The sequence below is a fragment of the Lagenorhynchus albirostris genome, chromosome 5 (assembly GCF_949774975.1).
Source record: "Lagenorhynchus albirostris chromosome 5, mLagAlb1.1, whole genome shotgun sequence".
Lineage (NCBI taxonomy): Eukaryota > Metazoa > Chordata > Mammalia > Artiodactyla > Delphinidae > Lagenorhynchus > Lagenorhynchus albirostris.
This window is the reverse complement of record NC_083099.1, coordinates 88,312,839-88,601,196: the sequence shown is the minus strand read 5'-3', so window position 1 is coordinate 88,601,196 and position 288,358 is coordinate 88,312,839. Positions and strand designations below refer to the sequence as shown.

Sequence of the window (288,358 nt, the reverse complement as noted above, 5' to 3'; positions counted from 1 at the left end):
AAAATGAAAGAAAGAAAAATAAAATAAAATGAAGTTATTAAAATGGAAAGAATTATTAAAAATAAAAAAAATAAAAAGTAATAAAAAATAGAAAGAGAGAAAGAAAGAAGAGAGCAACTAAACCCAAAAATAAATACACCAGTGATAAGAAGTGCTAAAAACTATACTAAAAAAAAAAAAAAACACCGACAGTCAGAACCCTGGGACAAATGGTAAAAGCACAGCTATACAGACAAAATCACACAATGAAGCATACACATACACACTCCCAAAAAGAGGAAAAGGGAAAAAAAAATGTGTATATATACATAAAAGGAAGAGAGCAACCAAATCAGTAAACAATTCTACCAATGATAATAAGCTCTAAATACTAAACTAAGATAAACATAAAACCAAAAGCAAATTAGATGCAGAAAGGGAACCCCAAGTCTACAGTTGCTCCCAAAATCCACTGCCTCAATTTTGGGATGATTTGCTGTCTATTCAGGTATTCCACGGATGCAGGGTACATCAAGTTGACTGTGGAGATTTAATCTGCTGCTCCTGAGGCTGCTGGGAGAGATTTCCCTTTCTCTTCTTTGTTCCCACAGCTCCCGGGGTTCAGCTTTGGATTTGGCCCCACCTCTGCATGTAGGTCGCCTGTCGGTGTCTGTTTCCCACCCAGACAGGATGGGATTAAAGGAGCAGATGATTAGGGGGCTCTGGCTCACTCAGGCCGGGGGAGGGAGGGGTGTGGACTGTGGGGAGAGCCTCCGATGGCAGAGGCCGGCATGCTGTTGCAACAGCCTGACACATGCCATGTGTTCTCCTAGGGATGTTGTCCCTGGATCACAGGACCCTGGCAGTGGCGGGCTGCACAGGTTCTGGGGAGGGGAGGTGTGGATAGTGACCTGTGCTTGCACACAGGCTTCTTGGTGGCGGCAGCAGCAGCCTTAGCATCTCGTGCCCATCTCTGGTGTCCGCACTGATAGCTGCGGCTCGTGCCCGTCTCTGGAGCTCATTTAGGTGGTGCTCAGAATCCCCTCTCCTCGTGCACCTGAAACAGTGGTCTCTTGCCTCTTCAGCAGCTCCAGACTTTTTCCCGGACTCCCTCCCAGCTAGCCGTGGCGCACTAGCCCCCTTCAGGCTGTGTTCACGCAGCCAACCCCAGTCCTGTCCCTGTGATCTGACCTCCGAAGCCCGAGCCTCAGCTCCCAGCCCCCGCCCGCCCCGGCGGGTGAGCAGACAAGCCTCTCGGGCTGGTGAGTGCCAGTCGGCACCAATCCTCTGTGCGGGAATCTCTCCACTTTGCCCTCCGCACCCCTGTTGCTGTGTTCTCCTCCGTGGCTCCGAAGCTTCCCCCCTCCGCCACCCGCAGCCTCCGCCAGTGAAGGGGCTTCGAGTGTGTGGAAACTTTTCCTCCCTCACAGCTCCCTTGCTGAGGTGCAGGTCCCATCCCTAGTCTTTTGTCTCTGTTTTTCCTTTTTTCTTTTACCCTACCCTGGTACGTGGGGAGTTTATTGCCTTTTGGGCAGTCTGAGGTATTCTGCCAGCGTTCAGTAGGTGCTCTGTAGGAGTTGTTCCACACGTAGATGTATTTCTGATATATTTGTGGAGAGGAAGGTGATCTCCATGTCTTACTCCTCCGTCATCTTGAAGGCATCCCCTGACAGTTAATTATTATAGATGTGAAACTGCTAAGTGTCCATGAAGCAATCTCTTTTTATTATCTACATTATAGTGTAAGGAAAAATGTTCATATATAACCTGAGTTTAAGCCAATGACATGCAAGCTTATTACAGTAGAGTCAACAAACTAAAAATTTGCTTCCATATATTATACTTTAATTTTGTTTTGGTTCCATCTGTTTTGTCTCATGATGTATAAATGACTTAATTTTATCTGAAATCTAAGAAAAACTTTTTCAGATTTTTTTTTTATGATCTGAAGAGAGCAGTGGTTTGAATATCTTATTTTGCTTATTAAATTACAAAACTTGCAAAATTAAATCAAATGTCTCACATCTAAATAAATATTTGTGATTTTACTTTATAAACACAATAAATTTTTTAAAATTGTGACTCTTTGTAGGTCACAATAAGATGCAAAAATCTTTGAAATTATTTTGGAAAGTTAAATATAACTTTATTGAAATAAAATGACAGAAATAAAATAAAATAAATTATTTTTCCCAGATCAGGAAATTTTCTAATATAATTTTAATTGGCTTGACATTGAATTCTGCCAATGAAAGTCTTATATTAAATTAAAGAATTTTATTTCTTTCAAATTTTTTCTAAACTTTTGTATATGTGTGTACCAAACATACACAAACATATGCATTTATATATATTTTTTTCCCCTTGGAGAAAATATATTTATTTCCATGATATAGATATTATATATATATATGGAATAGTTGCCCAGTTCTGATCTGAAAATAAATTGAAAAGAGAATGGTGAAAACTTTCAAAAATCTGTAACTAGGCTTTGAACAGCTCTTCCATAGCTGCTCAAGGCAAATAATGCTTGTGTTAATATCTAAGTCAGATGTAACAAAGGAGAAATGCTCAAAATACTATGATGTTGTTACAATTTGTTACAACAAAAGGGAAATTTCACATCTTCTTAGCTTTACGAAAAAAGCCAAATAAAACAAAAATGCTGAAGTTGGACTTAAAAACAAGAACACAGCCCTTCCCTACAATCATATAAGAGAGGCATTATGAGAGCAGGTGTTCAGTGGCTTGCATTTAGCTAAATTTGGTTCAGTCAATGACTCACTGTTGAGAAAAGTTGACTTAGTCAGTTTTAAAAATAGTGGTTTTTGAATACTAGCACCCAGGGTGAAGTTGACCATATAGCACACATTAATGGCATAGTTTTTTATTTAAGTATTTTTTCTATGACTTGCTCAATTATTGCAAAAAGCAGCAAATACATCTCAATTTTACTTATCCACCCTCCTTTATCCACAACTTCTCTAACGTTTTCTGTGCTTATTCAGTTGGCTACAAGACCGTGTGTGTCCGTCTGGCTGCATGATGATAGCAGATTGGTTGTTGTATTCATCACCTTTGTTTTCTCAGTGATTTCAGTGTTTAAGCCACCAGTGATTTCCACTGTCTCCCCATGGTCATGTGTTGGAGTGGTAACCAGAATAGCTGATTTGTATTAACTGCAACAAAGGATGTTTTCTAGAACATGCCTGGTGGCCTTTCAGTTGTTTTATTGGCTGGACTTCGTAATTTTTTTTCTAGCAGAGTGCACAATTTCTCACCATCCCAGACCACTGTACATATAAACAACAGACTGATCTACGGTCATCCGTAGAGCAGCCAAAGTACATCCATGCATTACACCAACTGTTTCACCACCCTTAATTCTAACCCATCTGCCTTTCATTACTTTTGCTCTGAGTCCACACCTACTTGGTTTCTTACTTCTCCTCCCTTTCAGGATGGTTTGATATTCCTCCTCTTCTAAGGTGTTTCTCATTTCTAACCCAGTGATTAGCATTTTAATACCTGTCCCCTTGATGCGTTCATTTCTTGTACAACTCTGCCTCTCAATTTATTAATCTGTTCTCTGAAACATTTCTTTTCTCTTTATTGGGTGTGTGCTCTTCAAGTTCATTAAGTTACTTCCAGAGCCATGAAAATAGACTCTCACTCTTCTTCCAGAGAACATTCTGGAAAAGGGTGTGTCCTTTTTTTTAATAGGAACCACAGCCCACTAGACTGCAATACCAGGGGCTATTTCTCACTGATCTCTTCAGCTTTCCTATGTTAGGCTAATAAGGGAATTCTGCCTGTAAGATCATCTAAATCTACGAATTGTGCTCCTCTTTCCTCTGTAAATATCTACAATTATTTAACAAAAACCAAACTGCCAATTCATAAAATATTCATTAGCAACTTCCACACAGTCCAACATCCTTCAATTCTCTTTCGTAGACCCATATACAGTTATACTAATCATGTTCTTTTTATTAGTTGTTTCCATCAATTCATTCAGGAAAAACCTATATTAAGCATACCCTTTTAGTTGCTATTGCTTTCTGAGCAATTGCATCATGCCAGACATTTTGATAAGTGCTTTATAAAAATAATCATATTTAATTTTCTCAATAGTCCTACAAGATAGGTTGTAGTAGTAGTAGCAGTAGTACTTCCTTTTTCATGATATGAAGACTGAAACTAACGTGATTAAATATTTTGTCCAAAGTTACACTACCAGTAAGGAGACATGCCAAGCCTCCAATTCAAGAGTGTATAATTCTGCAACATTAACCAATAATGTATGTGACCTAAATAATGTATGTGACCTAAATAATATATGTGACCTAAGCCGTATTTTGAAAGTGTAAAAACCTACCTGGAATTGTAAGAATGAATATCAGTACGACTGAAAAAAGGAAAAGGCAGTTCTGCCATTAATCAGGATGGGTAGGAGGCTGGACACAGAAAAGCTAATCCCCAAATTAACAGAAAAATTATTTCCCCGACGTCATGCAGTAAAATGCCGTAACAAGCCTCTCTTTGTATAACTTTTGTTTGCGTACCAGTGATGCTCCCAGGGTTCTCTGTTTTCCTCATCTATTACTGAGGACATCTAATTGCTAAAATGCTGTCATCTCATGACAGCACCCAATCCCTAGTGAATCCTCGTTCTCTTAATCTCACCTAAAACCAGCAGCTAATCCGGAATTAATGCCCTCTTCCCTTAGACACTTTTCAAAATAATTCAGCAGTAACCAAAACCTTTCAAAAGATGCTTCCTTGCTCCCTCTTGTCGTGTGGCATTTCAGAGCTCCTCTGGAGTGCCCTCCTTTGCTGCATCAAGTTAATACATCTGATTTTATCAGACTTCAAATTTGTGCCTGGTGGTCTTTGGCTGATTAAGCTTTTAACAATGCATAGTGAATTAATACGCATAAGTAATTCCCAGAGGAAGAAAAACAAATAGCCATTAAATATTAGAAAGAATGTGCCTCTTTTAATAAAAATACAAATGAAAATGGTATGCCACTCTATCAGTTTGGTAAAGATACTTTAAACTCTTAAAGATTCTGTATTATCAAGAGAAGACAGGTATGTAGTACAAGTACAGGGTAGTAAAGGAGAGGAGGCCTGGCTACTGTCACACAGGCAGGTGGAGTTATACGTTACTTCAGATTCCTTCAGATTTTCTGGAATGAACTTTGGACTTAAAATATTCATTTGTAATCTAACTTTTAATAAGTTATTGGAAAAATAATAAAGGTACAGAAAAAATTTACTAGGATATTCATGGCAGCACTTGCAGAAAACAATGATATAAATGCCCCCAAAGAGACATTTAGTTAAACAAGTGATGGTACATGTATAAAACAGAATTCTGTGCCAACAAAAAGCCTTTTGTAAATTAATATTTAGTGACATAATATACTGCTACATTAAAAAGGTAATTTATTAAGCAATACATACAGGAGATCAAAATTTCATTAAAAATTTTAGATGTATGCATGCATATATGGGTATTTATAGAAAAGATATTAATCAAAATGCTCTTAAAGGCTTGGGTGACAGAATAATAGGTGTCATTCTCTTTCTTGTACTTTGTGCACACATATTCCTTTATAAAACAAAATATGAATATGGTGTGTAATGAATCTGAAATCCATAAACATTGTCATTGTTTCAGGCAAAAGAATGTTAGTAGCCAATATTTTCACTATTTCTTATTGGCTTGCAATTGGCTATAGTTAATAATACTTGTATCATAAGCCTGATACTTCATTCCACAAATCCGATACCCTCGATACATCAGACTACATTTTTTATGTGAAAAGAAGGAAAAAGAATGGAGTAAGTTAACAGACAAAGGTCAGTGAAGTTCAAGCCCTTTAACCCAAAGCTAATCCATAGATTAGAGCAAATACATTCCTTTCCATAGACTTGATTTAAGACCTCAGATGACCAGAGAAATGGGTTAAACATGGTACAAAACATACATTGCTGGAAAACTTCCTCCTGTTTACCCTCTCCACCTACACCCCCACTTCCCCAGGGGAGACCAGACCACCTAGACACAAGTTATCAGTAGAGGCTGACATGAAAGCTAAAGCCCTTTGTGTCTGCCTGTCCTATAACAACAAAGAATAACTGAAGTACCTTTGGTTAAATACAGGTGACTCGCCTCAATTTCTCATGAAAACATCCTTCTTGAGTTACCCCTTCACAAAGAAAGATGGCAGGTGTGGATGGCCTGAAGGTGACCCTGACAACTGAAGATATAGAATTTCTGACTGTCATTTAGCTACAACCCTTTAATGACTGCTAACTCAACCATGGCATTCAACAGTACTGAAGACATTTTAATATATTTCATCTCACTTTTGAGTATTTAATAGTATTAATATTGATTGAAGAATATAGTTATAAAATACTAGATAATAGATAAATAATATTTTTATGTTATTCCCTACCAACCTGTGTCCATGAGCCCATATTACTCACTGGATATGAATAAATATAGCCACGTGCCTATAATTACTACTTCTCCTATGTTAGCACACGAAAGCCACTCAATAAAGTTAATTTTAATGAATTTAGTTAAGTTCATATCTCATGCATGATTTGTCATGGTAAATAATTTGTAATATATTTAATTTGTAGGCATGTCATTCTCAGTTTACAATAAATGCTTTTATTCTCATTATAATATATACATAATTTTATTGTTTAATACATGGAAAATATAGAAAATTATGAGACCAAAACTCTTCCACAATCCCATCAGCCCCTACTTTCCCCAAAATCTGCAATTAACTTTTGAAATATTTTCTCTTTGTATGCAGATTTTACCTAGTTGAGATCAGTGTGAGTGTGTGTATCGGGTTGGCCAAAAAGGTCGTTCAGGTTTTTCGTAAGATGTTATAGAAAAACCCGAACCAGTTTTTGGCCAACCCAATATGTATCCTTAATATATTTGTTGTCCCAGTTTTTCATTATAACATTATAACATAATTCTATGTAGGACACGAAAGTGTCTTAAGAAGTCATTATGATTCATATGTACCCACTTAATTGATACATCTAGAGATAGTAACAAATTCTATTGAATTGTTAGAGCTACCCATTCCTCTTCCAGCAGAAGAGCCTCTAACAGCTCTTGGACCTCGAATATTTTATAAATTGTGTATAAAATGTGTATTTGGATCTCTCTCATGATATAGCCATGATTAAAAGGTATCTACATCAATGATTCCCTTTTTCTCACTGTACCTTCACAGCTGGAGGGAGCTTATAACTGTAGCCTCCTCTCTTTTTCCCCCATAAATCTGACTTTAAAGTGCTCCATTTTCATTTGACAATAGTAGGTGTATATTTCACAGATGTCATAGTGGAATTACAAAGCTAAACTCAGAAGTATTCTGTTTTTAACATGCAGCTTCCTTTTGTAATTCATTTTTTTAATTTTGAAAATGTCACAACTTATATACATATGGGAAAATATTTGTTATGATTTCTCCCTCTGTTGAAATTCAACAACTTATATTGTTACAGATTGGAATAATATGGCAGGAACGGATGGCATAAATCTGAGTCTATTAGTTTTGCTAACAACTCAACCTGATTGCCAAGTCTTCAGAGCTGGTAATACTGATGATGAGGAAACCAAACACTCCACAATGCAGATCTCTCATCTGAGGGTGAACAGGTAAGAAGCAAAAATACTACATTATACTTTAACTTAAAATTCATTCATCATCTATATGATAGACTCTAGGTTACAGTTCCCTTGACCTTGAGGACCTCACTGTTGAATGGGCATGTCAGATATGTCAAGAAATGACTGTAATGCAATAGTAAGTCATATAAGGGTTTTTCAAAGAGTATAATGGAAGCAGGTGTAAACTCCTTCCCTTAAGATTAGTAATCTCAGATGACACATAACAGAAGGAAGACGTTTAGTGATTTGAGGGCCTATCTGTTCATCTCTGAGATCCTTGACCAATCTTCAGGCAAAGTTGTTTTCTTTTCTTCTCTCTGTTTTGACCCACCAGCTGTCCCTTCAGCTAATCTTATAAGAACATTAGGGGGAGAGTGGAGTTTGAAGAGGGGGAGAGTGGAGATCAGAAAAAAATGCACACATTCTCTAAACCATCCTCTCTTTCAAAAAAGACAGGTACTTGGACATTTCAACAGGATATAACAAAATCTATACACTAACAATTTGTCATCTGAGAAAGGCATTTCAGTTCAAGTGCATTTGCTGCTAAGAATTCATTCAGAAAGCAAAAATGTAAACCAGTATTTCTTGGGTAATGTTGTATTTTCAGTGAAAATGTGATATGCATACGTTTTTTATCCCCCCCCAAAAAAGTCATTATGACTTTTCAACCTAAAATGAACGGAGACTTTACTCTTTAGAGACAAAAATAAACAACAGATTAAACGAGGGAAAAAGAAAGAAAGGAAAGGAAATCATACTCCTTTGGGAGAAAAGATATTAAGAATCGTAGTTGTTTTTCTTTCCATTCTATGTCAGTTCAAGCATATCCAACCAGAGATTAAAGATCTATCCTGACAATATATTCAGAAGGAGATAATGAAGCAAAGAACTGAGAGGTACAACTTTGAATTACATTATCGAGTCTATTTATGAATTTTACTTACTACTTCTGCAGTTCCAATATTTCTACTGAGTTCTTTATTTACATGGAAACTTTTTCATATAATAGAGCTTCATATAGAATAAATACAGAAGAATAATATAGAAGAAATAAACATATAAAATCATAAATAATCTCAGTAGTTGGAAGTGTCATGGAGAAAATAAATCGGGATAATATGATAGGAAGTGATTTAGGCTTTATTGAAAGTTTCTCTGTGGCAGTGACATAAAATTTGAGCCTTAAATGAGAGAGAAATATTCATGTGACTAGAAAGAGTTTTTCATGCAGAGACAGCTAATTCAGAGGACCTGAGGAAAGTCCTTGCAAGTCATTCATAGCCTGATTTGGAATAGCATAACCTGATTTACATTTTTTAAAAAGATCACTGTCTACTCTCTAGGAAACTGATTATCAAAGGACAACAGCTGAAGATGTGAGATCAGGAAAAGCCCTGTTGCATTGGTCAACATGAAAAGTGAGGGTGGTGTAAACCAAAGTGTTGATAGTAGAGGTGGAGAGAAGCAATAGTTGTCAGGGCATATTTGGAGAATTACTAGAAAGTAGAGTTGTTCAGAAACACAAATGCATTGTTTATGGGGTCAAAGGAGTAGAGGAATCAAGCATAATCTGTTATTTGGAGACTTGAACACTAGACAGAATCTGGTGTAATTTGCTGAGATGGGAAATTCTGGGGAAGAAACAGGTAAGAAGAGATGGGGGAGAGGATTAGTTAAGGGTAATCAAGAATTCTGTTGCAAACGTGTTAAATTTGAAATGCCTATACAATACTCAAGTAGAGATGCTATGTAGGGGGTTATATATACATTTTGTGACCTAAGGGAAAAGCTACACTGAGCATAAAATTTTGAGTATCATAAGCATAAAGATGAATTTTAAAGCCAGAGCTTGAAGAATATCACTTTGTATCGCTTTGAGAGAGAATGTGTGGATAGAAGAGAAAAGGCCCTGGGATTCTCCAAAAGGTAAAAGCTGAGAAGAATGAAAAGATTCAGGAAATGAGCCTGAGGAAGACTAGCACACAGGGTAGGAGGAAGACAGACACTCATGCCATGGGAGCCTAGCAAAGTGTTTCAAAGTGAAGGAGAGCAGTTTATACACACCGGCAATGTTGCCCAGAGAATGAGTAAGATGAAGACAGAGAAGTGACCAATAAAATTGGTAACGTGGAGATCATTGGTTACCTGGAGAAGGGCAGCTTCAGAGGTACAGTAGAGAAGGAAGCTGGGTGAGAGGGAACAGAGGTATGACTGGAAGGTGAAGAAGTAGTGAAAGAAATGAGAGACGAAGATAGTAAAGGAAGAATAGGGACGACTATTTTTAAGTTTGTAATGAGTTTGTGATGATTAACGGAAAAATTGTTTGCAACAGTGAGGTGAATGTGAGATAAAAGGGAGGTTTGTGTTTTATTATGTTGGACCACTTTTTGCACATCGATAGGAATGATTCACAGAAAGGAGTTAAGGAGAAATAAGATGCAGGTGGTGGTGGCAGGAACTACAAGAGCCAAGCCCTTAAAAAAGTTACAGGGAATGAGATGCAAGAGAAAACAGAGAGAATAGGTCTTCAATACAACCTATGATTTTTAATTGATAAGAATAAAGAAATAGAATACAGATATAGATACAAGTACGTTAGGGGATTTGGAGGCAAGATGAGGGAATTCCAGTCTAAATGGTCAATGACAGTGAAGGAATAGGTGTGACTATTTGCTCTGTGTGTGTGTGTCTGTGTATGTGTGTGTGTTTAGGTATAAAGAGCGGAAGTTTGATGAGAAAGAAAGTAAGAGAATAGTAAATTAGTTATCTTGAGATTAGAGCAAATATAGGGTGGAAGAATCTCATTAAACCTCAGATTTAATTTTACAAATTGATTTAAATATAGGACTTATGAAGATAAAACAGGATCAAGTATGTAAAGTCCTTGGATACAGTGTCTGAGATAAAATAGAAGCTCTAAAATGATAACTTTATTACCCATACATTTTGTAGCCCTGGCCTTTTGATTAATTATTAGAAAAAAATAATTAGAGAAAATTAACAAAAATGGGAAGAAAGGGTAAATGAATATTTCTCTAAGTTCTTTTTTTTAATTATTGAGGTATAATTAACATACAAAAAGCTTTACGTTTAAAGCATACACTTTGATAAATTATATATATGTATGTATGTATATACACACACACACATACACATATATATATATAAAATCTGTAAAACCATTACCACAATCAGTCAAGGTAGTGAACATAAGTATCATCATCAAAATATTCTCTGTGCCCCTTTGTAAACTATCCCACCTGCTCCTCTCTGCCCCCATCTCAAGGGAACCATGGATTCTATCAATAAAATTACTAGAATTTAATATAATTGGAATCATATACTAGGCATTCTCTTTTAATCTGGCTTCTTTCACTCAGTGTAATTACTTGAGATTTTTTTATGTTGTATGGATTGATAGTTTCTTCTTTTATTGCTGAGGAGTATATCACGGTTTTTCCATTCACCTGAAATGATCTCACCTGAGATTGAGTTGTTTCCAGTTTGGGGCTGTTATAAAGAAAGTTTTTATGAACATCTGCCTACAAGACTTCATATGAGCATATGCTTTCATTTCTTTTGGGTCAATACTTAAGACTAAAATAGCTGGGTCCTATGGTAGGTGTATGTTTAACTTTTTAAGAAACTGTTGAACTGTTTTCCAAAGGGTTTGTACCATTTTACATTTTCGCCAGCAGTGTTTGAGAGTTCCTGTCGTTCTACATCCTCACCAGTATTTGGAATACTCAGTAGTTTTCATATTAGACATTCCAATAGGTGTGAAATGGTTTCCACTTGTGATTTTAATATTACGTCCCCAGTAACTAATAATGTCGAGCATTTTTTCATGTTTATTTGTCATCAATGTATCTTCTTTGGTAAAGTTCAAATATTTTCCTCATTAAAAAAAATTGGGTTGTTTGTTTTCTTATTGTTGATTTCTGAGAGTTCTTTACATGTTCTAGATACAACTCCTTCATCATATGTGATCTGCATGTATTTATCCCCGTCTGTGGCTTGTCTTTTCATTGTCTTCAGTGTCTTTTGAAGAGCAGAAATTCTTAAATTTGATGAAGTTCAATTTATCTTTCTTTTCTTTTTTTTTTATTTTTTTTTTTGCGGTATGCGGGCCTCTCACTGTTGTGGCCTCTCCTGTTGTGGAGCACGGGCTCCAGATGCGCAGGCTCAGCGGCCATGGCTCACGGGCCTAGCCGCTCCGTGGCATGTGGGATCTTCCCGGACCGGGGCACGAACCCGCGTCCCCTGCATCGGCAGGCGGACTCTCAACCACTGTGCCACCAGGGAAGCCCTATCTTTCTTTTCTTTTATGGATCATACTTTGGCATGGAATCTAAAAAATAATTTCCCTAATTCCAGTTCATAAAACTTCTATCCTGGGCCTCCCTGGTGGTGCAGTGGTTGGGAGTCTGCCTGCCAGTGCAGGGGACACGGCTTTGAGCCCTGGTCTGGGAGGATCCCACATGCTGCGGAGCGACTAAGCCCTTGCACCACAGCTGCTGAGCCTGTGAGCCACAACTGCTGAGGCCCGCGTGCCTGGAGCCCGTGCTCTGCGGCGGGGGAGGCCACCACAATGAGGGGCCCACACCCCGCGGCAGGGAGTGCCCCCCACTTGCTGCAGCTGGAGGGGGCCCACGAGCAGCAGCGGCGACCCAACGCAGCCAAAAATAAATAAATAAAATAAATAAGTTTATTAAAAAAGTATAAAAATTATTTTTAAAAAGTTCTATCCTATATTTTTTCTAGAAGTTTTATAATTTGGGAATCCCCTCTCATATTTATTGAATCAAGAAATGCAAGTCACATCGATATAATTTAAATATTTAGCAGTGGAAATCACAACAATAGTACATTGAATCAGCCCAATGGGCCATATTGAAAGGTTACTTCAGCTTCTGTTCCCCACTTGGAAGCTTGTCCAAACCCGATCAGTTAAATCCAACATCTTCTTCTGCTATGGGACAGGGTAGAATGATGACTTCGGCTTGTATCCAAGAAAGGAGCTGCTCTTTTCCCAAAAGTTCTGCAGCACAACTGGACAGTTGCCTATGGTCTTCACTTCTCTTGGGGACAGGCAGATGTCGGTCCCACCCCTCATCATCATCTTCTTTAAAACGATTGTGTTTGGGACAGCAGGGGAGGGAGGAATGACGTGGTGCAGAGTGAGCAGCTCCATAGCAGTCAGCAAGGCACATGTACTTTTGGATTCCTGTGGTGCAGCTCAACCAACTAACAGCATAATATTTTCACTCCACCCAGAGGTCTATATGGAAGAACAAAGGTCTTATGGCAGATGCCACTTACTTCAGCTTTGGGAACCTCTCGATTCTGCAGCCGCAGCCAGATGGCATTCAGTCTGGGGCTGAAGGTTTTGCTCCTTTGCCTGAGTCGATTTGATTTGCAGTGAGACAGCATTATAAAGGAGTTCAGTTTAATACCTGACTTCTACTACTCGATTCTCATGATAACATCTTAAGTTTTCACATGATTTTATCATAAGACCTAAAAGAGTTTTCCAGGTGGTAGAGAGAACAAGAATTTATCTAGATTCCTTTGAGTCAGTTTCTCCTTCTCCAGGGGATCACTCTCGTGAGCAAACCTGATCTATAATGACGACTCAAAACATTACTCAATGCCGCATCCATGGCTCCCTGTGGAACTTCTTGTGTATTAGGGATATCTCCCCAAGAGGGCCAAAGTGCCCATAGAGCAGCCAGAATCCACTGGGAAAAACAACTCGAAGGCTTTCACTGTCATCCTTGAATGAATCTAAAGTTAGCACACAGACTGCAGAACAGGCTGAACCATAAAATGATGTATTTGTTGTCATTCTTTAACAAACATTTATGAACATCACCCCCTCATCTCCCAATGGAACCAGCCAAGCTGTTAACCTTTTGCCTGTTTGAACCATACTGATGACTAATTTCCCTCCTTTTATCCTAAGTATAGCTGCCCATCTCTGTATCTCTTATCTGAAAAGGGCTAAACCTTCTGTCTACTCAGAATGAATCTGAATACCAGTTACAATGTGTACACCTGAGGTTGACTGTCAAGTTAACAAAGAAGTCACTTGGAGGAGAATTAGGGCACCATTTGGTCAGTGGTTTTTTAATCTAATTCCTGGTACTCAGTTTTCAACCACATCCTCAATCGCCCCCTCATTTAGCAGACATTAACATGGAGGAGCATTTATTGCCTAATACGCATGTGGTTTGCTCAATACATTTGTTATTGATTCTATGGTCTTTCCTTAAATCTTGATAACTGGCATATGAAGCTGTCAAATTTCCTTTTTTGGAAAACCATGTCTTTGTCAACATCCCAGCCTTATCACAAAGTTGTCAAGAACTGTGAGGGGTCTGAGATTTTTATCCAACTTACAAGCTCACATGTTAGCCTGCTATTTTTCATAGATATTGTTAGAAAGCATGAGATTCATGGGTCAGAGACAAAGGACAATTTATTGCTTATACCAATAGCAGCATCCAGACTAACAGCATTTTTGTGCCAGTCCCTGAGCCTCGATCGTCACAAGGTGATGTGAAGAGTGAGAGGTAACAGCTTCACGTGCTGTGCATTGCGTTATAGCAGAGGAACCCTGAGCTTAGGGAGTCCAAATCTTTGATAATGAGCATTAAACATGACTGCTCTTTGCTCCGGAGGGAGACAAAGCTGTTCACTATATGAACATTTTTGAAAAAATAGTCCATAATAAAAGGGAATTAATACCTTGCTTATGAAATGTGAGAGACCCATTAAGAATTGTTTCCAAACAGTAAAGTGTTTTTTTACCTTGATTTCTTTTTATCACTGGTTTTAAACAATTTGATCGTGATGTGCCTTGTAGTAATTTTCTTCATATCTCTTGTACTTGGATTTTGTTCAGTTTCTTGATCTATGAGTTTATAGTTTTTATTGAATTCGAAAACTATTTAGTTGTTATTTATTCAACTCTTTTTTGCTGTCTCCCCTACGTTCTCTTATCATTTGGAGACTCCAGTTCCATATATATTTGGCCCTTTGAAATTGTCTCAACGCTCACAGATGTTTTGCTTGTGTATTTGTTCTTTTTAGTCTTTTTTATCTCTGTGTCTCTTTTTGGATAGCTTTTATTACATCTTCAGATTCATGAGTTGTTTTTTCTGTAATGTCTAATTAAATGTTAATCCCAAATAGCGTATTTTTTATCTCCAACATTGAACTTTTCATCTCTAGAAGTTTTACTGAAGTTTTTGAAATACATATCTTCTATGTCTCTGTAACATTATCAATCTTTCCTCTGTTTGCTTTCACACATAGTATATACCTTTAATGACTTTTCAATGTCCTTGCTGCTAATTCTCATATCTATGTCAGTTCTAGATTGATTTTAATTAATTAATTTGCAATTGAATTTTTTTAAAAAAATTAAGGCTATGTTTTAGAGCAGTTTAAGGTTCACAGCATAATTGAGGGGAAGGTACAGAGATTTCCCATGTATCTCCAGCTCTCACACATGCATAGCCTCCCCCATTATCAATACCCTCTACCAAAGTGCCATATTTGTTATAACTGATGAACCTAATATTGATACATCGTAATCACTCAAAGTCCATGGTTTTCCTTATGGTTCATTCCTAGAGTTGTACATTCTGTGGGTTTGTACAAATGTATAATGGCATGTATCCACCATTATGATATCATACAGAGTATGTCACTATCCTAAAAATCCTTTGTGCTCTGCCTGTTCATCCCACCTCTGGCCCCTGCCCCTGTAAATCACTGATCTATTTGTTGTCTCCATAGTTTTAACTTATCCAGAGTGTCATATAGTTAGAATTATACAATATGTTGATTGGCTTATTTCATTTAGTAATAGGCGTTTAAGATTTCTCCATGTGTTTCTATGGCTCATTTAATTTTAGCACTGAGTAATATTCCATTGTCTGGATATTCCATAGCTTATGTACCCATTCATCTGCTGAAGGATATCTCGGTTGCTTTCAAGTTTTGGCAATTACAAATAAAGTTGCCGTAAATATCCATATTTAGGTTTCTGTGTTAACAAAATTTTTGAGTTCATATGGGTAAATACTAAGTAGCATGACTGCTGGATCCTATGGTAAGTGTATGTTTAGTTTTGTAAGTAACCATCAAGTTACCTTCCAAAGTGATTGTACCATTTTGCATTCCCACCAGGAATGAATAAGCATTCCTATTGCTCCACATTCTTATCAGCATTTAGTATCCTCAGTGTTCTGGATTTTGGCCATTCTTTGTAGTGCTTTCTTGTTTTAATTTGCATTTCCCTGATGACATATGATGTGGAGAGTCTCCATTCGTATACTTATCTGCCATCTACAGATCTTCTTCTATGAGATATCTGTTAATGTCTGTTCCATTTTTTAATCATGTTATTTATTTTCTTACTGTTTTTAAGAGTTCTTTGTACCTTTTGGATTGACAATCCTTTATCAGATGTGCTTTTTGCAAATATTTTTTCTCAGTCTGTGGCTGCTTCTTCTCATTCTCTTGACTTTGTCTTTCACATGGCAGAAATTTTTAATTTTAATAAAGTCCAGCTTATCAGTTATTTCTTTCATGGGTCGTGTCTCTGGTGCCTAAGAATTATAACTGCCTTCGCCTTCAGACTTATAGCTTCATCGCCTCAAATCAGGGAGACCGTGGACTTTGCCTGGATGCTTTCTTACTCTGGTATAGCCTGGAAACTGTCTCCAGAGAGTTAGCTAAGGAAATTGTGGGGTTCACCTTATTTGTTTCTCATCTCTCAGGGATCAGTGGATTTCAGTGCTTTATGTCCAATATCTTCAAAATTATTGCTTCATAGATTTGGGGGGGCGGTTTTTCAGTGGAAGGGTAAATCTGGCTTCTATTAATCCATTTTGATCATAACTGATGTCAGTTTTGATCTTTAATATGAATAAGATGTTTCTCTTCATATTAACTCATATTTGGGTTCTATTAGCATTAAAATGCAATTTCTTGTGGCTAGGAGCCAAACATTTCTTTGAATCTACTTTCTCATATATATGTATATATGACATATAGAGAATACATATAGAATACATGTAAGAGATTGGAACTCTGGCATCTTGGAGAAAGAAGTTATTGAGAGCACCTATTCCACTCCCCACGTTTGGAAAACTGAGACTGGAATAATTAAGGAAGTTAGCCTAGGAAGTTAGCCTATGGCTACCTAATTGATGGTAGTATGAAACTAGAACCTGTATCCTGCAACTACAGGTATACTGTATTTCATTACTTAAATCCTATAAGAAATGTTTTAGAAGTGAATTTCCTGGAATTCCAGCCCCATTCATGGCCAGGCATGTCTCCATCCTGTGGTTTCTTGATTTCATCCCTCTAGCTGTATGTGCACTTGCCATCTGTCAACTACTTGAGACTTCAGTGAATTGACTAACATGTGTTTACAGAACACAGAAGCACAAATCACTATTAATAAGTCAAAGTTTGAATGTTAATACCTGCCAGTCAGTGCTATTGTGAGATTTAATTACGGTTTGTAAAACAATTTGTCATCGGCAGCTGAAAATCAATTGAGAAAGTTAGTGTTACAGTGATTACAGGGGAACCTCATAAATACAGCCATATCCTTAAAACATAAATCGCAATTGTATCCATTTAAAAACATACAATTAATGTCTCACTGGTATATTATGGCAGCATTTGAGCTCTCATTTAAGTATTTTAAATAATTGAGCATTAGATAACGATAAAAGCAAAATAGCAGTTTCATGGTGATGCTGATACCAACAAGGTCTTAACTCAGGGCACGCTCCTTATGAAAGCGTGCCTTTCTTCGTCTTCTCAGCGTTTACCAGTAAAATGTTCTTAATAACTAATGTAAATCCCACCGTCCATAATACTAAATTGCTATCACACAGATTCTACCATTCTTAGGGGAAGCTAACGTTATCCACTTCTACTGGTGTCTGTTAAAGTGTCCTGGCTTTCCAGACCCTGTGAGATTTGCCAGTCATTTGTAGATCATAACTTTTTACAATGCCAAACTTGGCTGTCTCTGCATTGACATTGGGGATATTTGTTGAGATGGTGTGGAAAATATGTTAGAGAAAGAGAGATAATGAAGCCATCTATTAAGCCAGATGATGAATTTTAAGTCATTGAACCATTCTTTTGTTTCAAGAACAACAGTTTCAGGATCACTCTAAATGTATGGCAACTCAGCAAGATGTTATATGGAGTTGTCTTGAAACCTCTGGGCTTCAAGCAGATATAAAATGAGGTCCTTTACAAATGTAAAGGCTGGGAAAATAAGAAATTATTATTGGCTCTTTAAAAAAAAGAAATATATTATGTTCATGATATGATGCTTAAAATTAACCTTGTAATGCAGAGGTTTAAAAAAATTATAAAATTTCTAATCATAATTGCATAACTTTGTTAGCTGCAAAACTATTCATATAACTAAAGTTTATGATGCTGATTTTCTTTTTTCATTTCCTCTTCTCTGATCTTTGATAATATTTCTTCCTTAGAGAATGAATATCAAAAATAAAATACAAGGTTTTTACCCAGTGTAGGAACTGGGTTCTTCACAGATTATTTTTCTCATCACTTGGGGGTATGTTCTCACCTCTTCATCTTTACTTCTATTTAAGTTTGCTTTTTCATTTCTTTTTCTTTTTTTTCTTTTTTTTTTTTTTTTTTTTTTGCTGCATTGGGTCTTTGTTGCTGTGCACAGGCTTTGTCTAGTTGCGGCGAGTGGGGGCTACTCTTCGTTGTGGTGCATGGGCTTCTCATTGCGGTGGCTTCTCTTGTTGCAGAGCCCGGGCTCTAGGTGTGTGGGCTTCAGTAGTTGTGGCATGCAGGCTCAGTAGTTGTGGCTCACGCGCTCTAGGCTCGCTGGCTTCTGTAGTTGTGGCACATGGGCTTAGTTGCTCTGTGACATGTGGAGTCTTCCTGGACCAGGGATCGAACCCATGTCTCCTGCATTGGCAGGCAGATTCTTAACCACTGTGTCATCAGGGAAGTTCTCTTTTTCATTTCTATTTGCACTACTTCTCTCTCAAAAATGGCATGGAATGAGATCTCACTGTCATAATTTTCTGGAAGGTAAAAAAATAATAGGAAATTCCGTATCAATTAATTAAATAGAACATTGCTTTTTGTATTTTAATTATAACAATGATATAGTAGTTTTCAAGCATTGTGTAAAATGTACCTTGTAGCTGCCAAAAAAGCTAAAAAAATATGAAGCTGTCTTAACAGAATAGAAATACAATGTCTTAAAAAATAGGAGTTCCTTTTCCCTATGCGAGTCATACCTCGGAGCACTGTATTCGGTTCTGAAAGTTACACTTAGATAAAATTGACAAGTTGGAATGAAGTCAGAAGATAGTAACCAGTCTGTGATGGCATTAAAACTAGACCACATAAACAGTAGTTGGAGTCAGGGGATGGGGGTGTGTGTGCACAATTTAAGAGTCACCTTTGTACGTCTGAAGCACTTTCATTAGAATTTGATCTATGTATATGATTCTTCATGTCAGCAGTAGGGGAAAATGTAAAAGCGACAGGAAGGCAGAGTCTGCTCAACAAGAAGGGAAATATTTTCAAAATGATCAGACTACTGAAACTGGAAATCAGTATTCCAACAGTGCACGTGTCCTGAGATGTGAGGAACATGCTATCAATAAGGTTCAAGGTTCTACTCAAGAATTTTACTAGATGATTTCTCAATCATTTCCAACTATAAGTAAGTCTATGACTTTTATTTGTCTTAAACATCGTTGGTATTTTCCCAAATAGAGACTCATCTGACCTAGTAAAATTTCCAGATTAGCCAAAAATTAGGTTTGGTAGAGGAGAAATATCTACAATATTGATTCCAAACTTGGGAGGTTGTCATGGATCTGCCATGCACTGTTCCCAGCTATCAACCTCTTTGAAAATTGCCTTTAATAAAAGAGATATACATTGTCCAGGATCATGCTGCCCCATCACCCAAAAAACCTGTGACTAAATTGGGGTTGCAAATACCCAGCCCTCTTGCCTCACCTCAGGACAACCCTAAAATGTCATTCCAGCTTCAGATTTCCTTGCAAAGTGAACTAAAGTTGTATTTTGGCTGTGCTGTAACCCACATCCACAAGTTGCCAGAACTTCTTTCTTGCCTTTACCCTAAAAGTATTGATCCTTAGTGCACTTCCTAATGAAAATTCCTGCAAGCTATTCTCCATCTCAGAGTCTGCTTTCTGGAGAGATTTGAGAAGAAAGAAGCTACAATTAAATTTTAGAGCTATCTACTCTCCTGGTAATAAGGACCCCTATTGATGGTGGTGGGTGAATTTATAGTACAAGGTAGCTATGCAACTATAAAACATACAATGAGGACATCTAGGATTGATGCACTTGAAAATCTTGGCTCCCTAAATCCAGTGAATCCTGTGAGCCTGACAAGGTGTATTACTCTTTCTGTTTAAGGTCAGTGTTTCACCCTTTACAGAAAACATTTGGCTGTCCCCAGAAGATAACTCTTGCCCTCTCAAGAACTTCCTTAATTTTCCTTCCCGACCTTTAGACCAACAAGTAGATCAAATCACCATGTAACAAGTCCAGAGATGTCCTGGGCTTCCTGAGAGAGGAAAGAGATAATACCATGAAAGAACCATAGGACTTAGAATATATTTAATGGCAGAATTCAGGAGGAAATAGATAGAGGTAGATTTTGCAGTGTTGGATATTGGATGTTGGTTCTGCATCCAAAAGAACATCTCATTGGTCCACTATATTGATGGCATTATACTAATCAGACAAGATAAACAACAAATAGCAAGTACGTTGGAGTCCTTGGAAAGACCCATGAACTTCAGGGGGTGAGATATAAACTATAAAAAGTTAAGATAATTTTATTACGATTAATAAAATTTTTAGGGATCCAGTAGTTTGTGGCATTCCAAGAAATACCTTCCAAAATAAAGACCAATTAATGCATCTCATACCTCCTACCACAAAGGAGGAAGTTCCATGTCTGGTGGGTCATATCTGGAGAGTCTTAGCCATTATGCAGAGTGATATGAAAAGCTGCAAAATTTGAGAAACACAGAGCAGGAAAAGGCTTTGTAGCAGGTCTAGATTTCCAGATTTTGGTATAAGGGGCCCTAATGTTTGGATCATTTAATCTGACCCTATGGTGTTAAGTATATCTGTGATAAGAAAAGATGCTATGTAAGGTTCATGTAAAGCTTAGTGAGAAAATTATAATGAAGTCCCCTGGGGTTCTGGAGTGAGGCTATACCAACTGCAAAGACTTAAACATCTTTTAAATAATAGTTCCTGGTGTGATACTAGCCATGCTAGAGATTCATTATAAGATACCAAATGACATATAGCCAGAAATGCCCTACCAAATCTGGATTCTGTCAAACACACTATTTGAGGGCTTATGGCAAAGGCAAGGATAGAAACAGGGAGTCCAGTTAGGAAGCAATTATAACTCATGGAGGTGGAACTGGTGGTGGTGAGCAGTGCTCAGATTCTGGATCTATCTTGAAGATAGAGTTGACACCATTTGTTGTTGGATTGGACATGGAGTGTGATGGAAAACAGAGGGACCAGGAATGACTAGAGACTTGGAGCCTGAGAAAAAGGGGGAAAATGGTTGGCCACTGAGATGTCAAAGATTATGAAAGCAGGTTTTCAAAAGACCAGGGCCAGGGCAGGGTGAAGTTATTCAAAGCTCAGTTTTGGACATGTTAAGTTTGAGATACATCTTAGACATTCAAGTAGAGATGTCAAATAGGCAGTTAACATACAAGTCTAGATTCCAGGGGAGAGGTCCAAGCTGGAGAAATACATTTGGGAATTATTAGCATATAGATGATATTTAAAGCCATGAGTCTATATGAGATCATTAAAGGAGGATATGTAGATGGAAAAGAGGGTCAGTGACTGAATGCTGGAACACTCTTACATTTGGAAGTCAGGGAGATGAGGGAGAGCCAGCAATAGAACTAAGATAACATAGGCAGAGATAAAAGGAATACAACCAGGCAAATGTTTTCTCTTGAAATCAAAGGAAGGAAAGTGTTTTGAAGAGAGTGATGAACACCGTGCCGTACATAGCTACTAACTAAGAGGACCCTATCTCATTGTTCTGTTTCTTCAAATCTGCTTTACTTCGGTATTTTCTGCTTCCACTCTTTCTAATTAGGTCCCAGTATTTCCCTCTTTCCATCAGTCCCTGTGTCTTTGTTCACTCTTTCCTCATAACAATAACTCTTCAAATAACAGTAACGAGTTCTTGGCAACTCACACCCTATGAGGTAGAAAAGACATTTTTCTAGTTTATAAACATAAGCATAATTGCTGACACAACTTGGACTCTGACCTTGTATGTCCTCCAAAGAATTCACAGTTCTTTTTAGACATTACCTCATTAGTCCCAAGATAAACTATAAGTACGTAAACTATAAGACATTAAAATTTATTTGGAAGCACATGTGAAGAATTGCCTAAAATAGTCCATGCAGAACATTTAAATTAAATAAAATAAATTTATCTGTAGATAAGGTCTTATTTTTCTCATAAGTTCTTATAAGTAAATATTCATGGAATCACATAGAATGGAGCATTGAAATACAAGTTCAGATAACACAACAAGAAAAAGATCCAAAATGTGCCTGATTTAAATAGGTGGTGGTCCAGTGGTTGGGACTTCGTCCCTGGTGGTCCAGTGGTTGGGACTTCGCCTTCCAATGCAGGAGGTGCGGGTTTGATCCCTGGTCAGGGAACTAAGATTCCACATGCTTCGAGGCCAAAGAACCAAAACGTAAAAGAGAAGTAATATTGTAACAAATTCAATAAAGACTTTAAAAATGTTCCACATCAAAAAAAAATTTAAATAGACACAATATCATATCGTTTACATAATTATCAACTTCATCATCATCATCACCATTATATGAGAAACTTTTATCAGTGTCAGCACTGTGCTAGCACTTTAAATTATTATTTTAATTGTCATAGCCACTCTATAAGTACTAGAGTTATCTATCTTAAGATGAAGAGCTGTAGGCTTAGAGACTTTAAGAAAGTTGCCCGAGGTCACACAGATGAAAGTGATGGGCATAAAATGTGTGACTATAAAATATAATAATAATAATAATGGTGATACTTAAATCTTGGTTTTAAAGCAATAACTAAGATTATTGCCAACAGTATCATGGAAGCTGAATGAGAAACCTAGAGGATAGCTTAAGCATAGGGAATAGGAAACAGAACCCAACAAATTAACAAAATTAAAAGTTGGTTCTTTTTAAGAAAACTATAAAATTGATAAATGTCTAGCAAGACTAAGCAAGGTAATAAATTAGATAAAATATCTATATTTCTATTTTATCTATCTATCTAAACTAATATAAATTTAAAAAGGAAAATTGGCCCAGGGTAGGAAAATTAAAGACCAATTTCAGTTGTTAAAATAGATGCAAAAATTCTACCAAAATAAAGATAAAATTAGTAAAATAAGTGATTAATTATTCATATTTGAATTAATGCCTTGAATTCATGGTGCTTGAGTCATTTTCACCCTGTTTTCATATTACTCAAAACAGTCTTCTTGCCTGTTTCTTATTTCTAAGTAATATTTTGCTTTTGTTTTGTTTGGTTGGTTATTCCTTTGTTGAAAGCAGTTCACAGACAGTATTTTTTACATCAATGGCAAACCACAGAATGATGTTGAGCAAGAGAGTGACTTGACCACATTTGAGCTTTACCAGGGTTATGCTGTCCTTGGTATGTACTGGGTATGTAGGATGTATTACACTAGAAGAAAACATAGAGGGAACCAGCTGGAATGCTCTTACTATATACATGGATGGCTATAGTGTATGTGATTAAGCTGAAATAAGGTGAACTTTAGACTTAACTCTTTAGTTAAGATTAAATCTCTCCTCTATAGTACAGATGTTTAAGGACCTATAAAAATAAATGTAATGCCCTAAATTAGAGAAATTGATTAAGCCAATAGTATTAATATTTTGTGTTATAGAGCAATATTAATTGTGCTTAAAATTATTAGATATAATTACTAGGTGAGCACAGATACACAAGTACAAAATAAAGACTGAAGATTTTTTCTATATGATAATAACTAGTTGTAAGATATTGTTAAAAGATACACTAAAAAAAATTTTTTACATCTATATGAATATTAGAAAGATATAAGAAAATATTAAATTTAAAATAATAAAACTAGGGTTTTTAATAAAATAAAATTTAAAAGAAAGTACAAACCTTATGTAAATTAAAGGACACAATTTTATTCAAGGACATAAAAATATTTTAATAAGCAGAGACAAGCAAAGATTTTTGATACAAAATTTTCCTTAAGAATGGGATGTTTGATACTTTATGCATATTTGTTCTATCATATCTCAGTATTGTTTCAAATTGTTCCTGCAGGGAAATCTTTGCTCTTTATTTGAAGGAAACATTAACAATAAAATTGTGATGGAAAATCCTGAAAAAAAAAAAAAAAGAACGGGATGTTTGTGTTGGTAGCAGCAGAAACAACTGAACTTTTTATGTAAAAAAGTCATTTAGTTTTTTTAAAAATAAATATATTTATAATTCAAAAGTTAAATTCAAGTATTCACTTTTTGAAACAGTTATCTGTGTGTTTTTCCAGTAGTATCTAAATTATGTATTTATTATTAAAAATAGATTCTTTTGTTTTGATCATTGCCATGGTCATTAATAATTTAGTTAACTAGGGCTTCCCTGGTGGCGCAGTGGTTGAGAGTCCGCCTGCCGATGCAGGGGATACGGGTTCGTGCCCCGGTCCGGGAAGATCCCACACCGCGGCTAGGCCCGTGAGCCATGGCCGCTGAGCCTGCGCGTCCGGAGCCTGTGCTCCGCAACGGGAGAGGCCACAACAGTGAGAGGCCCGCATACCAGAAAAAAAAAAATAATAATTTAGTTAACTAGTAGAACTGAAGGTGACTCAAGTCTTGTATGATGCGTGGAACAGAATGGTTAAAAACGTGGGCTTTGGAGTCAGATAAGTCTGTGTTCAAATACTTGCAGTTCCATTAACGAGCTGAATGTCCTTGGTAATGTTGTAGGTCGAAATGTGTCCCCCCCTCCCAAAATATTATGTTGAAGCCCTAACTTCTGGTACATCTGAATGTGACCTTTTTTGAAAACAGGCTCTCTGAAGAAGTTATTAAGATGAAGTTACTAGGGTGGTCCCTAATGCAATATGACTGATGTCCTTATAAAAAGAGACACAGAGACAGACACACAGAGAGAGTAAAGCCAGGTGATGATTGAGGCAGAGATTGGAGTGATGCATCTACAAGCCAGGGAATACCAAGGATTGCCAGCAACACCAGCCACTTAAGAGAAAGGCATTAAATAGATTCTCCTCTAGAATATTCAGCATGGGTCTGCAGACACCTTGATTTCAGACTTCCAGCCTTCAGAACTGTGAGAGAATAAATTTTCTGTTTTAAGCCACCCAGTTTTTGGTCATTTGTCACAGCAACCCTAGGAAACTAATACAGGTAAATAACAACTTATTCAAGTTTCAGATTTTCCCCTCCTTCAAATAGACATGATAATTCCCATTAAGGACTTAATTTCTCTGTAGTCTGAGCTTCCTCATCTGTAAAACAGGAATGATAACAGTATCCCCATCATAATGTTAAAAGGATTAAATTAGTGTTACATGTAAAGCACTTACTCCTGAACCCTGAAATAGAAGGAAAGTTTCATAAGTGTTTTCCATTTTATTATTAGATTTGATAATTCTTGTAATGTGTTTAATATAGTGCTTAAAAATGGTACTGGTTATATATTACTATTCTGATTAAATAATAAAGATATGTAAAATACGTGCAAGGTGCCACAAACGTAGCAAGCCTTCAAAAAATTTATGCCATTATAATTAATTAGTTTTGTAAATAAAGTAATTAATTTATCCTTTAAGTTATTATTTAATTTTCTGATGAAGCTGTAATTTAATCTAAAATGCTAAAATAAATTGCTTCAAATAGAGTAGTTTATGCTTTGATGAACTCTGAGGTCTGTATGAATTCTGAATTTAAAATGAGAAAGAGACAAGTACTCCTAGAAGAAGAGATATACTATTTGAAAAAAGTGAATTTGGAATAAAGCAAAAGAGAGCGATTTCCTAATCTATGTAACTATTGCGATTATGAAAAGAATTGTCCTGTTTTTAGAAAATGAACATTGAAGTATTTATGAGGAAAGGGCATACTATACCTGCAACTTACTTTGAACTAGCTCAGTAAAATATTCTATTTATCTATCATCTATCTATCTATGTCTATCATATATAAATAGAGGTGGATAAAAATGTAGGTAAAATATTAATAATACAGGAAATCTAGGGAAGGTCACACAAGAAATATTAGTACTATTTTTGCAATTATTATGTAAATCTAAAATTAAGTAAAAATAAAAGTTAGAAAAAAGAATGTCAAAAAAGAACAAATAGAAAATTAATATAAAATAGAGATGATCTGATTAGCCACTTAGATCACAAAGTTATTTTGTTTAATGATTTTCCAGCCTTAAAGACTTTTTCATTGTATATAGCAAGTTTCAAATTGGAAAGCAGCCAAATTGACTCTAATTTAAGCTTTGATATTGCAAATGAATCTCTTCATAAGACATAAATCATCCTGTAAAAATATCAATGCATCTAAAAGCGATACCAAAACAACTTCAGGTCCAAAGGATCACTGTGCTACATTGAACAAAAAGTTTAATCAGTCAGTAGATCAAAGCAAGCTTCAGTTATCTTCAGATAAACTCAACTACATTTTTAAAAATATGTGCACCAGACTTCATTCATCCACAGAGTAGGTTTTCCATCATTGGTATATATTTGCACCCATTTATTAAAGGTATTTTGTGACCAATAACTCTGCCTTGTATACAGTGCCACTCACGCAAAGACCTATCATAAGCCGAAGTCAAACCTTCCCAATTAATGCAGCAAGGAACTAGCCTACCTCTGCAGTAACAGTGTATTTAATTGGTGGTGACAATATACAGCAAGTGAGGACTTTTTTCTAAGCAACAGTGAAACACTTCCATTCAAGTAAATTAATACCCTTGACTGAGTCGTTTGGTAAGAGGTATAAGAAGAAGAATTACAAATTAATTTTAAAATTTATCAACTGTATTAATTATTTATTTCTAAGTATTTTACCACCCCAAAACTTAGTGGCTTAAAACAGCCACCATTTATTTGCTCACGATACTGGGGATTAGCAACATGGGCAGGGCTCAGCTGGCATAGTTCATCTCTGCTCCTCATGGTGTCAGCTGGACTCAACCATGCTGTTGCGGTCAGTTGGCAGGTCAACTGGTTGGTCCTGGATGGCTTTACTTACATTGTTGGCAACTGGCTGGGACTGTTGGCCAGAGCATGTGGCAGCTCCAGCAGGCTGCCTCAGGCTTTCTTGTACAGTATCTGATTTCTAAGAGGACAAGAACAGAAGCTGGACATCCTCTTATGTTACTCTACCAAATGTTAGCCAAAACAAGTTAACAAGGCCAGCCTGTATTAAAGGGAAGGGAAATAGTCTCCTCCTTTTCATGGGAGGAATTGCAAAGTCACATTGAAAAAAAGCACAGAATAAAGATGAGAGAAATTGTTGTGGCTATCTTTGCAAACAGTCTGCACATTGATATATAAATATTGCAATTTCTTCTTTCTTTAAAAACTGGGTCTAAGAATAATTTTGCAAAATTTTCAACAAACTATTCCCTCTTCTTCACATTGTTATTGCTTCTAATAGATTCGTTTTAAATGCTTCCAAATATTTGTCCTGAATTCAGGCCACTTGTTTTCCTTAAGATTATAGTGACTTTTCCTTAAAACATAATGACCCCTACCTAGCTCCAAGTAATCAGATATTTATCTTCCCGCAGAGAGTAAATGCTGTTGTATGTGAATCTGTTCATGGACCATATCTGTACCCGAACATTATTTGTAAAAATCCCAGTGTTGGGCCTTTCTTTCACTAAGTTTTTTAATTGCTATTTCTCTCTAGTCAGCTTCTTTTAAAATTGATCTGTTATTACACATTACCTGGATATTTTAAGTGTAGCCCATTATCTATTATCACTTATTCCTTTCAGTGCTCTTTTTGACAGGCATGCTGAAACCAGAGTGGTGGGCTCCTTGAGAACAATTGGAGATAGATGAGTGACTTTTCTTATTTCATGTATTTTATGGATGGTCTCATTGGTATGTTCCAGGAGCCGGAATATGGAACAGTCTAAATAACATGTAGCCAGAATAATTCAACTTTAGATCCCAAAACTTTATCAAACAAAAACCTTCATAACCGAGATATTAGGAGAGAAACTCAAGGTAGAGCAGCAATGCCTGCCAGCCTCAGGCACAGGGCAGAGTTTCTTCATATCCTCATTTTGACATGTTGGACTTCAGCAACCACTGTATCACTTATAGCCACAGGTATAAAGTATGTCCTGCTGGAGGACAACTGTAAAGCTGATGGCACAGATACGTGGTTTCAGGAAAATAAGTAGCTTTCAGAGATGGATCATTACTTTCGCCCTTCTTATTACCATTCTGCTTCAAAAATTTACAAAAATTTTAGGTTTGTCCACTGGAGTAATTATATTATTTAGGGTACTAGTTGGGCTAATTTAACATTGATATACACCAAGAGAGAATGTTTATTTCACTCTCATATAAATGTCTGAGATGTAGGGTAGTCCTGTTCCACGAGCTGGCTCTGAGACGTGGGATACTTCTCTCTTGTGGTTCCATCATTCCCAGTTCTGCTTGGCCCACAATGGCTCCCCGTAACGAAGCTGAGCCCTGGGAGGAGGAAAAGAGGGTGTGGAGGGCAAGTGGCTTCCTTTTAGGGACATGGCCCAGCAGTTGCCTATATCACTTGGTGTACACCATGTCACTTGCCAGAATTAAATCATATGATCGATCTGATTCTAAGGAAGGATGAGAATATAGTTCCTACCTGGGTAGCCAAGACCAAGCTATAACTCAACGGGGAAGGTTCTATTACTAAAGAAAACATTGAGACAAATGGATTCTATAGGACAACTCACCATCTCAGCCACATAATTCAAATTAAGTTGTGAGCACAGGAATTAGTCACCTCCAGGAAACAGTTTGCCATTGCATATCAAAAGCCTTAAATATGTACTCATCAGCACAACAATTATATTGCTAGGAATAGCCCAAGAAAATAACTATGGATATGCGTGGAGATTTTGCTGCAATTATAATCATTGCAATATTAATAACGTGAGAGGAAAAAACCCTACAGATTTAACAATAAGTGATGGGTTAATATAGATTATTGAAGAGCAGTATTAAACTGTAGGTTTGCCCACTGGAGTGGTTATATTATTTAGAATATTGAACCAGTTGTTTTCATGGAAACCGAAACAACAATGGATGACATAGAATTTTCCCATGCATTATTGAGTAAAAAAAGTTGAACATAACATAAATGTGGTTTCATTTTATATAATCTTATATATAAATGTATATAATCTTACTATCAAAATTAAATCTTAATATTGATTATCTCTCTAAATGGTCACATTCTTTGCTCTTAGGAATATGGGATACTTTTATAAGAAATAAAATATTTTTTAACCCTCATTCTTTTAATGATAGAAAGTAAATATATTGAAAGATTACTGCAAAACATGGAATTCTAATAGACTATCAATCTCACATTTTATAAAGCAATCCTTTATCTTGGCTATACTTTGAATTCAGCACAGGATTAATGACTAGGGAGTATTAGACTCTTCATTTTCCTCAGAAGCCTTTTTGGTTGGGTTGTGCTGCAATGAAAGAAGGAATATGTTTTGGCTGCTGCAATCTCCTTAACTGCAGCAGATTTTAGAATGTAATCCATCAATTTGGAAATTCAGAATCCAAACAAATTGGCTCAGAGCTGCTCACTCCTTTCTTGGGGTATCTTATCTCCTTTATCATAGGTTCCCACTAAGGATTTGCTGTATTTCTGAAAAGGCAACAGAGAGTTAAAATACAATTGGCTTGCAATAGGGAAACAACATATCAGCTTGCCCCCTAGATCTAATTTAAATGGGAAAATATTTCTGAGCAAGGACTGCATAAAGCAGGAAGTTGAGAGAGTTGCCAGGAGTGGATTAAAAAAAAAAAAATCTGCTTGTTAAAAAGATCTGGCCAGAATCAAAAAAGTGACTTTTCTGGCTGGGTTCTTTTAATGTACACAATGACAGAACCTCATGATACCCATTTATTCGACCATCAGATTTCATTAAAGCAGGAAATGTGATCTCCTGGTAGATTTCTTTCTTTACCAACTGCTTAATTATGATAACTTCATCATGTTAATAAAATGGATTACATTTGTTTTCCTTGCTCTCACCAGGGCCTAACTGGTAAATAGTCTATCAACATTTCCATTTCAACCCTCGTGTTTCAAAGGGACATGATTTGACTAAAACTAAGCTGCAGGCATCCACTTGCTCAGCCCCAAATTATTGTTATGTTGTTTAAGCCAAATAGTTCTGTAGCAGTTTAACCTTTCTTAAGGAAAGGAGGAAGATTTGGCCCTTGTCTGCACTCACCAGCAGGTTTCTTTCTCTTCCTTGAATATTCTTGGAAGCTCCAATTAGTATTTTAAAGTTTCTCTGAATTCGTAATGATTGAGAGTCTGTTTTTCATGGCACCCAGTGGCCAGCTAAGACCCTAGGACTAGATTTTGTCTGTTCCTGCTGAGAGTGTAATAGAGTCAGGCTCATACTTGAATGGCTATCTCCCTTGGAATAAATTATGGTTGTTCATTTTTAGGCAAAATGTAACTGAAAGACATCTTTCTCTGCTTTTGTGTGCTGTAAGATAACTGATCTCATTTCCCCTGCTAAGATAACTCAGCATCATCTTGTACATACTTGCAGATTAGCAGTATGAGAAAGACCTCAAACGTCAACCAAGATGGAAGAAACACCAGCTGGAAACTATCTCAGCTTCTATACAAATACCATGGGTTCGTGGGTGGAGCAGGCATATTGAGGGATAATAATGATAACAGTAAGCAAAAGGATGTTTTTATTAAGTCTGGGAATGTATCTTGATGGTAAAATATTTGTAGAATGAATCCAGGTGATTATAGAGGTTTTATTTTGAGAACTGCAAAACTTGTAAGAAATGATATACACTCACACTTTTTTCACTGAAATTTAACACAACAGTATGCTTACATAAGAAATTTCCAAATGACTTAGAGATGTAGTTTATGTTTTTCTTTCTTCCTATCATATGTGTTGTTAAAATTTGCTACTCTTTTTTTTTGCGGTACGTGGGCCTCTCAACTGCTGTGGCCTCTCCCATTGCAGAGCACAGGCTCCGGACGCGCAGTCTCAGCAGCCATGGCTCACGGGCCCACCTGCTCCGCGGCATGTGGTATTCTCTCAGACCGGGGCATGAACCCGCGTCCAAAAAATGAAAATAAATAAAATAAATTTTTTAACAAAACCTATGGGATTGCATAACTGTATGCTTAAAAATGGTTGAATTGGTAAATTTTACATTATGTCTATTTTAGTGCAATAAAAATATACATACATTTTAAAATATTAAGTGTGGGAAGATACAAATAATTATGTCATATCAGTAGCATATACTCAAATTACTTACAAAGCTATTTTGAATAATTCAACACAAATTCAATTACTAATACTACCATGTTTAAGCACTACAATACTGCTATACATGTGTTTTACTGACCATATTTGTTTTCTAGACATGGTACCAAGAACTTCCTATTATTTCATTTAATTTTTTCAATAATCCTATGAGATAGAAATTATCATGTGCATTTTATCGATGAATCTGATATTCAGAGAGTTGAAATCAGTTGCCTAATGCCATACAGCTAGAAGGTGTTGAAGCTGCAATTCAGACCCAGGCCCATCTGACTCTGACAGATGTTTATAGCACTTTTGCTCTAGTGCCTCCTATGTTTACATTCATTAAATCTCACTGGACTGAACACAAAAGGAAAGATTTTAAAATAACCTAAACAAAATTGGCCACCCAAAAATGTGTCCACATCTTAATTCCTGGAACAGTGACTGTTAGCTTGCTTTTTTTAAAAAAAGGCCTTTTCAGATATAATTAAATTAAGGATTTTGAAATGAAAAGATTATCCTGGATTATCCAGTGGATGCTAAATCCAATGCCAAGTGTCCTTATGAGAGATACACAGGGGATATTTGATAGAGAGAAGAGGAAGAGGCAGTGTTACCTGGGAGGCAGAGATTGGAGTGATGCTGTCACAAGCTAAGGAATGCCTAGAGTCACGAGGAGCTAGAAGAAGCAAAGAAAAGAATCTTCTCTCAAGGCTTTGGAGGAAGTGTGGCCCTGCCACACCTTGATTTTGGACTTCTGGCTTCCAGACTGAGAAAATAATTCCTGTCTTAAGAAAAAAATAAAACAAAACTGTGGGAAGCATCAAATTTAATAGTGAACATTTAGAAGCATGATCATTAGGTGAGAAAAAGACAGAAATGCCTACTGTCATTATTTCTATTCAACTTTGTTACCGGAAGTCCTAACTAATCCAAGAAAGCAACAGAAGTCAGGAAAGAAAAGCCCAAAATGTCCTTGTTTGGAATCAACAGGGAAAATATGTCACAGTAATCACAATTCATCATTCTTTTTAGTGAGTTGGGAATCTATGCTGCCTTTGCTCAAATTTGTCTGTAGGACTAGAATACCTAAGAATCCTGGGGAACACAGACCTTTCGCTTTTCCACTTTTTTTTGGCTTCTCTTTTATTTTATTTTATTTTATTTATTTATTTATTTTGCGGTATGCGGGCCTCTCACTGTTGTGGCCTCTCCCGTTGCGGAGCACAGGATCTGGACGCGCAGGCTCAGCGGCCATGGCTCACGGGCCCAGCCGCTCCACGGCATGTGGGATCTTCCCAGACCGGGGCACGAACCCGTGTCCCCTGCGTCGGCAGGCGGACTCTCAACCACTGCGCCACCAGGGAAGCCCTTGGCTTCTCTTTTATATTCCCATGGCATGTTTTCCCCATCATTCATGTCACTCTGACTTCAGTTCCCCTGACTAGAAAAAATTATAAAGTTCTATGACCATTGGAATTGGCATTCTTCTGTTAAATTATTGTATTTGATGGACATAGGAATCGTTGCTTTAATTTACTATGTCATTAGAGTAAATATAAGTACATTAAATCAACACTTCACATTTCTGAAAGTAATTTATTTTTAAAATGTAGTATGTTTATGACTTCAGATATTAAAGACATATTTATATTTCCATTTTAATCAAATTATAGCACAGAAAATCTCTTCAGTAGTTAAGATGACCACAGAATAAATCTAAATTCATAACTTGGCAATAATTAACTTAAGGAGTAGGAATTAAGTTTGGAATAATACTCAGAAACTGGATGTTGAGCTATTGAAGGCCATGTGTACTCAAACTTTGACTATGCTTACTCTTTTCCTTAAGTATAGAGAAGGAACTAGAATATGTATATGATACTTTGGATGCTTCAGATATATCCAAGTATGTCCAGGTATGGCCATATTGTTCTGGAGTTTGGTAATTGGTAGAAACTAGATCTACCTCTGTGATTAACTTTGTGGTCTTGGTCAACTCATTTCACTTATCTGGCCCTCAGTTTCCTCCCCATACAAAATGATTAGATTGAATTAGGTCTTCTCTCAAATGGTTTCCATTTCTGGCATTCCTTGAGTGGTTAGACACAAAATGATGATGTCTGCTATTCATCAAATAGGTTTTATGTATCTATCATGATGCTAAATATTTTACCTACATTATTTTATTAAATCATCATAGCACTTCTCTGAGGAAGAAGTAATAAGTCCAACTTCATAAATGAGAGAACAAAGGCATAGAGAGAGAAAATAATTGGACAAAGTCAGTTACAAAATTACGAAGGCAGAATTTGAACCATGGTCATCTTGAGTCTAAAATCTTTGGTCTTTATCACTATGTTGTTCTATAAATATTCAGCTATAACTGTGCTGATTTAGTAAATGTAATTATCCCATTTATCCACTTATTAAGTGTCCCATCCAGGTCTGTACCATCTCCCCAAAAGGCAATAACTAATAGTGTTGCCACAGCCAATGGTCAGTATTAATCTTCCCAGCCCAGACCAAAACAGAAGTGATGGCAACACACACATCCAAGCCTGAAAATGCCTATTTCCCTTTATAGTAGACCTAAATGTCACTATCATGCTATGCATATACCATCTAGCATACTATGCAATGCATTTATTTACCGTGCTTATTGTTTATTATCTGTATGTCCTATAAAATATAAATTTGACAGGGCAAAGTTATTTCCCTGTCTTGTTTACTGAATCCCTAGTACTCAGAAAAATACCTCGTACATAATAGATGCTCAGTAGGTATTTAATGAATAAAAGAACAAATAATCAGGGGTAGATGTTTATATCAAAATTTATATGCATACATGACTGAATTAGAGTTACACATGTTTGCTGTTTTACAACAATGTAAGTAGTTTTCTTTCCAACAATTTTCAATAAATCCTGTCTTATTTGCAAGTCTTGAGTTGAATTGTAAAGACATAGAAATAAGTTCTGATGTCTAGGCTGTTGAACTTTTTTGATGATAGTCATCAAGACTCTCTGGGTAGATCATGCAAGCAGACCTCTTACATCAGAGTGTTTACTTAGGTATAAGGATTGTCTTTTCTGTCTGCTTGTTGTGTTGCATGTGGACCTCACACAGTTTAAAAGTTATGATTAGTGGCCAAGCAGACTTAGAAATATCCCATTCAGATAATTTACGCTAATCACGTAATAACCATTTAATGTGTTTTTGTTGATTTCTTCTAAATTGGAGTCAACTTATTTCAAATTATCTCTCTGCCAGTGAAGCTTCATGTGCGATTCAGTACTACAGGTTTTCAGTTTCCCTATTTAGCCACAACATTGCCTATGATTCCTGTTATCTAATTAAATACACTTGAGCCAAAACAAATACAGTCTTTGTTTTGCAGGCATAACCATGCTGCTTGTTGAGGCACAAAGAAAAAACTTCTTTAAATTGCAGCTGTTTTAGTTTGGAAACTAATGACAACCAATGAAAAATAACCAGTATGAGTCACTGTCTTTACCATCAGCCTATACCTTCCTAGAGATTAAAATCTGTAATTTTCTTGTAAACTTTATTTTCCCACTTTAATTTGGATTATTTCTGAGCATTTGATTTTTCCTTTACCAGAGGCTTGATATATAACCATGAAAACCCAATTAATATTAGTTTAATTTTATGGATTGGGTTAAATTTTCTGTAGCAAGTGTGTTTCACTAACATAGATGAACACAGAGAAAGGAGACAGGAAATGGCTACATGCTTAGGGACTTAAGAGGCACATGTAGAGTTGTGGTGTTGTGTAATACCTACGGTTGGAGAAGCCCTTGCCACAAGGAGCCTGAGTTACTCTATGATCTCTTTATTTTTCATAAACCTTCACCAAGTACATTTGAAAAATAGACCATACTAGATAGTCTAAAATCTGTAGCCATTCTCATCACCAAGGCATGAAAGACATTTAGTTATGAGAAAAGGATACAAAAAATTTCAACTCCATTTCTCGTGACTATTTTCAATAGGAATACCACCCCCAATTCTCTCATAAGTGATATAAAAAAGAAGGTAGAAAAGTACCTGCACCTGGTCTAATAAGACTTCTGGTGCCATCTTAGAAGCTGGATTCTATGTCTTTATTTGCTCCCGGTTTAGGCTCAAAGGCTTGACTTATTGCAAGTTTACCATTTTAGGGTTTTCTCATTGCCAGTAACTTCATTAGTAAGTCCCTTAAAAATTCTCTCTCTCTCTTCTCTCTCTCTCTCTCTCTCTCTCTCTCTCTCTCTCTCTCTCTCTCTCTCTCACACACACACACACACACACACACACACACACACACAGACACACACACACACGTCTATTGTGTTTATTCTTAAAGCACGGCTAACCCACCGAATACAGGGTAAAAAAACATGGTGTAAATACATCAAACATTGGACATAGGGCTTCCCTGGTGGCGCAGTGGTTGAGAGCCCGCCTGCCGATGCAGGGGACACGGGTTTGTGCCCCGGCCCGGGAAGATCCCACATGCCGCGGAGCGGCTAGGCCCGTGAGAAATGGCCGCTGAGCCTGCGCATCTGGAGCCTGTGCTCCGCAACAGGAGAGGCTACAACAGTGAGAGGCCCGTGTACCGCAAAATAAAAAAAAAAATTAAAAAAAGAAACATTGGACATAAAGAATCTCCAACCATTCATTTGGGGCTTCTATGGTGGCACAGTGGTTAAGAATCTGCCTGCCAATGCAGGGGACACGGGTTCAAGCCCTGGTCCAAGAAGATCCCACATGCTGCGGAGCAGCTAAGCCTGTGCACCACAACTACTAAGCCTGCGCTCTAGAGCCCGTGAGCCATAACTGCTGAGCCTGTGTGCCACAACTACTGAAGCCCGTGCTCCACAACGAGAAGCCATCGCAATAAGAAGCCCGCGCATCAGAAGGAAGAGTAGCCCCTTCTCACGAACACTAGAGAAAGCCCGTGCACAGCAACAAAGACCCAACACGGCCAAAAAAATTTTTTTAATAAATAGATAAATTTATAAAGAAAAGAATCTCCAGCCATTCATCACCATGAATTAGCAGCAAGCAACAATAACAATCAAAGCCACTTATTAAGCCCTTTATTCTGAATTAAACCTTGCTGGCAAAGAGTTGAAACTTTATATGGAACTTTAATGAAATATGGAACAATAAAAATGTTATGGCCCAAATTGTGCTAATGTGTACTAAAAATAATGCTACAAGTCAAATTAAGTTTTGACCCCAACCAATTAATGCAGTATAATAGCAAGAGGGTCTGAGCCAGCTGGACTAAATAAGGGCTGTGCCATCTTATGCAAAAATCTTTCTGAGTCTTGGTTTCCTCAAATGGAAAATGGAAATACTAAACCTACCTGTCAAGGTTATCGTAAAAAAAAAAAAAACTTAAAGACCATAGATGAGATGCAATAAATCTACCTAATGTTACTAATCAAATGAAATTTGAAGTAAAAAAATTCACATATTGTGAAATTGAGTAAATATAGGTAAATCATTCATAGAACTTAACACGCTTCCCAGTGGAATTTCATATAAAGGACTCCAATAAGCTCATCCTTCTGAGAACACTTTCTCATACTGTTTTTTCTCACATACCTTTCCTCTCACACCACTATTTTCACATTGTGTCGGCACAAGACCACCATTATCTGTGTTTTCTATAACTAGTCCTTCTAGTTACTATCACAAATAGTTTATGACTGCGTGACTGGGAGACTCTCAAGACAAAATAGAGAACGTTAATTGCAGGCTTATCATGTGTGAGAAACCATCATAACAGCTTATTGTTTATATAGCACCTTTCATTATGTACCTCACATTTATAGACAAAGGTGGTTAAGAATGACACAAAAAATTCCTTAGTCACTATGGGCTAGGTGAAACATAAGATCTCAATGTTATAATTGAAGACACGAGAGATGAAAAATGTGGAAAGATAGGATAGTTCCTCTGGTTAAAGAGACACGATCTGGGGCTTCCCTGGTGGCGCAGTGGTTGAGAGTCCGCCTGCCGATGCAGGGGACACGGGTTCGTGCCCCGGTCCGGGAAGATCCCACGTGCCACGGAGCGGCTATGCCCGTGAGCCATGGCAGCTAAGCCTGTGCGTCCAGAGCCTGTGCTCCGCAACGGGAGAGGCCACAGCAGTGAGAGGCCCACGTACCGCAAAGAGACACGATCTGGCCACTTACAGAGATGTTTTCTCTGGATCGTGTGCCTGAGTACAGAGACGACTCTCAGCCATCATTAGTGCCTTGCTAGCATGTGCCATGGAGTATTCAGTGAATATTAGCAAATGAAAAAATAAGTGAAGACTGATCATTAGATTCTGAAGGAAGGGTTACAGACTTACACTTGTACCAAAACAGAAGTCATACGTAGTCAGCAGGCATCAAAAATTTTTCCTGGGAATTCAAATGTTAAATACCCCAGGACTCATTCACCCTCTCTGCCTCTCTGCTTTTACATAGTCTGAAACAGGAATTGCACACAGTGGGTGTTGCATGAAAGTTCTCAGCTTCTCTGTATTTTTAGAAGGAAACAGAGAACAGCAAGGTGCAAAGACAAAATGTTTTTATTCAGCTTTTCTTAAGGGCTTATAGAAAGGCCACATTCATTCGGAAGCAGTACAAGCTTCTAGCGATAATAGCTCATGTTACCATTAGGAAAAGCCACGTAAGAAAAATATATTAAGGAAAAGAAAAAAGTCTTGCCCATGGCAATCCTTTCAAAATCTGATGACAGATGTCATAGTACTATTGGACTAGTGGAATATGCCCTATTTTGAAGTGCTGAAAAAGAGGACTAGAACTAGAAGTGAGTCACAGAGGTAGACTCGTTATTGACATACTTAGTCTGAGGATTTTCACTTGTAAAATAACATGTCAGCCTCTCCAATCACTAGGAAGCCCAGAGATTTTCTACTGAATAACTAAAACACATTTTTAGGTGCCCCAAATCACAGAAACCCTTCACAAAGAAAGGCATGAATACAACAGTAGAATTGTAAGCCCATGTTCACAGACTGAGCCCAAGTGATTTTGATTGGTCAGAATTAAAAAGCACAATCATTTCAGTCCTGCAAACCATGATGTCTCAGTGCTTGATGATTTATCTAAATCAAGGAGGGTAATAGAAAAGAGAACTCTTTTTCAAGGAAGCATTTCCGGCATATCAGGAGCAGCCCCACAGGTCAAGTGTAAATTCCCGTAGTAGTTCTTGCTAAGGGATTATGCATGCTGCCTCATGAACTTAATTACATTTTAAAATACTACATAAAGGAAACATGATGGTGGGGAATTTTTGTACCTCTTACACAGAGTGTAGCATCCAGAGCAGCTTACTTCTTTGGTTTTCATCACAAGTTGCCATGGAAGGGGCCCCTCAGTTGGTATAGACAGGGAACCCCTGCCCTGCAGGATCGAAAAGGCAGCAACATTCACCCATGCCCTGGTGCCAACTCCCAACTCCCTAGTACCCTGGCTGTGATTCAGCCCCCAGAGACTCAGCTTAAAATGGGCAGTCTCTGGTGTGATGTTAAAATCACTTCTGTCAAGTTTAGAGAAGTTTAAAATCACCCCCTAAATTGTGAAAATCTAAGCTTCTCAGCAAAGACATGTAAGTCTTTTGCCTATTCCTCAACCATGATTTTAAAAATCTAGAAGTAATTGTCTCCAAGAGTCTCAATTTTCAGCAAGGTCCTTCATAGTCCATGAGCTGATAGATGTAACACACATACACATAGGAAGCAGTAGTTGGAGTGAAAAAAATTAGATTTTTTTTCTAAATACTATATGGTATTTTTTTTTTAAGTTTACTCCCTCCCTCAAACAAACCAAGTTTTAAAAAGTTAGCTGGTCATTTACTTTAAAAACCGTGTATGAAAGAAATTCTATGCCATGGAAAGTAGAGTCACTTAGTTGGAAGAAGTAGGAAGAACATGTAGATTGAATAAGTAGTTTGACTACTGTGTATACTGTATATGCACACACACACAAGCATGTTCATAACAAAATAAATAGTATTCATAATATCATTTCTCATTTCTATGACTGATTGCATAGTCATAGGTTATATTTATAACTACATTCTTCCACTATCCATTCCATATTCCCTTTGCCCTCAGCAAGCGTCAGAGTTGGTTATGGTTTTTTGCCTGTTGGGGTGACCAAAACCTTCCTTCCTGAAGGGTCTGGGTCACTAGCAGTCCTGCCTGAATTGGGTTGCTGTTGTTTCCAACTAATTTAATCACAGGTCGTGGTAGTAATAAAAGACCCCTGAAGGGTTCTGTTGTATATCAGACATACTCCTCCTTACCACAATTTTATAGTAGCAGCCCAGTTTTCCCTTGGTACTCAGGATCAATTATCCCAGCAAGTATAGTAATTCCCTTCTTTGCCTATTGATTCAGAGGCATGAAGAGCTCAAAGTGACCAGGTGGCAGTCTTAATTTCCAGTACAATGGAATCATTGTGTCTCCTGGTAGGAGCATTCCTCTCTTTGAAATTAAGACTGTTAGACCAGCAGAGAATAAGGCCATGGGAAAAAGAAACAAAAATTTTGCTTGGGGATCAGTTAGGGGAATAGTGAGTGGAGCTCCTTCCATTACACATCTTGATTCCTAATCCTGTGAATCCTGTCTATATGGGGGAAAGAGTATCATACATTAGCCATCGATTTAGAGTAAACTTGCAAGGTATACCTAATAGCACTGAAACTGAGTCTTCAAAAGGTCATACCATCACTTTACCATCTTCATACCATCATTAAGCCAGCTGCTTCAGGATGCTGGGGAACATGGTAAGATCAGGGAATTCCGTGAACATGGGCCCATTGCCACACTTTATTTGCTATGAAGTGAGTTCCTTGATCAGAAGCAGTGCTGTGTGGGTTACCATGATGGTGGATAAGGCATTCTGTAAGTGCACAGATGGTAATTTGGCAGAAGCATTGCATTCAAGGAAAGGACATTTGTATGCAGAGTACATGTCTCTTCCAGTAAGAACAAGGTGTTGTCCCTTCCATGATGGAAGAGGCTCAGTGTAATTCACATGCCCCCAACTGGCTGGCTGCTCACTCCAGGACATGGTGCCATCAGGGACTCAGTTTTAATCTCCGCTGTTGGCAGCCATAGCCAGGTCAGTCTCGGTGAATGGAAGCCCACGTTGCTGAGCCAATGCATAGCCTCCATCCCTGCCACCATGGCCACTTTATTCATGAGCCCACTGGGTGACGACAGGAGGATCTAGGGAGCGAGCCTCACTCGATGAGTCACGCTATCCACTTGATGATTAAAGTCCATCTCTGCTAAGGTCACTCTTTAGTGAACATTCACATGGGACAAAATATCTTCACTTTTTTTGCTCATTCAGGGAGGTCTACTCGCATAATTCGCCATAGACCTCCTTGTCACCAATTTCCCAATTATACTCCTTCTGAGTCCCTGACTATCCAGCCGAACCATTGACAACAGCTTACTAAGCAGTATAGACGTGTACTTCTGGCCGTTTTTTCCTTCCAAACAAAATGAACGACAAGGCACACTGCTCAAAGCTCTGCCCACTGGGAGAATTTCACCTAACCACTGTCCTTCAGGGATGTCCCAGAAAGGAACTGTAGTGCCACAGCCGTTCACTTCCAGGTGGTGCCTGCGTGTTGTATACAACCACCTGTGAACCAGGCCCAAGTGTTCTCTTCCTCCATTGACTTGCAGTAGGTAACTCCCCATGGGGCCATAGAACTGGGCTGGGACAGAAAGAGTAATGTAGCAGGAGTAGGTGCCATGGCACTTGGGCCGCTTTCTCACGTTACTTCTTGTGCCTTCAGTGCCTGCTCCAGCCTAATCTTGTATATACTTCTTCCATTTGATAATCCAGTGATGTGATGAACACCCAACTTTATGTTTAGTGGATCAGACAATACCCAGCTTATGAAGGGAAGTTCAAGTCACATGTTAATTTGGTGGTCCATGGCTAAGTGATCAGTCTCTGATAAGGCCCAGGAGCAAACCAAAAGCTGTTTCTCAAAAGGAGAGTAGTGATCCACCAAGGATAGCAAGGCTTTCCTCCAAAGTCTAAGGGTCTGAGCTGCGCCGCATCTACAGAGACCTGCCAAAGGCTCCAAACAGCATCTCAGTATGCCAGTGACACTGGCATACATACCTTTGGCCAAGTGATAGAGTGGCTTGCATGACAACCAGGACCTGTTACTGATCCTTCTCTTCTTCAGAGCCCACTCAACACTGGCAGCTTTTAGGGTCACTGGGTAAGTAGGCCAGAGTAGCACACCCAAATGAGGGATACGTTGCCTCCAAAATCCAAAGATGTCCACTTGGCATTGTGCCTTGATTATTAGTTTTACACGGGGCTAAATGTAACAGCTTATCCTTCATGTTAAAAGAAATATTTCCACAGACCCCACCCAACTGTATCCCCTAGACATTTCACTGAGGTGGAACACCCTAGAATTCCGTTGGATTAATCTCCAACCCTCTGACACACAGATGACTTGCCAATATGCTAGAGTAGTTGCTACTTCTGCTCACTAGGTCCAGTTAGCATAACAATGTAGTGGATGCTTATGTTGTCTTCTGAAAGGGAAAGACAATCAAAGTCTCTGGAAATTAAACTATGACATAGGATGGAGGGTTGATTCACTCTTAAGATAGGACAGTAAAGGTATATTGCTGGCCTTGCCAGCTGATAGCAAACTGCTCTGGTTGTCAGAAGGTATTGGAAAAAAGCACTTTCCAGATCAGTAGCTGCATGTCAGGTACTAGGGGATGTTTTAATTTGCTCCAGCAAAGAAGTCATGTCAGCAGCTACAATTAGCTACAATTAAGAGTCATCATCCAGTTAAGTTTACAATAATCCACTGCCATTCTCCAAGATCCATTTGTTTTTCTATACAGATCAAATAGATATGGTGGGAATCGCCACCCCTGGATATTTCAGGTCCTTGATGGTGGCACTAATCTTTTTGATGCCCTCGGGAATGCAGTATTGCTTTTGGTTTAATGTTTTTTCCAAGTCCAGGCAGTTCTATTGACTTCCACCTGACCTTTTCTATCATAAAGGCCCTTATTTCAAAGGTCAGGGAGCCAACGTGGAGGACTCTGTCAGATGCTAAGTGTGTCTATTCCAATGATCTATTCTGGAACTTGGGAAATAAACATATAGTAGGTTCAGAGACCTATTGGACCCACTGTGAAACTGATCTGAGCTGGAATACTATTGATCACCCAATCTGTATTTGTTTTGTAATTTAGCCACTCATTTGATGAGGCTCTGCACTTGGTTTTCAGCAATTTCAGTGCTGTGGCTATAGGTTTCTTGCAGGACACACATAGCAACTTTCAGATCATTTATGTGGACCCTGAAATGGGAATCTGAAACTCTGAGCTCATCCTTTTCTTTTTCCAGTGCAGTTAGGAGCAACTAACCAATTTCATGATACTTCTCAATTTGACTAAAATACTCTAAACTATCTAATAGATCACCACCCACAACTTTACCTTTTATAGGTGATATTTTCATCTCTATTGACACATCATGGCATGGACTGCCAGTTCCCACTTTACCACTGGGAAAGTGCCTTTAAATATAAATCTAATTGAATTAGGGAACCACTTCCAGAAAAGTCATCCTTAAAATTCTGTTCCTCATAAACCACTCTCAATACCAAAATCATTATTAATCAGGGTTCTACAGAGAAGAAACATCCAGTAGGAGATATATCTATATCTATAAAGTTATTGCTGTATCAACTATATAAAGAAATATCATAATTCCTCCCTTTTTATTACATATAAGAGGGAAAAGCAAAGTAGTATACAGACAAGAGCTCCAACAAGAGTTTGAAAGTTTCCCACAGGTAAACACGTAAATTCTTCTTTCAGAGAAAATCTGGCTAGTTATTGGTAATTGAGTGAGACTCTACAATATCATGAATTATCAATTAACAACAGCAAACACAAATAATGTAATGAAAATTTTTGTTTGTTTTGTCAATGTCTGTTTTTCTTTTACGTACCAGGCAGGGTTAGATGAGTGGCTATAAATAGTCAAGATAATTAACATATCTCCATAGAAAAACTGGTAGAAGAAAGTGAAATATTTTTCTGCAAATAAAAAAAATCTATAGGAAATTAAGCAGCAATGATAACACTTGCTTTTACTGATAATTAACATTTTAAAGTTTTTATTATATTCTTGGAACCATGCTAAGGACCAAATATTAAGATAATCATACTTAATCCCAAAAGCAACTTCAATGCTAGGTTTTTGAAGGGCACTCAGACCTTGCTCAACTCAAAGGCTGAATTTATTCCTTCATAAAAGTACTACATTTTATTAGTTTAATGAGAGCATGCATTTAAACTCTGTCTTGCTAGCTACATTTTTAAAATACCATAACTTATGTTGTAAAGCACACAGCATACAGTTATTTGGATAGAGTTGTATTTTTAAGTATTTCAACTGTTAAAGCTTTAACAGACTTTTAACCAACTTATCTAATTCTACTCAACCCATCTAACCTGTACTCTTTTCTTTATAACATTTATATCCAGGCCTGGCTTCATGGGCTTGCAATCTGTGCAGTCACATACGGCCCTAAGATTAAAATGGTGTCTCACTTGGTTTATGCTCAGCTGTCGCTATCTTGAAATTCTTATTAATATTTGAACAAGAGCCCTGCATTTTCATTTTTCACTGGGTACCACAAATTATATATCTGGTCCTACTTGTCTCCATATGAAATTACCTTATTTACTCTACTACATGTTTATATTTTTTCTTCCCTTCTAGAATGTAATCTTTATAAGAAAAGAGACTTTGTCTATCTTGTATATCAATAAGTGATCAAAAAGTGTTTCTTGAATTTTGTACCTGGCTCACTTATTCTTATCTGAAGAAAACCATATCTTTGAAAATAAACCACCCAACCCCAGGAATCAATTTTCATCTAACATTCCTCATATTTAAGGGAGTACCAAGGATGACATAAACATTCTCTCTAAGGCTGACCTTGCATTTCAAAACTTATTAAGTAATGGTAAATGTCACAGTGTGTCTTGAGAGAAGAATGCCAAATTTTCTCATTTAACATCAGTATTTAAATTTCCTGGTAATGAAATTCCATGTGGAATTTCATGAGCAAATGGTTGCTATCCTGAAGACCTTTTCCCATCCTCTTTTAGATCCATCTTGTCACTTTGATCCCTACTTTAACAGATAAAAACAGGAAGGAGAAAACAAAAAATGGAGAAATTAAATAACATAAAATAAAATCATATCTGTTATTACCCTTAAAATTAAATTCTGGCTCTGATGCTCTACCACAACCACTAGCACTGTTTTACATTATATATTAAATGTGTTTAGACCCTTCATCAGAAAATAAATAATTCTCTGTAATATAAATTCTTCCTGAAAGCTGTTCTTTATGATGTGTCTAGATGTGGCTCTGCGAGTTTATCCTACTGTGAGCTTATAAACTTCTTAGATGTGTAGATTGTTTTTATTATTTTTTAAAATATTTTTTCTACTCTTTTGTCTCATCTTCTTCTGAGATCCCATGAGCATGATGGTATGTTTCATGATGTCACACAGGGCTCTGAGGCTCTCATTTTTCCTTCACTCTCTTTTCTTTCCATTCCTCTATATGGATAGTCTCAGTTGACTATTTTCAAGTTTGCTGATTGCTTTGCTTGCTGAAATCTGCTGTTGAGTTCCTCTACTGAATTCTGTATTTTAGTCACTATATTTTCAACTTCAGAATTTCTAGTTGGTTCTTTTCCATAATTTGTACATTTTTATTGATAATCTATACTTAAGGATAAATTATTCTCCTACTTCCATTTAGTTCTTTAGACATGGATTCCATTAATTCTTTGAACATATTTTAAGTAGATGATTTAAAGTCTAGATCTAATAAGTCCAACTTCCAGGCTTCACCAGGTACAGTTTCTAGTGTTTGCTTTATTCCTTGTGAATGGACCTTACTTTCTTGTTTCTTTGTATGTCTCATAATTTTTTTTGTTCAAAACTGGACATTTGAAATCATATAATGTGATAACTATGGAAATAAAATTCTCCCCCTCCCCATAGTTTATTATCCTTTATTTAGTGACTTTTCTCAACAATTCTGTAGTCTGTATTCTTTTTCATGTATAGCCACTGAAAACATTATTTCTCTGTCTCCATTCAGTCTTTAAAATTGCAGTCCTTTTCAAACTCATGCTAACCAGTTTCATGATATTCCACAAGATGTCATACATGGACTCCTACAGTCAGACAGTCATTCGTGAGTCATTCTGTCCTGGGAAGCTGCTATCTCCATTGTTTCTCAGTTAAGACAGAGGCTGAGTCTTATTTCTGATGAATCCATCATATCCTCAAAGAGCAGGCACAAGGGAAATGTGCCCTTGACTCCCCAATCAAAATTGGAACTACATTCTGTAATATAATTTATCAGTCTTCAACATGGGCAATGCATAATTTCTGTGAGGGAAATAGTCTAGGATATACTCCCTGTACTCATACATGCACACCCCCCCGCCCAGAGGTGCCAGAAATGCTACATTTATTACAACTGATAAAATTACTCCAGTATGTCACTATCAGCTCAAGACCATTGTTTACATTAGGGTTCACTCTTGGTGTTGTACATTCTATGGGTATAACATGTGTATAATGATGAGTATTCACAATTATAGTACCATACAAAATAGTTTCACTGCCTTAAAACTCCTCTATTCTGGGAGGACCTTCAAGATGGCAGAGGAGTAAGAGATGGAGACCACCTTCCTCCCCATAAATACATCAGAAATACATCTACATGTGGAGCAGCTCCTACAGAACACCCAGTGAACACTGGCAGAAGACCTCAGACTTCCCAAAAGGCAAGAAAATCCCCACGTACCTGGCTGTGTGGCTGACAGGGTCTTGGTGCTCCAGCCAGGTGTCAGGCCTGAACCTCTGAGGTAGGAGAGCTGACTCCAGGACATTGGACCACCAGAGACCTCCTGGCCCCATGTAATATCAATACATGAGAGCTCTCCCAGAGATCTCCATCACAGCACTAAGACCCAGCTGCACCCAAGAGCCAGCAAACTCCAGTGCTGGGCGCCCCATGCCAAACAACTAGCAAAACAGGAACACAACCCCACCCATTAGCAGAGAGGCTTCCTAAAATCATACTAAGTTCAGAGACACCCTAAAACACACCACTGGATGTGGCCCAGCCCACCAGAAACACAAGATCCAGTCCCAACCACCAGAACACAGGCACCACTCCCATCCACCAGGAAGCCTACACAACCCACTGAACCAACCTCAGCCACTGGGGGCAGACACCAAAAACAACTGGAACTATGAACCTGCAGCCTGAGAAAAGTAGACCCCAATCACAGTAAGTTAAACAAAATGGTAAGACACAGAAATATGCAGCAGATGAAGGAGCAAGGTAAAAACCCACCAGACCAAACAAATGAAGAGGAAATAGGCAGTCTACCTGAAAAAGAATTCAGAATTGGACTTCTGTGGTGGCGCAGTGGTTAAGAATTCTCCTGCCAATGCAGGGGACACGGGTTCAAGCCCTGGTGCAGGAAGATCCCACATGCTCCAGAGCAACTAAGCCCGTGTGCCACAACTACTGAAGCCCGTGTGCCTAGAGCCTGTGCTCTTCAACAAGAGAAGCCACCACAATGAGAAGCCCTTGCACCACAACAAAGAGTAGCCCCCGCTCTCAGCAACTAGAGAAAATATACATGCAGCAGCAAAGACCGAATGCAGCCAAAAATTAAATAAATTAATAAATAAATTTTTAAAAATTTCAGAATAATGATAGTAAAGATGATACAAAATATTGGAAATAGAATGGAGAAAATATAAGAAAAGTTTCACAAGGACCTAGAAGAACTAAAGAGCAAACAAATGATGAACAACAAAATAAATGAAATTAAAAATTCACTAGAAGGAATCAATACCAGAATAACTGAGGCAGAAGAACGGATAAGTGACCTGGAAGATAAAATAGTGAAAATAACTGCTGCAGAGCAGAATAAAGAAAAAAGAATGAAAAGAATTGAGGACAGTCTCAGAGAACTCTGGGACAACATTAAATGCACCAACATTTGAAATATAGGGGTCCCAGAATAAGAGGAGAAAAATAAAGGGTCTGAGAATATATTTGATGAGATTACAGCTGAGAACTTCCCTAACATGGGAAAAGAAATAGTCAATCAAATCCAGGAAGCGCAGAGAATCCCATACAGGATAAATGCAAGGAGAAACATCCGAAGACACATACTAATCAAACTTTCAAAAATTAAATACAAAGAAAAAAATTAAAAGCAGCAAGGGAAAAGCAACAAATAACATACAAGGGAATCCCCATAAGGTTAACAGAGTTTCTTTCAGCAGAAACTCTGCAAACCAGAAGGGAATGGCAAGACATATTTAAAATGATGAAAGGGAAAACCCTACAACCAAATTACTGTACCCAACAAGGATCACATTCATACTTGATGGAGAAATTAAAACCTATACAGACAAGCAAAAGTTAAGAGAATTCAGCACCACCAAACCAGTGGTGCTGGATTGGAAGAACAACATCGTGAAAATGTTCTTGGATTGGAAGAACAACATCGTGAAAATGACTGTACTACCCAAAGCAATCTACAGATTCAATGCAATCCCTATCAAACAACCAATGGCATTTTTCACAGAACTAGAGCCAAAAATTTCACAATTTGTATGGAAACACAAAAGACCCTGAATAGCCAAAGCAATCTTGAGAAAGAAAAACGGAGCTGGAGGAATCAGGCTCCCTGACTTCAGACTATACTACAAAGCTACAGTAATTAAGACAGTATGGTGCTGGCACAAACAGAGAAATATAGATCAATGGAAAAGGAATGAAAGCCCAGAGAAAAACCCATGCACATATGGTCACCTTATCTTTGATAAAGGAGGCAAGAATGCACAATGGAGAAAAAACGGCCTCTTCAATAAGTGATGCTGGGAAAACTGGACAGCTACATGTAAAAGTATGAAATTAGAATGCACCCTAACACCATACACAAAAATAAACTCCAAATGGATTAAAGACCTAAATATAAGGCCAGATACTATAAACTCTTAGAGGAAAACATAGGCAAACACTCTATGACATAAATCACAGCAAGATCCTTTTTGACCCACCTCCTAGAGAAATGGAAATAAAAACAAACAGATGGGAGCTGATGAAGCTTAAAAGCTTTTGTACAGCAAAGGAAAACATAAACAAGATGAAAAGACAACCCTCAGAATGGGAGAAAATATTTGCAAGTGAAGCAAGTGACAAAGGATTAATCTCAAATATACAAGCAGCTCATGCAGCTCAATATCAAAAAAGCAAACAACCGAATCCAAAAATGGGCAGAAGACCTAAATAGACATTTCTCCCAAGAAGATATACAGATTGCCAACAAACATATGAAAGGATGCTCAACATCACTAATCATTAGAGAAATGCAAATCAAAACCACAATGAGGTATCACCTCACACCAGTCAGAATGGCCATCATCAAAAAATCTACAAACATTAAATGCTGGAGTGAGTGAGGAGAAAAGGGAACCCTCTTGCACTGTTGGTGGGAATGTAAATTGATACAGCCACTGTAGAGAACAGTATGGAGGTTCCTTAAAATCTAAAAGTAGAACTACCATATGACCCAGCAATCCCACTACTGGGCATATACCCTGACAAAACCAGAGTTCAAAAAGAGAAATGTACTGCAATGTTCATTGCAGCACTATTCACAATAGCCAGGACATGGAAGCAACCTAAGTGTCCATCGACAGATGAATGGATAAAGCAGATGTGGCACATATATACAGTGGAATATTATTCAGCCATAAAAAGAAATGAAATTGAGTTATTTGTAGTGAGGTGGTTGGACCTAGAGGTTGTCATACTGAGTGAAGTAAGTCAGAAAGAGAAAAACAAATACCGTATGCTAACATACATATGGAATCTAAAAAACAAAATGGTTCTGAATAACCTAGGGATGGGACAGGAGTAAGGGCGCAGACATAGAGATTGAACTTGAGGACATGGGGAGGGGGAAGGGTAAGCTGGAATGAAGTGAGAGAGTAGCATTTACTTATATACACTACCAAATGTAAAATAGTTAGCTAGTGGGAAGCAGCTGCAATAGCACAGGGAGAACAGCTCAGTGCTTTGTGACCACCTAGAGGGGTGGGATAGGGAGGATGGGAGGGAGGTGCAAGAGGGAGGCCATATGGGGGTAAATGTATACATATAGCTGATTCACTTTGTTGTACAGAAGAAACTAACACAACATTGTAAAGCAATTATACTCCAATAAAGATGTTAAAAAAATGTTTTTTAAATCCTCTGTTCTCTACGAATTCATCCCTCTCTCCTGTATAATCACTGGATATTACTAACCTTTTGTCTCCATAGTTTTGCCTTATCCAGAATGTTAAATAGTTGGAGTCATACAGTAACCTTTCCGTTTGGCATCTTTCACTCAGTAATATGCATTCAAGATTCCTTCCATGTCTTTTCATGATTTGATAGCTCATTTCTTTTTAGTGCTGAATAATATCCTATTCCCTAAATGTACCACAGCTTATTTATCTGCTCATTCACTAAAGGACATCTTGCTTGCTTCCAAGTTTTGGCAGTTACGAATAAAGCTGCTATAAATAGCCATATTAGGTTTTTTTTTTTCAATTTATATGGGTAAACACCAAAGAATATGATTTCTGGGTCATATGGTAAGATCATGTTTAGTTTTGTAAGAAACCGTCAAACTGCCTTCCAAAGAGATGGTAACATTGAATTCCTACCAGCAGGGAATGAGAGTTCCTGTTGCTCTACACACTCACCAGCATTTAGTGTTGTCAGTGTTCTAAATTTGGCCATTTTAATAAATGCATAGTGGTATCTCATTATTTTAATTTTCAATTCCCTGATGATATCTTTTTTGCCATCTGTATATCTTCTTTGATGATGGGCCCTTTGCCCATTTTTTAATTAGGTTTTTTATTTTTTTGTTGTTGAGCTTTAAAAGTTTTTTTTATATATTGGATAAGTTCTTTTTCAGGTGTTTCTTTTGCAAATATTTTCTCCCAGTTCTTGGCTTGTCATTTAATTCTCGTGACATTGTCTTTCCTAGAGCAGAGGTCTTTAATTGTAATGAAGTCTAGCTTATCAAATATTTCTGTCATGTATTGTGCCTTTGGTATTTTATCTAAAAATTCACAGCCATACCCATAGTCATCTAGGTTACCTAATATGTTACCTTGCAGAAATTTTATAGTTTTGTGCTTTACATTTAGGTCTATGAACCATTTTGAGTTATTTTTGTGAAAAGTATAATACTATTGCTAGATTTTTTTTTTCTTTTTTTTGCCTTGTGGATGTTCAGTTTTCCAGCACTGTTTACTGGAGAGGCTATCTTTGCTCCATCATATTGATTTTGCTCCTTCATTAAAAATCAGTTGACTTTAGTTATGTGGTTAAATGTCTGGGCTCTTTATTCTGTTTCATTGATCTATTTGTCTATTCTTTCTTTCATGGTTTCATGTCTTATATTCAAGTCTTTAATCCATTTTGAATTTATTTTTGTAGATGGTGTAAGATAGACTGCATGTAGCAGTCCAGTTTCCCCAGCACCATTTATTAAAGAGACTGCCTTTTCTCCATTGCATATTCTTGCCTCCTTTGTTGTATATTAATTGATTGGTTTATTTCTGGGCTCTCTATTTTGTTCCATTGATCTATGTGTCTGTGTTTGTGCCAATACTACATTGTCTTGAATACTATAGCCTTGTAGTGTAGTTTGAAATCAGAGAGCATGATACCACTAGCTTTATTCTTCTTTCTCAACATTGTTTTGGCAATTCAGGGTCTTTTGTAGTTCCATTAAATTTTAGGATTCCTTTTCTAGTTCTGTGAAAAATGCCATTGGTATTTGAATAGGGATTGCATTGAATCTGTAGATTGCTTTTTGTAGTACTTGAGAATATTTTAACAATATTAATTCTTCCAATCCATGAGCATGGTGTATCTTACCATTTATTTGTGTCATATCAATTTCTTTCATCAATGTTTTATAGATTTCAGGGTATAGATCTTTCATCTCCTTGGTTAAATTTACTCCTAGGTATTGTATTCTTTTAGATGAAATTGTAAATGTGATTATTTTCTTAATTTCTCTGATAGTTTCTTATTAGTGTATAAAAAAGCAACAGATTTCTGTATATTAATTTTGTATCCTGCAATTTTCCTGGATTCATTTATTAATTATAATTTTTTGGTGGTCTTCAGGGTTTTCCATATGTGGTATCATGTCATCTGCAAATAGTGATAGTTTTACTTCTTTCTTTCCAGTTTGAATGACTTTTATTTCTTTTTCTTCTCTGATTGCTGTGGCTAGGACTTCCAGTACCATGTTGAATAAAAGTGATAAGAGTGGGCATTCTGTCTTGTTCTTGATCTTAGAAAATAGTTCATCTTTTCACTGTTATGTTAGCTGTGGTTTTGTCATATATGGTCTTTATGATATTGAGGTATGTTTTCTCTATACCCACATTGTTGAGATTTTTATCATAAATGGATGTTGAATTCTGTGAAACGCTTTTTCTATATCTATTTAGATAATCTTATAAATGTATTCTTTGTGATGTATCACTTTGACTGATTTGTTGAATGTTTAATCATTCTTGCATCCCTGGAATAAATCTCACTTGATAATGGTGCATGATTATTTTTATGTCTTGTTGAATTCAGTTTGCTAATATTCTGTTGAGGGTTTTTGCACCTAAGTTCATTAGGGAGATTTCCTGTAACTTCTTTTTTTGTTATGTCTTTTTCTGGTTTTAGTGTCAGGGTAGTTCTGGCCTCATAAATGATCATCTTTATGGGGGTTACTTTGTATGTAACTAGTTGTTTTCCTCTTGCTGCTTTTAAAATTCTCTCATTATATTTAGATTTTGACATTTTAATTATAAAGTGTCTTGGTGTGGATCTTTTGGGGTTCATCTTGTTTGGGACGTTCTGTGCTTTCTGCACCTGGTTCTCTGTTTCCTTCTCCAGGCTAGGAATGTTTTCAACCATTATGTCTTCAAAATGTTTTCTGTTCCTTTTCTCTTTCTTCTCCTTCTGTGACCCTATAATGTGAATGTTAGTACACTTAATGTTGTCCCAAATGCCCCTTAAAACTATTCTCATTTTTTAAAATTCTTCCTTTTTGCTGTTCTAATTGGGTGATTTCTACTACTCTGTCTTCCAGATTGCTGATCAGTTATTCTCTACTAATCTGCTGTTTGTACCCTTTAAATACCTTAGTGTATTTCTCATTTCAGTTATTGTATTCTTCAGCTCTGATTGATTCTTTCTTATATTTTCTAATTCTTTGTTGACATTCTCACTGTGTTCTTCCATTCTTCTTCAAAATTCGGTGAGCATATTTATGACCATCACTTGGGATTTTTTATCAGGTAGATTATTGGTATCCATATCATTAAGTTCTTTTTCTGAGGTTTCATCTTATTCTTTCATTTGGAACATATTTCTCTTTTCCTCATTTTGCTTGTCTCTCTGTATTTCTATGTACCAGGCAAAACTGCTACCTCTCTCAGTCTTAAATGAGTGGCTTTGTGTAGGTGATGGTTATTCTTGTCCAACCCCACATTAGCTTCAGCAATGCTGTGGGATAGAGCTGTGATTGGTTACCCCCTCATCCAGGCTCACCCACCTGTGCTAGCAGGTTAGGTGGGGAGCACAGCAGTGTCATCTGCCAGTGCCTCCATCTCCGGAGAGAAGTTCCACCATTTCCTCCCCTTTTCAGCTGATGCTTGCAGGTTCACAAATGGGTCTCTTTCACATATAATCTTGGCACTTTACAAACTATTATTTTGCTGGGTCTTGGGGCAAATGCGACCATATGTGAGCACTTTAAGAGAGGAGTCTCAGTTTCCTACAGGCCTTTGTGACCCTTAGACATCAGCCTTGTTCGTTTTCTAAGCCATAATTTGAGAGCTCATTTCTCTGGTGTAGATCCCAGGGCAGGAGTGCCTGCTGTGGGGTGCCACCCCTTGCTCCTCTGGGAGGAAAACCTGTCTGGTAAGACCCATCACAATTGTGTGCTGCCTCACCAGGGGTAGGGTTTTGGTGAAAGTATTTCTTTGCCTCTCTTACCTGTTTCAGTGTCATCCTTTTTATCCTTTGTTGTGGAGCAGATGTTCAGCTAGTTCTCAGGTTCTTTTTTGAAGGAACTGATCCATATGTAGCTGTATCTTTGTGTGTCTGTGGGAATAGATTAGTCCAGGCTCTTCCCAAGTTGCCATCTTGAACTGCCCCAATGACCCATGTGTTATTTAGAAATTGTTTGACTTTTATCCTTCTAAATTTGTTAAGAGGTTTTTTAAGGCCCAGAATGTTATCATTGTCTGTCTTGGTAAATGTTCCATGTGAGCTTGAGAAGAATGTGTATTCTGCTGTTGTTGGATAAATAGTTTATAGATGTTAATTATATCTAGTTGATTGATGGTACCACTGAGTTCAAATCTGTCCATACTGATTTTTTCCCTGCAGGATCTGTCCGTTTCTGATAGACTCAATGGATATCTTGTAAACAGCATATAGTTAGTTAGATCTTGTTTTTTTGATCCACTCTAAAAATCATTCTTTTAATTGGTGTATTTAGACAATTGACATGTAAGGTATTCACTGATATATTTAGATGAATATCTACCATATTTTTTACTGTTTTATATTTGTTCCTCTTGTTCTGTATCCCTATTTTTGTCTTCCATACTTTTACTGTCCTTTGTGGTTTTAATTGTGCTTTTTATATGACTTCATTTTCTTTCCTTTTTTAGCATATCAATTATACTTTTAAACCTTTTTTATTGGTTGTTCTAGAGTTTCCAATATACATTTACAACTAATCCAAGTTCACTTTCAGATAACACTATACCGCTCATGGGTACCTATTCCTTACAACAATAAAATATTCCCAATTCCTCTACCATCCTTTGCATCATATTGTAATTCAACTTGCTTTTACATAAATAAATATATGTATATAATATAGTATAAAAGTATACACACATACACACAGAGGGAAGAAGGGAATAGAATATATCATTGCTGCTATTATTTGAGGCAAATTGTTATCAATTAAAATGAGAAAAATAAAAGTTTAATTTACCTTCATGTATTTATCCTCTAATGCTCTTACTTTATATAGATTCAAGTTTCTAACCCAATAAATATTTCCTTCCTCTGAAGAACATCTTTGAACATTTCTTGCAAGGCAGGTTTACTGGCAACAAATTCTTTCAGTTTTTGTTCAAGAAACTCTTTACTTCTCCATCACTTTGGAAGGATAATTTCACAGGGTACAGAATTGTAGGTTGGTGGGTTTTTTTCTCTGAACACTTTAAAGATTTTACTCCACTCTGCTCTTGCTTGCATGGTTTTGAGGAGAAGTCGAATGTAATCCTTTGTTCCTCTATAGGTGTGGTGTTTTTTCCTTTTGCTTCTCTCAAAATTTTATCTTTATCTTTTATTTTTTGAGATTTCAGTATGAGATGTCTAGATATAGTTTTTATTGAAATTTATCCTGCTTCATGTTCCCTCAGCTTCCTGATATGCACTCTAGTGTCTGACGTTAACTTGGGGAAATTCAAAATCATTATTGCTTCAAATATTACTTCTGGTTTTTTATCCCTCTCTTCTCCTCTGGTATTTTCTATATGCGTATTTTATACTTCGTAGTTGTTCCACAGTTGTTTTTTTTTAACATATTTATTGGAGTATAATTGCTTTACAGTGGTGTGTTAGTTTCTGCTTTATAACAAAGTGAATCAGTTATACATATACATATATCCCCATATCTCTTCCCTCTTGCATCTCCCTCCCTCCCACCCTCCCTATCACACCCCTCTAGGTGGCCACAAAGCACCGAGCTGATCTCCCTGTGCTGTGCGGCTGCTTCCCACTAGCTATTTTACATTTGGTAGTGTATATATGTCCACGCCACTCTCTCACTTTGTCACAGCTTACCCTTCCCCCTCCCCATATCCTCAAGTCCATTCTCTAGTAGGTCTGTGTCTTTATTCCCGTCTTACCCCTAGGTTCTTCATGACCTTTTTTCTTTTTTTTCTTAGATTCCATATATATGTGTTAGCATACAGTATATGTTTTTCTCTTTCTGACTTACTTCACTCTGTATGACAGACTCTAGGTCCATCCACCTCACTACAAATAACTCAATTTCGTTTCTTTTTATGGCTGAGTAATATTCCATTGTATATATGTGCCACATCTTCTTTATCCATTCATCTGTTGATGGACACTTAGGTTGCTTCCATGTCCTGGCTATTGTGAATAGAGCTGCAATGAACATTTTGGTACATGACTCTTTTTGAATTATGGTTTTCTCAGGGTATATGCCCAGTAGTGGGATTGCTGGGTCATATGTTAATTCTATTTTTAGTTTTTTAAGGAACCTCCATACTGTTCTCCATAGTGGCTGTATCAATTTACATTCCCACCAACAGTGCAAGAGTGTTCCCTTTTCTCCACACCCTCTCCAGCATTTATTGTTTCTAGATTTTTTGATGATGGCCATTCTGACCGGTGTGAGATGATATCTTATTGTAGTTTTGCAATCTTGAGAACGAAAAATGGAGCTGGAGGAATCAGGCTCCCTGACTTCAGACTATGCTACAAAGGTACAGTAATCAAGACAGTATGGTACTGGCACAAAAGCAGAAATATAGATCAATGGAACAGGCTAGAAAGCCCAGAGATAAACCCACGCACATATGGTCACCTTATCTTTGATAAAGGAGGCAAGAATGTACAGTGGAGAAAAGACAGCCTCTTCAGTAAGTGGTGCTGGGAAAACTGGACAGGTACATGTAAAAGTATGAAATTAGAACAATCCCTAACACCATACACAAAAATAAGCTCAAAATGGATTAAAGACCTAAATGTAAGGCCAGACACTATCAAACTCTTAGAGGAAAACATAGGCAGAACACTGTATGACATAAATCACAGCAAGATCCTTTTTGATTCACCTCCTACAGAAATGGAAATAAAAACAAAAATAAACAAATGGAACCTAATGAAACTTAAAAGCTTTTTTGCACAGCAAAGGAAACCATAAACAAGACCAAAAAACAACCCTCAGAATGGGAGAAAATATTTGCAAATGAAGCAACTGACAAAGGATTAATCTCCAAAATTTACAAGCAGCTCATGCAGCTCAATATCAAAAAAACAAACAACCCAATCCAAAAATGGGCAGAAGACCTAAATAGACATTTCTCCAAAGAAGATATACAGATTGCCAACAAACACATGAAAGAATGCTCAACATCATTAATCATTAGAGAAATGCAAATCAAAACTACAGTGTTCCACAGTTCTTGTGTATTCTTTTTTTCTCTTTGCTTTTCAATTTTGGAAGTTTCTATTGTCATATTCAAGCTCAGAGATTCCTTCCTCAGCTGTTTCCAGTCTACTAATGAGCACATCAAAGGCATTCTTTATTTCTATTACAGTGTTTTTGAACTCTAGCATTTTGTTTTTATTCTTTCTTAGAATTTCTCTCTGCTTACATTATCCATCTAGTTCTTTCATGTTTTCTACTTTATATATTAAAGTCCTTTGCACATTAATAATACAGTAGTTTTAAAAATCCCTGTTCTGATAATTCCAGTATTCCTGCCTTATATGACTCTGGTTACGGTGCTTATTTATGTCTTCAGATTGTATTTTTTGCCTTTTAGTATGCCTTGCAATTTTTTGTTGAAATGTAGACATGATACACTATATAAAAGAAATTGTGGTAAATGGACTTTTAGTAATGGAGTGGTAAGGTGTGGGGGAAGAGAAAGTGTTCTATGGTCCTATTGGATCTCAGTCTTTTGGTGAACCTCTGCCCCTGGATTGTGAACTTTACTGGTGCTTCTCAGTTCCCACCCCTTAGGTTGACATGAGGACTAGAGGGAGTTAAGAGTTGTTTATTTCCCTTCCCCCTGTTAGAAGCCACCTGGAGCTAGGTATTTCCCTTCCCCCAGGTAGGTTAGGCTCTAATAAAACCCATACTCATTAGCCTCTGGGAAAATAGTTTCTCCTAAGGCCAGGTCTTTTAAGACAAACAATACGCTCTGGCATATGTCAAAATGGTTTAGTTTTTTCTCCCGCTGATAGAAGCACCAAAAAATTTACTTGGTTGTTCACTGTGAGGACTTAGTAGAACTCCTAGAAGTAAAATTCACAAAAGTACTCTCCCCTCATATTTCGATCTTCTTAGAGATTTTCATTCTCAGAGTTGTCCATACGGAGTCTCTAGCAATTCATTATTTACAGTTCAAGTTTTCCTATCCTAGTACTGGTTCCTGTGGGTGTTTCTGCTCCTGGGTTTCTGCTCTGGTAAGCTGCAATTCTCTGTGTCTGTCTGTCCCTCCAATATGGGAGGCAGCAGTTTGCCCTATGGCCTCATTTCTCTGATGAATCTAAGGATAGTTGTTGATTTTTCAGTTTATTCAGATTTTTCTTGTTGTTAGGATGGAGTGGCACCTTCTAATCTCTGTCATGCTGGACTAAAAAGTAGAAGTCCCCCTGGTTAGTTTTAATAGAACAAATTATTAGTTTCTAAATTTTCTATTCTGTATTTACTTCGCATCTGTAGACAATGAAGTATTTCCTTTTCTACCCCATGTTCCCCTTCATACTCACTCTCTTTCCACTGTATAGAAGAAAAGTATGCTTCTCCATCATTCTATATTTTACAGTGACTACTTGAGGGTATAGAAGTCTCTGTATACCACATTAATAAATAGTTCAAATTATTAGTGGCAGTCCAATATCTTTTGATTAAAGCACCATAGTGCTTCATGTCTTTTGCAATCTTATACATAGTTATGTTTGGGTGGTAATGGGATATTAGAAACTGTATTATGGCTCATGTTGGGGTATTATAAATTAAGACATACTGTAGAGTGGGCAGCATGACTAATTTTTATTTCACAACCTTGGATTATTGGTAAAGAACTAAGGGAGCAAGAATATGCAAAGCAAAGAGAATATACATAGAAAATATCAGACGTAGTGCAATAGCAATTTGCTCCCCACTCTGCATTTGCACCACTCTGGGATATGAGGAAAAGCTTGGTGAATACTCCCATACATGCTTGTCTCCGCTGTGTCTGCAGCTCCAAAGTATACTTAAAGTGCCTGTTAAGATAGAACCATGATATTAAAAAAATTACTGTCAAAGATATATTTAAATTTACGATTGTAATTTTTCACAACTTTTGCATATATCATATTAAATAACATATATCCAAGTGAAAAACTATAATGCACCTAGTCATTTAACAACTTTTGATAACATTTTTAGTTTACTTTCCAGAAATCTAATGACTATGTAATAAATTATTTTGTAAAACTAGATTATATATAATTCTTTGCTGCCTAAAAATGTGCAGGAAGACTTAATGTATAGTTCTTGATGTTGATAAATCACTAAAAATTATTCTGATGCTAGATCATAATGTGAATTTTAAAATATAAAGCAGTTTTAAGAATTAAGGACACTGTTTTTGTAAAACCACCTTCAAATTCCCATTTATTTTTTTATAGGAATAAGTTTTCATATATGTATATAGAAAAACTAGAATAAATTTGACATCGCCTCAATATAGCAATAATTAGTTATTAATTCATATATAAGTGAACTAATTATTAAGAAATATATTTCTAATAATATTTTACTGTATATATTTGTTACTAGTAAAAATCTGGGTTATATTATGCTATTTTGAATAATTCTGCACTAACAAATAGTAATTGTAACATAGCTCAATCAAAAAGAAAAAATAACAGAAATTTATAATTATCAGAACTTTAAAAATTAGGATTAATTAATATACAAATTTTCCTGCAGAGTAATACTGTTAGGTGATCAAAACCAGTACTTAGGTATAATATTCTGTTTGTACACGGAATAGAAATATCAGTTCAAGAAGAGAAAGAACATTTCTGTCTGATTAAGGAAAAACAGTTTGTGTATTTTTAAACAAATCAAGGGCAATTTGAACTTGCTAAGTGTTTAGAGGACTGAAATAATTTAGAAAAGCAACATAACTGTTTTACTTTAAAAACTAATAAGTACAATGTGTGGAATAGTACAGCATTTGGAATTATATAAACTTAAGATGAAAATCTTTAGAAGTCAGTTTATAAATATACAAGAAGTTTCATAATTTAAAAAAATCCTTTGACAGTACAGGAGCAAAGTTTTTGGAAGTCATCAGCATAAATTGCAAAGGATTATCCTCTAAGAATTCTTTATCTAATGTAAATATACTGAAGCCGTACTAAACTTTTTCTTACCCCTATTATTTGTCAATTTTTTCCAGTTTCATTCAGAGTCAATAGTGGTTACTTAGTAATAATCATCAGCTTTCTTCATTCTTGTCATTGGCTTATTGACTGTGCAAGAATATCTGATCAGCCTAATTTGTAACTTAGACTGACCTCTAGAAAATTTTGAATAGCCAGGTGCCAGATTTCATGATCTTGCCTAAGGAAAGCTGAGGCAACTGCATCTCATTAGTTAGCCCCCCTAGGGGCCTAATTAAAGAACACTTTTTGGTTGTTTTATATATTGGGCACATCTGTTGATGACAATTTTCAGAAGCAAAGTACATTTTTATTGATAAATTTCCATAATTTTGTATTAGTAATAATACTGTTCTTATTAACAACCAGTATTAATTCTGAGCTAAATAATATATTATCTCATTTAACAATCTAGGAACTTACAAATTAGCTAATATATTTTAACATCAGTCCAATTTATAACAGGGGAAAAGTCTCAGAGATATTGAGTAATGTGTGCAATCTTATACCTCTAGGAAATGGTAGAGCTGGGATTTGAATGCTGGAATTTGCCTGATGGCTGTCCTACTATATTGTCTACTGGGGAAGTCATACATAATGTTAGACCTTGGACAACACATCCTAGATCATTTCTGGCGTTGACTTGGAGCAAAAGTTCTGTCTAGACAATTAAAATGTATATTTTCTTGCTGTACTAAAATAGTACCTTGGAAATGGCTAAACAGAAATTGCATCTATCAGCACATTTATGATAGTAAATAAACAAAATCTAAGCAACGTTTTCTAACCCCTCCCATGATAAAAGAAAATTCTGAGTACCGTGCAAAGAAATAACGCTAACGAGACATGCTCTGGATGGAAACTATCTGGTTAGAAAACTTGATTTACGGCACTTCTTATAAAATAAGTACCGAAGCAGATCTTGCTATCTGGCATTGGAAACTAATGCTGAAAAGATCTACCGAATTTCACAGATTTCTGTATTGAAAGCTATAGGTTCAGATTCCTAGATAAAGAGCTCGCTTCGGTAATGTTGTTAGTCTTTTAACAGAAAAACACATCAGGAAGCCACTGTATTGGTTTGATGTAGCATCATCTCCATATATCCTCCTTTAAGAGCTAGGAGGCTAGACCCTGTTGAGAATATGATAGCTCCTAGACCCTGTTGAGAATATGATAGCTCCTAATTAAGTATAGCAAGATTTTGCATGGAACAATAGAATGGGAGTGGTTAAAAGGACTGGAGAGTCTCATTTTCAAATTCCTTTATTTACATATTGAAAACTAAGGCCTAGAGAATTCAAACGTTTTATATATATTCATACATGTTATATAAAAGTCACTCTCACACGTATATCTAAGTTACTTTCTCTGTTAAATATTGTTTCCATTAAACTATTCCTGATTGAGGGGGAACAGAGTGCTTTTATTTTTTCTGGAAATTGTAACTTTCAGTGAGTTCCTAGTGTCAAGTTGACTGCTTGCCTAACACTTCTTGGTTCCTTTTATGTACATGGGAGAGCAGTACGCCAGTACACATCTCTACTTAACCCTCTGGTTTTGAAATTTTGTGATTAGACCAAAGGGTACCCTGTTATCAGCTTGACATACACATCGGTCTTAACAGCCTTTGACTTCCCCTCGGAAGCAGACAGCACTGCAAACCAGGAGAAATTGTAAACAAGTCACTATAGGGGCCTAGCAGGTAATGACTATGAGTGAAGCGGGCTGGGTAGGGAAAGTGAGGAATATGGACAATCAGAGACCACATGCCTCACCTGGCGGGTAGCATCTACTTGGCTCTAGCCAGTTTTTGCAAGATAGAAATAGAGCCCCAGCGTTGCCAGTTATTCCCATGTCTCATAAAAAATCCAAAATCCAAATTTCCCCATGAAGTCTCCCAATATTTAAATACTGGAAACTAAGTTTTAATTTTGCTTAAACTCTGTAGTGTTAGGTGGAATGTAGACCCCAAGTCACCAATATGTGAGTTGAGAGATTTAGCTATGCTAGAATCCCGAGCCAAGGATCCTTTTTCCATCAGTGAACTCTAAGGCTAGCACCCAATGTACATGGCTAACTGGAAACTACCTGGAACCCTGCCATGTTTGGTCAGCTTAAAACTGCCTTCGATTTCTGATTAGTTCTCTACTGTACTCTCTAGGGGCTGGGTCAGTGTCTTGAACGGCAGATGTTCACCTTTTGCAAGAATCTTTTACTGAGAAGAATGATCATATTTACACATAACCTATGGCACTCATTGAAAACATGCTCCAGATTAAACTCATCACCTAGATCAAAGGCAGTCACCTATTTTTCTCCAAATACTCCGGCTCACTGAAGATTCATGCTGCCTTTCCGCACCAGCCAGATCAGACTCCTTTGAAACTGGCATTCACCTGAATCAAGCCCCCATGTGTATAATGTATGTTAGGCAGCATACTTGGAATTACTGATTGCCTGTATTGGGAACAAATTGCCTTTATTGGCCCAAATCTCCAGCAGCCATGGTATTTTGTACCCTCAACATCATGACAGTTCCTGGCTTATAATCTAACTCAACTGACTGTGGAAATTTTAGAAATTGGTTGAACAAATTTAAGTACTATGCCAAGACCTCTCAAGCACCAAGTAAGTGGGAGTTTTCATGTTTCGATCATATTTTATACACTTGGCACTTTATTCATACTTCACTTAATCCTTACAGTAGTCCTGCGAGGTATGCTTACTTGCCCAGTTATACAGAAGAGTGAGAATACATAAAAGCTATCAAACTTCAAAACCAGGAGTCAGGGGGCTTCCCTGGTGGCGCAGTGGTTGAGAGTCCGCCTGCCGATGCAGGGGACGCGGGTTCGTGCCCCGGTCCGGGAGGATCCCACATGCCACGGAGCGGCTGGGCCCGTGAGCCATGGCCTCTTGGCCTGCGCGTCCGAAGAGTCAAATCTTAAAGTCCAGGGTTTTATCATATTAATTTTCACGACTAAGGAAAATATTTTCAACATAGAACTCTTAGAAAATTCAGAAGGAAACAAAATAAGAAAAAGATATCTACAAGTTTACTAGCCAAATATGATTTTATTTAATTATTGCATAGCCCTCAATTTTAAAATATTTTTCATTTTATAATATTGGACTCTTACTGTGTGATTTTTTTATTTAACAATTTCTTGGGAACATTTCATTATTAAATAGTCTTCTAATTATAATTTTTAATGTCTGCATAGAAACACGTTTTACACATTTAGCATAATTTATTTACTCCCCTATTGTTAGTCATTTAAGTAACTAAGGTTTTATTCTCTCTTTTATTCATTACAATGTTGTAATGAATATAATTGATGTTGAAACTTTGAACCAGTCAACCACAATGCAGTGAGTGGGTTGAAGCAAAGGCACTATTTTAAGATTTGTTTTCCAGAAAGTTTGGACCTATTTCTTACCAGCAATTTATGAAAGTCCCTTTTACTCAATTCTTCATATTGTTAATGGTGTATAAAGCTCCCAATTTAATCAACCAAGTCTTGTACATTATTATGTTGATTTGTTGTTAACAAGGTGAAGTATTTTCCCCAACATCATTACAGCATCAAGGGACTGCCGAGCTTTTAAGTGTGTGAGCTGTTAGATTCGATTGTCTGGGTTTAAATCCAGGCTCCACTACTACCGTGAGATTTGGGAAAAGTTACTTAACCTCTCTGTGACTCAGTTTCCTCTTCTGTAAGATAAATAAGAGAATAATAATAGCATCTAACTCATTAGCACATTTTGAGAATTAATGGGTTAACACTGTAAATTGCTTAGCACATGCCCGACACAATTTTAAACACAATAAACATTCATTGGTTGGTATTCACTACACATATTTATCTGTCATTTTGTGTTTCTTCCTCTGCAATATACATTTCATATTGTGGTGTACTTTTCTAGTGAAGGATTTGTTTCTCTCATATCAATATTTAAGAGCTTTAAAAAAATTTATGGATATTTACCACTTATTTGATATAGCTTGCAAATATTTTCCCCCAACTTGTCATTTGGCTTCCAATATAGTTGATGGTGTTTTTTGTTACTGCCATATAGTTCTTCCTTTTATGCTGACCTATAATCAATTGCTTTATTGGTAATGTACACATCTGCTTGTAGGCTTTGACAGGCTTTCCCATGCCAAAAACAGATGGATATTTATCCTTTGTTAGTTGTTTAGAAAATTTGTTCTGTATATTTAAATATTCAGTCCATTTGGAAGTTGTTATTTGTGTATTGAATGATTATTTTTCATTCACTTATTCAGGCATAAGTCCTGGATTCTTGAGCAGTAAACCTGATGGGGCTTACAGTCTAATGGGGAACACAAACAAATGAACAGGTAATTAAATAGAGTGTGATAAGTGCTAAGACAAAGAAATTCATGGTGACATGGAAAGGCACTGGAAGGACATTGAAAGCTAAAGAGTCTTTCCATAGGCATTAATGTCTAAGGTGAAAGCTAAAGGGTAAAGAGAAGACCCTTAGGAGGAAAAAGAGTACATAGACAGGCTCATAGTAAAGAACATGTTGCATTAAAAGTTGTTCAATATGACCAGAGCTTAGAGGAACGGAGATGGGGGTGAGAAATAGAAGTGAGGTTGGCAATACTGGCAGGCACCAGCTAGTAGAGGACCTCATAAACCGAAGGATTTTGAGCCCTATTCCGAAAGAATGATTGACTCTGATGTTTTAAGCAGCATTAACATTATGTGATTTATAGTTTTAAAGATCTCATTTCAGCTTCAGTGCGGAGAAAGGTTTGTAAAGGGCAAAATGGAGGTGCGAGGATCAATTGGGCACGATTGCTATTTTCTGGGCAAAATGGAGGTCAGTGGTAACTTTACCAAGGGGATAAATTTCACAGCGTGTTACTAGGCTAGCATAAGTTTATAGGAGGTTGAGGAAATGGAGATAATGAGTGTGGAAATAACAAATTCAGTGTGTGTGTGTGTGAGAGAGAGAGAGAGAGACACAGACAGAGACAGAGACAGAAAGGGACAGGCAAAAAGAGAGATGCAATATGGTAGAAGATGAGATAACTATGGTTTAATTTTTGTTGGTATTTTACCAAGGAGCCAATATGATAGAGCTTAAATACTGACAGGACAGAGCCAATGAATAAGACATTGGACATACAAGACATGGTTAATAGTGCAAGGATCACAATGAAGCAAAAAAAATGATGGACCAGAGCACTAGTGGAGGGATTGGACTCAGAATGGGGAGGGACATGTTGTCTATTGTAACAAAGAGGAGGGCGGTAGGATGGACTGATGTAAATGAATACATATTTATAAATTTGAAGGCAGGAAATTTATACTTGATGGTATCTAATTCTTCTGTGAAGTAAAACTTGACATTATCTCAGTTTATTTGGGTTACTAGCTGCTAAGGAGGATGGAAAGAGAAAGAAAGCTAAATGTGAAAAGAGTTGTGAAAAAGAGTTAAGGGTTTGTTTCATTTTGAAGACAATAAATTTATAGTGTAATATAGGAATTATGTTTGCTTTTCCCCAAAACAACCAGTTGCCTACTAGCCTTTAATTGCGTAATTCATCCTTCATTCTAATTTGAAATGCATGCTTTAGAGCATCCAAAAGTGTTTAAGCCATTCTTCTTACTAAACAGCATGGGGAGTGTTAAGAAGCAGGCGTTTGGTCTTATACAGGTGCTCAGTCAGCATTTGTTGAATGATTGAATAAATAAGAACATAAGTGAATGAGTGATGGATCAATTTGCAAACCAGGAAGAAGTATCATGTCATATTTTTTCAGAAATGTGTCAAAGTATTATAAGAAAATATGGGATACATGTGAAATTATATTTTCCTAAGCTATCAGTCATACTTGACTACTGTTGTAGACCAGCTGCCCACAGACCTTCCCTGGGTCTGGGCTTGGTGGATAACTACCTGTCATTCACCTGAGTGGTGAGGTATAATGCACATGTGTGATGTTTCCTCATTTTTATATAACCTGTGGATTATGCAGCAACTTGACTCTGGTGGCACAGTGAAATATTGTGCCTGAAACCTCAGTGTTGGATTCAAATGCTATAGCTTGGTAAACGTGGTTTCTGCAACTACACAAATATGATTTTAGGGAATATGGTGAGGTATGTAAAGTCTTAGGAAGTTCTCTATTGGGCTGGTCCAAGGATCAGCAGGACCTTACTTTGGACACATAGAAAACCACCGCCACCAACCCAAGCTCTTCTCCTTGAAACACTGGGGTTTTTCAACCAGCCAAGCTCATCAATCACCCGCAGCCCAATATCTATTAGGCCCTATATCTCCATGGAAGGACTGTGACATGTTTTAAAGTCACTGTTGTAGTCTGTTCAGACTGCCATATTAAAATACCACAAACAAAAATTTATTTCTCACAGATATGGAGGCTGGAAGTCCAAGGTTAGGGTGCCAGCATGGTCTAGTGAGGGCGTTTTTGGGGGTTGCAGACTTCAGACTTCTTGCTGTGGCCTCACATGGTAGAAGGGGTAGGGGAGCTGTCACAGGCCCCTTTTGCAGAGCACTAATCTTATATCACCTCCAAAGGCTCCACCTCCTAATACCATCACACTGGGCATTAGGACTTCAACATGAAAATTTGGGGGGGACACAAACATTCAGACCATTAGCAGTCACCACAGCAATAAAATGTAGTAACTACCAATTTGAAAATCATTCTTAATAGGATAGAGCAGAATTACAGGCTCATGCTTAATAAATCGCTTTGGAAGTTTTAGTGGTGTGAAGCCACTTTTGAAGAAAATCAACTAGAAATATAGAATACAGGATAACTGCAGATACTTTGGCCATGCAGAGAAATTGAGATTTCTTTATAGGATTCTACACTATCCTTTGTGTCACTGTAAAATGATGTATAACTTTCTTAGACATTTTGCCAAATCAATCCCTAACATTGAAAAGATTTGTCTGCGTGCTATTAATGAGATCATCCCTACTTCCGCAGTCTCACTAGTTCAATATTCCAACTAGGAATAATAGTAATTACCAACCCTATAATATTTATAAAAGTTATATCTGACAAATATCTGACTACCAAGCTTAAAATTCCAAATTAAAGATGTGATAAAACGTTGAAAGGGAATGTAATTTTGTGATTATATACGTGAACTCTGAAGTCATGCGTTTGGGGGTTCAAATCTTAACTCCTTTAATGTACGAGCTGTTTGACTTTAGTTACTTATCTTGTGTAAGCTTCAGGTTCATCACTGGAAAAGGAGAATGATAATAAGTCCTCATAGCTCTGTTGTAAAAATCAAATAAGATAATACATGTAAAACAACTAGCATTTTATATAAATATTAGCTAAAAATATCTTTAGGAATTACATCTATATCATTAGAATTGCTAGGTTTGCTCTTAGAGTAGATTATTTACCTTGTCAAAAAATTGATAAAAAATAGTTGAGTTCTTTAATTGATTAACTGATCTAAGACCCAATTCACTAAAAGATTTCTTATGTCTAAATAAGGGTAGATTCTAACTATGCATATCTGTTTTTAAAATTCTCCATTAGCCTAACAACTAAACGTACCATATAAGTACCAAATCTCTTCATATTAATTCCTTAACTTATAATAGACTGTAGGTGGGGAGAAAGAAAGGGCCCTTGGGTGAAAAGCAGAAGTAAGACTACTTATTTGGACAATGTCTGTTTTATAAACTAACTTCAAAAACTATACTTGATGCTACTGACTCAAATTCGTAGCTAAGAGAATTCATTATATTGCATGTAGAAACACGGGGATATTTAATGGAAACATTTTTCATGACAAATCAAAGAGAAATGTTTTCATTATAGCACTGAAGGTATTTCTCTGTAAACACAGATTTTAAAAAATGACATATAGAACATTTGTACAATATCAAAGTTTAATTGGCAAAAGTGTTTTTTTTTTTTTGGTCTGAATTGCTCACAAATGACAAAGCTTTGGCAAAGATAGCAGATCATGGCAAGAAAATGCCAATTGAATATTTGCATTTCTCTCTCATAATCTTAGAGTTTAGAGAAATGACCTCTAACATCTTTTTACTTCAAAATACAAATGATAAATTTGCACTTACTTATACATTTTACTGAGAAAGTGCATTTTTTCCTAATCTCTTTTCATTTATCCATCATGTATTCTTATAAGTCAAAAGAATAGGAAAAAAGTGAATGTAGATTCATATAAGTGCTTATACCCAAGAATCATAATAAATTATTCAAGGAGTAAAATAAAACACATTTAAAGGAATAAGAAAATATAAACAGAAATTATGACCAGTGGCATTAATCCAATTGAGCCATGAGACCTCAGGGAAGTAGCTTAAACCAGCCTTAATTTTGTCAGTTAAAAATTGAGAGGATTGGACCACATAATAGCAGTTCCTTTGAGCTCATTTCTGCTTAAATTAGTTCGGGTCTATTTCTCTTGGTTGCAACCAAGAATTCTGAGTGATTCAACCTCCCATCTACTTGCTTCCTCCTTCTGTTCAAACTCTGATTTTATTAACTTTCTTGTATATATGTCCTTTGTTACGGGCTGTTTCAAAATCATTGAGTAAGAGGTGGGATGTGACTAAAATACAGTATACCACAATGGCTCTACCAAACCTTCCTTATTTTGCTGAAGACATTTTGTCTCCTAGAAACTTCTCTTGCTTCAAATACTTATATATGTTCAATTCAGTTTCCACATGGCATTATGTCTTCTGTTCCATAGTCATCATAATCTGAATAATCTGAATCTCCCCCCACACAATCACTGCACATCATTACTCCTCACAGTTATTTGTTTCAGACTTACGAAGAATAAGTTAGATTTTCACTTACAGAGCTCATACCCACATGGCACTAAAGCGCCTAAGTGTATTCTACTCTGTCTCATTTCATTCAGTTCCACAATTCTGAATTACATTCCCTTATTGAACGCAGGTTAATACATCGTTGGAACCAATCATGCATATGCAACTTATTTCACATCATCTCCCAGACTCTGCTTTAGGAACACATTCATACACACAAAACTGATGGGGGCCAGGTCTTGTGAAACATAAAGTACGCAGTCTTATGCAGTCCTGAAAGCCACGTAGTAAAGTTTTAAAGCATTTTAGTTTAGTTGTTTTTTTTTTTTAACTACACAAGGACATGACGAAGATTCAATTTTAAGTGAATTTATCTGGGCTTCATTTATTCAACAAATTTATTGAGAGACTTCTATGTACTATACATGCTTATAGCTATTACTAATATGTCATTGAATAAATTATTTCTTCCTCATGGAGATAATTTACATATATATGTATATATCTTTAGATATTTATAGATAGATAGATATCATAAATACAAATGAATATGTAATTGTTGATTGGAAAAGTGCTAAAGAGATACAGAATAGTAGTAGATCAAGTGTGTATGTGGTGTGGGGAAGGTGGATGTGATGTGGGGAAGGCTCTCTTGATGAAGTGACATTTAAGCTAAGAATTCAGGGATGAAGGGAAGTACATAAAACAAGGAGGGTGTAGAAGTGTGTCCCAGGAAAATGAGGTGCATAGGCAAGAGTTCTGACATAGGAAGATCATGGAACTTCTGAGAGCTAAATGAAGTCCAAGGCCAATGAAGTGCAGAGAAAGAGCAGGGGTGTGGTATGAGCAGAAAATAGTCAAGGGCTATATTACGTGATGCAAAGCCTTGTAAAGCCATGTTAAGAATATTGCTCGTTATTGCAGAACAATGAAGAACTAATGAAAGAATTCATGTGAGAAACGACCTGAAACACTTGTTCTAAAAAATGCTCTGTGGAAAGAGGTAAAAAGAGTGGACATGAGGAAACCAGTTTGAAGGCCATTTCAGTAATCCCAGCAAGAGATGATGTTGGCTTAGACTACAGTGGTTGTGGAACTCTTTAAGAGATATTTAAGAGATAAAGAAGACTGGGTATAGAAGGAAAGAGTGCTTGAAAGCAAGTGTGAGAAAGCCAGTGTGAGATTCAGGATTTCAACTTGAGCAATTGGATGGTGGTGATATTGCTTACTATAAGAAACTGTAGAGGAGGCGTAAGTGAGGGGTGGGAGCTAATTCACATTAAGACATGCTAATTTTGAGGTGTATTTGAATTAAATAGCAGTGTTGAGTAGCAACTGTATGCATGGTTACGGGATAAGAGGAGAGAACTGAACTAGAGAAATAAATTTGAGAAAGTCAATGTAGCAATCCTGATTAGAGTCAGGGGCATGGACTTTAGTAGGTAGTGTCCATGGGGTCTGAAGAGAGGAATTGAGGGGCAGTCTTTTAAGGGGCAGCATTTAAAGCCCAATAGAGAAGGAAGAATCAGTAAAAAAGAAACTGATAAGCAAGAGAGAGAAAAGCAGAGGGAAAACTATGTGGTTATTGAATCCAAAGGGAGAGAGTTTCCCACAAAAGGGAATGACTAATAATGCACAGAATTTTTGAGATTCTTTTTTTTTGTTTTAAGAAATTTATTTATTTTTGGCTGCCTTGGGTCTTCGTTGCTGCACACGGGCTTTCTCTTGTTGCAGCGAGCGGGGGCGGGGGCTACTGTTCATTGTGGTGCGTGGACTTCTCATTGCGGTGGCTTCTCTTGTTTCAGAGCACAGGTTCTAGGCACAGGGGCTTCAGTAGTTGTGGCTCACGGGCTCTACAGCACAGGCTCAGTAGTTGTGGTGCACGAGCTCAGTGGTTTTTGAGATTCTGAGTAAGAAAAAGTGTAGACAGGGTAGGTTGGAGGTGGAGGAGGTTGGGGAAGGGCAAGTGAGTGGCTGTAACTGCCATTCAAAAGACTAGTTAGGAGGCCAAAATCAGGCCCTTTTGTGTTACCTTCAGTTAGGTCTGAAAATCAATGAATGGAAATTGAGGGTCTCAGACAAGAAAAAACTGGGGGGAGATGGCTAGGTAAGAGATATTATATATATGAGGTAAAGGAGGAAAAAGATTAGAGAATATTCTGGCACCCTGGAAAATTTAAGGAGTGAAAGAAGTAAGGGTGTTTGGCAGAGAACTGCATTTGAAGGAATATGATGAGTTCCACTTTACTGGCAACACCCATGTCACTCTCCGCAGTCACGCAAATTTTCTATTTTCCTTTAAGTTTAATCCATTTTTTAAAATGGTATTGGAAAAATTAGAGTTATCACAAATTTGATGACATGAGTGAAAGATGGAAAGTCTCAGGACAAAAACTTGGCCTCAAATTTGGCATTAGGCATTGATTAATTTATTCACTACATAGATAATAAAGACAGATATAATTATGATCTCTCCACATATGTTTTCATATAAATGAAACCTTTAGTTTCTTTGATGATGTGAAATGTCTGGAGAGCTATAGATGAATCTTAGCCCATAAGTAACTTTAAGCTACCAAATGATTTCTATATAAAGGAATTGACAAATGACTATAAAGCAGCGGGCCCCAACCTTTCTGGCACCAGGGACCAGTTTCATGGAAGACAATTTTTCCACGGATGGGGAGGGGATGGTTTTGGGATGATTCAAGCACATTACATTTATTGTGCACTTTATTTCTATTATTATTACATTGTAGTATATAATGAAGTAATTATACAACTCACCATAACGCTGAAAGGAGACAGAGCTCTGGTGGTAACGTGAGCGATGGGGAGCAGCTGTAAATACAGATGAAGCTTCGTTTATTTGCCCGCTGCTCACCTCCTGCTGTGCCCAGTTCCTAACGGGACACAGACGGGTACTGGTCCATGGCTCGGGGGTTGGGGACCCCCGATATAGAGGACTTCTGATGCTCTTGCAAAATTTTTCCTGTAAACTATGTTTTAGTTGAATTTGTTTCATCGTTTCATGCTTGTTAATAAGACATCTCTGGCTGAGAATGGCTTTTGGCTCATCGAAGTAAAACTCACCTGCTGTGCTGTTGCAGACATGGATCAAGCCTTGTCATCCTGTTCTCTTCAACAGAATATGACATGCAAGTAGTGAGCTCAGCATGCAGAATGGTGAAGCCAGCAGAGGGAGACTTAAAGAAAGGGTTTATCACTGTGCTTGGACTGCACAAGGGGTTTTACTTCCTGAGGATCCACATGACGTGCCAAATTAAATATTTTCATCTCCTTGGTTAGTAACAGTTTAGTGACTCTGACATCCCAAGTATCTTACGACATGGTAGATGTCAAAAGAACTACGTATTTTTCATATTTTGGAAACACAGTATGTGTAGCACAGATTGTTTGGTCTAAAAGATGTGACCAATCGCTGTGCTAGGTTAGCCGGTCATCAAATTGGGCAAACATCAATATTTGTTACTAGTATGTTTCACAAATTGGCATTGTTATGCCACCTCTAAAACTGTTCCCTTTCACGCAGGGTTTTGTTTCATATAAATTTAACGCTGGCCTCAAAGCCATGCTGGCAAACCCATGAGATTCTCCTATGCTGCAGAATTGCCTCAGAGGAAATGAATCACTTTGGAGGAATGAAGAACATTTTCACTTCTTATCCAAGGAAGGAAACAAAGCTAGGAAGCTTAGGAAATAGTCAAGAGGAAAAGAGTTATACCCTTTTTAATAAAGCCAGATTCTATTACTTTTGGACAGCAAATCCATTCCTTTTAGATTCTAACAGTTTCATGGAACCAATATGAGAGTACGTCAGAGAAGCATTTGTTGTTATAGAAGTTATCTGACTAATCCTGATCTCAGGCTATATGGGCCCAGCTGAGGCATCTGCCAGGTAAACTTGTGTCCCAAGGCCTGAGCTACAGTGGATTTTCCTTCTGGATACAGCCACGGTTGAAATAACTAGAGGGATGAGTTGGAACCTGATTCCTTATGAGTGACAAGTATTGACCTGTTATGTCAAAAAATACAAGAGCCAAAATCACTGAACAAGCTAAAGTTTAGGAATCAATTAAAATTGGAACAATTAATCAATTAAAATTGGAACAGTTAATTAAAATTGGGGTGCAGCCAATTAGGGTACACTTAGCTGGAGTACCTGAGGTTTATCTTTAGTCATTCAATTAATTTACAATCTTTATTAAGCACCTACTATATGCCAAGCACTATTACCAGCACTTGGGATAATTCAGTGAAAAAAACAATCTCAGGTTTCTTAGAACCTAACTTCTAGGTTGAGGGCCAGGAGAAGATAATGCCCTGTGGGCATAATAAATAAGTAAATTATATAATTATAAGAAAGTGATTAGTGCTATGGAAAAATTTTAACTAGAACAGGGTAATGTGGATTAGACATTCGAGAAGGACAGTTTGCAATTTTAAAATGATCAGTGCAAACTTCATTGAGAAAATGACATTTAAACAATTTTTTTTTTTTTTTTTCCGGTATGCGGGCCTCTCACTGCTGTGGCCTCTCCCGTTGCGGAGCACAGGCTCCGGATGCGCAGGCTCAGCGGCCATGGCTCACGGGCCCAGCCACTCCATGGCATGTGGGATCTTCCCGGACCGGGGCACGAACCCGCGTCCCCTGCATCGGCAGGCGGACTCTCAACCACTGCGCCACCAGGGAAGCCCTAAACAAATATTTGAAGAAAGTAAGGGGGTTAGCATGTGAATATCTGAGTAAATACTGTCCCAGGCAGAAGAGGCCTCCAGTGTATGCCCTGTGGCAGAAGCACGGCCTTAACCTTAAGAGGCTCAATGTGCTTTTGTGTTGAATTGGCCTCAGAGTTAAAGAATATGTGTGCATTATCAAGGCCTCCTGAGTCCTATGATTTCTCAGCGGCTGCCCCTAGTGCTTACTTTAGTCATCTGTGTTATGTCCATTATCCCCCTAGAGCTTTTGCAGTATCTGTCCCTTTGTATGGCTCAGATGCTATAATTCCCAGTAGACAACTGGGAATCTGCTTTCATCCAACTGAAGGTCCTCTAACAACTTACCAAATACCATTTCTGGAAGTAGGGTGGATCCAGATGCACCAGTATATGTGGTAGACAGAATAATGGCCCCCAAACATGCCTACATCCTAATCCCCAGAACCTCTGAATATGTTACCTTACATGGGAAAAGGGACTTTGCAGATGTGATTAAGGATGTAGAGTTGGAAGATTATCCTGGATATTCTGGGTGGGCCCAATGTAATCACAAGGGTCCTGTTAGGAGGGTTGTAGGAGGGTCAGAACCAGAAAGAGAGAAATTTGAAGTGCATGTTGCTGGCTTTGAAGACGAAAGAAGGAGCCAAGAACCGAGGGAGGCAGGCAGCTTCTAGAAGTTGACAAAGGCAAGGAAATGGATTCTCTCTTAAAGCCTCCAGAAGGAACCTTGATTTTGGAACTTCTGACCCCTATAGCTATAAGAGAATAAATCTGTGTTGTTTTAAGCTGCAGATTTTGGGGTAATTGTTACAATAGCAAGTTGGAGGAGGTCATCAAGAAGAGGTGACCACCAGTTGACCCTTGAGCTGGACCCAGCCAGTTAGTTAGAGGCTGCTTACCCGTTCCTCGTCCTTGGAATGTGTGTTGTTTGCCTTCCCCATTCCCAGAAGCTTTTTTAAGGATACAGCCTTGAAATGGAAATGTAGAGTTGAGGCTCTCTGGACTGTGTATGTGACTGAACCGAGTTAAGACCTCTATATAAACTTTTAAGATTCCGGCAGGCAGGCAGGCACAGAATCTACTAGTTTTGTGGCTGCCCATGAAAAGTCTCATAACCAAGCTCCCTTTCTTATAAACCTGCCACCTACCAATCTGAAGTGGTCTGCCCTTTTCTTCTGTCTCTCCCCATCCTCTGTGTATGGGGGGCCAGTTTCAGATTACACCTGGGAAGCTCCAGAGGAGGTTGCAAAGCAACACAACAATAGAAAACTTATGCAGTATGTCATTAGTCTGGATTTATTTGCCTCGGGGAGACCCAATCCTAGGATTTCTGCTGGTCCCAAAGATCAGGGAAGATTCTGACCTCTGCATATTTGGATGAAAGTTAGTTAGAGACCAAAGTTTTCTCAGTGTCTCCTTGACTTTTCTGAAGAGCAACCGAACAGCTCATAGAAACTGTTTCCCAAATTGATCAAAAAACCTCAGTACCTCCTTCCAAGTGCAACAAGTTTCCCAGGAAGCCCAAACCCAGCCCAGACCCCTAATGTAACTCGAAAAGTTTGATTGCATATAGATTGACCTTGGTTTATAGGATGTCAAAGAGTTATTCACATCATTGCCTTGTCTTCTATATACCACACTGTTCTCCTATTGCCTTGACAAGGCTGGTACTTTTAATATGCATTGGCAGATTTGAAAAGACTTTTCTATTTCTAAGCTTATAGTTTTAGAACGTGGGTAATATTTTGAGAACATCTGTATTCTAGTTTATACATTTAATGTAGGATGCATCATTATCTGTTGATAAAATAGCAAAGTGAATACAACAATAGATTCCAGTCTTAGCCTTTTTGAAGATCATGTAGCCTTGAACACTTGGCCTTGCTGTACCACTCTCTAGCCTCTTAAAAATGTAATAATCCTCAAGGTTATTGAGAGAATAAATGTTCTGAGATACCTGGAAGAAAATCTCAGTGGTAGAATTTCATAAATATTTAAAATATAAAATGTTGGAACTGGAAAGCACTTTAGAAATGAAATGGTCCAAGACTCATTCCATAAGCAAGGAGAAACATTCGGACAGAGAAATACAAGTGATTTACACAACATCATATAGCTGGTGAGGGACAGGCACAGTGTCACATAGCCAGCGAAGCACAGCTCTCTTAGTGCCATCCCAGGCTACATTCATTTTAACATATACATTTTTCAAAAAAATCCAAGTTTTCAAAAGAATAAGCAGAATTCTTTGTCTTCGTTACAACTTTCTAATACCTCACCAACTCTCAGTAACCAAATAAATTGCCACTTCACTAAGACTAAAAGTGGGGATAGTACCCTTGGGGTTAGCAGTTTCTTGTAATGAGGAGCCTGGATGAATAAGGAAGTAGAAACAGGAAGACTTTGAATAAGCAACTTGTTAAGTATATGAAAACTATGGTTTCCCTCAATTTTTGTTTCCTTGTTTCTGACTTGGAAAAGTTTATATGTTATTCAGCTGTTGTAAATACCATGTAACAAATGGTCACTCATCTATCTATGCATACACTTTTTTCCTCTAATTTCTCCTAACCTACCTTCTTCAGAAACTTCAAAATAATTTTGGCTTTGTTACCTGATGGTTATTCTTCTTTCGAAAAAAAGGGAGAGGGGCGTCCCTGGTGGTGCGGTGGTTGAGAGTCCGCCTGCCGATGCAGGGGACACGGGTTCGTGCCCCGGTCTGGGAAGATCCCACATGCCGTGGAGCAGCTGGGCCCGTGAGCCATGGTTGCTGAGCCTGCGCGTCCGGAGCCTGTGCTCTGCAACGGGAGAGGCTACACAGTGAGAGGCAAAAAAAAACAACAACAAAAAAAAACAGGGAGAACGCCAAGAAGCTTAAGGATGTTGACAGAGAAGGAAATTGTTCCATAAATAACAAATAAGCAATAAAGAGGTTTTCCTGAATGCCTTAACTCATGCCATTTTCTTTCTTCAGGGTGGCTTAGTGCAGGACAAAAGGACTTCTGAGAACCCTAGAAGACATGTATTGGGTACAGCTGAGTAGATGTGAGCCTTGGGTCCAGAGTCAAGTAAAGGAAGGAAGCCACCATCAAAGCTACAAAACAATAGATGTGAAATAGGAGAATCACCAGGTCATGTAACTAAACCTGCCACAAGGATGCAAAATCACACAATATACAAGTAGGAATTAAGGTCTAATTATTGAGATACTCCAGTAAAGAGAAAATCGTTGTTGGAATATCATTTGAGTTGGACACATGAGATTTTTCTACCTTCTATACTAAGCTTAGTTTGATTCCACAGCTTATCTGCCTTAAAGCAACATTGAGGGTGTACTTGACACCATTCAGTCCTCCATTTCTAATATGACAGAAGCAAGACATATTTCTTTTTTTGTAATAAGTAGTCATATCAATAAAAGTTTCTCAGCCTCTTTTGGTACATAGTACAGACTCTTGCTTCAGTATTAAGAAATGTAAAGAAAGTATCCTGCCCTTTGAGAAATTCACAATTGGTCACTCAGTAAATGTGTGCTTTATTGCTTTCCCTGAGAGAGGATTTCTATGGTTTACAAGACCTTGAAACCTCTGAGATAGGGGATTTTTATTTTTATTAATATTGAGAAATGTCACCACTATTATGTTTTTATGGTTGGATCCCTGGTGATTATCTATTATCACTAAGGACAACAATTCCACACTGTGCCACTAACATTTTCAAATACCTGAATTAAAAAAGGAGTTGAATGAGGTCCTGAGGACCACAGGAAAATGTGTTTCTTTTTTTGTTTGCCTTGTAACTGTAATTTTATATTTTAAAAAAGTAATGTGAAAGCTAGGTGTTTAAAAACAAGGCACAGTGTATAGAATTAATAAAATCTTGGCAAACGGGGCATTATGACCCCATTCACAAGGGTAGTGAAGACAGTAGGCTAACGTTTCAAAGCAGCATTTTAGAAACTTTATTCTAACTCGGTGTTTTTAAGGTTTAACCACCCATGGTAAGTGCCATAAGTTGTGAATTTCAAGCATCCCTTATACCTTTACTTCTTGGAATTCTTCAATTCTGAATTGCAACAATCCAACTGAACCATCATTGCACTGTTCTTTTCTTTAGAAATGGAGGGAGGGAGGGAGGGAGGGAGGGAGGAAGGAAGGAAATTACAAATGCCTTACCCTTTTTCCATAGCAAAACCAGGTTTTCCTTTGAATTAGAAAAATTGACAGAAGAATTTACACATTTCTCACAATTGCAAAACACTTTTAATTAAAAAAAATGTTCTCTTACAAAGAACTTCTGCTGATAGAACCACTCATGGTAACAAAATATGTGTTAGTCAGGATTCTCCAAAGAAACAGAACCAACAGAGAGAGAGAGAGAGAGAGAGAGAGAGAGAGCGCGAGAGCGCGAGAGCGAGCGAGAGCGAGCGAGCGAGCGAGCGAGCGAGAGAGAGAGAGAGAGAGAGAGAGAGAGAGAGAGAGAGAGAGAGATTGATTTTAACGTGCAATTGTGGAGGCTTGTTAAATCCAAACTCTCAAAATCTGATGGAGTAGGCCAGCAGGCTGGATTCTCAGGAAAGTCTTATGGCTCAAGTCCAAAGGCAATATTCTGGCAGACTTCCTTCTTGCTCAAGAGGAGATCAGTCTTTGTTCTATTAAGACTTTCAAGGAAATGAGTGAGGCCCACTCACATTATGAAGTGTAATCTGCTTTACACAAAGTCCACTGATTTAAGTGTTAATCTCACCCAAAAAACACCTTTGCAGAAAATATTTAGGATAATATTTTTCCAAATATCTGGTAACCATGGCCCAGCCAAGTTGACACATAAAGTTAACAGTTACAAACATATAGGATTAAAATCAGAGTTATTGATAGAAAAAAAGATCTGAGAGGGAAAAAAGCACTTTTATTTCACATTTAGGGCAAGGTACACATTGCCCTCCTCACCTTGGCTCAGATATGCCCGCAATCTATTTGGGAAAGCCCATATCTCACCCTAACCAAAACAACTCTGAGAACTGTGTGTGTGCTATGTTCACATGTGTACACACATCTTAACAGAGAAGTATCATTCCCATGATAGAAACTTTAAGCATCATGGAATAGTACTTTAAATATGCCAACCCTGAAATTTCACCATCTGGCCAATGATCTTCTCTGTAGATAATACAGTAGTCTCCATTCACCATCCCCTAGGAGAGAAATATTTTCTGCTTCATCGTTCAGTTTTCTCTCTTGGATGTGGCTGGCTTATTAGATTATTTTGGATGTGTATTATTGGATATCTAATTTGGATATGGATTGTTTTCTAGACAATAATATTAAATGCCTTTCTTCTTTGTAAATCTCTTCATTAAGGCCCTGTATTTGTTAGATTTATGAGAATTCAAAAGCAGAACATGTCAAACCTTTTAATAAAATTCATATGTATATCATTTGAGTCAACCATCTCAAAGGACAATAGGAAATAGAAAAACAGTTCATTCACACATTCTACACTTGGATTTTCTGAGCTTTAGCAGTGCACTGAGAATAGTCAGTTAGAGACAGTAATGATAATGGTGGTAGGTGGTGAGAGTGATGATAATGGGCTGATGAGGTGGGGTCAGAAGGGCAATCATGTTAATCATCTCTAAGCCAACAAGAACGAACATAAAGTAGCATGAGTCAACTCCAATTCCACCATTTAAGATAACATTATTTACTATTTTTATTTTAATCATCTAAATTCACTTTTCCTCTGTCCACAGCTTGCTCTGAAAACATGGAAAACAATGTTTTTAAAAACTGATTTTAAGATGACATTTAAAACATTTCTTGCAACAAAAACTCCTATAGGTTTTAGAAATATCTTGTTGCAAGTGAAATGCTTATTCTTTGAAAAGCTTAACAGAGGGTCAAAGACTTTGTTTTTCAATTCTTTGGTTCCTAAATTTCCCATCTTACATGTTGCAATGAAATGAATGTTTACATCCCCCCCCCCCACCAAATTCACATGTTGAAATCCCAACTCTCAATTTGATGGTATTACGAGGTTGGGTGTTTGAGAGGTAATTGGGTCATGAGGGTGAAGCCCTCCCAAATGGGATTAGTGCCCTTATAAGCGAGAACCCAGAGTCCTCTCTCCCTTGTTCTGCCTTGTTAGAATACAAGAAGGTGGCCATCAGCAACCAGGAGAAGGACTCTCATCAGACACCAAATCTGCCTACACCTTGATCTTAGACTTCTAGCTCCCAGACCTGTGAGAAATAAATGTTTGTTGTTTAAACCACCCTATCTATGGTATTCTGTTATAGCAGCCTAAACTGACTAAGACAAATGTCTGTATCAGTGAAGATTACCTTAAGAAATCCCTGCTAATTGAGCAAACTTAGTTTATTCCTGAAGATATTTATCTAAGTAAGGATAAATTGCTTTTGTACCTCACCTTATAACAAAGTACACAAGGCTTTACATAAAGGCAACATCAAATGTTTCTCCCCAGGTTAAACCTTTAATTAAATAATTTAAAAATAAGTGTGTTATACAAAGTTGCTAATATCTGATTGTTTTTGTCCTATACAAAAACAAACTTTTATGCTTCAAACTAATCACTGTATTCTCAATTTTAAAATCCCTTTAGTAGTTTCTTTATAGACATGGCTCCTAACTTTAAGATTTCAATTTAGATTTTTTTTAAAAGGAGTCAAATGCATACCCTTACCTCTTCATGTACCACCTTTAGCACTTTCTTGATTTTAGAAGAGATATGTGACATAAAACTAATTCAACCTATGCTTTACTTCAAATCAATAGCATCAATAAGCTAAAATCCACAAAGATATTAGGTAGAGAGCTTGCTATTAAAAACACATATACTATGTAAAAGAATGAAATTAGAACACTCTCTAACACCATACACAAAAGTAAACTCAAAATGGATTAAAGACCTAAATGTAAGGCCAGATACTATCAAACTCTTAGAGGAAAACACAGGCAGAATACTGTATGACATAAATCACAGCAAGATCCTTTTTGACCCACCTCCTAGAGAAATGGAAATAAAAACAAAAATAAACAAATGGGACCTAATGAAACTTCAAAGCTTTTGCACAGCAAAGGAAACCATAAACAAGATGAAAAGACAACCCTCAGAATGGGAGAAAATATTTGCAAATGAAGCCACTGACAAAGGATTAATCTCCAAAATCTACAAGCAGCTCATGCAGCTCAATATCAAAAAAACAAACAACCCAATGCAAAAATGGGAAGAAGACCTAAATAGACATTTCTTCAAAGAAGATATACAGACTGCCAACAAACACATGAAAGGATGCTCAACATCAGTAATCACTAGAGAAATGCAAATCAAAACTACAATGAGGTATCACCTCACACCAGTCAGAATGGCCATCATCAAAAAATCTAGAAACAATAAATGCTGGAGAGGGTGTGGAGAAAAGGGAACCCTCTTGCACTGTTGGTGGGAATGTGAATCGGTACAGCCAGTATGGAGAACAGTATGGAGGTTCCTTAAAAAACTAAAAACGGAACTACCATATGACCCAGCAATCCCACTACTGGACATATACCCTGAGAAAACCATAATTCAAAAAGAGTCATGTACCACAATGTTCATTGCAGCTCTATTTACAGTAGCCAGGACATGGAAGCAACCTAAGTGTCCATCAACAGATGAATGGATAAAGAAGATGTGGCACGTATATACAATGGAATATTACTCAGCCATAAAAAGAAACAAAATTGAGTCATTTGTAGTGAGGTGGATGGACCTAGAGTCTGTCATACAGAGTGAAGTAAGTCAGAAAGAGAAAAACAAATACCGTACGCTAACACATATATATGAAATCTAAAAAACAAAAATAAAATGATCATGAAGAACCTAGGGGCAAGATGGGAAAAAGACGCAGACCTTCTAGAGGATGGACTTGAGGATATGGGGAGGGGGAAGGGTAAGCTGGGACAAAGTGAGAGAGTGGCATGGACATATATACACTACCAAACGTAAGGTAGATAGCTAGTGGGAAGTAGCCGCATAGCACAGGGAGATCAGCTTGGTGCGTTGTGACCACCTAGAGGGGTGGGATAGGGAGGGTGGGAGGGAGGGAGATGCAAGAGGGAAGAGATATGGGACATATGTATATGTATAACTGATTCACTTTGTTATAAAGCAGAAACTAACACAGCATTGTAAAGCAATTATACTCCAATAAAGATGTTAAAAAAAAAAAAGATATGCCCCAAATTTGCTAGGTTGTTTTCTGTGATAAAATGTGGTTGTCTGTCAAAAACAAAAAAAACACACATATACTGACTCCTATTCTGTGACTCTGTACAAAACACATTGAGCAATGTAGCCATAATGGATTTCATTAGCTAGTTCTCCAGTAATGGACACTAACTTGGTAATTCATAAAGTGACAAAGCAGTAGACAGTGCCTCTTTGACTAAATCAGTCACTAAATGCTTTAGTAAAGGATTACCTTTCTGTTCTAGTTTTCAATGATAGTTTCTAAATGTTGACCCAAAACAAATAGACTGCCAGATACTTCTCCAGCACAGATGGGTTTATTTGCGATCAGCAGAGAATTGCAATTCAGGGTCTGCAACCAGGGCGAGCCACGTGCAAGTCCCCCTCACGGCAACGGAAAGCTAACACTTTTATGGGGAGGAAAAGGAAGCTGAGAGGGCTGTAGTAAACAGAGTCCATGGCTTTTCATTGGCTGAGTCTTTGCCAGGAAAGAAGAGGAGTGTTTCTTCTTCCTGTTGGGCTCTGCTATAGTCACAAGGCATGAGAGCTCCCCCTTCTGTCTCCCAACTCTATTTAATTGGAGTTTCTGTTTATTAACTTTTTACATAAATAAAAAAAGAAATAAAGAAGTTACCAAGTGAAGCAAAACGTAGTGAACCCTGCTTCTTTCAGGGAGGGTAGTAATCTGAGATTCACAGTGCAGTGTGGGTCGAATTCAGTTAGGGTGGGGAGCCTTTGTTACCAGGCATGGAAAGAAGTGTAACTACATTTGGCATAGCTAAGCCAGGGTTAGTATCTCTCAAGGAATAGAATCAAAGTCATGCTGATTGGAGGAATATGCATTCTCCATATAGACTTGACTAGATATTTTTAGGAAATAATGATGCTCAAAATAATAAGGTACATTTACGTTTAAATATGTTAAGACTCCAGTAATCATACTGTAGGTTAAAATATATTCATGAGACCCAAAGTGAAGTGGGTGAATTCATGAAGTGAATTACAACCAAAAAGTTTTAAATGAGATAAAATAGAGAAACAGAAACTATGAAAGTACCCCACATGTAAAAAAAAAATTGCTTCATTAAATTTTGTTACAGTTTTATATAGAGAAAGGTAACTGTTTTGTAGTTTTTCTTCTAGAATGTGGGTTTTTTTTTTTTCTAGACTCAGAAACTCTTGAGGGTTTGAGGATTCTTCAATTTACCTTATAACATTAACTCATGGAATTTACAGGAGAATACAATACTATATCTAAGATAACTAGAAAGTGGTCAAGAGAAATGTACCAGACCAAGCACCTGTAGCTTGCTGTCAAGACTGACTAATGAGAACTGGCCTTGTTGAGATACAAGTGCTCCAGAGAATGGTCACTAGTCATGCACCCCTCAGGGGTCCACATAATTAGCTAGTCACCTGCACCTGAGGGGCTACGCGACTAAGCTAGTAAAAAAAACATTAAGAAACTTCAGGGCTGATGCCTTCCCTAAGTTTTTCTGTACACATTCAGCCTTATCTCTTAGCTTTGCCATGCACTGAATAATTATGATAATAGAAATTGGGCCTAGGGATCATAAGACTGCCAATTTGCCATTCCTGTGCATATTGTGTTTGGTCCCGTTCAGTATTCTTTCTTACATATAAGTAGACAATGCTGGGTGAAACCTCATTGGTACCTTCTGAGTTGACTATCAATCTGAATTCAAGACAACCACTGCCAGTAAAGTGAGCACTCCATATATATAGGTATCTGGGTGCTGAATCTGAATGTGGGTCATGATCAAAAAAGGCTGAAAGCTACTTATTGCTATAGCATTGCTGGTGATGAAATAAGTATATTTTAAGAACCAACTGTTTCTATTAACACATCCTCATGCAGAGAAAAGAAATAGAGCTCACTGTCACCCATATCAGTATCCTAAGAAGACTAAGCAATAGACAAAGTGAAACTGCATTAACATGAGCTGACCTCCATGGTTGTAGAAGTTGCAAGAACATGATGGAACAGGGACTCTGTTATCCTTGCAGAGGTTGTGTGTCCTGTAGAAAAAGAGTACAACATAGAGCTTTAAAAAGGACTTTAGGAGAAAACCAATGAGAAAATGTGGCGAGAGATTGAGTTTGAGCAAAGAAGTATTCGTGTGCTTGTCAATCGCCCATCACTACACACACATGCATGTACCTATGCACACACACACACACACACACACACACAGATTGTACCCTGTTCCAGCTCTGAACTAACAAGTTGTCTCTGGAGAAGTAAGACAATGTGGAAATTCTTATCCATAGGTGTTTGACAGGGTATGGTGTGATGCAGAACCAGAAAGAAAGGAACATGGGCATGGAGATAAATGTCCATCCTCAGACAATGAGCAAATGGATACATTTCCACAGCATAGATAGAAACTTTCCTTGGGCATAGACAGAAGTTTACTCACTTAGTTGCACAAACAAGTCTTTGTGATGTTAGTCTAAAATGTTTAAATCCTATAGCAGTTGTAGAACTCAGAATACTAAATTAGCAACTTTGTAAGTTTGAGAATTGAGAAGTGTTATGGGCTGAATTGTGACACCCTCCCGCCCCTGCAAATTCATATGTTGAAGTCCTAGGACCTCAGAAGGTTACTGTTTTTGGCGATAGTGTCTTTAAAGTGATAGGTGAGGCTCAATGAGGTTATATGTATAGGCCCTAATCCATGGGACTGCATCGGAGATAGAGCCTTCAAAGAAATGATTAAATTAAAATGAAGCCAATAGGGTGGGGTCCTAATCTAATATGACTGCAGTTTTTATAAGAAGAGAAAAAGACACCAGGAATACACATGCACAGAGAAAAGGCCATGTGAGGATACAGTAAAAAGTCAGCTATCAGCAATCCAGGGAGAGATACCTCAGGAGAACCAACAAATCTGCCTTGATCTTGGACTTCCAGTCGCCAGAACTATGAGAAAATTAACTTCTGTTGTTTAAACCATCCAGTCTGTAGTATTTTTTTATGACAACCTCAGCAAACTAATGCAAGACAATAAGGAAAAGAAAAAGGTGGAGACAGTATGAAAAGTGAGCGTTGTAATATTAAAAATATAGAACATAGTTATTTGACCATTGAAATACTATGTTTCACATTCTTGAAAGAAAATGTTTGCTTCTAATTTTTTTACCTTCTACACAAAATAAAAAATTTGAAATAACAATTTTTTTCATAGTTGGAGGTATTTTCACACTATGCCAGTAAGCCATTAAGTGTTTTCAAGGTTAAGAGGTAATGTACTGTGTGTTAATTTTATTTAGTCTATATATTTCTTATTAAGAGTTGGAAAGCACTTAGGAGTAACAAAGTTAAATCAATTTCTTGTATTGGCTCATGTTGACATTTTTGACATAGATAAATTGGCTCCTTTTTATTAATGAAAACATTTTCAAAGTAAATAAAATAATCATGATGTTTGTGCAGCATCAATAGGATATGCAAGGAGAAGTTAATGACTTTCAAAAGCCTTTCCAAAAGTGTCAGGGTGGATCAGGCACTTTAGAGTTTTGTTTCATTTTTTCTTATTTCTTTCATTGGCAAATAAGAGAAAGACTTTCAATATATACTTTTAAAATGAAATTAATATCCATTAAAATGTTCATTCAAGAGTATGTATAGACATGTTTCACAGTTTTCTTCAAGGCCACAGCTCCATTCTTTCTGTAGTTCCCATTGTAAGACTATATATGAAATAGGAAAATCAGTATTTTGCCATCCAGACAAATGGTTATCAGCCACCAACTTTTTATTAATAGAGCATCTGTTATAATGTGTTTGATGTCATGCCACTGTCTTTCTAATAAATAAATAAACTGACAAACAGGAAAATGAGGATCTGGGTGGTCCAAGGCCTTTCATCTACATTGATCAACTTCTAGATTTTCCTACGCTCCAATCCAGGTCTACTATGACATTCTGTGAGGCAAAATTAAAACTAATTGGGAGAAGGAAGTTAACAGTTTTCAAGTTTTTAATATGACCCTGCAACAACAGGTGGTATTATATATCTTCTAATTTAATTCTCAGGACAAGCATTAGGAGGTAGGATCTATACTGTTATTTTACAAATGAAAAGACTGAAGAGGAGCTAACACACTTGGACCTTGATCTGTTGGCCTCTAAAGTTTATGCTCTTTATGCCATTTTCGAAGGTGGGATATGCCATTATAAACTCAGGAGCACTAAATTAAACAACAGTTACATTAATCTATTTAACAATATTGTTTAGCACTCAACACTGTGGTATACACAAGACAGCTCTGAATTTCCTCACCCTTAGAGCGAGGAGGAAATGCTCTATCAGTGCCCCATCTCCGCCACACCCCGAAGTCTGTGACTTTCATGGAGTTGCTTTAGGGTAGACAGTGTGCAGTCGTGGTACCCCCAGCTTTTAAACAAAATAGCTCCTCTTTGGTTTGCTTTATGTTTGATCTTCCTGGTGAAAAAAAATATAGTTCACCGATTTTAAGAAAAACAAGTTTGAAATGAGATGATTTCTAGAAGGTCCTCCATTTGTAATATGAATAAATCTGTGTGAATAACATATGGCGGCTGACTTTAAGTACAAAATTTCCTCAAGGGCAGGACATGACCAAGTATCATATAAATGCTCATAGTGGCTGGGAAAGCAGCTTCCCCACCCTGCCTGAGTCCTACCTGGCACAGTACATGTGACTCTGTCTGGTCTGGGGAATGTGGGAGGCTTCTCTTTAGTTTTACTGCCAACTAAATGCATACCCTGGACTTTCCTTGCTTTAAACAGATTGTTAGAGCCCAATGTCCTGACATTTAAAATTTAATAAATGTAGACATAGACTATGATGTTTGCATAATTTAAATCCCCATCTTATTAAAAATAAAATTTTAAATAGGGAAGGGAAAGGAAAGATACACCCAACCACCACAAGATAATAATGAAAGAAACAAAATGAACTATCGGCTGCTTTTTCTCATAAATTACTCTTCTGATACAAAATCATCTTTTTGAAGAAAATATAAAACATTCTTAAATAATCTTTACTTTCCATTTTGTGAGTTATTTGGATTCGAGGGGCTAATGATAAGACCCCACGTTAGGAACCAAAGGCGAGATGGGCATAAGAGTCAGGCAGATGGAAATAAACTATTGTTTCTTTACTGATAGAGTTGCTGAAGTGTGTGTCTTTAGGCTTATTAGCCAAATGGGCCTGCTAAGAGCTTCCTCCTAAATTAGCCATTCATTTTCAGTCACAGTCATTGGCATCTCAGAGCACCCCACTTCCCCATTGCCTCACCCCACAAAATCATTTGATACTGGAAAACTTCCTGCCTGGTCCAGAGCAGGAGAGTTATACATGTTTTCTTCAGGCAGACTGATCTTTCTCCCAAACTCCCCCATCGGAATCACTAAGGAAGGAAGGAATCACTAAGAAGGAAGGCGGGAGAAGGCCACTGACAAGGACTGATTGATGTCAACTGGTCAAGTCATTTGTCTACTCGGTTTTTCAGTGCCTCTTCCATGGTGGATGCTTTTGGTGGGTGTTATATGTGTACCAGAATGTTCACACTTTGTGTGCACTCCTGTGTATCCATCCACATTCCTGTCCCACACCTCCCTAACATCAATCGTCCAATTTTTGCCTTCCAGGCCCCTGAAGAGTTAACTAGGCCTTTGACCCCTGTTCGGGAATCCATATATATTCTCACCTCCAGCCATTTTTTTTCCAAAGTGGGGTGAACCTGTGAGCCATTTGCAGCTTTGCTCATTGGGGAAATGCTCCCTGCTCTTTTTCAACACCATCCCTCAATATTACTGCAATCAGGGGGACTTCCCTGGTGGTTCAGTGGGACTTCCCTGGTGGTCCAGTGGTTAAGACTTTGCCTTCCAATGCAGGGGGTGTGGGTTCAATCCCTGGTCAGGGAGCTAAGATCCCACATGCCTCGTGGCCAAGAAACCAAAACATAAAACAGAAGCAATATTGTAACAAATTCAATGAAGACGTTAAAAATGGTCCACATCAAAAAAATCTTAAAAAAAAAATTACTGCAATGAAGACACCACTCATTTTTGGCTTGTGCGTGCATAATGCGTTCTTAACAATGCATTCTTAAACAAAGCAGGGATTTTTTCCTTTCCTTTAACCTCCTTCAGCTGGTTTTCTGAGACTCTTTTTCCATATAGCTATAGGGAAGAGGTAGGTGTGTTCTGATGATGGGTAGTGTGAGGGTCTATACCACCTGTTGTGCAGCTCACTTGTACCCTCTAGTCCTGAGTGCAATGGCGGATGTACCATTTCCATCTTAAGATGGACTGCTGGTATGTCTGTCTGTCTTTATGATATAGCAAGGCCAGCTCAAGATGATAGGCTTTCTGATGGACATTCTAGAAGCACAATCACTTCACATGATTATGTGTCCCATCTCTACGAGGACCCAGTTAAAGGCCGGAAGCTGGTTCTCAAAAGTCATATAATTCTGTTATGAATGGTTTGTGTTCCTTCTGAACTCAGGGGCCTGGGTGGCGATTCTTTCATTGGGGGCTGTCTCCCAGGCCATAGTACTCAGTAAGTAAGCCCCAAATAAAACAGAAATCACAGCTCTCATGTTGTATGTGTGTGTTTTTCTTAGTTGACGTGGGTTTTCTGGTCTCACGGAATATATTCACATCAGCATGACCACTTTCCTCAAGCTTTTTATTCTTTCTTCTTCTGTATGCCAGGGAAACCCAGGCTTCTCCACTTCTCTCAGCATGAGCCATGCTTTCTTCAGGCTCTTAAGAGCTACCACAGTACCCTGTCACCCAATCCCCTATGATTCCTGCAAGGTTATTAAATCCTGTGTCCCCAAAACCAGTCCCCTAAATCAATGAATCTTTATTTGTTCAATCTTATGTTCAAGGCACCTGATCAAGTGCTGTCAAAATCAAATCCGAGGGATATCACTATGGCTTCTGTAGGAAGGCAACACACTGCACACCTAAAAATTCTGATCAGACCCATATACTAGGTGACACAAAAGACATCTTAACAAGAGAAAAACAAACAGAAGTTTATTAACATGTGCCTAGGTATACACATGGAAGCACCCAGTGATGAGTAACTCAAAGGGTGGTTACAACTTGGGCTTACGTACTATCTTAGGCTAAAGAGAAAGAAAGGAATTTTGGGGTTCTGGGCAAGTGAAGCCAGCTATGGTAAGGTGACTGGGAAAAGTATGGTAAACAAGAGTTGTTCTGTTTAGTGACATTTGTTACTTTAAGCTGGTACCTTCTCCATTGATAAGAGTTGTTAACAATCCTCCTCTTCCTGGTACTAAAGACATGGCATTGGGCGTTATGGCTGCCAGACAGTAAACACAGAAACTTCCAGTGACGGCCTGTGAATATAGATGCTTCTCAAACTTTACCCTTCACTCAGCATGGTGCTGGATCCAGGCTAAGGAAGCTTAGAGAATAGGACATTCCTGAGCTACAATTAAAACCACATTCAAATTTACTTTTGAACAGTAGACATATTTCTTATATAATTTAAGTGGGGACTTACTGAATATGCCTTCCATTTGACTGGGGAATTGGTTTCTTGTTGGGTCCCTGAGTGTCTGAACCAAGAGTGAGGGAAGAAGATTTCTGCTGGATTTATGGCAGCAGTCTAAAGCTTTTTGCAGTCTTCCGTGTGAAATTATCTGTGTATAATTTAATGATATGTGTGTATGTGTGCATGTATAAATATAAATGGTTTCTGAACAGGTTCTCTACAATGTGCTGTACTGGACTACGGCTCCTTATTGTATTTCAACTTAATGCCTCACATTGCAGGCATCATTGTCAAAACTTGGTCAAAAGCTGAATATCTAGCATGTTCTTCAGTCACTTCGAAAAATACCCAACATTCACGAGAAGACATGTTTATTTTAGTGACTCCCTAGCATATTGCATATCTTGCATGGGACAATTCATAAAACTTTTCCCCCTTATATCTTAATTATTCTGCCACAGTAGCAAGAGCCCATTTGTTGGGTATTTCTTTGTTTTTCTAACCATCTATAGCCATTTACATAATGACTTCTGAAAGCTGAAAATTTTTAGAGATTTAGTGTTTTCAAAATAATGCATGCTCAAGGATTAAGAAAGCTTTTGAGACTTTTACAAGGTGGGTCAGAACAGAGTTTTTATCTACTTTTGAGAAATTGGGCAACTGAGGCAAGGTGAAGAAATAAATGATTCATTTGAGTGAATCAAGAAAAGATGTTAGCTATAAACCTTACTGTTAGGTCATTACCTACGTTTTCTCACAAATTTATGCTAGACAGAGAACAGCTAATCCCAGAAGGCTCTTGCAAAATCTTCTATGAATTTTCGAGTTCAATATCACTGAAGTAAGGAAATCCCATGTCAAAATTGAAAGAAAGTCTGTCTTTGTATAAAGAACACACTTTTCAAGTCTAATTTCTAGAGCACATTTGCCTTTCATTATGGAAAAACACACCATTCATATTCTTAATATAAGGACTGGAAATTGTCTCCTTTCAGCAATTTAACATTCACTTCTTCTCAAACATTGGAAAAGACCCCTGGATGCCTGTCTCTCTCACTTCCATACATGCAGGTCACACTAGCACAATTCAACTTCTATTCTCAACATGCAGTTTGACCTGTGAACATCTAAGTCAGCTCTTATCACTTTGCCAGAACCTTCAGGGGCTTCTTATCTCACCCAGAAAAGAATCTAAAACCTAAAAATAAAATAAAATAAAATAATTCAAATTCCTTACATTGGTCTATAAGAATGTAGATTATCTGTTGCTTCCCTAACTTCATCTCCTACCCTTCTCTTCCACGCTCCTTTTTCTTTTTCCTAGCCACGTTGGCTTCCTTACTGTTCCTCACACACACAAAGCACACACCTGGCTCAGGGCCTTGGCCCTCACTGAACCTTCAACCTGAATTGCTCTTTCCAGAGCTATTCCCACGGCTTGTTCTCTCACTTCTTTCGATTACCTACTCAAATGTCATATGATCAGGTAGGGCTCTTCCTGACTCTGCTATACAAAAGGGAAACTTCTTTCCACCTTGGCACTCCCTAGCCTCTAGACATACTATATATTAATTTTTTAAAATTTTATTGCCTATTTCTCCCAACTACAAGCTGAGCTCCATAAGGTCATACCTGCCCTGTTCCCTACAGTTTTCCCAAGAATGGAGAACAGCACGTAGTTGATGCTCAAAACATATTTTTAATACATGAAAAAACAGGGATAAATAATGATATAGTAAAACTTAAATTGTGAAACAGCTGAGTTGGGGATCACTTTTGTTCATCTTTTATTAGCAAAGACATTATTGTAAAGACATTGCAGCTGGCCTAACAGGTGCCAACACAAATGTCTGAAGCTCACACACAAAAGATTTTGGGGTGGCATGTGTGTGTCAAAGAGGGGGAGTATATTTATGTCTCATTTCTATAGAACTTATGTCTCTGCAATGTGCCCTCAGAGGTCACACAGACATAAATCATGAACCACACTCCATGCAACAGGTGTGACCTGGGACTCTTAGCCTCCATCTGGAGCTTCAGTTGGCAGCAAAATTACCATACACCAATAAAGAGCAAGGATTCACAACTGGTTTTGAGATTCTGTTACCTTTCAGTTATATATTTTAATCCCTATCCCCTCTTCCTCCTTGACTTCCCAATTCTTTTTCACTTCACCTACATCATCTTTTCTACCACTCTGAAAAGTGCCGATTTTCCCAGTTCTAGAATACCTCCACTATGGTTTCTGTCCTCTCGCTGTATGCCATTTGGTGAGGAAAGAGGCTTTACCTTGCCTCGCAGTTTCTGAAACGAGCTCTGCTCAACACCAACTTGGATGCTCTGTTCTCAAGAGGAAGCAAATGATCTGTTGGAGGCTTCAATTCAGAGCCAGTGGGAGCAAGCTTTTCTGTTGGTACCAGCTCCGCTCTGCATCTCACACAGAAATTCGTTCTGGAAGCGTGTGCTCCTAACCCAGCAGGAAGAGCAATGGAAGAGGCCTGGAGGAGGGGAGTTGGAAACACCTTACTGACTGACAGTAGCAACAGGAATAACACTCAGCTCATCTATAGATCTTCTAACTGCATATACCATGAAAATGGTCCCATGATGCGATGAAAAGCGGGGAGAAAATGACGTTCGATTTTTTAAAAATTACAATTACCATTTTGTAAGAGAATGTGGAGCCCAATGGAACAGAGAACATAGAAAGAGTAAACGTATTAGGATAGAGAAATGATAGGTAACTTTTTCCTTGAATTTTATGATTGTTTTATTATTAGGAAGATGCATTAATGATCATTGAAAAGTTGGGAACTAAGTAGGTATAGTATTGAGGATTTGTCGGTACTAAATCTAGGGACTGTATCTCAATTCTTAAAATAAGATTCATAATGATACCCATAAATAGCTTTCCATTCACACCCAGAAAATAGCAATACATCAAAGTATGGAAGAATTAGAATTACAGGTGGCTATAGCCCCCATCTTACAAATCGCTTACTAAAGATAATTTCACCATGACATGGAAGGCCAAACAGGAGCAACTAATACATGGCAGGCATTCTCAGGTTATCTCATTCACCGCCACAGCAATCCTGGGGGGCAGCTGTATTACCCCACTTTAGAGAGGAGCAAATGGAGTTTTGGAATGATTGTGTAACATCTAAAACCACAGAGCCAGAGAACCTGATTCAAACCTGTGTCTACCTGTGCTTGAAATAAGACCCTGTGAAAATTAATATTTACTTGACCCTTGTGGAATTAATGACTTTTGTATTAACAGAGTATTTTTGTGTTCACGTTTGAATAATCTGGAGCCTCTGGGCAGCTGGCATTCTTGAGGGCTAATATTATTTTACTCTAATTTTGATGAATCTTCATACAGCAATAAAAATGGTATTGATAACTACATATGTCTCTATTTATTAGAAAGCCTTCTAACCTACCTCCACTTCATTTACTTGCCAAATATAAGTAAAAGTTTACATACTAAGTGTCATTCTTCATTCCCTCTATAATATCCTCTTTCTGAGATCCACAGCATACTGAACACCAACAGGGTGCTGTGATACGTACTTCTACTAAGTGAAATGCAAACCAGTATCTGTGTCTGTTTCAAAACCCGTTTATACTAGCTTCATATGGTACTAAAAATAAATTTAATCAGCTATGATATAAAATGCTGAAATAACAGTAGAGAAAAAGGTTGGACTGATGAAAATTAAGTCGATTGCTTTCAAAAGACTTAATAAAGATAAATCTTTAAATGATCGCTGTGGAACTAGGTGTGATCCAGATAACTTGAAAGATTGGGGGGGCAGGAGTGAGAGCAGAATCACAACATTTAGAGTGATTCTGTAAGACCATAACACAACCGCCTTTAAGATCTCTCTCCACTTTAAAGAACACACAACTAGAAAATACAGAGGAAGCATTGTGTGATTTATATAAAAAGATGACTGAAATTTTAATTGCAGAATTCATTTGTCCTACAACAAAAATCAGAAAGTTAATTAACAAATGCATTTAGTTTTAAAAAATTTAAATATGTCTAAATCACTTGTCATGACTATTTGCTTTAAATAAAGATTTTGATTAATAAAAATGAATCTTCTTAATAAAAATTAACCAACTCATCTTGATTGCTTCACTGTATTAGTTTTCTATTAGCAAGTTAAAATAATACAAATTTATTATTGCAGTTTCTGCAGGTCAGAAGTCTGAGTGTGGTGTGGCTGGATTCTCTGCTCAGGGTCCCGTGGGGCTGAAATCAAGGTTCCAGTCATGTGGAGCTGCCATCTGGGGCTTGGAGTCCCTTCCAATCCCACTGGTTGTTGGCAGAATCCACTTCCTTGGAATTCTAAGATGGAGGTCTCCAGTTTTCTGCTGGTTGTTAGCCAGGGACCACTCTTAGCTCCTAGAGACTGCCCCGGTTCCTTGCCATGTGGCCTGCACTGGCAGTTCACAACAGGGATGTTTGCTTTTTTCCTGGTCAGTCAGAGCTGTCTCTGACTTTCTCTTCTGTGACCAGCTGGAGAAAGTGTTCTACTTTTAAAGGCCCCGTGTGACTAAGTTAGACCCACCTGAATAATCCCGCTTTCTTAAAGTAAACTCTACCATATTGCATAACTTAATCACCAGAGTGAAATGAATTATAGTCACAGTGCCTGGAATTATACAGGACACGTGCACCAGGGTGTTCAGAATCTTAGGGGGCATTTAGGTTTCTGCACCACAGTCACATAAGAGGCTGATGCATGACCACTGTGGACTCCAGTATACCCCAGTCAACCTTATATAAGCAAACCTCAACTGGAACCAAATGGCTACTTGTAACCTCTAATTTTTGCTTTCATTCCTACTTCACCATTTTGTCCTTTCCAAGACAACCTAATGTTTCCAGGATAATAAAAGGCTCATGATAATATTAGCAAGGAGTGGTTGCTGTATCTAGAGAAAGTGAAATTCTGATTTTATTAACAAAAACACTTCGGGAAAAATTCTCAGACAGCCTCCTACTCTCTGATACCCACATCATTTTCCCTTAAAAAAAAACTTACTTTATAAAGAAAATGCATTTATTTGTAATATTATTAGTTTGGGTTGGTGAGAGTAGATTAAAATCATGATTCCTAAACTAACCATTTGTTGTCTCCAAGGAGAAAATACTTCACAATAAAGAATTAAGATAATAACAAAGTAAAACAATAGCAACAATGCAGCATCTGAGAACTGGAGAGTGGGCTGTAGCCAGTCAGCAATAAGTGTAGGATGCAGTCAGTGAGACTGTGTTGCTGACCACTACACACTCAGAAATCTCAGAAAGGAGGCATTTTGGTGGCTGTGGCATTGTGGGCTGTAGCTGCAGACACCATGGTGCTTTCCAGCTGTGTTAATCTGTGCTTCCTACTTTGAAAGGCATCAAACAGCCCCTTTTTTATGAGCATTATTACCAGGTAGGAAGTGTGCCTTTTGTCATCACACACTCTCCATGTTCTCTTTTGTCTTGGAATAAAAAAAAAAAAAGAAGCATAACTGACGCGAGTGAGAAACTGATGACAAAACCCACTTCCAGTCCTTAAATAGATATTCCCTAGAACTTCTTCATGCCCAAGGAAGCAAATCTTTCTGCTGTTGAAGGTAAACAACAACTGGAGAAATGATTTAGCGGAAATTTAAGCATCAAATAGAAAGCTTTGACTAGATGTTTTTAAAACTCTCCCCTACAGTTACCATCACATGCACCTATGAATAGAAAATATATCATAAAATGTTGAGAAGATTTTAGAAGTCAAGCAAAGGGGATATGAGTGACTCAGTAATTGCAAGTCATCATATTCTCATTCTGTCTACTAAGCCCCCCACTGAAAAAAATCAGTGGACCCTTCTTCAACCTACCCATATCTTATTCCGTGAGTAACCATTCTCTCATATAAAACATAAACATGTGACTAAACAGTCATGAATAAATGACCTTCCAAAACACACATGTTTTTAAAACGCTTCAAGAGAACTGCCTGAAATGTTATCAGCCAAGGTACAATGCAAATAGTCCAGATTTAAATAATATTTAGAAGCATTGTAAGAATACCACGGAGTTTCAATTTATAAATTAAAAATAAAAATGTTCTGCTTTCAGTATCCAATTTCTTATTGTCATTCAATACCTGCCACTTTAATATAGAAGAGAAATATGAATTTCCAGAATAACTACCAATTCAATACAGGAATGAACCAGACTACAAATTTTGGGTTTTTGTGTGTTTTTAAAAAAATTTTTTTAACATCTTTATTGGAGTATAATTGCTTTACAATGGTGTGTTAGTTTCTGCTGTATAACAAAGTGAATCAGCTAAACATATTCATATATCCCCATATCTCCTCCCTCTTGCGTCTCCCTCCCACCCTCCCTATCCCACCCCTCTAGGTGGTCACAAATCACCAAGCTGATCTCCCTGTGCTATGCGGCTGCTTCCCACTAGCTATCTATTTTACATTTGGTGTGTATATATGCCCATGCCACTCTCTCACTTTGTCCCAGCTTACCCTTCCCCCTCCCCATGTCCTCAAGTCCATTCTCTATGTCTGCTTCTTTATTCCTGTCCTGCCCCTAGGTTCTTCATAACCTTTTTTTTTTTTTTTTTTAGATTCCACATATATGTGTTAGCATATGGTATTTGTTTTTCTCTTTCTGACTTACTTCAGTCTGTACGACAGACTCTAGGTCCATCCACCTCACTACAAATAACTCAATTTCGTTTCTTTTTATGGCTAATATTCCATTGTATATATGAGAACCATAATTCAAAATAAGTCATGTACCACAAGGTTCATTGCAGCTCTATTTACAATAGCCAGAACATGGAAGCAACATTAAGTGCCCATCGACAGACGAATGGATAAAGAAGATGTGGCACATATATACAACAGACTAGAAATTTTGCACCAGCTTTTGTAACTTAACTGAAGAACGTTTTGTGATGAAACTCTATAGAGATATGAAGAAATACCTAAAATTTCTCAGCCACCAGAGATCAATTATACCTTAAAAAACTTTGAGTCATGAATGGAACAAACTCAAGAAATATAGCTGAATTTCTCTGAATCAGACCTTGCAAAAGTATGTTCCTATTTTCTAATCTTTTTTTTTTTTTTTTTTTTTTTTGCGTTATGCAGGCCTCTCACTGTTGTGGCCTCTCCCGTTGCGGAGCACAGGCTCCGGATGCGCAGGCTCAGTGGCCATGGCTCACGGGCCCAGCCGCTCCGTGGCATGTGGGATCTTCCCGGACCAGGGCACGAACCCATGTCCCCTGCATTGGCAGGCGGACTCTCAACCACTGCACCACCAGGGAAGCCCTTCTCACCTCTTTTGACCATACCCATTTCTGTAATAACTACATCAGCATTTCACACTGTATACTTCAGTCTGTTACCAAGTGTCTGACAAAGAAAATACAAAATTTTTTATTGTCAGAAATCCTCATACACTGCAGGAGTGTAAAATTGTGCTACCAATTTCGATAACAAATTTGCAGTTTTGTACAACGTTAAACATACATTTACCCTATGGCCCATAAAATCGTCTCCTAGGGATTCATTCAAAAGAAAGGAAAGTGTATGTCTACAGAAAGCTTGTGCAAAAATGCTCATAACAGGTTTATTCATAATAGCCAAAAAGTGGAAACAATCTTTGTGTCCATCAAGAGGAGAATTAATAAAAAAACTATGATATACAATAAAATACTATTGAGAAATAGAAAGGATTGAGTTACTAAAATACACAACTTGACTGAATCTCAAAAACAAATGCTGACCAAAAGAGGCTGGTACAAAAGAATGTATATGTCTGATTTCATTTATATGAAAAAGTCCAAAATAATATTCAATGGAAGAACACAGATTTATGGATTCAGCAGGACTCTCAAAGATTGACTGGGGAGCAGAGGGCACTACGTGCAGTGATGAAATATTTTATATCTTGATGGGGAGATATGGGTTACATACATGTTTGCGTTTGTCAAAGCTACACAAACTATAAACTTGAGATTGGTACACACACTGTATAAAAATACTACTTTCATAAGAAATAATTTTTTTTAATATTTTAAAATTTTGGGCTTCCCTGTGGCACAGTGGTTAAGAATCCACCTGCCAAGGCAGGGGACACGGGTTCGAGCCCTGGTCCAGGAAGATCCCACATGCTGTGGAGCAACTAAGCCCATGTGCCACAGCTGCTGAGCCCTTGTACCACAACTACAGAAGCCCGCACGCCTAGAGCCCGTGGTCCGCAACAAGAGAAGCCACCGCGATGAGAAGCCCGCGCACCGCAATGAAGAGTAGCCCCTGCTCACCGCAGCTAGAGAAAGCCCGCATGCAGCAATGAAGAACCAATGCAGCCAAAAATAAAATAAATTTATATTATAAAAAATATATATATTTAAAATTTTTGTCTTGGTTAATGTTTGAAAAACATAGAATTAAATAAAGTAAGACTTCTTTAATAGTGCGAAGAGTAATATTTCTTTGATAGTACTAATATGTACTATTAATCTCCAAGAGCTGTATTAAGTAAACTTTTTGCCATAGACCACCTTTAGAGACTAAGCATCTTCAGGACACAAAACAAGGGTAATATTTTATCATAATGCATGCCAAAAAATACTGAGAAAAAGTGTGTATGTGTGTGTGTGTGTTAGCAGTATATTAATAATAGGAGTGAGACCAAATTAAGAAGACATCAATTTCCATGGCACAATGACACATATCATCTCTTTGGTACCACCTGTTAATAAGGTCAAGAAAAAATGGAAATTGTTACTGAGCCTGCCGAGTAGATTAAAGGAGACAGCTGAAGAGTACAGCAAGGGGAGATACCAGGACAATAAAAGAACAGTGTATTGGGACTTTGATTCAGAGAAGCAAGGCAGTTGTATGGGAAGAGTCAGGAGTTTTATTTTCAGCTCAGTTGCAGACTTTGCCAGGGGCCCCTGGCAATTCACACATGCAATTTATGACACTCTGGTTGGCTTACTACATCTGACCTGAGAGTTTGTAATTGTCTGTGACTGGTGGCAGCTGTCACTGGAGTACAGTAAGGAAGGTGATTTCTCTGTGCTCCATGTTTTGGGAGACACCAAACCTACAATAGAAAATCTGCTAGTAAAGAAAATGAAATATTCAAGATCAACTGTAAACAGATCATTTTGTGAATACTATTTATGAATTGCAGTCCTCACTGTAAGAGTGCCCAGGTGTTTCAGAGAACTGCAAAGTATACTCCCAGGGCTGGAGGCGGAGACTGGGGTGAGGGTGACTCGGATGGTAGTCTGATGCCAAGAGAGAACTTAAGGGCATCTACATAATCACCATCACCAGAGCCAGTGAGTGGAAGGCCTTTGAAGCTTTCACATCGATCTTCTGTGCACATGTTTACATTTCACAAATAACCTTCTTTTTTAAAAAAGTGTTTGTGGCTTATTTATAAACAGATATTATGCATATCAATAAACCCAATAATGATTTGTCTTTTTTTCTCTTATGTGGAACGTAGTTCGTTTTTTTCAATGATGTCTCCTACAATAAAGTGTGGACTTGTCCAGGGGCTGATTAGCCTGGGTAGTCATGTTTCCCATCCCATGCCCCAGATGCCTCCAGAATAGTACCTCACACCTACTCCACACACACCAAATGTATTGTGGATAAAAGGATGGTATGAAGGAAGAATAAACAGACGGATGGGTGTATGGATGGATGGATGACACAATTCAACATTACGTGTCAACTGAATGGAATAATGTTATAAAATAAACTTAAAGATGAATGCCAGGACTTCTGGTTCTGGCCAGGATGGGATAGCTCATTCTTAGCTAGTCTTCTTTCAGTCACCCAGAAAATCCTGGACATCGTACAGGAAGCAAACATAGAAAGAGTCTGAAAGTTAAAAGAACATAGACTGGATAAGAATTATAGGACTTGAAAAACAATATGTTGACGAGGGTGAGAGTTCCGTAGGTTTTCTTTTTGCCTTTCATGTATCCTGGGTGGGGCACTGGAGAAACCTACGACCTACAGCAGCCAAGAGGCACAGACAAGCAACAAAGCCCAAAGAAAAGCCTATACACTCTAACCAAAGGACCAGTGAAGGATGACCTAGAAGTACAGAACAGCTTTTTAATAATACATACCTTAGTCCAGCCAAACACCAAGGGAAAACTGCCCCCACCCCTGCAGAATCAGTGGGGCTCTTGGGGGCTGAAGTTCTGGCCCCACCTAAAAACAGCAAGGCTGGGCAAGTTGGCTTCCCCCTTCCCCTCACCTGATTGGTGTCAGTGGGACCAAATGCAAAACATTAACTTCTACCCACACATAGCAGCAAAGAGGTGGAATGAGATGGTGCAGGGAGATGCCAGTTGGCATTCTGCTTCCCTCACTGTGGTAATATATGGTAAAATAAAATTTCACTTCCGCTAGATCTTAACTTCACACAAAACAGTGACTTTCTTACAAAAAAGAAGAAGAAGAAAATTAAATAAGATTCAGGTTCTCATAAAACAAAACCCCAAATTCCAAATTCTTAGGGTCAGAATAAGAAATCTCCCATCATACTAAGAACAAGGAAAATCTCAACTTGTATGAGGAAAGTCGATCAACAGATACCAATACCAACACATTACTGATGTTGAAAATATCTGACAAGGATTTTAAAGTAGTCATCATAGAAATTATTCAGCAAACAGTTTCAAAAACACAAATGAAAAAAGTGGAAAGTCTCAGCAAAGTAATAGAAGATATGAAGAAGGATCAAATGAAAATTTTACAAATCAAAAACAAAATAATCAAAATAAAGAGCTCAATGATGGGATCAGCAGAAGAATGGAAGGGACAGAGGAAAGAATTCATAAGCTCAAAGACAATACAATAGATATTACCTAATCTGAACAACTGAGGAAAAGTAGATTGGAAAAAAACAAAGAATAGGGCCCCAGGGACATATGGGACTATAACTATATAAAAGGCGTTATGTTTTGTGTTATGAGTCCTGGAAGGAAAGGAGAAAGAATGCAAGGCTTAAAAAGTATTCAAATTCTCTCAATTTTGCTGTGAATTAAAAACTTCTCTAAAAAAATTGTCTTAATTAAAAAAAAAAGTATTCAGAGAAATAATGGCTGATGAACTAAAACTTTGGCAAAAAGGAAAAAACTTACATATTCAAGAAACTGAGAAAACCCTAAACAGGATAAACTCAAATACATTCAGAAGAAAACAGAAGCCAAACTTCTGAAATTTAAAGACAAATGAAATATCTTGAAAGCACCCAGAAAAAATAATAATAATGATGCCCTATCTATGGAAGAACAACACTTCGAATGTCAGCAAATTTCTCACCAGAAACCATGGAGGCCAGAAGGAAATAGCACATCTTCATTGCTCAAAGAAGTCAATGCAAAATTCTATACCTAGCAAAAATATCCTTTAGAAATGAAAGTGAAATCAAGACATTCTCAGGTGAAGGAATTTAAGAGAATTTGATTATCAGCAAGCTTATCCTAAAATAATGTCTAAAGGGAATTCTTCAAACAGAAATAAAATAATAAAGAAAGGAAACTTGTAGCATCAGATATGAAAAAAGAACAATTTGAAAATGGGAAGAGTAGAAATATGGATAAAGTTAATATACTATCCTCAGGTTGAGTTTTCTAAATTGTTAGGGGGTAAAGCAGAACTTTTAACACTGTCTGATGTAGTTTCTAATGTATACAGAGGAAATATTTAAGGCAATTGTAATATAAAGGGGAAAAGGTAACTGAATGAAAAGTGTGGTAAGTTCTCTATGTTTTACTTGAACTGGTAAAATGTTAAAAGCAATATATACCATTGGATATTATGGAAAGAAATTATTTAAAGAAAATATTTAAAGATATTATTTAAAGGAAATTAAAACTATGATGAGATGTCACTCCATCCATATTAAAACAGCTAAAATTTTTAAAGAGTGACAATAGCAAAAGTTGGTGAAGATGTAGAGACACTGCGTCTCACATACATCCCTGTTGAGAAGGTAAAATGGTACAGCCACCCTGGAAAACAGTTGGCAGTTTTTTAAAGACTAAACAATCACTCAACGTATGCCCAGAAATTGCACTTCTGGGAATATTTCTGAGAGAAATGAAAGATTATGCCCACACAAAGCATTTTACACAGAATGATGGGCTCCAGAAGTCCTATCCTCTAAATCTGAATAATTAGAATAAAAACCCACCCTTTTCCAGGATGATAATCATGAATCTATTTTCTACAAAATTTCATTCTGAACAGCTGTGGACTGGTGAATACTAGGTGTAGTGATGAGCTGGGATGAAGAATTGGAAAAAAAATTAAGTGGAAGAGAAATTAAGTGGAAGTTGGTATACTGAACTGTGTGACTCTTAAACCTCTTTCTCTACTAGAAGAGGAAGCTTTTAACATACATCTTCCTACCACCCTACTGCCTGATCACTCCCCATCACAGGTGAGGAGTAGATGATTCTTCTCTGGATAACATAATTAAACCTAGAGGAAAAGTTATTAAGCCCTTAACATAAGAAAAAATGTGTCTTTCTCTTCCTCTGATTTCTGGTGATGCCTAGTGCTGTTAAGCCTGCCATGACCATGATGGAAGATACAAAAATTGCAAGTGGACAGACAGGGCCCAAAATTTGGGTCCAGGATGATGTTGTTGATCCACTGCATTAACCAGACATGGAGTCAAACTACTACAGGACTTCTCATTACATGAGATTTTATATAATCTTTTAAATTCTGTATGACCTAGGGTAGCTTGGGTTATAAGTAACAGAAAACTGAACTCAAAAGTAAATAGTAAATAATAAAAAGTAATTACACAAAGAAATGCAAGATCAGCCATGAATGAAGAATAAGAGAAAACTGATTTGGATAGTTCAGTAGGAAATATGAAATCCCAATAAGAGAAGAAAGCCAGGTAACAAGAGATTCAACACAGATGGTTAGCAAAATGGCACAAAAAGCTGCCTGCTGAAGGACAGTAGGCCTGAAAAGCAGGAGTCTCACTGAAAAAGAAAGACAGAAAAGACTAGGGGCAGTAAATGATAAATGATACAGATGGGCATTAAACAGGGATGCAGAAGTGTTTGGGAAAATATTAACCACAGTTGTATCCATCACAAGCCAGGCATATGAAGAATAAGACAGTTATTAATTTTAGAAAATTAAATCATGCAAAAAGTTTAGTTATTATGAATATTATTTGCATAGTCAAAATAATATAAAAAGTGACAATCAACTTAACCAAATATTCTAACATTACTGTACTAGGGGACAAGGGAAGATAAATGGGATGGGGCCGTCATGAGGCAGAGAGCCAATGACTCATATATTGGTGGGATTCAACAGAACATATCTAATATTAATAAACCCTACTGATTGATTAGCTATGTAGAAATGTTTTAGGGGGGACATGAATAATTGAGTTTGTTTGAGTCACCAGGTACACTGCTGCCTCAGGGTCTTTGCATGTGTTGCTCAGAAACTCTGCCTCTAGATATCCTCTTGACTAACTCCCTGACTTCCCTAAGGTGACAAAAATCACTGCTCAATAAAGCCTTCTCTGGACAATCTATCTAGAGTTTCACTCCCTCTGAATATTTCATATATTCTTCCTTGCTCCATTATATTTTCTGAGCACATATCACATCCAATGGATAATCTATTATTTATTTATTATTCATCTATTAGTTGTCTTCCTATTGTACATATTGTACACTCCATATTGGAAAGGACTTTTATGTGCTTTCTCACTGCTAATTCACAGCACTTAGAATACTGGTACATTGTAGGCCTTCATTAGCTATCTGGTGAGTACATAAGTAAACCTCTGTTGAATGTTATTATCTCTGAAGAGCAAGAGGCTGGTTGGGTTTTATTATTATTATTATTATAAGCCTTGTACTGTGACTTTAATGAGCACACTCTCATTGAAAAGTATATTTTTTATAAAAATATGAACTAGGTCAAATATAAAGAAAAAAACTTTCTAAAATGATATTGAATTTGAAAAATATTTGGATAGTCCCTTGGAGGTTTCAAAATAGGTTTTAACCTATTTTGACAGCTGACTGGGAGACATAAGTACTAAATAACGAAGAAGCTGGGAAGACTATCTATTGGACCAGTTACTTAAGACAAGATTGATTGCTTCTCAGAAGAGTTACTGGCCAAAGCATTTTAAAGACTGGATCTAAAGAGATAGACATGTGGAGAAAAATGATACGATTATCTTTTAGTTCTATAAAAATCAAGCCTGAGGAAAATGTTTTAATTTTTTTCTCCTAACAAAAAAGAATGTATTTCATTGTGTAACATTTAGAAAATAGGAATTGGCAAAAAGATGAAATTTAATTCATAATCCTACTGTTCAAAAACATTCTTAATATATGTGTGAACATCTATTCCCCTATGTGTATGTACGTGGGTGGGTTTGTGTGTTTATGCGTGCTTGTATATGTGTATAAATCCCCTCTTATTTTCAAACTGGGATTTGTGATACAAGTACATTTGAAGAGCAAGGTTGGGACGCCTTCTTTCTTTGTCCTAGCATACTGGCCATTTGTATAATGACTTCCCAGCTACTATTGACTAGGGGTAGACTGGAGCTTTTGACCTTGAGGTTAAAGTTTCCATGTCATCTGTTACTAATCTCTTGAGACAGCTTGTCCCCAGACATTGTTTCTTTTGGGCATGTTTTTATCTAAATTCCTTCTAACAATAAACCACGAAGAACCTCTCAGTCTGAGAATAGTGAAAGCGGATCCTGGGAAAAACCATACCGTGCTTCTCAAAGTACATGCTGAACTTTGATCTTCTTGTAGAAATTTCATGGTTGGTATGAACTGCCCTATCAGGAAAATTTCCCTCTGTTGTTGATAAAGAAGAACAGTTCAGAGAAGAATAGTTTTTTTCAGGTAACAGTGTGGGTCGCAAACAGATAAGGAGCACACCAAGCAAAAGCTCTCCAGACAGAAATCCATTTTTTCCCCAGGTATCATTCTCTATTTTTATAAATAATCAGGTAGCTATTTTCTCCCATTTTTCTTTTGATTCCTTCATTCTCTCTTATAGATTCTGCACAGAGGACCTCATCCCATCATGACATAGTCAAAGAGTCACTCACTTCCAAACCCATGCGTAAAGAGACAAAACAAAAACTCATAGAATTTGCCTTAAATGTATCATTTTTTTGACATTCATTCATCATAGATACATGAAGTAGTTACCAAACTGAAGCCAAGAAAAAGAAAAATTCCTTGTGACACAACTGAGATTGAAATACCAAAGTGAATTCCCATTGGCCTCAGAATAGCATTAAACTATTGCTGTACAGAAGAGCTTTACATTACAAGTGCATATATTGGTCTAACAAAAAGTAAATTCCCTTACCACTATAGGAAATTATGCACTTGTTTTGCTGCCTTTTCAGCACAACGCTTAGTACATGGTAATATATATACCTTTGAGTACCAACTGAGTTCTTTACTTGCAATTGAATTTGTTTAAACAGCTACTTTTAACAAAACTGATCCTCTAATTCCTTAAAGTATCTACAGTCTGAAATCCAGTTAAGTGTTAAATTCATTGTATGCTTAAAAATGCTCAATGCCAGCATTTTTATTGTCCAAATTATTGGCATTTATCGGCTGCAATGACATTTTTTTCTTTGTGCATTTCTAATTGGAGAAAAATGCATACATTTGAATTGGACTGGAAACCTAATCTTAATAAAGGGGGGTGAAACTATTCTTTTGTCCTTCTGAAATAATATTTTTTTAGCATAGCTTAGATCTAAATGTATATGTTAACTTCCAAAATTTAAATGGTGGAAAAAATGGTCCTGTCCCATTCTCTTCTTGAAAAGCATGTCAGGAAAAAGAAGAATAAGAAACGGAAGTAAAAGTCTCACCTTAAGGGAAGTGGAAGACATAATCCAAACTACAATGTGTGGAAAACTATGTAGTGGAGGTAAAAGAGGTATGAAAAGATGACAAGAGCGAATGATTTCAAGATCTCAAGCTATCAACTTATGCACAGCTGTCCTCAGAAGATGGCACACCTTAAGGGAAACACCCAGAATCCATAACAGGAACAATGAAAATATTGCATGGAACTGGTGTTACATTCTTCCCCAGGCTCTGAAGTGGCACCCTGAGCAACAAGGGCGATGAGGCTGAAGCCTGCTGTTTCCACAGGGAACAGTTTTGCATATGTCTTATGGGAAGAGATTCTGAATCATGACGATCCCTGTAACTGCAAATCCTGCTGGCTGAAGAGAAGAGAAACAGTTTACAAAATGTATACAGCTCTGGCATAAGGAACTTTTGTGTGAATTGGGGAGAATCCCCGTCATCTGGGAACGTGTGCTTGTGCTGCTCACTTTTCTAATGACTATTCTGTAATTAAATCATCTTGTTAAAACTCATCACATTCAGAGATGAGAAATCATAAAAAATAAACTGGAAACCATTAGAAAATACAATAACGGAAAGAACAAGAAAGATAAACCATAGATGAAGAAAAATATTACTACAGAGTAGTATGATTCCATGAGTTTGAATAATTTAACAAATCAAGAAAAGTCACAGCAGAGACAATAACTCAGGGTAACAACAATGAGACAGGAAAACATAAAATATAAGCTAACAGGACTCTGTAGAAAAAGTATAAAAGAAAGACAAATCATAACACAAATAAAAGCAATATATATGTAGAAATGGGAAAAACACCACATTAAGAAGAGTAAGCAAAATAAAAATGTAAAGGATTATAAAGCAAATATGAGATCTGGAAGACAGTCAAAGGAGGTACTGCATGAATATAAATACGTCTGAAGAAGAAAACCAAACTTCCAAGAGAAAAAATATATTTAAACATGTAAATTCAGAAGTTTTCTAGAAATAAAAAAGTTGAATTTACAAATTGAAAGAACATACTGCACCTTAGAAAAGGTCATTTTATGTAGAATAATGGGCACCAACATGTATCCTAGTAAAATTACAGAACTTCAAAACTAAAGATGAATAGGGACTTCCCTGGTGGCACAGTGGTTAAGAATCTGCCTGCCAATGCAGGGGATACGGGTTTGAGCCCTGGTCTGGGAAGATCCCACATGCGCGGAGCAACTAAGCCCATGTGCCACAACTACTGAGTCCATGTGCCACAACTACTGAAGCCCGCACTCCTAGAGCCCATGCTCCGCAACAGGAGAAGCCACCACAATAAGCCTGCACACTGCAATGAAGAGTAGCCCCCACTCGCCCCAACTAAAGAAAGCCCACACAAAGCAACGAAGACCCAATGCAGCCCAAAATAAATAATAGATAAATAAATAATAGATAAAATAATAGATAAATAAATAAATAATAGATAAAATAATAGATAATAGATAAATGAATAAAAAATAAGGAACCTGTTGAGTATCCATGAAAAAAAAAAAAGACCTGAGTTACCCAGAGGAAAACATTCAGATTGTCCTAAGACACACTGTCAGCAAAATGATTCAACACTAGAATTCAGTGGAGAAATATATCCAAAAGTCTTAAGGGGCAAAAGCATCGAGATACAAGAACATTATACCCAACAAAGTGTTGGGCTCTTGGGCTGAACAGTGCTCTTGAGCCAAGCACAGTGTCTGGAAAACAGCAAATAGATTAAAAAAAATGAATGACCTTAGTAATGGCATATGAGTTTTAGTCCCTGTTGGACATCCACCAGAGTGTTCTGGCAAACTGAAAGACATGAGAGTAGAGCCCAGGAGGAAAGAGGTCACATTTGTGAACCATGATAAGTTAGCTAAAAGTGTAAACCAGGAAGGAGATACAAAACTCAAGGAAAATAACTTTTCAGAACAATAGCTTTTCAGAACTAAACTTCATTAAATACAGTAAAAACACAATCTAGAGTAAGATAATACTAGGCACTGTCATCAGCCCTTGACATGAATCAACTCATTTAATTCTCAAGAGCACCATGTAGCCACAATTATTAATATTATCGCATCCATTTTACAGACAGAGAATCTAAGGCACAGATTTTTAAAGTAACTTGCCCAAAGTCACATAGCTTTTGAACACAGTCTGGCTCCACATGCATAGTTGCTTCAGTTAGAGAAGAGGGAGGACCATCACAAGAAAGTAAAGGAGGGAAAGAGCATTTCAAGGCAACCACACTGACAACAAAGTCAGACACTACAGAGAGGTCGAGTGGTATCTGGCAATTACGTGGGCTTTTCTGACAGTTGAGAAAACAATCACAGCAAGTATTGAAGGCAGAAGCCAGACTAGGGTGAAAAGAGTAAGTGTGGGCCAGAAAAATGAAACAGTGAATATAGATCAATATGTAGACACATTTGATAGGGAAGAAAAGATATGGGTATCTCCTAAAACATTCTGGACATTTTTTTGGTCTTCTCTCTGTAAGGAAGTCTGAACTTGAGACCATTACTTTTGCCTAATTTGAGAACATCTCAGTAATGTACATATATGAAGCATTTAGATTTTACTTCTCCGTCTTAAATATTGTTATGTCAACTTGTAAACCACACAGCTTACAGAGGAGAGCTGCAAAATGGATAATCGGACAATAAGTCACAAAGAGTTGTAGAAAATATCAAGAGCTATCTGGTTTGACCTAAATTTGTCTTGCTTTTAGGTGAATTCATTAAAGGACTGTTTGACATCCTAGTTTAAAATTTGGGGGATTTTGTTCTTGTCAGTGTTATAGTTCATGGTATTCTTTACTTAGAATAGTGATCTCAGTAACTAAATAGCTAAAAAAAAAAACGCTTTTGATAAAGAGCATACAATGCAAGTAACAGGTTGCAGAACAATTGTGTTTTTACCTAAATAAGAAAAGGAGTTTTGAACACTGTCACCTCCCCTTTGGTTACCTAGTGATATTGCCCAGTAACAGCCTATCTTCCCAAGCTGAGGCAAATAAAGCAGGTCTGCATATGCTGCAGATCTTAAAATCGCAAATTTACACTGTAGAGTAGGCCCCTCGAGGCTCGAGGCCACATATAAATAGTGATGACACACTCAGGATGTTTGGGTACATCTCTCCAATAGTACAAAGGGAGCTTTTTTTTTTTTTTTACAAAAATAGTTGGCCAGCTGTGGCAGCATTTCCCTGATTAGTTTCAAGACAATTTCTCTCTTTCGTTTGATGGAAACAGCCAGCTACCTTTCCCTTTTCTTCCTCCTCTGTTATGCGTTGTACAGTATCTGGGATTTGACGAAGGAGAGGTTTTGTGTTTGTGCTGTCACAAAACAGTCTGTCACTACTCAGAAGCAGAAGATGTGTATATAAAGCATTATATATAAAAGGAGGCTGTCCTACACTTGGCAGGAGAGAGATGTGTGAACAGACAGAAACGAGACTGTGTTATTCATGCTAGTGCTGGAAGACATGTGGATCCTGACAGACACGAGCTACAAGCAAAGATTTCACACCACACAAACTGGTAAACGAGGTTCTAAATCGGAACAAGACCCATAATGACTTTGGGCTCTTGATAGTTTGGCATTCACCCATGTAGTCCATTCTAAATAAATAGATATTCTTTGCTATGAGTTTTCTACAAGAGCTAAAATAGCTAACTAGACGCTCTGGAAGGTAAGAATACCATCCTTAGCACCTAAGCATCTTTTTTTTTTTTAATATCCAGCATATCACACAGTCTGGCACATATGTATTTCATAAACAAATGAAAGCTAAATATTTCTCAACTCCCCCTGCTACTATATGTGCACTTGGTGCTAATTCTCTTTTAACTGCACCAAAAGTAATGTCTCTTTTGTGGTCATGAGTGACCTAATCTACAGAGAAACCCCCAAACATGTTAGAAGATGTACATTTATAAATTACTTCTCATTAAGACCTTCATGCTTTATAACTACAGAATCTATCCCTTTTTCCACCTCTAGTCATTCTCTTCACTTGCCTCCACATTTCCTCCCCCATGTGTACAGAAACTCAAGCATCTGTCTGACCCTCTCATTTTTAAGGCACTACTGTTAGTTTCTGCAACGCTCTCTCCTCTGTCTCCTAGACAGTCAGACCAGGGGCTAGGACAGCTGAGGAGGGCACCGTTGAGGCTCATCCCTGAGAGCAGTACATAATTAGCATGTGCTGATTTGAGATCATGGTCATTCTGTCACCCTTACAGGGATTCATTAAAGGTCACTGCATGTACTACTTGGGTAGATGGATGTACGCCTAAAGAAATAGAGTTCAACGTGGGCCTAATAGTACCAGCCTCTGCCCATCAACTATAATCATTATAAAATCACCACAGTCTTTGCGGGTTAACAGCAATATTAGCCTAGAAGAAAATCAAGGATCCTCTTTTTCTGTAGTCGTTGATTTATCAGTTGGTTTCCCATATAGCTCCTTTCCTATCAGTCCTAAACTCAGAGATCGGAACTACATCATAAGATGGTAATGTCATTACACATTTGTATATCATATTACAAGTTTCTACTTATGCATTACCTTATTTGAACTTGGTATCACACCAAGTGATATTATTGAATTGTTTTCTCTTTTATAAAAATTCAGAATTTTACTCGGCAGAACTTGTACATATAAAAAATTATGGGGCATTTTAAAACTTGGTATTCTAGGAAAGTTATTTGAGCTCTCTAAGGCTCAGTTTCCTGTTCTATAAAAGAGATGTAACAATAGTACCAAATGCATAAGGTTGTTTGAAGATTAAACAAGTTAATATGTGATGGTTAATTAGAATAGTATCTGGCACACAGAGATGTCAGCTATTATTGTTTCGTAGCATTAGTGTCATTATTAATATTATTATTTTCAAATGAATCATCCTAGAGAATTACCATTGCTTCAACTTTAAAATACAGACTTTAATGGTGATGTCTAGATCAGAAGTTTTTATTTTAAACCCAAGTTGAAACAAGAATAAATAGGGTATTTCATTGTGCTTTTGCTGCTATCTGTAAAGGGCTATTTTTATAAAAGACCTTTCCTGTAGGCAGGTGAACAAAATCTAAAAATCTCAGCTGTCTCCGTCCCCCAGCTAGGCTAGTTATTGTTGAGTCGTGGACTTTGAACATTTTCTTCAGAGCATTCTCAAGTAAGACTCACTATATTTTAAGACTTCTCATTTAATTTTTGTGATTACCCAAAACCAAGTGTGTCCTAGTGGTAGGAAGTATACCCAATTTTATATCCCCTCTTTTTATAATTTAACACGTAATTACTAGTGAAAGAATGCAGTATGACTTGTATGTCAAAAGGTGGTACTATACCCTGAGAGAATTTAATTATTTTTTTGAATTTTATTTTATTTTTTATAAAGCAGGTTCTTATTAGTTATCTATTTTATACGTATTAGTGTATATATGTCAATCCCAATCTCCCAATTCATCCCCCCCTTTCCCCCCTTGGTGTCCATACATTTGTTCTCTACATCCGTGTCTCTATTTCTGCCTTGCAAACTGGTTCATCTGTACCATTTTTCTAGATTCCACATATATGTGTTAATATACGATATTTGTTTTTCTCTTTCTGACTTACTTCACTCTGTATGATAGTCTCTAGATCCATACACATCTCTACAAATGACCCAATTTCATTCCTTTTTATGGCTGAGTAATAGTCCATTGTATATATGTACCACATCCTCTTTATCCATTCGTCTGTCGATGGGCATTTAGGTTGCTTCCATGACCCGGCTATTGTAAATAGTACTGCAATGAGAACATTTAAATTTAAGTTTTATATTTTTAATTCCAAATAATTGCATCTCCCCTAAGAGATTAAATTTGGGGCAAAAGATAGCATTTTCAGACTCTTTTATGACTCTATATTCTTCAAAATTTGACGTCCTGTCCTTAGCAGGGAAAAGGCAGCCACAAGCTCTTCATCTTAGTCTATCCTTAACTCTGCCCACTAAACTCTTCATAAGAGGAGGATCGTGCTGATTTTAAAAGTCAGCCTATGAAAGTATGTCTTCAGGGCCCTATATGTTCTGTTTCATCTGTTTGGGCAAACTCTCCATCTATGTTTATACATTTGCAACTTTGGCTGCTCTGGTCCTCGGCCGTAAGCCAAGAATTCCGGACATGCACAGTGCTGTAAAATCCTCCCAGGGATTTTAAAATCCTTTCTGAGAGCCCCCAGGCAGGTCTCACGTGTGCACTGCACAGGTGCTCTCCCTGGGAATCTGCCTTGACTTCCTGGGCTGGTCACTGGTTCCATGGGCTCCAGACCCTCCTGCTCTTTGGACAACGCCCATTCATTCCCCTCCACTGCTGCCGCCTGTGAGGGACACTGTCTCTCACAGTGCTAAGCTGTTGTGGTTTTCCAGCCCTTCCAGTCTTCTTCAAACACGTTTACGGTCAGCTTCCCTTCATCTGGCACTAACAGTGCCAGATGCCCAGGCAGCCTTTGTCCTGACAATTCTGGCAGTGCAGACTGCCCGTGTTTTAAGCCCTTTTCAGACTGCCATCAGAGTAGTTACATGGCCTCTTATCCTTTAGATTTATCAGATGCGAGTCAGACCCTAGCCCACCAAGCTAAAGGGAACACGTATAATTCTTGATGTGGGGGGCAATGGCCTCCCATCCCTCCTCCATGGGTAGGGCACTAGGGGAGAGAGACAGTTGAAACCATACTGACAGTCCTCTGCAAAAATCCTCTTCCAACATCCAACGTGACATTTAGGAATTTAGACCTAAATGTGGATGAGGAATTGATTCACAAACTGGAATTGGCCACCTCCCAGGCAACACTTGCACGATGGCCTCTCACCTAGTCTTGGAATGTTTAGGGGGGTTCAACACAATTGAGTCTAAAATAGTTGCATTTCAAAATAATATTACTGATGTGTGAAATAATGCAGAAGTAAGAGGAGATTTCATTTTTGCTAGATGAAACTTGACAACTGCGCTGACCAAACTGCCACTATTGTGTAGAAGATCTCGCAAAATATGAAAGTTGTTACCCATCAGGAATCAATGCATTTTAAATGAGGAAGCTATGGAGAGGCTAGTGATTAATACAAGAAGAAATAATTCTAAATTTTTAAAATATCAGTTGGGAGCATTATTTTAAAAGCAGACCTTCTAAGCGTTGCTCAGATTTCTACACATTCCTACCCCCATAATAAGGAAAGTCCAAGTTCAGCAAGATAGGGCTCAAAACTGTGAACTTCTTTAGGTTTTGATTGCTAGTTCCATACACTGAAAATTTCCATAGGATATAAATTCAAAATAGACTCAGCAGGGACTTCCCCGGTGGTCCAGTGGTTAAGATTCTGCCTTCCAATACAGGAGGCGCGGGTTCGATCCCTCGTTGGGGAACTAAGATCCCACATGCTGCAGGGTGCGACCAAAAACTTAAAAAGAAAAAAAAAAAAGGCTCAGCATATGGACAGAGGATCAAAGGAGAGAGAAAGCAACAAGAGGAAAGAGATACAAAATACTTGTGGCTCAAACAAAACTGCACCTGCATTCAAGCAGCAGTCTGCTCTTCAAAGCAGTGGTTCTCTTAGCAACGTTATTGTTCTATGCTGTGGAAGCAATGTTGGTTGCTCTTCATTCATGTGTTTCCCGCTACAGATTAGGAGCTGTATTTACACCCTTTGAATCTTTCTCATGAAGGATTTTTCTTTTTCTCCACAAACGATCTTCTCGCTTTTTCTTTCTCTTTCCTCTCTTCTTTCTCTCCCCCTCCCTCTCTTCTCCCTCTCTCTTTCCTTCTTTCTTTCTTCCTCATTTTTTAAATAAAAATCTCTCTCTTCCCATTACTGCATGGACTTTCATGCTTTCAGTTTCCCTCCTTGCAATTTTCAGGTAGCTTCCCAAATTGAGCCCTACACATATCCTAGTAATCCATCCTTCCCCCTGTCTTTACCTTTCTCCTGTGATGTAGCCAAATGCCCTTTGAGGTTTCAAACTGTCAGGCTAGGCAAAACTGGAACATTGGCACTTAGTAAATACTCAGCAAGAAATTTTTACAGGTATGACAAACTAAATCCTGCTATTCACTTAAAAAAGAAAACGAAGAAAAATACACTTCCCTTTATTTCTGGCAGCATCCGACAAATTTATTATTTTATATTGTCTGACAAACTTTATGCCACATCACTTTATGCATTGCATTAGAAAAATAATTTTATACTGGGCACCATCTGCAGAAAACATAAAAGTGTTCAAGCTATCCTTGAGCTGGTGAATAACCTGTGGCAAAAATGTCCAATAAAATCAATCTTCAATAGTTGAGCCTGTCACTAATTCTAGAATGACTGTCTTGGCCTGTCTAAAACTGCGTTTTTTTTCATCTCTCATGTTTAGGTCAGTGTTACTTATAGTCACAAAATCGTTATGTAATTTCACAAATAAGAAAGGTAATAACTTTAATTTTAATAACAGTACTGAGAAAAATACAAGCTTAAGAATAGGCTATTTTATGTACTAAAATTAAATAATCATGTTGAATGCAAAATAAGAATTTAAAAATGCAAATAAAATTACTACTGAAAGGAGAGACTTAAATCACGAGCTTGATCCACAGCAATAACAAATAAGTAGGGAAAAACTAATAAATACATAGCCTACTTTTACAAATTGGAAATATAATCATCAGAAAACACTTGTTAACCTTTCTAGGGTATAAGTTAGTGTAAACTTTGGCAAGGCTATTTGAAAATGAATCAAGTGATGCAGATGATGGAGAAAACAATCAATTGGATAATAAACGGAAGGAATGGAGAGGGAAAGGGAAATGAAAGGAGAGAGAAAGAGGAGAAGGGGATAGGGAAGGAGGAAGAGGACATCGGATATGCTCAGCAGAAGCTCCAGAATGTCCATCTAGGAAAGGCTTAGAATAGCAATCTGCCTGGAAACCGGTAAACTTAATTCTCTAGTTGTTAGAGAAAATTATGACAATAGTGTATTTGAACTTCCCTTCCCTCCTAGAATTATTAACAGACTTTTGAATACTATGTAAAACACAGGGAAGAGAATTACCATTTTCATACCCTATTACCTTTTCTTTTTTTTTTTTTTTTTTGCGGTATGCGGGCCTCTCACTGTTGTGGCCTCTCCCGTTGCGGAGCACAGGCTCCGGACGCGCAGGCTCAGCGGCCATGGCTCACGGGCCCAGCCACTCCGCGGCACGTGGGATCTTCCCGGACCGGGGCATGAACCCGCGTCCCCTGCGTCGGCAGGCGGACTCTCAACCACTGCGCCACCAGGGAAGCCCCCTATTACCCTATTACCTTTTCTTAAACTGGTTATTTTTAATGATTTAAGTATTAACCGAGATACTTCTTCCCAAATCAACAAGGATTAATGGTGAGAAGAAATTAGAACCCTTTTCTAAGAAAAGGGCATATGTTGAACTCATACTTTATTATTATTTTTTAATTAATTAATTTATTTATTTATGGCTGTGTTGGGTCTTCGTTTCTGTGCGAGGGCTTTCTCCAGTTGTGGCAAGCGGGGGCCACTCTTCATCGCAGTGCACGGGCCTCTCACTATCGCGGTGTTGCGGAGCACAGGCTCCAGATGCGCAGGCTCAGTAGTTGTGGCTCACAGGCCTAGTTGCTCCGCAGTATGTGGGATCTTCCCGGACCAGTGCACGAACCCATGTCCCCTGCATCGGCAGGCAGATTCTCAACCACTGCACCACCAGGGAAGCCCTGAACTCATACTTTAATTTTGACAGTCATAGCTAGGTGCTTTGCAGCAACCATATAATGAAGGGATTATCATCCCCATTTTATAGTTTATTAAACTGAAATTCGGGGAATTTAATTCATTTGCTAGGGTCGCACAATTTGGCATTCATGAGTCATGATATATCCCTAGTTTCTCTGACTAGTCCTCCTCACCACAGTGCCTTTACTTAATGAGCCCGCTTGCTGATGACTCTTTCTGGTCTTCAGCCATCCTCCACATGTGCTCTTATTGAGCCATCACAAAAATTTAAATGTTGGCTTAATATATTTTCTATGTTATTATCTGCACCCCATAACCAAGATGACTATCTCTATTAGCTGTGAAGAGTTATCTAAGAATCATTCAGTTGCAGCCAGAACAATTGCAGTGGATCCCATTATGCACCACCAGGATCTCCTGTGCAGACTGAAACATTCTCCCAGCTGCTCGGAGTGCTGGTGGCTAAGAGTGCTTAAGTGAGTATATCTTCAGGACTTACCCCAAATCATGCTCCATTTCCAGAAGCAGTGTGCATCTAAGGACTGATTGATATAAGAATATAAAGACCTTTGCATCGATCTCAGATAACTTTCAAGGGTCATCTCAATAAGAGGGCTCTCCGCCCAAAAAAAAAAAAAAAAAAAAAAAGAGGGCTCTCCGTAGGATTGGCTGAGGCCTCTTACATAACTTCATTGCAGTTAAATCTCTTCCTCCACTTTCTTGATCCTACTTTCTTCACTCCCTTCCTAGGTGCTGATTCTGGGAGAACTTCTCAGTAAATGTCCTCAATGCAAAGGTTTGTCTCGAAGGCTGCCTCCTGGGGAACTCAATGTGAAATAGTTGGTGCTGCAGTGGTCTGAAAACACAGCCCTAAAATGAGATTTTGAAGCTGGATCTCTAGCTGGCAAGAAGAGCCCTATTATGTCAGTGTATAGACATAACCTTTTGCATGGGATAGTGGTACAATTGTCAAAACTTTTACAGGTTGTGAATTTGGATGGTGTACTGGAAGAAGGAAATGCACTAATAGATACAATGTACAAAGTAGTTAAGAAATACAGAGAAATCATGATTACAAGGACTATGAAAGGTGATGACTGCTGTTGGGGGCAACTGATGATTTGAAAAAGACAATGAAATGCTGAGGGGGATTAATCACCAATTAAGGACTAAATATGAAAGATAGTTGGCCTCAAAGACAGCAGGTAGGGCTTCCCTGGTGGCGCAGTGGTTGAGAGTCTGCCTGCCGATGCAGGGGACGTGGGTTCGTGCCCCGGTCCGGGAAGATCCCACATGCTGCGGAGCGGCTGGGCCCGTAAGCCACGGCCATTGAGCCTGCGCGTCTGGAGCCTGTGGTCCGCAACAGGAGAGTCCACAACAGTGAGAGGCTCACATACCGCAAAAAAAAGACAGCAGGTAAAGAGGCTCTCATCTTTTCAGCTAGAGAGCTTTCTGTGCCTTCAACATACTTGCCACTTCTAGCTCACCCACTTCAGTTAACATGGTATCACTCACTGATGTAGTGGATAAGTGTGGTGCTCGTGGGATGTCCTCATAGTTCTATTAAGCCTCAGGCCACAGCTGCCTGCCAGTTATTTCAGACTCTGTGTACTACGAGGCCAACAGGCAAGAATGAGGAATCATTGTTTTCACAGATTTAATTTACCTTAGTCTTTATTTATTTATTTATTTATTTTGCATTACGCGGGCCTCTCACTGTTGTGGCCTCTCCCGTTGCGGAGCCCAGGCTCCGGATGCACAGGCTCAGCGGCCATGGCTCACGGGCCCAGCCGCTCCGCGGCATGTGGGATCTTCCCGGACCAGGGCACGAACCTGTGTCCCCTGTATCGGCAGGCAGACTCTCAACCACTGCGCCACCAGGGAAGCCCTACCTTAGTCTTAAGGAGGAGAAGCTGTTATACAGGTGGGGCAGTGAATAATATATTTAGTACCAAGTAATCTTCACAAATTTCTTAACCTCTATGACTCAATCTCCTCATCTATAAAAATGGAGATAGTAATATGGTAATAAGAAAGGTTACTAGGAGAATTAAATTAAGATATATAAAGAAATTAGAGCTATTTCTGGTATATAATATATACAAGTACTATATAACATCAGCTCTCATTGTTGTTTCTATGACTTATACCCAAATTTCGTTGCTCACATTTTTAAAAAGGATATTGTACTTTCATTCCACTAGTGACTTGTCACATTTTCAATATCTTTTTTTTTTCTTTTACGTTTTGTCACTATGGGACTTATTTTCACCTTATGGATTTGTGCAATTAAAATACGACTTTCAGGGGCTTCCCTGGTGGCGCAGTGGTTGGGAGTCCGCCTGCCAATGCAGGGGACGCGGGTTCGTGCCCTGGTCCGGGAGGATCCCACGTGCCATGGAACAGCTGGGCCTGTGGGCCATGGCCGCTGAGCCTGCGCGTCCGGAGCCTGTGCTCCGCAATGGGAGAGGCCACAGCAGTGAGAGGCCCACGTACCGCAAGGAAAGAAAAAAGAAAAAAAAAAAAAAGACTTTCAGAGACAAGTAATATATTTCTAGGCACTGCTCCTCAATTCAGCTGAATACCACATTAATGGTGGATGCTAGCTGTGGTCGTCATCTGGTTAGCTAAACCTTTCTAAGTATTACTGATGGAGAACACAAAGGCCAGGAAGATTATTTTCTAAATTTTCCCATTAAGAACCAAAAAGTACAAAGTATACCTTGATTTTGCTAATCATGGTGAGAATTTTCTACCGTATGATTATGCAATTCTTCATATACTGTATATACCTGAAAACTGCATGTGATAGTTTACAGTTTTGATGGCCTAAATGTTAGACAAACACTATTTCCTAGATCAGTAGATCTCAAATGGGAGATCAGCATGTATAAGAATCCTAAGGAAATATTATTAAGCTCCAACCTCACTCCATTTTATATAATAACCATTCCCACCTTGGGATGGGCGAGAATGTTGGACATGGGCAATTGGACAAATCCCCCAGGGAATTCTAACAACTCCCCATGGCCAGCATCCACTCCTCACTTTTCTGATTAAGAACTCTGGCTCAGGGCCTTTTCTTTCATTCTGTTCCTAATTCTCTTCCCACGAAAGTTATTCAAACTGTCTAAAGCTACTACATCTGTATAGTTTGTCATCCATATTTCTTGAGATTTTTCTTTCTGCATTAGAGGCAATATGATCTTCTCATTATCTGTAATGTTTCAAATCTGGCTGTTTCTCAAGAACTTGACTCAGAACTTCCCATTTTATTATCCCTAGAGAGTCCTTTTCTGACAAACAAAAAATTACTTTCTCTTTTCTCTATCCCTTGATAGAACTTTATTCAAAAAGTCATTGAAATATATAGATAGTTGACCATTGGTCTGTCATTTTTAGGTATTCCTTGAAGACAGATCTCTGCCTTATTCAATCATATGTCCCCTACATCTACTCTAATGCCTGTGACATAAAAAAAGCATACTTATATTTTTTCCATTTTTCTTTGTGGAGTCAACATAATAGGGTGTGGTAATTCTTACCCTTTTGTATACATAAGAATCACTAGGGGAATCTGTTTAAAAGTAAATTCCTAGCCTGTTCCAGAAGAGAATTTTATTCAACAGATCAGGAAAGGACCTAAGCAATCTGCTTTTTCTGTAGCAACCCCAGGTGATTCTAATAATCATGGCCATTAGAACAGTGGAAGAAACAGCAGTCTAGCATCAACCCATAGCTTTACAAATCTAGAAACTAGATTTTGCCAGTAAACTTAAAGATGATCTGGATCAGAGCAACTAATTCACAATAAACCTGACCATAACGTTAATATATAAACTTAAAATGAGAAATAAAACTATAGAAAGACTTATCAACTAGTCAGTTAATTTTCTCCTGTAGGGAAATTAACATGACACATTATAAAATTATAAGTCAGAAAATTGGGCTGTGAGCCAGGCCAGTTATGTGGGTGATGTTCCAATAAATGGCCTATTTGAACTTGCTTTATAAGTAAGAAAGTGGTATCATACAATATATGTCATAATGATTTTTATAAAGTTCCTTTAAGCAAAGAAGTATATGGAGTTATAATTTTGCTGAAGAGTTCGGTCTTTTATTTCTATCAGGTTGCAATATCTGGAAGGGTTCTGTGCATTTTCACTTGGAAGATGAAGGAATTTTATGTGCATATACACACATGCTAAAAACCCATGCCAAAGTTAGAAAAGATGAAACAGGATGCCTTTACAAATTTCAGGGGCAACTACAGAAGTACAAAAAAGAGGCTGTCTGTCCTAGCACCATCATCATCAGGGGCTACACGGTCAACTCAAATATCCATTGGCAAATGACCAAAAAAAAGGCATCAAGCTTCTGCCTAAGAACAAAATAAGAAACCTCCAGGAGAACTATCCCAAAAAGCAGCAGAATATACTCGCAAAAAATCAAGGAGAAAACAACAGATTTGAGCAAGAAGAAAATAGAGTAAAACTCTAGGCGAAGGCCCAAAGAAGGCAGCTTTATTCCCCAGGAACGTCACATAAATAAGCTTCTAGAAAACACCTTTTTCTTCTCTTTCCTCCCCCCAAACAAACCAGTTTAAAATAAATGTATGGAGCTTAAAGTGCTAACATTTCAACTTCTGCTTATTAAGATTTAAGTGGATTTTCATGAGTAAAGTATATCAACTAGCCAAACCTTTGCAATGTCTACTTGACATTACAGTTTAATTTTCAGAAGATAAGGGCAAATGGCAATTCCAGCCTGCAGAATCAGTAGCATAAAATCACCACTGAGAAAATTATATGTGCAGTAGCTTTTTGTAACATGTCTCTAAAACATTAGAGACTAGAAATTAGGGGATCTGGAGATGGAAAAAGAAAACATTAAATTTGAGAAAATATTTCATTTGCACAAAAGCTACTAATGCACATCAACAAGAATCTTTAAAATGTCATTCTGGTAGATTTTAACACTGAGGATATATTATTCACTTTAAAAACACTCTGCAACTGGAGGATATGCTATTTAAAGAATTAAGGGATTTATGTATAATTTTTTTCACTTCTCTGTCACTAATTTGCTGAAGGACCTTGAGAGCAAGTCTCTTAAATGCTCCAAATCTCAGTTTCTTTCTCATTTTCGAAAGATAAAAGAATTCTACAAATCTGGGGCCTTAGATAAACAATTAGTATACGGCAGATGAAAGATAGTCACAGAATCTTTGTTTTTCCTCCCACTGAGAGGTGGAGCCAAATTCCCTTCCAGTTGAATGTTAGCTGGCCTTAGGAATTACTTAGTGAGGAGGCCTAAGATAGCCACATGGTCACAGGGAGAGCAAAGACAGCCAGCCAACTCCCATGTGTTCCAGCCATCCCAGGCCACCTGCCAGATATGTGATTGAAGAAAACTTCAGATGCCTCCAGCCCAGCTACCATTCGACTGTAATCACAGTAGATCCCAAGCAAGAACTGCCCAGATGATCCAGTCATCCAAGAAATGTGAGGAAGAATAATAAGTTGTTTGAAGCTACTAAGTTTTGACGTATTCTATTACATAGCAATAGATAACTGGAAAAGCATAAAAGCTATGCAGAACTCTGGTTTCCTAGAGAAGGGTTTCACAACTAGGTTCTGTAAAACTCTACAGTACTATGAGATGTTGCTAAAGGGTTCTACAATAGACAGCAATTTTTTTTTGAACAAGCATAATTTTTGAGCTTTGAACTGCAATGCTTGTGCTCACAATGATGGACAGTGACCATGCAGTTCTGTTATGAGTTTCATTATTGACCCCATATGGAAGCAAACGGTAGAGCTGTGTATTTGGTTGATTCCATTCTCCATTTTGGCATGAAAGGCTGTTGACAATTAGTGTTTTCTGTACTGCAAGAAGGGGATGATGTTAGGTTGATGATAATAACCTCTCCTTCCCAAATTATTTTCCTCAATTTCCTATTATACATAACTGCCAGATTTATGGGCATGAACAAGCTCTATTAGTATAATGGAATTAGCAGGGAAATTTTCATTATAAAGAAAAAAATATGATACACTCAACTTTATTTGCCTCTTTTTTGTTGTTGCAAGACATTGCAATACATGACTTGTATAGATTAGAAATTAACTGTAATGGGACAATTTTTAACATTTTTGCAACTTTTTTTCATTTAGTTATTTTTATGTCTTTCTATTTTATATTTCATTAATATTTTCTAATTTATCAACATTTCTGAAGATCCAGTGTGGTTATTTTTGATGATAAGGTATATAGGGGTAGAGGAGAATTTTAGATCTGTCCTAAAAGAAAATTCTGATAAAGTTCATGATGAAGAAATTGAAGATTCCAATCACAAACTGTATAAGCCAGCTTATTGATGACAAGTCACATGATGTTGAAAAGATTTTGTGTAATCAACTAAAGACCAATGGCTTCTCCATATATGTTGAGTTGTCCACAGGTTTCATCAGTAAATGTCATATTTTAGCCTTTGCAAGATTTGAAAATTATTGTGAAATTCATAATTTTTTTTCTGTTGCAAAAAGCTGTCCCCCAAAAGAAAACATCAAATATTTTTCCCTTAATTTTTGGAAATGTGTCTTGGAGAAACTGACTTGTATCTGTACTGATGGTACTCTGTCAGAGATTTTTGTCTCTCTTAGGAAAAATGAAAATACTGAATGTGATCATAACATACTATTTTTGTCACATCAGAAAGGTGCTAGTGTCAAATAGTCTTGGAGATGGAAGGATAGAAGTTCTGGATAATGGTCCAAAAAATGGTTAGTTTTAGTAAAAACAAAAAATATTTCACTTAAGAATATTCTTGGAAACTGTGTGAAGGCTTTTCAACAGGATGTCTTAACTGAAAGGATAACTGCAGAAGTGCTATCAAGAAATTTTGCTGAAATGCTTTGAAGCATGGCTACACAACCCTGGTCTGCAGAACTTGGTGGGCACTTTGCATCACAGGAACCAGTTGTACATATCTCAGCAAGGTCCTGGAGAAAATGTTTTGACTTCAAGTGATGCAATTCTTGGATATCAAAGGAAATGGAATATTTGTAAAGATTATTTTGCAAAAAAAATCATAAAATGTTTCCATTTGCTACTTGGGCCTGAGAGTAAGGAAAAAGATCAGCAAGTTTCAAATCCTACTGAAAACTCTTTTTCTTTTTGGCCACATCCCTTGGCTTGCGGGATCTTAGTTCCCCGACCAGGGATTGAACCTGGGCCACAACAGTGAAAGCGCCAAGTCCTAACCACTGGACCACCAGGGAACTCCCCAAGAACTCTTGAGAATACAGTAAACTCTACTGAACAGTCTTTATGTATGACTGTGTGAAGGAATCTATCTTTGAACAGTCTTCTCAGTCACAGAATGTGAATTTGAGAGACAAGGAAGAACTTAATGAGCTACATCTGATCATATACTGAAGAGAAATTGACTGATCTCTAGAAAAGTTCTGTATTTCTGAAAACAAAACAAAAGTATCCTGCCATTATAAGAAAGCAATGAACATTTTGCTGTACTTTTCAATTTCTTACATATGTGTGTAAGCTTTTTCTTGTTGATCTAACATCAAGAGCAAGGGTAGAAATTGTCTCATTTTGTTGAAAATGTTGGCTCTGGGTATTTATATAATTTTTAACCATAAAGTGAGAATTTTGGCAGCAAAACACAAAACAAAGCAAAAAAGAAAGCAAAGCACATAAGTTTTAGATTAAAGAGGTGAAATTTTACTTTTTCACGGTTAGTTTCAAATATTATATTTATATCATATGTAGACGCATGAATAAGATCAAATAATCAACTCATGCTTACATTTTGATAATTCTAAGCCTATATCTGAGTCTTATATCACTGATTAGAAAATGTACTTTTAAAATTTATATAAAATTTGTGTCATATGTTGTATTTTCACTCAGTGCTTTGGATTATGACTTTACAGTTTTATTATTCATATTGTTAACAGATTTTCATATTGCAAAGAGCCTTAATTCAATCAGTTTGCAGTTTGTATTGCAAATTGAAGTCTACCAAGCCTTATTTTGGAAGAAATAAATATGATTTTGTCTTGAGACAGTTGTTTAACAGAAATTTTTTATGTATACCTTATGTGTATGTAAAACTTAAGAAATGGGAAGAAAAAAATTAACTTTATGAATAGTAAAATTGACCTATTATTTTTTCCAAAAAACTTGGCTAAAATATCCTCTCACTTTTAACAAAAAGTACTATTCTTGCATCTACCATACACCCTATCTCATTAGCAAACCACATTAAAGGAACATGCAATGAGACGTTTAGGCTAATATGGATAAGGTTAAAAAAATTAAGTGGGACTTTTAAGAAAAATTGAAGTTTCTTTCACCTACAATATCCACTTGTTTTAGCAATTATAATCTTGGTGGAGGGGCAAACTGTACATAAAGAACAGGTTAATAAGTTAGCTATAATAAATAGAACCGTATTTGCAAATGCCACCTTGATTCAAAGGAACACTGGCATTTATTATTGGATTTTTATATCTATAACTGACTGATCAATCAAACATACTGTGAGATATAGATATCACAGTTTTGTGCAGGACTTCCCTTAGACCTGAACATCAGTTTGCATGTTCTTCCAGGTTAAAAAGATTAAGAGAGCCTGATTTACAGTGATGAGTTAAAAAAATAGCATGATGGCAAAGCTTTATAATGAGAATTAAGGTCTAGTAGCATGTTGTTCCCTGGTGCCAAACAAATGTAACACTGTAACTTGATGAACTCCTCTAAAATAGTTGCTCCTGCTGATTACTCAGCTAAACAAAAGTGAGAAATATGAGATGCTGTGGTGACTTTATGACAACAAAAACAACAAAACCCTGAGCTGAACAGTCAATTACTATGCCACAGTTTGTGTTTTATCAAAGGACATATACACATTCATACTTATATAGCCGTGAAATATTCCTAGAAAGATACTCAGTTCAGTGTTTACCTAAAGGGAGAGAGTCTGGTGGTTTGGGGTCCAAGAAAGATCTAATTTTCATTTCTATATCTCCACTGTTTGGAGTATTTTTCAGGAGTGTGTATTTTTCCCACAAAAATCTAGTTAATAATAGTAAGTGCCCTTGAGTAATGGCTAAGCCTCTAAGCCCCTACTCCTAGGCTTAAGATGAAGAAAGACATCACTCTGAACAGTTGGGATCAGGGGCAAACAAGGAATCCATAGACGAAGGATTAAGGAGGAGAGAAATTGAGTGAGAAAGGGGTAAAAATTTAGGAGATGAAAGAATACTACAGATTGTACAGTATGACTCCTCACTCCCAATTCTCTCCAATCCTAAGGAAAGTTTAGTTTGAACATGACTGAATTTCTTGTAAAACCTGAAAAAGATTTGACATGAGATCATGAGATGATGTTGGGAAGAAGTGGGAGAAACACAGCTGATATCTTGTTTGTCTGAATCAAATAATCAAGACTATATTTCATACTTACAGAGAGACAAACATTGAAGGAAGGAAGGAAGGGTGGGGAGAGAGGGAAGGAAGGAAGGAAGGAAGGAAGGAAGGAAGGAAGGAAGGAAGGAAGGAAGGAAGGAAGGAAGGAAGGAAGGAAGGAAAAAAGAAGGAGAAAAGAAAAAGAAAGGCGAGGGAGGAAAAGAGTGAGGGAGAGAGGGAGGGAGGTAAATAGAAATAAGAAGAGAAAAAGAAAATAAAAGAATGGAAGAAAATGAAAGAGAGAAAGAAAGAAAGGAGAAAAGAAGGCAACAAGGAAGGAAAGCCAGAAGGAAAAAATTAAGTGATTTGAGAAAAATCCAGAGCCTCATCAAAGCTAATCAAAATGCAAATATGCTCATGTTCTATAAAGAAAGGAACTGGAGGAACTAGAAATCAGGGAACTGCTGGTACCTGTCATATTAGGAACTAAGGAAGAGAGGAGTGAGTCAGCCCAGAGATTAGAAGATCCAAATGGGAAGAAGGGGGGATGTAGAGAAATGTAGATGCCGCTAACTACTCCTTCAGAAAAACAAGTTTGGAGAAAATGTGAGAAAGAAGGTGTTGGACAGTGGGAGAGAAAGTGACATAGAAGAAAGAAGCATGTAGAGATATTAGCTGAGGCTGAGGTGAGCCAGTTTTCATGGAATAAGCATGATGAATAACAGGAAGGGAGGAGACACAGAAACATGCTGGTAAAGCCGATTATCCGTGAAATATGGCGTAGACTGGATGTAAAGGAGATTCCCCAGAGAGGAACAGTATGGAGTAACAAAGATCCTCTTACATTATCTGAAATATATTCTTACTTGAATGAAACAGTGCAGAAATTTTAGCACTTCCACCTTCAAAGAGCTGAGAAGCCCTTATTTAGGCTAGGGACAGGCAGAAAAATAAAGTGGTAAACAAGGAAGTGAAACCAGAGACTACTATTCAAATCCAAATTCGTGCACAAAGTAGAAAGCTTAAATGAAGTGCCAGGGTACATGTAATGAGTAGGAGTATTTTTAGCACTGTTGCTCAACTCTAACTGAATGACTGAGCATGTGCAGGGCTAAAGAAAGCTTGTAGGTGAAGGGAACAAGAGGAAGGTGAAAATGAACCTCCAAAGTCCCAAGACCAGTGACTTGGGAGAATAAGCTTATTGGTACTTCACTTTGTGGTGGCGTTAAGAGTTACCCAATCATGGAATGGGAGGACACTCTGCTTGGCCCCATTTCACCACATCTTTACTACCTATAAGTATAGAGCCAACTTTGCCCTTTTTCTTTCTCTAAGGACACAGATTCCTGATAAATATTGAAATGAATGGATAGGAGAAAAACCCTACCCAACTGGTTCTTGTTTCTGCTCCTTAGCAAAAAATATTATAATCTAAAGTTTGTTTTAAGATGAATTTAACATTATATTTCAACTGGTCATATGTACTCTATTCCTATATTTGAGGTAGTAATCACATACTCATAAGGTAAAAGTCTAAAGCCTGAAACCCATTAATTTCCATGTGAAAAGTCTTGAAAGTAAAATGCCCAACAATAATATATTAAATTGAAAATGCCCTAATGGTAGAAATTGGCTTTAATTGGCTGTCTCTTTTTCCATATGTACTTCCATTTCTCTACTACAGCATGGCGACATGAGTTTCTGGCATTAACAGCTTTCCAAAATAGCAAAATATCTTATTGATATTTTATAAATGCTCTTACTAAGTTATATTTGCTTAATTACTTTTAGGTTTGTAATTTTAGAACTCTGGTAGTTCCTATATTAACTTATATCTGATGGCAAAATGCTAGTGTTTTGTACATCTTAGAAACATTTCTAATCCTGAATGTATCAGCCACAGTGGACTAGAGAGTATCTTCTTTAATTTTGTGTTGTCACTTCATTCTGTGTCACTCAGTTTCTACATCTGTCATCACTCAAGTTTGCCTAACTTATATTTGCTAAGTTTCCTTGGCAATTACCCTCTCTGAAGGGCCATGCCAGATCCTTTAATTTTTCCAAAAGATTGCCTTTCCTAAGTCATAATTAAATGATAATTTCAAACCCCTCCATGATCCTAACTAAGAAGGTATGGGTAATAAAATGAATGTTTTTTGCTTCTGATATCTGAACTTCATGCTGGACTGCTTATAAATTAAGAAGAATAAAAGTATCTTTTTGCTGATAAATTTATAAAATATAGTAATCTAGAACAAAATAATTTTTTGAAGATAATCACAGCTTTCCTACTTGTTTCTAAAATTTCATGGAGAAAAAAATTTTTTTTTGATAGGAGACATATAATCTCTACATATATGGGTGACCTGGATCTCACTTCCTGTAGTTTTGACCCAGGCATTTTGGGTTTTTCTGAAAAATATTGGAGCAAGGCTTACTGTCAATAGGGACCCAACACATTCAAATTGTTTAAATCTTCATTGTTTAGTTGAGCACTATATGACCAGAAGTCACATCACACAATACTCTAAAGACAGTGTTATTGCCCTTTGATGATGATGTAAATTTAGTAAATATTGGTGAGCCCTTTGGGTTCAGCATGAACTAAAAAGAAGGTTATGGACTTAAATAGAATCTGGGTTGTTTGGATTTTTACCAGACTGTAGACTGTGGCACAGGGCTGAGACTTCCAACACACTCCAGACAGTCCTTGAGGGTGACTCATCTAGTTTTAAGTATCACTGACTATACGCCTCACTGCTTCTTTTCACTTCTATATAGAAAGCCTATGGATCTTTGGGCAAAAGTGAAAAATGAATTTCAAAGGAGGCTTTAACAAATGAATGGCATAGAGTTGGCACCGTGGAGGAAGAAATGAATGGCACAGAGTTGCAGTGGGGGAAGTAATTAAAGTATTTAGAGATTCATTGAATTTAGCAAGCTAAATAAAGGAGCTATGGGTTGGGCTGCATCATGGTTAACATTATGCAGAAATACCACTATTTCCTTTCATTCTTCTCTGGAAATGAATTTAAATCATATTCTTCCAGTTGCTTTACAGAAGGTGGTGCTTGTGAGAAATTACATGCCATTGAGATCTGGTGCATTGTCATTGAGATGTGTGATTTGATCTGAAGTAAAGGAACTCACAAAGCGCTTTCCACCTGGTTATGACTTAATCATTCTGACAGGGGAGTTTGTGTAACTGGAGATGAGACCTATCCCTCTCCTCGTTGGCCTGTTGATTGGCAAGGCGGTTCACATGGAGCTTGGGTCAGGCTGTTCTTTACACTGTGCATATCTGGTCATATCCTTCAGTGTTTCCATTCCACCTACTGGATAGAGTCCAAAGTTCTTAGTATGACCTAAAAAGCCCTTCACAGTGTGGCTTCTGGCTCCTTCATCCAGCCTTATTGCTCACCACTCCCCACAATGCAGACCCCAGGCTTTGTCATTCAGGATGCCTGCAGCTCCTGCAAGGCTCTCAGGCACACGCTGCAAGGTGCTTTCTCTCTGGTCTATCAGGCTGGTCCCTTCTCTTCAACACACAGCCCAGGCTTTACCTCCTTTGTGAAGGCAACATTTTTTACATCTTATAAAGTTCTCCTTGTTCCCACAATTCCCACAGCTTTTACAGCACTGATCACATTTATCCAGTTCTACCTCTTGAACCGACCACCAGCTCCAGGAAGACAGGAATTGTGTTATATGTATCTTTCTATCCCTTAGAGTATAGCAGTGCCTGAAATAAGATGAGGTCCATTTTTTTTATATTTAAATTTTTGATGATTATCATTTTGCCTGTAAGGAAAATGTTGCAGACAGCTTCTAAGATGACTTCTAATAAACTTTACCTCCAATATTTTTACTCCTGTTTAATCCTCTCCACTTGGACTGAATTCACTGACTCGCTTCTAATGAAGATAATGCAGCAGACGTGATGGGATGGCTCGAAGGTTAGGTTACAAAAAGACTGTGACTCCCACCCTGGTGGCTCTCTTGCTCTCTCCATTCACCCTCTCTGAGGACAGTCAGATACAGAGAGACCCACATGGTAAGGAACTGAAAAAGGATCTGGTCAACAGAGACAGAGAAAATGAGGCCCTCTGTCCAGCATGCTGTGAGGAACTGAAATTCAACCAACAATCATGACGTAACTAAACTTGAAAGCAGATTCTCCACTACAGTCCCAGCTGACATACTGACTGCTACTTCATGAGAGACCTTGACCCAGAGGCACTCAGCTGAGCTGTGCCTGCATTCCTGACCCATAGAAATTGTGAGAAAAGAAATATTTGTTGTTTTAAACTTCTAAGTTACGGAGTAATCTGTTACATAGCAAAATATAACTAATACAGGGAGTAAAGAATTACACTAAATTATAAACTCTAAATTACGTGGTAGGTAGTATGCTGTGAGTTGGTTTGGTCTTATAACAAAATAGTTTAAAATATAGGCTTTACTCTGTCTGTGTACTTGATGAAAAAAAAAATTCTTCTCAGGCTCCCATAACAAAATACCACTAACTGAAAAGCTTAAAGAACCAATATTTATTTCTCACAGTTTTGGAGGCTGAGAAGGCCAAGACTAAGGTGTTGGCCGACTCAGTTCCTGGTGAGAGCGCCCTTCCTGACTTGCAGATGCCCAATTTCTTACTGTGTCCTCTCATGAAAAGGAAAGAGACAACGTTCGCTAATGTCTCTTCTTATAAGGACACTGATCCTACTGAATCAGGGCACCACCTTTCTACCCTCATTTAACCTTAATAACCTCCTTATAGGTCCTGTCTTCAAATATAGTCACATTGGGAGTTAAGGCTTCAACATATGAAATTTGACGGGACACAATTCAGACCATAACACTCAGCTTTTTCAAAGCATTGTACTTTTTTTTCATTATTGTTAATTTAATTCCAAAAATATAAAAAGAACTGTTAAAGTATCTGGGAATAAAACAGTGAAAAAAGCAGGAATCTATTCCTGTTCCAGTTAACAGTGAATTAGTATGTATTGACTAATCTTTCTATAGATAACAATGACAAAGTCTGAAGAAAAATGTTTGAAGTTATTTAAAAGCATAGGGGAGTAACTGAAAATGGGCAGAAACTGGAAACGATTTAAGCCTTGAAAGAAAGAGATCCATGTTTATATGCTCTTTACCCCAAGGAAATTTCTTAGTCAGCTGTGAACACAGGGCTTCTAGAATTTAAAGAGAGAGCAGAATTCTCACTGATCTAATGTTGAAGGATAGAGTTCAGGCTGCCAACTTGTGGGAAGAGGAGTGAACCTGGAAGAGGGGTGGTCACAAGATAAATGTATCCAGAATAATTCCTCAAGTCTGTTGTCGAAAAGACAAATCACCCAATAAAAAGCAATGGGAAAAAGATTTGAGAGACACTCAAACATCACACTATACATAAAAGATCTGTGTGTTCCACTGTATGTAATTTTTACCAAATTTTAAAAAAGAGAAAAGGAAAGCTTGCACTTTTCCTATTCACAGGGAGCTTACACTTTAGACTAATGTGATTTTATTTCTAACTGGCTAAATCAGTTTAGGAGGGAAATCTGAGTATGAGAATGGACAGGATCTAGAAGGGTAGGTGTAGAATAGAAGAGAGTGGGTATAGGCAAACAGATGCAGTCAATCTCAACTGAAATACTTAACAGGGAGGTTGCCACTATGAGATAGTGCCTGGCTCTAGGGAGTGAGATGATTTACCGGACTGATTACAGTCGTCCAGATTCATGTCGATTTTATTCCATGATTTGGGTCTAGTCTTGCAGACAGGGAAGCAGATGACAGTTTTCCTCCACCGCCTGAAAGTAGAGTATTCCTACTAAGAAACCTTTCTTAAGCCAAAATGGCATAAAACAAAAAAGCAATGAACTCAGGACACATCTTGCTAACGGATGCACAAAATAAATCGAGATTAACAAAGCAAGATGCTCACAGAGACAGTTCAAAGCTGTGGCAGCTTGATGTGGATGCTGAGTGCTGTTCCTGGGGAGATAGCTTGGTGGTGCCACTCTTGCTGCCTCTCTAACATGCTCGCTGCAAAACGAATGCTGAGAGCTATTGTCGCTTTTTTCGTAAAAGCAAAAATCCTTTTCAGATTTCTTTCCTTTAAGGAAAATAGGTCCTGATGTAGGTCTTTCGTAAAATCAAAGTGACAGAAAGCAAACTTTTGAAAATCAGGGGATACCTGTACATGCCTCTTGCAAATGGAAATCTTCACTGGCACACCGAAGATGGGAATGATAGAAAGGTTAGCCTCAGCAGGGAAGAGGATTTTATCGTGGACATTGTTTAGATTCACCGGTGCCTGATAATAACAACAGCAGTTTAACTTTAAGTCAATTTTATTGTTGCTTTTAAATTCTCCAGGAAATAATCCATCTTCCTGCTCCCACTGCCCTTTTTCCTTTGGCAAAGCATTGGATGTCACCATTTGTTTGACCAGGGTACCTTAAAGATAGGACACTTTACTTAGCAACCATGGTTTACCCAATCCCTAACAATTCTGGGTTCTTTTGCTCTACTTTCCTCCATTCATATAATAGAATGCAAAACTGAGACTCAAGAGACCTAGGAGTTATAACTCTGCCTTCGCCATATAATCAGTGTTAAATGACATAAGTATATGGAATTGAGCCCTCACTCTCCTTTGAAATTTAAATGAAATTGTTCAAGCTTACTAACCTACAATTTTGTGATTTTTGTGAATTCCTAGAGATTTAGTTCCTCATAATTACAACTGGCTCCGAGTTGCTGCTTCCCTTCACTTCCTTATTTCAATCTCTTCTTTACTTCAAAGTCAGTCTCTTTACTATCTTCTTTCTGACTCAGGTGTGGAACACAACTTCTTTTCCTAGATTTCACCAAATCCACTCATCCAATGATTATTATGTGCAGAAGACTCTGTTAAAAGTTTGGGTCAGGGAAGAAGTTTATACTCCAATAACGTACATAATTAAAACAATCCAAGACCATGAATCTGTTCAGCAGCAGAATTTTTTTCATCAAATACCAGCTCAAAACATGTTTCCTGATTCTTCCTTTCTTTTTCAAACTCTCTCCCTAGAAAGTCTATCTTTTATCTAGAAGGATTTATTTATGTGCTTTTCTAAGCAGAAGTGCATCTTCTGGATCTTAAATTTAAGTAGCCCAAAAAAATAGGCAGAAACAAGACATTCTCTTCTGTCTTTTCTCTGACCCCCATGACGCTCTGAAATAAAAAGGATGATGATATTTTTCCCCACCGGTATGCTCTGTGTCATCCCTCAGAAGTAAAAAGCTACAACAATTAGCTTTTTTAAAAATATATAAATGTTTTTTCCTGCAATGTATATTTAAAAAATTAAACACATTAGAAGGTATTTAATTAACTTTTGTTTTCATTCTTTAATAACTATTGGTCAAATGACTTCATCTCCCTTGATATCGCTACACATTTTGGCAATATTCAACTGTTTTTGAACCCATATTATGTACCAGAAAAAAATGATAAAATGTTAAATAAGGTAACCTCGTCACTCAAGCTATTTATTTCTCACTATACTGACTGGCCTTTTTAGATACAGATAAGTATGGCTCTGTCTCCATGTGTTTTTTTGGAATGTTCTTCCATACTATTTCTGCACGCAGAAGTCTAATGTTATCTACTTCATAAAAAGTCTTTGATTTTCCATTTTGCAGTTTTGTTTCTGAACTTCCATAGCACTTTGTGTTTCTTTTACGTATTTCCATATTCAGTCATTTTCCCCAAATCTGTAAATGTCTTCTACCTCCTTTTCAATTAATGGCAAATTGAATGAAGTCTCTCCATTTGATTTCTTTTTATATCCCTCACAGTGTCTGTTATAATGCTTGCCCCCCCTTTTAGACACTCAACAAATATTTGTAGAAATGATACATTTCAGTGGACATTGACCTTTTTTTTTTAAAGCTGTGGTTTTCTTTTTTTTTTTGAAGATATTGGGGGTAGGAATTTATTTATTTATTTATTTATTTTTGCTGTGTTGGGTCTTCGTTTCTGTGCGAGGTCTTTCTCTAGTTGTGGCAAGCGGGGGCCACTCTTCATCGCAGTGCGTGGGCCTCTCACTATCGCGGCCTCTCTTGTTGCGGAGCACAGGCTCCAGAGGCGCAGGCTCAGTAGTTGTGGCTCACGGGCCTAGTTGCTGCGCGGCGTGTGGGATCCTCCCAGACCAGGGCTTGAACCCGTGTCCCCTGCATTAGCAGGCAGATTCTCAACCACTGTGCCACCATGGAAGCCCTGGACATTGACATCTTCTCACCTGTCTCCCAACTTGGAATTTAAGAATCTTCTTTGACTCTGTGCCCATTACTTACTGAATCATTTCAACCAAACTTCATGTTTCTTTTTCCATTGTGTATTTAAAACTCTACCCTTCCCCTCTTTCATCAATAAAATCAAATATTTAGTCTCTCCCTGTCCAATCTTGGTAAACTTAAGAATATTTTCTGAAAATTCATACTAGAGTCTGTGACCAAAATGATTTTCTTCTTGCTCTCTTAAAAACCTCAACCACCTCCTTGAAACAACTCATTGTTTCCTTCTCAACCTTGCATTAAGAAAAAGAAATTCTTTACCTTAGCTTCCTAGTTATCAATCTCAGCTACAGAATTAAACTGTTATTTATTCTTATTAATATAGATATAAACTACACACTTAAGATATCTGTTTTGCTAATTACTTTTTAGATTTATTTTTATCTCTTTTATTACATGTTTCACTCTCCAAGCAGAGAGAAAGGAAAAGGGAAGAATAAAATCTGGAGCTCAAAATTATAATAGAGATATGAAATACTATAGCCATTACTTTAAAAACTAACAAAGTCTAACGGTATGTACTGGATTATTATGGTTTTTCTATGTTTCTATGTATAGATGATGTTAAATAGTTTCAGAGTTATCATGATCATATTTTAGGATTTGTATATATAAATATGTGTATGGTAATGGCACTAAAATATGTCCTAATTGATGGCATTTCTGAAGAAGTCATCTGAATTGTTAAAAATGGCATCAGTATAAATCTGATAAAACACAAGAGGATATGAGACTTCTCAGAAAACATTTCATGCTGAACAACCCCAAATTCCCTGGGTACATTGTAGCCGTTGAAATACTATGCCCTTAACTCAAGAGCAGCATTAGGGGTGGGAGGTGGTGATAAAAACTAGAAGATAACCTGAAATAATATTCATGGGAGAGGTTTATATCAATCAGTTCATGTGGTTTTATATTAAACCAGAAAAAATAAGTACTAGACTCCCTAACATCCAATTAGAATTTCCCAGAAACTTCTTAGATCATTGCTTTTTCCCAGGGAAAAAGAATCTTCTATATTTTCCTGATACTGGAAATATAGTAATCATATATCCTAGATTATACAGGACCATATCTATTTTTTAAAGCCTTCTCCATAGCTAGATCATGTATCAAAATACCTGCCCCAAAACATAATTCTGAAAATAAAAATTGAACCCTAGAAATTTCAGAACCATTGTTTTATTCTGGTGTTTTAAATTTGTTTTAAATTTAAACAAAGAAAAATTTAAACAAAGAAATTTGAGGCAGCTCTCTCCTCTGGTAACATGTGGGATTGGCTGACCGAAATAAAACTTCACCTCCAGTCACTGGAAAACCAGAATTGATCCTGTAGCCTACAGACCAATCCATCAACCGCTCAATGATCAGATTCTGTCTCTCTGAAATGAATGAAGAGACACAGAGGCCCTGATAGAAAAGTCTGGGTACGTGAAATGAAAATTCATTTAGGGTCAGATTTACCCACGTGTACAATTATGAGAAGCAGACAAAGCTGGTCTCTTCTCTTGGCTTGAAGAACAGAACAGACATACAAAGAAAAATCCTTGTCCCGAAGGTCTCCAGGTTCTCAAAGGTTGTCTCCCACAGGGACTGGCTGAGGTTTGCTTCTTTATTCTTCAATATAGCTTTCTATTTAAGCAAGCCTAAAGGGGGCCCTTATTACCAAAGCACATTGAGTAAAACACTAGTGTTTGAGCTATAAGTTGCTACTTACTAAGGAAAACATATTGTGCAATTGAGGCAGATTTCTGGGTCATTCCAATTAAAATATATTTTAAGGGGAGATACTCCATGGAAGATTAATTCTTTTTTTCCTTATCAATATTACTTTTCTTCCTTATCTACCATAACAAATACTTTAACAGAACTTTCCTTAAACATCGTTCCCTTAAAAATATTGGAAAGATCATTCAAATTACCAACTATTTTAACAAATCAAAGAGTGCAAGAAATAGCCTAATTATATTCTCTTGTCCTAACTTTCAATAAACTAGCTATACGGCTACAGGCAGGTTACTTTCTCATAGCCATCAAGGGACTCAAGGCCCAGTTCCCTCATCTAAAAACAGAGGTTATTTTAGATGCCATCGAAGATTTCTTAAAGCATAAAAAATATTGTAGTTCTAAATTCATAGGAAGTGGTGCCCAAGAAAAATTAAAAATAGCCACAATTAGGTTTTTTTAATTAACTTGCTCAGCTGTGAGCATTGTGATAAAAATACAATGTAATTGTGATTAATGTTGTAATCAATTATCATTTTTATCGTAACGAATCAGGAGGAGATATCCCACAGCTACAAAGACAACAGTACAGTACAGATTGCTACTAATAGTAATGCTTTTCATTTATGTAGAGTTTTATAGCTTAAGAAAACATTTTGTATGCATTATCTCATTTGATTTCACACCTACTCTATGAAATATGCCTTGATAAAATATGCTCACAGAAATTTTAAGGTGGCATCATGGAAGCTCACAAAAAGATGATTTTCAACTTAGGGGGGATTAGTGTAATTTATAAGGCAGATAAAACCGTAATTCCCAACATTTTAAGTGGGTAGGTCAAAGATTACTTTAGAATCTGAAGAGATTCATGAATCTTTACCCAAAACATGTACACACCTACAACTATTGACACTTAAAGTCCATCTATGGAACCCCTAGGAGCTCATGAATCCTTCATTATTTACCTCTGATTCTAGGACAGAATGCTGCGCATTTTGGGAACTCATCAATGAGAAAAGTAAAATAAATTTTTCTTTTAGGTCTATAAGTGTAGGTAAAAGAAGAAAGAATATTTAATATTTACTGAGTATTAAATTCTTTACATTCTTATCCTATTGAACTCTAACAATAGCCCCATAAAGTAGAAATTATCTTCAATTTAAAGCTAAGGTCCAGAGAGATCTAGTAACTTGCACATAAGTAGAAAGCAGTAGGAGGAATTTAAATGTAAGTGTTTATGATCTACACAAAGGATAACTATAAATTTAAAAAATTAACTTTAAAAGAATTTAAAGTGAAGAGTCTCTGGTCCATAGAAAGGATGTATTCTTTCTACTACAGGTTAACACATTGTTCGGGAAAAGAAAACAACAATTTTTGTTTGACAGCCTTTGTGGTAGTTGGGCTTAAGAATTTAGATAAGCATCTTTGCATAACTTCATCCTTATAGTTCTAAACAAGAGGTGAGGAGAGATGATGTAGTGCATGAAGAAGTGCTGATGTATCACATTTGAGAAATTTTATGTTGTGAAGGTACATTTGAGGTAAATAGAGCAGACTAGAGCAAGACTAGATATAAGCACATCTCAGGCCAAACAGGAAAGAGGCTTTACCTGTGACACCAGAAGCAATGAAAAGAATGCCCATGAGAGTGAAGTGGGACTGCCACGGAGCACAGGATGGAGTCATAGCTGTCACCTATCTTCAGGTGTACAAGCACTGCTTCAGGACTGGAGCGGTCCCCACCACATTTGGATGGATCACTTTCTGGTTATCTTTGGAGAGACACCCTTACCATGGTCACACATCATCAAAGGTGTGACCCTTGGGCACAACCTTTCTATGCATTTATTGGGCCAATCCTCTAATTCCTTCCCCCACTTTTAGTGGACCCCAAAACATTGTCCTTAATACTTTTGGGGGGTCATCTATAATAGCCTATTAGGGAAAAAGAAGCACTTTAGCTCTCTTGGCCCTTGTTTCCCTTCAGCTCATCTGCCCTATAGTAACTTCCAACACAAGGCTCTACCAGATCAATTCCTATGGGAGCTTCTCCTGGGAAGTTACTGCTGCCACCACTGGACAAAGAGATGGTCATTTCTCTAGAGACTAAGCTCCTAGAAATCTCAGATCTACCCTTTTCTTTTTGTTTATAGGTAACATGCTTCTCTCACAATCTCCATGACAATGCCACATGATTCTCCAACTTGGACAAGTGGAATCAGAATCATCTGGAAAGTTTTTACATATATTGATTCCAGGACTCTATTCTTATGGCTTCGAATACAGTAAATCTGAGGAAAGATCCAGAAATCTACCTATTTATCCACACATCCATCTATCATTCCATCTGTCTCCCTCCCTAGGTAACTCTGGCAATCAGTTTGGAGTACCTCTGTACTACAGATCATACAGGAACAGGTACACAGTTCAGAGCTTTTATTTGGAATTGCTCAGAAACAAATACTGAAAAAGTAATTTGGAGTCTAGAATAGGTTATAATACATTTTTGTATGCATATAATTTTTATTAGGGCAGCTTAGAATGAAAACTGCATAATTTTTGGAAAGATGTAAATACATAGGCTTGTTATTCAAGTTTGGCACCCGTTGCATCTGCCAAAAAGGCATTAGTTAACAGACCCACCTCTAGGCTTGAGCCTTCTTTTCCCAACCCCCTCTTGGTGTCATGGCATCCAGAGAGCAAGGCACTCTTCTCTTTGAAACTCTGATTTATCCCCTGAGCTTCATGTCTAAATTGTCCTTCTCAAAGTCACTTGAACTGTGACTCAATCAGATCTCTGCTTTAATCACAATCTCAGTGAGTACATCCCAGATTTACCTCTACCTTAATTATCTTTTTCAATAATGAGCTTAACTTTATTCACATCCTTTTATAGCTCCCAGTTACCTGGTAGGTGCTACTGTAACAGATTCTCCTTTCAGTTACACTGCCTCAAGATCATGATTTCCTCTGGCACTCTCAGCGTCACTCCCATACATTTTTATTTTATCACATGAAACCTGTTAAACAGGGACAGTCCAACTTGATTTGTAAGAAGGAGTAGTTTCTACAAGTCTGTAAAGTGCAAAGAGATGGCTGTGCTTCTTAATTTAAGAAGAGTTGTGGCAGAGTTAGTGTCTCCCCACAACTAGGACACCTGCCGGCCGCTGGTGGGGAACTCTGATGCCCAAGGAGACGGGAGAAACCCCAAAGTGAACCTGCAGGATGTAGGGGGACTGAGGGGGGAGGAGAAGTGGAGGCCTGACAGGATCAGCACCCCTGAGGCCAGGGAGATCATGAGAGGCAGGCGGGAAGGGGTCTCTGGGAAGAGCCGGAGAGGAACAGAGGGCGATTGCCCTGCCCACTCGGGCATGGGGAGCCTGGTGAGCTCCCAGGCCAATCCCCTGCCCTCCAAGGTCCCCCCTCCCCCCGGCCACATTGGTCCTGGGGGCATAGAAGGGAGGACGGGGAGATCAGGAGAGGCAGGTGGGAGGGACCCTCCCAGACCAGAAGAGCAAGAGAGGAGAGGGGGGCGTTTGCCCCACCCACTCAAGCCCAGGAAACCTAATGGGCTCCCAGGTGAGGTCCCCTGCCCTCTGAGACCAGGAGTGGGGGGCACAGCTGGGTCCCTCCTGTTCCTTGAGCCTAAGCCCCACCCCCCACAGTCCCCAGGGCCTTTTCCAGCCCTGTGGGTCCTGAGCATACACCCCGCCCACCACCCAAACCTTGCCCTTGCTTAGGCCCCACCTTCCACAGCCAAGGCCTTTCCCCGCTCCTTTTTTTTTTCTTTTCCCTCCTCCTCTTTTTTACTATTGTGGTATTGATGTAGCTTCCGGTTGTTGATTCATCTATATTTTTATTTTTACTTTCTTCCTAACATATGTTAGTTTCCTAGTCTAATTTTATTTTTTACTTTGTTATTGTTATTTTGTTTTTACTTTTTTTGTTTTTTGCCACCCCACATGGCTTGCAGAATCTTGGTTCACAAGCCCAGGGTTGGGCTGAAGATCCAGTGGTGGGAGCTCTGAGTCTGAACCACTGGACTAACAGAGAACCTCAGACCCCAAGGAATATTAATCAGAGTGAGGTCTCACAGAGTCCCTCATCTCAGCACCAAGACCTAGCTCTACCCAATAGCCTACAAACTCCAGTGTTGGAAGCCTCAGGCTGAACAACCAGTAAAACAGGACTATAATCCCACTCATAAAAAAAAAAAAATGTCACAGATGAAGGAGCAAGGTAAAAACCTAGATGACCAAATAAATGAAGAGGAAAGAGGCAATGTACCTGAAAAAGAATTCAGCGTAATGATAGTAAAGATGATCCAGAATCTTGGAAATAGAATGGAAGTATGGATTGAGAAAATACAAGAAATGTTTAACAAAGATCTAGAAGAACTAAAGAACAAACAAACAGAGATGAACAACACAATCACTGAAATGAAAAATACACTAGAAGGAATCAATAACAGAATAACTGAGGCAGAATAACGAATAAGTGAGCCAGAGGACAAAATGGTAGAAATAACTGCCAAGGAGCAGAATAAAGAAAAAAGAATGAAAAGAATTGAAGAAAATCTCTGAGACCTCTGGGACGACACTCAACACACCAGCATTCAAATTATAGGGGTCCCAGAAGAAGAAGAGGAAAAGAAAGGGTCTGAGAAAATATTTGAAGAGATTATGGTTAAAAACGTCCCTAACATGGGAAAGGAAATAGTGACCCAAGTCCAGGAAGCACAGACAGTCCCACACAGGATAAATCCTAGGAAAAACACACCACGACACATATTAATCAAACTAGCAAAAATTGAATTCAAAGAGAAAATATTAAAATCAGCAAGGAAAAAAACAAAAAATAACATAAAAAGGAATCCCCATAAGATTATCAGCTGATTTTTCAGCAGAAACTCTGCAGGCCAGAAGGGAGTAGAAGGATATACTTAAAGTGATGAAAGGGAAAAACCTACAACCAAGATTACTCTACCCAGCAAGGATCTCATTCAGATTTGATGGAGAAGTCAAAAGCTTTTCAGACAAACAAAAGCTAAGAGAATTCAGCACCACCAAACCAGCTTTACAACAAAGGCTAAAGAAACTTCTCTAAGTGGGGAAACACAAAAGAAGAAAAAGACCCACAAAAACAAACCCAAAACAATTAAGAAAATGGTAATAGGAACATACATATGGATAACAACCTTGAATGTAAATGGATTAAGTGCCCTAAACAAAAGACACAGACTGGCTGAATGGATACAAAAACAAGACCCATATATATGCTGTCTACAAGAGACCCACTTAAGACCTAGGGACACATATGGACTGTAAGTGAAGGGATGAAAAAAGATATTCCATGCAAATGGAAATCTAAAGAAAGCTGGAGTAGCAATATTCGTATCAGATAAAATTGACTTTAAAATAAAGACTGTTACAAGACATAAGGAGAGACACTACATAATGATCAAAGGATCATCCAACAAGAAGCTATAACAATTATAAATGTTTATGCACCCAACATAGGAGCACCTCAATACATAAGGCAAATGCTAACAACCATGAAAGGAGAAATCGACAGTAACACAATCATAGTAGGGGACTTTAACACCCCACTTTCACCAATGGACAGATCATCCAAAATGAAAATAAATAAGGAAACACAAGCTTTAAATGACACAACAGACCAGATAGATCTAATTGATATTTATAGAACATTGCACCCAAAAGTGGCAGAATACTCTTTCTTCTTAAGTGCTCATGTAACATTCTCCAGGATAGATCACATCTTGGGTCAAAAATCAAGCCTCAGAAAATTTAAGAAAATTGAAATCATATCAAGCATCTTTTTTGACCACAACACTATGAGATTGGAAATGAATTACAGGAAAAAAAAACTGTAAAAAACACAAATACATGAAGACTAAACAGTGTACTACTAAATAACCAAGAAATCACTGAAGAAATCTAAGAAGAAATTTAAAAATACATAGAAAAAAATGACAAAGAAAACACAATGACCCAAAACCTATGGGATGCAGCAAAAGCAGTTCTAAGAGGGAAGTTTATAGCAATTCAATCTCACCTCAAGAAACAAGAAACATCTCAAGTAAACAATCTAACACCACACTTAAAACAACTAGAGAAAGAAGAACAAAGAAAACTCAGTCAGTAGAAGGAAAGAAATCATAAAGATCAGAGCAGAAATAAATGAAATAGAAATGAAGAAAACAGTAGCAAAGATCAATAAAACCAAAATCTGCTTCTTTGAGAAGATAACATTGATAAACCATTAGCCAGACTCATCAAGAAAAAAGGGGAAAGGATGCAAATCAATAAAATTAGAAATGAAAAAGGAGAAATCACAACTGATACTGCAGAAATACAAAGAATTATAAGAGACTACTACAAACGACTATATGACAATAAAATGGACACCATGAAGAAATGGACAAATTCTTGGTAAGGTACAATTTTCCAAGACTGAACCAGGAAGAATTAGAAAATATAAACGGACCTATCACAAGTAATGAAATTGAAACCATAATTTAAAATCTTCCAACAAACTATAGTCCAGGACCAGATGGCTTCATAGGCAAATTCTATCAAACATTCAGAGAAGAGCTAACACCGATCCTTCTCAAATTCTTCCAAAAAATTGCAGAGGGAGAAACACTCCCAAATTCAGTCTACGAAGCCAATATCACCCTGATACCAAAACCAGAAAAAGATATCACACAGAAAAGAAAATTATAGACCAATATCATTGATGAACATAGATGCAAAAATCCTGAACAAAATACTAGCAAAGAGAATCCAACAGCACATTAAAAGAATCATACACCATGATCAAGTGGGATTTATCCCAGGGATGCAAGGATTCTTCAATATACGCAAATCAATCGATGTGGTACACCACATTAACAAATTAAGGAATAAAAATGATATGATCATCTCAATAGATGCAGAAAAAGCTTTTGACAAAATTCAACACCGATTTATGATAAAAACCCTCCAGAAAATGGGCATAGAGGGAACCTACCTCAACATAATAAAAGTCATATATGACAAACCCACAGCAAGCATCATACTCAATGGTAAAAAACTGAAAGCATTTCCACTAAGATCAGGAACAAGACAAGGATGTCCACTCTTGCCACTCTTATTCAACATAGTTTTGGAAGTCCTAGTCACAGTAATCAGAGAAGAAAAAGAAATAAAAGGAATACAAATTGGAAAAGAAGGTAAAACTGTCACTGTTTGCTTAGGACATGACACTATACATAGAAAATCCTAAAGATGCCACCAGGAAACTACTAGAACTAATCAATGAATTTGGTAAGGTTGCAAGATACAAAATTAATGCACAGAAATCTCTGGCATTCCTATACACCAACAATGAAATATCAGAAAGACAAATTAAGGAAACACCCCCATTTACCATTGTAACAAAAGGAATAAAATACCTAGGAATAAACCTGCCTAAGGAGGCAAAAGACTTGTACTCAGAAAACTGTAAGACACTGATGAAAGAAATCAAAGATGACATAAACAGATGGAGAAATATACCATGTTCTTGGATTGGAAGAATCAATATTGTGAAAATGACTACACTACCCAAAGCAATCTACATATTCAGTGAAATCCCTTTCAAACTACCAATGGCATTCTTCACAGAATTAGAACAAAAAATCTTACAATTCATATGGAAACACAAAACACCCCAAATAGCCAAAGAAACCTTGAGAAAGAAAAACAGAGTTTGAGAAATCAGGCTCTCTGACTTCAAACTATACCACAAAGCTACAGTAATCAAGACAGTATGGTACTGGCACAAAAACAGAAATATAGATCAATGGTACAGGATAGAATGCCCAGAGATAAACCCACGCACATATGGGCACGTAATTTACAAAAAAGGAGGCAAGAACATACATGGTGAAAAGACAGCCTCTTCAATAAGTGTTGCTGGGAAAACTGGACAGCTACATATAGAAGAATGAAATTAGAACACTCCCTAACACCATACACAAAAATAAACTCCAAATAGATTAAATACTTAAATGTAAGACCAGACACTATAAAACTCTTAGAGGAAAACATAGGAAAAACACTCTTTGACAAAAATCACAGCAAGATCTTTTTTGACCCACCTCCTAGAGTAATGGAAATAAAAACAAAAATAAACAAATGGGACCTAATGAAACTTCAAAGCTTGTGCACATCAAAGGAAACCATAAACAAGACAAAAATACAACCCTCAGAATGGGAGAAAATATTTGCAAATGAAACAACAGACAAAGGATTAATCTCCAAACTATACAAACAGCTCATGGAGCTCAATATCAAAAAAACAAACAATCCAGTTAAAAAATGGGTGGAAGACCTAAATAGACATTTCACCAATGAAGACATACAGATGGCCAAGAGGCACATGAAAAGATGCTCAACATCACTAATTATTAGAGAAATGCAAATCAAAACTACAATGAAGTATCACCTCACGCCAGTCAGAACGGCCATTATCAAAAAATCCAGAAACAATAAATGCTGGAAAGGGTATGGTGAAAAGGGAACCCTCTTGCACTGTTGGTGGGAATATCAATTGATACAACCACTATGGAAAACAGTAAGGAGGTTTCTTAAAAAACTAAAAGTAGAACTACCATATGACCCAGCAATCCCACTCCTGGGCATATACCCTGAGAAAACCATAATTCAAAAAGAGACATGTACCACAATGTTCATTGCAGCACTATTTACAATAGCCAGGACATGGAACCAACCTAAATGTCCATCTACAGATGAATGGATAAAGAAGATGTGGCACATATATACAATGGAATATTACTCAGCCATAAAAATAAATGAAACTGAGTTATTTGTAGTAAGGTAGATGGACCTAGAGTCTGTCATACAGAGTGAATGAAGTAAGTCAGAAAGAGAAAAACAAATATGGAATCTAAAAAAACCCACAAATGGTACTGATGAACCTAGTTGCAGGGCAGGAATAAAGAGGCAGACATAGAGAATGGACTTGAGGACATGGGGTGGGAGGGCAAAGCTGGGGTGAAGTAAGAGTAGCATCGACATATATAAACTACTGAATGTAAAATAGTTGGCTGGTGGGAAGCAGCTGCATAGCACAGGAGATCGCCTCGGTGGTTTGCGATGACCTAGAGGCGGTGGGATAGGGAGGGTGGGAGGGAGGCTCAAGAGGAAGAGGATAAAGGGACATGTGTATGCATATGGCTGATTCGCTTTGCTGTGCAACAGAAACTAACACAGTAAAGCAATTATACTCCAAAAAAGATCTATTTAAAAAAAAAAAGAACAGTTGTGTGGCAAACAGCACTACGGGGCTTAGAAAACTCCAAACGGAAAACTAAAGAATGAGAATTCTAGAACTTGCCATTTTAAGTTCTTGAGATGCTGGAGATAAGGCAAAAGGATAGAGGAAGTCAAATAAGTAAAAGAATAAAAGGAAGAAAGTAAAATTTTAAGGTCACTGACAGCATAGGAACTAAAAATAAAAAGAAATAATAGCAGAATGCTAAAGATGCAGGCTGTGACTCCACATCTCAGTTAATTCAGTTCAGTTATCCCAGCTTATGTTTATAAGATTTTTGTCCATTCTGGATTCATATGGATTACCACATGGAGCCTCCTCATTTCCTCTGTGAGACTCAAATCTGCTATTTCCTGATCTCGCTAACACATCCACTTTAATTTGCCTTGCAATTCCCAGCGATTTCAACTTCAGTTTAATGCTAGCAATAATTGACTTCTGGTTAATTCTGAGCTTCATTTACAGGAAAGAGCTCAACATTGTGTGCTGCAGTTTCTGAGAGCCACCCTGACAGCACTCAGAGGGAGCCAGACCTAGCATTTTAAAGACAGAAATCATGGGATTTATTGAACACAGTGAAGCAAACGTCACAAAATAGAAGCTAGTAGTCAGCTCAACTCTAGAGTTTGAGGCAAAGTCCACATGAGCAGCATTTCTGACTCAAAAAAAATCCCAAAGAGATTCTCTTACGTTTTTGTTTATTAAATAATCATAATTCAGGCAGAAGAAGGTGTATTTTACAGTGATTCAGAACAGTGTGTAGACTATCTTCTCAGAGTTTGTGTGAAAAATAACCTTTCATATTAAAACAGCAAAATAAACAACATTCTATATTATAACATTCTAAATAATTGTGTTATTCAATGTGTTTCCAAATACCTTCCATTGTTTTATCTTCAGAGCAGGAGACAGATTTGATCCATTGTGTTTTATAGTGAGAAGCCAATATTTAGACTAATGAAAGATCTTGCCACAAATCATTCAGTAGGGCATCGGTGGAGACGAGATCAGAAATCAGGTCTCACCATTCTGAGGCCTTGGATAGTGTCATTATCTACTCTGTTATCCCTAATTAATTAATAGCAACATTTAAGATGTATTCTTAGATAAAAGTGTCCCAGGAAAAAGGATAAAGGCATGCAAGCAGTATATAATATATGTATATATAAAATATATGATATATGATCTGACGTCTCATATGACATATGAGAACTTATTAAATTTGACAGATAATTGAGACATGCTAAGAATACAATGGTAGCCCAAAATCTGTAATCCTGCACTATGCTTTTGTTTCCTTACCTGTACAATGTAGATAATATTAGTATTTACGAAACAGAATCACTGTGCAGATTAAAAGGGTTAATTCCCATAAAACAGCATATGCAATGGCATTTTACTTATAAATGATATTGGTATAGTCATAAAATATGAGAGATAATATATTAATTCACATTTAACTTTAAAAATTTTTAAACATGAAATGCTCCAAACGTACACAAAAACACAGAAAATAATATAATGGACATCTATATGTTGAAAATTCAGACTTATCAAATGTTAACATTGGCTGTATTTCTTCCAAATCACTCTTTTTCAATAATAAAACATTACAGATACAGCTATGACTCCACTCTCTATTCCTTCTCCCTCTTTCCCCAGAGGCAACCACTACTCTGATGTTGGTGTGGATCAGTTTCAAGTATTTATCTTTTTATATGTATCATTTATATATTTTTAAATTTACATATACATCATCACACTGTGAAATATCTTTTTATCACTCAACCTATTGATGTTTATATATATAAAATATAAATATATATTTTGCTACATGAATCTCTGGTTGATTCATTTTAATTAGTAAGTAGCACTCTACTTTATCAATTAAAACTATACTTATTGGGGCTTCCCTGGTGGCGCAGTGGTTGAGAGTCTGCCTGCCGATGCAGGGGACGCGGGTTCGTGCCCCGGTCCGGGAGGATCCCACATGCCGTGGAGCGACTGGGCCCGTGAGCCATGGCCGCTGAGCCTGCGCGTCCGGAGCCTGTGCTCCGCAACGGGAGAGGCCACAACAGTGAGAGGCCCGCGTACCGCAAAAAACTAAACTTATTAATTCCCCTATTAAGAGATGATTAGGTAGGTTGTTTTCATTTTTCTTCTATTACAAAGATACTACAATGATCTTTCTGCACATTTGGGAGAATTTTTCTGAGTAGATATCTAGATAGCCACTACTCTAGATATCAAGTAGATTCCATGGGCATCGTTGGCTCTCTAGGTTCCAACAAATTGCTTTCCAAAGTTTTGGTAATAATTCACTCTCCTACCAGCAAGACTATTTTCCTGCACCCTTACCATATAATCAGACTCAAATTTTGCCAACTGAAAGTATATGAAATGGTATACAATTGCTTTTAATTTACATTGCTCTGATTACTAGAGGGAGCAAGCATCTTTTAAAACCTCTCTCAATGGGGCTTCCCTGGTGGTTCAGTGGTTGGGGGTCTGCCTGCCGATGCCGGGGACACGGGTTCGTGCTCCGGTCCAGGAGGATCCCACATGCCGCGGAGCGGCTGGTCCCGTGAGCCATGGCCGCTGAGCCTGCACGTCCGGAGCCTGTGCTCCACAACGGGAGAGGCCACAGCGGTGAGAGGCCCGCATACCGCAAAAAAAATAAATAAATAAATAAAAGAAAAGAAAACCTCTCTCGAGAACCTCAACAATAGCATTTATAAACAGAAAAATAATCCGTAATCACTTACACTGACTTTGTTGTGTTTGTATTACAGCACCCATTCTCATGATTCTTATGCACTTACTCTGCTCTTCTTAAAATAATCGGCAACCACAGAGAAAAACAAAATCATACAATAAGAATAACTTGGAATAATGTGATACATTTCTCTCAAAACTGAGATGAATGAGTAAACTCCCACACGCCTAACTGGGATAAAATGACCCTTTGAATATTTAAGTGAGTTATGACTGAAAAATTCAATTAATGAGCAACAACTAAAACACAATAAAAGGCCAGCATGGACAAAGTCTATCGGCTGCTTCTGAGACAGGAAGACTAACACGACTATGAAATAGCTTCTTATTTTTAATTAAAGTACCATCAATCATATAAGATTTTACTGTGAGGCATCTTTCTAGAAAAAATCATCCACTGTGTCTCATGAAAAATTGAAAATGAAAATTCTTAATTTCTCCATTCACTGTAATTACATTTGATATTAATTGCCATAGACTTTGTGGATACCTTGGGTGGGATGTTTCAAACAAGCACAATTACTATGACAGCTCTGCATTTTATGACATTTTCTATTTTTCCCTGATTTATATGCTTTTAGGTTATCCATTAACATGCTTTGTTGCATTCCTTATAAAATGAAATGGGATCAATACACATCTTAAACTCATTATGCTGATATTACAAATGCAAATTGCCTGCTACCTACAGAGTAGTTAAATATCATCCTGCAGTTTCCTGTTACTTATAAACAATTTAGAAATAACATCTGTAATTTTAAATATGTTTTCTTTGTCTACTCAACCTTGTAGTGCTCCCAAATATATGCCGTATCTTGGAGGAAGACTTGCAAGGTCAAACAGACTACCATCCCAGAGCTTGTCAGATTATTGAGTTAAAAATAAAAGTGCAGAGTCACTTGTTTTCAAGTTGAAATACTAGGAAATTATGAATCACTTTATCGTACATCTAGCATTTCCATCTCTCTGTTGAAGTGTCAACACAAACACTTTGCTGACCAGAGGTCACACTTTCAGGGAGGTGGCTTTCAGTCTTTAGTGCCTCCCATGACAAAGCAGCAAACACTGACTATCCCTGTGATCTCAAAGCCATGTTTTGTGAAGCTTCTCCCACAAGCAGCATCACAGAATGGTACTAATCAGGAAATGAACACCCAATTTGGCCCCAGTATATGACAGCATTTCCAGGACAATGTAGGCTTCAAAAGCATAATTACAGGACCAATTCCTGCTTGCAAATGTCATGGGAGAAGTTTGATCAATTAGTATGAAGGACATATTCAATTCTTAATCATCAGAAAATGTTTGACTCCTTTGACTCTCTTGGACCTCACCCTTTTCAAAGACTAGACTCAGGGTTCAATTATGATTTCTCTTCTCCTCTGTAGACTTGGGACTTACTAGGTTTCTCAGTGAATGAAAATTTACAGCTTCCTTTTTTTAAAATCTCTACTCCCTTTATTTCTTCTGTACACATCCATCACTTGTCTATTTGTACATGCTCCTTCCTGGATCTCATCTCCTGACTGTTTGTGAACTTTACAGACCAGCAATTAGCTAATCTGATAAACTCATCCATGACTCTGTTCCAATGGAAAGAGAACAAAGAAGTAAAGATACTTACTGATGGCTACATTTAAAGATTTCTTTCTGTATTTCTTTCCTGTTGTCCAAGTAGTTAACTTTAATTGGAAATTTCAAGCCAGGAGGAAGACAAAGACAGTGAAAGAGTGGTTTAGAAATATAAGAGAAGGTGGTATTTTGGGTTAGGTTAAGCCTTAAATACAATGTGTGAGATCCCTTTCATGTCTTTCACTGCAGTATATGTAAGGGTGGTCCCATGTATAATGATAATTCAAACTGAATTATCCATTTATTTCATCATGATGAAATTTTATAATTAAATTTACATGATGAAATATTAATGAGGACATTGTATTGGTTTCCCAAGGATTCCCTGACAAAACACCACAGACTGGTGCCTTAAACAATAGAAATTAATTTTCTCACAATTCTGGAATTCCAAGATCAAGGTTTCAGCAGGTTTGGTTTCTCTTGAGGCCTCTCTCCTTGGCTTACATATGGCTGCCTTCTCAGTGTGTCCTTACACGGCCTTCCCTCTATGTTTGCATGCCTGCTGTCTCTTCCTGTATCCAAATTTCCTCTTTTAAAAGGACACCAGTCAGATTGGATTAGGGCCCACCCTAAAGGCCTGATTTTAACTTAATCACTCTTTAAAGATCCTATCTCCAAATACAATCAGATTCTGAGGTACTGGGCATTAGGGCTTCAACATTCAAATTTGGGAGGACACAATTCAGCCCATAAGAGACCTGAAAATAATTATGCTCCATTTTTAAAGCTTAAAGTTTGAAGTGCTTTAAGAGGCATTCTGACAAAATAAAGTGTATGTATAGCATCGTAAGACAGTTCTGAATCTACTCACTCTTGCCTTCAGAAAACAGTTATGCCAGTCGGTCATGACAAACACTTGGCGCAAGTAATGTCACTTCTCTGTCTCACCAACCCGACTGTTGTTAGTAACTAATTAAAGCGTTCCAAGCCCAGACATAGTTTCTGAGTCTTTTCACCCTATTTCTAGGCTATTGTTAATAATCAGTAAGAGTTGGTACATAAAAAGAAACTTATTTTCCCTATCCAATTCATACTTTAAACTGCATGACATAAAATTAAAAAAAAAATAATATAGATGAATTTTAGTTAATAGCTTGGTTTTTCCCTTCATACCTAGACACCATTCTATTAACAGAACCTATAATTGGAATTGCTCAGTTTTTCAAAGATGGCATTATAGGCATTTCATGTAGAACTATTCTTCATTGTGCTAGACTTTCCTCTGCATTATCTTCTACTAAACGTATGCAATGTCCCCAGTCATTGTTAACAACCCAAACATCCCCTCACATTTCCAAATATCTCCTGAGATAAGTTCTGCTACCAGTTTTAAAACACAGACCTGAAGCAGCCACACATTAGTAGAATAACATCATCTAAAATTCTTTAATATTTTTCAGTGATGGTGCTTCTCACACTTGCTGTGCTTATTTACAGAGTCTTGTAGGTGCACCTGTTAAATATCATCTTGTTGATTCCCCTGTATATATTACAATTTGAAGGAGTTTACACTTTTGACCTTGTATTTGACCTTCTATAAGTAAAGGTACTTATAGGCAAGTATATAGAGATGAATACACATGGATGTTTATAAAGACATTTTTTGTAATGACAATAAATGTCAAGCTACTATATATTAGTAGGAGGAGATTGCCTAGTGGAGTATTATATAGCCATTATCAAGATCAATGAGATATAAATGTATTAACTTGGAAAGATGACAATAACTAAGAAAATAATAAAAAAATGTTACAATATGATCTCATTTTACAAAGTTTGTGTGTATATAAATACACATAAAATTATTAGTATATATCAAGCTTTATAATTGATGGTTTCAAGGTACTAGAATAAATTAATATATACGTTAAATTAATATTTGTGTTTATATGTATGACAACTTGCATATAACTTTTTTATATGGCTCTAATTTTTTACAATAATATATATTGCATTTATAGTTATAAAATTTTTTTTCAAAATTATCACATTTAATCCATAATTCCACCCTAAGATCTGTGGATTCTGTTTCAATCATTTGATGTAGTGATAGTCTATATTATTTCTAAATCTGAAAAAGAAAGTCTCCAAATCTTTACTTAAATTTTAGATAAAAACACTCAACTACACAGGACTAAGGACAGAGCTTAATCTAAGCACTAGAAACATTCATTTATTAGTCAATACCCTCTCAGTAAAGTTAATCAACCATGTAGCCCGCAAGGGTATCAGAAGAAATATAGTGTATGAAATTTCTGAAATGGTATATCAATTACATTGTTTTTATTCATTCAGAGCACTAGTTAGGAAATGTTAAAGAAGAAGAAGGAGGAGGAGGAGGAGAATGTGGGAAGGAAGGCAGGGAAAAAGAAAGAAAGAAACCAAGAAACAAAAAAAGGAACAAAGAAGGAAATTTAATAATTTGATTTGATTTTTTTTAAATCCATGCATGCTAATCCCTAATAACACCTTCAATGAACTGTTTAAGAATCTTTTTTTTACCCCCTAATATGTCTTTCAACTACATCATGCTCTTCTTTGCCTTCAGATCTTGGCCTATGTCATCTTTTCCTTCTGGAAAGTTCTCTCAGTGTCCCTCCCCCACACACAGGTCTTCACCTCTTAATCTCTTAGTGAGTCTTCTGATAAGAGAGTAAAATCTTCCTCCCACTTCAGGCTCTTTTGAATTCCATTTTGTATTACTTGTATTAATTGCCTATTTACTTGTCTGTAATCCCCACTGGATTACAAACTCTTTAAAGTAATGAAGTTTCCCCTTTATTTCTGTACCCCAACACCTAATACCATGTCTGGCACATCTGAGTTCAATAAATGATTACTCAATAACTGAATCAAAGAATTAATCAATCAGTCAATGTATTACTCACGGTAGACATCAAAGTCACTAGCAGTCTGGGGTTCATGCAACCTTCCCACTTTGCCTTTTTGTATTCTGAAATTACATCTGCTTGTTTGCAACCTTCTGGGAATCTGTTCATCCTCTAAAAGCCCTTCTAATTCCAAGCTGAACCTGCAGCCTTGAATTTATTTAAGGGACCCAAAGCCTCTTTTATTTTTTCTGGCCTCAGTTCCCTTTTACCAATGTTTCTTCACATGCTTTTTATTCTGTAGAAAATCCAACTTGGGATTCATGCTTAATCAATGAAAATCATGAAAGTCAGTGATGTAATTTAAACTCCTACAAAATAAATCCTTGATTTTAATTTTTTTAAAGCAACGTGATTTTTTCAGGATTAATAAACACAAAGTGTTTGAGTATTTACATTTTGAAAACCAAAAGAAATTTGGCAGAGAAATCTATGAACTAACCCCTGGTAAATGTTGACCAGAAATAATTAAATGATAATGGTAATAATCAGAATCATGAAAGTAACCAAGTCTGGCATCTCTTCTCACATTTAAATGCTCTCAACTGTAAAACTCATTATAGACTGTGAAATTACAATTGTTTCGTAGCAGGAGTGATCATTAATAGTGCTTTTGACCAGTTCCTAATTGAAACAGAATTTTATTATTTTTTTATTGAAGTACAGTTGATTTACAATGTTGTGCCAGTCTCTGCTGTCCAGCAAAGTGACTCAGTTTTACACATACATACATTCGTTTTTAATATTCTTTTCCATTATGGTTTATCCCAGGAGATTGGGTATAGTTCCCTGCACTATACAGTAGGACCTTGTTGTTTATCCATTCTAAATGTAATAGCTTGCATCTACCAACCCCAAATTCCCACTCCATCCCTCTCCCTCACCCCCTCCCCTTGGCAATAACAAGTCTGATCTCTATGAGTCTGTTTCTGTTTTGTAAATAGGTTCATTTTATTTTTATTTTTTGGAAATTTTTATTGGAGTACAGTTGCTTTACAATGTTGTGTTAGTTTCTACTGTATAGCAAAGTGAATCACCTATATGTATACATAATCCCCTCTTTTTTGGATTTCCTTCCCATTTAGGTCACCACAGAGCACTGAGTAGAGTTCCCTGTGCTATACAGTAGGTTCTCATTAGTTATCTATTTTATACATAGTATCAATAATGTATATATGTCAATCCCAATCTCCCAATTCATCCCACCACCACCCCTTGCCCCCTTGGTATCCATGCGTTTGTTCTTTACATCTGTGTCTCTATTTCTAATTAGTAAATAAGATCGTCGATAAACATCTGCCTCTGATTCATGATATTGGAGAAACACAGACACACAAACTGCAATTTTATTATGCACATTTTTCTGGCTCACAAACACTAGATTTTTTTCAAATAATTTATTTAATATGTTGACATTGTCTAATAAGTATCAACCGTTTTATTGCCCAGAGGTTATAAAAGGGCTTATTGGGCATTAGCTCCATTTGCCTTCACAATTCCAAAGACTTTTTTCCAGAGGAGATAATCCACATAGAGAGACGTTAGAAAGGAGGATGCAGTGCAGAGGTGAATTAAATAGGAGGTTATACTAATGACTTTCTGAAAAAAAATAGCAAAAGCAAAAGGGAAAAAAGTTGACAAAAATTTTAGAAGCAGTCTTTTAATACAGACAAAAATAATTCACTTCCAAAGGCATGTTGTTTACCACTCTGCCGAGTGGGAAGATCAAATACTTAAATTCTGGTCCATAATCATGGTACATATATCTCTGTAATTTAAATATATAGTCCGGTTAGTTCTGAAACACAAATGTGTAAAATTCCCTCAGAACAGACCTGAAGAGTGAATACTGTCTTCTGTGGAATTCCTGAGGGCTTTCTGGGAACTGTAAGTCTCACTTTCACTCCTACGCTAGCAAGCTGGTAGGGTCCATGACAAAGAGAAGCTTCTCAAAGCAACCAAACAAATATGAGTTTAGCAGAGTCACAATGGGATGATTTGTTTAGTCCTTTGAGAGATTTTTTAAATAAAAGAATAATTAGCTGGGGTCATGGATGACTATTCATTTTCTACCTTAAGCTTTCCTCTAGTTTCCTAACTTCTCACAGTTTGCATGTATTATGTTTGCAATTGTAATCAAAATTAAACGTTTTGTTGTGGTTGTTGAGGATGAGGTGGCACAGCCTGGCTGGAGTGCAAAAGAATAAACGTAGATTATTGAAGAGGTTTGGACTAAATCACACTAAAGATTGTTTTAAAATAGAGTCACAAGGAGATTGGGGAAAGGAAAATGTCATTTGGTCAGAACAGAAGTGGCTTTTAAGAAGCAAATTACTGGTAAGGATAATTGATTACTTCTATCTACGGCAAAGGGTAAAGAGTGGGGTTCTTCATGAATAATTCTGGGATCAGTTTTACTTAACATCTTATAAACGATCTGAAGCAGGAGGAGTGCAGAGTGAAATCTCACAGTTTGGGTACACACAGCTCTTACAGAGTATAAAGTGACAAGTGAATGAAGATAACAGTAGTTTCTCGGAATCTGTGCAAGTAGATAGAAGTACAGCAGATAGAGCCCTTTGAAGGCAGAGACTACATTCATCTGTGTATCTCCAGCCCCAATCACAGGGTATGGACCCCAATATTCTTGTGTGAAAAAAAAGTTCATAAGATGAACAATTTAAAAGTTAAGAAGAAGAGGAAATCTAAGACACAGGTACAAACTAAAGAACAGTCAGCTGTTATTCACAACCCTGCAAAGGGATGTGGGAATGGATGGAAGAAGTGGCTCAGTATGCCCGGGGGACCAAGAAAGGCATCAAAATTAATTCGTTGGATTCAGCAAACACTAAGTACATAAGAAGACCCAGGCACAGATAGACCTGAAGTGAACGGAGGCAAAGAGGACTGAATTAAATCATTCCACTCCCACTTGTGCATAATTAAACTCATTACGACTCTAACTTTAGTTAGCTATTGGTGCTTAGTGGATACTATGATAAATCCCTATACCTGTAGTAAAGTAACTTTAGCCAAGACGATGACCTAAATATGTGTTGCTACAGAGACTTTAGAACAAGAGATGAAGTTGAAAGACTTTCCAAGAATGATGCCCTGGAGGATTTGAGTGGTGCCCACAGAAAGGACAGCTGGGGAGACGGCTACCGCTTCTCCCTCAGTAAGCATTTAGCTTGTATTTATTACGTGTCTATCATGTGCCCAGTACTGAAGATATGAAAGTAGAAGCAATAAAGGATTACCAAAAATTCATCTAATTAAAAAATGCACCAGAACTTTCTGTACAACAAACATATTTAATCCAATCCAAATTAGTCACCTGTGATGGAGAGGGAAAGGATACAAGGAAAGAAAGAGATTCCAAGGAGAAGAGGAACTGTAAAATATCTAATGCTTCTAATGCATAAAATATTTTTACAATTCCCTTTGGAAACTGGCCTCTGAGGTGGTGGGCATTGTATTGAGCATTATCCATTATGGCAGGCTCTCTTCACTTGAAGAGATTTTTTTATTATTTATAATTTTAATGGAAAATTTCAAATATATACAAAAGAAGAGTAAAGGCATGATAAATCACCATGTACCTATCAGTCAGCTGCAACAGTTATAAACCCATAGCCAATCATGCTTCATATGCCCTTGACCCATTTCTTCAACCTCAAATTATTTTGAACCCAATTCCAGGCATCATATCATTTCATTTCTAGTTTTTACAGTTTTCTGAATCACTAAAGGATAAGGACTCTTAAAAATGTAACCACAATACCATTTTTTAAAAATAATGCCATTTGCAGCAACATGGATTGATCTAGAGATTGTCATACTGAGTGAAGTAAGTCAGACACAGAAAAACAAATATATGGTATCACTTATATATAGAATCTTTAAAAAGGGTACAAATGAACTTATTTACAAAACAGAAGTAGAGTTACGGATGTAGAAAACAAACTTATGGTTATCGGGGGTAAGTGGGGGGAGGGATAAATTGGGAGATTGGGATTGACATATATACACTGCTATATATAAAACATAATGAATAAGAACCTGCTGTATAGTACAGGGAACTCTACTCAATACTCTGTAATGGCCTATATGGGAAAAGAATCTAAAAAAAAAAAAGAGTGGATGTATGTATATGTATAACTGATTCACTTTGCTGTACAGCAGAAAGTAACAAAACATTGTAAATCGAGTATATTCCAATAAAAATTTAAAAATTAAAAAATTAAATTAAATTAAAATTAACAATACCATTTTAATAACCATTTAATAATAGTATAATAATTCCTTAATATCATTAACTATTTAATCAGTGTTCAAATTGCCTATATTGTCTCATTTTTTATAATTTGCTTACTTAGATCAAGATTCCAAAGATTTATGCACTGGAAATAGTTATGTTTAAGATTTTAAAAATTTCTTTGATTTATAGATTCTATCACCATCACCTTTTATTTTTTCATTGCAAATTCAAATTTTTCGTCCTGAGACTTTTCCAGGCTGGATGTTGTGGACTGTATTCCCATGGCAACATTTAACACACTTCTCTGTCCCCTTGATTTCCTGTAAATTGATAATTAGTTTTACAGATTTCAGCAGATTCAGGTTCAACTTGCAGAAAGACTAGTATTTGAGGATATATTTATTTTAAAGAAATACCTAAAGGTTTTTCAGAGTCCAATGTAATGATAAAGATGGAGTGTTCACCTAAATGATACCATTTTAAGGGTGTATCTTAGAAGAAATGTGATTCAAAGATAAAAAGATTTATTTATTCATTTTACTCAAAATGGCTCTACATGCAATTCCAAGAATGGTTGCAAAGATTTTTTTTTAAAGCAATAGCAATGACATTGAAATAAATAGAAAATTGTCCAAGGTGATGTTAACTTTTTGTGAAGTATGAAGTGCCTGTACGTTTGAAAAATTGGCTCTTGTTGCTTTTGCTTTAATATGTTTTATGACTATGACTCTCAAGAACTTAGAGCCTTTTTGGGAACACACAGTAAATACAATTAAACAATTAAAGAATACAAACTAATGCATGAGAAGTTACTATGAAACGTGTTTCAAAGACAGAATTCTCACCAAAAAGAAGAGAGCATTTTCTATATTTGGGAAATACAACATACTAAAACAAGCTTGATAATTAAGCCAAGTTGGAAAAGGTATAGTCAATGGCAGGAAGACATGCTTAAGGACAGTCATTGGATGACAGAAAAAGAATGGTAGAAAGAAAAAAAAACATTAAAACTATCTGATTTTCATAAAAGCAAAAACAAACAAATGGGACCTAGTCAAACTTATACGCTTTTGCACAGCTAAGGAAACCATAAGCAAGACGAAAAGACAACCTATGGACTGGGAGAAAATATTTGCAAATGATAAAACTAACAAGGGATTAATTTCTAAAATATACAGACAGCTCATACAACTCAATAACAAAAAAACAATCCAATCCAAAAATGGTCAGAAGACCTAAATAGACATTTCTCCAAAGAAGACATACAGATGTCCAAGAGGCACATGAAAAGATGCTCAACCTCGCTAATTATTAGAGAAATGCAAATCAAAACTACAGTAAGATACCACCTCAGGATGGCCGTCATTAAAAAGTCAGCAAATAACAAATGCTGAAGAGGGTGTGGAGAAAAGGGAACCCTCCTACACTGTTGGTAGGAATGTAAATTGGTGCAGCCACTATGAAAAACAGTATGGAGGGTCTTTAAAAAAACAGTTGCCATATGATCCAGCAATCCAACTCCTGGGCAGATATCCACAGAAAACTATAATTCGAAAAGATACATGCACCCCAATGTTCATAGCAGTACTATTTACAATAGCTAAGACATGGAAGCAGCCTAAATGTCCATCGACAGATGAATGGATAAAGAAAATGTGGTATATATACACAATGAAATACTACTCAGCCATAAAAGAGAATGAAATAATGCTATTTGCAGCAACATGGATGGACCTAGAGATTATCACACTAAGTGAAGTAAGTCAGAAAGAGAAAGATAAATTCCATATGACATCACTTATATATGGGATCTAAAATGTGACACAAATGAACTTATTTACCAAACAGGAACAGACTCACAGACACAGAAAACAAACTTATGGTTACCAAAGGGATAAATTAGAAGTTTGGGGTTAGCAGATACAAACTAGTATACATAAAATAGATAAACAACAAGGTCCTACTTTAGCACAGGGAACTAAATCCAATATCCTGTGATAAACCATAATGGGAAAGAATATGAAAAAAAATATATATATATATATATATCTGAATCATTTTGCTGTACACCAGAAACTAATAAAACATTGCAAATCAACTATACTTCAGTAACTAAAAGAAAAAAACTATTTGATTTCCCCAAATTCGATGAATATACAAATGTTTAGACAAGTTACACCTGTGCTTAATTTTAGATTTTCTATAAGACAGACTTCAGACAGGTGCAATCCTGTTTTGTTGAATGCAGCACAATTAGTAGTAAATATGATTGTATTGTCTACGAATAAACAAATTCGTTGTGATTTTAATAACCTGTGAGGATAAGTGAGGAAGTAGTAGGTTAGAAAACATCATTGTATGTTGATAGAGTCACTTACATTAACAGAATCAGAGTGTGCAAATGTGTTCAGAGGAAGTTATCAGTAGATTAAGCTTATCAAAAAAAAATTCAACAGAACTTCTCATCCAAGGACATTTCTCTATTGAGATTTTTATTTAGGAATTCTCACATAACACATTCTGAGAATAACAAATATGCCTTAATGAGACACGCTGATCAGTGGAATCCAAAATATACTGTATGGCAAAATATCATGCGATTCTAGAGTGAGACTCAATGTGGTGAGATGTGATCCAGCGATAGTATAATGTAACTTGAAAATTGCCTAATGACAGTTTTGCGTGGGCAAAATACAAAGCATGTTTGTGCCACCCCATCTCCTTTGCTCATCATGGATCTTATGAGAAAAACCTGGATTTTGCCCACAGGACACCACCTTACAATGCATTGTGGAGAAAGAAGAGCTCCCAGTATCAACCTACAGTAATCATAGCATTTTAAAAAATATGTGCCTGGGGCTTCCCTGGTGGCGCAGTGGTTGAGAGTCCGCCTGCCAAGGCAGGGGACACGGGTTCGTGCCCTGGTCCGGGAAGATCCCACATGCCGCGGAGCGGCTGGGCCCGTGAGCCATGGCCGCTGAGCCTGCGCATCCAGAGCCTGTGCTCCGCAACGGGAGAGGCCACAACAATGAGAGGCCCGCGTACCGGAAAAAAAAAAAAAAAATGTGCCTGTACTTGTGTGTGTATGCTTGTATATTTATTTGAGATGAAACTGTGACTAATAAATTTTGTGCCCCTTGGGAATTTACCTAAATGTTCTCTCTGGTATTTCACATGGCAAAAGATAGCAGATGTTTCATTTATCCTCCTGACATTTGTTCAAACATATTTCCAGTGATCAAGACAATGTATTCTAACTAATGCATCTTACTTGATCTATCAGCAGCATTTGACACATAATCATTCCCCATTTATTAAAATTCTTCTCTCCTGGCTCCCACCATCCTTCTCATTTCCCTTCTACCTCCCCGGTTGCTCCTTTTGCATTCTCCTTTTCCTGGTTTCTCATCCTTCTGGTCTCAAAATATCAGTGTATCTTTTCTTTATCTACACTCACACCCTTGGTGATCTTATTCAGTCTAGTAACTTTAAATACCATTCCTACGCCACAGACTCTCAAATTTAGTCTTCCAGCATAGACTTTCCCTCAAACTGCAGTCTCATGTTTCCAACTGCCTCTTCAGCACCTGTGCTTGGCTATCAAATGGGCATCTCAAATGCAACATGTCACAAACTGTATTCCTGGTTTCCAGCCTCCTCCTGTTTCCCCTGTAGTCACCTCCATCTATTAAATGTGATGCCATCTTTCCAGGTGCTCAAACAGGAACATGAGAGTCAGCTTTGGCTCTTCTTTTCCTCTCAAACTCCAAATCCAGTCTCTCAGCAAATCCTGTTGGTTCTAGTTTCAAAATATGTTTAGAACTATTTCTCTCCATTTCCTGGGCCCTGGTTTATAAGCACCCAGTTCCAAACTGTTGTCGTACCTCGCCTGGATTAATCAGGAGCCTTCTAACTGGTCTCCCTGCTTCAAACTTTGGCCACCACCCCTCCCACTCCGTTTCTGTCTGTCCTAAACCCAGAGGCCAGAGAGACCCTTTTGAACCTAGGTCATGGCATGAAACTCTTTTGCTCAAACCAATTTTGATCTTACCCAGAGTAAAATCACCCTGGAAGAGTGAAAAAAAGAGATAAGGTCATAGAGGAAACGGAGTTGGAGCAGATCATAGGGACTCTGAAGTCCTTTGTGAGAGCTTAGGATTTTACTGTGAGAGCGGGGGAAGCTTTGCAGTTTTTTTAATAGGTGATTATATCAGATGGTGATAGCTACTGTAAGAAAATATAAAGCAGGGAAATGGGGAAAAGGCAGTGCTAGTGGGAGAGGCTAGTTGTAATAATACACAGGGTGGGTTAGAAAAGACCCTAAAACCCATGTGGAAGCAAGCTCTATGAAGATCTGGGGGATTGTTCCAGGCAGAAAAAACAGCAAGTGTAAAGGCCCTGATTCATGAGCATGGCTTACTTATTCAAATAAATTTCAAGAAGGACAAGGTTTTTTGAAACCAATCACAAATCATAATCTCTTGCCCCCCCCCTTAGAATGTATATTTCACGAGATTTTGGACTTTAACATTTTCCTTTTCACGTCTATATCCTCAAGTTCTAAAACAATACGTCATATGATATACATTTAATAACTTGTTGAACAAATGAATAGATAATGCTATAGTACGGTATAAATACATATGCTGATTCAAACTTGAAAATTATTTTCAGTGACCTGATTCCGTAATTAATAAGATCTCAGTGTATCCCAGAATCCACTGGCTTTTACATGGCATGAGCTAAAAAGAACAGAGAATTCTATGAGTACACGTAAAAAAAATCCTTTCCTGACCTCCACAGTCGCCCCCCGCAGTCTGGGTAAGGTGCCCCTTCTCTGTGTATTATTGTACTCTCTATGACACTTACTTTAACACTCATTATACTAAATGTACTTGTCTCTAGTCCCACCATTGAGATTTTAGGGTTTAATAAATAAATCCTTCTTCCTTGCCCAAGAAAGATAGATAGACACAGGAATCAAACAGAGAGAGATTTTTAAATGTCAGTTTTTGTAGTGACTTATAAAAAGGAAAAACACTGAAACGAAGGATATGGTTGAGGTATATGAGCAAATGGTCATGATAATTATTTGCCACTGAGTTTGATATACATAGTATTCACTCTATACTCATCACAGTTGGACAACCATTGCCTTCTGCCTGCATGGAAAGTGTCCCTTTTACTGCATGACAGAGAGCAGACCTGAGCACTTGCTATCTGCAAACAGAAAGCCTCAAATCTGAGTGGTTCCACAAGGGAGAAGCCAGGCACATCAAGGTGGGAGGGAGGTGCAAGAGGGAGGGAATATGGGGATATATCTATACATACAGCTGATTCACTTTGTTATACAGCAGAAACTAACACAACAGTGTAAAGCAGTTATATTCCAATAAAGATTTTTTTAAAAAAAGGGTTCACATCAAAAAAAATCTTTAAAAAATCTTAAGACATAAATTTTAAATGATTTCCCCAAGTTCAAACATTTATATTTATAAACGAGGAAATTTTACATTTATTTACTGAGAGGCAAAGAAATTGACCACTATTTTGTATGAAAAATATTTATATTTTCCTTCTTTAATATCTTAATCCCTTTGATTTGATGTAATTACAGTGAATTTTCTTCTAAAATATAGGTTTAATTGTTAAACCTATGATAAATAACCTACAATAACTAACCTATACTTCTAAAGTATAAGTTTTGTTTTCTTCAAAGGACATAGGAGAAGGGCAGAGAAAGGACATGATTAGGTAAGTTATATTGGAAAACCATCTTTTAATTTAAAATTGAATAATTAAATTCCAACAGTGGTCAGTGTTCACGAGAAAAATCTCTAATGAAATATCAGAAAATAACATTGCTTCTTTTCCCTGCATTTGAAACCATAAAAAGTACAAAAAAATTATTAGTTATTCTGAAGGTTCTAAACAAAAGAGGAGTACCCTCCTCCAATTATCAGATAATTTTATTTAACTTAATTTACTATTTCAAATCAGTACCAGTCCTTATTAAACAAACATAAAAAATACTCAGACTTGCTGATTTATATAAACAGTGATGGAGCTTATTTTATAAATATATTTTTTCAAAACTTATGCAAAAAACTTCATTCAAAAATCAGTTAAATGGTGTCATAGAACATGGAAGAAACTTGAGAAAGAACAAAAAACAAACAGGGGGACTCTTTGAGAGTTGACGTCTTAGTCTCTTGTGAATTCTGGAAGATTCCTTAATAGAATTGAGGCCCATTTTATTATGACCTACATTTGAACTAAGCTAACAATAACAGGAAAATATGCACAGCATTTCAAAGGTTTGGGGCTGTTGTTAAGTAAATTATTTATTTGGTTTTTTTAATTATAATTTTTCACCAAGTGAAATAATTTATTAGGACTTTATGTCTACCAGAAAGCTCATAAGTAAAGAATACAAATGTTGTTATCTTCTTACATACATTATTTCTATAATGAGACTCAAAATGAATGCACCACATTGTTCACCTAGTTATATTAGCATTATGGGAAAGGAAAATAGCTATGGTGGGCATAAGTTGATATTACAAATTGAGCTGAGTTCAGAACTGGCCCAGGTGGCAATTTCATAAAATGGGCTATACAGCTTTATACTAGGCAAGAGTGGCCCATTATTTCTGGGCCTCAGGTTGAAAGCAAACTTTCCAATCTGAACCTCTTAACCTTCTCTAAATTTTAAAGGATATGGTCATACTTTAGTTTTTCTATACTCAAACAGCACTTTTAACTTACATAACTGGATAATTTTAATCTTATATCAACTATTATTTGTGGGTCAAAGAGCCTTTTACTTTCATTTTCTTTTCCTTTTTAATCCTAAAACTTCCCCTCAATCCATTTCTAAATAAAAGCTAACCCCATATTGACTTTGCAAAAGAATTCCAACTTTTTAAAAAATGAATAAACGTTACCTTCGAGCACACAACAGATATGGGCAGTTTTACTGGGAGATCAATGATTTAGTTTCTAATACATCCAAGATATATGCCTTCATTGTAAAGTTAGTCAGTGAAGAGAAAATGAGAAGCCAGACAACACATCTGCATACCACAATAATGAAAGCAATAATGTTTTCAAATGTCTCAGCATACCTAACTCCTGTATTCAGAATGAAGTCCTGTGGCACAGAGTGCAAAAAATCTCTGCCGCACTGTATTGATAGCCTTGATACAGGAAGCTACAATTTTTCTTAATGACCTCAGATTCTGAGCTCTTTTCCCACACATCAACAGTAGCGAAGATGGTATGCACTGATGAAGTAAGAGGGTAATTTTCTTTCCAAATCAGTGGTGCTCTTGGAGCACTGTCTTACCTCTTTTAATTCTCCTATGCCACCTTTATCCTTTCCTATCTACTTTCATGTGTAAAGGCTCTTGAACTCCTGAAAAGAATATATGCTTCATTTTCTATCAGTATAGTTTTAACAAGATGAGATCAGGTTAAATAAAAAGGGCAGCCACTAAGGGATCCAAAATTTACAAATTGTACTGAGGGGATCTGTACTTATGAGACTCATACATAGCTTTATGCTATTGAATTAGTATGGCATAATTTTAATACCTCAGTTAGCATTTTTGAAGCTTCCTTTGTTTCTCTCTCCTCTAGCTGGTAGATCCTTTCTCTATTGCATATATTTAAGTCAGTATGGTTTAATCTCAGCTAAGTCCAGCAGAAATATATTGAATACCCACTGTATGCCACCGCTACATGATAAGCATACATCGTCTTTGTCTCAGCAATACTTTGTTTAGCAAGACAAAATATTATATACAAGGGAGACTTCAAGGCAAATTCAAAAACTATGAAGTTTCATCAGCAAGAGAGAGCATCTTCTTATAGATTTGACAAACTAAGATGCTATTGGATTAATTCCCTGCCAAAAACAACCATGAAACATGGACATAATGCAAAAAACTTTCTGAGAGTACTGGAGACCAACAGAAACAGATTCTCTCAGAAGATTCTCTCATAATAATTTGAGAAAGAAACACAGGAGCTACACTGGTAAGTAAGTCTACAAGGCTTTTAACCTTGAACTAAATTCAGTCCACACTGTTTACACAGTGGCAACAAAGACATATGTGTTAAGATCCACAGTCTTTCTAACCTGGGGAAAATACTGAAGCCAGAAAACAATAAATGCTGAAGAGAGCGGGGGGGATCTCAAAGGAGAAAGGGTCAACTCAGCTAAAGACAAAAGATCAGGACTGAGATCAGAGATGCTGCCCAAGAGTCAGAGTTTACAGCTCAATTCCAGCCCAGAGATGCTGCCCAAGAGTCAGAGCTTACAGCTCAATTCCAGCCCAAAGAAATTGACATTATAGGATAAAGGAAATACTCACTGGAGAAAATAGCACAATCCAGAATCTCTACAACTTAACATTCATAATGTCCAAAATACCACCCAAAATTAACTGAAATAAGGAGAACCAAGAAAAAGGAACCCTTTCTCAAGAGGAAAGAAAATCTACTGAGTCTGACTGCTAAATAAACCAGATATTGGAACAAATGGGCATGGATTGTAAAGCAGATATTGTTAAGTTGTTCTCAATGAACTAAAACAAAACATGTTTCCAATGAAAAAAAATATAAGCAAAATCATAGAAAGCATCTGCCAAGAAACAGAAACAATGAAAAATAACCAAATGGAAATTCTAATATAAAATTCTGAAATAAAAATTTGATGATGAACTTGAGACAACAACAACCAAAAAAGACAACCTCTCCACCCAAGACAGCAGAGAAAAGATTGTTAGATAGATGATAGATAGATAGATAGACAATGTTATATTATTCAACCACAAAAATGAAGAAAATCTTGACATTTGCAACAACATGGATGGACCTCGAGGACATTATGCTATGTGAAATAAGCCAAACAGAGGAAGATTAATACTATACAATCTCACTTATATGTGCAATCTCAAAAGCCAAACTCATAGAACCAGAGAGTATACCAGTGATTGTCAGGGGCTGGGCAGATGGGGGTGGGGGAAAATAATGAGGAGCTGTTGTTCAAAGGGTACAAATTTTCCATTATAAGATCAATAAATCCTGGGGATCTAATGTAAAACATGGTGACTATAGTTAATAATACGGCACTGTATACTTGAAATTTGCTAAGAGAGTAAATCCTAAGTGTTCTCATCCCACCAAAACAAACAAAAAAATTAACTGTGTGAGGTGACGGATATGTGAATGAACTTGATTGTGGTAACCATTTCAAGTGAAGTGTATATGTCTATCTAACCATCACATCGTACACTTTAAACATATACATTTTTTATTTGTCAATTATACCTCAGTAAGCTGGGGAAAAAAAGGAGAAAAGGGAAAATAAAGGCATTTTCAGGGAATCAACAGATGCAAACCTGCACTACAAGAAGAACTAAAGGAAATTCTTCAGTCTAAAGGAACATGATACCAGATAAAAACTAAGATTCCCAGAAAAGAATGAACAAGTGGTAAAGAGCTATATAAATGGTAAATATGGAAATGGTAAATGTCTGGATAACTGCAAGTTATTTTTCATGTTGCCTTTTACAAATTTGTTTCTTTATAAATCATGCAATGTTTAATACAAAATTTAAACCATTTCCTTTTAGGATTTTAAAATGTATTTATGTAACATAAGTAACATTTTTTATTACACAAGTTTCATATATATATATCAAATAAAACAAAAAGGAAGGGAAAATGGATCTACTGTATATGTTTGCAAGATTTCTATAATTTATTTCAAGTAATATGTATTAACTGTAAGTGGACTGTGAAAAGTTAATGATGTATGCTGCTGTTATTCTATAAGGTAACCATTTAAAATGTAGACATATAACCCAAAATTTCACAGGAAATTTTAAGTGGAATTCTAAAAAAATATATCCAAATAATAATTTTTTTAAAAATCAGGAAACGAGGAACAGAGAAACGAAACTAAAAGAGACAAGTAAAAGAAGAGTAAAATAGCAGACTCAAATTTAAAAGATAGCAATTATTACACTAAAAGTTAATTAACTAAATACTTTAATTAAAAGGTAGAGATTGTCCAAATGTTTTTTTAAAACTCATAGTCTACCTCCAAGAGACACACTTTAAAGCATAAAGCTAGACTGGCTAGAGGTAAATAAATGGAAGAGATATACCATACATATACTAAGCATAAGGAAGCTATAATAGTATATATAATATATATATCTATCAGAGAAAGTAGATATTAAGACAAAAAGAGGGGCACTTGATAATAAAGTGTCAATTCATCAGGAAAAGATAAAAATCATAAATATGCAAGTACCTAATAACAGAAGTTTAAAATACATGAAGCCATGCCACGGGGCAACCAACCCCGCGAGCTACAACTACTGAAGCCCGTGCTCCACAACAAGAGAAGCCCGTGCACCACACCAAAGAACAAAAGCAGCCAAAATAAATAGACTAAATAAATTAAAAAAAAAAAATACATGAAGCAAAACTTAACAGAATTGAAAGAATTATAAAATTCCACAATTTTACATGATGATTTTAACACACGTTTTCTAAGCAATTTATTAAATAACCAGGCAAAAATCAACAGACATGGAAAATCTGAACAGCACTATCAAATATCTTGACTTAATTAACATTTATAAAACTCTACATCCCAAGGTAGCAGAATGAACATCCTTTTCAAAGGCACTGGTATGTTTACCAGGATAAGCATATTTTGAGTAATTAAAAAAAAGCATCAATAAATTTTTAAAAGTTTGAAAGCATACAGAATATATTCTCTAACCCCAATATAATTAAATTAAAACCCAATAATAATAGGATTGCCAGAAAAATTCTAGATGTTTGGAAATTAAACAACATATTTCTAAATAAATATTGGGTTGAAAAAAAATTAAAGATCAATAATAAGAAAATATATCACAATTTGTGGGCTGCAGCTAGAGCAATGCTTAGAGGGAAATGTTTAGCACTAAAAGCCTATATTAGAAAAAAAGAGGAGTCTGAAATGAATGACCTAAGCTTCTACTCTAAGAAACTAAAAAGAGAATTAAATTAAATTAAGCCCAAGTCATGCAGAAATTGGGAAATAAATCTGAGAGCAGAAATCAATGAAATAGAAAACAGAAAACAATAGATAAAATCAATGAAATTAAAATATTTTGGGGGGAATCAATAAAATGGATAAATGTTTAGCCAGATAGAGAGAGAAAGAAGGAAGGAAAGAAGGGAGGGAAGGATAGAAGGAGGAAGGAATGAAAGAGATGACATCATTACAGAGCCTTCAGACTTTAACAGGATAATAAGGGAATAGAGTGAACAACTTTATGGCAATAAATATGGCAACCTGTATGAAATGGACACATTTCTTAAAGACACAAACTACCAAAACTCATCCAAGAAAAAGAGAAAAATTGTGCTGCCTATATAAATTTTTTAAATTGAATTCATAATTAACACTCTCCCCTACCTCCAACACACACACATGCACAATCCCTTAGGCTCAGGTTGTTCCACTGAAAATTTTTTTCCAAACATTTACAAAGGTTATAATTCCAATCCTTCACTTTCAGAAAAAAGGAAAGGGAATGATTCCCAACTCATTTTGTGAGGTTAATGTTACCTTGACTTCAAAAATACATAAAGACATCACAGGAAAAGAGAACCACAGACTAATATTCCTCATGAACATAGACATAAAAATTTCTTAAGGAAACATTAGCAAATAAAATCCAACAAAAGTACAAAAAGAATAATACATTATGACTATGTGGAAGTCAATCCTGGGAATTCAAAGTTGGTTTAATACTTGAGAAACCAATCAATACGATTCACAATAATAATCAAATAAAGGATAAACCATATGGTCACTTCAGTGGATGCAGGAAATTGATAACCTATTTTAAAATTTATATTGAAATGCAAAAGACCAAGAAGAACCAAAATAATTTTGGAAAATAAGCACAAAGTTGAAGCACTTACACTGTCTAATTTTAAGACTTACCCTAAAGATACGGTAATCAAGACAATATGATCTTGGTATAAGGGTAGACCAATTGATCAATGGAACAGATTAGAGAGTCGAGGAATAGACCCATATGTATACAATAAATTGATTTTTGACAAAGGTGCAAAGTTAATTAATTGAGAAAAAAATATATCCTTTTCAACAAAAGATGCAAGAACTGGGTATCTTTTTCTCTTGGTTGTTTTATCTTTTTATAATTTTGTATTTATTTGTTGAGATTTCGTAATTTGAAAGTGTCTTTCTCTTTGCTTTGAAAGAATATTTAAAATTGGTGAGCTAGATTTATTTGTTGTTTTCTGTTGCATTTAACTTTCCTTATGTGTTATCGCTGTGTTTTTTTTTTCTTTCCAGTTTTGTTGAGATATAATTGACATACAGCACTATATAATGATGTGACTTACATGCATCATGAAATGATTACCACAATGCTGGATATGTGTATGGAAAAGAAAACTTTGACCCTCACTTCTCAGCATACGCAGAAATTAAGTCAAATAGGTAATAAACTAAAACTATGAAACTGCAAAAGAAAACACAGAAGAAAATCTTTGTGACATCAGGTTGGGCAATGAATTTTTAAACAGGACCCAAAAAGCATAAATTTTTTAAAAGAAAAACTTGATAAAATAAACATCAAATTTAAAACTCTTTCTTTCTGAAATCCATCATTACCAGAACCAAAAGGCAAGTGACAAAATGTGATAAAGTTTTTGAAAAAATATATCCAACAAACAGCTTATCCCCAGAATATATAAAGAACACTTACAAGTCAATTATAAGACAATAAATAGATAGATGAAATAAATGAAAAGATACTTCACAAAAGCACATACACAAATGCCCAGTAAGCACACAGAGTGTTGCTCATCATCACAACTATCAGAGAAATTAAAACCACAAGGAGATACCACTACACAGGCATTAGAATGGCTAGAGTTAAAAAGACTGACCACATCAAGTGTTGGTGAGGATACGGAACAAATAGAACTCTCTCAAACATTGCTGGTGGGAATGCAAAATGTTACAGCCACTTTTGAAACCAATATGCAGTATCTTATATAATTAAACATATATTTATTCTAATTCTAGGTATCGACCTAAGAGAAATGAGAACACGTTTACACAAAGACATGTACATGTATGGTCACAGCAATAATAACCAAAAATTAGGAACAAACCAAATGTTCATCAACTGGGCAATTGATGAACAAGTCGTGCTATATCCATACTATAGAATATTGCTCAGCAACACAAACAAAATAGTAATACAGCCAACAACATGAATGCATCTCAGAAACATTTTGCTAAGTGAAAGAAGTCACACAGTGTACTTTATGGTATTGATTATATGATATTCTAGGAAAGACAAACTTATAGTAACACCAGGTGGATCAGTGGTTACCTGGGGAGGAAATCAACAGCAAAGTGGCATGAGAATACTTCTAAGATAAAGGGAGCTGTATATATTTTTATTAAAATGGTGCTTACACAATTTTATACAATTACCAAAATTCATCCAGCTATAGCCATAAAATGGCTTTATTGTACATAAATAATATATTTTAAAAGAGCAAGAAAGACCTGCTCAGCGGGTCACAAGAGCTTTTATTAAGAGCTCAGTCCTTGCTCAGAGGGTCACAAGAGCTTTTATTAACAGTTTGTTGTGGAAGCTGGGGCTTGAATTATAAATGAAATGCCCTGATAGGTAAGAAAACGCCAGTCGTGGGGACCTCATTGCTTGGCACAGAACCTAGTAGATATAAGAACACTAGAAATGCTTATGGAGGAAAGAAGGGGAAAAGAAAAGAAGAATAGAAAGAGATCAGCCATGGTCAAAAGAGAAGAGAAAGTCCAGGATGGCCAATTTTCTCAAATTCATTGATTGCTGAAGAAGAGTCCTTGATTTGGTAAAGCATTTGGATTTTACTTAGACTGTGATATAAATCCACTGGAGAGTTTGGAAAAGTGGAAAGACATTTTCTCATTTATGTTTTAAGAAGATTTTTCTGGCTGCTGGGTGAATTGTATATAAAAAGGAAGACAAAAGTGGACACAGGAAGATCGGATAGAAGGCTATTATCACAGTCCACATAAGAGGTGATGTTTGGAATAGAGTGGTGGCCCTGAAAATAGAAAAGTGAATGGATATATTTTGGAAACAGATCTACAAGACTTGCTAGAGTGGTGTGCAGGAACATGAAGACTCAAGGATGATTACCTATACAAATGGTTTGAGTAACTAAGTAAGTAGTGATGCCATCTCCTTAGATGGACAAGATTTTGTCTAAAAGTGGAGGTGATATTGTGAAATTTTAGTATTTTAAAACTCTTCTCTTTAATACGTATCACATGAATTTTCAACATTCAATTTTTATGAACAGAATATGTATGAAAGTAGGGAAGACTCTATATTTAAAGCCGGTTTGCTATATCACACTTCACAACTGGGTGCTGACCTCTAATATTCTAAGCAGTAATTTTCTTAAATGTGAGACTTTTGATATCAAAATATAAGACTGCATGGGAAAGATATAATTTCATTAAGCATTAAGATATAAGGTATAAGATAAATATATCAGATGGAATGACTAAGGGTTTTACAATGCTGCTTAAACAATCATTGGCCGGCTCTGACCCCATTTTCCTAATTTCTCCGGAATCCTGACAAGATACAATCTGAGACAAAAAGAAATCATTTTTCACATGGTTCCCTGGTGATATCTTGTCTGTCATAAATTACTTCATTAAAATTAAACCACTCATTGTTATGAGGATTAAGATGACTTGAAATTAAAATGAACCTCCATGGAAAAAGAATCTCCTATTACTTATATTTATGAGCACTAGAAATCCTGGGAGTTTGCAAGTCCACACAATACTGCAGAATTTAAACTAACAAACATATCTCTGAAGAGATGACTCAGATTTAAAGTTCCAAAGCTGACAGAAACTTTAATAGAATTAGTTTTTTGTAATTTATTAAAGTCCAGGAATAAGGACCCAGAGCCTATTCTCTGCCCCCAACATACCTGGCTCTGTAACTCTGAAGCTTCCCCTTCAGAAAGAAGACATACAGATGGCCAAAAGGCACATGAAAAGATGCTCAACATCACTAATTATTAGAGAAATGCAGATCAAAACTACAATCAAAACTCACCTCACACCAGTCAGAATGGCCATCATCAAAAAATCTACAATTAATAAATGCTGGAGAGGGTGTGGAGAAAATGAACGCTCCTACCCTGTTGGTGGAAATGTAAATTGGTACAGCCACTAAGAAGAACAGTATAGTAGTGCCTTAAAAAACTAAAAATAGAGCTACCACATAATTCTTCAATACCACTCCTGGGCATACATTCAGAGAAAACCGTACTTCAAAAAGATAGGTACATGCACCCAAATTTGCAGCACTATTTACAGTATCCAAGACATGGAAGCAACTTAAATGTCATGGACAGATGATTGGATAAAGAAGATGTGGTATACATATACAATGGAATATTACTCAGCCATAAAAAAGAATGAAACAATGCCATTTGCAGAAACATGGATGGACCTAGAGATTGCCATACTAAGTGAAGTAAGCCAGACAGAGAAAGACAAATACCATATGATATCTCTTATATGTGATATATTTTAAAAAATACAAATGAACTTATATACAAAACAGAAATGGATCCACAGACATAGAAAACAAACTTATGGTTACCAAAGGGGGAGAGGGGGGAGGGATAAATAAGGAGTTTGAAATTAACATATACACACTACTATATATAAAATAGATAAGCAACAAGTACCTGAATCACTTTGCTGTATACCTGTAACTAACACAACATTGTAAATCAACTGTACTTCAATAAAAATAAATAATAAATAAATAAAAATTAAAATAAATTAAAAAGGCAATTGTTTCCCCGTCCACCAAAAAATGAAGGAGATCTGTAGGGAACATGCCAGAACTAGATGGTGGTTTTACAGAGCATGATGGAAGCACTGTGAGTCAAGTACCTGTGTTTTAAGGTTAAAATCTGGTGTTCAGGAACTGCTTAGTATATGAATGATCTCCTTCAGGCAAGGAAAGGTAGGGGTATAGACGGGAGCAAGACACTTCAAACAGTGCTGAGTAGACACACAGCAGGCATTCAGTAAATTTCTGCCTACTGATATATTAATTGCAAAAAAGCATTCAAAGGGGAATGGAAAAGATACAATTCCACATCTTGAAAATACCTCATTTTACCATAATATTTACAAATAATACCATGAGTGGTATATGTGATTCGGAAGCAGATTAGAAAGTTTGCAAAATAAACCACCTTTTGTTAATTCTTTGTATAACTCTTCAGGGCTTTAAAAATTTTTTTTGCATTTACATTTACACGAGGCCATTCCTGTTCACTACAGATTATAGAACATTTTAGATAGAGAGAGTTACAGGGTTTAATTTTAAAAGAAAAAATCTCCACGTTATTTCAAATACTAATCAAATACAACTTGAAATAACTTTTGAAATCATTTGGTTTAAAGGTAAACTATTGTTTTCACTGGTGCCCTCCATAAACGTTTGCAAAATAAATTAACTTTTTTAAATAAGGAGGCCTCTCCTCCACTCCTTGGCACCATTGCTATCACAGCTGTACTGAGGAATATAATTTTCAATGCATTTTCAAGCGCACTTACCTGAATTGATGTACTCAATCCTCCCATACACAGTACTGAACACCTGCTCTGTACCAGGCATCATATTAGGCTTTGAGAAATATGACATTCATAATAAACCATTTTAATTATTCATTAAAATATATGCCCCAATCCTTTCTAGGCAACACTTTGCTAGCCTATATTAAAACAGTAATTTTGCCAATAATAAATCTGAATTTATTTTGTAATAGTTTAAAAGTCTTATAGGCCTTGCTCCTATCAGGCTGAAATGACAAATGCATCTGACACCTCATGCCCTTCTCAGGGTCAGGTCTTCTCAGCATCCCCCTCCAACTGCAGTCCTTTCTGGCAACACCTTTGACAAAGTCTAACATGATAGCATCAACCCTCAGCTCTACCATGACTTTCTCACATCTATTCTTGGGCTTTCTGACAGAGCAGCAAGCACTCACAAAAATGCAATGGAAACACTGAGGGAGTTAATACCCCCATGGAGCAGTTGTGAATAAATGCTCCCTTCTTCCGTCCCTTGGGTAATCATTTTGTGGGATAGCTCCTCAGAAGCACCCTATACAGGGCCTGCTTAGTATTGAAGCTGCATTGGCTTTACCTCCTTCCCTATTTCCCTTCTCCTTGTCCCTCACTCCTGATTTCTGGGGTAACTTCTCAACATAAACAACTTCCATGCAAGCCCTTCTCTCAGCCTCTGCTTTTATAGGGGAACAAAGCTAGGATAGGGAGGTTTCACTAGTCACAAAATCCTCAGTGAGGCACATAGCTGCAAATCCATACACCACTGAAGTCATTCTCCTCCCCTCAAGAAAGCCTTCATTAATATATTCTTCTATTCACAGCTTATTTAACAAAACCTAAATTTCTTGCCTAATGCTAAAGGTTCTGAATAATCTTCACCTCCACCTCAGCCACCTCCACTCTCAATATCCAGGCTTACTCCCTCCTTTTTGCTCAGCCAGAACCTCCCTCTAGATGTCCTCTCACTACTAGTCAAGCATAACCGGCCTTGACCTGTGCTCTGAACTCCCATGGCTTTCAGAGCCTGTACCACCAAGTTCAAAACAACAGTGTTGTCTCAAAATCTGATTTTTTTTTTTTACTCTCTCCAATTACACTTTTAGGATCGAGGCACTAGTTATATTCTATTTTTGCATTTCACAGCACTTAGCAAAATGTGGACACATAGTAGGTCCTTAATAAATGTATACTGTTGATAGATTTTCCTTCCAGCATACTTCACAGGACACTGCAAGCTATTCCAACATTAGCTGGGCAAGAAAGAGAACCTAGGTTTTCCCCAAGGTCAGACTTGTTACTCTCTGCTTTTGAGAAAAATGAAGGATATGACCAAATCTGACAGAAATTAGCATGCATAAATGCATGTACTCACCCCCAAAAAATAACTACTATGCTTCTGCTTCAGGTTAAAATGTCTTTTTTTTTTTTTTTTTTCAAAAGAAGTGTTTAATCAGTGTCAGTGACTCAAATTGTTAGGGAAATGTAACTCTTCAACTTTTGGGGGAAGTTTAGGGTACAGAGAAAAAGCTATCTGTGAGGAATCACTACCAGTAGGTTACTTCCAGACTCCAGTTATAGCCTGTTATTGAACCCCCTTCCTACAGTCGATAGAACTTAGCAGTGTATAGAGCAATTTGAGGGATGACCATTTCTAAAGTGCTGAACGTTCCTGGCAAGCTCTAACAACAACAGCAAGATGTGTTTGTTTGCTGTCATCTATAGTCACTGCCTTAGTTCAAGCCCTTATTATTCCTTTTCTGGATTAGTATAAAATTTCCCAGGGACTATCCACTGAATAAAAGTTAATCTTTTTACTATGACCTCCGAGGTCCTTCCTGGTTTGATCTCTGAATACTTCTTCAGTGGGATCTCTCACACACTTCTACCCCTCCCAAACCTAAATTCTAATCATTCAAAATTAATTGCAGTTTTCTTTCAACTCTGCCTTTGAACATTTTGTTTCCTCTTTTTGAAATGCATCACCCTTTCTTTGTTTGATTAACTCATTTTTGATGTTCAACACTCACCTCAGTCACCATTTCCTCCAGAGAGAAACCCCTGATGCTTCTACCTCAGTTAAGAATTTATTGGTATGTGTCCATCATTATAATTCTATGTATTACACTGAATTTTATTTAGCTGATTTTCTGTACCTGAGTTCCATTAGGGCATTAACCAGTTTATATTTGTATTGGTTTCCTCAACATATAATAAGCCATCAATAAATTTTTAAAGAATAAATAAATTAATACTAGAGGATACTGAAATAAAAGCTAGTATGTTATTGCTGTTAGAAAGTAAATGGTAAGGCAAAGGTCTTAATTATAAAGAGATATTTGGAAAAAACAGGACTAAAATGAAGCGAGAAAAGTATAGAGGAACAATGTGGAACAGAGGTGGTCACACGAATCTATCACTGGTGATCCCCAAGATCCCAGGATGGCCTAGGGAGGGACAAAAGAGCTCAGATCAGAGAGATTTAGGTAAAGAGCTATGTACATGTAGTTTGCTGTATAAGATTTACAGACTGAAATTTCTGACACTGGTAAGCATCTCGTACACACTAATTGACTAAATGATGACTGAATTTGGGTTTTTGAGCTACTCTGATGGGTACAGACCCTGGATCCACCCTTTACCTGCTGTATGTGCTTAACCTCTCTGAACCTGTTTCTTCACCTACAATATAGGGCCACCTGAGTATTGGGGTTGTAGCGAGGATTAACACTGATGTGTGCAGAGAATGTAATACAGATGCTCAGAGAGTATTTATGTAATAAATGGCAGCTATATTAGTCAGAGTTGTCCAGAGAAACAGAATATAAGGATATGAAAAAATATATATATTCATAAATATACATATATTCCAAGCTGGAGACGCAGGAACGCCGGCAGTGTAGTCTGAAGGGCTGAGAATCAGGAGCACAAAGGGCAGGAGAAGATCAATTTCCCAACTCAAAGAGTTAATCAGGGAGAAAATTCAATCTTTCTTTGCCTTCTTGTTCTATTCAGACCTTCAATGGACTGGATGTTGCCCACCCACATTGGGGAGGGCCATCTACTTTACTCAGTCCCTCAATTCAACTCTAATCTCTTTCAGAAACACCCTTACAGACACACCCAGAAATAATGTTTAACTACCTATGTGGGCATCCCTTGGCCCTGTCAATTTGACATGTAAAATTAACCACCACATTGGCTGTTGCTCTAGTAGCAGTAGTACCAGTAGTGGTTGTTGTTTTCATTTTAGTAGTAATAATAATCATCTTATCTAAAGAAGAGACACCCTTGATTCTTTGGGTGTCAGTAGCAGAACTCGCCAAAGGTAAAGGTGGGAACTCCTCTACTAAGAGTCCACTTTTATCATTGGCTCTGGACCATTTCCTCCTTTCTCAAATTTGCTGCCCTCAAGAGTCTGGGCCATCTCAAGCATACCAAACTGTGCTAGTACAGATTAAGTGAGAGAGAGCATCATGGCTACTCTGAGTTCTTCATTACCATATTTAACTAAGAAAATGCTTGAGTAATCCTTCTCTCCATTAGGAGCATTCCAGTAACTGAGCATCTTCTCACCCCTTCATTTCATGTCCATTTTAAGACCAAAAGAAAAAAGTCACAATATTGAATAGATTGGATGTAGAACTATTTTTCATCATTCTTCTACCGTGTTTGAAATTATCTCTCAGCCCGCCTGCTAGCAGCTCCAGACACCTCTAAATCCCTGAGGCTAGGCAAATGTATTCTCTAAAATGCCTGAATAGCAAATTATTTTTAATAGCACCCCATCTCTCTTTCCAAGCAGAGCATATGACTCAGAAACCACCCTTTCTCCTGCTGACTGCCATCCCTCTTTCATCTCAGGATAAACAGACCACTTTAGTGTTGATAACCAGTCCATTTATGTTGAAACTGCCAAATTAAAGGGACCCACACTTGATGTTTGTGGGGATCCAATTATCGATAGCTATTACTAACAAACGTGAGATTTGTGGGTTTTTTTTTTTTAGTTTTGATGTGCTGCAACCAGGATCTTTCTTGCAACTCACCTTTAATTCATGTTTGAAGCAAAATATAATGAGACACAGGTCTACTGAACAATATTCAAATATCTGTCTGATGGCAAAACTCATTAAAAGCCATGGGCCTCTTATGATGAGCCAGTACTCTCTGCTTGACACCAAAACAATATGTGCATGAACTGCTCAAAGAACCAGCTGGAAGTATACCTTATCAAAAAGCAGGGTCAAACTTATGCATCAGCCCATAAAGTTTACACAAAACTTACTAGCATACTGGAAGAGTCAAGAAACAACAAACCAACTGCCTGCAGTAGTATCCATTTAATGATTAAAAAGAAAACATTGGATTTCTGTGATAATCTATCTTCACAGCTTTTACAGACACCTAGTCCTAACATCTAGCAAATTTCAGAAATATAAAATGAATAAATTTTATCCTCAAATTTATGTAGGATATCTTTTCCATTTCACCATATTACTTTAGTAAACAACAGAAATATTTAAAAATAAATACAAAAAGGAATAGCTTTGCAATGATGCATTTGAATGTAGTATGTATAATCACACAGAGAGGAAACTTTATGGAATTACACTCACTGCTATACAAATTAAAGCACAAAATAGGACAACATATTATCAAAGACCTATACTTATTACTCTATCTAATTCGTAACATAGCAGCTTTCAGGAAAATTACGTTTCTATAAAAAGCCAACCCACAGTCTTTGGTTGATATTATTCCTTTGAAGCTGTATGCTCCTAAAACTAGGAATTTGGAGTTTTAGAATGTCATACCTGTACAATCAGATACTGTTCTTCATGCTATTGTCCAACCAATTCTTATCCCAAAGTCCACTTATAGCAATAACAGCAACATTTTTTTTTCTGTCATTAAGTATAATCATGATTATAATAACAATGGCAAAAATGTATATACTTTTTTCTCAGAAGGGCATGGAGACATTTACAGATGTGTATATTTACAGATGCATTGTCTTTGTGAAATAGGTTGAAGTAGATTATACACAGTTTTCACCTAAAAAAATGGGAGCAGAATAATTTTCCTAAGGTTGGCCTTGGTATGACTATATCATGGGTTTTTATTTATTGACTAGTTAAACACTTATTTCACTCTCTGTTCCCCACTCTGTAATGTTAAACATCCAATCAGAAATAATTTTTTATTCATGTAATATCTATACTTCTATGATTCGTACCAGTAGTTCCTAAATATACCCTCAAATTAAAATGAGCTTTTCTCACATGTCTACTAGTGTTTTTCCTAACCACTTTATAACACCCACTACTTTTACTTATCACATTTTTTTTTTCTAGCCATAGCAGTTCAGTGAGAAGCTCTCTGAGATATCTTTGATATGGAAGAGAGCCACTGAAAAAGGAAGCTTAGAAAAAAACAGGAAATTCTATTTCTAAACACTGAAGTATAGAAATAAACACAGTCACGCACTGGTGAAGATAACATACTGTTGCTATCATAATGAGGTATGGTATTTGGATTAAGTTGAAAGGAAAGCATATCTAATTATACAGCTAAATGGCAGATGACAATTTGAACTGCTTGATATAGTTTATAGATTAAAAAGTTCACAGAGCCTTTATCTAATTTTTTCTCCCCATCCTTTGATAACCTCTTAAATGGAATGTTGAGAATAGCAACCTTCAAGTGACTGAGCACACAGGAGGCTTAACTTTTCCTAATGACCTTTTAATGCAAAGCAAAAGGTCAATAGTTAGTGCTACTCACATTGGGGCTGACAAAGAATGCGGACTAAGTCTAAATGACAAAAGCTTGTTGTTGGAGGTCACTTCTCAATTGACTTTCTTGACATTAATGCTTGTTATAACCCAGGCAACTAGTTTTTAAGTTGCTGTTCTCTCTTCAAAGCCTTGCTTATTATAGATAAGATATTTCTCAAAGACATAGTTAGCTTACTCAGTTACTTGAATAGTCTGTAGAAATAAACCTTCAAATGTTGCTCATTCTTTCACAAGAAACATATTTTAGTACATTTTCTTTAAACTAGGTTGAAATTTTAAGCTCCGTCTCTAGAACATACATAATGAGCTTTAGGTCTTTGGCATTCCTTGATGTGTCAGTGGTGTTAATACTGTGGGTATATTCTCAGGGTCTTCTTGGTTTATGTGCATTTTCAGAAGGTGTGGTTCAGTGGAATGTGTACTGGATTCACTCAGCTGAGCAGAGTCGCAGTGCCCACTCTGATATTCACCAGTTTTTAAATTAGCATTGTTTGAGAAGCTGCTCTTAAACTCAGGGGCTGCCTAAACGTTTATATGAGTCTAGTGGACAAGAGTCCTGTTTGGGTCTCAGTTTTCTAATTTATACATTTGGGATTTGTATAAATGATCTGTAATTTTACCTACACGGATACTGTATTTCACACGTTTGTCCTCTGTCACCTTTAGCTGAATTATAACATCTTGAACATTCAATAGCCCCATCTGTTCATACTAGATTGAACACTCTGCTCTCTACCACTCCTTCAGTTTTGGCAAACGTGTTTTTACAGTAATTTGGACGATCTGAGGCATGCTCCTCAGCCTTTTCCAACTAGGATATATTTCTTTCTCATATGGGGCACAGAAGAAAGAACTGTCCCATAACTTCAAATTCAAAGAATCATATAATTTTAGGCTAGAAGAAAGCTTAAACAAATACTTCAACTGTGTTACTCATTGATCATTCAAATTGGTTGTCCCCCTGCCAAAAGGTCTACTAGACCTGCACCGTCCAATAAGGAGTCACTAGCCATATGTTTATGCATAAATTTAAATTAATGAAAAATTTTAAGTAAATATCCAGTTCTTCAGTTGTGTTAGCCACATTTCATGTGCTCATAAGCTAACACATGGGGCTAGTGGCTTCCCTATTGAACAGCAGAGGTATAGATCATTTCCACCACCATGGAAAATTCTATTAGGTATTGCCAATGTAAACTAAGCTTTAACACTATCATTACAGAAAACTCACTACCTCCCAAGAGTATCTATGATGCTTTTAGAATGCAATTTGGGGGGGAATGTTTTCCATATATGTAATCAAACTTCTACCCATTTGTACTAGTTCCATTCCCTAAGATGAGCCTACAAATTACATGTTCTTCTACATGGTACCCTTTCAAATATTTCAAGAAATTTGTCATGGGCCTCCTCTTCTTTTTGTGTCCTTTTACATGACTATCTCCTGCATTTTAGGTACATAATAGAATTTGATGACTTTGCCTTAAAAATTCTGAAATGTGAGTTTTATTCTGAGTCACAAATTTACAAACCTAGGGCACAAATATATAAATGCATAAACATTTTACATAAAAAGAAACAGTTAACACTCCTAAATTCCTTCTACGAGGCCACCATCACCTTGATACCAAAACCAGACAAGGATGTCACAAAGAAAGAAAACTACAGGCCAATATCACTGATGAACATAGATGCAAAAATCCTCAACAAAATACTAGCAAACAGAATCCAACAGCACATTAAAAGGATCATACACCATGATCAAGTGGGGTTTATTCCAGGAATGCAAGGATTCTTCAATATATGCAAATCTATCAATGTGATAAACCATATTAACAAATTGAAGGAGACAAACCATATGATCATCTCAATAGATGCAGAGAAAGCTTTCGACAAAATTCAACACCGATTTATGATAAAAACACTGCAGAAAGTAGGCATAGAGGGAACTTTCCTCAACATAACACAGGCCATATATGACAAGCCCACAGCCAACATCATCCTCAATGGTGAAAAACTGAAAGCATTTCCACTAAGATTAGGAACAAGACAAGGTTGCCCACTCTCACCACTATTATTCAACATAGTTTTGGAAGTTTTAGCCACAGCAATCAGAGAATAAAAGGAATCCAAATCGGAAAAGAAGAAGTAAAGCTGTCACTGTTTGCAGATGACATGATACTATACATAGAGAATCCTAAAGATGCTACCACAAAACTACTAGAGCTAATCAATGAATTAGGTAAAGTAGCAGGATACAAAATTAATGCACAGAAATCTCTGGCATTCCTATACACTAATGATGAAAAATCTGAAAGTAAAAACACTCCCATTTACCACTGCAACAAAAAGAATAAAATATCTCGGAATAAACCTACCTAAGGAGACAAAAGACCTGTATGCAGAAAATTATAAGACACTGATGAAAGAAATTAAAGATGATACAAATAGATGGAGAGATTTACCATGTTCTTGGATTGGAAGAATCAACATTGTGAAAATGACTCTACTACCCAAAGCAATCTATAGATTCAATCCAATCCCTATCAAACTACCACTGGCATTTTTCACAGAACTAGAACAAAAAATTTCACAATTTGTATGGAAACACAAAAGACCCCGAATAGCCAAAGCAATCTTGAGAATGAAAAAAGGAGCTGGAGGAATCAGGCTCCCTGACTTCAGACTATACTACAAAGGTACAGTAATCAAGACAGCATGGTACTGGCACAAAAACAGAAAGATAGATGAATGGAACAGGAAAGAAAGCCCAGAGATAAACCCACGCACATATGGACACCTTATCTTTGATAAAGGTGGCAGGAATGTACAGTGGAGAAAGGACAGCCTCTTCAATAAGTGGTGCTGGGAAAACTGGACAGGTACATGTAAAAGTATGAGATTAGATCACTCCCTAACACCATACACAAAAATAAGCTCAAAATGGATTAAAGACCTAAATGTAAGGTCAGACACTATCAAACTCTTAGAGGAAAACATAGGCAGAACACTCTATGACATAAATCACAGCAAGATCCTTTCTGACCCACCTCCTAGAGTAATGGAAATAAAAACAAAAATAAACAAATGGGACCTAATGAAACTTCAAAGCTTTTGCACAGCAAAGGAAACCATAAACAAGACCAAAAGACAACCCTCAGAATGGGAGAAAATATTTGCAAATGAAGCAACTGACAAAGGATTAATCTCCAAAATTTATAAGCAGCTCTTGCAGCTCAATTAAAAAAAAACAAACAACCCAATCCAAAAATGGGCAGAAGACCAAAATAGACATTTCTCCAAAGAAGATATACAGACTGCCAACAAACACATGAAAGAATGCTCAACATCACTAATCATTAGAGAAATGCAAATCAAAACTACAATGAGATATCATCTCACACCAGTCAGAATGGCCATCATCAAAAAATCTACAAAAATAAATGCCGGAGAGGGTGTGGAGAAAAGGGAACACTCTTGCATTGCTGGTGGGAATGTGAATTGGTTCAGCCACTATGGAGAACAGTATGGAGGTTCCCTAAAAAACTACAAATAGAACTACCATATGACCCAGCAATCCCACTACTGGGCATATACCCTGAGAAAACCATAATTCAAAAAGAGTCATGTACCAAAATGTTCATTGCAGCTCTATTTACAATAGCCCGGAGATGGAAACAACCTAAGTGCCCATCATCGGATGAATGGATAAAGAAGATGTGGCACATATATACAATGGAATATTACTCAGCCATAAAAAGAAACGAAATTGAGCTATTTGTAATGAGGTGGATAGACCTAGAGTCTGTCATACAGAGTGAAGTAAGTCAGAAAGAAAAAGACAAATACTGTATGCTAACACATATATATGGAATTTAAGAAGAGAAAAAAATGTCATGAAGAACCTAGGGGTAAGACAGGAATAAAGACACAGACCTACTGGAGAACGGACTTGAGGATATGGGGAGGGGGAAGGGTGAGCTGTGACAGGGTGAGAGAGAGTCATGGACATATACACACTAACAAACGTAAGGTAGATAGCTAGTGGGAAGCAGCCGCATAGCACAGGGAGATCAGCTCGGTGCTTTGTGACCACCTGGAGGGGTGGGATAGGGAGGGTGGGAGGGAGGGAGACACAAGAGGGAAGAGATATGGGAACATATGTATATGTATAACTGATTCACTTTGTTATAAAGCAGAAACTAACACACCATTGTAAAGCAATTATACCCCAATAAAGATGTTAAAAAAAAAAAAAAAGAAACAGTTATGTATCCTCCAAATTCTCCCTTCCCATCCTGACTGCCATGCATAGAATAGGCAATCAATAAATATTGGTTGAATTAATAAATGAATAAATTTAACCAGGACATGTTGCTCTTAATATATCAATAGCTTGCTCTTGATGTGTAATCTTCTCCATGTAGTAAATTTAAAACTCTTCTGATTATAAAATAATAATATTCATCATAGATAACCTTGAATATGCACAAGGAAAAGTAACCAAGATGCTACCACTTAGAGATAACTACTATTAATCTTTTTGTTGCCGCAGTTTTTTTGTGAACAAATTTGGAGTATATGTTCATATTTTAGAAACACTTTTTTCATCTAATACATCATGAGTTTTGTTTTGTGTCACTGAGGAAATTTCTAACGGCTTCTATTTCTTTATTAGCTATATTGTATTAAATTATTTTATATTACTTCATTTTGGATTAGTAAATATTTAATTTATGGACTGAATTGTTTCCCTTCCCAATACATGTGTTGAATCCCTAACCACCAGTCTCTCAGAAGGTGACTGTATTTGGAGATAGGGTCTTTAAAAAGGTAACTAAATGGGATCCTTAGTGTGGACCCTAATTCAATATGACTTCGTAATCTTATAAAAAGTAGAAATTAGGACACAGACAACAGAGACAGTGGGGTGACCATGTGAGGACATAGCCAGAAGGCAGCATCTGCAAATCTGCAAGTCAGTGAGAGAGAGAGGCCTCAGAAGAAACCAAACCGGCTGACACCTTGATCTTGGACTTCTAGCTTCTGGAATTGTGAGAATATACATTTCTGTTTTATAAGCCACCCAGTCTGTGATCTTTTCTTATGGCATATTTTTTGATCTTTTCTTATGGCATATTAGTAAACTAATATGCTTTATTTCCAATTTTTAATTTTCGTAAATAAAGCTATTGTTTCAAAAAACATCTTTGTGCACATCTCTGATTATTTTCTCACATAAAAGTTTTACAAAAAATTGTTTTAAAATTTTTATGGAAAAACCTTTAATATACATTTTCAAATGGTCTCATTAAAAGTTATATTTTGAACCATGCAAAAATTTTACCAACTCAATAAACAAAGAAAAAAACATATCACCCTGTGTTTAATTTTGCATTTTTTCAAATTCAAGTGACGTAGAACTTTTTTCAAATGGTTATTGGCCATTGTTTTTGTGGTATTGTGATGTGCAAACTTTATAGTCTTAATGCACATGTAAGTACACAGTGATTAGTTTTGCATGTATTCGAACATATATATTTACATATGATATGTGTTCTCTGCCCTTGCTTTTATCAGTCAACATTACTTCGATATTTATTTGCATGGTACAGTTAGTTGCATGGTATAACATTATTCTGTATGACTACATCTCAATTATTTACCTATTCTCTTATCAATGGATTTTTCGATTATTTGTTTTTTTATTACCAACATAATTGCTATGAGCATATTTGTATCTTTGCACCTTGGACAAAATTTTGCTATGATATGTGTCAATAAATGAAGTTACTGCCTTTACTAGTTGGAAGGAACAGTGTAATATAATGGTTAAGAGGATGAACTCTGAAGCCAGACTGCCTAGATTCAATGCTGTTTGTACCAGTAATGGGCTTTTGATGTTGGCCAAGTTACCCAAACTCTCTATGTCAATTCCCTCATATATAAAGTGATAAAAATTACAGTATGTACCTCACAGCTATAAGGATAAAATGAAATAGTATTTGTAAATTTAGGAAAATAACTGGAACATAGTAAACACTCCACAATGTTCACTGTATTTCCAACAATATAAGATAATAATAAATTATTTTCCAAAGTGGTCATATGAATTGATACTTCCACTAGTGGCACATATGAGTTCATGCACTTGATGTTGTGGGCTTTAGTCCAAGATAAATGGAAATAGCTATAATTTTCACTGTCACTGTTATACATTTTTCAAGTGTATTCATTTATCTCAGTTTAGTCATTCTCCTTTCAAAAAACTTTTAGGGCTTCCCTGGTGGCACAGTGGTTGAGAATCTGCCTGCTAATGCAGGGGACACGGGTTCGAGCCCTGGTCTAGGAGGATCCCACATGCCGCGGAGCAACTAGGCCTGTGAGCCACAACTACTGAGCCTGCACGTCTGGAGCTTGTACTCCGCAACAAGAGAGGCCGCGATAGTGAGAGGCCCGCGCACCGCGATGAAGAGTGGCCCCCGCTTGCCACAACTAGAGAAAGCCCTTGCATAGAAACGAAGACCCAACACAGCAAAAATAAACAAATAAGAAAAAAAAAAAAAACTTTTAGATTGTTCTCAATCTAATCTTGCTATTACAAACATCACTGCTTTGAATATTTTTGTATGTGACTCTTGGTGTCTGTTGGCAAACGTTTCCCCCTGGTTCATGCAAAATGTAGGTTATCTCAAAGATAAGAATGTACACAATATTTGAGAGTGAATCAATTACAGAGCCCTAGATGATGTATCTATGTCTAAGGTTTAGATTCTAATGTCCAATTCTCAAAGATTTCTAGAATTTTTTTCTCCCAAGCAGTCCTAATATGTAGTCTATTCCCAAGATATAAAAGCTGATTAGTTTTCTCTACTTGGAAGGGATTCAGTTGTGGCTGTGTTTCTGGAAAGGAATGGAGAGTTTAAGAGAACTTCAGAAATGGAGTAATAAGTGCCATAGCATACCCAGAGAATATATATCATATATAAATAAACATATTTAATACCCTCAGGATTTCAGAGCTGTATCTGCCCTCCACCAGCCATAGTTTCTCACCATTGGACAGCAGCAGGAATCATCATGGAATAAAGGAAACATTCCAAGGTTATTCCAGAATGTGCAGGTGAGGCACATGCAGCCTCTGAGACTAAGAAAAAAAGTGTCTTCTGCCTTCCCTTTTTGCTGAGATGACATCAATCATCCTCAATTTCTTGCCCTCTTATTTAGTCACTTCTTTAGTATTCATCTCTGCTAACGTGTCACCACAGCCTGTCATTACAATCAAAGGATAAAATCAAACATAAAATGTGAATAGAGGCTACATTAAAAAATTATCTGTTTGCTCGTCACAGAACCACTGGCAGCTGCCTTAATTCACAGTTGGCTCCATCATCTTATTTGCCCTTCCTCAGGCTGGGGCTCTCATCCTTCCTTCTGTAATGGCCAGAGTCATTGGTTTCATCCACCTTGTCAGCTGCAAGGTGGGAAAAAACATTAATGGGTACAAATGACCTTTTAAATAATCACTAACCCCAGAAAAAGAAGATGGTAGGAGTCTCCACTGGATTAGATTATAGTATGTCTTTCAAATTAATTCAGATCTAGAGTCCTAGGTCTTGAAATAAAGACAGAATCAAAGTGTCAAACATTGTGTTTTTACAAATATGATGAAAATGACACACAAAGTTAGTGCTGGTTTACAAACTACTTGAGCTCAGGGCTTCAAATTCCTCGTAGTTATAGTGCTAAAACTTGTTTTAAAGAAGAAGCACAATGGTTCATGTTAACATGGCTAAAACAAGATGGAAAAGTGAAACGAGCACTGGAAATGAAGTCAAGAGGCATCACTGGTCTTTTACAGGCTGTGTTACTTTGTGCAAGCCACTAAATTCTCTGACTTTATATTCTTACTTTGGTAAGAATAAACATGGAATTCAATAATTATTTTCATTCAATAACCTGAATAGTTGTCTCCTTGATCCATGTAGGAAGGCAAATGGGCAGAAGTCTGGGATGTTCCTCTCCATGTTAACCAGAGTTACTTTGATCTGTTTCATATACTGGATTAGACAATCTCTGAGGTGCTTTGCATGGTCTCTGAATCAACTTAGAAAACTACAACTGTTGTTCTCAACCCTGGCTGCAATTAGAATCTTCTTGGGAACTATAACAATCCTAGTACCTGGAACACATCCTCAGAGACTGACTTAATTGGCCATGGTAGGGCCATGCCAGCAATAATATTTAAAAGCTCTCCAGGAGATTCTCTGCAACTAGGGTCAAGAAACCCTGCTCTCAGGGTTTATGAATACATGACTGGATTGGGACTCCTGCTTTGTCCATTTACATTAGTCCACATGCCAAACACCCAAAACCTTTCAGTCGGCAAGAAATTAGGCAGCAGACTTGAAAGAAATTGAATAAATATTTCCTCTTTTTATTAATCTCTCTGGCTAGACTTTTCATGGAGATGGATTGTTATGAGTCTGAGCAGCAACTGGTGTGTTCCTAGGCCACTGAGATGATGAGCAGGGGAGAGTCTGGGAAAAGCTAGACTAGGATGAATAGATTCAGTGAACCTCAGTGCATTTATAGGAAACTTGGTAAGCCTTTCAGAAAGCCAGCAGACTTCCTAAATCAATATCCTAGGGCGGGGTTTCAGCAATAACCATGCCAATCTTTCCTACTGTGTATGGGTGAAGCAGCAAGAATCCAGGAATTAGTGACAGTTCCATTCTCATTCAATATACACCTAATCTGTCCCTGGTTCAACAGTTGTGGCTACTCAGCTGACTCCTGTTGACTCTTTTCAGCTCCAAACTTTGTGGCCTAGAAAATCTGTCCTTCCTACATACATAGCAACTCAGTACCCGATTCATTAGCTCTACTAACATTCTTCCCGAGACATGGGATCATTCTACATTTCATGTTTTACAGAGATGCTTTTGTAAAATTTGCATCAGAGAGCTGTATTAATTCCATTTCTATTGCCAAAAATGCAAAAATGTATTAATCTATTTTAAACACAAGTGAGAAAAACTATTAAACTTTCTTTGTAATATGAATGTACCTATTATGAACATAAGCTTGATTAAATGAAAAGTTGACTTCTATTACAATACGGCAGCATACTGATAAGTGATAAATGGGGATAATAGTTTATTATTAATATGTATGACAATGCAGTAATTATTCATAACCTTAGGTATACAGTCTGAAAAATAGCTTAATAAAAGTAGACAGATGATAGCTAGAGATAGATACTCATAAATCAGGGAGAGTATGAAAATGGCCTATGAAATCATTAAAAATGAATAGTCTAGGAATGGCAAAGAACAGAGTTATACCAGACACCAGTGCATCCATCCTTATTTTAATTCAGAAGCTACCTTAGGCAAGGGGATGATTGGTCCTGGTTCAAGGCTGCTAAGTACAATGTCAAGTTTTAAATACTTAACATGCAAATGCTCAGATTTTAGGGTAAATGGTTGAGAGTAGAGGAAAAGATGGTCTCTCCTCTTTGTTTGAGAAAATAAGTGATAAAAAAGAAACCATTAAGATGTAATAACTAAATACAGTAATAATAGGGGCTATCATTTAAAATCACTATGTGCCTGGCACTAATAGATATAATAGATGTTTTATATATTTGATCTCATTGAATCATGCAAGATGTATATTATTACCTTGTGTTACAGGTGAAGAAACTGCCTCTTAAATATTAAATAACTAGCCCAATCCATATAACTCCTAAATAACAGAGGTAAATTCAAACCCAGGTCTCTCTGTTTTAGCTCTCTGTGAGTGTCAGTGGATATAATTATTAGGATGCATAGCAACTGACATATGAAGCCAAGAACTATTTTGACTAAAGCATTGGTAAAACATCTTGGGGAAAATAAGCCATTTATTAGCTATTTTCTGTGTCAGTCTCTATTTCCTCATTTCCAAAATGAATAACCACACCTTCCTGGAAGCAAGTTCATGCTCATTTAATGAGATTCCCATAGCCCCCATTCCATGAATAGCACCTTTATTCACCCAGCTAGATACCTGAAAGTCAACCTGACCTCACACCCATGTCTGATTTGGCCAAGTCTAATTGTTTCCAATTCTAAATAGCTCTCATATCCCTCTCTTAATTTCTATCTCACTTACATACATTAGTTCAAAGACATATCAGTTCTCACCTGGATTATTCTCACTATTCTTTAATCCATTATTTTCACTGCTATGAGAAAGATCTGTCTAAAAGGCTAATTTGATCACTTTTCCATGATTCTGCAATCAGGCATATACTATAGTTCAACAACTTCATCCCTATGGATATACCCAACAGAAATGCATACATGTTCACCAAATGGCATATACTAGAATGTTCATAACAATTCTATACAAAATAGTAAAAATTAGAGACCACCTAACTGCCTGCCTTTGGAATGGATAAAAACATTGTGGCATATTTACACAATGAAATATCATATAGCAATGAGGACAAAAAAAACTGAACTACATACAAGTAAAATGTTTGTATGTACAAACATTTTAAAAAGTCAAAAACATGCAAAACTAAGCTATGCTTTTAGAAGTAGGACCAAGTTTACTCATGGAGCTGGGGATATGTCCCATTTTTCTGTCTAGGTCTCAGTTACATGTGTGTGTTCATATGAATATTTATAAAGAGTATTAACACTTATGATATGTTCACTTTTCTTTTATGTGTGTTATATGTCAATAAAAAGTAAAACAAAAAAGAAAAGAACAAAAAACCTTCAATCATTCTCCAATGCCTTTCAACTCTTGCTTCTCTCCTACATATATCTGTATTAGTCAGGATTCTCCAGAGAAACAGAACCATTCAAGTCCAAAGGTGGGTTAAGGAAGAATTCCCTCTTCTTCAAGGGAGGTCAGTCTTTTTCTATTAAGGCCTTCAGTTGATTGGATGAGGCTCACCCACATAATTAAAGGGAATCTGTTTTACTCAGTCTGCTGATTTAAATGTTAATCTCATTTTTAAAATACCTTCACAGACACATCTAGAATAACACTTGATCAAGAATCTGGTTACTGTGGCCTAGTCAAATTGACACATAAAATTAACCACCACAGTACTCTCTTATAAGCCATATTGAATTACTTAGCGTTCCTCAAATGTACCCATGTCTGTAATATCTTTTTACTAGCACATCTTTATCCGCCTTCCTCCTCAAACCTTTGCTTTATCACTTTCCCACTCTCCTTTTCTGCGTCATTTACTCCCATTCATTCTTCAAGCCACAGTTCAGGCATTACTTCCTTTGAAAATCCTTCCTGAACCTCCACCTTTTTAGTCTTACCTCTGCCATAAAACTTAACCACCGCGCACCCCAGTATCATATTGATTGGTCTAGTTCTCTCTCTATCTCTCTAAAGCACTGAGTTTCACTGAGACCAATTCAGCACATATTTAAAATCAGAGGCATCTGGGGTGGTTACCTTGGGGTCCAATGTGCTATGCAGACACTGAAGATGATGAGATCTGGTTAAATGAGGGAATGAGTGAGAGAATGTACAAATAGGATTCACACCTTCTAATACAGATTTCCTAGACACTACTGTTGCTATACCGAGCTTTGGCCCCACTGCCTCCCCTTCCTCACTCTAGCCATTTTTGTCTCACAGCAAATGTCTGAGGTCATCTCCGTACAATACCAAAACCATCACTTGGTTCAGTTGTCAGTAAAATCAAACAAAAATAGTCTGATCACTTGCTTTTAAGATGACCATACTGATTGTTACTGAGTTAACAGCCTAGGGTACTCAAAATAATTGATTACACCACTGAAGCCTCAATATAAACTTCTAATTACTCTAACACATACCATCCAGTTAAATTGGGAAGTAATTGGTATAAGTTCACATTAGTGGAGTTTTTTATATACAAGATGGGATTATGTCACAGGTAAAGAATAGGTAGATCAATCACCTTCTCAGGGATTCTTTTTTTCAGAAGCAGTGGTAACTATTGGTTTGTACTCTGTTCCTCACTATTTCTGAGCAATATTAAACTGGTTTAGGTCTTCTTGTCCCTCTCCCAGCACCTCATTAGTAAATCTTTTTTTGTATTTAATACAAAATGTAGCCCATAGGCATTAATGAAGACTCATTCAAAAAGTCACAAGGTCATATTTAATAAGAAAATTCTTTTATAGATCATTGCTTCATGCCAAGTTATGCTCTGTTCTGAAAATGCCCAAACTGAAGAAAATAGTCATTTGCTTGCTGAATAAAGTTAATATTTCACTGCTTAAATATGTAGCTTGTTAACAATTTTGGAATCCATTTCCTTTTATAAATTAATTTAAACTTTCCCAAAGTCCAAGAAAGTGTTTACCCAAAAAGGGAAATCCATACTCAAACATCTTTAATGAATGTTGCGTGCTATGATGTATCAACTTGACTAGATTCACAACAAATATGTCTTCTTAAAACCTTTGAAAAGTCTCGCTGTAAGAAAATCTGATCAACCCAGCATTTTCTAAACCTATGTGACCACAGAATTTCCCAATTTTTAAACCAAATAAACCATTGCATTCATTTATTCTCTTTTAAAATTCTATCACTATTATCACTAATGTTCAGTAACTTTTATTAATTGTTATTATTGGCTTACTCCATGCAGAGCACTATCTAGGCATGGAAAATGTGGAGTGGGATAAGACTCCTGAACAGAAGGTGCAATAAATTCTAGAAGAAAGAGAGAAGATACTTAATATTACAAATAAACTGTAAGTTCAAACAGACTTGAGTTTAAACTTCAGCTCAGCCACCTAAGAATTTTGCAACCTTGGACATAATATTTAAACTATTTTTATATCAATGTCTTCATTTGTAAAATGAAGATAAATAATAGTGTGTACTTCGAGTCATTATTTTAGGAATTAGATATTGTGTATAAAACATTTAATACAGTATATGAATCATAGTAAGTGCCCAATAAATGGCGCCGATAATGATAGTAAGAAATGAGGAAAAGGACAGGAGCAGAAGGAGGACAATTTGATGGAGGCAAAAAGATAACATAAGAGATTTTGTTAAAGGTCAAATTAATTATGCAATTATTCTGATCAACGGTGGAAAAGATCAACTAAGGTGGACGAAATAAAGCAATCAAAAAGAACCAACTTAGAAGTTATGTAGAGATTTGTGGTTTGTATTCATACTTTGCCATATATATCTTTTCTTATTTAAATGCAATGTTAATGTTAATAATTTTCATTTTCTTTTTTATACTTATCATTATATAATTTATTACATTGTGTGAGCCTTGAAACAGGCAGATGCTGTGATTTTATTTCTATATTAGAGATGAAACTCCACAGAAGAAAACTGCCAGTTAGAAACAAAGACTCCAGATAAATAGAATCTTCTAGTTCCTGACAAGTTATCATCCATTAGACTTCATTAATTCCAGGATCTAGTCCTAGCCCCAGAATACAAATATGTTACTTTTCTCCTATCTGATTCTCCTATCTGTGAACAAAATGGCATGGCTTTCAAATCACATGCTGACAAAATTTGCTTTAAAGCATCACAACTAATTAGCTTTGTAAATAGTAAGAATATTTACAGGGGTATGCAAATGTCTTCTATAAAGAGCTAGATAGTAAATATTTTAAGCTTTGCAGGCCATATGGTCTCTGTCACAAATACCCAACTCTGCCATTTTAGCACAAGAGCAGACATAGATACACACACACACACACACACACACACACACACACACACACAGAGGCACACCACAAGCCATTATTATTAATATCATTTTAAGCTTTAAAAACTGGTTTAACTGTACATTCCCTTTAATTCTTTTGAGGAATATGTTATTGGTATATTGTTGCTCTTTTGAAGTTAATGAGTATTCATTACCTCTATGAATTATTTTCCTTGTTTTAGTTTCACTCATTCTATTTTAATACATATGGGTATGCTTTTATTATATTCCATTCTTTCTTCAAAAATTTCTTCTTTCCACTCTCTCTCTCTATTCTGCACCTAGGATTCTACTCACATATATGTTGGATCCTTTCACACATTCTAGAGTTGCTGCTTACCTTTTCTTCTGTATTTTCCACCTTTTAATGCCTCTTTGATTTTAATACTTTCTCTGGTCCTGTACTCTCTTCTTTTATATCAAGTATGCAGTTAAATCACTTTTTTAAATCAGTGCCTAATAAGTCTCAGAGATATGTTAACCAAACAAAAAATAAGCTAAATTAATCATGTACTAGCCTGTTGGCATTAGTAGTTGAGGTTACTTTGGGAGAATTGAATATTCAAAGCTTGCAGTTTTCTCATACATAAGACAAATACACTTCACCAGGAAGACAAAAACTCTCAGGAAGAAAGTCCAACAGATTTTCAACATGTAGAAGTGAGTGCACTGAGATAACTGCTGTAGCACTAAACATGGATGCTATGAATTCTCTCTGGGATCTTGGATCCTCAAGTTCTTTCTTCCTTGGAACCCGACTTCCTTCATGGATTTTCAAGAACTTAGTATTTTCCTGTGTCTTATAATATTTATTTCAGCTTTAATAATTTTTCTTGGTGGGAAAGAAAATTGACCAGAAGCAGAAGTCAACTAATTCTTCTATTTTTTTAATTTAAAATATGAACAGTGAGATATAAGCTCCAGAACACTAGAGATGAGTCCATGATGACTTCTAGTAACTAGTCCTACAAAATACTAGGTTTGAAGCTCAACAAAAATGAACACTTGGGGGAAATTCTCAAATATTTGGAAACCAAATAGCACACTACTACATAAGCCATGAGTTAAGGAAGAAATCAAAAGAGACACTAGAAAGTGTTTTGGGTTAAATGAGAATGAAAATAAATTAAAATTTGTGGAATGTAGTTAAAGCATTGTTTAGAGGGATAATATAGCACTAAATGACTATATAAGAAAAGAAGAAAGATCTCAAGCCAGTTCTTAGCTTCTACTTTAAAAATTAGAAAAGAAAATTTAAAATTTTTAAAAAGCAGAAGAAACACCAGAAAATAAATCAATGAAATAGAAAGCAGAAAAACAATAAAGAATACCAATAAAATGAAAAAACTAGTTCTTTAAGAAGATCAATATAATTGATAAATCCTCAGTCAGACTAATTGAAAAGAAAAAAAGATATATATGTCCAATATCAGGAACGAGAGAAGTGACATCGCTAGATTCTATACATATTAAAAACAAAGTCAGAAAATAACATAAACAAGTTTATGCTCATAAATTTGGCAACTTATAAATAGAAAAATTCTTTGAAATATACAAATCCAAAAATAAACCAAATAAGAGATTACTACAAGCAACTATAATGCCAATAAAATGGACAACCTGGAAGAAATGGACAAATTCGTAGAAATGCACAACCTTCCGAGACTGAACCAGGAAGAAATAGAAAATATGAACAGACCAATCACAAGCACTGAAATTGAAACTGTGATTAAAAAACTTCCAACAAACAAAAGCCCAGGACCAGATGGCTTCACAGGTGAATTCTATCAAACATTTAGAGAAGAGTTAACACCTATGCTTCTCAAACTCTTCCAAAATATAGCAGAGGGAGGAACACTCCCAAACTCATTCTATGGGGCCATGATCACCCTGATACCAAAACCAGACAAACATATTACAAAAAAAGAAAATTAGAGACCACTGGCACTGATGAACATAGATGCAAAAATCCTCAACAAAATACTGGCAATCCGAATCCAACAATACATTAAAAGGATCATACCATGATCAAGTGGGACTTATCCCAGGGATGCAAGGATTCTTCAATATATGCAATTCAATGTGACACACCATATTAACAAGTTGACAAATAAAAACCATATGATCATCTCAGTAGATGCACAAAAAGCTTTTGACAAAATTCAACACCAATTTATGATAAAAACCCTCCAGAAAGTAGGCATAGAGTGAACTTACCTCAACATAATACAGGCCATATATGACAAGCCCACAGCCAACATCGTCTTCAATGGTGAAAAACTGAAACCATTTCCGCTAAGATCAGGAACAAGACAAGGTTGTCCACTCTCACCACTATTATTCAACATAGTTTTGGAAGTTTTAGCCACAGCAATCTGAAAAGAAAAAGAAATAAAAGGAATCCAAATCGGAAAAGAAGTTGTCACTGTTTGCAAATGACATGATACTATACATAGAGAATCCTAAAGATGCTACCAGAAAACTACTAGAGCTAATCAATAAATTTGGTAAAGTAGCAGGATACAAAATTAATGCACAGAAATCTCTTGCATTCCTATACACTAATGATGAAAAATCTGAAAGTGAAGTTAAGAAAACATCCCATTTACCATTGCAAGAAAAAGAATAAAATATCTAGGAATAAACCTACCTAAGGAGACAAAAGACCTGTATGCAGAAAACTATAAGACACTGATGAAAGAAATTAAAGAGGATACAAATAGATGGAGAGATATACCATGTTCTTGGATTGGAAGAATCAACATTGTGAAAATGACTCTACTACCCCAAGCAATCTACAGATTCAATGCAATCCCTATCAAACTACCACTGGCATTTGTCCCAGAAGTAAGACAAAAAATTTCAGTTTGTATGGAAACACAAAAGATTCCGAATAGCCACAGCAATCTTGAGAAAGAAAAATGGAGCAGGAGGAATCAGGCTCCCTGGCTTTAGACTATACTACAAAGGTACAGTCATCAAGACAGTATGGTACTGGCACAAAAACAGAAAGAGAGATCAATGGAACAGGATAGAAAGCCCAGAGATAAACCCACGCACATATGGTCACCTTGTCTTTGATAAAGGAGGCAAGAATATACAGTGGAGAAAAGACAGCCTCTTCAATAGGTGGTGCTGGGAAAACTGGACAGCTACATGTAAAAGAATGAAATTAGAACACTCCCTAACACCATACACAAAAATAAGCTCCAAATGGATTAAAGACCTAAATGTAAGGCCAGACACTATCAAACTCTTAGAGGAAAACATAGGCAGAATACTCTATGACATAAATCACAGCAAGATCCTTTCTGACCCACCTGCTACAGAAATGGAAATAAAAACAAAAATAAACAAATGGGACCTAATGAAACTTCAAAGCTTTTGCACAGCAAAGGAAACCATAAACAAGATGAAAGGACAGCCCTCAGAATGGGAGAAAATATTTGCAAATGAAGCAACTGGCAAAGGATTAATCTCCAAAATTTACAAGCAGTTCATGCAGCTCAATAACAAAAAAAACAAACAACCCAATCCAAAAATGGGCAGAAGACCTAAATAGACATTTCTCCCAAGAAGATATACAGATTGCCAACAAACACATGAAAGAACGCTCAACATCATTAATCATTAGAGAAATGCAAAACAAAACTATAATGAGATATCATCTCACACCAGTCAGAATGGTCATCATCAAAAAATCTACAAAAATAAATGCTGGAGAGGGTGTGGAGAAAAGGGAACCCTCTTGCACTGTTGGTGGGAATGTAAATTGGTATAGCCACTATGGAGAACAGTAAGGAGCTTCCTTAAAAAACTACAAATAGAACTACCATATGACCCAGCAATCCCACTATTGGGCATATACCCTGAGAAAACCATAATTCAAAAAGAGTCATGTACCACAATGTTCACTGCAGCTCTATTTACAATAGCCAGGTCATGGAAGCAACCTAAGTGTCCATCAACAGATGAGTGGACAAAGAACATTTGGCACATATATACAATGGAATATTACTCAGCCATAAAATGAAACGAAATTGAGTTATTTGTAGTGAGGTGGATGTCATACAGAGTGAAGTAAGTCAGAAAGAGAAAAACAAATACTGTATGCTAACACATATATATGGAATCTAAAAAACAAAACTAAAATGGTCATGAAGAACCTAGGGGCAAGACAGGAATAAAGACGCCGACCTTCTAGAGGATGGACTTGAGGATATGGGGAGGGGGAAGGGTAAGCTGGGACAAAGTGAGAGAGTGGCATGGACATATATACACTACCAAATGTAAAATAGATAGCTAGTGGGAAGCAGCCTCAAAGCACAGGGAGATCAGCTCAGTGCTTTTTGACCACCTAGAGGGGTGTGATAGGGAGGGTGGGAGGGAGGGAGATGCAAGAGGGAAGAGATATGGGGATATATATATATGTATAACTGATTTACTTTGTTATAAAGTAGAAATTAACATACCATTGTAAAGCAATTATATTCCAATAAAGGTGTTATAAAAATTAAAAAAATAAACCAAATAGCTTCTATTAAATAGATTTATTTTACAGCAAAAAAAGTGTGCATAAAGTAAATTCTAGGCCCAGATGACTTTATTAATGAATGCTATCAAATAGTTAGGAAGAAAATAAGAGAAATCCTACAATGAAAAACAGCATTACCCTGAAACCAAAACCAGACAAAGATGTTAGGAGAAAGAAAACTACAGACCAATATTCTTCATGAGTATAATATAGATACTTGTATTTTTGTTTTTTAATTTAAGAAATCAAATCCTAGGATATACAAATCATGTCCAATTGGGGTTTATACCGAGAATGCAAAATATTTAAAAATCAGTCAATATAATTCACCATATTTTCAAACTAACAAAAGAAAAACCATGTGATATTCTTAAGAAATGCAGAAGAAAGCATTTGACAAAATCCAACATATACTCCTGATAAAAATTCTTAGCACAAAGGGAATGGAAAGAAGCCTCCCTATCTTGATACAGTGCACCTACAAAAAACATACAGCTAATAAATAAATAAAATTATCTATGTAGAAAATTCTATGGAACATACAAAAACACTACTACAACTAATAAGTGAGTTTGCAAAATAAAAGATTGTCATACAAAAATCAATTGTTTTTCTATGTATGGTATTAGCAAAAAATTGGAAATTTCAATTTAAAAATGTCATTTACAATATCATCAAAAAACTATGAAATACTTAAGGGTAAATCTAACAAAATGTGTTCAAGACCTGTACACTGAAAACTACAATATATTGCTGAGAGAAATTAAAGATCTCTAAAAACACAGAAAGTGACATATACAAAGCTCATGTGTCATAAATCTCAGTATTTTTAAATACCAATTCTCCACAAATTGGTTTATATATTTTACACAATACTATACAAAATCTCAACAGTATTTTTGAAGATATTAAAAAGCTAATTTTAAAATTCATATGGAAATGCAAATGGCAGAGAATAGTTAAAACAGCTTTGAAAGGACTTTAAGAGTTCTTCAAGTTATAGTAATCAAGAGGGGTTGAATTGGCATAAAAATAGGCAAACAGATCAATGCAACAAAACAGAGTTCAGAAATAAACATACATGTGTATAGAAAACTGACTTTTGACAAGGGAAAGATCAATTTAGTGGAGAAAAAAATAGCCCCTCACTAAATGGTACTTCAACAACTGGATATGGTTATGTCAAAATAAAAGCAAATAAGCAAAACAAAATAAAATACAGCAGAAAAACTTTATACCTATACATTTAAAAAAACTGAAAATGGATCTTAAAACTAAATGTAAAACCTAAAACTATAAAATTCTAGAAGAAAATCTTTATAAATTTGGATTAGGTTGATTTCTTAGAAGTAATATCAAAAATATCATCCATACAAGAAAAGAAAACATAAATCAGACCTTAACAAAATAAAAACCTTCTGTTTTCTGGCACAATTAACAGAACAAAAACATAAGCCACAGACTGGGAGAAAATATTTGGAAATGATATATTTGCTAAAGGACTTGTGTCCAGAATATAATTTTTAAAGCTCCAAATTCAATAATAATAAAACAAACAACTCAGTAAAAAAAATGGACCAAAGATTTCAACAGTTACTTCACCAAAATGGCAAATAAGCACATAAAAACATGATCATCTTTTCTTTTTCTCACCTTAATTAGTCATTAAGGAAAGGCAAATTAAAACCACAATGAGATACTACTGTTCACCTGCTAGAATGGCTAAAAGACTATGAATTTTTTGCCCCCAAAAAATTACCAAATACTGGCAAGAATGTGGAGGAATTGAAACTATTATATATAACTGGTAGGAATGTAAAATGGTTCAAGCACTTACTTTGACAGTTTCTTTAAAAGTTAGACATGGGCTTCCCTAGTGGTGCAGTGGTTGGGAGTCCGCCTGCCGATGCAGGGGACGCAGGTTTGTGCCCCAGTCCGGGAGGATCCCGCATGCCGCGGAGCGGCTGAGCCCATGAGCCATGGCCGTTGAGCCTGCGCGTCTGGAGCCTGTGCTCCGCAATGGGAGAGGCCACAGCAGTGAGAGGCCCGCATACTGCAAAAAAAAAAAAAAAAAAAAGTTAGACATACATTTAGCATATTATCTTGCCATTCCATTCTTAGGTACCTGTTAACCCAAGAGAAATAAAAGAATATCCACACAAAGACTTAAACACAAATGTATTTGTAATGTATTTGTCATGTATTTGTAATTGTAGTTGTAATACTCATGTATTTATAACTTACAAAAACTAGAAACAACCCAAAAATCCATCACAGGTAAATGGATAAACAAATTGTTGTATATTGGTACTATGGAATACTAATCAATGATGAAAAGAATGAACTGTTTATACATACAATAATATAGATGCATCTCAAGTTAATTATACTGAGTGACAGAAACAGTTCTAAAAAATGCAAGCAGACAGCAGATCAGTTGTTGCCTGAAGACAAGGGAATGGGAAGACTAGAAGGGGAGACTACAAAGGGGCATGAGGGAACTTTTGCAGGTGATGGATATGTCCACTATCTTGATGGTAGCGGTGGTTTCATGAGTACATTCATACATCTAAATTTATAGAATTGAACATTTTAAATGTGAAATGTGTTCAACATCTTACATCAGTGAAACTGTTTCAGTTTTGTAAGATGAAGAAGTTCTAGAGATTGGTTGCACGACAATGTGAATATATTTAATACTACTGAACTATACACTTAGAAATGGTTAAGATGGTAAATTTTATATTATGTGGTATTTTGTACCACAGTCTTTTAAAAATCCGCTTTTAAAAAAGTTAAAAGCATTCAGGACATCCATTTATTTATTGTTGGGGACAGACAGGATATTCTACCTGCCACACCCAAACGTGGGTCTGAGATGACTACCTTCACTTGTAGAGGAATGATGGGAAGTGGAAAAAATTCACTCATAACTCTGGAACACCATTTGAGGCAGTTGCAGTAGATAGACTTGTTTTAGTCTTTAGTAAAAGCATTAACAAATCTATGAAGAATAATTTCTGTGAAAGAAAGCTCTCACAAAAAATGTTGATAGAATTACTCATTATAGTATTTTATTTTTAAGGAAGGGCCTACAAAGCCTCATGCAATCCACTTCATTGTCACAAGTATTAATTCTGTTTTTCCCAAGAAAGAGAAAAAGTTATTAGTTTCATGGTGAAAGTCAAGAAGGGGATCTTTAGACTCAAAAAGGGGAATTTTACCCAAGATTGTACTAGATTGTACCAAGAACCAAGGTGTATCGTGAACTGGGTCTTAAATGCCAAAATTTGACAAGGGAGAGGATGTTTTAGGTATAGGAAACAGAATGGTCAAATCACAGTTTTGAAATAAGATTAATGAAAAATGTAGAGTTTTTTTTCAAATATCAATTTTATTGCTTTCCCCACTTTTCAGTTATCTGCTGAAATGCCACCTCAACAGACAGGACTCCCAATACCACATTGCATAATGTTAACCTTCAACCTTCTTGCTCTATCACCTTACTCAAATTTATTTTTTTCTTCAGAGAATTATTAGTACCTGATATTACATTATGTAGTAATGGAATACTTATTTGTTTACTCTGTTGCCTACAATAAAATAATATCCATGAATGCAGAGACACTGTCCACATGTCATTCACACTATGTCCTCAGAGCCTAAAATATTGCCTGGTGCACAGAAGGCACTGATTAAATATTTGAATGAATGGAGTTAAAATACCCGTTGGATTTGTGTATCTCCCTTGTAACTACTGTGCCATGAGGGGATTAGGAGTCAATCAATGAACTAGATTCTATCCTGCCATTTCTCACCCCAAACTCAAAGCGTTTGTGGGTCACAAACACGTTCTAACATAATCATTTGGAGTCAAAGCCCATACTTCATTTTAGTTCTTTTTTTATGTGTTCTATATCCCAGTCAGGTGTAAAGTTCCCTTACAACTCACATTCTAGAAAGTCTCCTCATTATAGGCTCCCTGGATATCCTTGTAAATAACAAAGGAAATCAGCAAAAAAGAGTTAAATCTGCATCTCTGGACTGGCAGATTTATTTTATTTTCTGTCATAAATGTAGCTCTTGGAAAAAAAATTCACTAAGATTTATGCAGGTCATTACCAAGAAACTTCACACTGTAAAACTCTTAGAATAAAATAAAAAGAATCCTCATTAGTATAGCCAGATATCCCTGGGTGCTGACAAGGTTCTATAAACATAGAGACGGGCATCTGCTTGGTGGGTTTGATGAACCGCTATAAAAACAGGTACCAGGCACCCTCTCTTTAGCTCTCCTGGGTCCCATCCCTGGAGATCATAACCTCCTCCACTTTAGAGATGCAGGGTCAATTGTCCCAGCATCAGGACTTCCAGATGGGTCTGAAGGTAAAAAATTACATGGGTTGCTATGACAACTGTCTGACAGTGATATCTTGATCCCACATAATTTTAATAATGTCTATGGTCACTTCTATAAGCTGTAGGAGAGAGAAGTTCTGGAATAAGTTCTCCTAATGATAACCTGGTGTAAAGCAATTAGAACTAAAATATGCTTGAACCACTTCACAGCCACACCTCAAAATGCCACTTACCTGTAATTAACCACAGCTCCCAAGGCTCAATCATCCCCTACTATTACAGGTGCCCCCAAATTAAAATTACTTAAGAGATGACAACAGAAAGGAGGAGTGATAAAAATCAAATTATGCTGCAAAATACATTTCCCCGTCTAGGTGTCAAGAGCTGGAAGGACTCTAATTAATGAGATGCGTAGATCCTGGTCCAACTGACATAAAGAAGGGGAGGTTCAGGAGGTTAAACAAAGGAGGCACTGTAGGAGGAGACAGAGCTAGAAGAAACCTGGGTCCCCCAACCACCATTTCAGTGCTTCTTCTACAAATACCTATAACATTCTAGAGTTGTGGTGTCTCAACATTTTTTCTTTTGTGGAAGAACCCCTTTCTCAAATTCCAGCTCAAAGCCTGATGTTACCAACAGGTAAAAGAGAGGTGATCTTATGGTAGAATTGGGGAGATATTCCCTAACACAAAATAGCAGGGCCCCAGCTTTGGTTTTCCTATCCATAGTTGAAGATTGGAAGGAACGACTAAGAAACAATTGAAAAGTTGTTGCAATCTGTCATTAGTGCTCATAGAACTGCTGCTCTACTACCCTCTTCTCTCTTTGGTAACCTGGCCTGTCCCTACTCCTGATGCATATAGCCCTTCTGTGTGCTAACCCTCTCTTATTTAAAGCTGAAAGCAGTCACTGATACATTGATTTGAAACTATTCACACTAATACTTACACAATCACAGTCCAATTTGCTTTATAAGGCTTTCTTTTCTCTTTAATTGTGAGATATAAGCTCCTCTCCCATTGAACATTTCACACCATTAGGACCAGTTTGGGGTAATCATTTAGATGAAAGAGCTCTAGTGTGCTCCATGATTTCCAATGACAGTGGTCACCATGTAGTGAAAAGAATGGAATAGGCACTTGAAACCTAGTAAAGAGCAATTTTTAAAAAAATGATAACTTTCTAATAACATAAATAATGCTGACATATATTAATGTTCTAAAAGAAAAGAAGGCTAGAACAAAGACTTCAAAGTTTCCAGTCAGGATGCTTAGAGAAACAGCAATATCATTTACAGCAATAGTTGAGGTAGAACAAGCTGGAAGGATTATTAATTGAGTATGAGATAATAGTAAATACCCCAATTGAAATGCCCAGAAAGATGGAAAATTTCAAATCTGTAAAACCTTCAAACTGGATTATTTGCCAAAAGATAACATTAAACTTAATTACTGGTGCATCACATTCTTGCCCAGCTAATTAGTTTGTCAAATGCCGTAGATGGAAGAAAAGAAAATTCACATTAAAAGGTCCACTAAGAATTGTTTCTAATGCAACAATGAGAGGAAAGCCCAATATTTTGATTTGTTCATATAATTGACAGTAATGAATACTGGTTTTGCTCAGATAAGGTGAAGAAATTCAGGATTTTCGAAGCAGTAGCCAAGTATGATTTATTGGCTTCATCCATAATCTTCTTCTACATGAGAGTCTCTTTCTGAAGAAATGTACACTTCTTCCTCCTAAGGTCTTTATAAAGGAGTGGAGTGCATTTCACTTTGGCAGATTTAATTTAATTTAATTTAATTATTTATTTTATTTTTAAATTTTTTAATTTATTTACTTATTATTTTTTTAACATCTTTATTGAAGTATAATTGCTCTACAATGGTGTGTTAGTTTCTGCTTTATAACAAAGTGAATCAGCCATACATATACCTATATCCCCATATCTCCTCCCTCTTGCGTCTCACTCCCACCCTCCCTATCCCACCCCTCTAGGCGGTCACAAAGCACCGAGCGATCTCCCTGTGCTGTGCCGCTGCTTCCCACTAGATATTGATTTTACATTTGGCAGTGTATATATGTCCATGCCACTCTCGCACTTCATCCCAGCTTACCCTTCCCCCTCCCCGTGTCCTCAAGTCCATTCTCTATAATTTTATTTTATAATGAACAGTAACTAGTTTGGGAGTTACACTGTGGTGTCTCTTGGTTTTGAATTTTCATTGAGTTTCTTAAATGAAAAACTTACGAACTCATGAAAGGGACTGCTGTAGTTTGTTGCCATGGATAATCGTCTCTAAATAAACTCAAGGGTAGTTAAGTGGATATGAACAGATGGAAATAAATGGATGGAAGTTGACTATTGAGTCTCTTGGCTCCTATTTATTTGTCACCAGCAGCGTATTTTTTTGTCTTGTCATGCCTGGCATTTTATGCACTTGAACTTTAACAATGTCAGCTGGATTCCCCCTCAGAGTCTGTGTAAAACTGAACTCCAGGATAGAGCTCTCTGCAAACCTGGCCAGAGCCACAGTAGAGACCAATGGCCTAATCACAGTTCTCTAAGCCCTACAGAAAGGAAGGTCACACTTATTGGTACAGCTGTCTAACCACGTCCATGTTTACCTAACCTCAGTTGGAATTGCAGGCAGGCTCTGTTAAGCACCACCATTTCTCTCCCCTTATTTAACACATAAGGAAAATAAAGCCAGGGGAGAGGAAATGACTCAGCCTAGTGTTTAGTCATTCATTGAGTTAATTCCACAATTAGTTATTAGGTGCCAACCATAGACTAGCCACTATTCTGGACACTGGGAATACAATAGTGACAAGGCACAGTCTCTGCCCTGGTCGAGCTCACAACCCAGTAGGGGAAAGGGACAGGTCACCAGAAAATTAAAATGTGGCATGGTAAGTATATCTCAGAGTGGTATGGGAGCTATAAGAGGGGCACTTAATGCAGTTTTGATTAGTGGAGAAATAGCTTCTTAAAGAAGGGACACCTTAGTTGTGACTTGAAAGATGAGTACTAAATGGTTGATTGGGAAAATAACTCACTGCCAAACTTACTGCCCATCTAACCAAACCCCTACATATTTCACTTTAAACCAGTAAATGCTTAGGGGGAACTTGTATGTTTCTAACATTCTCATAGAAATTTCAAGAGGATCCCAGAAAGATATAATACCAAGATGCCTGCCCTCAAAAGATTGCAATTTTGTTGGAGAAAACAGAATCAAAACACTTGAATCAATTAGGGTACAGTACAAAAGAATATTTTATTATAAATTAAGATATATAATGTAAATAATATTGTCACATGAGAGATCCTCAGAGTAGTTCAATAGCCTTCAGTTAAAAGGTAGAACTAAGCTGAGGCTTGAAAGGTGGGTGAACAGTGAGGCTGAGAATTTGTGTCTTCTCCTTCTGATTTCATTAATCTCATCAAGTTCTTATTAGATTCTATGCCCAATATTAATTCTGAATATACTTTTTAGCCTGATTCTTTTGGAAACCACTTCTTTTTACCAAACCAATTCTCATGGGTTGTATTGTGTTACCCAAAAATATAGGTTGAAGTCATAACCCTTGGAGCTTGTGAATATGACCTTATATATAAATAGGGTCTATGCAGATGTAATCAGGTTAAAATGAGGTCCTACTAGATTAAATTCTAATCCAATATACTAATCCTACTATAAGAAGAAAAGGGACACAGAGAAGGAAGATGATGTGGAAGCACACAGAGAGAATGTCACATGACAAGTGATAGCATATTTAAGATCATTTAAAAATCAAAATGGAGTAACTGCGGTTCAGGCATCCGAAATGGAGCCTGGTAGCCATCATGGATGTAATTTCAGACACACTTATGCATCAGTGAGAACTTGAATTTTCTCTGAACTGTATTAAACTCAAGGACACTACTAGCCATTTTCAAAACAGCATCTAATAGAAGCTGCTAGCTGCAACTCTGTCATTTCAAAGTCCCACCACCCACTCTTCACAACTCTGTAATCATTTCAAACCCCCGCCCATCCTTGCTAAACAGGCACCTTTAAGCTCCAACACTAATTCTTGACAAACAATTTATATAATCTTGCTTTTCTTTTGCCTTTATAAGCTTCCCCCATTTTGTAGTCCAGCAGAACACAATTTAAGTGATTCTTGAATCTGTGTCTCCTGGCTGCAGTCCTAACAAACTCCAAATAAACACCTCTTTATTTCAATTAGGTCTCTGTTTCTGAAGTTTTGGTTAACACAACCGAGGCAGAGATTAGAATGATGTGTCTACCAGCCAAGGAATGCCAAGGATTGCTAGCAACTCAGAAGCCAAGAAAAAAGCATGGAACAGACTCAACCATAAAGCCTTCAGAAAGAACATGGCCCTGTGGTACCTTGATTTTGGATTTCTAGCTTTCAGAATTGTGAGAGAATTTCTGTTGTTTTAAGCCACCAGGTTTGGGATACTTGGTTATGACAGCCCCAGCCCACTAATACACCAACTAAGCACGTGGTCCCTGAAAGGAATTTGGCATCTATGAATACCCTATATGAATAATATCTTTAAGATCGCTTGAAATACTGAATGATGTAAAAGACAAAGAATTCAGCAGCAGGATGCATCTGAAGATTACTCAGAGTGGTTATTGCAGATGGCAAGCTGCTCAACACAGGCATCAGGCCTTCCACAGCACCAGGCTCAGACATAACGACACAAGGAGCCAAAGAATATCAGCTGTCACAGCTGGTGCTGGGTTCTTTGGACCGCTGACTCTTCCCCCCCAGGAATATCATTTTAGAATGAAAGATCATAATATTTAAGATGTTAATATTTTGCTCAGTGGGTACCAAAATTGAAATAGTATTTTGTGCAGTTCTGATTAGCTGATCAGTTTTATATCACACAGTTATTTTATAGTGTATTTTGAAAAAGAAAAACAAAAGCTGGGGTGGACAGATAATATATGATGTATAATATTTGTAAATACTATAAGTAAAATATGTTTTATTAATTTAAATATGTAAAGATTTTCTGATAGTTATTAGAATGCCTATAAAACTTCAAATAACTAAGTGAGCAAAGTAAGATGAAAGAGACTATCAATACAGGCAATATCAATAAATATGCAGGGCAATGTTCACACTTGTTAGTTCATGAAATTAAAAGTAAACTTTAGAATGATTTTATAATATTCGAAAATTGTTTATATATGTGTGTGTGTGTGTGTGTGTGTGTGTGTGTGTGTGTGTGTGTGTATGTGTGTTTCAAATACTAGGAAGCACACATTTATATTGATGGTGGCATTGTAAACATCCTGCCAGCTCTACCTTGAAAATATATATGGAATCTGACTACTCTCCAAAAACATCCCAGCTACCACCATGGTCCAAGGCACCTCCTAACAGATCTCCCTGCCTTTACTATTACCCCATAAGAGTCAACACAGTTGCAAGAGTAATTCTGTTAACCAGTCAATGCATATCATTTCTCTGCTTAAAACTCTTCAATAGCTCCCTTTCTCACCTAGAGTGAAAGACAGTCAGAGCCCTTACAGAATTCCTCAAGACTATATAAGATCTGGACTGCATTACTTATCTGACCTCCTCTTCCACTGCTCCAGTCACATGAACTCCTTGCTCTTCCTAGGACCAGAATCATGCTGGACATGTTCCTGCCCCAAGCCAGATATTCTGTGACTTATTCCTCACTTCTTTAAGTCTGCTCAAGTGTCACCTTCTCAACAGGTCTCTCAGACCATCCTATTAAATGACATCTTCTACCCTCTACATTCTCCAGCCCCTTCCCTCTTTATTTTTCTCCAATGCACTTATCAACTTCAGGTATACCACATAATTTGCTCATTTAATTTATTTCCTATGTTCTTTCCCAGTGGATATAAGGTCCATGAGGGGAGGAATTTTCATCTCTTGACTCATATATTTTATTGCCTAGAATGGTACATGGGACATAGTAGGCACTCAATAAGTATTTATTCAATGATGGGATAAGCTATTTACCTTAGCATTATTTAAAATAGCAAAATACTGGAAACAACTGGTATGTTTAACTAAGGAATGGCTAAATGATTATGGAAGCTTTTCAATAGAATATTATATACCTGTTAAATTATTGATTATATTAGCTACATCCTCTGTATGAAAGTTTACAATGAAATAACTTTAAAAGTAGAACTCACTCAGGGCAACTACATCAAATTACCTATGAATATGGAACAAAGAAAAGTTTTTAAATGCTTTGTTAATATGACAGGGTTATGGTACATTTTTTGGTTTTTAAATGATGTTTAATGCCTTTGTTACCATAAATTTTTTTAAGTGAAGTTGAGCTATATTGGAATACTAAAAACAGAACCAGAGTTATATTTTGAGCTAGTTGGATATATTGTCACTTGGTGGAATTAAAAAACAAACAAAAAAAACTAGCTTTTTTCTGATGACTGAAACTAATGGCTTCATTCTTTGAGAGCAGATAACTTCATTGATTTGTTCAAAATACATTGATGAAATAAAACTTCTCTGTCCTGTGATGCTTAGTTAAACTATTACAAAGTTTTAATTTTACTCTGAAAATTATGAACATAAAGTTTCCCCATTGATGCAAAAGTAGAGAGGTATCATTATGTTGACAATACAGTCCTTGGGTTTAGATTGGCTTAGAGAAATTTAGGATTTTCAAATATCTCGAAGTAGAACCATATGTAATAAAACCTGAATATCAACAGGGGAGCCCAGGGCTTTAGAAGAAACACTGTTTATGAGAAAAAAGGTCCCAGTCATGGAGAAAGGCTGATACATTTCCAGGAAAATTTATGTCTAACACTTAGGCGAAGTTATTTTCTGGCTTTACTGTAATCACTGCCATATCGTCAACCTTTTTTAAAAGCCCATGACACCCAACAGTCTTGTATTAATGGTGCTCTGCAGAACCTGGTGCATTCTTAGAACTGTACAGGGCCGAGAGCAGAAAACAGTCACAGGAGTTTGGAGGAAAACTGGAGCTGGTGCTGGGCAGACCACTGCACACCTGAGGAGGGTGACCCTTGGAAGGGGAAGAAGTAGGGGGATGCTGGACCCTGCTCCTTCGTGGGTGGAGACCATGCAAGTGGGGACCACTTAGGTCATACCCAGTTCCTTTCCTATCCTCAAGGTTATATCTTATGTTTTATGAAAATTAATGGAACACCACACATGGCAGTTCATTTTTACACACACACAAAAGAAGTAAAAATAAATAATAATATAAATAAATGAGTGAAAGAATTAATGAGAAGGAAGAAAAGGAAAGGGAAGAGAAAGGAGTGAAAAGAAAGAAATACCATCTTGAATATGAAAATCAGGAAAAAGGAAAGCAAAATAAATCACTATAAAATATTGAAATGAAATAGATAAAAAAGAATCAGGAAAAGGGAAGAAATTGAACTAAGATAGGAATCTGGGAAAGGAAGCAGAAGGGGACAAAAGAAAGAAAAAAAAAAAGCATGTCTAAGCTTCCTCAAAATTCTGTAGGAGTCACACATGCAGAGGGAAGCATGACTTTGTCTTGGAGTAGACTGGAGAGATGCCAATGGAAAGATACATATAAAACATTGGTTTTAAGGTACCTAGTCATATTTGCTCTTTTATCACTTCGTGTATTTGCAATCAATCATGCTGAAAGAGTATTTCACTAATATTATGTTGATAATTACCTTGCGACAAAACACTGCATATTCCAAAATGCACATTACATCCTGAGGCAGATATCAAAGAATTCATCAACCCTTTTATGAAGGACATTAGTATTATTGCATTGAAAGGCTAATTAATATTTAAAATGACTCATTTTAAAGATGTTACGTCTCTGATGAAAGTTAAAAGTCCTAAAAGAAAAGTTCTAGGGATTGGTTGCACAACACTGTAAATGTACTTAACGCTACTGAACTGTACACTTTAAAATGTCTAAGATGGTAAATTCTATGTTGCGTATCATATTTTACCACAACTTTTTAAAATCTAAAAGCAAAAGGCTTGCCTTAGATCATACAGCAAGATCACAATGGCTGGGGAGCAGCATGGTTAGATTACAGGAAGTCTGACATAAATTTAAATTGCAAAATCTAAACACCTATCCTGAAGCAACTTTTTTTTTTTTACAATTTGTAAAGACCTTAAAATTAGGCAATGTGGGAAATTATGAGTGTAATAAGACAGTCGCCTAGGAGATCAAACTCTGTAAAATAAAACAGAGTCTGCATCTAGAAGCCATTAACTTCTAGCAGCTTGATAAATAAATGTCCACAAGATTCCAAATCTTAAAAATTCTTTATTTTTGCTGTTTATTTCTCAGTCCCAAATGCTAGAAATTATATGCATGCATATTTTATATTCCACTATCTGACCATCTCCAGATCCTTTTATTCCCTCTTTGCTAACCTATACATATTCCCTACTTCTCTTATCGAGGGCCCAGGAGAGTGCCTATAGCTCTTTGCTTTTTTTCTACCTTCACCATCAATAGCTGAGTTTCAGTTTAACTTCTCTGTTGCTTAAGAAAACGTCACCATTCAAACACTTACTTTGGCAAAATGCCTCAGAAGCTTGCCTGTGGAGAAAAAAATTACATGCTGAACTTCAGAGCAAATCAGTGTATTATATGTGGTGAAAAAAATATGAAAATTCTCTTTTATAGAGATCCTGCGGAAAAATTGAGGTCTCAATGCTACCCATACATTAGAGCATGAAACAGTTCAGTACCAGTGAGGCAGAATTTCACATAATAAGGGTGGATGTTTGACAGATTTAGATAGAAAACAGCCAAATGTCAACCTTGGCCCTCTCCCTTTCAAGGATACTCGCCCTAAATAGGTCAGGGAATGCTAATAGGTGTGCCCGCCCAGACTGAGAATGACACCTAACAGCTCCACTACCACGGAGATTTTTAAGGGGCAGACACTTGCACTTCATTTTTATGTGATGGGAGGGAACATTTAAATTATAAGTACTTATGCTCACCCATTCAGATACCCCTCTCGCAGCATTTTAAGGAATATAGGCCCATGAATGTATCATTTATATTTAGCTGTATAAGGTGAATGCAAGTAAGAGGAGCAAAGTCCAGCCTGGCCCACTTTACTACAAAGGATGCCAATTTGAATGTCCAAGAAGCGGCCAAGTGGAAGCTACTAACTGCCGTGAAGCATAGAGTAAAAAGTACCGTAAGGGAAGAAAGCACAGGGTCACCAGATCTGGTTTGCCAAGGGAAGCAGAGATATCTGGATTTTAACATGAACTATTCTGACTTTCAAAGGTTGGCAACTAACTCAAATTTTTTAACACTCTGTAAAGGCCAAACTCCAAATACCCATGGGCTATATTCAGACTGCAGGTCATCCAGCGGTGACCTCAGCTTTACATACCAAAGACTGAGCCTGAGCCACCTGAGGGGGTACTGGGAGGGAAAGATAAGAAAGACAGAGCTTTAGGTAGCTCTTCTGTGGAGGAAATTTGGAAGGAGATTCTTAAGGGAAAATTTCAGAGATGTTTTCAATATGATGAGTGGTGTAACTGAATTTGTAAACCAAAACACTTTCAGTCCTTTTAAAATTGGATTTGTGTCTTTTTCTTTTGGATGTGTTAATACGCTAATGCTGTCCTTAAAATAAGAGGGGAACAAGCCTGGCTATATGTGCTTACATTTATAAATGATAAATATTGTCCAGCCACATTTTTATAAAAAGATCATATTGGATTTCATGTCAGAGTTTATGATAAAAACTTAGGTCTCAGGGATTTAGTAAGGCCTTCAAAGCCATTCAAATACAGCATCACAGTGTAATGCATCGCCAGGTTATCACTATTTCCAACCAACAGATCCACTCAATACAGAGGATCAGTGCTAAAAGATGGACTGAATGATTCTAAGACACCTGCCTGTTTTCTGATCTCCACCAGATACACATGCACACACACATGTGCTTAGTTGTCCAGTAGATACTCCGTATTTGCAATGTATCATTGAAAAAGCATTTGTAAAACTTTCTTCCACTGAGTCTTCCCTGATACAACCTCAGAAATCGCCATCATCCATTCAACCGATTAGAATAAATTTTAAAATCAGTCCTTAAATAGGGTGTCATCATGGAAGACCACATTTAACACTGTTAGCTATTTTCCTCATTTAAATGCAGTTTTTAAATTTAGTTCTTGCAGTCTCCATAACACTATAAATATTACTTGTAAAATCTGCAATCCACATTATGTTAAATGAAAGAATGTAGTTTTATTTAAAGAAGACAGGCTTTGAAGTTAGCAAGACCAAAGTTAGACGGTGACTCTATCACACGCTGTGTGGTATTAGCTACCTTATTTAACTTATCTGAGACTGAGATTTCAGCTTTCTAAAATGGGGATATTATTCCCTACCTGGTAGGATTTTTTTAAATGTTAAAATGAGATTTGTAAAGCATCTAACACTATGGAAACCACGAAATTTATTTTACCTTTTCCTCTTAAAAATGAAGCTATGGCTTAAATCCAACTACAGTGATTTTTAGAATTGTCCTTTGTTAGTTGTAAGGGGCCAAGTTTACCCTTGAAGCAACTGCCAATTCAGGGGGAGGTAGCTAAAAAGTCTAAGAACCTGATCAGAACTAATGAGACCAAGGGGAAAAAAATAAAAGTGAAAGGTTGGACTCTAGGGCCTGCCAGAGTCAAGATCTCTTAAAAATGCAAGTTTCAGGTTGAAACCATGAAGGACTACAGACTAGGAGTAAGACTGAACCAGAGGTAGATCAGCCCTTGGTGTAACTAAAGCCCAGTATTGAGGAACTCAAACTCTGAAAATAGATGAAGGAAATTTTAGTTTTCTATTGTCCCAGATTGCCAGAAAAAAAATATATATCCACTCTGAGGTAGATATTATCATTCTAGGTTGTAAATTATTTCTAAAATTTTTCACATACATTATCCAGCATTCAATCAAAAATAATAATGCCTGTGAAGAATCAAAACAATATGAAAGAAATACAAAAGCAGACAAGAGCAACAGATCTATAAAGGCTTGAGAGACAAAGTTAAGTTACACAGAAAAAGTTTGATCTTTTCTGATCTAGCTTTTAAGCAGGGCTGCTTCTTGGGCATGTGACCTGGTCAGTCACACAGGGACCAGTGCTTAGAGAGGTTCTAAGCTTGGTTTAGTACTCTACTCTTGACAGTTTGAAAGTCTTAATGATTGTGAACGAGGGGCCTGGCGTTTCCATTTTGCACTGGGTCCCACAAATTACGTACTTGGTCTTGCTTTTAAGATTTGTTAGGTGGAACCAGAGCAATGTACTCCATCCCAGTGCCCTGTCTGAAGGGGATCAGATTTTCTAGTCTGAAGGGGATCGGGCACTATTTCCATCTTGGGTGAGTACCAAGTGTTATTCCCTCTAAGATGGTTCTTTCCCTCCACCTCAGGTAGTTTCCTTGCTTGTATGTGCTGATTAGTTTTCTCCTGAGTACTCAAGGGGAACCTTCAAGATTCCCAGAGTTCTCTCTGTGCTGCTGCCTCCACTCTTACACTCCCCCTTACAAACTCAAGGAGTCTACTTGGAATCCCCCTCCTGCACCATGGACTGGAAACTCTCCAGACAGTAATCTGGGATAATCACAGGGCGACTTCATGCATTTCCATCTCATGGGGATCACTGTCCTTGACTGTCTGATGACCAACCTCTTGAAAACTGTTGTCCAGTTTTGTTGTTATTTCAGATGAAATGATTTATCCCATCCTGTTATTCCATCTAGGTTGGTAGCAGCAGTCAACAGCATTTTTTTGTAATAGCCCCAAAACCTAAACATCCCCAATGTTCATCAGCATAAAATACATAAATAAATTGTGGTATGTTCATAAATTGAAATAGTATTACAGAAATAAAAATAAATGAAATATAACCATATTCAGTGCAAAGATGAGTCTCACAAACAATTGAACAAAAGAAATCAGATATAAACTAAGGTATGATGTGTGACTCCAAAAACAGGCAAAACTAAACTATTCTATTAGAAGTCAGGATAGTGGTTACCTTTGAAAAGAAAGGAGGGAGTGTCATGATCTATAGGCGATCCACAGGAGGCTTCTGTGCCTCCTTCCTGGGTGGTAGTTGTGCAAATCATTGTGTTAATTACTGAGCTGTACAATGTATGTTTGGTGCAGTCTTCTGTATTCATGATGAAGTATAACACAAATAATATAAAAATAATAACAGATAGTAAAAGGAAACATGTATAATACACAACAATAGTACATATCATTTTCACAAAACTCAGAATTGCAATGAGCATATTTGGAAAACATTTTTGTCAGGAGGTGTGTAACATCTTTGCTGGGAATATGCTAAAATTACTGAGATGCAAGCTGTAAGACGGCTTATGAAGCAGTGTGGTTTTCTGACATTGATATACATTGTTATGAAGTATGTTATGTGTCAAAAAATCTTTCTGCTAAAGCCACATTTCACTAAATTGCTTCCTTGTTGATGGAGTTTTTAACTGTATTTATCAGTAATCATTTCCATTAAAATGTTTAGTAAATGACTATTACCTTATTTCTAGATTACTGATCGGTGGCTTGACACTCCCTTTGAAGTTCCCAGGTACTGCTAAGAATGCAATTCTGTAGCCAGTTCAGCTCAAACGTCCAGATTCATCCACATCTGCAGCTTATGTGGCAGAGCTAGAGGCTAATAGAAAACATCAGCTCTGGCTTTGCTTTGTTATCAAATCATATGTGATAATGTCACGACCAGTAAGTTTTGTTTTCAGATATGTGTTTGTACTGACTTGACAGTGAACCTAAAAAGTGAAATAGATATGAAAGAACAAGAGAAATTCTAAATTCTCACCCTTCAGGAGTTTTGATACTATCAACTGCCCGTGTTATGTTAAAAAAAAAAAAATCATACAAAAATAAGTCTCTCGGGGCTTCCCTGGTGGCACAGTGGTTGAGAGTCTGCCTGCCAATGCAGGGGACATGGGTTCGTGCCCGGGTCTGGGAAGATCCCACATGCCGCGGAGTGGCTGGGCCCGTAAGCCATGGCCGCGGGGCCTGCGTGTCCACAGCCTGTGCTCCGCAACGGGAGAGGCCACAGCGGTGAGAGGCCGGCGTGTACCACAAAAAAAAAAAAAAAAGTCTCTTCTTTCATTACCATTACCCTCAAGGTAAAGAAGATCAGGACAAGTACTATAGTAGCAAATTAATGACAATACTAAGCCAAGTTATTTTGAACTTGATAAAATATTTTGATTTGTATTATTTGGGATCTTTTCAAAAAGGTAATTGTAATCCACATTGTCTTCCCACTACAAATAGCAAAGCACTTTGAGGTGATAGAGAAGGGAGAGTATCTGAAGGTGGAAGCTCAGAATTGAACTCTCCACTCTACCACTTACGAGCTGTGCTACCTTAATTAAATCACCAAATGTGTTTAATTTGATTATCATTTTTCCTATCTATGAAATGATGAAAATATTAATGTGTCTCACTGGGCAGTTATGGATATAAATGGAGGCGAGGAAAAGATATTCTATGTCCTAAAACTGTATGAATAGCACCTATACAACAAGCCCCTCATTTTACAGAGGTGTAAACTGAGACTCAGAGAAGTCAGGCAACCTGCTGACCAAGGTCACAACTGACAAAATCCCTTGCATTTGATGTTCCCTTTTACTGAGTAAACCGACTCCCTCCTTCACATTCCCATGTTGTGCTGTCCTCACCAGTGCTGTGAGGACCTCGGCCAACAAGCTCAGTCCCCTCAGATGTTCTGAGGGCTGTAAATGGAGGAGTCTTTCTGACAAGAAAGTGAGTGTCCCTGCAGCACAGTTTTCATTAAATAATGGGGTTGTTTCAATGCCAGTGAACATTTTAATTTTTCATCACAGCCTTTAGTCATAATTGACTTAACATGAGCAAAATCTTTTCAACTAGATTCTATCACACAATTTACTCATATTTGGTTGATGTGATTCTCAGCAATATCACGTAACATGTTTTTCTGTGCCAATCCTTTTTTAAAATTAAAAATTTTTTTTACTTATACATGTATCTGTTCTTTTTCAAATTCTTTTCCCATTTATTACAGAATATTAAGCAGAGTTCCCTGTGCTATACAGTAGGTCCTTGCTGGTTATCTAGTTTCAATATAGCAGTATGTACATGTCAATCCCAAACTCCCAATCCATCCCTGCCCACCCACTCTCTCCCCCAACTCTGAACCCGTAAGTTCGGGTAACAACATATTTTTTAAAAAATAGATGGTAGAACTTTGTCAGATTCTGAATCCCATTGGGGTTCAGATCTACCGAAAGCTCCACTCCAGCTTTTCATCCTGTGATTCTCCCTTTATTCACAATAAACCTCCCTCACATAGGCTTCTGCCAGCAAGCTTCCCCTCATTTCATATTTGGAAAATACTTTTAGGTAATGAAGGCCACTTATTTTATTTAATCAATCAGTGTCGATTAAAAATATACATGAATGCTCTTTACAAGTTTTAAAGTGCTGCATAAATTTAAGCAGCTATTGAAATGGGGAAAGAAATCTACAGATTAGGATTGTAAAAGATTTTGTTGAACATCTTAGTTCTATACTACAGGCAATGAGAGGTTACAAAAATTAAAATAACATAAAAGAGAGTCTCTAACTTCATAGAACTCATGATCTCATTACGGAGGCAATATGGATATCCATAAAATGTCAAATAACAATACTAGGCATTTTATGATTACAGGTAGAATTAATTAGAATAAGAACTTAAGGAATTATGGGCTGGAAGAAATGTTACTTGATCTGGGTTTTGAATAATAAGAAGTATTTCCACAGTGGGAAGGAGAGAAGAAACAGCAGGAGCAAAAGTGAGGAAGCAAAAAACATTCCACATGCCTGCAGAGGCTGTGTCAGGAAGCTGTGGAGGAGATATAAAAAACCTTAAATTCTTCTCACTGAACAATCAGACAAGCTCTAGATAATGGAAAACCACTGAAAGCTGTACCATCCTCTGGTAGTCAGCGACCTAAGCTCCGTGTATACTCTGTCCCAGAGTTGCACTCTCAGACACTGCCATAAGTAAAATAACTTCCTTCCTAGTCTGATTCTGATGCAAACTGAAAACGTACTGAAGATACTGATAGATACATATTCTTTTTAACACTAGATTAGATATTTGAGACAGGGGACCAATGACTGATCACCCTGTTCCCACACTTATTAAGCATCACACATGCTCTCTGCAAGCACAGATGATGATAACGATGAAGCCTGGTCAGTGTTTACCCCCTCAAACACCTGAAGCGATACCTTACGAATGGTTTAGCTCATGTCCCATACTAGGCGAAGGAGAGGCATTTCCTGGTATCTACCCAAATGAGTCAGCAATAATCCCAATTGTTCTGCATAGTAAATGATGGAGAAAGGGTAGTTTTTCCAGGAACCCTTGAGTGCTCTCAGAGTTTATTAGTGTAGTAATTTAGGAACAAGATTCTGATGACTGCAAACTGTATTTGCCTCAAAATATCAACCAATACCCAATATCTTGGGGCAACCAAGAAATTTCTTGGAATTATAATTTTTTTTATTTTCATTCAATCTAAAGGCTATGTTACGTGATTACAGAAAAGGGGGTAAAATTTTCTCTCTCTTTTAACAAAATATACTGAATGGAAATTACTGCCTATGGCACAGTAATAGAAAGTATATCAGAACCAGAAAATACAGCTTACATGCAGTTATCGACAGCCCTCAGAAGCATTTGAAATTTTCAAAACAAGTGAAAAACTTTATTACCATTAACATCACCATCATCTTTATCTTCAATGAGCTAGTTGTAATTTAATAAGCAGCTTTCAGTAGTGGTGTTTTGATTTGAAGCATTTCTTAAAATACATTTTTTTAAAAATTCACCCAAGACAAAGATTATAAGACCATTCAGTTAATCACTTAAGCACGTATATTCATTGGGGGAAAAAAGAGAGAAAAAAAGAAAAAGAGAATATTTTTTAAAAAGGAAGCACTTATCTGACTGGTTAACTAATATACGGATCCTGATAAGCCCTAGATTTCCTAAGTCTCAACTTTAGGCCACTAGCTGCATTTTCCTTCTGTCCATCTGATATTCCCAAACTGTAGAGCAATTGATGCTGTTTGAGGAGCAAAATAAACATTTAATAAAATATTTTTGATAATTATTTAGAAAAACTTCAGCACTGCAAGAAAAAGTTATATTCCAGGTACTGCCTACATCCTTAACAGCATAGTTTGAAACACTTTGATTCCTCAAAGACCACAACCTCTAAAGTCTGCCAAAACCAGAGCCATTCACACTTTCCTGAAAGCAATCACTGGCCCAATGCAAGAGCCTAAGAAGTGGGGATGACTCCATAATTGGTTGGGGGCCAAGACCCTGGTTGACATACTGCAGTTGGTTTTAACGGACTTTGAAAACCATCATTTTCTCTAGGACACCTCAGACAGAGCCATGAAACGAAATAATACTGACAGCTGGAAGCAAATTTTTGAAATTTCAAGGCACAGGTGAGAGAAAATTAAAGACAAAAAATTCATGTGAAGGAAGCTTAGAAATTACTTCTTATGTAAACATTTCCAAGTGAAAATGTAAGAAGTAACTTTATGTAGCATAATACTAATTGGAATTTGCAAACAAAAATAAAGCTTATCCCAAATATATCAATCTAAATACACCTCTGAATAATTTGTTGATATATATGTATGTATATGTATATATGTTTGTACATGTGTATATATGAATATCCACCCTATTGTTATTATATATTATATATGTTTTTAGGGTACATAGATATGGTATGCAGAATTTTAAGATAGGCCCCCAAGATTTCCACACCCTAGAGTACCTATCTTTATATAATACTTTCCCAATAAGTATAAGTACCATCTGTGATTATAATGGATGTCACTCCTGTGATTAAGTTGTATGGAAAAGATGAAGAGGTTTTGCAGCCATAATTAAGGTCCCAAATCAGTGCGAGTTAATCAAAAGGGTGATTGTTTTAGGTGGGCCTGACCTAACTAGGTGAGCCATTTAAAGAGTTATCCAAGCCTTCTCTAAAAGGGAAATTCACAGTGAAAGTCTCCTGATGGCTTTGAAGAAACAAACTGCCATGCTTTGGATAGGGCCACATGGCAGGAGGCCTATATTCCCTGAAAATGCCATCTGGCTAATAGCCGGCAAGAAATGAGAGACCTCGGTCCTACAACCACAAGGAATGGAACTCTACAAACCACTGCAGGCACACCTCATTTTATTGTGCCCCACAGTTATTGCGTTTATTAGAAATTTAAGGTTTGTGGCAACCCTGCCTGAAGCAACTCTATTGGCACCATTTTTTCAACAGCATTTTCTCACTTCATGTCTCTGTGTTACATTTTGGTAATTCCGGCAATATTTCAAACTTTTCATTATTAGTAGTATTATATCATTATTATTATTATTGTATTTGTTATGGTGATCTGTGATCAGTGTTCTTTGATGTTACTATTGAAGTTGTTTTGGGGCACCATTAACCCATGCCCATATAAGATGGCGACCTTAATCAATAAATGTGTGTGTTCCAAATGCTCCACTGACTGGCCTTTCCCCCTTCGCTCTCCCTCTCCTCAGGCCTCTCTAATCCCTGAGACACAACAATACTGAAATTAGGTCAATTCATAACCCTACAGTGACCTCTAAGTGTTCAATTAAAAGGAAGAGTCACAGGTCTCTTACTTTAAATCAAAAGCTAGAAATGATTAGGCTTAGTGAGGAAGGCATGTTGAAAGCTGAGACAGGCCAAAAGCTAGGCCTCTTGCACCAAACAGTTAGCCAAATTGTAAATGCAAAGGAAAAGTTCTTGAAGGAAATTGAAAGTGCTATTCCAGTGAGCATATGAATGATTAGAAAGAGAACCAGCCTTTTACCGATATAGTGGAAGTTCTGATACAGAGAAAGTTAGTGGTCTGGATAGAAGATCAAACCAGCCACTACATTTCCTTAAGCCAAAGCCTAATCCAGAGCAAGGTCATAACTCTCTTCAATTCTATGAAGGCTGACAGAGGTGAGGAAGTTGCAGAAGAAAAGTCTGAAGCTAGGAAAGGTTAGCTCATGAGGTTTAAGGAAAGAAGCCATCTCCATAACATCAAAGTTCAAGGTGAAGCAGCAAGTGCTGATGTAGAAGCTACAAGAAGTTATCTTGAAGATCTAGCTAAGGTAATCCATGAAGGTGTCTACCCTAAACAACAGATTTTCAAAGTAGATGAAACAGCCTTCTGTTGGAAGAAGATGCCATCTAGGATTTTCATAGCTAGGGAGGAGAAGTCAATGCTTCGCTTCAAAGCTTCAAAGGACAGGCTGACTCGGACAGGCTGACTCTCTTGTTAGGGGCTAATGCAGCTAGTGATTTTAAGTTGAAGCCAGTGCTTATTTACCATTTCAGAAATCCTAGGGCCCTTAAGAATTATACTAACTTGACTCTACCTGTGTTCTGTAAACAGAACAACAAAGCCTGGATGACAGCACATCTGTTTACGACATGGTTTACTGAATATTTAAAGTCCATTATTGAGGTATACTGCTCAGAAAAAAGATTCCTTTCAAAATATTACTGCTCATTGGCAATGCCCCTAGTCTCCCAAAACTCTGATGGAGGTGTACAACAGGATTCATGTTGCTTTCATGCCTGCTAACACATCCATTCTGCAGCCCATGATTCAGGGATTAATTTCAACTTTCAGGATCATTTAAGAAATACATTTAGTGAGGCTACAGTTGCCATAGACAGTGATTCCTCTGATGGCTTGGGGAATGTAAACTGAAAACCTTCTGGAAAGAAGTCACCGTTCTAGATGTCATTAAGAATATTCATTATTCTTGGTAAGAGGTCAAAATATCAACATAAATAGGAGTTTGAAAGAAGTTGATTCCAACCCTCATGGATGATTCTCATCAAGACTTCCATGGAAGTAGTAACTGCAGATGTGGAAAAAGTAAGAGAACTAGAATTAGAAGTGGAACCTAAAGATGTGACTGAATCCCTGCAATCTCATGATAAACCTTTAAGGGATGAATAATCAATCGCTTCTTAAGGATGAGCAAAGAAAGTGGTTTCTTGAGATGGAATCTCGCCCTGGTAAAGATGCTATGAAGACTGTTGAAATGATAGCAAAAGACTTAGAATATTACATAAACTTAGTTGATAAAGCAGTGGCCAGATTTGAGAGAATTGACTCCAATTTTGAAAGAAATTCTACTGTGGGTAAAATCCTTCAAATAGCATTGCACGCTACAGTGGTTTTTCATGAAAGGAAGAGTCAACTGATGCAGCAAACTTCGTTGTCTTCTTGTAAGAAACGTCCACAGCCACCCCAGCCTTCAGCAAACACCACCCTGATCAGTCGGCAGCCATCAACAGCGAGGCAAGACCCTCCACCAGCAAAAGGATGATGACACACTGAAGGCTCAGATGATGGTTAGCATTTTTTAGCAACGGAGTATTTTTTAATCAAGGCATGTACATTGTTTTTTTTTTTTAGACACAATGTTATTGCACACTTAACAGACTACTGCAGAGTATAAAGCTATCTTTCATATGCACGGGGAAACCAAAAAATTTGTGACTCGCTTTATTTCAGTATCCACCTTATTGCAGTGGTCTGGAACTGAACCTGCAATATCTCCTGTAGGTGGTTTTGTCAGAAGATTCTGAGCTCCAGATTAGCAGGCAGCCATAGCTGACACCCTGATTTCAGACTTGTGAGACCCTGAACAGAGAAGCCTGCTATGCCTCATTCAGACTTCTGACAGAAACTGTGAAAGCATCATTAATGGGTGTATTTTAAGCTGCTGAGTCTGTGGTAATTTGTTATTCAGCGTAGAAATCTAAAACTGTAGATTCGTATTGGATAACTATAATTTTTGCCCCTTCCCTATCTACCTACCTACCCATTACTTTTTGCCCTTGCTCTGGAAGTAAATCTCATTTCTTTTGGCAAACTAGTCCTCCCAAACTCCAACCACATGGCTGTTGCTGGAGAGGTTGCTAATCACAGTATCATTTACCTTGGACTTAAGAAAAGGGCCCGTGACTATCCAAACCAGGTGTAGAATCCAGTCGTGGTGACCTGGCATGCTGAGTGGTCCAAGCATAAGTAAATGGCATAAACCAGGCCAAGAGAATCCCTCTACAGGATGGTTCACAGAATAAGGAGCCAATAGAAAAAGTTCTTTTTAGTCACTAAACTGGAATTTTGCACGTGGTTCTGTTCTCTGAGTCGTGGAGAAAGTCCGATTGCAATAAGAGACTGTAAGACCAATAACTAAAGGAAAGCAAAGAGGAAAGATGGCAAGAAAGAGAGCCCTGACAGCAATGAAGTCCCCAGTTCTAATCCTTGGTGCTGCCCTTGTCCCTACCCTGTTTTTCCCATTACTTATGCTCCCTTAAGGGTTTTTTGTTGGATTTTAGTAACCAAAAGATTGCTGAGTCGGGTTTTGGTAACCAAGAGTGATGCTCTTTACTTCTCACTTTCTCACTCCAAAATTTCTAACGTGACATCCACCATTTTTTCTCTTGCTACAAAAAATTAACCTAGAGGAGGTCAAATCTTTGCTCTTTTTTCTGTACCAAAAGCAAACACATGCTCTTTTTTCTTGTTAAGTAGGAGGAGAGTAGAAACAACAGTCAATTCTTAAAAAAAAAAAAAGAAAGGCAGAATCAAGACACAGTTATGTGTTCATTAAAGCTTTCTTTCTTTTTCATTCTCCACAAAGTTAGTCTTGTCAGGAAAACCACTGCTTTTTTAAGTAAGAATTTTAAATTTCTCAAATTGATGATGTTATCACACCCAAAAATGAAAACACCAGTCCCTCCAGGTTGCCTGCTGGGAACGGAGGTCAATACAGGCAGAGGATGACCAAGGTAATTACTCAGTTTAGACAACTCCCAATGAAAAAAGTTATGAAATCATTTCAGGAGTGTGTACCAAAGTCCTTATTACAACCTGCACATGAGGATTCTGTAACACTCTGGAGTTTGATACTTCAAAGTTTAGCTAGCTCATCTGTAAGACATCTCAATGATCTCAGCCCTAAATCCTCATTGGTAATAGCACTGGGATCTTCAGTTCTTGATGGTCTTAATAGGGTGCTGTAAAGGCCCAAGACCTTTTGAAGCAGAAGTGTTCTTTATGCAAGAACTAAGGTAAATAGAATTTAAAAAAAAATAGAGCTAAGAGGCCCTGCCTTTCTTTTAGACCAGCTTCTACCTTTGGTATCCATCTCAGTGATACAATTACTACACTTCAATATCTGCCCCCTACTCACCACACTAAAATTTGAAAAGGAAATTCATGTTTTTCTCATGTGGAATTGGAAGGACGCATTATATAAATTAAGAAATATAAATGACTTCCCCCTATTAAGAGTAAAGTAAGAAAGTGAAGAGTGATTACTTCTTCCAGTCCTTCTTATACAAGGCCCATCTGTGAGAGTATCGCCCTGCACTCTGTGCTGATCCCCAGCAACGGCATCCAGTGGAGATTTTCTCTATTTAAGTGGCAAACATGCTTATCAAAGTGGAGGGGAAATTTTTATGACTAAATATAATAATTTAATTTTATAATTACTTGTTGAATGAAAATTATTAGCTGAGTGATGTCAGGACATGAAAAAGTATGAAACATGGTTTCTACCCTCAAACCTAATATAATCGGAAAAAAGAAAAAAGCCAAACACGTAAAACTTCTAAGGAAGAATAAAAGATTGTGCGTAATTAGCTTTTAGAAGAGCTTAATACATAATTGTGAATGAATGTTAGCAAAATACCTTTTATAATTTTTAACTTCTCGAGGTGTCAGTGTCTTCATCAATAAGATGTAAGAAAAAACCTGCACAAAGTGAGGATTAAATGGGATAAGGTGTAAAGTGATGATGATGTATTGATATACAGCAGATCCTCAATATGTGGGACTATTGTTATTACTCTTGACTTTTTTTTTATAGGCTATACTGTTACCCCTTTTCTTATAGGCCAAACAATGAAATGTGAGAGATCTAAGCCTATGAAAGTGAGAAGATTGCTAAATAGAGGAAAAGATTATCAAACCAGGTAATTTATGTCGATATAAATAAGATATAAACTCAGGTGCTTAAATATAGTCAAAAGAAATTTCTGCTGGAAGAAACAGAAAAGAGAAAGAGTTTGTAAGTTGATCTATATTTCAGGGTTTAAATAACAACGACCAAAAAAATGTCAATTAACTATCAGAAGCAGATTAACTAAAAATGACTTAAAAAATCTTGTGCTCAATGCATATTTGCTGTGAAAGAAAAAAGAATGAGAACAGAGATCTCTATGCATGTGAAACCTAGGATCTTGAAAGGGCTTGAATTTTAGTCCAGGCAAACGGCAAACCAGTAGCTGTAGCCTCTCACCAGTAGCAATCCCCTCTCACCTGGGGACTACCCCAGGATTCCTCCAAAGAACACAGGAACTAAGAAAAGAGAAGGTGCTTGCTCAGCAAACATGGCTTCAGAACAATAATCTAGTTCACCTTCTAAACAGGTTGACAAACCTAAGACACTTCTATCTAAAAATTCTAGCCCCACCACTGTCTGAGTGCAGGGTCCACAGAGGCCAGGCAGAAGGGACAGTGCTTGCCTCAGTCACTGTCTTAGATTGGGTGTATGAAGATACAAATGAGAGAAGAAACTGAAAATGAAATGAGAGGTGACAGTTCAAGTCTGATCATTATTTTAAGCTCAGTGAAGCAGAACTGAATAACAAGACTGGCATTTGTCATTTTAGAGGTTTCTCTTTGCAAGATTTTGTTAGATTTGCAACAATGAGTGATTCTTACCAGTTGAGCACTGATCTGAACTACAGATAAAAGGTACAGATCTAAACCATGAATTTCCCTCTCATTATCCTTGTTAAATGAATTAGAAAATCTGATTGAAATTGATGGAAAGATACATGAACTAGTATTACTAGACATTATGTTTAGATGAAATAAGATTTCTAAAATATGAATCTGGTATTGTTATATCATGTAATCACCAATTCAGGAGAATTGGACCTTACTTGTTTACTTATTTTTTTACTTTGCCTGTTTTAAGTAAGTAACCAAAAGAAAAAGGAGAAAAAAAAAAGTGAGAAAAATAATTTAAATAGTGCAGATAATTCTGCTGACCACTACATCCAGCAAGTACACACCATACCTAGAATGAGTGTGAGATGAGAGATGTGCATCTTCTGTTGTTATTTTAATCTTTTTCATTTCCCTTATGCCTCTCTGTGCGTGATCATTTTATTGTACTGAATGTGATTCAAATATTTAAAGATTACTATATATGTATAGACACACACACACATATATGATTGCACGTGCACATCTATATTTTTTCCTCACCATAGCTTTTAAACGCAAGCCAACCACTCGTTCCTGCTAAAAAGGAACATCATTGTGTACATTGCATATTTATAGATGCATAATACTGTACACGGTTGCAAGTTTTAAAAAGCATCTATTCTGTACTCTGTGGACATTTCAGAGGTTCTTTTCAAGCTTAATTTGGACTCTATGCAGTTTTAACCTTATGCACAGATAGCACTACCTAACTTCTACCAAGGCTGCCTCTATGCCTATTAATTTATGTGAGGAATAAGCTTTCTGGGACACTAGAAAACTGAAGGCAGAAATACAGCTCAGCATTAACCCTCTTTGTAATCATAGATGATGAAATGTCTCAAGAATCTGGGGGGCCCCCGGAGGGGGCAGAAATAACCACACAAATACCAGTTTTAGGTAAAATAATGTTTAGAAAAAAGTAAAAAGTGTGATGAGAAGCCTTCAGAGAATGCTCACATAGTGATCAAAATCAAATAAATATGAGAAGGGAAAAAGAAGTTTTTAAAAGATTGACAGATCAGAAAGAAGTAGATATAAAAAGTTGTGGGGCCTGCCTTAGAGAAACTTAAAATAGAGAATTAAGAAAAGTTCGATAAGGAGTAGGGCAGTGAAAATGGTGGTGTGAAAAACTGAAGGAAAGGAAGGGAGAGGGAAACAAATCAGAGGATCTGAATGGGGTCAGGGTACCCCCAAATGAGAAACGATTCACGGAAATGTCTATTAATGGAAACTGTGAGCACAATTGCTCAGGGGATCGGGAAGCTGCTTTACCACAGAGGACCTCAAGGATTTATTGGGAAGTAGAGGGAAACTGGGCCCGGAACTTCTCTTTCTTTTTGGGTGGAGGCCAGAAGAGATACTAGGAAGTGATGATAGGAAGTGTAGGAAAAATAAAATAATATGCTTACTGGTCGGGGCGGGGGGGTGGTACTTTCAGTTCTAGAATGAACTAAAACCACGAGCCGACTGCAGAGATTGAGACTGCGGGCAAAGGGAATGAGCTGCTTAATCTATGTATGAGGCTGAAAGTAGGAATGTGTAAATACCCAATTCATGCAGAAACCAAACCAAAACAAAATGAGAACTACAAAATATGTGCTTGCTAATCCCATTTATTCAATCTGTAGTCCAAGATGCCGGGGTTGGTGAGGTGCTTAGGGCGAAGAGATGGAATGACAAGCAATGGGATCAAGCTAAAATCAGGCCAGGAAAGAGAGCTCTGTAGGTAGCTCTGCACACTGAAGATAGACCTTTGATGCCCGCCCTGCCCCTGCCCTAGGTAAGGTCAGAGCTTGTTTCTGAAAGGGGTATCTCAGACATCCTGCTCTTGATTTTCTCTGCACTAAAGTTTCAGGTAATCTCAGCTACTCCAAACTGGTAAGTGGCAACAATGTTGCCATTGAGAAGAGGTACAAAGTCTTACAGAATTAGTATATTTTTTCTTTCAAAAAATTTTTTTTAGTTTTATATTGGAGTATAGTTGATTAACAGTGTTGTGTTAGTTTCAGGTGTACAGCAAAGTGAGTCAGTTTTACATATACGTGTATCTATTCTTTTTCAAATTCTTTTCCCATTTAGGTTATTACAGAATACTGAGCAGAGTTCCCTGCTGCAAAAATATTTTTAATGAAATAACTGATAAATGCCAAAGAAGTTACTAAATTTCTTTTATCTGGTTAAATGTCTAGAACATCAATTAACCTAACAGATAGAAATCTCAAGTTTTAGAATCAAACAAACACAGATTTTAATCCCAGTTTTTCCACCTAGCAGATATGAGATATTTGCAAATTCTGTAAAGTTAATGAACTTCAGTTTCCTCAGCTTTTAATCAGTGATAAAAATAGCTAGCTTGAAGAACTGTTGAGAGTACAAAATGAGATAATATATGTAAATACTTAGGACTCTGCCAAAAAATAAGTACTTAATAGAGGTAACTATAATTATTACTTATACATCTCTTAAAATACATATTTTTAAACTTTGTCTCTAGATCCCATCTGAGGCTAGTACAGCTCATGACAAAGACACGAACCTCCATATCCACAGTTTCAGTGACCATGGAACTCGTTAGGTACTTGAATACCTACCAGGGTACAGCACCTTTACTTACTAGAGCCTTACATTTTAAAAGTACTAAGTTAACACGGACAAAACAACAATGATTTCTATCTACTGTAATCACACACTTGAGCTCTATGTAAACATAAGCAAACATGTAAATGCTGTTTTATTATCCTGAAGGGAAAAATGAGAAGTGATAAATTGAATTTTTTTAAAGACTTGTTTATTTTCAAATAACAAAAGATTCAAGTTATTCAATATTTAAATAACTAAGAAAATCTAATCATTTGATCATTGCATATCACATTGGATACTGTTAGACAAAATCCAAGGACATATTTTCAAGTCATAAGTATTAATAAGCCCAGTTTGACTTCAAATTTTAATGTGGTTGAATCAGCCAGATGTTCTTCCATTTATTTCTGTTATTTTGGTTTCTGCCCAGGTATTCATTCTACCATAAAAATGCCTTCAAAGATTATGAAAATATCACTAGAAATTGAAAGATAAAAATAAATGGAATGTTGTGTGCTTCCTGAATTTCTTATTGGCTCATACCTACTATGGGTGTACTAATAATCCCATCCAGACATCAACATTTAATTTGAGAAGGTATATGAAACAGTAGGTCAAATAAAGGGCCAGCTGAAGGATTAAATGATATTCAGTGTCTGGTTCTGCACTGTCTTGTCTTTCTTCAGCAAGCATAGAAAATCAGCAGCTCTTGGCTAAACAGTGTACCTTCCACACACATCCACACACACTGAAGGGAAAGAATGTCATTATAATATTTGTTAAAAGCAACATGACTCTCAAAACTTTGCATTAAAAGATGTGGTGATCACCTATGAACCATGTCTCCTGTGTCTTTCCTCTGCTTCATTTACGTGCAGGGACTCTACCCTTCTAAGTGCTTGGTTGGGACTCATATAACAAAAGACAGATTAACAAGAGAAAAACACACAGAAGTACAGTAACATGTATATCCCATATATACATTAGACATACCCAGGGAAATGAGTAACTCAAAGAGGTGGCTTAGAATTCAGGTTTAAATATTATCTTCAGCTAAATCAAAGAAGGGAAGGTGTGGGCGGATGCCAGTTATGGGAAGGTGACCAGGAAAAAGTATGACAGACAAGAGTAAAGTTTTTTAATGCAGATTTATATTAGTGCCTTCTCCACTGACAGGATTCTCTTATGATTTAGAATCATCCTCTTTCTGGTATAGAGAGGGAAATATCCTTACAAATGTTTATCTTTACAAATGGGAGATAGTCTTACGAAAAGATAACTTCTACTTTGCAGAGGTTCTCCTGTGTCTGCTATTTCTCAAAATAATTAGCTCAAAATAATCCTCATGTCAAAGAGGTATGTTTTGAGTAGCGTACTATAGTCTCCTACAGTCATAGTCTGGGGTGGCATATTCTGGTCTCCTGCAGTACCATGAGATGGGAATCAACGACATGACAAATGGAAAAAAAGCAGTGACCATAAGAAAAAGTATTGATTAAGGAGTCAGATAAGAACCAGAAACAAATGGTTACAGCAGAAACCAGTAAACATTACAATGACTCAGTATATATTTATAGAATGGATATTTCATTTAACCCCACAAGTAACCCAGTAAAATATGCATTTTTATTCCCCATTAATAAATAAGAAAACTGATGGTGAAATGGATTGGGTAAATTGTCCCACAGCAAAAAAGTAGCAAATCGGAATGAAAACTAACACAAGTTAGGAAGCAAAGCACACATTCTTGCCATTATACCATTCTTGCCTTCCCACTGGTCTCTGTCTATATATGTAAAGCTCTCTCTATAGCTCTCTTCATTTTCATATTGTTTCCTCCTATCTCCTTTGTCTCTTTCTTCCTTAAAATAACCATACCATCATGCAGAACTTTAGAGTATTTTCTGTGATTACTGGGTAACATTTTACATTCTCTGGTTCTTATTTTAAAAAGGGGTTGGAAGCATGAAGGAAAATGTTGAATTTCTTTCATGAAAGAAAGAGAGTAAGGTCAAGACCCTATAATTTTTCTTCTCCCCTGTGGACCAGGTTAATGATAAAAAAAAATGAATTTTCTCTCCCTCCCTATAACCTAAAACAGCATCTTATGTTTTACTGCTATCAGGCAAGTAAGCCAAAATCAAAGCACCTCATATGTTTGAATGTTTCTACTTGAATAACTTACAATATAAAAGGAAATACAACAGATGTAGGAACAGAAAAGATAAAGCCATTTTTAGTTAATTACACTTTTTGAAGGGACATTTATTTTTAATCCCATTCTGCTGCATTTACCACGGTCACACTGAAGTCAAGTGAAACAGGAAGAAAAAAGGCAGTGGGTGAGATCAGAAAAAGAGAGACAGCAGATAAAAGATGTTAGGGCAGGCAAGGACTGGGAGAAGAGGGAACAAGAACAAATCTGGGAAGATAATGTTTCATATAAGGAGGTTTAAGATTTTTTTTTTTTTTTTTCAAAAAGTCGCAAGGGAAGAAAAGAGAGCTTCCAAAGCATCATAAACCCCTTGGCACCCCAGGGAATCCATTTCTGTTGACAAAGCTTCCCCCTTACATGTACCCCTGGTAACTAAGGTATAAACATCTGAGCGTCATGTCAGGTGTACTCTTCTGCTTCCTTTACTTCCCACAGACAGGAGATACATAAAAGAATGAAATAATCAAACAGGCAGTTCAGCTCACCTTTAAATGCCAGTTTGTAAAGCTTCCTATCACTTCTTTCAAGACTGAATTAGGACTTTCCAGAAGTTGTCCCTGATGAGACACACTCCATCCTAATCTTTCCTTCTCTACTTCCGCTCTTCCATTCATTCAGGTATTCTATTTGTACTAGATAATTTTAAATATTTTAATGTAGAACCAAAACACCAGAAAAGAATTCATTAGAGTAGAATTTAAATTCCCTTCTGGTAATCTTTCTTGTTCTAATCAAGATAAGGACTAGAGAGGTTAGGCAGCTTGTCAAAAGTCACATAGCCAATTAAAGGCACCCAAATCCCATTCCAGGGCTCCTTCTACTAGATCACATTGTTTGATTCATTTATTCCTTCTAAAATGATTAATGGCTGTGTGTTTTGAAGATTTGAAAAGAATACTTTAGTCATTATTAACCTGCTTACATTTAAATAACCCCACAAATCCAGTAGGTATAAAATTTCGTATCTAATGTAAAATTCCATGTTTTAAATACAATATTTTAAAATGTTTGAGACTCCTAACATAAGTAAAGCTAAACATTCAAATAATGCTATTTCCTACAAAATCCTGACAGAGGAAAATATTCAGGACATGTATTGATCTTAGATAAAATAACACACACACACAGATATAAAGGACAACTTTGGACCCTCCCCAATCTGGAAAATTCTAATCTATAATATTCTTTACCTCGACTTCACAAGAAGACTCCATTCTCATTCTTGCCCTTTAATAACAACAATAGCGATAACTACCAAAATTTATAGAGTACTTTCGGTGTGCTGCTAGGCACTGAGCTTGGAGGAAAGAAAGAAAAGGAGAGAGAGAAGAAGAGAAGAAGAAGGAGGAGGAGAAGAAAAATGGATGTAGATTTGCAGCTTCATGGAGAAGATAGGCATCTAATCAGATTTTTTCATGTACTGTGGAAAGAGATGGCATTGAGGCTTGCCAGGGTGCCCACAGTGACACAGATAAATCATTAAGGTGCTTAGTCCAATCTGAGGATTTAGGGAGAGAGGTATTCTGGGAGCTTTGCCCAAGAAAAGCCTTAAAAGATGTCAGAGTTACCAAGAAAAGTAAGAAGGACATTTTAGGCCAAGCAAAATCACAGAACTAGAAGAATGTGTTGTATACAGGGAGCCATAAGCAATTTGAAGTCACTGAAATATAGTACATAATGTGAAGAGCAGTGGGAAGGAGTTATGAGAAATAGATATGGGCAGGTTCATAGGGGGCCTTTCCTCTGTGTAAGAGTTTTACCTGGAATTGATATGAAATAGTATGATCTGCAGTCATCTCTTGATTACCTTTCAATTATTGTAAAGTAGATTTGTTTATATTTTCCCAGCCTTCCATTACCACTACCACCTTCCATAAAAAATTAAAGTGAACACATATGAGACTAATAATCTTTAGTATTCTTTCAAAGACAGCCGTGGGTAAGATGAATGCATTAAATGTTTTTAAAATGGAGACATACTGAAAAATATGAAAATATAAGTGAATATTCTTGATAGCTGAGATTATTCATATGCCTCTGACATAGAGAAATAAACTTAGTAAACAAAATGGCAAATATTTTTAATTTTTGTCCCTCACAAATGGATAGTAGCAAAGCCTTTTTTTCAGTTGCTTTTTTATAAAGAAATCACAGACGAAGCTTTTGAAGAGTATGGAGATCCCAGAAAATTGTGAAGCAGCCATGCAGCACTGGAGCCCTCTGTTCCTGATCCCCTTCCAGGCCTAATGACTATTTTCAGACATTGTAAAATGTGGGTAAATCAACAAAATCCAAATCAAGCTGCTCCGCAGCGAGCACCTGACCTTGAGTCACCTACAGTTTCTTTTCACTCAGATAGGATGTCGCCTTTCAAATTCTCTTCTCCATTTAACACATGCAATCTCAAGCTACATAATGTGTTCACTTTCTTGGTTCTCCTGAGAAACTTGCCCTGCTCTTGGCATGCTGGGATAACTAAATAAATTTCCCTTCCAAAGGCCAAATTTTCCTAAGCTCATGGATTTATTCCAGTCAGCATCCATCAACTTTTGAGTATCTGTGTGCGTTCAGAGCTGTGCTAGGCACAGCGGGAGACACCAATAAAAGACCAAATCCCAGCACTTGCTCACACTGAGTTTATGATCGAGTCCGGGGAGACAAGATGAACATACATGCAACAACTGGGAAACAATTTGAGACAGTATATAATTAAGTGCTGAATGTAATACTGACTGTAAGTGCACAATTCTTCACTAATTACCAGTTGCTTGAAGGAATTAATACTTAACTTTGGGGATTTCAATCACAATTTCTCTATAAGCGTTAATTCTTGTAACCAGCAATTCATTTCCAAGAGTTACAAACATACCCTAGTTTTAGCAAATTATCAGCGCTGTTCTCATAAACGCTTTTTTTCCTTTAAGCAATTAATTTAAATCCTGATTGTTCTGACCTCCAGGGCATTTGGAGGGGTGCTGGCACCTCAGACATAATTTAATTTTTCAAATGAATTTTTTGGCTGGTGCAGGATTCAGAGCCCGGAGGGGAAGGAACCTGCTTTCTCCCCAGGAGCAGGGGAACAGGAGACCTCTGGGTCCAGAGCAGTCTCACTCTCCCCTCTGACACGGGTAGATAAACTCCAGTACTGGGCTCCTTTCTTTACCTTGTCTTCCGTACTTTTTTTTTACTCCAACTCCTTTCCCTCCTCCTGTCTCCCCTGCTTTGGTTCTCTTCTTTTCCCTCTTCTCCTACCTTTGTTTCAGTCTGACCAATAGCATCTGCAGAGAAAGTTTCCCTAGCTAGTAACCCTCAGGATGGAGGAGGATGCTAACCCAGCCTCCCCTGTCAGCAGGGTCTAGCAGGGATCATGGCCCTAGAGAACAAGCTCAGTCCGCCTCTGGAGCTTTAGTCATTTTCTCATCAGCCAGCAGATGTGCTAGGAGAATTGCAAACTATTTTCGAATGTCCTTCCACAGACCTCACTGTCTTCTCACACCTGCCCTGACCCCTCCTGAGCACCTTCATGACCTTGCTCCACCTGGAACAGCATGCAGGGCTCTGGCAGACAACCACAGGTGGGCATAACCACATCCAAACCTGCTTTTTGTTTACCTTTAACCAAGACATAATTGGCCACTAATATGTGTGAGATGACACACTCTTACCTGAGCGTGGTAGAGTATAGAAGGCAAGTTCAAGCTATTTCGCTCCCCTAAGCTTCTGTTTGCCCAGTATGAGAAAGTGGTATCCACCCAGTGGGCTGCTGTGGGGATTATATGGTGGTGAAGAGCCAGGTTTCCTGGCTTCAAGTCTCAATTCTGCCTCTTCCTAGCTGGGTAACCACAGCAAGTTGTGTCACTTTTCTCTGTTTCAAGTCGCTCATCTGTAAAACAGGAAGAATAAGAGAATCTACTTCAGAGACTTTATATCCCAGGATAAAATAAGTTGAATTATGTAATACACATACAAAACACCCTATAAATATCAGCTTTTATTAGATAAAGTAACTTGCATACCATGGATGCTCTATAACACCAGCTCTTTCCATTCATTTGTACCAAGTTAGTGGAGGGTAAAATGCCCGGGAGAGTGACTGCTCCACAGCTGTCAACTGGGAAATGTCCCTTCCTTTGGCCAGAACTAGATAGCTTCAGCCCTGTTCCCCCACTCAAAAGCACCATATTTACCATCAGTAGAAGTAATATGTTCTATGATCTCATAAACTTCAGAAATATGCACTGAAGTCTTCCTGAACAGAACACAAAAACATTAAAGACTGGTCCAAAAACAGGTGTCACCATTAAAAACATTTTTGCAGTGGAACATGTCCCATGAGATCTTATATAAACTGTGCAATTAGGGGATTTTGATTTGATGAAAATAAAGATTCCGAGAATACTTTAATAACCTAGAAGATGGACGTGGAGCCAAGTGGACTTGGGAAAGTTCTATCATTATTCTACTTCCTACAAGTCAATGGAAAATAAAATTGGGGGAATAGATGAATAAAGATAGCTTTTCTCTTAACATACTGCCCTACCACAGTTAATAGCATTTCTCTCCTTCTACCTAGGAGGAGGGTTCAAGAGTTGTTTTTGGTTTTTTTTTTCGGTACGCGGGCCTCTCACTGCTGCGGCCTATCCCGTTGCGGAGCACAGGCTCCAGACGCACAGGCTCAGCGGCCATGGCTCACGGGCCCAGCTGCTCCGCGGCATGTGGGATCTTCCCGGACCGGGGCACGAACCCGTGTCCCCTGCATCGGCAGGTGGACTCTCAACCACTGCGCCACCAGGGAAGCCCCAAGAGTTGTTCTGACTACCAGCACATTTCTAGAGTGACCAGACTGATGGCAGGAACCTAAAAGTACAATTTCCAGTAAGTTTCCCACCCTCCAACTACTAAAGTTTGGAGGAACAATTTATTTTCAGAATTAAACTCATCAGGAGCCAAATGACTTCGATGACAATGATGATGATGATGGTGATGGCTGATATTTACTGAGCGCTTGCTGTACATCAGGCACCAACCAAAACATTTTACATATATTATCTCACCTAATCCACTTATATGATCTCATTCAATCCTATCACAACCTAAGAGGCAGAAACTATGCTTATTTCCATTTTACTAATGAGGAAATTGGTTCAGAGAGTTAAAGATCAAGCAGCCAAAAAAGGATGATTTTTTTTCTAGTAAGAAGGCGAACAAGGCAACTCCAAAAGCACTTTGCAGTGAAATTTTAAAGCAATTGAATTAGGTCAGGCTTTGTCAACAGCAGGAGTATCATAATACAAAAATCTGAACACTCGTTAATTTTTATGGTAGCAATATTGACTTTAAATACCAACTACCTCCTTATTTGTAAAGTCATATAATTCTGCTCTTAGGAGCCAAAGACTAAGAAAACTCACAAGCTACCACCAACATCCAGTCTTATTTGTACTGCATCAAATCCTTCCAATCCAGTTTATAAGCCGGGAACCCTTTCATAATAGATAAGATCAGAATACAATTTAATCATTCTTTTCCTTTCACAAAAGAACAACTGACAAGGCTGCTGGCCAGTTTATACCACAGGTACTATTGGGCTTCAAATTTCTCACTGTCTTCTGGTTATCAAGAAAGTTAATTATTATCAAATCCCCAGCTCTCAAAAGGAAGGCAAAAGTCACCTTGCTCCAAAGCACTTGCCAGGTAAATAATGTAGGTTAAAAAATGGTAGTTTTATTGTGAACCGAATTCTTGATGCTTTAGAATAACACAGATAACTTTGGGAAACCAGATAAAATTTTTTAGAAAAGTTGCTATATGGGACTGGGAGTAGGGAGTTAGGGGTGTGAGAGAGTGAATTACTTAAGAATCACAAATATAGATAGTTCTGAATAGATGATCAACTATTTCTAAGGCCATATGATAGAGCTTGAGTAATGTACGTTAAAGCATTGCTTAATGAAGAACTAATCTAATAAGGTCAACTGCTCTTTTAATGTGCCTAGAATCTTAAAAGCTATCCAGGCAGTGTCTGGAGAAGAAATGCCCATAAAAGATCTGAATGCTTTGGAATTCATGCTCTGCAGAATCCCCTTCCATGCTCATAACCAGTCTGAAGCATAGAATAAGGGCACAGTCCACATATCTCCATACGCAGAGAGTGTAGGGGGAGAGGAAGTAGAGAGGGAAAGAGAGGAAAAGAGATGACAAAGAATGAATTTCAAAGAAAAGCCCATAGTCAGAATATTTTTTAGTTTACAGAGTCATTTAAAGAGTTCAAATTCTTGTTTGTTTGGGGATTTTGGAAAAATGGATTTTTTCCCTAAAGCCAAATAATGAGTGAATTGTATTTTCACACAGATCAAAGTAAAAGTAATCATGGTAGCCTTTAACATTCTCACAAGTGACTCTCTTGGCTTTGAACATATGGAGTGATGTGGATTTAACAGATTGTAAGAGAATTCTAAACCCAATTTGTTCAGATGCATTAGGAAAAATAATAATAATCTATGCAGGAATATTTTTTAACGTAGTTGAGCCAAAGAAGAAACAACTTTGTAGTGAAGTTGATAGTGTATATGAAAATTTGATTAGGAAGTACTGATTCTATAAGCCATTCTAAAAAAAAAAAAAACACTTTAATTCATGAACTAACCATCGTATCATATTATATCATGATACAGAAATAGTACAGCATCACATATAATTTATAATTCTAGAAGCATGATTCTTGAATGATTGTATTCTGGCAAAAAGAACCAGTGTCAACTGGGTTTGCAACAAGTCAATTGTCCGAATGACATGGAAAGTGTATGTATCACATTCTACACTTCCAGAGAAAAAGGCAATGCCTCTCTCTTTCAAACGGACAACTTTACAGTTATCTTCTTTCGCAACAGTGATTACATTTGGGTTTTACATTATGGGTGCAATGAAGCTGGCATTTACTGCCTGAATAATAGATCAAAGCAAATCAGAAAGTAATTAGTTGATAGAGCAAAGGGCTGCTTATCTGAATGACTTGGTTTATAGAACATAAAGGAACAGGAAACCCTTGACTTAAAGCTTTTGAAATAAAGAAGAGGAAAAACTATATCCAAGTGCAGTTTATCAGTACGGAGGATATCAACTACATCTATTCTTTTCTATTGCAAATTAGGTCCGTTTCTTACTTGGTACTAAATTTCCTAATCTGAGAATCCATTTCCCTTCATTGCATATGTTTCTCTGGAGGTTGCATATTCATTTTCTGGATATTAGATACCCTATTTTCCACAGCCTGTAGCCTGGAGACACTTGCTGTGCAGGGTTTTTCCCCTCCCCTCTCAACACAGAATTTTACAGTAAAAATGACTGATAAAGGAAGTGAGTGACAGACCCCTGTTGGGCAGCCAGTGATCACTACACATTTCGATTTTATATTATTATTATTTAGCATATTAAGTGCCCACTCTCTCATCATCGTAGGTGACTTCTCAGGGGGTAACAGAGCACTCAGCTTTAGGAGGACAGGGTTTAATATTAGGTTGAAAATGGTTAACAGGCCGAAAGCCTAATGAAAACACATTTAGAAAGTCAACCAGAGGGATTTTTATTTTAATGAAAAAGAATAATGAAAAGCTCTCTGTAGGGAGAGCAAATTTGACAAGGTTATTTAAATATATATGTAGGCTTTAATGTTTCAAAAGAGTTGTGTTTTTTTTTTCAAATAATGGGATTTAATCTAATTTGTGGGTTTGGGCCTGAGTCGCAGGGTGGTTGCAAGATAGTCTTAGAAAGCAAGACTCCCTTGCCAAGTAAGAGTTTAGAATAGATTTTAGGATGTTTGAGTTGGATGAGGACTTAGAGATGATCTAATGTGACCTTCTCACTCATTGGACAAGATACAGAAGCCCAAAAATATGAAATGAGTTCCCCGAGGCCACGCCGTTAGTAACAGAGCTGTACTGAGGGTGACATATGGAGAGCACTTATGCAGGCCACGATGGGTAGTAACCTTCCTCACAATAGTCCGTGAGCAAGTATTATTAGTGCCAGTCTGTAGACAAAGAAATAGAAACTCAGAGGAATTACGTAATTTACCAAAGGTCACACAGCTAGAAAAAGGTGAAACACACATTTAACCTGTATGATCCTAAAGGTGCCTTAACCGCTCACCCCAACAGGAGGCAGAGCTCTCTGTTGTTTTCCACAGGCCTTCAGCCTCCAGGACACTGGGGTTCTGCAGATCCAGCCAGGCTCTGTCTACTAAACCTACCACTTGTCCTATTTCTTAGTTACTAATGCTGTAATTCCGACATCCCCGACTTGGTATCTTGAACCCGCCCTAGTTTCCACTTCAGCCCTAACTCCTCCAGACGTTAGATTCTATTCCCTTTGAACCCTGCCTGGGATCATTCCCATTCCTCCCCGCCTCCAAGTCCAGCTCCTGAGACCCCAGCTCAAGCCAATGTCCCTGGTCTAGAATCAGCTGAGAGGCAGGTCAGATGGAAATAAAAATCTACCCAGTTCCAAATACAGGTGTAATGGAAAGTGAGGTAGAGGCCTAAGCTACTATCAGCGGCTGGTCAGAGCTCCAGCTGAGACACACCTGATAAGTAATTGAAGAACTAAATAAAAGGGCCAAGGCTAGTTTTTCACACAGTTACCAAGGAAAAGAGAGAAAAGGAAGACATACATATCCAAGTCAGGAGAAGGAATGGATCTGGGACAAGTCTGGTAGCCCAGTGATTCAGCTACCAACTATGCCACCAGATTCTAGGTTCAGTGATAGAACATAACCCTACAGCCTGTCTCAGTCTGGGGCAGAAGCTCCTGCCTGGAGGAGAACAGCTTCAGAACACAGTCAGAGCTAGTGGCAGCAGGAACCATGCACAGCCCCAGAAGCGAGGAAATGGGGAGGAACAAAGCAGGGGACCCGAGGCAGGGCCTGAGATGTTGCCCCCTCTCCCCCTCGTGATGGCATGGAGAGACAGGAATTGATCAGTACCTCCCTTTATACGTCAGAGTTGTCCCTGTAATTGACTAGAGGCTTAATCTTTGGTCTCAATAAAGTTCATCTCTTTCGTTACCAGCTACCTTCTCATTTCTTTTTTTTCAATTGGGGAATACTTGCTTTACAATGTTGTTAGTTTCTGCTGTGCAAGGAAGTGAATCAGCTATATGTATACATAATGTATACATATATCCCCACCCTCTTGGACCTCCTTCCCAACCCCTCCCCTAGCCCACCCATCTAGGTCATCACAGAGCACAGATGTGAGCTCCCTGCACTATACAGCAGGTTCCCACTAGCCACCTATTTTACGTATGGCAGTGCGCATAGATCGATCCCAATCACCCAGCTCTTCCCACCTTCCTCTCCCCACCCCCATGTCCACACATCCATTCTCTAAGTTTGCAGCTCTATTCCTGCCCTGCAAATAGGTTCATCTGTACCATTTTTCTACATTCTACATATGTGTTAATATACGATATTTGTCTTTCTCCTTCTGACTTACTTCACTCTGTATGACAGACTCTAGGTCCATCCATGTCTCTACAAATGACCCAGTTTCATTTCTTTTTATGGCTGAGTAATATTCCATTGTATATATGTACCACATCTTCTTTATCCATTCATCTGTCGATGGACACTTAGTTTGCTTCCATGTCCTGGCTATTGTAAATAGTGCTGCAATGAACATTTTGGTACATGACTCTTTTTGAATTATGGTTTTCTCAGGGTGTATGCCCAGGAGCGGGATTGCTGGGTCATATGGTAGTTCTATTTTTAGTTTTTTAAGACTGTTCTCCACAGTGGCTGTATTAATTTACATTCCCACCAACAGTGTATGAGAGTTCCCTTTTCTCCACACCCTCTCCAGCATTTATTGTTTGTAGATTTTTTGATGATGGCCATTCTGACCAGTGTGAGGTAATACCTCATTGTAGTTTTGATCACTATAGAACTCTTAGAGGAAAACATAGGAAGAATACTGTTTGACATAAATTGCAGCAAGATCTTTTTTGACCCACCTCCTAGAGTAATGAAAAGAAAAAGAAAAATTAACAAATGGGACCTAATTAAACTTAAAGGCTTTTGCACAGCAAAGAAAACCATAAGTGAGACGAAAACAACCCTCAGAATGGGAGAAAATATTTGCAAATGAAGCAACTGACAAGGGATTAATCTCCAAAATATACAAACAGCTCATGCAGCTCAATATCAAAAAAACAAGCAACCCAATCAAAAAGAACAGACAACCCAATCAAAAAATGGGTGGAAGACCTAAATAGACATTTCTCCAAAGAAGACATACAGATGGCCAAGAGACACATGAAGAGATGCTCAACATCACTAATTATTAGAGAAATACAGATCAAAACTACTTTCTCATTTCTTGAAGACACTGAACAAGTCACAGCAGAGTTACCATGGCCTCTGGTCCTCTTTCCTGATCAACTTGGTTGCATCCATCATGGGCCAGATAGTTTGGTCGTCGTACTTAGCTACATAAAGGCCTGTAACTCCTGTGGTTCTGTAGATAAAGCTCTCCAAAGTCCCTACTTAAGTTCTTCTCTCTTATTGCAATATTGGGTTTAGTATCATCTATCTCATTACTTGAAAAGGCACTGGGACATCGGGTAGCATGTCAGGTATAGACTACCTGATCCAGTTCAGATTCAAACTGATCTGGCCCATGGTGGATCCATCACTGTGCCATCCCAGTTCCCCTGGAGAGCTGCCATGACTGCCTCACCTGTCTTCAGGTGAGACCTGTCACAGATAGTCAGCACTGATAGGACCAACCAGCCTACTTTATCCCATAGGCATGCCACCTTGGTGGGAGAATCATGGTTTTTGAATTTTCCTCCATTATATCCTGAGCCCACCCTTTACTATCACGGCTTGGAAGAGCCTTTTAACCTCTTTCAGCCTCAGTTTTGTTGTCTCTTAAACTGTGTATACCTCAAAAGTTTTATATGAAGAATGGATGGGAATTTCATTACAGCTTGTGGCTCCAACTCTGAGGTTCCCTACTGGTAGTGCATTAGGGTTCTACAGAGAAACAGGCCAACAGGATGTGTGTGTATTTGAGTGTGGCTGGGCAGATAGATAGATAGATAGATAGACAGAGAGATAGACAGACTTGTCATAAGGAACTGGCTCACGCAATTATGGAGGCAAGCAAGCTCCACGATCTGCAGAGTGAGTCAGCAAGCTGCAGACTCCGGAGAGCCAATGATACAGTTCCAGTCTGAAGGCCAGCAGGCTCGAGACCCAGGAAGAGAGGATGTTTCAATTAAAGTCTGAAGGTAGGAAAAAAACTGATGCTCCAGTTTGAACGCAGTCAGCCAGAAAGAATTTTCTCTTAGGATGGTCAGCCTTTTTATTTTATTCAAATTTTCAACTGATTGGATAAAGCTCACCTACATTAGAGAGGGCAATCTGCTTTACTCAGTCTATCTAGTTAAATGTGAATCTCATCCAAAGACACACTCACAGAAACACCCAGAATGATGTTTGACCCAATATCTGGGCACCCTGTGGCCCAGACAAACTGACATGTAAAATTAACCTTCACACCTAGCAAACTTAAACATGCTAAACCTGAGCCAACTTAGGCCAGCAGATAAATGGGGAAAAATTCACAGATACACTTCTAGTTTTATGATGAATTTTTATGTCAGGTAAATCATATTTTGTTATTCAAACTCACAATCAATGTGCCTGAAAACCACGACTAATATGGCATATATCATAAAAATATGGGAGCTTCCAAAGGAAATTTAAGAAACCACATCCTAATAAAACTAATTTTCTTTCTTGGGTAAGTTCATTGACTTACCCAAGTAAGTCAATGAGAATTTAATGAAGGGCAAACCAGTATGCTTATAGTATAAAGTTTAATTGAGAATTGAGAATTGAGAATTTAATTCTCATTGAGAATTTAATGAAGGGCAAACCAGTATGCTTATAGTATAAAGTTTACAGAGTCAAAGAAACAACTCTCAAAAAAAAAAAAATAAGAGGTGCATCTCTAATTTATTAACCCCCCCCCGTTTTAAATAAGATCTACTTAAATCATACTATATAAGTAACCTAGTACGTATAATTTGCTCAGCTTTTTCGAAAAGCGTTCTAAGTTTTCTTCTAACAGATTACTAAGGGAAAGAAGTCACTAGAGGATAGAGGGCAGAACAGTGCCAAGAGTTGCTGTGAAAAGCCATAGAAGCAGTCGTAGTGAACAGCTGTGCCAGAGAGTGAAGTTAATAATTAGACACCCAGGGGTCTAGCACTGGTTCTGGCATTGTTCAATAGCGTATTTAATGAGGAGGAGGAGATACTGGGAGAAGAGTTGGTAGGCATATAGGGTCTGACTGCCAAATCTACAGTGATTCTGCTTTAGGTAAGCAGAGGACATCAGTCAAGAATGATGAAAGTGACTACATGGATTCTGTGCTCTGGGATTTCAGCAAAAATGAAAGCACTTAAAATGCAACTTGTATTGGGCTTCCCTGGTGGCGCAGTGGTTGAGAGTCCACCTGCCGATGCAGGGGACATGAGTTCGTGCCCCAGTCCGGCAAGATCCCACATGCCGTGGAGCGGCTGGGCCCGTGAGCCATGGCCGCTGAGCCTGTGCGTCCGGAGCCTGTGCTCCGCAACGGGAGAGGCCACAACAGTGAGAGGCCCGCGTACCGCAAAAAAAAAAAAAAGCAACTTGTATCAATTGTGATTCCAGCAGAAATTAAAATCTGAAATCACTTCTTAGACATTAAACTGTTTAAAGGATGATCTAACATCTACCCAAGTAAACAAGAGACAAGACAGGAATGCAGTTATAACAAATAATGCAGTTACACAAATGCCGTTGTACAAATAAGGAATTTAACAGGTTATCTATAGATTTCTGTAAAATCATGGTAGCAAAGACAACTGCTCATTGATTTTAAAAGGATTCAATACTCTTTGGTTTCAATTTGAAGGAGTCAATTTGAAGTTGGATTCAGGAAGAAAGAAAATAATTCTGTGATATTCAGAAACAAAGTCACTGGTGTAAAACCATACAGGATTAAAGCTACTCTTAGTGATTGTTGGATATTCTCATTAGCCTGCCTTGCTCTAGGACTTACCAGCCTGTGGCACAAACGAATTCACATTAGCATTGATATCCACATTTCCGTGCCTAATAGCCTTCACTTGCAAAACTGCCTCAAAAACTTCAGGGTTTCCTGGAGAGCTGCATAAAACACTAGCATCATTCCTTTCCTGTTTCCTTATCTGGATCTCCTGTGCTATCTTCTGCCTAAGAGCCAGGAAAAGGGCACACTGCACCACTAGAACTGATGCTTAAACACTGTATGAGGAACCTGCATCTCTAACGTCTCCTCAGCGCTTCTGAAACTGCTTAAGTGTGACGAACTTCTGCAACCACATGAGTCTTTATGGAAGGATGGTATTTTCCGAAATTGGCCACAGCATTACTTTTGGTCCCGCCTGCTCTTCCAGGATTTTGCCACTCGCTCATCAAGAAGCAGATTCTCTTTATCCTCCCCTTGAACCTGGGAAGCTAATGGCTGTTGAGTGCAATAGAGTAAAGCAGAGGTGATGTGTGACTTCCAAGACTAGATCACAGAAAGGATACAGCTTCCTCCTGACTCTCCCCTTTAGAATCCTGGCACTTATAACCCAGCCACCATATTGTGAGGAAACACAAGCCACATGGAGAGGCCATGTGTTTCCCCCAGCAGCCCTAGCTAAGGTTTCAGCCCACAACCAGCATAAATTGCTAGATGTGTAAAAAGAGAGACCTTCAGATCATTCCAGGCCCCAGCTTTAGAAAGGCCCCAGCTGACACCTCGTTGAGCAGCATTGAGTTATTCCTGCCAAACCCCACACAAAATGCAGAAAAGTGAGCAAAAGAAAGCTGTTATTGCTTTAAGTCGCTATTTTTAGGTGGTTTGTTATGCAGCGCTGCATAGCTAAAACAATCCTTCATCAGACCTCACATAATTCAACACAGAACTGAGGAGGATACCAACATCCTCAATTCTATCTGGACTTTTGAATGTAAATTCCAAGCATACGCCTACCCAAATACTAAAGATGCTGTCATGATAGCAAGCCTCTAAGCTTCTGCTTTAGACACTAAATAAGAAGCAGCTGAAGCTCCTTGGCCAGGCACCATGCTGTCATCTTCATCTCGCTATTTCCCCCCAAGGAACATTAACCCTAAATTTCCTCTTGGCAGATTCCTCTCCTGAGTGCATTTTGACTCGTGTAAATAGATGCCTAGAGGTTGGGGGTAGGTGTGAGGAACATCATTTCTGATGGAATAACCAGACTGACTGAAAACCCCATTTCAGGCCCATACCTACTCCCACTATTTTTTATAAAACATTTCTGAGAAAGAAACCTTCTAAGTGGCTGTGATTTCATTTTCTGTCATGGTAATGTCATTTTTCATGGAGTAAAGCGGCCGGGAAATACAAATAAGAACAAAAGAGATTTTGGAGAGAGAAACGTTCTTGTCAGAAATGTACTTTATGAAGGTTATGGGGCTGCAATAGAAGAAACTTCAGGTATTTTGTAGCTCTTAGAAAGCTCCCATGCTACCAATTTAACGTCTAGTGAGGTGAGATGGGAGGGCTATAGAAAAATCTCTTCATGCTTTATACAACTAAGAAAAAGCATCAGCTGAAGGGCCCTACGCTAGACAATTAGAGAAAAGCGGAAAGAGTATTTCAAATAAGAGATCAGCAAGGGAACAAATGTCTTACTAAGAAATGAATGGAATCTAAAATCAAATAAAAAACTCTGTAACCCTCACCCCACCCTGTAAGATTGTGTATGCTCTTTATGGCAGAGGACTTTCCTACACAAACATTGCATTTCAAGGTAGCCAACTGAGATATTCAGAATTTAAAGTAGGTACAGTAATTTTATATTTTCCTTTTTGTTAACCTAATCCTACTCACCAATACAATTTGGAGAGTTGTAAATTTATATTCAAAATAAATACAAATTTGAAGAACATACTTAAATATAATGGTCTATAATATCTCATAAGTCCATTTTAATAGTTTTATTTGGGGCTATGTTTGGCTTTATAATTTCTAAAAAATTATGGGTTTTTAATTTTAATATCTAATTACAGCTAATAATAACTGTAGCTGTAAGCTGTTTAGAACTCTACGGAGCCAGTTGCTGTACTAATTGCTAACAGTATTTCCCTTCATACTCACAACAACCCTTTGTTGTTGATATTACAACAAGGTAGATATTATTATTATTTATTATCTCTAGACTCAAAGAACTTAAATAACGTGCCCAGTATCCCACAGCTGGTAGACGAGTCATCTAAGGTAGGTCTGTCCTATCCCAAAACCTATGTTCTGGATTCCTGCAGTAAAATCCTCCCGCACACAGTCACGTGGACTGCAACATCAAAACTTCTGTGTTTAAAAACGTCCTGCACACCTCAGTTTACAGTTAGTAAAACACTACAAGCTGAGTCCATTTCTGATTGTTCTTCTCTCACTGCCTCCCTCCCAGAAAAGAAGCCAGTTTTCCCCTGTAACAACCACTACAGCATTCTGCCTCAGTGATCTTGATTTCCCTGTATATTGCAAGAGTAAGATCCAGGACCCAGAATTTAAGGTGTATCAGGAACAGGAATTTAGTTCTTAAAGAAAAGATTACTTCCATGCCAACTCTCATCACAACCACACACCTCAAAACTCTGTCAACCTCCGAACTTCTCTTTTGCTTTTGCTTTTTAATTTTCTTAAGAAAATATTCAAAATTCGTTCAAGCCAATGCAATGACACTTTCTTCTAATTTAAAAGGTCAGACAATTTGGCTTTTAGAAAAGGAAGTAATGGTAGGCAAATTCCAAATATTGAAACTTCTAACTAGTTTGGGCAGAAAGGACATTCCAGTCTGTCAATCACTAAGCTACGAAATCACTGATAGTCAGCCTTACGTGATCAGCAGTGTCAGAGACTTAATGCAAATGTACATTTTGCACTTTATTAAAGGGTGACCACTGAGTCAATCTTGTCTCTTAGCCAGAACAATTTGTCCTTAAGATACCACATATTTTAACGATTGATACTTATGTTATTTAATGTACTCTCAGACAACATTTGTAGGAGGGCTGACTTAATTATTATGATATAACTAACAATAGAGACTCACAAATAAAAGAAAGTTATCAAACAACCATCATAGATGTTCCAGGGGATGTGGCTGAGGTTGATTGTGGAAAGTGACAATAATCTTTCCCATGAACCTTTGCAATGCAACCTTGCAGCTCTTCCCATCAAGAGGAAGTGTCCATTTCCTCTGTCCTTACATCTATACTGGACTTATAGCTTCTTTGACAAATAAAATGTGGCAGAAGTAAGGCTGTGTCAATTCCAAGCCTATACAACAAAAGGCTGGCAGCTTCCACTTTAACTCTTGAGACCAAGCCCAGCCACCATAAAAAATAGCTCAGGCTGGGCTACAGAATAATGAGAGACTCTATGGAAAGAAAGGTTCCAGCCTTCAGCCATCACAGACATATAGATGAAGACACATAAGACCCTCTAACTCCAACTCAGAAGACCCCTCAGAAAAGCATGAGTGATGTCAAGTAAGAGCAGCATAAGCATTCCACAGCCAGACCGCAGAACTGTGAGACATAGTAAAACATTGTTTTAAGCCACTAAGTTTTGGGATGGTTTATTATCCAGCAAGGGACAGTCAACACAGTGAATTAACTTAATGCAAAAATAAGTTTGGCTCTTGTTTGGCTCTTGTCCTCAAATACCATTAATTAAAAGTGCTTCTCAAAATTTAATCATGTCAAGGATAGTTAGTCCCCAAAATTAATATACATGTTTACACTGACAGATTAATCGGCATTCTTGTTCAATGTCAGCTATAGACCAGATATTATACCTTACTCTTATCAATAGTTGATAAAGAAATAACATTGTTACCTTAACATATCGATTACCTTGCCTGAAAGAACTGGTCTGTTGCTTAACCCCTTGTTTTAGCTTTGATGAAAATGATTTTTTTTCTCTGAAGCACCAATGTCAGAGTTCCCACATCTCTCCAATGGATGAAGGGGAAACCCCTTATCCTTCTAAATCCCATTCCAAGCTTAAAAGCTTTGACTCAAACTCTGGGGGTGGGGAGGTTCAAAATTTAAAACTTTTAAAATAATGTCATGTTTCATGAGAAGGACAATAAATACTAAGGGGAAAAAAATGTGTGTACTGAATCTAATTTACAATCCACTCACACTTGAGCTGCCAGTGTCACTTAGTTCAGAACTAAACACAACCTTGAGGGGTCACTGATTCAGTGTTTTTTAAATGCTGTTTTTAATCCATAGATGTTTTCTTTCCTTCCCTCATGCCTTACTTTTCCCCAAAACAAAAAAGTTAAAGAATTCCCCAGCTTAATAATGATTCGGTTAAGAAATATTTTATTCAAATATTCAAAATTATAAGTGGAAGGGTAATTTTTTTTTTTCTTTCAGGTAATCTTTTGCAGTGGTGTGTGGTAAATGTTTAACAAGCAGTTCTCGGGGGAAAATGTGTGCATATAAACACGTATGTAATTTTCTACAAGTTTATTAAAAGATGTGTGGCACACAATTTATAAAAAGTAACATATGAAATACTATTTATTATAAATTACATGCAGCCAATTGATTGTCACAGAACGCTTCCATTAATTTTTGCCTGTCTTTTCTCCATAGCCAACCTATGGTGCAAATTCACTTATTATGTGACACACAGAATTGCATCTCAATCCAGTAATTCTTTTCCCAATAAATTTATTGTCATTAAATATGATATGTGATGTGCAATTAAACTAATTCTCACTTTTGTATAAATTCTAAGCATAAAACTGAACCCTCTTTCAGCTTCAGCACTGGACATGACACACTTTTAAGTTTAATTTTCATTATTAACATTTTCTTCCTCTAGGTACTTTCTTAAGTCTAGACAATCAACAAAACAATAAATCAAACCTTTATCCCAGTGCCTGCTGATTTCTATGGTGTAAATACTCTCACCATGGCTGGCTTCAAGCTATCAACACCACTGAACTCAGCATCACTGAATTCAGAGTTGGAAGGATGGGTGCAGTAACATGCCATTAAATGGCATTTCCACATTCAAAGACGTAAGAAACCTCAAGAAGTCAGTAAAATCATTAGAAAGGGATGAGGTTTGAGAATTTATTACCTTTGTTTTTAGTATAATTTATTTAATTTTAACTCTATATAATTTAATTTTAAATGGCGATTATGATTAATAGTAGGTTTGTAAAATCTTGTGAGCCTCTATCAACTGGATCCAGTATATACTGTTTAAGTGCAGTCAGGTGAAGGTTATTACTTTTGTTTCAGTTTCTAAAGAAAGAATTTCTCATCAAGGCTACCTCTATAGTAAAGTTAGACCTAAGCAGAAAGGAACAGGACAAGAAAACTAAATTTAGAGAAGGAAAATTCACAGCCTTATATGTGGTTATGAAATTCTTTTCTACATTAATCTCTTATATTCCTATTTCCTTATTCTGTTCTTTGTGGATATGAAAAATAAATGGGTTTTGACGTATATACAAACCTGTTCCATCAAAAGCTTAATGTCTATTTGGCTATGACGACTATCGTTCTTAAAATATGATTTTATTTCTCATTATCCAATGTCAAAACTCCTCAAATAAGGAGATAAAGATAAGCAATTTGAATTTAGGAAGAAGAGTGATATATAAAAAGAAATCAGGGAAAATGCTTAAAATAATATATATCAACATTAAAGCATCCTCATTTCAATCTAATCACAGTGTAGATCCAGGCAGTGGTCATGCCTCACAGACAAGCAGCCTCCAGTCGGACAAACCCACAAGGCCAGAAACCCTTGAACTCTTCTCGCTCACCTGATCAGATAAAAACCTTCCTGATTCTTAATGCCAGGCTCCAGGACAGAGGTGGCTGAGATGAATGCCTTTTAAACGCTAGTACTGCAGCTATGCTCAGGAGGACTTATAAAGAACTCATTAACGCGTCAGGTTAATATCCCATTTGTCTGCTAATGTACCCAGAGAATGCTCTTCTGCATTTACCAGTCAGATGCTCAGAACCTCCACTAAGATAGTACATATTCAAGATTGAATTTTCACACTTAACTCTGGCCACGTTTCTGAATGATAAGCTAAGCACTAATTGTAGGTAAATTCCTTTATTTCCTTGGCTTTTTTTTTTGACTGTAGGCAAATAGTTTCTCTGGGACCTTCTTTGAAAGTAAAACGCAGTTTCTGCTTTAAAGTCATTTATGGCCTGTACCTTCATTTTCTGTGTTTTGGTCTTTGTGTGTCTTTCCAATCCTCCTTCCTAGACTGTAATCTCTTTGAGAGAAGGGAGGGTGTCTTATTCTTCCTCATGTCCTCTAAAGGTCTTAGCAAAATGTATTGCACAAATCATAATCGATGTTCTGTAAGGTATCTTACAGAATCTATGTAAGGCAAGACCTGAGCTCTTTGTCTTATTTTACAGGTGCACAAGACTGAAGAATGCCAAACTCATTAGTCCCTTATATGTCTAGGTAGAACAAGTACATCAATCAAGCAAATAAATGTTGTATTTATTTAAAGGATTTTTCCTATGTGAATAGTGTTTTTTATTTGACAAGAAGGTGAAGCACAGTATCTGGAAACAGAAATTTTGAGCAGGTCAGTTACAAGTGTCAAAAATGAAGTTCAGAAAAAGCATAAACCAACTTTAGTGATAAATTAATTTAGAAGAATGAATTTTGGTGACTTCCCTGTGGCACAGTGGCTGGGAATCTGCCTGCCAATGCAGGTGACACAGGTTCGAGCCCTGGTCTGGGAAGATCCCACATGCCGCGGAGCAACTAAGCCCATGCGCCACAACTACTGAGCCTGCGGTCTGGAGCCAGCTAGCCACAACCACTGAGCCCGTGTGCCACAACTACTGAAGCCCGTGTGCCTAGAGCCCATGCTCCACAACAGGAGAAGACACTGCATTGAGAAGCCTGCGCACCGCAATGAAGAGTGGCCCCCAGTCGCCACAACTAGAGAAAGCCCGCGCAAAGCAACAAAGACCCAACGTGGCCAAAAAATTAAAAAAAAAAAAAAAGAACAAATTTTTTATAATCTTAGATGGTAAATATTGCAATTGATGAATTCAAGGTATGTTAGAGATTTTTGCTTCTTTCCCTTCAGCTTGTAGAGTGCTTTCTCTATATGCTCGTCTCTTATATGAAACACTGAGGACACAAAGATTAGTAAAATATTGGCCCTATGTTTAAGAAGCCACAGTCAAAAAAGAGCTTCTTTCCTGACTGGGGAGAAACTGCCAATATTTCTGTGTCCAGCCAGGGGAAAAGCATGGAAAATATATTGAACATTTACTCTGTGCTAGACACTGGCTAGGTACTTTGTACACAGGCTCTCATTTGCTGCTGTGCTGTTGTGTGCTACATCATTACTGTGCTAGCTTATACGGCGGTGGGTCTTGTCTTCCCAGTGGGCATATAAACTCCTGTGTTTAAATTCTTTATGCTGCCATGGTACTTTAGCAAAGTAAATAAAATCTGAATGAAACATTTTCCAAACTGAATTTTATTTCCTAGTGTTCAAAGAACTGCTTCTTTTACCTGCTTTAGATTTTTTTCTTTAGTTGTCCTTTTCTATAGTTTCCGTTTCAATTCCATGCCAATTCTCCTTTCAAAGTTCCTAATATCCCACCCACCTCCTATAGGCTCCTAATACTTGTATATGGATATGCACATTCATGTTTTGTCCATCATCACTCCTATAATAGTAGGTATGTATTTATTGATTATATCTACATATCTTTCCTCTGTATATTCTTGTATTTTAATTTCAAACAATACTAAATGACAAAATATTTAAGTGGAGATTTAATGCTTGTGTGAGCCTACTACATCAGAAGTATTATGTAATAAATTAGCCATCTTTTGTTACTATAATAATCTTGCATCCCAAACTACCCCAAACTCAGTGACTTATGAGTATTTACTTTCCTTGCCAATGGGTCTGTGAGTTGTCTGGGTCATCTTTGCTTCAGGCTGAAGTTTGGATTTTCAGGATTTCCCCACATATATTCATTATAGATCATTCTAGGCTGAAGGGACAATGACTTCTCAGGGCATGTTCTTTTTATGAGAGATCATGAGAGTGAAAGAGTAAGCTCTAAGGTTTCTTAAGGCCTTAGCTTGGAACTGGTACACTATCACATCTGCCCTCATTCAATCCACCAAGATGAGCTGCATGATGAAGGCCAGATCAATGCGTAGGAAGTATACATCACTCATTCTTGTGCACTGCAAGACCACATGGTGGAAGAGAATAAAGACTGGGGAACAATCCAGTCCACAACACATGGTTTATCTCATTTATTCTCCATATAGGGAGGTGTTAATACCTCCATTGTAAACACGAGTAAACTGACGCTCTGAGAAATTAAATAAAAAGCCCAAAGTCACAAAGCAAATGACAGCATAAGTAGTAATTTGAATAAGGTATAGTTTTGACTTTATAAACCACATATTATTTTCATGCAACAGTCATCTCTTTTACAACACTCATATTCCTGGTTTAAAAAGAATAGGAAAGTTGAGATTTTGTAGGTGGTAAAGCTCTTTTTGCTATAAAATGGATTAAGATACAAAAACAAATGGAGGTACTTATAGTCGATAGCATCAATCACTCCTTTGTTCTTAGCCCTAGAAAAGAAATGGAGTTGGCCTCAGAGTGACTCTCTTTCCATTGTTACATGAATTATCTATTGTGGCTGCAACCACTGGAGTCCACACAGCATATGCTGTTAATTAGCTACGTGTGGTGGCTTAAAATAAAGCCTTTCAGGAGGCTTGTACAGTTAATTTAACTTTCTCTTTCTAGGTGAAGAAGTACCGTAAAGGGTGACTGTAGTAACAATGAGAGTAATTTTAATGCAGTTCTTCAAAAACAAAGATGAGAACCAACAGAAGGTAAATTTTCATTAATGTTCCATGAATTGGGGGTTAAACTTATTATGACTGAAAGTTGATGTTCAATGACCAATTACAGTGAGAGGGTCACCTTGGGCCAACACATCCACCCAAAGCACCTTCTCTGCAGAGATGGGGCTTATGCCCATGGCTTTTGCTCCTAAGCAACATTGTCTAATGCACTGTTTTCCAAATTTGTCAGATCTTAAAATTCACCTTGGTTTGCTTGTTAAAATCACAGATTACCAGGTTACTTAGCTGGAGAATCTGATTTGGTAGATAGAGCATACTCCCGAAAGCTGAATTTTTACATATTGCTCCTAATGATTTTCATGATCAAACAAATATAGGGGTTAATGCATCAAAAAACTGAGAATGAGTAGTTTTAAGGAAGACATACCTATTCTCTAAAATCTCTTTCAGAGGATAGAAGCAGAGAAAATACTTCCTAACTCATTCTATGAGGCTAGTCTTACCCTAACACCAAGACCAGACAAAGACATTACAAGAAAAGAAAACTACCAATTAATATCTCTCATGAACAAAAATGGAAAAATCCTCAACAAAATATTAGCAAATCAAATCTAACAATGTATAAAAAGAATAATACAGCACAACCAAGAGGGATTTATCTCAGGCATACAAGGCTGACTCAACTTCTGAAAATCAGTTAATGTAATCCATTACATAAACAGACAAAAAAAAAAAAAAGGAAAAACTACATGATCATGTCAATAGATGCAGGAAAAACATTTGACAAAACCCAATACCTATGCATGATAAAAAGTCTCAGTAAACTATGAATAGAAGGAAAATTTCTCAACTTCATATACACTATCTACAAAAACCCTACAGCTAGCATTATACTTAATGATGAGAAACTCAAAGCTTCCTCACTAAGATCACGTACAAGGCAAGGATGTCCCCTCTCACCACTCCTTTTTCAACATTGTGCTGAAAGTCCTTGCTAATTCAATAAGGCAAGAAAAGGAAATAAAATCTACACAGATTGGGATGGAACATAAAACTGTCTTTGTTCATAGATGACATGATTGTCTATGTAGAAAGCCCAAAAGAATTGACAAAAAAAAAAAAAAAAAAAAACCTTCTGGAACCAATAAGTGATTACAGCAAGGTTTCAGGTTACAAAGTTAATATGCAAAAGTCAGTTGCTTTTCCTATACCAAAAATGAACAAGTGGAATTTGAAATTGAAAATCCAATACCATTTACATTAGCACACCCCAAAATATTTAAGTATAATTCTAACAAAATACATACAAGGTCTATATGAGGAAAACAACAAAACTCTGATGTAAGAAATCAAAGAATAAATGGAGAGACAGTCCCTGTTCATACACAGAAAGACTCAATATTGTCAAGATGTCAGTTCTTCCCAATTTGATCTATAGATTCAACGTAGTTCTGCTCAAAATCCTAGCAAACTGTATTATGGATATTGACAAACTGATTCTAAAGTTTCTATGGAATGGCAAAAGACCCAGAGTAGCCAACACAACATTAAAGAAGAACAAAATCAGAGAACTGATACTACTTGACTTTAAGGCTTACTATAAAGCTATCGTAATCAAGACAGTATGGTAAAAAAAAAAAAAAAAGGCACTATGGTATTGGCAAAAGCATAAACACATTGATCAGTGGAAAAGAATAGTGAGCCCAGAAATAGGCTCACATAAATACACTCAACTGATCTTTGAAAAAAGGAACAAAGACAATACAATGGGGCAAAGGTAGTCTCTTACAAATGGTACTGGAAAAATTGGACAAAAAATGAATATAGACACAGACCATACATCCTTTACAAAAAAATTAACTCAAAATGGATCACAGACCTAAATTTTAAATGGAAAACTATAAAACTCCTAGAAGATAACATAGGTGAAAACTTAGAATACCTTGGGTATGGTGATGACTTTTTGATACAACATCAAAGACAATTCATGAAAGAAATAATTCACTAAAATTAAAAACTTCTGCACAGAAAGACAATGTGAAGAGAATGAGAAGACAAGTCACAGACTGAAAGAATATATTTGCAAAAGACAAAATTATGAAAGACTCTTATCCAAAGTTTTTAACACTCAACAAAATAACAAAACAATTTAAAATGGGCAAAAGACTTAACAGACACCTCACCAAAGAAGATACAGAGATAAGAAAAAGTAATTAAAAAGCTGCTCCACATCATATGTCATCAGGGAAATGCAAATTAAAATAAGAATGGGATCCCGCTGCACACCTATTAGAATGGCCAAAATCCAGAACACTGACAACACCAAATGCTGCTGAGGATGTAGAGCAACAAGAACCTTTATTCATTGCTGGTAGGAGCATAAAATGATACAACCACTTTGGAAAACAATTTATTAGTTTCTTATACAACTAAAAATACTCTTAAAATACGATCCAGCAATGATGCTACTTGGTATTTACACAAAGGAGTTGAAAACTTATGTTCATGCAAAAACCCTGCACACCAATGTTTATAGCAGCTTTATGTATAATTGCCAAAGCTTGGAAGCAACCAAGATGTCCTTTAGCAGGTGAACGGATAAATGAACTGTAGTACCTACAGACAGTGGAATATTAGTCAGTGCTAAAAAGAAATGAGCTAGCAAGTCATAAAAAGACATGGAGGAAACATAAGTGCATATTATTAAATGAAAGAAGCCAACTTGAAAAAGCTACATACTATATTATTCCAACTATATGACATTCTGGAAAAGGCAAAACTATGGAGACAGTAAAAAGATCAGTGGTTGCCAGGGGTAGGGGCAGGAGGAGAGATGAATAGGCAAAGGATTTTTAAGGCAGTGAAAATACTCTGTATGATATTATAATAATGGATGTATGACATTGTCCATCTGTCCAAACCCAGAGTCCACAAGACCAAGAGTGAACTCTAAGGTAAACAATGGACTTTGAGTGATTATGATGTATCAATGTAGGTTCATTGTTGATAAAAACATACCATTCTGGTGAGTTATGCTGATAATGGGGGAGGCTATGTATGTGTGCAGGTAGGGGGCATATGGGAAATTTCTGTACCTTCCTTTCAATTTTATTGTAAACCTAAAACAGCTCTAAGAAAATTATCTTTTTTAAAAACTAAAAAAACCAAAAAAACCAAAACCTAAAAACGAAAACTGATCAGTCATGATTCATGTTGGATGGTTGTTCCTCGCAGCACTTGGAATTTAGATGAAAGCTGATGCTTTAAGAGTCTGTCTCACATTATTCTTAAGCACTTTCTATTTTCTAACTTCAAAATTATAATGTATATGCATTTTGAACTGTAATTACATTCTTGTAAATCTGTTTGGGGGAAGTCATGAAATTTTTTAAATCTTGAAATTTTTTTCTTTATATCCAGTTGTTTAAACTTTCTCAGACTTCTTCCTATTTTCCATTCTTCTTTGTGTTTCTTTTCCATTGCTTGATCCTTTGCATCTTGGCCCACATTCTCCTACAGCATACTTCTGACTCCTCTCCAAACTACATGGATGCAAGTAACCTCACTTGGTTACTATCTGCCCTGTGCACTGCATCCCTCCTTCAGAAAACAGCAGCTGCATTTCTCTGCATTCTCTCTCAATAGATTGGGGCATGGGCTTCATATATTCTTTTCTTTTATTTTTTTATACAGCAGTTCTTATTAAACACTTTATACTTATTAGTGTATACATGTCAATCCCAGTCTCCCAATTTATCACACCACCACCACCCCCTCTCCACTTTCCCCCCTTGGTGTCCATACACTTGTTCTCTATATGCTTCAAAATTAATGGAGAAACAAGGAAATCTGATGGGATGACAAATAGTTCTATATCTGCAAAAGGAATATCAGAAAATGTTATTATGTTGGGATTGTTATTGAGATTAAATCTAAGGTAGGGCTCAGATTGGATTTATTTTTAAACCAAATCTCTTTTTGTGTCCATTTGTGGACTGTGTGCGTGGTCCACTGAACACCAGTTTGAAATGAGATTACACATCTTTCATTAGCAGCAATTGTGTAGTGTGCTCGAATTTGGCTTGTTTTATAAAATGCCTGTAAAAATGATCCTTTTAGGTATGCGTCCAGCTACAACTTGATCATACCTTAGTATGTGTCATCATGAGCATATTCTGGTGAATGGCAAATTACCCTGCATGACAGAAAGCTGAAATCTATTTTCTGTCTGGGCTACTGATTGGCTGCCGCTGTGGTCAAGTCTTTCAACTTTTTCTGTCTCAAATTTGGGGCTGCAACATAAACGAGCTGATGTAAAACACGTTCCCTATAAAACAGCTGTCTTCAAAATTCTAAGCATAATCATTTGTGATTGTTATCTAGGCAGTTCAGAAGCAAATGAAAAAGTTAGTCTTTTGCAGAAGCAACACAGATTAGCAATGATATGTCCAAGAAGGGATCTCGATGGTATATCTTTTCTTTTCACTCTTCTTTTTACAATCCAAAAGATTTTTCTTTCTTTTCATTATACAAGAATTCATGGGATATGATATCTGCATGAAAGAGATTGCTAAATCTTTGAAAGCCCTCAAAGGGCATAACCCTGTATCATTGTAGTCATGGGTACATTGTGTGACAACCAGCAATGTCTACATCACTACTATGAAGTTTCTTTTTGGTTTTTCTTCTCATACTGAGTGAAAACCTGCTATACTGCAGGTTTCATTCATTGGTTATTTATGTATTTGTTTATTTAATGCTCTGTATCATTATTAGAAAAATGTTCACAATTAAATAGGACAAAATAAATTTAAATTAAACAAATGAGGAAATTAGAGAAAATAAAAGGAAAAATAAGGTAATACTAGGAACTAAATTATTACATAAAAGACTTTCCTTGATCTTGTACATTTGCTAAAAATGGGACATTAATTTCCATCCAAGATTTCTAACAGCTACCCATTGGCGTGACTTTTGCTCCCTGAAGCTCCACAAGGAAGTCCCTCAGATACCCAAAAAAGGTTCTGAGTCCTTTAGGTTAAATCGGAATGAATAATCTTACCCATTGCCCAGAAAACATTATGAATTTACTTCACCTTTGGAAGAAAATTCTAGTCTGTTCTATTGCTTCTATGCAACAGGACTCTAGGGCATTCAATTGCCTAACTTCATTCCATTTGACTTTTAAAAATAGAACACATTTTTACATGGAATTGAGCCATTTGTAGATGAACAGTAGAACTGACAATAGCAAGTCCTTGATGGTACCAAAGTCAACCTTTCAAACTTTCTGTCTCATCCTAGGTGAAGTCAGAACCCATTTTGGCATTCCTTCCTACTGACCCACAATAGCCTGCATAGACTGAGAGTCATTTTAATACTAGGGACTTGAGTAGTTAATGGTTTTCCTTCCTGGCTTGATAAAATTACATTAAAACCATTTAGACCTTCTATTTTTAAAAATCTCTGGCTAAGGGGGTTATGTTCAGGCATTGGATATTAGCATGATTTAGCTAATGTCAGCATTGTAGTTCAATCTATTTAACTGTTAGGTGTGCTAAGCCTTTCTCTCACTCTCTCTCCTGCATATGTTTCTTCTTCACCAAAGCCTGGCATTTGGTGAAGAAGAAGACATTGTCAGACAAGGTCTCTCCTCAGAAAAAGCACAGAAGTGTCTGAATGCCCGTGTTCCAACTCCAGTGAACATCTCTGAGCATATTTGAGCAAAAGAAACTAAAAAGTCTTTTCATCTATGGTCAGTAGAATCAGATTCTGCCTCAGCTTTTTAAATCGTGAAAAGTTTTAAAATATATTCAAGCACATCCACATCACCACCCACCCACTGCCACTGTAGGCAGGAAACAACCAGTGTCTCTGTCTGCAATGATCCCACAGCATATCAGTCTGAACCACATACCATCTGGCAGCTTTAATATGTTTAAATATCCCTCAAACTCAAGCGGCAATTACGCATCAGCCAGCTGTGATCTTCATCTAATTTATCACCACATTCTTCTCAGAGATCATTCGATTCGGCAATCTGGAAAGACTCAAGATGAACAAAGACCTCAGAGATGAGAGGTAAATATGTTCCCCATGGTTGTGTCCAGAGTAATTAGAGTTCAAAATTCCCAAAAGACAAAAATATTGCTTCAGCTACATCATGAACCAACAATAAGCCTGCTAAGCATCTTGTTATTATTATAATCGCTGTAGAACCAAAGATTTCACAGCGGTGTCTCCTGGAATTTATTTTCACCTTCAACCTCTCAGAAATAAGTGGCTCAAAGTTATAAAGCCATTTTTGATAGGCAGAGTGGTGATGGTACCCACGGCAAGTAAGGCAGTGTTCAGTTGTCTTGGCAACAAGATTCAAGAGGAGTCCAGAATTCAAACACTGCTCTTGTATATTGTTTTTGAACCTGGCCCCTTGGCCTTCTTCAGCATTCAGTTACCAGAGCAATAAAACAACAATTTTTTTCATATCGTCATAGAGACATATGATTTGAGAGACAGCCACCGTACCTCTGCCCAAGAGGATATCAGACTTTTAATAGTCATCCAAGATACTTTGAAAAATCCTACAACTGCAAAAACTGAAAAAAAAAATAACACAATCAGAACTCCAGGAAAAGAAATATAACTGTGCAAGAAAGGCACGGTCCAAATGAAAGGCAAACTACAACACAGCAGCATGAGTTTGAATGACTGGTGAAATATATATCAAAAAAATAAACTTGAAATTTATACCAAGGCTAGAATATTTTGTGAGTCACAGGGATTGTGACCCTGGAACTGTAGAAAAGGATATGTTATCATTGTAAATTACTTGGGTATATAGTGAACAAAAGTACTTCCCATAATGATATAAGCACATTTTTTAAACTTTTAAGACCGATCTACGGACAAATCACAGAAGTCATCAAACTTGACTGTGCACAGTTCATTATAAGTTTCCAGATAGATGTGATAAGAATAGACAGAGGAAATACATCCCCTTCTTCCAAGGTGGAGAAGAAAGTATTCTATATGATTTATGGAATAAGAAATAAATATTTGAATTATATGAATAGAAGTTGAAGTGAAAAAATGTAGAGTAGCAAAAAATATGTATTAGTAATAAGTTGGAGACAGAGATGGGTGAATGAGAAATTTTGCATCTCTATAGTAGGAGGAAATTTTAAACAATTTCTAAAGTCAATATTTTGAGCAGTAGTTATAGTAGCATGGTTAATAGGATTATAGAGGCATCACCAGATGAACTAAGTAGAGAAATGGGAATAAGTAGCTGTTTCTGAGGAGTGGAGCTGGGAATGGAAAGGATAGAGTAGGGAGGGGGGTTTTACTTTTCCATTATAAAAAGTTCTGTACTATTTGTATTTAAATAGCCATGTAACTAAATTTTTTTTCAAAGCTATCCTGGCCTATTTCCTCTGTACATTCAACAGAAATCCAGATAGACATCTACCATTGAAGTAGAAACTGAGGGAGGGCCTAGAACTTTCCTGAGAGCCCAAGGACATGTCATAAAATTTAGCTAAAGTGCATGGTTATGTGGATAGAGATCACAAGAATGAAGAGAAGAAAAAAAACTTAGATTTCTGTTTTTGATAGAAACAGAGTTAACTTCAGTCTGAAGTTATAAGTGCCACTACATTTAGTAAAAAAACTTTCAAGATCTACAGATCAATTTGTGCTTCTAATCACTCCCACACAGCCTCTCTGCAATGAAATGTGACTCTGCTGTGCAGGAACCCTAAGGAAGAAATGTGTTTAAGAACATAAAGCTATGGTACTTATACACAATGGAATACTACCCAGCCAGAAAAAAAGAGTGAAATAATGCCATTTGCAGCAACATGGATGGACCTAGAGATCGTCATAGTGAATGAAATAAGTCTGACAAACACCATATGATATCACTTATACGTGGAATCTAAAAAAGTTGGTACAAATTAATTTCTCTACAAAACAGAAATAGAGTCACAGATGTAGAAAATAAACGTATGGTTACCAGGGGGTAAGGAGGGGTATAAATTGGGAGATTGGGTTTGACACATACACACTACTATATATAAAATAGATAACTAATAAGGACCTGCTGTATAGCACAGGGAACTCTAGCCAGTACTCTGTAATGACCTATATGAGAAAAGAATCTAAAAAAGTGTGGATATATGTATATGTATAATCGAGTCACTGTGCTGTACACCTGAAACTAACACAACATTGTAAATGAACTCTACTCCAATAAAAAAATTTTAAAAAAAGAACATAAAGATAGGGATGATATAATGATTTTTGTTTGTATAGCACATGAACTCCTAAAGGCTCAGATTTTTTTGCTGTTGATATTAATTTATCTAAATTTTAAGTGGGGGAGGTTGGAAACAGTGAAGTTATTTCTCTCAAAATTAAGTCACTTCTTATAAGGTCACCTGGTCAACGGAGAATGTAGGCCTCAAATACAAGTGATCTGACTCAAATTCAGTGTTCGATTTGCTAGGCCCAGACTCACAATAATAGCCACCCTTTATTAAACACTAACTATGTGATAGTCTCTGCATATGGCTCATTTATTCCTCACAAGGTACTATTATCATACCCATTTACCAGTAATAAAATTGAGGAATGGAGAAACAAATTTACCCTAGCAGGCTTGGGGCAAGTAATAAATCTAGCATTTGATCCCAGAGATCACTTGCATAACATAGGCTTAGACTGGAAGAGACGTGTGAAGTCATTTTAGCCTAACTTCTTCATTTTATAATGGAGAAAAGCCTGGATCATAGAAGAAAATTAACTTGTCCAAAATTACACAGCTGGTCAGTAAAAGAGCCAAGACTAGAACCCACATATTCTGGCTTCCAGTCCAATTCTTTTCAACCACAGAAGGTCAGAAAATGTTAAACTCTTTGAGACTCTGCAGCCCATCTGGGTTTTTGAAGTGCCAGTATTGTAAGTCTCAAGGTTAAGTTAACTTACAATCTGAAGATACTGAAAACTACCACAACGTTCACATTTGGCAGAGCCATGAGATGTCATGGAAAATCACTGCACCAATGGTACTTATGGTATTTATGTTTTTATTTAAATGGATGTCCTAGAGCATGTGATGTGTTCACGCTGTGGCTTTGCATAACTCCTAGAGCTCCCCTTAGGGATTCAGAGACCCCCAATTTAAGAATTATGATCACTGGTGGTATGTGGAAATGGGAAAAAACTATAACTCAAGGTGAAAAGAGAGCAATTTTTCAGTACGACTTTTCATAAGCTAGAAACAACAAGCTTACACAAACTCTTCTGATGTTTGCAAAAGTAGAAACAATTCCTAGCTCTTTAATAGGTAAGCATAACCTCGATTCTAAAATCTGCCAAAAACGTTAAAGAAAAACCTAAATAAGCTAACTGAGTAAGCAAACTCCAGGAGCCCAAGGATAGCTCTCTGAAGAGAGTTAGTCTCAAGTACAACCATTAGAAGGAAATATACCCAGAAGCTGGGGAAGAAATGCAGGACCCAGGGGTTTCTGGACAGAGGACCAACAGTGTTCATATAGGCATTCCACCGAAGTAAATATCCAAATGGCCATCATGCATATGAAAAATTTCTCAGCCTCATTAGGGAAATACAAATTAAAACCCAGTAGGATATCACTTCACACCAACCAGAATGACTAAAATTCAATAGATTAATAATACTAAGGGTCAGCCAGAATGATACGGACTGTGGCGAACACACACACTGATGCTGAGAGTGTAAATTGGAGAAACATGCCGCTCTGCAGCATGTGGGATCTTCCCGGCCCGGGGCACGAACCCGTGTCCCCTGTATCGGCAGGTGGGCTCTCAACCACTGCACCACCAGGGAAGTGTAAACTGGGGAAACTGGTGATACCTATGAATGCTGAACCTAGACATCCTCTTTGATCTTATCATTGCACTCCACAGCAATTCATAAATATGTTTACCAAAAGCATGCACCTGAATGTTCCTATCAGTGCTATTCATAGTAATACCAAACTACACATTATAAATTTCCGCCAAAAGTAAGAATAGATGAACAAATGGTGGCATATCTACATAAGGAATACTACACAATAATAAAAATATATGAAAGGGCTTCCGGGAAGATGGCGGAAGAGTAAGATGCGGAGATCACCTTCCTCCTCACAGATACACCAGAAATACATCTACACGTGGAACAACTCCTACAGAACACCTACTGAACGCTGGCAGAAAACCGCAAACCTCCCAAAAGGCAAGAAACCCGCTGGCAGGGACGGGACCTGCACCAGTGGGAGGGAGCTGTGAAGGAGGAAAGTTTCCCACACATTAGGAAGCCCCTTCGCGGGCGGAGCCTGCAGGTGGCGGAGAGGGAAAGCTTCGGAGCCGCGGAGGAGAGCACAGCAACAGGGGTGCGGAGGGCAAAGCAGAGAGTTTCCCGCACAGAGGATCAGGGCCGACTGGCACTCACCAGCTCGAGAGGCTTGTCTGCTCACCCGCCGGGCGGGCGGGGCTGGGAGTTGAGGCTCGGGCTTCAGTGGGAGCACCAGGAGAGGACTGGGGTTGGCGGCGTGAACACAGCCTGCAGGGGGTTAGTGCGCCATGGCTAGCGGGGAGGGAGTCCGGAGAAAAGTCTGGACCTGCTGAAGAGGCAAGAGGCTTTTTCTGCCCTCTTTGTTTCCTGGTGCGCGAGGAGAGGAGATTAAGAGCGCTGCTTAAAGGAGCTCCAGAGACGGGCGCGAGCCGCGGCTAAAAACGCGGACGCCACAGATGGGCAGGTGACGCTAAGGCTGCTGCTGCCGCCACCAGGAGGCCTGTGTGTCAGCGCGGGCTGCTGTCCACGCCCCCATTCCGGGGAGCCTGTGTGGCCTGCCACTGCCGAGGTCCCGGCTGCTGCGGCATCACGCCGGCTTCCGCCGCCGCCGCGGGCTCGCCTCGCGCTCCATGCCCCTCCCTCCCCCGCCCCTCCCGGCCTGAGTGAGCCAGAGCCTGCTAATCAGCGGCTGCTTTAACCCCGTCCTGTCTGAGCGCAGAACAAATGCCCTCCACCGACCTACACGCAGAGGCGGGGCCAACTCCAAAGCTGAGCCCCTGGGAGCTGTGAGAATAAAGAAGATAAAGGGAAATCTCTCCCAGCAGCCTCAGAAGCAGCGAATTAAAGCTCCACAATCAACTTGATGTACCCTGCATCTCTGGAATACATGAATAGACAACGAATCATCCCAAATTGAGTAGGTGGACTTTCAGAGCAAGATTTATGATTTTTCCCCATTTTCCTCTTTTTGTGAGTGTGTATGTGTATGCTTCTGTGCGAGATTTTTGTCTGTATAGCTTCGCTTCCACCATTTCTCCTAGGGTTCTATCCGTACGTTTTTATTTTTTTTAACAATTTTTTTTTATTTTAATAACTTTATTATATTTTATCTTACTTTACTTTACCTTCTTTCTTTCTTTCTTTTTTTCCTTCCTTCCCTCCTTCCTTCCTTCCTACCTTCCTCCCTCCCTCCCTCCCTCCCTTCTTTCTTTCTTTCTTTCTACTTCTACTGATTCTTTCTTTCTACTTTTTCTCCCTTTTATTCTGAGCCGTGTGGATGAAAGGCTCTTGGTGCTCCAGCCAGGAGTCAGTGCTGTGCCTCTGAGATGGGAGAGCCAACTTCAGGACACTGGTCCACAAGAGACCTCCCAGCTCCACATAATATCAAACGGCGAAAATCTCCCAGAGATCTCTATCTCAACACCAGAACCCAGCTTCACTCAACGGCCAGTAAGCTACACTGCTGGACATCCTATGCCAAACAACTAGCAAGACAGGAACACAACCCCACCCATTAGCAGAGAGGCTGCCTAAAATCATAGTAAGTCCACAGACACCCCAAAACACACCACCAGACGTGGACCTGCCCACCAGAAAGACAAGATCCAGCCTCATCCACCAGAACACAGGCACTACTCCCTCCACCAGGAAGCCTACACAACCCACTGAACCAACCTTAGCCACTGGGGACAGACACCAAAAACAACGGGAACTACAAACCTGCAGCCTGCAAAAAGGAGACCCCAAACACAGTAAGATAAGCAAAATGAGAAGACAGAAAAACACACAGCAGATGAAGGAGCAAGATAAAAACCCACCAGACCTAACAAATGAAGAGGGAATAGGCAGTCTACCTGAAAAAGAATTCAGAATAATGATAGTAAAGATGATCCAAAATCTTGGAAATAGAATGGACAAAATGCAAGAAACATTTAACAAGGACCTAGAAGACCTAAAGATGAAACAAGCAATGATGAACAACACAATAAATGAAATTAAAAATACTCTAGATGGGATGAATACCAGAATAACTGAGGCAGAAGAACGGATAACTGACCTGGAAGATAAAATAGTGGAAATAACTACTGCAGAGCAGAATAAAGAAAAAAGAATGAAAAGAACTGAGGACAGTCTCAGAGACCTCTGGGACAACATTAAACGCACCAACATTCGAATTATAGGGGTTCCAGAAGAAGAAGAGAAAAAGAAAGGGACTGAGAAAATATTTGAAGAGATTCCCTAGTATGGGAAAGGAAATAGTTAATCAAGTCCAGGAAGGACAGAGAGTCCCATACAGGATAAATCCAAGGAGAAATATGCCAAGACACATATTAATCAAACTGTCAAAAATTAAATACAAAGAAAACATATTAAAAGCAGCAAGGGAAAAACAACAAATAACACACAAGGGAATCCCCACAAGGTTAATAGCTGATCTCTCAGCAGAAATTCTACAAGCCAGAAGGTACTGGCAGGACATATTTAAAGTGATGGAGAAAAACCTGCAACCAAGATTACTCTACCCAGCAAGGATCTCATTCAGATTCGATGGAGAAATTAAAACCTTTACAGACAAGCAAAAGCTGAGAGAGTTCAGCACCACCAAACCAGCTTTACAACAAATGCTAAAGGAACTTCTCTAGGCAAGAAGCACAAGACAAGGAAAACAGCTACAATAACGAACCCAAAACAATTAAGAAAATGGGAATAGGAACATACATATCGATAATTACCTTAAATGTATATGGACTAAATGCTCCCATCAAAAGACACAGATTGGCTGAATGGATACAAAAACAAGACCCATATATTTGCTGTCTACACGAGACCCACTTCAGACCTAGAGACACATACAGACTGAAAGTAAGGGGATGGAAAAAGATATACCATGCAAATGGAAATCAAAAGAAGGCTGGAGTAGCAATTCTCATATCAGACAAAATAGACTTTAAAATAAAGACTATTAGAAGAGACAAAGAAGGACACTACATAATGATCAAGGGATCAATCCAAGAAGAAGATATAACAATTGTAAATATTTATGCACCCACCACAGGAGCACCTCAATACATAAGGCAAATACTAACAGCCATAAAATGGGAAATTGACAGTAACACATTCATAGTAGGGGACTTTAACACCCCATTTTCACCAATGGACACATCATCCAAAATGAAAATAAGTAAGGAAACACAAGCTTTAAATGATACATTAAACAAGATGGACTTAATTGATATTTATACGACATTCCATCAAAAAACAACACAATACACATTTTTCTCAAGTGCCCATGGAAGATTCTCCAGGATAGATCATATCTTGGGTCACAAGTCAAGCCGTGGTAAATTTAAGAAAATTGTAATTGTTTCAAGTATCTTTTCCGACCACAACGCTATGAGACTAGATATCAATTAAAGGAAAAGATCTGTAAAAAAACAAACACATGGAGGCTAAACAATACACTACTTAATAACGAAGTGATCACTGAAGAAATCAAAGAGGAAATTTAAAAATACCTAGAAACAAATGACAATGGAGACACAATGATCCAAAATCTATGGGATGCAGCAAAAGCAGTTCTAAGAGGGAAGTTTACAGCAATACAATCCTACCTTAAGAAACAGGAAACATCTCAAATAAACAACCTAACTTTGCACCTAAAGCAATTAAAGAAGAACAAAAAAACCCCAAAGGTAGCAGAAGGAAAGAAATCAGAAAAATTGGATCAGAAATAAATGAAAAAGAAATGAAGGAAACAATAGCAAAGATCAATAAAACTAAAAGCTGGTTCTTTGAGAAGATAAACAAAATTGATAAACCATTAGCCAGACTCATCAAGAAAAAAAGGGAGAAGACTCAAATCAATACAATTAGAAATGAAAAAGGAGAAGTAACAACTGACACTGCAGAAATACAAAAGATCATGAGAGATTACTACAAGCAACTCTGTGCCAATAAAATGGACAACTTGGAAGAAATGGACAAATTCTTAGAAATACACAACCTGCCAAGACTGAATCAGGAAGAAATAGAAAATATGAACAGACCAATCACAAGCACTGAAATTGAAACTGTGATTAAAAATCTTCCAACAGGGCTTCCCTGGTGGCGCAGTGGTTGAGAGTCTGCCTGCCGATGCAGGCGATGCAGGTTCGTGCCCCGGTCCAGGAAGATCCCTCATGCCACAGAGCGGCTGGGCCCGTGAGCCATGGCTGCTGAGCCTGCGTGTCAGGAGCCTGTGCTCCGCAACGGGAGAGGCCACAACAGTGAGAGGCCCGCGTACCGCAAAAAAAAAAAAAAAATCTTCTGACAAACAAAAGCCCAGGACCAGATGGCTCCACAGGCGAATTATATCAAACATTTAGAGAAGAGCTAAAACCTATCCTTCTCAAACTCTTCCAAAATACAGCAGAGGGAGGAAGACTCCCAAACTCATTCTATGAGGCCACCATCACCTTGATACCAAAAGGAGACAAGGAAGTCAGAAAGAAAGAAAACTACAGGGAAATATCACTGATGAACATAGATGCAATATGCCTCAACAAAATACTAGCAAACAGAATCCAACAGCACATTAAAAGGATCATACACCATGATCAAGTGGGCTTTATTCCAGGAATGCAAGGATTCTTCAATATATGCAAAACAATCAGTGTGATAAACCATATTAACAAATTGAAGGAAAAGAACCATATGATCATCTCAATAGATGCAGAGAAAGCTTTCAATAAAATTCAACACCCATTTATAATAAAAACACTACAGAAAGTAGGCATAGAGGGAACTTTCCTCAACATAATAAAGGCCATATATGACAAACCCACAGCCAACATCATCCTCAACGGTGAAAAACTGAAAGCATTTCCACTAAGATTAGGAACAAGACAAGGTTGCCCACTCTCACCACTCTTATTCTACATCGTTTTGGTAGTTTTAGCCACAGCAATCAGAGAATAAAAGGAAATCAAAGGAATCCAAATCGGAAAAGAAGAAGTAAAGCTGTCACTGTTTGCAGATGACATGATACTATACATAGAGAATCCTAAAGATGCTACCAGAAAACAACTAGAGCTAATCAATGAATTTGGTAAAGTAGCAGGATACAAAATTAATGCACAGAAATCTCTGGCATTCCTATACACTAATGATGAAAAATCTGAAAGTGAAATCAAGAAAACACTCCCATTTACCATTGCAACAAAAAGAATAAAATATCTAGGAATAAACCTACCTAAGGAGACAAAAGACCTGTATGCAGAAAATTATAAGACACTGATAAAAGAAATTAAAGATGATACAAATAGATGGAGAGATTTACCATGTTCTTGGATTGGAAGAATCAACATTGTGAAAGTGACTCTACTACCCAAAGCAATCTACAGATTCAATACAATCCCTATCAAACTACCACTGGCATTTTTCACAGAACTAGAACAAAAAATTTCACAATTTGTATGGAAACACAAAAGACCCCGAATAGCCAAAGCAATCTTGAGAATGAAAAAAGGAGCTGGAGGAATCAGGCTCCCTGACTTCAGACTGTACTACAAAGCTACAGTCATCAAGACAGTATGGTACTGGCACAAAAACAGAAAGATAGATCAATGGAACAGGATAGAAAGCCCAGAGATAAACCCATGCACATATGGTCACCTTATCTTTGATAAAGGAGGCAGGAATGTACAGTGGAGAAAGGACAGCCTCTTCAATAAGTGGTGCTGGGAAAACTGGACAGATACATGTAAAAGTATGAGATTAGATCACTCCCTAACACCATACACAAAAAATACGCTCAAAATGGATTAAAGACCTAAATGTAAGGCCAGAAACTATCAAACTCTTAGAGGAAAACTCTATGACATAAATGAAAGCAAGATCCTTTCGACCCACCTCCCAGAGAAATGGAAATAAAAACAAAAATAAACAAATGGGACCTAATGAAACTTCAAAGCTTTTGCACAGCAAAGGAAACCATAAACAAGACCAAAAGACAACCCTCAGAATGGGAGAAAATATCTGCAAATGAAGCAACTGAGAAAGGATTAATCTCCAAAATTTATAAGCAGCTCTTGCAGCTCAATAACAAAAAAACAAACAACCCAATCCAAAAATGGGCAGAAGACCTAAATAGACATTTCTCCAAAGAAGATATACAGACTGCCAACACACACATGAAAGAATGCTCAACTTCATTAATCATTAGAGAAATGCAAATCAAAACTATAATGAGATATCATCTCACACCAGTCAGAATGGCCATCATCAAAAGAGCTAGAAACAATAAACACTGGAGAGGGTGTGGAGAAAAGGGAACACTCTTGCACTGTTGATGGGAATGTAAATTGATACAGCCACTGTGGAGAACAGTATGGAGGTTCCTTAAGAAACTACAAATAAAACTACCATATGACCCAGCAATCCCACTACTGGGCATATACCCTGAGAAAACCATAATTCAAAAAGAGTCATGTACCAAAATGTTCATTGCAGCTCTATTTTCAATAGCCAGGAGATGGAAACAACCTAAGTTTCCATCATCGGATGAATGGATAAAGAAGATGTGGCACATTTATACAATAGAATATTACTCAGCCATAAAAAGAAACGAAATTGAGCTATTTGTAATGAGGTGGATAGACCTAGAGTCTGTCATACAGAGTGAAGTAAGTCAGAAAGAGAAAGACAAATACTGTATGCTAACACATGTATATGGAATTTAAGAAAAAAAATGTCATGAAGAACCTAGGGGTAAGACAGGAATAAAGACACAGACCTACTAGATAATGGACTTGAGGATATGGGGAGGGAGAAGGGTAAGCTGTGACAAAGCGAGAGAGAGGCATGGACATATATACACTACCAAACGTAAGGTAGATAGCTAGTGGGAAGCAGCCGCATAACACAGGGAGATCAGCTTGGTGCTTTGTGACCGCCTGGAGGGGTGGGATAGGGAGGGTGGGAGACGTAAGAGGGAAGAGATATGGGAACATATGTATATGTATAACTGATTCACTTTGTTATAAAGCAGAAACTAACACACCATTGTAAAGCAATTATACTCCAATAAAGATGTAAAAAAATAAAAATATAAATGAACTGTTGCTATGCACAACCACATGGATGAACCAAACACACACAAAATTGATCAAAATAAGACAGTCAAAAATGAGTACATATGGTATGATTCTATTTATACCGTGTTCAGAAACATGCAAACCTAATTATGGGATTAGAATTAGTGAAAACTTTTGAGAGATTTCCTTTGGAGAGTGGTGAGTAGTGACTGGGTAGGCGATCAAGAGGAATTTCTGCTATGATAGCAATGCTGTATTTCCTAATGAACGTAGTGGTTTAATTGATATGCTCTTTTTGTGTATATTAAGATATATACTTATGATTCGTGCACTTTTCTGTATGTATGTTATCCTTCAATTAAATTTACTTAAAACTAGTAACTTTGCAGAAAACTTTAACAGGAAACAAAGTGTCGCATGTTCTAACATTCATGTAATTGACTCATGAAAACTTTAAATTATTAATTTACCAATTAAATTGTTGATTGATTAAAAATATATAGCATAAGTGGGAAGAAAAGTTTTGGGACAAAAAAATGTGAAACCTGATATTACTGAACATTAAACTTGTCTCTGTCATGACTGCCAAGAGAGAAACGGAAAGATGATGGTTTATATAGCCACATTTAAAAAAAAATGTTCACAAAGCATACGAATTCACCAGAAAAACATGAAGGCATTAATTTTGGAACAAATTTATCATATTTATTAATATATCTTGAACATGGGGTCTTCCCAAGCTTCAAGAGTGAGATCCATTACTTTCTCACAATTAGAAATTTTCAACATTACTGATATCGTATGAGATAAAGGATTCAGGAATATTCTTATCAAAATGAGCTTGAACTTGGTAACTATCAATATTCAGAAAGCAATCAATATTTCTTGAGTATCACCATATTCCAAGCATACTATCAAAAATCATGGAAATGCAGATAAATGTAAGTTATTACCTTTGTCTTCCTTGAGCATTTAATTTAATTGGGCAAAATAGGAATACATTTTATAATAAAAATAGATCTTACCTGTGTTATGGTCATATTAATGCTTTTAGAAAACAACCACTAAACCTCAGCAGCATAGAGGGCACACATTTATTTAACTCACAAGTCTGCAAGTTAAATGGGCATTGGACGATCTGAGATGACTTCCTTGGGATTTCTGCTAAATAGAACTCAAAGATGCCCCCCCCCCATGAATTCCAGCTCCTGACACTCTGACCCTTGTAAAAAACCCTCTTCTTGCATCTGGAATGAGTCTAAAATTCTTTTTTTTTTTTTAATTTTTATAAAAGCTTCTAGATTCATGAGAGGTTGCATAGAAATGTGCAGGGAAATCTCATGCATTCCTCTCCAGCCTACCCCAATATTAATATCCTACCCAATTATATTATCAAAACCAATAAATAGTCCACTTATGAGTCCAGTCCACTGGTGAACTTATTTTCACCAGTTGCACATGCACTGTGTATGTGTGCGTATGTGTTTATATGTGTATATAGCTCTATATAATTTTATCACATATGTGGCCTTACACAACCGCCACCATAATCAAGATAATCAACTGCAGCATTACAAGACTCCCTCAGGTTACCTCAGGTTACTATGGGTACAGACCTACCCACCGCCTTTTCCCCCAGTTCCCAACCACTGTAAACCACAAGTATGTTCGCCATCTCTGTAATTGTGCTACTTCACAAATAATACATCGATGGAGTCATAAAGTATTTATCCTTTTAAAATCAGCTTTTTCACTCAGCAGAATTTTCTTGAGGTCTGTCCAAGTTATTGTGTGTATGAAAAATTTGTTCCTTTTTATTACTGAATCATATCCCATGATATGGATATACTAGTTTCTTTAACCACTGACTCGTTAAAGGACATTTGGGTACTTTTCAGTTTGGGTTACCATGAATTAGTGGCTAGGAACATTTGTGTACAAGTTTCTGTGTGAAAATAAGTCTTCATTTCTCTTGGATAAATGTCAACAAATACAACTGCTAGGTCTAATGATAAGTCCACTTTTAGGTTTGAAAGGAACTGCCAAACTATTTTCTAGAGAGACCGTACCATTCTACCTACTATATATCCTTTTCTGCAAAGTGTCTGTGCATGGTTTTTTTTCCCATTTTGAACTGAAATTTTTTTCTGCATTCTACTCCCCTCAACTCTTTCCCAAAGGTAACTCTCATCCTGAATTCCTTTAACAATCACTCCTTTAACAATCACAATGATTCTGATACATAGTAACATTTAAAAATTAGAGCCCAAGGAAAGGAAATTGATGGAGAGCCTGAAGAGACAGCCAAAGCTCTGCTCTGATCATTTAGAGAACGCCACCACCAAGGGATGGGGGAAAGGAAGATGAGAAGATGGGAAAGGGTCTCAAGAGAGAAGTGAAAAACCCCAAAGATAAATATGATTTCCTTTGCATTGTAATTCACCCAACTGTGCTGCTACTGGAAATCACTCTTCAGAGACTGCTCCTCCAGAGTGTGCTCTTGGGGGACCCTGCAAAGTGGGACCATAACTTTGCTGAAGGCAGAAACCTGGGCCAAGTAGTCTTTCCAGGTCTTTTCCATCTCTGTGGCAGTAACAGCTGTGGGAAAGTGGAGTAGAGGGTGTACTGAGCCAGAGCTGACGGTGAGAACAGATAGCTGACAAAACTGACACATTAACCTTAAAGCCACTTCACACTTTGTTGCTCTTTCAGCTGAAAACAGTAATGTTCCCAACTGTGAAAGCATCTAAGAGAAAGGAAGGGGCAAAACTCTGAGGTTTCCTCCAAGTATCACAGGGAACTGAGTGGAACTTTGGACTGCAAGAAGCTGAGTGAGCAAACTGTGACTCTAGTCTTGAACAATTATTAACTGAGAGAGTTCAATGCACACTTGACCTCTGCATGGCTGACTTTGTTTTTATGAAATAGTAATAAATTGGGCAGATTCCTAGACCACTTTAGCAAAGTTTACAAGAGTCAATCTGGAGAGTCTGCTGGTGGTATTTAAAATAGTTAATGTGGACTTCATCTAAAGATGATGCTAACCTTCAGAGTTTAGGTTTCCTGCTTCCTTTATCAACTCCCTTTCTGTTCCTCTTGGAGTCTGGCAGAGTTTTATGTCCCATAGCAGATGGCACTCACCCGGGCAGGCTTGGGAGGGTCCCAGCAACTCACAGTTAAATGTTTTTCTGGAACATTTCAGTCAGGAAAGAAAAAGTGGTCTTTTAGGAGGCCAACTCTCCTAAAAATATTGTAGACCAAATGCCCCCTTTACATAGTAATCCTCAGTTGAATCAAACACACTTCAGAAGCTGTTTCAGCAGAGATTTCTAATAGAACAAATCCCCAAGCCTGATGGAATAGCATATCAAAGTTTAATGAGAAGTTAAGGCATCTTTTTTTTATTAAATTTATGGTTGAAAATCTTTTGAGTCAAGTTTTTTGTTATTTTTTTTTTAACAGCCTCCTGGCTTCATCCAACCAGCCATCACATTGACCAAGTTCAACAGAATTGCCACAAGAGGAAAAATGTCTCTAGCCATCAGCAGTATTAATTAGCTCTGACTATAAATTTTCAAGCAAAAGTTGACATCATCATGTAGGGCAACAAGCTCTATGGTTTCTCCGTAAGGACAAAATCGGGCAGTGACTGAAGGAAACCAAAACTGAATACTCTGCTAAAGGCTTAATATCACAGGAAATATGAATCTAATCCATTGATGTAAACATTGTTTAGTGTCAGAGAGTAGTAAAAGGGAAAGGAAAAGAAAGAGAAAGAGTGCAGAAAGAAGGCAAGGGGAAAAGGAAAAGCAAAGACAAGAGATCAATTTGAACACTGGAGGTTTGTGCTAAACAGATAATAAGTTTCTAGGAGCCGGGCAGATCTGCATGTATTTAACAGATCTGTGTTATGTATCAGTAAAAAGCATGCCCGTATGATGTCAGGTATTCATTAGAATATCTGTTATTTATATTCTGCCTCCCTATAAAGAAAAAATGCAATAGTTTACCACAAACACATTAAACGCATGGATATAATTGGGGAAGGAGAGAGAGTGTTGCTTGACTGAATGGACATATTATCTATTGAACAGAATCCAAAAAGCAATTCTCCCTCCAAGTTAAAATAGGCTGCTAGAATGATGAGAGACAATAAACATAAGAGGTGAGGACCTCTCAACACAGTGACGTTAGGGATGGTAGTTGTACCATAAGATTCTCTGTTCAGTAGGAACAGCTACTCAACATCATGGCTTCCTGAAGACAAAATGCCAAGAGATCTGGCTCAAGAAGGCAGGATCTAGGCTGTAAGCCCTAAGAGAGCAGGGGCAATGGCCTTCTACCTTCACTACTGAATTCCTGGCACATAGAACAGGGCCTGGCATGTAATAAACACACAGTGGGAAAGAGTGAGACTGGTTTGACCCAGACAAAGCTCAGAAATAATTCCTCTAAAAGTCAGCCCATACCCATTAGTCCTGGGAAACTTGAAAGAATGGAAGATGTAAAGAAAAGAATTCCAAGCTCTTCAGGAAAAGGAATAAAGAGTTACTAATTATGAAGTGATAATTTGAATAGATTTTGCAGACTGAAAACCTGTGTTATCATTAATGTCTATATGCAGTTGGTATATTTCAGGTAATATATATATATAATATATATTAAATTGTATAAGTAATATTAGAGTATTTGTTTACTAATAAAGTATTAGATTAGATTATTTTTGTTAAATAAACTTCTTAATATTACTCTGTGAAATGACTGCTTGCCCTGTTTCAAATTTATCCAGAGTTTGGGTAAAGTTGATTCTGTCACCCTGAAATACCCCATGGAACAAACTGTCTAAAGAAATTGATACAAAATTACATACATGAATATGATAATACAAAATTTAAAAACTTGGAGCCAAGGAAAGTTAGAGTTGAAAGTGAAGACTGAGGTTAATACACAGAATTCCTAGGCCATGACCAGCAAATGCCCACATTCCTGCCACCTCCCTTACAGTCCTGCTGATGGGACAGTAAGAGGAAGATCACAGCACCCTTCCCTTTAAGTTTTCATGCTGCCATGTAACTTTCCAACCAGTGTTCCAGTTATCCAAAAGGAATTGATTGCTCTGCAGGATGAAACTTCTTCACAATCCCTGACTTTGACCATAAGATGTTATTAGTTGCTTAAAAAAAAGCAACCCAAATTTACATTCCTAATAGCCTACGCAAAAATGGAGTGAGTTATACAGGTTTAATTGGTAAAATCAAAGCAGTTCTTAGAGGAAGCAACACATTTTTTAGTACTTCTTCCTATAAAAGAAATTTCTCATAAAGCCTTTTTATAGGGACACTATATTCTCAAAATATTTGTATAGGAAATGTAACAGGTTTCGTTATTTTCCTGGATCATTGCTCAGTGAAACCAAGTTACATAAGAACAATAAAGCATTATTTGGTGAAGGCAAAAACTATTTGGTGAAGGCAATAGTCCAAAAGGACAGCATGCTGTCCTCTGGATCTGGAGACTGTCCAAGGAGAGAGCAGAGAAAAATTAGAGAAATGACTGGCCTATGTGTCCTTCAAACACCACCTTTCTCAGCATAATTTTGATAGCAGTTTGAGCTTGCAAGATCTGGAAAACGAAGCTTTCGTGTTTTTATTCTCATTAGATATCAGGTTGCTATTCTTTTGTAGAAAATAAAGGGCACAATCAAAATCACTCAAAGGATTCTTCCCTTGGAGGAAGGTGGGTGATGAAAACATTTATTGATTTTAAAACAATGATTGAATACCTACATTGTGGCAACCACTGTGGTAGTCACCACAGGAACAAAAATAAAACAAAAGTTCATGATTTTAGTGAGCTGAAGAGTGAATGGAAATGAGGAAATGGAGACCCAGTGAAACACAGACTATTCTTGCAAGATGCTGGCTCTCAAAGAAAAGGAGTGATACAGCTAACAATGAATGCAAGTCAGGCTCACTTAAATCTTATTATGGAAATGCCTGAAATATAAGACAACCAGTCTGCCCCAAATCTGTGATGTCCAAGCTTCCACCATTACAATTTCTTGGTATTAAACCATAACACTGACAATTATTTTAAAGACAATATTTTTAAATAAGATATCCATTGATCAGAAACTAGCTATATACAGTTGTTTATATTGTAATACTCTCAAAAGTAGCATGAGAGATTGGAACTAGATATTATCAAAATATATTATTTAAAGAACAAAACTACAGCTGGACTTTGCATTTAAAAATATATCTGAATAAGTCATAAGGGTTATTTGATCCAATCTCTTCATTTTAAATATAATTCTTACAAAACTATTCTTCTGCTCTATCACTTTCTGCCTTCCTTTATATTCTTTTATTCATTAAATGTTGACGTTTCAAGGAATCTTAAGAGATAAGGTCCAAATGAACCATCCTCAGAGGAGAGAAAGAAGAATGGAGGCTAGTCCTTCAAGACTAAGAAACAGCCTGGGAAGAATTATACAAAAAGCCCTGGGATACTATGTAAAAATACAAAGTCTTATTTTACTGATTTCCCATTGTTGTTATAATAAATCACCACAAATTTAGTGGTTTAGAGAACATAAAATTATTCTCTTACAGTTCTGTAGGGACGGAAATCTGAAATCAGTTTCACTTGGCTAAAGTCAAGATGCGGGCGGGGACATGGTCCCTCTGGAGGCTTTAGGGGAGAATCTGTTTCCTTGCTTTTATCCAGCTTCTAGAGCTGCATTTCTTGGCTCACGGCCCCTTCCTCAATCTTTAAAACCAGCAGCATAGCATCTCCAAATCTCTCTCTGCTTCCATCATGTCACCTTCTCCTCTGTAGGAAAACCTCCCTCTTTCTGTCTCTCATAAGGACACTTGTGATTACATTTAGGTCCCATTCAGAAAGTACAGAATACTTGCCTTATCTCAAGATCTTTAACTTAAACATATCTGCAAAGTCCTTTTTGCTACATAAAGTAACAGTCACACATTCCAGAGATTAGGACCTAGGTACCTTCGTGGCCAACTACGATACCAGGCTTATACAGGGAAACACATCTTTCCAAAAGGCCATTGAGGTTGTTCTAAAGGTGCTTATACAGAACATACTCCTCTGCTCTGGTCAATAAATACATATATATATATATATATATATATATATATATATATATATACACACACACACATATACAAATATACACTCGCTTGGAAAAAAAAAAGTACAAACTTACAAGTAACTATTTTTTTCACTCAAAGATATAATAAACATTTTCTCCTGTCTTCTTCCACAACATAATTTTTAATAGCTACATTAATATTCCACACTGTGGCTGCATTTTTGTTCTTATACACTGTTGAAATAGCATTCATGTATATGCCTGGTTCCTTAGGATATTTATCCTAAGTATCCAAGAAGTAGAATTGCTGATTCACAGGATGCGAACAGTTTTAAGGTTTTTAATGCACATTCTTATCCATTCTTCAAGACTCACATCACACATCATGGCTTCTGTCATGGCTTTCTTGATGACCCTCCAGCCCAACCCAGAGGAAGCATTATTTTCTGTTCTCTTATACTATGTACTTTACAGCTGCCTCTATACACTATACATATAATACAGTATTGTATAATCATTTCTTAATATGTCTGTCTCTCCTGTAAGCTCCTTTAGTAAGTAACAACCATGCCTTATTTTTCTCTTCATCAGCAGCACAATATCTGAAACAATAAGAGCATTTAATAAATACTTCTTGGAAGGAGTGAATACATGAATAAACAAAATAATAAAGGAAAGAATTAATTAAAAAAACTGTGTCCTTTTCAATCATTGAATTTAGGTTTTCTATTATCCCTATATGGAAAATTCTTATCCCCCATTTTGTGAAGGAAAAGACAATAATTTTCCTCTCCTTTCCTCAAATTGCCCCAATTCACCTGCTCTTCTAGCTTTCTGAGTGACAGAGGTTTTCGTCTCAAAGCCCAAACACTTTTCAGTGCATGGGAATAGACTCAGTCCACAACCATTGTCAGTGAAGGATCTGAGCAGACACAGCCAAGTAAATAGAGATGGTGACCTCTTGCAGTATTATATTATAGAATTTTCTCTGACTGTCACGGTCATCTCTGGGGGAAAAGCAGTGAGACTGCCTTGTACTAGTCATAATCTTTTATTCACTTTCCTTAGTTGGAAAGGCACATCTTAAAAATAGATATGAAATTTAATTATTCATTAAGAAGGTATGTACCCCACTTTCACATGCATAATCTCATATAATAATTTAATCAAAACCAAGAAAATAACAAACCAAGTGGAAATTGCTCTTCCCATTTGGAAGACAAGAAATAAAAGGACATCAGCTACTCAGAGCCAAAACCCATCCCCTAACACACAGATTCTTCTCCTTATCATGCCAGAAGCTGTAGAAAAACAGAAACATTGGTTTTGTTCTCTGAGATCAAAAAGACAAATATATATCTCTCTGTGATCTCCGCTGTCTGACAGAGACATCCCTGCTTCACCTCGAGATAACGAGAAGGATGATATGGTTGGCCTCTTAATCTCTCTCCACTTTTTTTGCATCACTAGCAGATCTCCTTGCATACTCCTGTCTCTTTTCATATGCACTGAACATGCATTAGCATCAGAATCACACAAGGAAACTTGCCATGGTCAGCAGAAGCATAAAATCAGTCCCTATGCTAAGTGGTTGTCATAGATTTCCACTTCTGTGCTGTCAAATCTCCAAAGAACTGCAGTTCTGGACAGCTTATTTGCTGAACCTGGGGGTAAAAAGGGGCAGAAGTGTGAAAGTAGAAGAGGCAAATAGATAAGTAAAGTACCTCAAACTCCAGGAAGGATTAGGACTGCTGTTCCACCCCTTTATCCCTATAGTGGAATTTCGAGCATTTGGGAGATCTCACAGACTTTCCATTTCAAGGATGACTAGAACAAATGTACTTAGAGAAACGTCTAACCTTTTTAAACATCTGATTCTTCATATGAGGAAAACACTAACAATCATTGTATTTAAATTTTGTTTATTTTGGCAAAAACTGAATATTTCTCCTAACCTTAGTATTCCAGAATACAGCTACTGCAAACAGATATTTTTGATGTGATAAGTGGAAAGGGAGCAGAAGCCCAGATTAAGCATTCTTTGGAAACTGCTTTGAATCAGTAAAGGAAATGCTTGGCAAAGCATATTACACCATAGTGAACCTGCTGGAAATAATTTTTACTTGCTTTACAAGGCCCATGTGCAACCTGTTTATTGTTCTTAGAACTACCTGTAAAGAGCAGTTTATCAGTCTCCATTTCAGTGAGTGTTATAACTTCTGGGATTTATGTGTAAGTTGTTCCTGTGATACTGGGAGTGGCTCACTAGTAATGGTTTCATTTTGTTTCTTCTCCCAAAGTTAAGATGAGCAATACTATTATATGAGTATCATCTAAGTCCTAAAATGATGCTTAAAGAAATGACGTCTGGCTTCATCTGAATTTAGAGTATACTTTAGATGCCTTTCTCAAAAGTATTCAAACTTGACCCTAAAGAAATAGGACAGAGAACATTCACTCTTTTTTTTATATATATATATTTATATATATTTATATATATATTTATATATATATTTATTTATATACATATATTTAGTACTCTTGGAACCTTACTACTTCTACTTCCTGAATTAAAGATTAGCTACTCAAAGCCATTTGTCTATGTTTTAATTTCTCAACATAGCAGAGATATTTGTATCTCATTTGTCCCACTTTTCATATACCAGAATGGTTTAGGATCTTCTAGAACTTATTGCTACTCAGAGTGCAATCCACACAACAGCAGCATCTTGTGGACAAGGGAGGTGCCTTGTTAGAGATGCAGAAACTCAGGCCCTGCCCCCAATGATCTATTGAATCAGAATCTGCATTTTAACAAGACCACAGGGTGATTCGTATGCATACTCAAATTTGAGAAGCATGCTGCAGAATAAAACTAGGTGTCTTAATCAGTTCAGGCTGCTGTAACAGAATACAATGGACTGGGTGGCTTAAAAAACATTCCTCACACTTCTGGAAGCTGGGAAGTCCAAGATTAAGGCATCAGCAGATCCAGTGTCTGGTGAGGTCCTGCTTCCTGGTTTGCAGATGGCCATCTTCTGGCTGTATCCTCACATGACATGACTCTTTGCAGAGAGAGAGCACAAGCTCCTCTGTCTCTTTTAGAAGGGCACTAAATCCCATTCATGAAGGCTCCACCCTCATGACCTAATTACCTCCAAGGCCCCATGTACTAACACTATCATATTGGGGGTTAGGATTTCAACATATGAATTTGGAGGGGGACACAGGCATTTAGTCTATTGCAATAGGCAAGTAAATTCCACTGTCTTTTTGGTCCGGCTTCAATGAGATAAAAGCAAATATATGTAAGTCTATAAGGACAAATAAGAACTGACTTCATAGGAAGGTGAAGTGGAAAGCAGACTATATGGTATAATTTAATACTCTCCAAAAGGAATTAAGCAACCGTGCTTCCGCTGGGACAAACCTATATTAGCAGCTCTCACTTATATTTGCCATTTCACAAACCTACTATGCCATTGTGGCAGAAAACAACCAAATATGCTGTTCTAAAACTTTTCACGCCCCTTTCACATGGAAAGGGGCGTGAAGTCTTTCCATGTACCTGGCTCTGTGGCAATGTTTTATATGCATTATCTCTTTTAATCTCATTCAAATAATTATTCTATGGTGCTCCAGTTTCATATCCCTATTGCTTCTCAGGAGGACAAAATGTCCTAGGCCTCAGGTTCCATGTTGGCAGTTACTGTCAATAGAGATGTTACAAGTTTCTGGTACGTGACTCAGAGGGCCCCAAGGTTGTAGAAAGATCAAACACCAATAGATCAAGTGTAAAAGACCTCCAATACCAATGGAATGTAGTGAAGATAGTGTCAATCACAGTGCCAGAAAAAGCAAGATCAAAGGAATAAGCTAGAAGAGGGACACAAATTATTTGGGAATAGCATCAGAGGCCATCTGGAAACAGGTAGAAATCCAGATCAGAAGTTCCCAGAGCACAATCTAGAAACCAAGCTGGGCAGTCCTTGCTTTGGCCTCAGCTGCCTGTTTATAACGGCCTCCATTCTGCCTTTTTGCCATAACTTAAAGATCACCACGTACAAATGCCACCATGTGATAAAAAGTGGACTCTGGGAAAATTCTATTTGCACTGTTACTCATCCTGGGTAACTTAGTTTTAATCCACATAAACCTTAGTTACATGGGGCTTCAGAAGTCTGAGTTTTGAACTACAGTTTATGCCAAACAACATCAGAGGGCTCAAATACATATAGGTATACACAGATTTTTTTTTTTTTTTTTTTTGGTGATACCCGGGCTTCTCACTGTTGTGGCCTCTCCCGTTGTGGAGCACAGGCTCCGTACGCGCAGGCTCAGCGGCCATGGCTCATGGGCCCAGCTGCTCCTCGGCATGTGGGATCTTCCCGGACCAGGGCATGAACCCATATCCCCTGCATCGGCAGGCGGACTCTCAACCACTGCGCCACTAGGGAAGCCCTATACACACATTTTAAAATATATAATTAATTATATTTATGTAATTATAATTTTCCTCACTTCCAGGTGCTCTCAGGAAAGTAAATGCCCAGATGATATGATAAGTAGTAATGACAGCCGGTCTGGCTGACATCACTTCTCTACATGTTGCCTTCTGCTAATGCTACTTCTCTGGGCACAAATACCATTTTTTAAAGAACTGAGGGTAAGGATTCTGGGGAAAATGTTTGTATTTTTACATGTCCTTATGGTTTTAGGTATTCGTCGTTAATAAGAAAAAGCCTTTTTATTTCTAGCAGCTATGTTTCTAAAGAGAAAATATTGAAGGCTTTTTTCCTGTCTTAACTGGATTTGGCCTGTATTTGCTGTGCATGAAAAGAGTTTTTCTTACTATTAATGTCCTATGAACCATGAAAGTAAATATAGGAGAAAATTAATATGTTTACCTGCAAAGAAGCATCAATTAATATTGAGGGTTTTTTTGGGGGTGGTGGGGGTGGCGGGATTGTTGCCTTGGATTAGCTCCACAGGGTAGTACGTAGATGCCAAGAAGAATCCTATTTAAAGCTCAGAATTGCAGTTTTTAAGTTCTATGTACATTTTGACTTATCAGCTCTCATATCCATGTAGCAATATATTCTATAATAATAATAATAACAGCTCTGACAAATAATTTCTATAGAATGTTTACATGACTTTTGCTAGTTGGTTTATGTAAATTATCTCATTTAATGCTTACAGTAACCCTAGGAGGAGAAACAAATGCCCTTATTTGGTGGTCCAAGATGTTGAACCACAGGCAGGATATTTCCCAGCATGACACAGGTAATAATGATGGAGACTGAATTCACATCCAGGCAGGCTGACTCCTGAGCCCAAGCTCTTAGCCATCATGCTAGCTTGACCAAAAAGGAAGAAAGGGGTTTCCCCAAATCCAGTCCAGGACTTCAACTAGATGGGTAGTAGAGGAAGATTCTAGCAGGCTCACGAGAAGAAGGCAGAGGGTGGGGAGTTCTCTCCAATTCCATATCCCACTAGATGCTCAGCCACTCAAAAGGGAGACCCAGGACCCAAACTACTTTTAATTTGTTGTGGGTTCAATGCAGAACAAGGGAAACAATGACAATTAACGTTCCTAAACACGGACACTGCTGTGCTAAGAATGGCCCACTCTGCAGCTCTCTGTTTCCCAGAGAGCTGAAAGAAGAAAAAGAAAAAAAAAAAACTTAGACCAGAATAATGGAGAAAATAATTCATTAAAAGCAGCCTTTCTGGCATCAGGAACTCAAAATGAACTGTCTAAGAAATGGAAGATGCTCTTAAATCCTGCTGTTAACAGCTAAAACACCAGGATAGTGATTGTTTGAAAAGTGAAGCAAGACCTGAAAGTTACCCTGAGTTAAGGTTTGGGGACGACTGACATCTTTATGTTACACTTGTTTTATTTTACAACCTATACACCTCTTATCTCTCTAGCTAGTTATCAGCTCCCCAAGGTTAGGGAAACGGTTATATGCATTTTGATCTCTCTCTTATGATGCCAACACATTAAAGAAAAGCACAGGAGGCAGTCTCTTCTCTCCCACCCTCCTCCCCACATTATTGTACTCATCGTTGGTAGCATATTCTGAGAAATAAAATTCATTAAACAGCACTTATGCATGAGAGCAACGTACATGGCTTTTACCATTCCAAATATCAAACGCTACTCCTAAAACTGCAGTTCTACCCCTAAAACTGGGGAGTTACTGGCTCCATGGCCTTGGCAAAATAGATTACACTTATTGTAACATGTGTTCATTTTCAGAAGTCCAGATTATTCCATGTTTGCCCTAGTCTCTGTATTACATTTACTAAGATTACTAAACTAATCTTAACTTTTGCAGTTTCCAGAAGCAGAGTCGTTAAGTATCTTCTATGGAACATGCTGTTTTCCTCCAATAATCTTCGAAAATGCTGGCTGATGACTTGCTTTCCTTGTTAGCTCACTTGAATAACAAAGTGAATAAGAACACAGCCTCAGACTTGCAGGCTACAAATGTCAATACTGTGTGACTGTGGAGAAGTTATTTAACTCCTCTCAGCCTGTGCCCTTATCTGAAGAAATCATATGAAAATAGTTACCTCAGAGGGTCAGTACAAAGATAAAATGACATATCAAGCACCTAATATAGTATCTGGTATACAGTTAACACTGAATAAGTGTTGGGCATTATTATTATCTTTCTTTTTAATCCCTTAATGCTTGAGTTTCTGTTACCATGTCCTTCTTTGGAACATTATGAACCTTCCTGGATACCATCTTAAAATGTCACCCTGGAGTCAGTTGCTTCACACCTTCCACCAAGGTACTGGAGATTATCATTGGAGACACTGCACTGCAATTTCCCACTAAGTGTCTTTAACATGTAACTTCTCTTCACACAGAACTTTATTCACCTCTCTCCATTCTGAAGTTGACCCCACCTATCTCAATCCATGGGTTTTATTTGTGCTCAGTGCAGCCTGAAGGCAATTTCATCAACAGGTTTTAGTCTTTCTCTATCAGTATGATTTACTGTATATCTGCAGGGTCTGGGCTAAAACAGTCTAAATGTGATTAGCTATGAACAAAAGCAATACATGATAAAGAATGACACAGCCACTGTCGTGTCCTTCAGGGTGTTAAGAGTGATCACATTTTCCTACTTTATTGGGGAAAACCTCGTTCTGCTGAAGGCATTAGGGCAAGGTGATTAAATGTTACTGTGTATAATTTGATATTAGGTATTACCTTTATAATACCTATGTCTTCCTGCCACTGAAGCTAAACCATTTGCAAACATTAATGTGGTGCAATTGAGTACAAACCATTTTCCTTTGTGTCTCCTTGGCTGTGGTGGAGTTAAAATGATAATAATAATCATAAAATGTTTTTTGTTTGCAAGGCAAATGATTAGCAATAAAGATGAATAAATTTTTATTAAAAATTAGAGTAAATAACAGATGGCTGAACCCTTGGATACCCCAATAGAAAAAAATCCGTGGTGTTCTAGCTTGAGCACTTTGGGAAATGTGTATGGTACTTACTTTCTGATGAGTAACAGCATGCAGCATTGTTAAGCTTGATTAAACAAATTTAATTAGCATTAGTCAATACATTTTTGTAAGTGGATAAAATATATTCCAGTTTAGGCATGACTGTTAATTTTTAATTTATGAGATAAAAGTTAAAATGCAACCATAAAATATTAAAATTGCAATAAACTGCACTTAAAGGAACTGATTTTGTTAGATTTTCTCAATTATTTTTTAATTCCACAATTCAAAGGAAATTGCCTTAGTGTTTCCCTGTTTCTTCAGTTTTGTTATTATATATCAGTTAGCAGAGGTAAAAATGGTAACATGAGCCCTGCATTCCCAACTGAGGATATCTAATTTCTAAATGAACTAGGACTGCATTACTCTAAAACCAGGCTTTATAACATTCTTCAAACCTGGGCTTTTTGTTGTATAGGACTTAACTTATTTAGGTTCTGGAGACTAAAGACAGGAGGAAAATCTAAATCAAAATCTCATCTTAGAAAATAAAATGACCTTAGAAAAAAATAACAAATTAATTAATTTAAATATTCAGAAATCATTCAAACAAGATATTCTCAAGATTTCAGGAAATCACATCCCAAACTAACTTGAGACTTTTCAAGTCTCAATTAATACTTTTAACGCTAGTCACTGATAATTAAGCAGACCCTGGCAGAGTGCAGGACCTTTTGCTCCACACAATTAGCCTTCCTGAAAAATACTGCAGCCTGATCAAGCACAGGCACAAGATTTTATGGAGTTTTCTAGAACTTGTATGTCATAGCCAACCATGATAGAAGAAAGATTTGTAAAAAAAACATTATTTTAGAAATGTGTTTAAAATTATTATCTCTCTCTGACTCTTCTTTTCTCAGACTCTCTTTCTCTGCCTTTCTCTCTCTCTTCCAGATCAGCTGCTGTAAAGTTTAAAAAGCTGGTCAGAATAAAGCATACGTGTGTGTGTGTGTGTGTGTGTGTGTGTGTGTGTGTGTGTGTGTGTGTGTGTGTTCGTGGACATATATGGAGGCAGGTGGAGAGAGCATTTGAGCTTAGCCACTTTACAGGAAAATGGGAGCGTCGGCCTGATCAATCTGATCCCCAAAGTTATCAAATCCCAAATCCCAGCAAGAGCTCTAAAAATGGTAGCCACATACATTGCTCCCAAGAGCATGCCTGGCCACATAGGGAGACCCCTCCCCACTGGTGTAGGAGCACTGAGACTGCAGACCTCAGAAGTACGTGTTTTTTGACTATGGATATAGGGGGGAAGGGATTGTGAGAAACGGAAAAAGCTGTACCGATTCATGGTGAGGATGTGGTTATAAGGTCAGAATGGGAGACGTATCCTCATTCAGAACACTCATTTCATGTATTCATTCAGTCAATGTGCCAGGCACTATGATAACTGCTAGGGTTACAACACTGAGCAAAACTGACACAGTTATTATATTTCATGGAAAGTTTACATGAAAAAGCTTACCAGAGGAAAGAGACAGGAAAATTCCACAAAGTCCTTCATTATCTAGCTCCTGTCCGTTTCTCTCATCTATTTCCCCTCACTCCTGACTTACCACCTTTGTCCTATCCATACAAAACTAATTGAAGCTTCACCAAAATGCATGATCATACTTCCTTGACTTTTCACCTCCTCTGAGAAGCTCTTTGATTTCTCTCTTCTGGTTTGGTGCACACCATATGATCTTATCCTCTCCCATGGTAAATAAAAAAGATTATGTGTATACATATATTTTTTCTTGTCTTCCCTTAATTTCTTTAAAAGTCATATGATAGTTAAAAGCAAAAATTATTATTCTGTATTTTTGGTATACAACTGTATTGATGTTTTATAGAATATCAATATAGAATTCTATAGCCTAATTTTATATATATATATATTTATTTTACTGCAACTAATTCAATATCAACCTTTAGTATTCTGTTTTAATTTGTCTACTGTGATTTTGACTATATATCTTTATATCTTTTTTAGTGGTTGTTCTTGTAATTATAAAATACATACTTGACTGTTCACACTCTATTTAGAATCATATTTTGCCATTTCAGTTGTAATGTAGAAATCATATTGTTATACAGGTGCTATTATTTTTCCTTCTTTATGTTATAGTTGTCATATATATTACAACTATAAACATTTAAATTCCCATCAGAAAATATTATCCTTTTTGCTTTCAAATGTCCAGTATATTTTAAAGAATTCAACAGAAGATTTCTCTACTGTATTTAGTAATTTTATTTCTCTTCCTTTATTCCTGATGTTCTAAGTTTTTTCCGGTTTTTATATTTTTCAGTTCAAAATTTTCATTTCTTTATGTTATGCATTTCCTTGTTAATTTTTCAGTTTTAACTTTTATGATAGCTGCTTTTAAAATCTTTGTCAGGTAATTCTTATCTTGCCATTGGCATCTGTTAATCATCTTTTCCCATGAAAGTTGATATTTCTCCCTTATTCTTTGTATGCAGAATAATTTCCATTGAATTCTGGGTATTTTGAATATTTCCTTATGAGAATCTATATCTTGTTTAAACCCTATGGAGAATATTGATATTTTTGTTTTAGCAGGCACATGACTTGGCTAGTTTCACCCCACAGGTTCCAATCCATCTTCTGTGGCCTATGGTTTCAAAGTTAGTTCAGTTATCAATGCCTTTGTAGTTAGGGCTACCAGATAAAATACAGGACACCAAATATTGCATGAGATATACATATACTAAAATATTTATATTTTTATCTGAATTTATTTATATATATATATGTGTGTGTATGTATATAGAATTTATCTGAAATTCAAATTCAACTGGCATCCTGTATTTTTATTTGCTAAATCTGGCGGCCCTATTTGCAGATTTTGAATTTGTCCTACATGTTAGCTACCCAGTGGTGGTCTATATCTTATTTCCCAAATTAAAAAAATATATATATCTATATGTCTTCATCTTAGTTCTCAAAGCCATTAGTATGCTAATAAAGATCAGACTCCCGTAAGTACAGGTCAAGGATGAGCCCAGGAGTACATTTTTTTTGTGCTTCCCCCTTTCTGAGACTTCTGCAGCAGTTTCTGATCCCCTGTGCCTCCTCTTTTACATCTCCTGGCCAGAAACTGCCCACTTCTATAATTGTACTACATCCTGGCCCATGTAGAGGGAGACCAGAGAGACAGGAAAGTGAAAACCAACAGGCTTTGGCCACGCCCTCATAGCCACAGCTGCACTAAAAGGAGAGGAAGCTGCTCTTCCTGGCATGCCACTGCCCTCATTGCACAATAGCCAGGTCCTGAGGATTTGAGAATAAGGTAAAGGGAGAGGAAAAAAACTGGATGCTATGGGCTGAATGTTTGTGTGCCCCCCAGAATTCATATGTTGAAATCTTAACCTTAAAGGTGATGGTATTAGGAGATGAGGCTTTGGGGAGGCACACATTTGGCACCTGATTTGGGCATCAGGGCAGAGCCCTCATGAATGTGATTAGTGCCCTTAAAAGAGACCCTAGAGAGAGATCCCTTACCCCTTCCACCATGTGAGGACAGGGAGAGGAGTCAGCGGTCTGCAGCCTGAAAGACAGCCTTCATCAGACACCAGATCTACTGGTGCCTTGATCTTGGACTTCTCAGCCTCCAGAACTGTGAAAAATACATCTCTGTTGTTTATATGTTACCCAGTCTAATACTATTTTTGTTACAGCAGCCCAAAAGGACTGAGACACTGGGGTATTTTCCCAGTGAGCTTTAAAATTTCCCTGTTTTACTCCTCAAGCCAGAACTGGAGGATTTCTCCTGGATCTCTTTCTGTATGTCCCACATTGCCCATGTCAGGGTTTCAGATTGCTCTTGAGTTTAGGCTGGGGGATACTGGAAGTAAAAATTGGTAAACTCTCTGTCAGTTCAGTGGTACTTCAGAATCTGGTATTCTTTCCCAATTTTCATGCCAACATTTACTTTTCGGAGTTCTTTTCAGGGAGTGCTGTCTATAGTTTCTCAAGTTTTCATAATTGCAATAGGAGAGGAAGGTTGACATGTGTTTATTCCATCTTACCCAGAGCCTACAACATTAAATCTTAGAAGACTGCAATGAGTTAAAGATACATATTATAATCCTTAGAGAAATCAGTAACAAATAATGAAAACATATATAACAACAGATTCAAAAGAGAAACTAAAATATATACTAAAAAGATTTTTAAATATAATAAGTGCAAGAAAGGAAGAATAGAGGAACCAAAAAGACATGAGACAAATAATAAATAAATAGCAAGATGGCAGACCTAAATACAACTGTATCAATAGTTACATTAAAGAAAAATGGGCTTCTATATACATTATTTTGGAAAGACTAGAGATTAGCAAAGTACATTTTATTAGCAGCCCCTTAAAATTTAATATAGGATAGAGCTGAGAGGCTGGGAGTCAAGAAAAGCCCTAAGTATTCAGGATGGTTGTCTGTGGGAAAGAGAAGGTGAGGAAGAGAAGAAGTCTGGGAAGAGAGCATGCCTACACTGGACCTGGTCATTCTTGGAAAAAATGAAATACTGATGACATTAGTTACTTCTAGATCTCTATGTTTTACCTTCTCCTTCTCAAACAACATTTGGGCAATAGATCCTCCTTTAGATCAGACTCTTCTGAGATGTTCAAAAATCACTGAGACTAGCCAAAACCTTTGGCAATTTTCCCCTAGTTTGAGTCAAATGCTTACACACTATCAGGTGCCACACTTCAGTATATGATAGATAGGTAGATAAGATAGATAGATAGATACTCTTTTCATAGTCGTCAATCAGCACAGGATACATTATAATAGTCCATTTTATAGTTAAAGAAGCACATGGTTTAAAAGTGTAAATAATTTGCCCTAGGTAATACAGCCATGAAGCAGTGGGGCTCAGACTTTGAATCCAGGATTGTCTTTAAATCAAATCCATGCTCTTTCCACTATACAATGCTTTCTTCTTGTCAACAGACCTGAACATCTACAACAGATAAAGTGAAGACACTTTATTGGAACAATTATTGGGAGCCTTATGTAGAACTGAAGCAAGACCAATCTAGACTATAACAACCAGAAAATGGATGAAAAAGCATGGAGACTGAAAACCTTTTTGACTTGCTACTCAATGTTGTATCATATTGCCAACTCCCCAAGGAAAGGAGAAAATGCTTGACTGATGATTGAAGAGATACACAAGTGAAGCAAATGTCAACATTTCATGAACAACCAATCACTGAGTACATGTCAACAAGCAAAAGGCCACTTATTTGGCAATTATACAATTGAAATGGATCATTCAAAAAAAAGCCATTATTAGTGCTACAAGCACAATATTTGACATTTCTAACAAGGGTTAATAGTTAAAAGGCAAGGACCAATTTAAATAAAACTATATTCAAATCAAAATCAAATTAAAATTCTAAAGATGCAGAGCACCTGGAAATTAGCTTTTCCAGACCTTTAAGTTAACAAATAGAGTTCTAAATTACTCAAGTGTTTTTTACTCTTTTAATAAAAATGCTGCATTTCATATTTTTAAGACATAGCAAAGTATTTTTAATTCAATCAAATTAAGAGTCATTTTCTATATGTGCTGAACATGTAATAAAGCATTCTCCATTCAATTTATTTTGGGGGAACAGAACTTGAAAATATACATTCATTTAAATTAAAAAAAGCAGGAATAATCTGACCTGTGCTCCTACATTATACATAAATGCCAGGGGAGTCCACACTTCAGGGTTAGCATTAATGCATCTTTGGCATTCCTGTACTTATATGCTGTGGTTATTTATGTTGGGGTTAAGCGAGATCATATTTACAGCAATAAAACTCTCTTTTTATTGAAGAGAGTCATCCTTTACTTCTGTTGCAGTTATTCAGTACCACCCCATGTGTTCACGAATGGGATACTGTTAAAAAGTAACTCAGCAACAGTAGGCAGTGTAAAT

The 288,358-nt window shown here is 37.2% G+C and overlaps 1 long non-coding RNA gene across 1 annotated transcript; it reads right to left on the bottom strand.

Moving 5' to 3' along the window:
• Positions 1 to 58,560: 58,560 nt before the first annotated feature.
• Positions 58,561 to 64,269, bottom strand: LOC132520608 (uncharacterized). Its single transcript, XR_009540580.1, has 3 exons — positions 63,331 to 64,269; positions 62,620 to 62,833; positions 58,561 to 58,720 (listed from the first exon to the last, which is right to left on the bottom strand). It is a non-coding gene; the product is annotated as an uncharacterized LOC132520608 (long non-coding RNA).
• Between the last annotated feature and the right edge of the window lie 224,089 nt (positions 64,270 to 288,358).